At 42.8% G+C, this 288,358-nt stretch overlaps 1 protein-coding gene across 1 annotated transcript; it reads left to right on the forward strand.

Annotated features, from left to right (window-relative positions):
- The first annotated feature begins 12,674 nt into the window (after positions 1 to 12,674).
- Positions 12,675 to 222,257, forward strand: LOC126252524 (octopamine receptor Oamb-like). The gene is made up of 3 exons (XM_049953420.1): positions 12,675 to 12,753; positions 220,578 to 222,123; positions 222,240 to 222,257. Exons 2-3 carry the CDS (start codon positions 221,833 to 221,835, stop codon positions 222,255 to 222,257), a joined length of 309 nt encoding a protein of 102 aa, XP_049809377.1. The 5' UTR covers positions 12,675 to 12,753; positions 220,578 to 221,832.
- Positions 222,258 to 288,358: the final 66,101 nt, after the last annotated feature.

Genomic DNA, 288,358 nt, shown 5'->3' on the forward strand with positions numbered 1-288,358 from the left:
TGCGGAGTATGATGTACATGTAGATTAAATAAAACGTGAAATCTGTTCATACTGGCTATGTATCAATGGCAAAGAAATTTCTGTTAATACACGGTAAATAGTGAAGATGGCCTGCTGAGTAAAAGGATCCTTTTGCGCTCTGTTTAACGGTGGATTTTGATTTCGTGCTTCATATTACCACTTTCAAACGAAAGATTTCTTTATAATAGGCCAAATTTATATATCATTAATTGAATACAAATGACTTATTGAACTACAGGACTGATAAACCAGAACAAACCAACCAACCAACCAAACTACACATATGATCTATAGTTACATAGGGAAAGGAGTAAGTGAAATGATCCGGCACTCATTCTCTATGTAAGTATAGGTAGTACGATGCTCTGACATCTTTCCATAATTAAAATACGTAAAACATTGAAGAATTCAATAACTAAGCTATATAGAGACATGTGACTTTCAGTCGTGGTAGCTAGTGGCCTCACATATTATTCAACTCCGAGATCATAAATATTGAATGATGAGTTCAGGGGGACTTAATTTGTCGGTATTTGTATAATATTAAATGTCTACAGGGGATTGAAGTTCCAACACACGAACTTCAGTGCTGTGATCACGCTGCTGTGCTTGGACCTGTGATACGATGTATCTGTGAATTACTATATAAGAGGAGCGCTCAGTAAGTAATGCAGCACATGTTTTTCTCGGCCTGTTTTGGGTGAAACAATTCGATACGCGGCCCTATGCGTACCTTTGAAAATGCCGTGTGCAACGGAGGTGTGTTTCATGCAGAGAACTGTCATTGAGTTTCTTTTGGCGGAAAACCATAGCGATTTAGATATCACAGGCGCTAGCAGGATGTGTACCGAGGCCTGACAGAGTCGTTGGACGAGGCGTCTGTCATGAGCCAAGGTCGCGCAAACCTGTCCGATATTTCGAGTGCCGGCTGACTGCACACAGCTGTGATTCCTGCGGTGCTGGAACGTAGGGACACTTTCATTCGAGGTGACCATGGCGAAGGTCTTCTGGGACAATGAAGCGGATTTCTGTTTGACGTCCTTCTCATGTGGCAACGATCAATTCTGAAGCGTATTGAGCTATCCTCAGGAGATTGAAGAAACTTCTCGAAAGTGTTCATCGCCATAAAAATACAAACGAAGGCCTCACACCACTCTTCGCACCCAAGAGGAGCTCACACAACATCACTGCACGCCTCTCTCTCATCCGACCTACAACCCGAATTTCTTACCTTGCGACATCCATTTGTTTGGTACAACGAAGAATCCACTCGAGGGAAATCACTCTATCGGCACGACTAAGAAATGTTCATAGATGCTTTAAATTAGACAAGGTGCATGGCGCTGACTGAGTGTTAACGCATACACTGTCGGGCCGTTAGCGGGGCAGGGGCAGCGGACGCTCGTCTGGGCTACCTTAGCCTGAATTACTATCAAAGCTTTCTTGTTGTTTTCAAATTAAGTATTATAGAATAAAATCGTTATGTGAATCTTTATTTTTGTATAAATGGTGAAAAGAATATTAAGACTTTCATTTCGAGATGTTAATATATCGGATAGCATGAGTCTTACAACAAAAAAGGTGTTTTAGTGGTTTACAAACAAATGCAACCTGTGCAATAGATCAAAAGCACAACATCATAAAAAATTATAGCAAAAACACACAACAGGAAAATTTTTCTACAAAATGTATTATTTTGGTTCTTTCGCACGACGCAAGTTAGGTAAACAACACCTTTCGAATAAAACACACACAACGCTGGTGTAATATTCCATAATATTTTTTATACAAACCGGTTTCCGGTTGTTACGCCATAATCAGGTACAATGTTAAGTATGTGGCCCAGTGAAATGAACTATAGGTAGATTGCAACAATTGTATATAGAAGAAAATAATTGAACAATAAACTTAGGTGACATGTTCCAAATACATTGTTGAACAAAATAATCTTGACTTCCTTCCCAAATTACAAACAGAGAAGATTTAGCACTGATATTAAGCATATGAGTAAAACAGTTGTGACTACATAAAGTATTTCTTTTTGCACAACGAGATAAGTTATGGTAACAGAAATAAAGGAAATGGGGCATGTGAATAAGAGGGATAATTTACAACATAACCTGGATGGGATTATATGTAGTACCTGCAGTTACATGTGGCGAGTAAGGGATTAGAAGCAGCGAGTAAGGGAACCGTGTCTGGTCATTTACAAGCAATCTTATATATTCCACTTTTTTCCAAAGCTGGAGTTCCGTCTTTACTGTTGGCCAAAAAGTGTTCAACAACGTTGTTCACATAAAATCATGGTTTTCCGTTCCTGGATTTAAACTTTCCGGCTACATCCAGTGAAACTTTTCCAGAGTATGGAATTGTGCGCCATTTATTGCGGTCTTGAGTTGGTGGATCAAGGATACGGTAAAGGAAAAAGTACACCTGCCGTTTCTGCTTTCGGCGCATTATGGAGTCAACTAATGCTATTTGTTTGACTGCATTTAATTACATTTGGAAGTTGTCTTCACTTATGGGAATCGATATTAGGCGATGTATCATTGAAAGAAAGACAGCATGTTTATGGATTACTGGTTGTTGAGAACTGGCTGGTATTATCTATGATGGTAGGTATCCTACATATCCTGAAAGTATGAGTACAATCACTGGTGTCTATGGTTAGATCTAAATACTTTATGCGCTTACACCTAAAAACTATTGTAAATTTTACACTGTTATGTTTAGAATTTAGTTGCTTCGGGAGTATTTGTAGTTGTCCAAGAAACACAACAGACTATCAAAATACCTAAACCAGTGTCCAGCTTCGGAAGAGAGTGGATTATTTTTCAAAAACAGTGTTTCAAAATTGTTCAAGAAGATTTCAGAAAATGCTGGACTGAGAGGGGGTCTCATAGCTAGACCATCCCACTGTTTGTATATCCTGCCATAACTCCTGATCTATTTGGTAAGTCTGTGAGAATGTTTAGGCACTCTTGAACAGGTATATTAGAGAATAAGTTACTAACATCATAAGAATCCAGTTTAGCACTAGCCTGATTTGCGTGTCTTTTAACTTGTTCACAAATTCGATTATTTTCATTCGGTTGTTCCCATTACATTGAGGTGACAAATGTCATGGGATAACTTTATACACATATACAGACAACAGAAGTATTGCTCACACAAGGTATGAAAGGACCGTGCATTAAGTGAGCTGTCATTTGTACTCAAGTAATTCAGGTGGAAAGGTTTCCGACATGCTTATGACCGAACGTCAGGAATTAACAGACTCTGGACGCGAAATTGTACCTGGAGCATGACACATGTAAAATTAAATTTCAGAAATCTTGCGGAATTCAATATTCCGACTTCCACAGTATCAGGAGTGTGCCGAGAATACGAAATTTCGGGCATTACCTCTCACCACGGAGAACGCAGTGGCCGACTGCCGTCACTTAACGAGCGAGAGCAGCAGCGTTTGCGTAGAGTAGACATTGCTAACAGACAAGGACCACTGCATGAAATAACCACAGGAGTCAAAGTGTGACGTGTGACAGTACCGCGAAATTTGGCGTTAATGGACTACGGCAACAGACGACTGACGTGAGTTCCTTCTCTAATAGCACGATATCGCCTGCAATGCCTCTCGTAGTCTCGTGACCATAACGATTGGACAGTTTTTTTTTTCTTTTTTATGAGTCATCAGTCTTCTGACTGGTTTGATACGGCCTGCCACAAATTCCTCTCGTGCGTCAACCTCTTCATCTCAGAATAGCACCTGCAACCTACGTCCTTAATTATTTGTAGGATGTATCTCTCCATCTTCCTCTACAGTTTTTACCCTATACAGCTTCCTCGATTACCATTGAAGTCACTCCCTGATGTCTTAACAATTGCTTTGTCATCCTTTCCCTTCTCCTGGCCAGTTTTTTCCACATATTCCTTTCCTCTCCGATTCTCCGTAGAACCTCTTTATTCCTTACCTTATCAGTCGACTCAATTTTCTACATTCGACTGTAGAACCACATCTCAAATGCTTCGATTTTCTTCTGTACCAGTTTTCCTATACTACATGTTCCACTACCATACAGTGCTGTACTCCAAACGTGTATTCTCAGAAATTTCGTTCTCAAATTAAGGTCTATGTTCGATACCAGTAGACTTCTTTTGTGCAAGAATACCCATTTTGCAAGTGCGACTATGCTTTTGATGTCCACCTTGTTTCTTCTGCCATGTGTTATTTTGATGCCTTGACTCCATCTGCTTCGTGACCATCAATCCTGGCGTTAAGTTCCTCGCTGTTTTCATTTCTACTACTTCTCATTACCTTCGTCTTTCTCCGATTTACTCTCAAACCATACTGTGTACTCATTAAACTGTTCATTCCGTTCAGCAGATCATTTAATTCTTCTTCACTTTCACTCAGGATAGCAATGTCATCAGCGAATCGTGTCATTGATATTGCTCTCCTGAACCTTTCTTTTATTTCCATCATTGCTTCCTCGATGTACAGATTTACCAGTAGGGGTGAAAGGTTACATCCTTGTCTTTCACCCTTTTTCATACGAGCACTTCCTTCTTGGTCGTCCATTTTTATTATCCCTGTGGCCTACCCCTACTTTTCTCAGAATTTCGAATGTCTTGCACTATTTTACATTGTCGAACCCTTTTTCCAGGTCGGCATATACTATGAACATGTCTTGATTTCTCTTTAGTCTTGCTTCCATTATCGACTGCAACGTCATATTTGCCTCCCTCGTGCCTTTACATTTCCTAAAACCAAACTGATTGTCATTTAGCGCATCCTCAACTTTCTTTTCCATTCTTCTGTATATTATTCTTGTAAGAAACTTGGCTGCATCAGCTGTTAAGGTGATTGTGCTGTAGTTCTTGCAATTATCAGCTCTTGCCGTCTTCGGAATTGTGTGGATGATGCTTTTCCGAAAGTCAGTTTGTATGTCGCCAGACTGAAACATTCTAAACACCAACGTGAATAGTCGTTTTGTTGCCACTTCCACCCATGATTTTAGAAATTCTGATTGGAATGTTATCTATCCCTTCTGCCTTATTTGATCTTAAGTCCTCTTAAGCTCTTTTAAATTATGATTCTAATACTGGATCCCCTATCTCTTCCAAATTGACTCCCGTTTCGCCTTTTATCACAGCAGACAAATATTCCCCCTCGCATAGGCTATCAATGTATTCTTTCCACCTATCCGCTCAGTCCTCTGCACATAACAGTGAAATTCCGGTTGCACTCTTAATGTTGTCACCCTTGCTTTTGATGTCACCGAAGGCTGTTTTGACTTTCCTGGATGCTGAATCTGTCCTTCCGACAAACATTTCTTTTTCGATTTCTTCACATTTTTCCTGCAGGCATTTCGTCTTAGCTTCCCTGCGCTTTATTTCATTCCTCAGCGATTTGTATTATTATATTCCTGAGTTTCCCAGAACATTTTTGTACTTCCTCCTTTCATCGATAAATTGAAGTATATCTTCTGTTAACCATGGTTTCTTCGCAGTTACGTTCTTTGTACCTATGTTTTCTTCCCAACTTCTGTGATGGCCCTTTTCAGAGCTGTCCATTCCTATTCAACTGCACTGCGTACTGAACTATTCATTATTGCTGTATCTATAGCCTTAGAAAACTTGAACAATCTCTCGTTATTCCGTAGTACTCCCGTATCCCACTTCTTTGCGTATTGATTCTTCCTCACTAATCTCTTGAACATCAGCTTACTCTTCATCACTACTATATTGTGATCTCAGTCTATGTCTGCTCCTGGTTACGTCTTACAATCCAGTATCTGATTTCAGAATCTCCGTCTGACCAAGATGTAATCTAACTGAAATCTTCCCGTATCACGCTGCCTTTTCCAACTTGTGATTCTTGAACAGGTTATACCCTATCATTTGCTGAAGCTTGTCACATAACTCAATCATTCTCCTCTCTCATTTCTTTTCCCAAGGCCATATTCTCCTGTAACCTTTTCTTCTACTTTTTCCCCTACACTTGCATTCCGGTCCTGCATTACTATTAGATTTTCATATCCCTTTACATATTGCATTACCCTTTCAATATCCTCATACACCTTTTCTATCTCTTCATCTTCAGCTTGCGACGTCGGCGTGTATACCTGAACTATCGTTATCGATGTTGGTTTACTGTCGATTCTGATTAGAACAACCCGATCACTAAATTGTTCACAGTAACTCATTCTTTGCCCTACCTTCCTATTCATAACGAATCCTACTCCTGTTATACCATTTTCTGCTGCTCTTGATTTTTTATTTTATTTTATTTTTATCAGTCCACATAATTTTCTACTGCTTTCTATTGCGCCACATTAACTCTTTGAATGGCATCTCTCTTGTTTTTATGTTCTTCTTGCTTCTTTGTCAAATTTTACTTCCAGTGTTGCAGTATTCCTTAACTTCCTCTAACTCATGGTCAGTAATTTGATAATAAGTTGTCGCAAATCTGATTTTTGCTACTCATTAATTTCGTCCTTCTTATGTTCCATCCCTCCTTAATCTGTACTCGATACAGTGTTTATTCCATTCAGTCAGTGGCTCTGAGCACTATGCGACTTAACTCCTGAGGTCATCAGTCGCCTAGAACTTAGAACTACTTACCCCTAACTAACCTAAGGACATCACACACATCCATGCCCGAGGCAGGATTCGAACCTGCGACCGTAATGGTCGCTCGGTTCCGGACTGTAGCGCCTAGAACCGCACGGCCACTCCGGCCGGCTCCATTCAATCGGTCCTGCAATTCCTTCACTGAAGACAAATTTTATTAGCAAATCTCACAGCACAGTAAATCGGCTAGGGCAGAGCACAAGTCTCTGTATCAGATTTTCATAATTATGACGTCGACTTCAGCATTCTATGATTCGGTTGTCAAGGAATCACTACCAATTAGTTCACAGGATGAGGTAATTAGAAGAGACATTTGTTTCTGCTTGTTCAAAAGATGTAATCCGGAGTTTACGGAGATCATTTCGCAAGGGCGTCGCTAAGGTGCAGCTACTATTGAAGCAGCCAGCATGGCTCGAGCGTCTGACAACAAATTCAGTTCATACAATGCCCTCTGCAAGCAAAAAGCATCTCTAGCCCTCCTAAATTTTGTGAGCGCTAGCACAATGGTAACGGCCGTCGTGGTTAAAATAACGAATACGACTGCTGTAGTTTCAGTCTGCCATATCACTCGCACGATAGTCGAAAGATATAAAGTCAAAGTATCAGCTGAAGAAATGGAGTTTCTGCGACTGCACGTCGAAAATTTATTGTCATCGGTAATAAGGAGGCGAAAATTTGAATATCTACATCTACATTTATACTCCGCAAGCCAACCAACGGTGTGTGTGGCGGAGGGCACAGTCATTACGTCCCTTTCCTGTTCCACTCGCGTATGGTTCGCGGGAAGAACGACTGCCGGAAAGCCTCCGTGCGCGCTCGAATCTCTCTAATTTTACATTCGTGATCTCCTCGGGAGGTATAAGTAGGGGAAGCAATAAATTCGATACCTCATCCAGAAGCGCACCATCTCGAAACCTGGACAGCAAGCTACACCGCGATGCAGAGCGCCTCTCTTGAAGAGTCTGCCACTTGAGCTTGCTAAACATCTCCGTAACGCTATCACGCTTACCAAATAACCCTGTGACGAAACGCGCCGCTCTTCTTTGGATCTTCTCTATCTCCTCTGTCAACCTGACCTGGTACGGATCCCATACTGATGAGCAATAAATACTCAAGTATAGGCCGAACGAGTGTTTTGTAAGACACCTCCTTTGTTGATGGACCACATTTTCTAAGGACTCTCCCAATGAATCTCAACCTGGCACACGCCTTACCAACAATTAATTTTATATGATCATTCCACTTCAAATCGTTCCGTACGCATACTCCCAGATATTTTACAAAAGTAACGGCTACCAGTGTTTGTTTCCGCTATCATATAATCATACAATAAAGGAGACTTCTTTCTATGTATTCGCAATATATTACATTTGTCTATGTTAAGGGTCAGTTGCCACTCCCTGAACCAAGTGCCTATCCGCTGCAGATCTTCCTGCATTTCGCTGCAATTTTCTAATGTTGCCACTTCTTTGTATACTACAGCATCATCCGCGAAAAGCCGCATGGAACTTCCGACACTATCTACTAGGTTTTATATATATATATATTGAAAAGCAATGGTCCCGTAACACTCCCCTGTGGCACGCCAGAGGTTACTTTAACGTCTGTAGACGTCTCTCCATTGAGAACAACATGCTGTGTTCTGTTTGCTAAAAACTCTTCAATCCAGCCACACAGCTGGTCTGATATTCCGTAGGTTCTTACTTTGTTTATCAGGCGACAGTGCGGAACTGCATCGATCGCCTTCCGGAAGTCAAGGAAAATGGCATCTACCTGGGAACCCGTATCTATTTTTTTCTGGGTCTCACGAAGAAACAAAGCGAGCTGGGTCTCACACGCTGGACGAGAAACATCACTAACACAAGGCGACACGGTGCACAAAATATGGATGATGGCGACGGCACGTGAACGGTGGTGGCGTGACGGCGAACAACACTACACACAAACGAAGGCACACACACGAAACACTGACGGCGATGATCTCCGCGCGAATGTTCACTGAGGGTGTACGAGTCCGGGGACCTGCCAAGAGAGGAGGAGGAGGAAGGGGAGTGGGAGAGCGAGAGGGGAGAGCAGAGATACCAAGGGCAGGGGAGAGAGGGGTAGGGAGGAAGGGGGAGGGGAAGCCCAGGGAAGAGGGTCGAGGGAGGGGACGGGGGAAAAGGAAAGAGTAGGGGAGGGAAGAGAAGGGAGGGAGGGTGCCTAAAGGAAAGGACACCGGAAGTGGGGGGTGGGGCAGGGTCAAAGTTGATAGAAGGGGTAGATGGAGGGGAGGAGGACATCATCAGGGAGGGGGAGCTGGTGGAAGCCACCTTGGGAGAGGGTAAGGAGGGTGGAGAGATGGAGACCGGGTGGGACGTGGGAATACAGGTGCGGCAACGGGCAGGGGTGGGAGAGGATCGGGGAGACTAGGTGGGGAGGATCGAGTTTACGGGAGGTGTACAGGATCCGCATGGGGGAGGGGAGACGGATGCGATAGGCGAGGCAGAGAGTATGGCGTTCAAGGATTTGGAGGGATTTATAGAAGGTAGGGGAGGCGGAGGTCCAAGCCGGATGGGCATAACAAAGGATAGGGCGGATGGGGGATTTATAGGTGTGGAGGATGGTGGAGGGGTCCAGAACCCACGTACGGCCGGAGAGGAGTTTGAGGAGACTGAGTCGGGAGCGAGCCTTGGCTTGGATTGTCCGGAGGTGGGGAGTCCAAGAGAGGTGACGGTCGAGGGTGACGCCAAGGTACTTAAGGGTGGGAGTGAGGGCGACAGGACGGCCATAGATGGTGAGATAGAAATCAAGGAGGCGGAAGGAAGGGGTGGTTTTGCCTACAATGATCGCCTGGGTTTTGGAGGGATTGACCTTGAGCAACCACTGGTTGCACCAAGTGGTGAACCGGTCAAGATGGAATTGGAGAAGGTGTTGGGAGCGCTGCAGGGTGGGGGCAAGGGCAAGGAAGGCGGTGTCATCGGCAAACTGGAGAAGGTAGACGGGGGCTCACGGCGGTGGCATGTCCGCCGTGTAGAAAAGGTACAGAAGGGGGGAGAGGACGGAGCCTTGGGGCACACCGGCGGAGGGGAAAAAGGTGTAGGAATCTGTGTTATGGATGGTGACATAGGAAGGACGGCGGGAGAGAAAGGAGCCGATCAGATGGACGTAGTTAATGGGAAGGGCGAAGGTTTGGCGCTTGAAGAGGAGACCATACGCGGTCACAAGCACGTTCGGGGCCCAGGGAGAGGAAGATTGCGGAGCGACGGGAATTAAGCTGTTCGGAAAGGAGATGAGTGAGGTGAAGGAGAAGGTCATCGGAAGAGAAGGACGGCCGAAAGCCACACTGGGTAACGGGAAGGAGGCGGTGCTGGTGGAGATGCTGGTGGATGCGTCGGGTGAGGATAGATTCCAGGACCTTGCTGAAGACCGAGGTAAGGCTGATGGGACGGTAGGAGGAGACGGCGGACGGTGGTTTGCCAGGTTTAAGGAACATGAGGATACGGGAGGTTTTCCACAGGTCGGGGTAGTAACCGGCGGAGAGGACTACATTGTAGAGCCTGGCCAGGGTGGAGAGGAAAGAGACAGGAGCTTCACGAAGGTGAAGGTAGGTGACACGATCGTGACCAGGAGCGGTGTTGCGTTTCGTGCGGAGTGTAGCAATGAGATCCTGTGTAGTGATAGGGGCATTGAGTTCCGTGTGTGCAATGTTGTCCAAGTACTGGAAACCAGGAGCGAGGGGAGGGACGGAGGTGTCAGTTCGATCGCGGACATCCGGGAAGAGGGAGTAATCGAACTGGTGATCATTTGGGATGGAAAAGACATTGGAGAGGTAAGAGGCAAAGTCATGGGCCTTACTAAGGGAGTCAGGGAACGGGTGATCATTATGGAGAAGAGGATAATAGGGGGAGGGTTTAGTTCCGGTAAGGCGACGGAAGGCCGACCAGAACTTGGACGAGTTGATTGGTAGGGTAGCATTTAAACGGGTGCATGTCTGTCGCCTCTGTCGTTTACCTAGGTTTCAACGTTATTAATAACGTCTTTTTCAGAACCTGCAAAAAATTAATATTATAATGTGCTAGCATATTATATTAGATATGGTCATCCTACAGGATGCGACGTGTAGTACTTACATAAAATATTATTTAAATGTTTGCTTAGAACAAGCCATGTCCTAAGTCGACTTTATTAAACTTGATGCATAACCATAAGGTTTTGTCACTTCTATCAAAGCAGCTGTAGCAAATTCACTTTAAGCCCGTTGTATGGGCCTCGTCGTTTGACTAGAGACCGCGGACCGCGAGGTTTTCGCGGTCTACCTCACAGAGGGCGGTGCGCATGCGCGAGACGTATAGAATCAAACTCTCATTACGCACGCGTCACATAACATTTTTGCTATGAATTAATTTTATACTTTACTATTGTAAGTTAATTACAGTATCCAGCATGACTACGTTTCACATTCTACTACAGAGCCTTATAAAACGACCAACAAGTCTCGTATGAACATCTGTAGGAAAGGTTCTATTATTACAGAAAGTGTAATGGTCACATGCATTATGAATTATTGTAAACCTAATACAAGCTGGAAGCCTTCGAAGTATGCCCTATTTTTAAGATACAGTTGATCGTTCAGTTAATTGCCTCTATCTGTAATTAGTTGTGCATAAATTTATAGTTCCTCAAGCATGTCGAGTCTATAGCCCTTAACTTCATGATGTAGTTACTCTACGTCACGTAAAGGTTTAGGTGTATGAGACATTTGCACCAGATGTTCCGCAAAGGCTGACCCCCGTGTTCCTACGCCCTTTACTGGAATATGTTCTTTAAACCTTACTGCTATAGCTCTACCTGTTTGACCTATGTAATAACATGGGCAATCATCACACAATCTTATATACGCCTGATTTCGCTGACTTATCACAGTCTTTCTCAAGGGTACGAACAAAATTTCGATTTAAACTATTACTCGTCGAGAAGGAAATTTTAAAACCTGAATTTTTCAACAGGCGCCCCATCTGGTAGCAGACATTACCTATATAAGGAATCGACAACCATTTCTTGGTCTGATATTGGGTTTGAGTATTTGTATTTACTAAAGTCGTTGTCCTTTTTCGTGTTTTCTTATGATATAATTGCCTCACTATCTTTGGATGATAGCCATTATTCTGTGCAATACTCTCGAGAATCGGTCCGCAGTCTCTAGTCACACGACGAGGCCCATACAACGGGCTTAAAGTCAATTTGCTAAAGCTTGTTTCATAGAAGTGACAAAACCTTATGGTTATGCACCAAGTTTCATAAAGTTGACTTAGGACATGGCTTGCATTAAGCAAACATTTAAATAATTTTTTTATGTAAGTACTACACGTTGCATCCTGTAGGATGACCATATCTAATATAATTTACTAGCACATTATAATATTAACTTTTTGCAGGTTCTGAAAAAGACGTTATTAATAACGTTGAAACCTAGGTAAAAGATAAAGTTTACCTGCAACTGTAGGCTGTATATTCTTATATAAACAATATCAGTTGCTGTCGCTGCATAAAAATGTTAAAAATTATGTTCTAAAATTCTACAACAGATCGATGCCAGAGATATAGGCCTACAGTTTTGCGCATCTGCTCGACGACCCTTCTTGAAAACTGGGGCTACCTATAGTCTTTGCCAATCATTTGGAACCTTCCGTTCCTGTAGAGACTTGCGGTACACGGCTGTTAGAAGGGATCGAGTGTACGACCTTCGTGGGCCTTGTTCACATTTCACGGCCAGACTGTTGCCGAACAGTTCGGTGTGCTTGCAGACATACGTAGCCAGGATTAATTCTTTGAGGTGGCTGGGCTGGCGCCCATTGAGAACTGTTGTCGAGGTCAAGAGCAGAGGCAGAACGGAGGAGCGCCGAGACGCCACCGCCGCCGCCGCGTCTGTGCGCAGCGCTCCGGTCGGCGGTCCGGCCCGCGCAGGCGCCCTCCGCCCCCGCCACCACCGGCGCCGCCGGCTGAGCCTCCACACGGCGACGCTCGCCAGTTGCCGCCCCGACCCGACGCCGGACGCCGGTCGCCGGCCGGGCATGCGCCGCTGCCGCCGCAACCCCGCAGCGTCGCGCCGCCCGACAGGTAACGGGACGCGCGATCGCGCTGTGCCCATCAGCTGTCCGCGCCACTTGCTAGCAGCCACAACAAACCAACGGCGGGAAACGTGGCGTTTGCGGAACAAGTTTTCCGTACAGCATACGAAAAGAGTCAGAATACAGCAAGCATCGTCGTTACTCATTACCAAGAAATTAGCGACATCGTTCGATCATGAAAAAACTTTTTTCACAAATTCCCGAGTGATCTCCGTAATTCAACTCAAGGGTGCAGTAATAACGTCAGTGACATTGTTGCAATTTCTATATTTTTCGCTTTGGTAGCCGTCAAGAAAACATTATCCATACGTTACACTCTTAATATTACAATTAGAACAGACCTCCGATCATTGTCAACGTCACGCTTCCATCTCTTAACGATAAGGAAAGCAGGCATGATTCTCGGAATGTTAGTTGTTACGTTTCATTTTGTATGGTTTATGGACCGAAGACGTTTTATGAAAAATGTTCTTAAATAATCCCGAGATCTCCCTGAATCAATCATTTGCTATGGACATAGAAGTTAGACCTCAGTACTAATAATGTTACTACCACAGCCACACTTTTATTTTTTATTTTTCTTGCAAAATTGCGTTCTGTAACATTAATTTATCCATTAGTTTTTGAGACTAGACTGCAAATGTCTGTATAGGCTCTTAGGTCAGTGTATTTGGCGTTAACGACATATGTTCTGGAGACATACTTTATATGAAGATATTTTGGCACTCCGAAGATAACAACAATAACTTGGTACAGTTCTCTAATAATGTTCCCCACTTTAATACAAGGAATTCGTACAAGAGCAAACTGGAGCGTTGAACATAGGACACAGCCTAGAACTCTCTCTAATAGCTATGCAGATAGTACGTCTTATTACAGCCCACACAATGATTCCTTCCGTTCCTTTCACGGAAGGAGCGTGACTAGAAACATTACTTTTACACTCGTATTCGAGCTATTATTACCTTCATAGTTGGAGACGCCGTCCTGAAATGGAGCACACAGATTTATCTCAATTTACATTTAGTGTCCATCGGTTCAGGTATTGCTGCATTTGTGTTACAGCCTAACGGCTTGAGGTATACTACAGAATAAATTATGCGTTTTGGAGCAAAAGTATGATGTCCTGACATCTTCCGGGAACGCAGCTGGCTAAGCTGTTTGGTAACTGACGATATTTTGACAGGTGTAGACCCCGTCATTTACGACACAAATGAAGACTGTGCACCTGTCGAAATATCGGCGATTGTCGAATACATCACTTGGCTACACGGGGACAAACTGAACTTTCAAACCGTATGCTGTTTAACATATTTGGAGGTTAATTTCCACATTGTCACAGTATAACAGTAACAGGTAGTGGTTCAGTGTTTGCGAATAAAAACACACTACAACTGCGGAGTTAAAATATTACTGTGAAGAGGCCAACTTGACGAGTTATTGTGCGTACGTCGTTCATGTGCTATTAATATACGGCTCTTAATCGCAACAGGTGACTGCACTTACTTACAACTTAGTAAGAGTTATTAAGATTGCGTTGCAATACATAAGGCCTTTCACCTGTCGCTGAATATCAACTGTTAAGTATCTGCTACATTTTAGAAGAAATTACTATTTGGATGACTTCCTTAATATTAAATACCTCTTTATCCGCTACAAATCATTCAGATTAGTATTTAAATCAACATCACAAGGCACAACCTCTGGTACACGTCGTTCTCTATTTAAATCTATTTCTTATATTTTATGCTACTGTACTGATATATTTGCACTATTCTTTTGTAAACAATAAATGACTCAATACGTTGTGTGCTTATTCATATACAGAACGAAGCTGAATTTCAGAAAGTTATTTAGCAAGCTAAGCGTTAAGATTAACTTTTCGTAGGGAATTGTTTCTCTCCATCACGGCTTAATGTAACCAGGTTAGCTCTTTCAGTCTGAACTCTACCTATTATGTTTCTATATATATTCAAATAACGTTTGTGAGTGACGCTTGATCAAATAAATAAATACATAAGAAAAATACCGTGCACGTGAAAAGATCGCGAGAGCTAAACAGGAAAAAATAAAGTTTTCGGTAACCTACAGGCTTCTTAAATCATTTTGATGAAAATCACTTCGTAACTTTTACTGTAAATCTGTCAGCCTTTTCTCATGTAATTTTTTTTAAAATGTACTACAATACACTTTACCAAGGTGCATAATTTCATACACTCGTGTTTGTGGTTCAACTGTTAATAGAGCGCGTAATTAAAAAGTAAGTGTCGTGTTCCCCTTTATCCTCAGTACAGTAATCTCACATTGTGTGTCCGCGTGTTGATAAATAATCCCTTTATTTTTTGATCCAAATTGAATGAAACAAGATTTGATGCTGTTGTTATCAATGGTGTTCTTTTCGTTAGTTATTTCTTACTTACCATCAAATATTCTAGGCATTAAGACATATAAATTTCTCTCAGAAATATCAAATTCTGTAGTCGTGTAAGTATTTTGAACTAAGTAAAATAAGAGTGTTGAGATAAAATTCTTTCTTCATTTCCAGTACTTTATATGCAAGAATCTGCTTCTTAAACGGTGGTACGGTACGGTAGTGTGATATCTATATGGAGTTAAATTTCTCTATGTGTGTGAAAGTCTCGTGGAACACAACAGGAAGCAACGTTTCGACTACTGCGTTCATTAGGAAGCAACTTGTGATCCACCTCATTTGACATTCACTGCTGTGAAGACGCATCCCATAAACTCTTCTATGGTGTACGAATTTCAGGTACATGTTACCCATGTCACTCCTGCATGTCATCTAACGTTATCTACCCACCTTTCTCTAGGCCCTCTCAGCCTTTTCTTATCTCTTAGAATCCGCAATGACAACCTATTAATTCCTTCTACCATCTATTTGTGCAGCTATATGTGCCTCGAACACAACTACTCTATTTCCTTTACAATTATAATTACATAGTCCACTTGATCCATTAGTCTGCCATTCCTATCAGTACATATAATTCTCAATATGAATATCTTCGTTGCTCGCTAAGTAGTGTCCAGTTTTTTTTAAATAACAATGTGTCAACGCTACGAGTAAAAAGATATAAAACATCCACTGGAAACGTTCCGCTTAGTATACGTTAGAGACCTGGATATGTGAATTCTACTAACGCTACCTAATGCACTCAAACATCTTCTTATAATGCAGTTTATTTCTTGCCGTCTTTAAGCGTCATAAATTAAAATAGAAACATAATAGCTTGTTCTGTGATTTGGTTGTCACTTTGTACTATTTTCTCCTCGATATGCTGACTTACAATATTTTACTTTTCACGTTTACTTTCTAATTTTCTTTATTAATGTCGATAAAACGGCATCTTTCTTATTTTTCATTCTTTTGAAATAATATTTTACTAGTTAGTTTCAAAATTTTCTCATTGTCAGAATTGAATGTAAGTCCAAATATAAAAGATTCTGCAACAGCATTGAATGCAGCATTTTCTGAAAAGCATTGTGATTAACTTAGACGCGGATACATGTTCCTCGTAAGTTGTAAAAAATATGCTAGGAACAGGTCATGCATAGTGTGGTCGTCAGTGTACACTACCCGGGATATATTGTGCTCGAACCGTGCCCCACCATTTTAGTTATTGTTAGAATAGAGCTACGAAAAATTCTGTGTGTAAACTGCAAGACATATTGGTGTTGGAGGATTGGAAACGTATGTGTTTCGTTTTTATTTGCTAGGATATCAATAGAAAATTAGGGAGGAATTGCTACAGTTACGGTACAATGCTTAGGCACTTTCTGGTCGTTTCCAGCATACATAAGTACTTATCTTGACGATATGCTTATAACGTTTCTGAGAGGCAATCAAGCAAGCACTCCCGGCCCGCTGCCCGCCAATCACTAGCAAGTAGGACAGCGACCGTGCTTGCTGCCACTCTATCGGTTGGCAGTTATCAGACAGTATTGTGACCTGTAAAGGGTCGCCAGCATCTTTCTATTGGTGACTGGAAGGCCAACAAGCAGGTGGCGTTTTCTGACGGTTACAGTCCACCCCCACTAATCTTAGACATCCACCCCCGTACTTGTTTTATTGTGACCCATATGGAACGCCAGTGCTGTAACAGGTGTGTGTAAATAAGTCATTCGAATTCGTCGCTCCACTCAGATCTGCGTTCGGAAGCAAGCTCAAATTTGTAGTGTGCAAATTTATCGATTACTTTTCGAGTGCGGCCAGCTTAGAACACACATCTTTGGAAATCCGTATCTGAGGTAAGCAGGCAGTTTGCAATTCTTTTTTTTTTTTTTTTACTTTTTCTTCCCTGTTACCGAAATTCTACAAAGTCCAAATAGCTTTCACATTTGGTCTGCGTATCCTATAGGTGGTACCTGCAGTACGCACTTCATCTCCGGAGCTGTAGACGTTTCTGTACTGACACAGATTCGAGTGCGGTGTAGCATGATTCCAATACATTCTGTCGGGCGATGCAGAACATCATACCGCAATAAAAGAGCCGAAACAGTGTTCTTACGGTCACGAAGACAGAAGAATTTGTATCGATCTAGTTGTGAAAGAACGCTCTATTATAGGACACCGCTACTGTTTAATCATTCTATCGCTGTTTCCCTTTCAGTGATTGCATATAAAAACGTACCTCATTTCTGATGACTGTTCTCAGTGCCAATGTTAATGGCAACGAAATATTGCAGTGAAACTGCAGTAAAGACTAACGTTACATCTAGGGGACTAAGGAAGAATAAACTATTCGCTGTATTTTCATCGTTATTGAAGTTTACAGGGGTTTAGTTCTTTTTTACTATACTCTAAAATTTCTTTGTCTTTCTCGTAGTAAATTTAGATATGCTGTGAGGACTATCATGGTTTATAGTATGGCAGACACCTTGTCAGGATTCGTGCGAAGCTGCAGTTTCGTTAAGTTATTGACTACTACGGCAATAAACCTCAATAGGGGGACCAATAGCTTGCTTTCTGAATTCTTCCCTTTTACAACCGACTTTTATTGACAATAACGAGGATCTATTTCCAGCAGCTATCAAAGAGAAGAAGGAGAGTAATATTTTTGCTCTACTCCACTAAATATGTAATGAACTTCTTAAAACACTTAATTTTGCAACAACCAGAATGTTTCATCAGATCACTTTGTTTTTGTATAGTACTTTTGTGATTCTAAGTTTCCCAGACAATAATAAACGGTGCATTGTGGGTCTCAGGGACATAAGCTATATTTTTTATGCACTTGTCGTTTCACTGTAAATATGTATAGCAATAATTTAAAAATTCCATTTGGTTTTAAGTATTTGCGAAATGGCGTTTTAGAACGGCAGTGATTATTTATGAAGGAGAATTACTCCTTACATAATCTTGCAATTACTTTGTACGCACATTAAAATGTATTTTAATTCGATATCTATTCTAGTATTCAGACTAAATCTCTACTTTGACCTTTTCGGATAAATGAGATGGGCTGTATTGAGCAACCTGATCCTCCTAAAGAATCACATTCTTAAAATTTGTAAATCATTCGACACAGTGAAACTAAGTTTGCTTCAACCGGTAGTACATAAAAAGCATATCTTTCAACGGAAGCTTAGCACTACTCGTAGTTACGTCTTTATCGACTGTTGCAGTAAAACAATTTCGTTTTTTGGAAACAGAATTAAGTGGTTGGTAACGGAGATATATTATTTAAAATTAATCGAGTGTGTTAACATAAATGTTATCAATATTCGCAGTTAAGCAGTTCGGAAAAAAACAACAATAAATGTGGCAAATATGAGTTAAGCACGTGGCACACATGAGCATTTCATCTCCAACGTTGAGCAGACATTGTCTAACGAGATCTGCACACACTGTCGAGCTGTTATTGTGATGTGTAAAAATTGCAAACACTGATAGCTGGCACAGTAATAGACAGCTGTTTCTGTGGGTGATGGAATGACATAATAAGCACACAATTCTATTTAAAACCTACCTCACTTTCTCCAATATTGCAATAGATTAAAAATTAGGAATATTAACAGTGAGCGATAGTGTCGCTCATGAACATAACAGCCCTTTCCGAGTATCTTGTTTCGATGAATCGAACTCTTTACGCAAATACAGGTGCGTCAACGATACTTCAGTCAGAGAGTTTGTCACTGCTTACTACGTACTTCTCATCATACGTGACCTATTGTAGGTTTGTTCTCACGAGTACGACGAATATACGGCCCAGAATGTGGGACATCGGCTCCATTTGTTAAAAACATAGGTAAGTATTCTGAAAGCTGTAGAGTTGATTTGTTGTTGGTACACTTAAACTCGGTCACCTCATATAGTACCTTACGCAATTTGATATGTGAAATTTCAGATTAGGTCATTATAATCTAGACGAGCAGGTAGACTAGGTCCAACGACGCGTACAAGAAAAACCTTTGAGACCGTTAGGGACGACGTATTATCTATAACTGGGGAAAATAGTCTTATTTAAGGGATCATCCCGGCATTTGCTATCACTGATTTAGCAAGCCGCGGAACGAAGATTGGAGAGGGATTAGCACTTGGACCACGGATCCCGCTTCGCTTGGTAATCGCGCGTGAATCCTGATTCGTGACCAACAGGGTTACCTATAACAGTCTTCTTCAATAAAATTCTTCAGGGTATCAGACCGCATCGTCATAATTTAAAATGCGCCAACGTTTCGGCCAGCGTTGCAGCTAGCCTTCATCAGGGCCTTATGTTAACTGCTAAATGAACACACTTGGTTCCTTAAATAGCTGCACGAGAAAACCGTGTCGTTACTTGATTGGCTGTAAGAGGAGGAGGAGGAGGGGTGAAAGGTATGCTTTATTGGTGTTTCCTTTATTATCTGTCATTGGCTGAAATAGCTGTTTTCTATTGGTCTTTATATTAATCCACCCCATTGGAGGAGACGGACGAATAGCGAACAGGTGATGGCTGTGACGTCACACTGTTTCCATGCTGTCCAGAAGCCGGCTGCGGCGTGCCATTGCTTTGTGTGCTCGCGACCACTACTGCGGCTCTCCGCGTGTCTCCATGGGCCGCCACGGCTCTGCCGCCGCTCCGTAGCCCTGCTATTGCAGGCAGCCAAGACCTCGGAAGCTTGTACCCGTCCTCTCTATTCATGTTGGTGGGTCTTTTGGCTATTTCTATCGCCTCTCTTTCTTTTGAAAGTGAGAGGCTGTTTCGCCAGGACGCGGGCTTCTTGAAAAAATATTGGTTTCCCGCACTCGTCTCGGTGTTCCGCCACTGCTGACTTAGTGTGTTGTTTCAGGCGGATATATCTTTCATGTTCCGAGAGCCTTGTGCTAATCGGACGTCCCGTCTCACCTATGTAGACTAATCCACACGCACAACCAATTTCATACACGCCAGCTGTGTGTAGTTTGTCAACTGCATCCTTGGTAGAACCGAGCATGTCTGATATTTTGTTTCTGCTTCGGAAGATTGGTTTGATGTCGGCTTTTCGTAGAATTTTGCCAATACGTTCGGTGATCCCTTGTACATATGGTAACACAGCAATGCTCTGTGCCTCCTTCTCCTCTTCCCTATTAGTCTTCTCCCTTGTCGACATGGTGCTGTCTATCATCTGCTTCCCATAGCCATGTAAACACGCGGAGAGCCGCAGTAGTGGTCGCGAGCACACAAAGCAATGGCACGCCGCAGCCGGCTTCTGGACAGCATGGAAACAGTGTGACGTCACAGCCATCACCTGTTCGCTATTCGTCCGTCTCCTCCAATGGGGTGGGTTAATATAAAGACCAATAGAAAACAGCTATTTCAGCCAATGACAGATAATAAAGGAAACACCAATAAAGCATACCTTTCACCCCTCCTCCTCCTCCTCTTACAGCCAATCAAGTAACGACACGGTTTTCTCGTGCAGCTATTTAAGGAACCAAGTGTGTTCATTTAGCAGTTAACGTAAGGCCCTGATGAAGGCTAGCTGCAACGCTGGCCGAAACGTTGGCGCATTTTAAATTATGACGATGCGGTCTGATACCCTGAAGAATTTTATTGAAGAAGACAACGGCCGCGGAAGCCTACGCTTACATATAACAGTCTTCTTTTTCGAATGAAATTTCAGCGAACAAGGACATTTCAAAGGTAAATTGTTGAGAAGCACTCGATAACGAAAACACAAACAAATTTTCCTTACAAAACTCAGTGTTGGTAGATATACTTGTGGTAAACCACACTGCTCGCAAATTAACCAGTAGTTCAGAACAGTGTTTATAGTTTGTCTCTTCATTCCTTTTTCAATTAAGTTTCTCGCAGACGCTTTAAATTACGTACAGGAAAGTATATTATCCTGTGTCCAACGTGAGCTGCATTGTTACGTAGTATATGTGAAGAAGAAACATCGGTCACACATTTGCGGCTGTTCAGCTGCAAGAACAATTCCATTCATCAGCAATGTGGGAAAAGTGAACGGTCATCAGCTCACTGTCATTCACCTCCAGTGAGACACACTTGAATCACTTGAATCGCTTCGTTTATAAATTACACATCTTTTCTTGATGCAAAATCACCATTTAATTTGCCATATGCGTTTCGCGTTTTATACGAAAAGCATTTTCAGTGAATTTTTTGTTTATGTTTGCCTAACCAGATAATTTCCGCCTTTCCTGTGTTGATGTCATCGGTTAAAAGAAGAATTTCTACCCTCGAAAATTTCATTGGTATCCGACACTGAGGACAAAAGGCACTACGTAAATAAACACGAGAATGTTATCAAAGCCCTCTTGGTAGCATCTTAAGTAAATTCCAGATCATCAGTGAATGTTTGAGATGATATAGTACACGCAGTACAAGGCCTAGAGAAACTATAGAACTGAAAATAAGGTCGCGAATGTGTGTCGCAGTTTCTTTAGTGAAGTGAAAGTTTGTCTTTAACGTAATATTAGAAGAGGGGAAACTTGGAAAATGAAAAAAAAAACAAGACAAAATTAGCTAAAAATACATTTAAAATGCATTTCATATAAAACATCAGACGACTCTGGAAAATTAATTGGAAATATTTTCAGCAAAAAATTCAGCTGATTTAGAATTGGGTATTTATGTAATTAAATTCTTTTAATTTTTTTTTTCAAACATACAAATGTTTTCAGAATGAGATAGGAGACGAGGCACTGGCAGAAGTAAAGCTGTGAGGACGGGGCGTGAGTCGTGCTTGGGTAGATCAGTTGGTAGAGCACTTGCCCGCGAAAGGCAAAGGTCCCGAGTTCGAGTCTCGGCCCGGCACACAGTTTTAATCTGCCAGGAAGTTTCATACAAATGTTTCGTTATGAATGAAAACACACACGACTGTGGTGTAATATTCTACACTATTTATTACCTATTTCACAAAGTGGTTTAAACACATTTCTACGATATGACTGCTGGAAGTGAATGCTACAGTTAATTACGTAACAGTTTAGGTCTACGCCTAGCTTATTTGCATCACTGATTGGAAAACGGTTTACTAGTTTTCACTTTGAGCAGGCTTCCTCTTACAGATTTACATATATACATATTGCTAAATTAGTCTGTCGCCGTGTCATTCTGTCTGTCTGTGAAAACTGATCTCAGGATCTGCTGTAACGATTTTGATATGGCCTTCACTATTGTATAGATAATTTATTATGTCTACGCAAGACAAGTAGTCGTGCCGTAATTACTTAATACTTAGTGCCTTGCGAAGCCGGGGCAGGTTGTTAGTCAGTACAACGTGTAGATGTGAAGTTGTAAGAGACAGTCCCCTCAAAGAAAAAAGTACAAGAACATTTTTTAACTAGTGGTGAAGATAAATTAGAAGTGCAATAGAAACTGGATGATGTTGTGCGTGTGCAGAAGCGGGCCGCGACTTGCAATGATAGCTTGTAGTTGAAAGTCTATGCAAACCAGTCACAATGGAATCACTTTTAAATCAAGATGTTATCAGACAAATACTGTATGGCAGGAAACTCCAAAGGGAAAAGCAGAAAGGAGGACGAAACAGTATGCTTAGTGTGTGTAATTTTTTTGTTTTAGATTGTTGCGGGAAACGCCCACATCAACATGCTTGTTAAATCAGAAGATTAGACGCATTTTCAGCGAGGAAAGATCTTGTTAACGTTCATTCTCTTGTCACGATGTCACGAGAAAGGCTCGACTTACGACTGCCGTGTGACTGTTGCCGCAGAAGGCTTCACTGAGCCTCTAGTCCAATGGTTCCGAACGTGAGAGTAATACTCCCTGAGGGGTAAAATAAAATTTTCTGAGTGGTAAAAACAGTAGGGTTCAGCTACGATTGAGTGGCGGAACTAAACTTTTTTTTAAAAAAGATTTTTGCTATTATCATTATATCTTAATACTGTAATACTGCTTACATAAGTTCAGAATAATTACATTATTTTCGAAGTTAACACGTGACACAACGTAGTGGCGGCGACAGCTAGTGAATTAAATGTTTGAACACCATCCGCCCCACACATTGCAACCACTTCTCATATACTTTGTACTTTGTACCATGCATCTGTGGCAGTAAAACTGCTTAAATATCTGAGTTAACGCTAGTTCCCGCAATGGAGTAAAACTTGCTTCCTTATTCACTTCTATAAATTAACTAACTGACAGCGCAAAATATCAGTAAATATGTAATGACCACCACGCTACTGTAGAGCCTACGCAGTATTGTTATTATTATTGTTAGTAGTAGTAGCAGTATTAGTAGTGACAGTGGTTAGACACAGAGCATTAGCAGCCTCAAGTCTTCCAATAGCAGCCAGTTCAGTAGTAAGGAGTCCAGTAAAAAGATACGATACAAATTTAAATTTCAGTGATTTTAAGTGGGGAGTGCAGGGTGTGGGTGAAGAAAGAGTCGCTACAACGAGGAGAGGTGAGGACGTATCATGTTCTGTCACACGTGTAGCCGGCCGCTGTGGCCGAGTGGTTCTAGGCGCTTCATTCCAGAAACGCGCTGCTGCTACGGTCACAGGCTTCCATCCCGCCTCGGGCATGGATGTGTGTGATGGCCTAAGGTTAGTTACGTTTAAGTAGTTCTAATTCTAGGGGACTGATGACCTCAGATGTTAAGTCCCATAGTACTTAGAGCCATTTGAACCATTTGTGACACGTGTCTGCTCTCAGTGTAGAGTGTTGCCATGCACTAAGATTTGCTTCCAGTTCAATAAAAAAGTGTTGTTAGAAGTAAGCAGCACCAATCATATCATTATTAGGTTATGGTTCAATAAAATAGGTACAAAAGTTAAATATCATCTACCTTTCGACATTTTAGAAGTAAGTGTGTACGAAAGAAATTTCTTTCCATCTAAAGGGATGTTGGGGCTAATGATGATCGTGGGGGAACGGCGTGCGGGGTGGAAGGGTGAGGGGGTGGCACCAGCTAATACCGGATTGCACTCAGAGGCAGTGGTTTCAGAAAGGTTGGGAACAACTGCTCTAGTCTGTCAGTAGGTAATGTCCGTAGAGGAGGTCGTCGCATACGTAATGAATGACAGGTTCGACTGCTCACGGCGAACTGGCGGGCGCTCGCGCTCGGCCAATTTCTGACAATCAGTGAGGTCAGGAGAGCAAGAGGGCGCTGATCTCAGCCGCTGCGCAACTCCCGCTGAGGTGGCCGCCTAGTCAGCAGACACCCCCCCCCCACCCCCCACCGCCACTACCACCGTAACACCTGACGTGCTAGGAAACCCAGCGAGCAGCGGAGAGTCCTGTTCCGCTGTCGCGCCGTCCGCTCGCTTCAACCTTCCGCAAATGGCTGGACAAAGAGAGACGTCGGCAGAACGCGACCACGTGGTGGACGTTCTGGATGTAGTTCCAGTTTTTCTAGGCGGAAAAAGAGAAGGTTTGTGCTGCAATTTAAAGGTGAAATAAGCACATCCGACCCAATAAAAGTCATCCAAGTACACATCGCCCTAATACCGTGAACTCCTCTAGCTTTGATAATGGCCTCAACTAGGTGCGGAATAGAGTCCATAAGCTTCTTCGCGTATTCCGTATCCACTAGAAGCCACTGGTTGACTACTAGACAGCGGGGATTTAGCTACCAAATTGCGGGCATGTTGATTGCTACGATTAATGTTATGTTCTAACTACTCACAGACGCTTCTGTGGGATAAACCGTCGGAGTATAGTGGTTTCTGGCTGTTACAAGACAGACGTCTAGTAGTTCACTGAGAAACTTCTTCGAACGTTGCGCGTTACAGCAGTCAGTAACACCGTTCAGACCAACAGCCAGCACAGAGGGTGTGCCACGTGATTGTAAAATGTTGTGAAGGTTGTTTCTTAAATTTTCTTCTAATGTGGAAATCACTGACAGAAAAAGTAAGTACATCTAAAGTTTTTGAGTTTGTATTACTGCTTTTTCTTTTTTTTTAGGCTCAAATAGTGCCTGAGTGTTTAGATCAGGAACATATGTGAACCCGGTGAACACAGCTGGTGTCATTTGCAAGACGAGAGTTGGGGTTGGGTTGATTTGGGGGGAAGAGACCAAATTGAGAATTTATCGGTCTTATCAGATTACGGAAGGATGGGGAAGGAAGTCGGCCGTGCCCTTTCAAGGGAACCATCCCAGCATTTGCCTGAAGCGATCTGGGTAAAACACAGAAAACCTAAATCAGGATGGCCGGACGCAGGACTGAACCGTCGTCCTTCCGAATGCGAGTCCAGTGTGCTAACCACTGCGCCACCTCGCTCGGCGTTTAAAGTGTTTTAAGGTCACTCATCATGACGATGTCGATGAAGGGCAGCTCAAAGTCTATGACAACCCTAAAATAAACATCCTGGTTATTTAGTATGACCGTTTTCCGTCTATGGTACCACGTCATATCGTACATAAGTGTCACTGAAGCAACCCACGTTTCGGCCACTGTTACACAGGCTTTCTTCTGGGTCAAAAGCAACTGGTATTTTGAAATCTGAAACAGCGTCAGGTGTAAGCTACAGCCGGATATTAGACTTTAATATGTAATATGAGTTAACAGAGAGAAAAGTAAAACTATTACGAGCCACATTAGTACAAGTCTTAGCGTCAACAGTGACCATTATAGATACACACATCGTCATACACGACAACAATGTTACTGTAAGATAAAAATATGTAAATTTGTAGAGAAATCAAATAATACAAGATGTGTTCATAACTGACATACTTGACAGTACAGCTAACACTATAGAACGTTCCACGACAGTGTTATACAGAGTGAGTCACGTAAGTCATAACACCTCATTTCGTGAAAGATTCCAGGTATCAAAGTGTCTTAACTCCAGTATCTACTGATTTATTGAAGCACCTACAGTTTTTTAAATACAGCGATGTACATTTCTTTTAACGACATCCGGAAATGCTTTAGAAGACGAGTACAATGATACAATGCTTATTAAAGCTGAAGTCGAAACTCTTCACAAAAGTATTCTTGAAATGCACTAAAATTTGAAAGCGGTGTAAACACAGCCAAGCGACGTTCTCATGAGAGGCGTTATATGCAGTGAGACAAGCCTACGCCGCTAAAATAAAACCTTACCTTCTATGCAACGGGTCAGCTACGATTTCTGTAAATAAAACTACGTTATTTCCTAGCTTCCGGCACGTGAGACAGGGCTTAGAAGCATTATATCAGACGATTATATGTTTCCACGTTTTTATGGAAGCAGCTATAGTTTCGTCAGGCAGTTTTTAATTTAAGCGCTTCCCGTTGCTTACTTGTCAAAGCCTAAACAGAAACGTCGGTCATTCATACTTTATAATGATACACAACAGTATTGAAAGTAAACGGAAGCTACTGTTTTAACGTTTTTAGATTTGAAGAAAAATACTAATACTTGACTTGACCAGCCTTTGCCGGGAGACGCCTGAATGCTCCTAAAGTAAATCACCTGCTGTCAGACAAATGTCCCTATAAATACAACTCGATATTGTAATTGGACGCAATATATCTTCCTTAAATTCAACAGTTTACACAGAATGACTGATGACATGTCACACGCAAAACAAATACTTTTCTTAGCGAAATGATATACACTTTACTTGAGTATGTACTCAAATCGTTTATCATCGACTGTAAGACACATTTGCAGTCGGGGTTCGAGAGATAAATGAACAGATGAAAGTAAATTTGATGTTATGCTGTTGCATGCTGTGGCGATTCGACGGCGCATATCGTCTGGCGTAGTTGCGGCTTCATGATAGAGTGCGGCTTCGTGACAGACTACATCTTCCAGTGCTCACCATCAAGAGAAATCAACAGGAGTCAAATCAAGAGATCTGGCCAACCATCGTACAGCAGCACTCCGTCCTATCCAACGATCAGGAAACTTTTCATTTAGTATTGGCGTTGCAACACGGGAAGAGTGATCTGTCGTATTGGAACCACGTGTACTGTGACTTACGCATTGCTACGTCTTTCAGAAGAACAGATGCAATATTCGGAAAAAAGTGTGCATACGTGCGAGTATTTCTGTTTAACATCCCTGGGATGAAGTAAGCTCCCAAAACGGAATTTCCTGTGATGCCGCAGCATAGGTTTGCGCTTCACTGTCGTTGTTGTTGTACCTGACTAAGCCAACCTGTATTTTCAGCTGCCCAGTAGTGTACTACGTAACCGTGTTTCATTAACGTCGCGTCGTCAGTAAAGAGTATATGTTGGGAAAACGTAGTGTGGTCTCTCAAGCGATGCAGAGCAAACCAACAAAATTTATAGAGCCTAATGTAATCACAGGTGAAACTTACGTCGATGCAGGACGCGAATGACACACTTCTGCAGCCAGAGGAATGTCATTCGTGTCTTCTATATACGTAAGTTATTTGGCAATGCGTCTCGTGCAACTATTCGCCTAACTTCTGCTCATTGGTGTACATGCCAGCATGCAAGGAATGTTGAAGGAGAAAATGCCTGCCCTACCTATACCCGACACAGTTCCTGTTACCTCTGAAGTGCAGAGGAGTGAGCAGTGGAACGTCTTCATACAACGACGTAGCCTGGCATGACCGTTTTTCAACATAACGGACGAATAAGGACGGTTTGCCTTTCGTTTTAAGAATATTTCTCGGATTCTTTTAGAAAAAGTTTGAACCACACCATTAACAAGCATAATACCATTTTATTCATCTTTTCAAGCACTTTCGGATGTCGTTAAAGAAGTACATCATGCTATTTAAAAGAAGCATACGCTTCAATATCTCAATCGAGACAGGAGGAAATTAAAAAATTTCATCAAATAGCGAAATATATATCCCTTAGCATACGCTCATTTGTCGAAAACCTCGTTTGGGTATCTGGAATCGTTTATGAAATGAAAGGGATGCTGCATTTACGTGAAATACCCTGTACAGTATTACCTTTCCTGTGAGATAGGTCTGTTATGCTCTTAACACTTAAATCTGTATTCCTAGTGAACAAATTCTTTTTCAGAAACGTTTTTGGTATTGATGGTCTACATTTTATATCCTCTCTGTTTTGACCATCATCAGTTATCTTTCTCCCCAAATAGCCAAACTGATCTACTAGTTTTAGTGCCCCGTTTCCTTATATAATTCCCTAGGGATCATTTCATTTAATTCTACTACATACTATTAACCACGTTTTATTTTCGTTAATGTTCGTCTTACATCCTCCTATCAATATTTGGTCCATTCCGTTCAACTGCTCTCCTAAGTCCTTTACTTACGATGTCATCAGAAAACATCAAAATTTTTATGTCTTCTCCCTCAACTTTAATTCCTACTCCAAATTTTTCCAAATTTGGTTCATGATTATGAACAGACAGTCTGGATTCTGAGCGGTTCACAGAACAAATCTAACATCTCTTTCCCTACTTTGGTACATTAATACTGAGACTGGCTCCATTCTTTACAATTTAGTCAAAAAGCGGAAACACCCGACGGTTGGCATTACAAGGTGTAATATTTTTCTCTTACAAGGACCAATTTATATCGGTGAGCAGTATTTGCAAATCTTTAGTTTATTGCCACAACTTGTTTCTATTGAACAGGACTGCAGTACGAGCTGCTCTAAGCAGATCTCTGCACCGTACCGAACATCCTGCCACGAAACGTCTCTTACTTCCCGAACTGTCGTCGTAACTTGTTTCATGGCCATAGCTAACTGCGTTGATCTGGTAGACTGTTTACGGTTACAACACAAGCACGGGCGAAAATAAGGCTGAGCGAATGTGTAGCTGAAAGAGATAGAGAGAGAGAGAGAGAGAGAGAGAGAGAGAGAGAGAATTATACTAATGCAATTGCAGCCACTTCTAAATTATTTTCGCGTTCGAAATACTAATTATTGTAGGGTTGCCAATAAGATAAAGTTCGAGGGTTCTTACGTCGAAATTTCTTTCTTACACTCTCAAATATTCCGATGGCACTAGTGCTATGGAAGACTAGCAATGGTCCACAAATACTGAGCAATTAATTTTAAAAAAATCAACTTCTTCGGCTTTCTTCCATCGGCTCGCCTTAGTTTCGCTGCCACGGGACGTTGTGCGTTTCAGTCTCATCAAAGATAAGCATATGGAGTTTACATGTGTCGTTTCTTATAAGAATGATTTCTAATTGTGACAGTTGAACTATGAGTGATAAGTGTAAACGTAATCTCGTGGAAATAAAATGTTCTATTAAAGAATGAAGTGCGAAAACGACTGAAGCAGAATTATTAGATGGCCGTAGGGTAGAGTTCCTGAATTACTTACAAATATCGTTTCTGTGTACGGAGCACGGGTGGTGAATTGTAGTGCTCTTCTGTCTTACTGTGTTTCCTACTGTGATACAAATAAATTATAGTTAATTGATCGAATCCTTTATAGGAAAACTGTAGAGGCTATTTTATAATATTGTTTCGATTTCTCCTCGAGGAATATTTCGTACAGAACTTCTAACTGCGCCCTTAGTAATGGATTAATGCATGCTAGCAATTCGAATAGATCATGAACTAGAGACGTGACTATTATATAGACAAACAAATATAGTGCATATGACATGCAGTGGTGCTTTTTGTTTGACGTGAAACATTCCTATGCAAAATATCGGATTCTCATTTGTTTTTCACCTGAAGTTTTTGTCTGTTGAGCACGGGCACACACTCAAACACACACCTGTTGGATATTTCATTAGGTCTAATTTTATTTCGTCTTCATTCTTATACTTTTTTATACGAGCATTTCACGGACGGCGTGACAATCATGGCTACATCTATACGTACTTTCGGCGTTGTTTGTCTAATTTTATATATTAGTTTATCTGCTCATGGTTTCTTTGAAAGAATGCCTGCTCTTCTCCTGTCTCCTTTCCTTGTGATATGTTCTGTAACGACCGCTCGACAGTTAAGAAATGAAGGAAGGTTGGAATATGTTCCACTGTCGTCAGTGCCGTTAGAAAAGTATAATCTGGGTTACGATAAGGCAAGAAGAAATAAATAATGTCCTTTTCAAAGGAAACATCCAAGCATTTGCTCTATTTTACGAAGGAGAACGGGAGAGCACAGTCATCTAGCGACTCTGCTACATCACTCCGTCCTCCCTTCACCCGTCCCCAAACAAAAAGTTCACCTTTGCGTTCAGGATTCGGCATTCATTTTCTTCATGTCTGGTAGCCATATTTCAGGGGCCAACGGCATTGTGGTAAAGATTACGTTAGCAATTCCTTTCTGTTTTTGTTATTGAGAGTTATGCATACGTCTTCTTTGATGTAATTTGAGATTTGTGCTTTACTGGATATACAACGTTTGATTCTCTTAAGATATAGCAACTTTTGGGAGAACTATACGGATTAGAAGGATAAATGTGACAGTGATGAAGGTTATATCAAAAATAAGGTATGCGATAAGGCAAAAATTATCAAATTTACTTAAATGCAAATGATTTCTTAATTTTCTAAATTCAGTATGTTGTGAAACCCATATGTACTTGAATCACAGGGTTCTGAAAATCAGTGCTTTCTGACTGAAATTACCGTTTCATTGTTTTTTCTAAGTCTCAGAGCCTTTAGCATTAAACCACCTGGCCGACCGGAGTGGCAGAGCGGTTCTAGGCGCTACCATCTGGAGCTGCGCGACCGCTACGGTCGCAGGTTCGAATCCTGCCTCGGGCATGGATGTGTGTGATGTCCTTAGGTTAGTTAGGTTTAAGTAGTTCTAAGTTCTACGGGACTGATGACCACAGCAGTTAAGTCCCATAGTGCTCAGAGCCATTTGAACCAGTAAACCACCAATGCTGTTGCAGGAGAGAGATATCTATTGGTTCGCTGAGGTATTTTTACGAATTTAGTGCGTTGTAGCAGTCACAGTATTCAAAGGAAGTGTCGGCGCGGATTGTAGGAGATTTTGGAATCGCTTTTTTATAGTGGCCATATTGAGAAGATACTTGACAGTTACAGTGGTGTACCTAAAGTTAATATAACTTAAATTTAAGTTTTGTATTACTGCTGTTATGAGAAGTTTAAAATGAAACTACTGATGCAGATGTAGTTTTGATATAAAATTTATTAAATTTTAGACCCATTTTTGCTTATTATTTAGAACTGTAATTTGTTGTAGGTATTATGAGTCCGTGATAGTGTTCAGGTGTGCGACTGAGTAAAAAAAGGTGAATTAGCTTTCACATATGGGTAGCTGAAAACAGTGTGTCCATGTGATTCCAAAGTGAAACCACCTACTTAAAACAATTTGTCTTTACTTTTTGAAACTTCCATCTTTTATTCGTTGCTGACTATGATAATAAAGGTTAATTTTTTGAAAAAATTAGAAATTATGCTTTTTTCGTTTTCTTATGCATAAAGATTTAGATTATTCAGTGAGGAATGAAAGAGGGGCCTGATTATGTAGAGTAACACTCTCTTGAACGCTAGTACACAAAGCATGAATATTGGTGGCCGAAGAACCATAAGAACAATTTGCAAAACAGCTATTCCCTAAAATAGTTCGCGGGCGACTTGTTGAACGAACCTGCAGGCCAGGAAACCAGTGATACTAGCCGTTTTTTTCGAAGAAAGTTTCAGCAATCCTAGCCTTATGTGGCAGAGAAAACGTATCATTAAACGTAAGACCACGCCCCACATTTTATAAAAACATCACAAAATTCCACAATCGACAGTCAAATATTGTGCAGAAAGTCTCCCATAAGATATTTCATAAAGATTACAATATAGATCTTAGAACTGTCTGTGGATGTGCTACACCATAGAGTAGCTTAGGTACAAATACACGAGGGAAAAATTGTGATATAGCCGAGGTAAATATTAATCTTTACGATTCAACGTGAATCTTTTGTGGAAAATATTCTAATTACTGTAACAGTCGGCTGCACTCAGTATAGCGTTGATATTTAATATGTCTTAAATATACAGGCAGCCTGCGAAGTAGGCAGCCAGATGCAAGTTTATTGGTTTCTCCATAAAACGGGTTGCAGTCGAACTCTCCCTCACAATAGAAAAGTGCGCTCTCCCTCTCTCTCTCTCTCTCTCTCTCTCTCTCTCTCACACACACACACACACACACACACACACACACACACACAGACACAGATATTTATAATCTTTCGGTTTTCAATTTTGCATTTGAAATATCTGCATGTCATCTTCCCGCACGCATTCAGCTGTTTTGTTCCAGGGTGTCAGCTTCAGTGACGTACATGGGACCCCTGTTGGTGCCACTTTGCCCTCATCTACATCTACAGCTACGTATTACTCTGCTATTCACAATAAATGGCTTAGCATAGGGTTCAGTGAACCACTTTCAAGGTATCCCTCTACCGTTCCACTCTCGAACGGCGCACGGGAAAAAGGAGCAGTTAAATTTTTCTGTGTGGGCCCGGATTTCTCTTATTCTATCGTGACGATAATTTCTCCCTATGTAGGTGGGTGGCAACATAATATTTTCGCAGTAGGAGCAGAAAACTGGTGAGTAAAATTTCATGAGAAGATCCCGTCGCAACGAAAAACGACTTTGTTTTAATGATTGCCACTCCCGTATTTCGCGCTAGTACAAAACGAGCCGCCCTTCTTTGTACTTTTTCGATGTCATCCGTCAGTCCCACCTGACGTGGATTCCACACCGCACAGCAATACTCGAGAATAGCGCATACAAGCCTGGTGTAAGCAGTCTCTTTAGTGGACCTGTTGCACCTTCTGAGTTTTCTGCCGATGAATCGCAGTCTTTGGTTTTCTCTACCCACAATATTATCTATGTGATCGTTCCAGGATAGATTAAAATTATTAACAGCCGACCAGTTGCAATGGATAAAGAATGTTTTACCTAGGTTTCAACAAATTTAAATTTGTCTTCTTCAGAAGGTGACAATTTTACATTAGTATGGACTGATGTATCATCGCCGTTTTTACAAATATCGGCATAAATCCATTTGTCAAAATTTAAATATAGCCCTAGAAATAGGGTTTGTCACGTAAATATAAGTTAGTACATCCAACTACTACTGCTGAGCCCGTTGTGCCGTACAGTGCCGTGCGCATTTTCCCGCGCTCGCCTGCCATCCACCTTTTACCGCTCCCTTACAGACAGGGTATTCACCCGAGGTTTTGCATTCTACATATCCTAACACATTGCCTACGTATGGACCAGACGCACAGTTACAATTTTAAACATCTTACAACAGTCTCAACATTTGTTACATTTCAATTCTATTACAATATTGTTTGACATTTGACATAAACATTAATATTCACATTGTAACTTGTTTACAGTTTTCTTAACACAATGGCATGAAACAAAAAAGAAATCAAAGCAGAACGTTAATTACACAAGTTTATCGAAAAATCAGAAGAAAAAAATATTATATGTACAATAGGACAGAGTCGTTGTTACAATATTTATGTGCTCAACCAAATACAATGAAACGCTTGTTTCTCGCAAGCGTTTATACGAGGGTTGTCCAAAAAGTAAGTTCCGATCGGACGCTAAATGGAAACCACAGTGAAAAATCAGAAACATTTTATTTGCAAAAGTTAGCTACACTTTCCAGATACTTCTCTACATAGTCGCCGCACCGACTTGAACAGTTGTCAGGGCGTTATACCAAATTTCGAACACCATCGTCACATAAGGCAACCGCCTGTGGTTTCCGATAATTCTCTACGCTGGTCTATACCACGTAGCCTCCGCCCAAGTGTTGTCTCCGTATCTAGCGTTTCATGTGAACAGAGATGATAGGACAAACCAATTAGGACTATGTTGCGGGTGACCGAACCCTTCCTATCGAAAAGGCTGCAGGAGCGTGTTCACTGCCCCTGCAGAATGCGGCTGAAAATTGCCATGAAGAAGGAAGTGCGTGCCAGTTGTGTTAGGTGGGCTGCATTCATGAAGGCGAAGCCTCCCAGCGCGCCCTCCTAATTTGCGGGAGACATCGTTGTTCTAGGCACCTTTACTCGCTCACAGTGCGCTCACAACTGAAAAGAGCGTCTTGATGTGATCGGCGGTCGTACTAGAGACACTGCCGAACACATCTGTTCAAAGCTTCATCGGGTTTTCACTGTGGTGTCCATTTCGCGACCGATTGGAACTTAATTTCTGGACAACCGTCGTATTTCAGGTTAAGTTTTCAGCTTTCGCGTATGCTATGTTTACTTTCAGGTAATCAGCATACGTCTCTTTCATAGACATACAGTCAATAATCTATGCCATTCTTTGAACAACAAAAATATTGTTCAGTAAGGGAACCTCAAATAAGTGTACGAAAACTAAAGATATCATCCACACTTTTAGCATTTCACACAATTTAATTTTTTTTAATATACGTAACCAGTTGTTTCAAAAATCCCACGGTAGGTTAAAATTAGAAACACGTTTTAGTAGACAACAGGTAGTATGCATAATTCAATGCGTGATAGCTATTTCTACAAACACACGGAGTTTAATTAGATGTATACAGTGGTGTGCCACTTAACAGAAGCCTCTTAACTCATTTCTTAAAAATATAGCTTGATTCTAGCCTGGCCAAGAAGACACTGATTTAAATTTTAAACACATTAGTTGTGTCATAGTTGTAAAGGCACATGTTCTAGCAGCACAGGTAGAGTATCCCGTATGAAATCATGGCGGTGAATCGAGGAAGTACAGTACATACTGACGAAACTAAAATGAGCTCTAACATGGAAATTAAGAGTTTCCGGACACATGTCCACATAATATTTTTTCTTTATTAGTGTGTGAGGAATGTTTCGTGAAAGTTTGGCCGTACCTTTTGTAACACCCTGTATATATACACAGGAAAATGCATATGCAGTTCAACTTTGCAAAGCAAGCAAGTTCTGCATTATGTTTCATACGCAGTGATAGGCAATAGTACTCCTTATATCGAATGTTTGTCACATACTCAAGTTATTCGTGCAGTACGACTATCTCAAAGATTAAGAACCTTCCCGTGTAGAAGATTCACAACAGGAAACTCAAGGTCTTATGGGACCAAACTACTGTGGTCATCGGTCCCTATGCGTACACACTATTTAATCTAACTTAAACTAACTCACGCTAAGAACGACACACACACACCCATGCCCGAGGGAGGACTCGAAGCTACGACGGGGGAGCGAGAAAGAAAGACTAAAACTTTTAATTCTGTAAAGTATGTTCAACACATTCTCTAAAACGGGTTAGTTATCGTGTTTTTTTTATTGATTATTCATTTTTCCGGCATTTTCTGCCTAGCTCTTAGTTCGATTTGTGAAGAAATCTTTCACTGACCCTGTCGAAAGTGAATTCAGTACATTACACCATTTCACCGATTAACCTGTAACCTCATTGCATCCACCATTTTAGTTTGTGTAATTTTCTTCCACCTATGGGTTATTGACGGTGTATTTGGTGCATACGCTGCAAACTATTATTCCGTCATCTTGGGAAATGTAGTTACCTAAAAACTCAGTTTCATTTCTTTCAGCAATTGTCGCATGATTATTTCCAGCGTTTCGACTGTAAACAACTAACATTCGTGATTTTTTAACATATAATGTGACACATAATCAATTAAGGAGTTCCCTAACAGTTCCTTCCGACATAATAGAATCCTCAGTATTCTGGTCGATAAGATCTCTGGTTAGTAATCGCAGCCAGTTTTCTTTCATACAGATAGCGGAGCACTTTGCAGAGCATGCAGTGCTGTCCATGGTCGTTTGCAATGTGCAGCATGCCATCACGAACCGCGGTGACTTCAGGATAATTATTCTCTTTGAATAAAATCGTCATCTCTGTTGGTCTCATACGTTTTTCCTTCAGTTAATGTCTGTGCTATAGTCTAGCAGTTCTTTCTATGTATGATCCAAGCCTGTCACTTGGTAGTCACGCACCATGCGGAAGTTGGCACCGTCCTTAGGTTTTGCGCATCAGGTATTATACGCCATGTACGCAGACGATGATCCATCATAGCTATTCGTGGCCGATTTGACAGAGTTCAATTTCTGGGTCATAGCTGACGAAGAATATACGGTTTCTTAAAAATTGTTGTTAGTCTTGATCACAATAACAAATAAAATTATTATATGTAGATTATCAGTTCCGATCTATTAACAAGCATCTTCAGATTATGGGTGGTAAGCAATTAGTCTCTATGTACGATGTTGGTCACAGCACCATCTTTACTATGTGTAACTCAGAATCATGCTTACTAAATGCTTACTACAATGTCGGAAACATCATGATTTTGATTTACACGTAGTACTGATGCCGTTACTGTCAACTGTGTACTTTGAAACTAGTTCTTCAGTAAACATCATCGGAGTTACACATAGTAACTACGGTGTTGTTACCAGCATTGCACAAAGATAATGATTCTTTAGTAAGCATAATCTGAAGACCCTTGTCAGCCAATCGTATCCTGGTAATCAGCAAAGTAATTTAATTTTTATCGCGATCAAGAAACATTTTCAACAAGCGTTACTGTACTCCTTCACCCAATGATATCAGGTCACACAAACGGAGCAAAAATTATCGACGACAAGCTAATTTTGTCGATAATACCTCCTTAGTGTTCTTAGTAGCAGCGGGAAAAGCAAATATCGTATTTTTACGCAATTTGGCACTATACTGAGTGATCATTATCTCGCTTGATGATCAACAGCGTTGCAGTAACATCTCTCTCTATTTAAAGGACGTAAGAATGACAGTATCGCCATTCTTGGCCTGAACGACAGTTTAACTCACCGGATAGTACCTGATTTCTGTTACCTGTCACTCTGAAACATGCATACAGAGCCGGATCTTGCAACCTGAGAGGTTTCCTCTGAAACGGGACAAGCGACTGCATCTGACTGAGGGACGGTGTCGGCCACAGACAGCACCTGCAACTTGATTGTCCGATTAACCAGGCAGGCCTTACGTGCTGGCCCCTGGAAAGCCTTACGCCGCCTGCCCATGCCGAGGCGATCTCCCATTAGACCACGTGTGAGGGGTCAACCTCAGTGGGAACCGTGACTGGGCTCGTCACCGGTAGGTACCGGCCGCCTGACTCCGATGTGCTGGACTTCCGCTGGACCCCAGGGCAGGCCCACAACAGCTATGGCCTTCCACTGCAGTTTCAAGCCGTGTAACCGAAGCCTAGAGCTGAGAGCAAAGTGTCATCAACTCGGATCGCATCGACACACAGCAATTAAAATCCCTGTCCATTCTAAATACAGTGGAAATCTACACTACTCAGCCAAACAAAAAACAATAGACACGCACTACGGAATTCTACTGTAGACAAGGAGGAAAACTCAAGAACTGTCTAATAAATTAGGTTAATACGCAGAGATTCAAAAACTGAACTACCGAAGCATTCAGCTGAGACTAAACAATTCGCTCCTAATCAGCAACTTGTAGTAAGTCACAAAACCGGTTTACTTTCAGATACAAACGAAAACTCGAGAACTACGAATATTATATATTAATTAACACGCAGAAATTCAAGAAACTCAATTATCAAAACACACAGATGAAACGATACAATTCGCTCCTGGTTTGGAACTTCTAAAACGTCACAAAATCGGTTACTTCCCTGTCACTAGTTGTGTCTCGACCGGCTCAACGAACTAAATATTGCAGGAGCATATTATCTATGTGATGAGTCTGTAGCTGGATAAGTAGAGGAGGTAGGGAGACCAGTTAACACACGAGTAGCAGAACACGAACGGTATTTGCGATTAGCACACCATAGTAAATCTGCGATAGTAGATAACCACTATGACAGTGGACAGCCTCTTTTGCTAGAGGAAGCCGATGTGCTGGTGAAAGAGTCGTGGACGCTTCATCGAAAACTTCGAGATTTGATTGAAATTATTCAGCAGCCAAAGAACATTTTAGATAGAACGGCCACAAACTTTCGATGTTCCTGTTGGCAGCTGCCTCAGCCCAACGGGCCGCGAGCGGCCGGGCACGAATGCAAGAGTCTAAACATACAGATAAAGGGAAACTGTCACTGCATTTCCGTGCACTCCAAGAGAAAAAAAGGGCCCACCAGAAGCCAAGCGCTGATCTGCAGACTGTTCCCAATTACTGTTAAGTCGGTTAGCCAACCAATACCGTCCTCCTTACCACCCCACCTTCCGTCATGACTACGTTATAGGGCCAATAAAGTTTCAAAAACATGACGTATTTTCACCATCCTTATGCTATAAATACAGTCGCTTCTCCTGCACCAAAATCAGTCTTTTCCTGAGGAAAGCCGTTTCTATACACTACTGGCCATTAAAATTGCTACACCACGAAGATGACGTGCTACAGACGTGAAATTTAACCGACAGGAAGAAGACGCTGTGATATGCAAATGATTAGCTTTTCAGAGCATTCACACAAAGTTGGCGCCGGTGGCGACACCTGCAACGTGCTAACATGAGTAAAGTTTCCAACCGATTTCTCATACACAAACACCAGTTGACCGGCGTTGCCTGATGAAACGTTGATGTGATGCCTCTTGTAAAGAGGAGAAATGCGTACCATCACGTTTCCGACTTTGATAAAGGTCGGATTTTAGCCTACCGCGATTGCGGTTTATCGTATCGCGACATTGCTGCTCGCATTAGTCGAGATGCAATGACTGTTAGAAGAATATGGAATCGGTGGGTACAGAAGGGCAATACGGAACGCCATGCTGGATCCCAACGGCCTCGTATCTCTAGCAGTCGAGATCATAGGCATCTTATCCGTGTGGCTGTAACGGATCGTGCAGCCACGTCTCGATCGCTGAGTCAACCGATGGGGACGTTTGCAAGACAATAACCATCTGCACGAACAGTTCGACGACGTTTGCAGCAGCATGGACTATCAACTCGGAGACCATGTCTGCGGTTACCCTTGACGCTGCATCACAGATAGGAGCGCCTGCGATGGTGTACTCAACGACGAACCTGGGTGCACGGATGAATCCAGGTTCTCTTTATAGCATCATGACGGTCGCATCCGTGTTTGGCGACATCGCGGTGAACGCACATTGGAAGCGCGTATTCGTCATCGCCATACTGGCGTAATACCCGGCGTGATGGTATGGGGTGCCATTGGTTACACGTCTCGGTCACCTCTTGTTCGCATTGACGGCACTTTGAACAGTGGGGGTTACATTTCAGATGTGTTACGACCCGTGGCTCTACCCTTCATTCGATCCCTGCGAAACCCTACATTTCAGCAGGATAATGCACGGCAGCATGTTGCAGGTCCTGTACGGGCCTTTCTGGATAAAGAAAATGTTCGACTGCTGACCTGGTCAGATCTGTCACTAATTGAAAACATCTGGTCAATGGTGGCCGAGGAACTGGCTCGTCACAATACGCCAGTCACTACTCTTGGTGAACTGTGGTATCGTGTTGAAGCTGCATGGGTAGCTGTACCTGTACACGTCATCCAAGCTCTGTTTGACTCAAGGCTCAGGTGTATCAAGGCCGCTATTGCGGTCAGAGGTGGTTTTTCTGGGTACTGATTTCTCAGGATCTATGCGCCCCAATTGCGTGAAAATGTAGTCACATGTCAGTTCTAGTATAATATAGTTGTCCAATGAATAGCCGTTTATCTTCTGCATTTCTTCTTGGTGTAGCAATTTTAATGGCCAGTAGTGCAGCTTTAACGTTGGCTTAAAGTGTATAACCCAAGTATTATACACAATGACGTAGTACAACACCCAGATCAATGACACCGCCTGCGGAAGCCCACTAAGTTCAGCCGTACTCACCTCTACATGAATCATTACTATTTGCACTGAATTACTCTTTTGTAGACATTGGGGAGTGATGAAATTACCTGTATTGCTACAGCTTTCTTCTTACCGTCACTATAGCAGTTTCTTTTATTAACTAGGGCTACTTCAACTAGCTGTCATCCATGGCCAGAGCGTCGGAGGCGCGACAGTTGCCAGCACGCTGATGCACGGGAGGAGATTAATTGCCTGCCTAGTCATCCAGATTCAGTTTCTTCCTAACTCGATCTTCAGTCGAGAAAGGAGCAAGTGGGCGCTGTGGTAAAACATTCGACTAGCGTTCTGGAGGATATCTCTTCAAATTCCTGTTATTTAACTTGTTAAACATAAACACCATCCACGTATTAAGTCAGAGGCCTCTTTCAACTTCTAAAGGCAGTACGAGCGGCGATCTATGACTGTGGGACATGTGATCGGCATGTTGGCAATCCCTCCAGCCGTTATTGACAGTGCATAAATCGTGATGGTGCCGCTGTTGCTTCTTTATTCAAGCTGTTACTCATTTGGCCTTACGATGCTGAACGGATCCTGTTTCTGAAATTTTCGTCTCTGGAGGTCGAAACCGGATTTTCTCGCACCTCAGGCAGCAACGCTAACCATTCGGCTATGGAGGTCTCGTGAGGTTTACCACGATTTCTCTAAATTACTTGAATTACTTACTGGGATGGTTACCATTGAAGAAGCACAGTCGATGTCCATCCCATCATTGTCTAATCCGGACTTCAACTCCATATCTAACGTACTCGCCTTCGGCGGGATGTTAATGCTTGTCCTCCCGTCTTTGAAAATCCTTTCCTCCTTCTGCACTACATGTATTTTAGCTGTGTATCCAATGATCTCATTGTCCTTGGTACAGTGTACCTGTTGTGGTGTTCAGTCCTGGTCTGATGAAGTCTCCAAGCTTGTCTATCCTGTGGAGGCCTATTTGTGTAACTGCTGGAACATACCTCCATTTAAACTTCCTTACTGTAATCATGCCTTGGTCTATCTGCAGTTATCCTCTCCCCTCGTATTCCGTCCATTACCAATCTGACGACTCTTCTGAACCTCCCTTCTCTTAATCAAGTTAAACCACAAACATTTTTTCTCCCAAGTTAAAAAAAAAATGTTCAAATGTCTGTGAAAACTTATGGGACTTAACTGCTAAGGTCATCAGTCCCTAATCTTACACACTACTTAACCTAAATTATCCTAAGGACAAACACACACATCCATACTCGAGGGAGGACCTCCGCCGGGACCAGCCGCTCCCCAGTTCGATCCAGTACCTCCTCATTAGATATTGCACCTACCTACCATAGCTCCTGCATTCTTCTGTAACGCCATATTTCAAACGCTTCTATTCTCACCTTGTCTCGGCTATTTACTGTCCACGTTTCACTCCCATAACAGACTACCTAATTTTAGACCTCATTCTGTAGCACCACATCTGAAACGCTTCGATTATCATCTTCTTCCATTTGCCCCAGTTCACAGTTTGCTTCCTTTCAATGCTGTACTCCAGACGTACATCCTCAGAAATTTCATCCCGAAATCAAGGCCAATGTTTAATATAATCAGATTTCTGTTGGTCAGCAGTACCTTCTTGGCTGCACTAGCCTACTCTTTATGTCGTAATTGCTTCGTCCGTGTTGTGTTATTTTTCTTCCCTCAGTTCGTTATCCCCAATTGTGGTCGAATGTTTCCCTCTAATCTAATTTCTGCTACAACTTGCTACCTTCATCTTCCTCTAGTTTTGCTCTGTCCAAATGCTGTGTTCAGCAGACTGTTGATTCCATTAAGCTATGTTCGGTAATTTTTCCTAGTTTTCTTTTGGGACAGGAAAATTATCAGCGAATCTTATCATCGAAATCCTTACACCATGAATTTTTATCACCATACCCTCATTAATTCTTCAATGAAGAGAGTTCACATACAAAAGCAGTCTCTGTTGCAGCTATTTATTTTAAAGTTCATGCATTTCACGCTAGTGGCACGTTTTCAGAATTTGTGAAATTAAAGATAACGTACGTATTATTATAAATTTGTGACGATGAGTTTATACAAAACCTGTAAAGTGACTGTTGCCTTATGTAACCAAAGAACAGGCGTCATTAAGCGAAAAGTGCACTTATCAAAAGTCAAACACTGAATGGAGCATAACCACTGACTTAAAACATAGAACTGGAAACCTGGAAAAGTAAATAAATTTCTATGAAAACTTCTTCTAGAGAAGATAATTACCTAGAACGGAATTCCCGACTCTATGGGCACGAAGACCTTAACTGGGAGCTATAAGACGGTCACACTCACGACATCATGAAAAAGCCCAGTGTGTGGACTCTCCTGCGGTGAACAAACATGTCACACAATGAAGAGTAACTGCGATATGAAACTTTTGGCTGTGGCAGTGAGCCGCGAACAGATCTGATGTGAATGAACGGCTGATTTCAAGCGCCAAACGATGGGTTTGTATTGTATTGTACTGTATGGAACTAGGGACCTAGAAACGATGTAGAGGCTTCGTCCCCGCCGTAGCCCGAAATGTTACACAACCCTAAAACAGGCTGCAGCAGTCTACTCACCCCACCGCCGCCCCACACCGAGCCCTGTTTTTATGTGCGGTTCGGCCCCCAGTGGACGCCCCCGGGAACGTCTCACAACAGACGAGTGTAACCCTAAATGTTTGCGTGGTTGAGTAATTATGGTGCACGCGTACGGAGACAGTGTTTGCGCAGCAATCGCCAACATAGCGCGTTGGGTTTAGTTGCGCCCAGTATGTGGCCATCGCTAAGACATTGAAAGATAATTAAAACAGTGGTACAAGATTCTGCCGGAAGTACAGATTTCATATAAATTAATAGTTATTAAGTAATGCCACAAAAGTAGTTAGAACAACCATGCAGTTGACTTTTTTCGCCTGTATCATGTGTTGCATATTTATATTCTCCGCATTTGTCAGTTAAATTTAGTATCTCTTGTGTTATCGAATGATTTCCTGTAGGCTTTGCCTTTTTAACTATTTGATCCTCTTGAGCCTTCACTTTTTCACAAATCAAAGCTGACCATTCGTCTTCTATTGTACGTGTTTCCTCTATTTGTCAATCACTGACTAATGCTCCCTCTGAAACTCTCAACATCGCGTGTCTCATTCATTTGAAGTAGGTCCCTTCACATTAGTTTCCTAATTTTTCGTAATTTCTTCAGTTTTGATCTGCAGTTCATAGACAATAAATTATCGTCAGAGTCCGCATACACCGCTAGAAAAATCTTATACTTCAAAACATGATTTCGAAATATCTCTATTCCCATAGACAATGCATTTGAAATCATCCTGTGTCTCCAGTCTCTTCCACATACGTAGCCTTCTTACATGACTGTTAAACAAAGTTTTATCGGTGATGACATTACGCTCTGTGGAAAATTCTACCATGCAGCCACACCTAGCATTCTTTTCCCCCCAGTCCATATTATCCTACTAATTTATTCTGGTCTTTCTTTCTCTACGTCGATAACAAGTCATCAGTCACAGTTATATTTTCGTCTCCGTTAACGATCTGAATAATTTATTTTGTCACATTCTTCAGTCTCGTCGTAATTTGCGGAGCTACTTGGCACATGTCCTGTGGTGGTGGGTGCTTGCCTCGAGACTGTCCTGGCTACATTAATGGGTTCACTATTCTGTTCATGGTAGTTTATCCTAGTGTCTAGAGCAGTCTTCTCCACTGCCCCTATAACCTTGTACTCACCTAACCAGAAGTCCAGCTCCTTCTATCACCGCACTTCACAATTCCCACTATATATAACGTCAACCTATCCACTTCCCTTTGTAGATTTTCTAACCTGCCTGCCGGTTTAAGGGATCCAAGACTCTGTGCTCCGATCCGTAGAATATCAGTTTAGTTTAACCTCCAGAATATTTTACTCAGGTGGATTCCATCTTCAAGTAAAAGTACACTAGAGCTGCATGCCTCCAGGAAAAAAAATGGTTCAAATGGTTCTGAGCACTATGGGACTTAACATCTGTGGTCATCAGTCCCCTAGAACTTAGAACTACTTAAACCTAACTAACCTAAGGACATCACACACATCCATGCCCGAGGCAGGATTCGAACCTGCGACCGTAGCAGTCGCGCGGTTCCGGACTGCCAGGAAAAAAAGGCTGTAATTTCCCCTTGTTTTCAGTTTTTCGCAGGACCAATGGAGTATGTTCGCTAATTTTACAAGACCAGGTCAGTGAATTATCCAGACTGTTGGCCCTTTAGGTGCTGCAAAGACTGCTGCCTCTCTTCAGGAATCACAAGTTAGTGTAACTTCTTCACAGATATCCCTCCGATTGTGATTTCTGTTTCAGTAGTGCTGTTTGTATCGCTGAGGCACGAAAGGTAGCCCACTTCGTCGAAGTCCATGACTGCTGGGGACCTCGGAAAGCAGCATAAAAAATTCTGCCTTCTGTTCCCACAATTAACTACGACTCTCGTTAACGCAGCGCTGCAATGAGTTTCACTGCTCTTTGTCACTACTGTCAGTGTGTCAAACATTTCTGCTATATGTGGCAATAAGAACAGATTTTCGCATTCTTGATTCAGCGTAGGCTAACAGTCTCCCCTCTGGTCCACAGGCTCACTCTGCCAGTTCCCTGGGCACTGAGAAGGGCATTTTAGTACAATCTACCACTGCTGTGCACCGTTGTTGCCGGCAAGAGCACGGTCCACGCACACACTTGTCACGCCAGTCCTTAGGTTTCCTTTGGTGGCGAAAGACGAGACTTACGGGCTCGCTTCCGCTCAGACGGTGGAGTCCTCTGCGCCTCACATGCGCTGTCAGGTGCTCGTCTGCTCCTCAACTTAACGGTTTTCGCTACGTCGCATCTCAGCCTTCGGTCGGATGCTGTCGTGGTTTCCTCGGAATGCTGGCATGATACCCGAGTCCTTTTGTGGAATGCCTTAGTGCTGTTATCCTGATTGTGTCACATTGTCTACCACGGAATCTCTTTAGCATCCGAAATTTTCTGATATTCCCCACTGCCGACACGTGCTGAAGTTTATCCTCTCCTAACTTGATGAAAGGAGGAGTTTGGCCCACCAAAGCTTGCGTTTGTGTTCTTCTTGGTGAGTCTGAATATAAGATTTCCAGCTTCATTTTATGTGAGTAAAGAATGTACAGTTCTCACTTTCTCGATCTTTCAGCTACAAGAGGATGATCTAAACATGAACCTCACATTTATTTGTTTTATCCGCAGACTTATCTTCTGGGATTACTGGCATCATCTTCTCCTTCACCCGATATATCACACCTTCCTTTCGTATATGTATATTCATTCCAAGTTTTATCAGAAACTCCACAATCGATATAATATCAAAATCTCTGTCAACCAAAGAAGTTTTCAGACTTTTTTTAGCTTTCAATTTTGGTTTTATTAATCGGAGTCTTTGCGCCCAAGTACTTACATTACACCCCATAACCTCAGTTAAGGTAGAGTCATAATGTTAGCGTGTTGTTTGCAGAAGTACCTTGTAATCACAATAGCACAAACTAATAAGGTCTCTAGTCCAGCCAAACTGATAGGTATCTGTTGACTAACTTTCATTGTATGGACCTGTAGCTTAGATTCATAATCAGATCACTTCACAGACAACGGGTTGTTATTGTGATCTTCAGTCCTAAGACCGGTTTGAGGCATCTCTCGACGCTAGTCTGTCATCAGTGACCTCGTCGTCTACGTAACTACTACAACCCACATCCATTTGAAACTAATTACTGTACTCGAACCTTGTAGGTTTCGTTCACAATTTTTACTCCGACGTTTTCCTTCATTACCAAATGGACGAAGCCTTCATGCCTCACGATGTGTCCTATCAACCAAATTCTACTATTAATCAAGTTTTGTCATACATTTCCCCATTTAAATTCAGTATCCTCTCATTAATTACGCTATCTGCCCATCTAATCTTCAGCATTCTTTAGTAGCACACATTTGAAAAGCTTCAATTTTCTTCGTCACTGAACTGCTTTTATGTTCCACGTTTCAGTTCCGTACAGAGCTGCTCTAAAGCCAAATACCTTCCAGATATTAACCTTTTCCTTTATCAGAAATTTTTTCTTGGTTCTGCTTTTAATATGCTCATTACTTAAGCCATCATCAATTTGCTAGTATCTCATCCGTAATGTAAAGCATGAGGATGATTTTTTCGGGTGCAAAGGACTATTTAACTCATTAATGCTACTGATTTATGAAGCGTTGTTATGAAGCCTTCTTACAGATTAGTTCTGCAATTAAATTTCACACGAATGTATGCTACTAATCCAACCACCGTTTCATTGTCCTATAGTTTTTCTGAGACTGTGTCGAGCACCAGATCTCAGAATATTGGACGCTATCTTATGGGCAGTAAATTTTTTTTCCGCAAGCCTTGCATGTTCACCAACCACAAGTTTCTAAGACTCTCTATAAACATTTAGTTATTCGAAGGTAATATATAAGAACGTCTGTCTAGCATGCATTGTCGTTATTTAAGTTGCCGGAGAGTTCAGAAACTATTCTGCAGATACATTCACGCTATAGAACTCCGCACAGACCCACTGGTAACGACTCTCAGCGCAGCTATTCTAGGAGTACTAGCACAAAGTCTGGACTCACTGGTCTCCAGGATTTCATCAGCAGCGTCTGCGTCACACACGGTTGACTGGAGCTCACAGTCGGTTTGCCGGCGACCGCGAGACGTGTTGACGAACAGGAGCGTGGTGGGGACAGGCCGGTGACAAACGCAGTCGGTGATATACTGCGACGGCTCTCTCGCCCAGTCGTGGCACAGCCCCAACACGTACACAATGTCGGCGTCGGCTGGCTTGTCAAGCTGCGAACACCGTGCCACTCGAGGAACATGTAGCAGCGCGCAAAGCCAGTCTGATCCAGTATACGAGCACTGCGCGAGGCGAGAATTTGTGTTCCGCTGACCAGCGATAGTGCTATATACACTGAGGAGACTAAAGTCATCGGATAACGATACACAAATATACAGACTATGGTAGTATCGCGTACACAAGGTGTAAAAGAGCAATACATCGACAGAGCTGTCATCTGCACTCTGGTGATCCCTGTGGAAAGGTTTCCCACGTTATTATGGTTGCAAGAATGGAATTAACAGACTCTGAACGTAGAATGGTGTTTCGAGCTAGACACATGGGAAATCAAATTTTTGAAATCATTACGGAATTGAATATTCCGAGATACATTGTGTCAAGCGTGTGCCGAGAGTACCAAATTTCAGGCATTACTTCTAAGCACGGACAACACAGCCGCTTAATGACCAAGAGCAGCAGCGGTTTCGTAGAGTCGTCAGTGGTAACAGACAAGCAACACTACGTGAAATACCGCAGTAATCAGTGTGGGATGTACGGAGAAGGCATCAGTTAGGACATTGCGGCGAAATCTGACGTTATTGGTCTGTGACAGCAGACGGTCGACGCGACTGACTTTGCTGACAGCATGACATCGCCGGCAGCGCCTCTCCTGGGATCGAGACCTTGTGCGTTGGAAAGCCGTGGCCTGGTCAAACGAGTCTCGATTTCAGTTGGTAACAGCTGATGGTAGGATTCGAGTGTGGCGCAGGCCCCACGAAACCATTAACCCAACTTGTCAACAAAGTTTGTGGTGGCTCGATAGTACTGTGCGCAACTGAACCGATCACTTACTGGAAATGGGTATGTTCGACTCCTTTGGCACCATCTGCAGTCATTCACAGACCTCATGTTTCCAAACAATGATGGAATTCTTATGGATAACAATGAACACTGACACTGGGCCACAACTGTTCGTGAATGGTTTGAAGAGGTCCGACACGATTTTATGAGGTATTCCGTGACTCGGGCACCTCAGTGTGTATAAAAATATTTATTCGCCAACAATTCACAAAATTCAAAATTATCCCACTGTATGATTGGTTGCAGCTAGTGTGTAACCAGCGAGAGGCAGGGGAGGATCCCTGCCCCCTCCCACTCAGCCCAGAGAAGAATTTCCGTAAACCGAACTCTAATTTTATTTCGCTAAAGAGACATAGTTACCAACTGAAAGTAAGTTGGAAGTTAATCAGAACATGAAATGGATACATACTAGTAACGATTATACCGAGAACTAATTCTGAACTTTCGAAATAATTTCCTCATTCATTGCTGAACAACAATGAAGCGCCAAAGAAACTGGTATAGCAAGCGTTTTCAAATACAGAGATATGTAAACAGGTAGATTACGGCGTTGCCATCGGCAACGCCTATAAAGACAACAAGTATCTGGCGAAGATAGATATTACAATAGCAGGTTATCAAGATTTAAGTGAGTTTAAACGTGGTGTTATAATCGGCGCAATAGCGATGGACACAGCATCTCCGAGGTAGCGATGAAGTGGGGATTTTCCCGTACGACCATTTCAAGAATGTACCGTGAATATTAGGCAACTGGTAAAACTTCAAATCTCCGACATGGCTGCGACCGCAGAAAGATCTTGCAAGAACGGGACCAACGATGACCGAAGAGAATCGTTTAGCGTGACGTAAGTGCAACCCTTCCGCAAATTGCTGAGAATTTCAGTGCTGGGCTGTCAGCAAGTGTCAGCATGCGAACCATTCAACGTAACGTCTTCTATATCGGCTTTCAGAGCCGAAGGCCCACTCATGTACCCTTGATGACGAGCCGGCCGGTGTGGCCGTGCGGTCTAGGCGCTTCAGTCTGGAACCGCGTGACCGCTCCGGTCGCAGGTTCGAATCCTGCCTCGGGCATGGATGTGTGTGATGTCCTTAGGTTAGTTAGGTTTAAGTAGTTCTAAGTTCTAGGGGACTAATGACCACAGATGTTAAGTCCCATAGTGCTCAGAGCCAGCCCTTGATGACGGCACGACACAAAAACACCTCGCCTGGGCCCGTCAACACCAACAATGGGCTGTTGATGACTGGAACCATATTGCCTGGTCGGACGAGTCTCGAATTGTATCGAGCGGATGGACGAGTCCATGTATGGAGACAACCCCATCAATTCATCGGCCCTGCATGTCAGCAGGGGACTTTTCAAGCTGGTGAAAGCTCTGTAATGTTGTGGGGCGTGTCAATTTGGAGTGATATGGGACCTCTGATACGTCTAGATATGCCGCGACACGTACTTAAGCATCCTGTCTGATCACCTGCATCCATTTATGTCACCTATACATTCCGACGAACTTGGGCAATTCCAGCAGGACAATGTGACATCCCATACGTCCAGAATGACTGCTACTGAGTGGCTCCAGGAACACTCTTCTGAGTTTAAACACTACCGCTGTTCACCAAACTTCCCAGACATGAACATTATTGAGCATATATGGGATGTCTTGCAACCTGCTGTTCAGATCTCCACACTCTCGTACTCTTGCGGATTTATGGATAGCCCTGCAGAATTCATGGTGTCGGTTCCCTCCAACACTACTTCAAACGTTAGTCGAATCCATGCAACGTCGTGGTGCGGCACTTATGCTTGCTCGCTGGGGCCCTACAGCCAGGTGTTTCAGTTTCTTCAGGTCTTCAGTGTGAAATTAAGTACCCCACACTAGCTCACATTCTGGATAACTTTTTGGTTCGGATATGACGAGCAACGGTTTTGAGATCTGCGAAGAGAAAATTTAAAATTGGGCTACAATATTCGCTTGTAGGTATTTCATTAAAGCTATATAGATATGGCTGGTTTCCAAGAAATATCTGATGGTGGAAAGGATATTCCGTAGTAATCCATAATGTACGTTCTATGAAAAATCAACGTTAACAATGTCCTGAGTGATGAATTCTGTCACTGCGTGACAAAATAATTGGGCGCTGTGCCTCGGAGATGCCTTCACCAACAACGATTAATAGATTAAAATTATAGGCACGATGGTCTAATATTAAAATATTTTCTAAATTAATTAATTTTCACTTGGCAACAAAGTGTACGCTGCTTTCCAACTTTCTTGAAGATTAAAACTGTGTAATGGTCTGGACTCGAACTTGGCACATCTGCCTTTTGCGGCAATTGCTCTAGCGACTGAGCATCCAAGCGCGATTCACGACCCGTCCTCAGTGCATTACTTATACCAGTACCTCATATCTCTCCTAAATTTCACACGAGTTCTCCTGCATACCTTGCGGGACTAGCACTGTTCCAAAAAAGCTGTAAAGTTACGTGGTCAGATCGTGAGTTGTGCTTGCATAGCTCAGTGTGTAGGGCCTTGTCTGTGAAAGCCAAAAGTCCTAAGTTTAATTTCCGCTCCGGCACACAGTTTCAATTCGCCAGGAAGTTTTTTTATAAACGTATATGTGACAAGTGTATCTGGTTCAGTTTTGACGTGGCACGTCCTTCGACTTGGAATAATTTCTTGGTCTATTATCAACGTTGAATGGTATTCAGTACGATTTTTAACACTCAATTTTACCGAGTTTCAGCATAATACATTTGGAATAAACACGACAATATGTATCTGATCATTCTCTCGATATCTTTGGAATTTAGAGTTGTTTAATCCCAAGTATCATACACGTATGTAAGACATTTAATGTCCAAATGTATTTTTTTTATTCAAGGTTATTTGTTCATTTGACGCGTTTTATCTGTGGCACAGCAGGTGACGAGGAAAGAAAGGAAGTCGGGCATAGCTGCACAAGAGTGGACAGCTGTACGTAAAGTTATGTGAGAGCAATCGAAGAGTAAAAGAGCACAACGAATTGTACGATAGTAGACTTCTCTTCCGGTTGATCGGATGTTCCCGTTAGATGAAAGCATACGCCTTTGTGAATGTATGACCAATCACTCATCGTTCAACGCCACATTTCGGTAATGTGTACTGTTTTATTCGTGCTACACACAGAGCTTTCACTTTCCTTTTTGTTCTGCTGCCAATCACACTAGAACTTGTTGTGTGACATATCGCAGAAAGCAGCAACGTAACAATGAACTTCCGACAAGCGACCCACAGTACATAACAGGACGCTCATTCTCGTATTCATAGCGTCCACGGAGGTTAAAGTTATTAAACTGCTAGTGACCATGAATATTTCAGTAACGGTATGCCTCCTTTTCCATTTAAGTGATTACTGAATTACAAACTACAGAATAAGTTGTTCCTCAGTTTGTTGCATGATCTGTAACTATTCCCAAGACGTACTGTAACCATGTGGAACAGGTCTGTGTACAGGCTGTTTATCACAACTCCTTTTATACGCGTCCCGTAGGAGAAATGGTCGGTATTTCGGGGTATGATAGGAATGATCGCTGGAAACAAAAAGTCTGATACACATGGGCTCTAAAATGATTACCTTAAGATCTATGATCACTTGTTCGTCTTTTCTGAAGCAGGAACTTTGCTTTCCACATTTAGGGGTGGGGGGGGGACATAGTATGGACCAAAACAAGAAAAAAAAGTGTCTAGCAGTTACTTCATGAGCCCATGCGAATAGTCAACGGTTGTGAAAACACACATGACCTCTTAGCAACAAATAATCCTGTGTTAATAACGAGCATCAAAACCGATAGAGGGATTAGTAAACACAGGATCGTCGTAGCGAGGGTGAGTATTGTAATCCCCAAATCCTTGAAAAATAAGCGAAAAATATACCTATTCAGAAAAGCAAATAAAAAATCACTTGACGCCTTCCTAAGAGACAATCTCCACTCATTCCAAATTAATAATATAAGTGTAGACCAGATGTGGGTTAAATTCAAAGAAATAGTATTGGCAGCAATCGAGAGATTTATACCAAACAAATCAACGAACGGCGGAGTTGATCCTCCTTGGTGCACAAAAAGGGTTAGAACACTTTTGAGAAACAACGAAATAAATATGCCAAAATTGAACAGACGCAAAATCCCCAAGATTGGCAATCCTTTACAGAAGCTCGAAATTTGACGCGGACGTCAATGCGAGATGCTTATAACAGTTTGCACAACGAAACTTTGCCTCGAAACTTGGCAGAAAATTCAAAGAGATTCTGGTCGTATGTGAAGTATGTTAGCGGCAAGAAACAATCAATGCCTTCTCTGCGCGATAACAATGGAGATACAATCGAAGACAGTGCTGCCAAAGCAGAGTTACTAACCATAGCCTTCCAAAAAGCCTTAACAAAAGAAGACGAAGTAAATATTTCAGAATTCGAATCGAGAACAGCTGCCAACATGAGTAACGTAGAAATAAATATCCTCGGAGTAGTGAAGCAACTCAAATCACTTAATAAAAGCAAGTCTTCTGGTCCAGACTGTATACAATTTAGGTTCCTTTCCGAGTATGCTGATGCATTTGTTCCATACTTAACAATCATATACAACCCTTCGCTCGATGAAAGATCCGTACCCAAAGACTGGAAAGTGGCACAGGTCACACCAATATTCAAGAAAGGCAGTGGGAGTAATCCACTAGGCCCGCATCTCGTGGTCGTGCGGTAGCGTTCTCGCTTCCCACGCCCGGGTTTCCGGGTTCGATTCCCGGCGGGGTCAGGGATTTTCTCTGCCTCGTGATGGCTGGGTGTTGTTTGCTGTCCTTAGGTTAGTTAGGTTTAAGTAGTTCTAAGTTCTAGGGGACTGATGACCATAGATGTTAAGTCCCATAGTGCTCAGAGCCATTTGAACCAAGTAATTCACTAAATTTCAGGCCCATATCGGTAACGTCGATATGGAGCAGGAGTTTAGAAGATATATTATGTTCGAACATTATGAATTACATCTAGAAAAACGGTCTATTGACACACAGTCAACATGGGTTTAGAAAACATCGTTCCTGTGAAACACAACTAGCTCTTTCTTCACATGAAGTGCTGAGTGCTATTGACAAGGGATTTCAGGTCGATTCCGTATTCCTGGATTTCCGGAAGGCTTTTGACACTGTACAACATAAGCGGCTCGTAGTGAAATTGCGTGCTTATGGAATATCGTCTCAGTTATGTGACTGGATTTGTGATTTCCTATCAGAGAGGTCACAGTTCGTAGTAATTGACGGAAAGTCATCGAGTAAAACAGAAGTGATTTCAGGCGTTCCCCAAGGTAGTGGTATAGGCCCTTTGCTGTTCCTTATCTATATAAACGATTTGGGAGACAATATGAGCAGCCGTCTTCGGTTGGTTGCACATGACGCTGTCGTTTATCGACTAATAAAGTCATCAGACGATCAAAACTAACTGCAAAACGATTTAGAAAAAATATCTGAATGGTGCGAAGAGTGGCAATTGACCCTAAATAACGAAAAGTGTGAGGTCATCCACATGAGAGCTAAAATGAACTCGTTCAACTTCGGTTACACGATAAATCAGTCTAATCCAAAAGCCGTAAATTCAACTAAATACCTAGGTATTACAATTACGAACAGCTTAAATTGGAAAGAACACATAGAAAATGTTGTCGGGAAGGCTAACCAAAGGCTGCGTTTTATTTGCAGGACCCTTGAAAATGTAACAGATCCACTATGGAGACAGCCTACACTACGCTTGTCCGTCCTCTTTTAGAATACTGCTACGTGGTGTGGGATCCTTACCAGATAGGACTGGCGGAGTACATGGTAAAAGTTCAAAGAAGGGCAGCACATTTTGTTTTTTTGCGAAATATGGGAGAGTGTGTCACAGCAATGATACAGGGTTTGGGTTGGACAACATTAAGAGAAAGACGTTTTTCGTTGCAACGGAATCTTCTCACGAAATTCCAATCACCAACTTTCTACTCCGAATGCGAAAATATTTTCTTCGCTGAACATATTCCTATCCTCGGAGTAGTGAAGCAACTCAAATCACTTAATAAAAGCAAGTCTTCTGGTCCAGACTGTATACAATTTAGGTTCCTTTCCTTCTGCTCTTTACGGATCCTCTTGCTTGTTTGCAGTCTTGTCCTTGTCATACACTCCTGGAAATGGAAAAAAGAACACATTGACACCGGTGTGTCAGACCCACCATACTTGCTCCGGACACTGCGAGAGGGCTGTACAAGCAATGATCACACGCACGGCACAGCGGACACACCAGGAACCGCGGTGTTGGCCGTCGAATGGCGCTAGCTGCGCAGCATTTGTGCACCGCCGCCGTCAGTGTCAGCCAGTTTGCCGTGGCATACGGAGCTCCATCGCAGTCTTTAACACTGGTAGCATGCCGCGACAGCGTGGACGTGAACCGTATGTGCAGTTGACGGACTTTGAGCGAGGGCGTATAGTGGGCATGCGGGAGGCCGGGTGGACGTATCGCCGAATTGCTCAACACATGGGGCGTGAGGTCTCCACAGTACATCGATGTCGTCGCCAGTGGTCGGCGGAAGGTGCACGTGCCCGTCGACCTGGGACCGGACCGCAGCGACGCACGGATGCACGCCAAGACCGTAGGATCCTACGCAGTGCCGTAGGGGACCGCACCGCCACCTCCCAGCAAATTAGGGACACTGTTGCTCCTGGGGTATCGGCGAGGACCATTCGCAACCGTCTCCATGAAGCTGGGCTACGGTCCCGCACACCGTTAGGCCGTCTTCCGCTCACGCCCCAACATCGTGCAGCCCGCCTCCAGTGGTGTCGCGACAGGCGTGAATGGAGGGACGAATGGAGACGTGTCGTCTTCAGCGATGAGAGTCTCTTCTGCCTTGGTGCCAATGATGGTCGTATGCGTGTTTGGCGCCGTGCAGGTGAGCGCCACAATCAGGACTGCATACGACCGAGGCACACAGGGCCAACACCCGGCATCATGGTGTGGGGAGCGACTCCTACACTGGCTGTACACCACTGGTGATCGTCGAGGGGACACTGAATAGTGCACGGTACATCCAAACCGTCATCGAACCCATCGTTCTACCATTCCTAGACCGGCAAGGGAACTTGCTGTTCCAACAGGACAATGCACGTCCGCATGTATCCCGTGCCACCCAACGTGCTCTAGAAGGTGTAAGTCAACTACCCTGGCCAGCAAGATCTCCGGATCTGTCCCCCATTGAGCATGTTTGGGACTGGATGAAGCGTCGTCTCACGCGGTCTGCACGTCCAGCACGAACGCTGGTCCAACTGAGGCGGCAGGTGGAAATGGCATGGCAAGCCGTTCCACAGGACTACATCCAGCATCTCTACGATCGTCTCCATGGGAGAATAGCAGCCTGCATTGCTGCGAAAGGTGGATATACACTGTACTAGTGCCGACATTGTGCATGCTCTGTTGCCTGTGTCTATGTGCCTGTGGTTCTGTCAGTGTGATCATGTGATGTATCTGACCCCAGGAATGTGTCAATAAAGTTTCCCCTTCCTGGGACAATGAATTCACGGTGTTCTTATTTCAATTTCCAGGAGTGTATTTAAAGCAGTTTTTTTGGCCAGCAACTTCTATTAGACTGAAACCTCCAGTACAACAGTTTACTAACAATTATTGTAATACAGGTGACAAGTTAAACACAGAGTAATTTTTTCTCGGAAAGTATCCTCTGGAGAAAAGGCGACCATACGAGCGCCCGGTGCACAAATGTTCCATAAAACTAAATTGTATTCGTACTGTTGAATGTTATGGGCCTGCCTAAGGAAATGTGTACCGGAACAACAGCATTTCCTAACGTGAATGTGACACGACGGTGTTCATAAAATCATTTGCCGCATCGAGCGAAATCTGTGCCCTTGTATCCAGCTGTAAGTAGGCTGTTTAAGGTTCTTATATTGGTAACGCCACGTAGCGCTTTGTATGAAAATCACTGGCTGTGCTGTGTGCAGTCTGTGGCTAGTTTGCATTGTTGTCTGCCATTGTAGTGTTGGGCAGCTGGATGTTAACAGCGCGTAGCGTTGCGCAGTTGGAGGTGAGCCGCCAGCAGTGGTGGATGTGGGGAGAGAGATGGCGGAGTTTTGAAATTTGTAAGACTGGATGTCATGAACTGCTATATATATTATGACTTTTGAACACTATTAAGGTAAATACATTGTTTGTTCTCTATCAAAATCTTTCATTTGCTAACTATGCCTATCAGTAGTTAGTGCCTTCAGTAGTTAGAATATTTTATTTAGCTGGCAGTAGTGGCGCTCTCTGTATTGCAGTAGTTCGTGTAACGAAGATTTTTGTGAGGTAAGTGATTCATGAAAGGTATAGGTTAATGTTAGTTAGGGCCATTTTTTTGTAGGGATTTTTGAAAGTCAGATTGCGTTGAGCTAAAAATATTGCGTGTCAGTTTAAGCACAGTCATATGGCGACCCTTAATCGAGGATACCTCACTGGAATCTTCTGATTTTTTCTTGTAGTTTGTGCAATTAGTGCAGCCTTTGTTTATTGCTAGCGCGTAATTGTAGAGAGAATTTCCTTTGTAGTTGTAGTTTTTCATTCTTGTACTGTAAAACAGTTGTGGCATGAATGTCGATTTGCACCAAGTATTTCGCAGCTGCACTTGCAATTAACGAGATACTATTTTCAATGTTATGTTAATGTGTTTTCTTATTTTGCTCTTCAAATTGTGTTTTTCTGTGTTGCCGTGTGAAATATTGTGACAATAATGGCGTGTGAAAAACGTAATACTAAGCTCCAAAGTAAACTGAGAAATGACAGTGAAGACGAAAGCAGTGTCTTAGCGCCACCATGTAATGAATTGACTAATGTTCAAAGTAGTGATTTGGTCCAGAATGAGATTTTCACTCTGCAGCGGAGTGTGCGCTGATATGAAACTTCCCGACAGATTAAAACTGTGTGCCCGACCGAGACTCGAACTCGGGACCTTTGCCTTTCGCAGGAAAGTGCTCTATCATCTGAGCTACTGAAGCACGACTCACGCCCGGTCCCCACAGCTTTACTTCTGCCAGTATCTCGTCTCCTACCTTCCAAAATTTACAGAAGCTCTCCTGCGAACCTTCGTTCGGTAGCTCAGATGGTAGAGCACGTGCCCGCGAAAGGCGAAGGTCCCGAGTTCGAGTCTCGGTCGGGCACACAGTTTTAATCTGCCAGTTAGTAATTTGGTAATTGTGCATAGGGAAATGGAGCGGGCTGCAAATAATGGTGTAGGCAGTGAAACAATTAGTGAACAGGGAAGCATTATCGATCGATCGGTCGGCAACAGCTCACATCAGGAATCCGAAATGACAGGACACAATCTTGCAAATACTGTAGATTCAGGTTTTGCGTCCTCGCCGTTTTCTCAAATAAATGAAGACACATTTTCTGCTTTTCAAAATGCGAATATTGCCGGTTCAAATGCACTGCCGAATAGCACTGAGGAACATGTTTCAGATACCAGTGCACTGTTATTACAGTTAATACAACAAATGGGACAAAGACTACAAAAGTTAGACACAACGCTTGAACAAAATCAGAAACAAATGGGACAAAATCTTCAAAAGTTAGACACAATGGAACAACAGCAGAGACAAACACAGCAACAGTTAGACACAATGGAACAAAGTCAGAGACAAACACAGCAAAAGCTTCATAAGTTAGACACAATGGAACAAAATCTTCCGAAGTTAGACACCACACTTGAACAAACACGTGAAGATTTAGCTACTGAGTTACATAACATTTAATCGAAATGTCAAAAAGTCTGTAATGGCGTAAAAACACAAATTTGTGAGCATTTCCAACCTATTTTTTCGCGTCATGAAAATGCATTACAGAATCACGAAGCAGCCATAAAAGAACTGCAAATTATTGTTCATGAAAATCACGACATCTTGCAAGCTAAAATGGACTCAGTTGCATCTACCGATTCGGTTACGCAACTTGCAAAAGCTCAGGAAAACTTAAAGGACACAGTAGATACGATTTCGACACAAATGGACACTCTGAAACTTGGTTCAGAAAAACACACAGAGGAAATAATTTCACTATCGGATAAAGTAGCCGAATTTTCAGATTAGATCACTAACTTATCTACAAAGGTAGATGATGATCTGAATGACACAAGACCTGTAGCCTTCACGGACACTGAAGAGTTTGAACAAATTAGAAAATTCAAACAAAATCAAAATCAAATCAATACACAGTACAAAAGAGAAATCCGGGAAATACAAGATCAGTTGGCACAAGTAATACAAGAATTACATATTTCAGCGGACACTCACGCTCCAGTACGGGAAGAGGGACATAAAAATACGGAACAACCACAAAATAATAACACAGTACACTTCGGAAATTATGAAATAAATTGGCAAGGCGCATTGGATTTTGAGATGGAACCACCGAAACGAAGTAACAATAACCAATATGCGACTCGCCGACACGATGATTTTGACTATAAGCTGTTCATTACTACACGTAAATTCGAAACATTTAAGAATTCTGGCAACGACATTCATCCACAAGCATGGCTCCATCAATTCTCTCATTGTGTTCCTCTCAACTGGTCATTAGAGCACAGGTTAGAATTTATGTGTGGCTACTTGGAGAATGAACCAGCTGTAAGAATGCGATCGGTCATTCACGATTGTCACAGTGAAGGAGAATTTTATCATGCCTTCCTCTCAGCGTATTGGTCTCAAGCTTCACAAGACAGAGTAAAACATAGCATCATAATGATGAAGCGTTTCGAACAATCTGAATTTTCCAGTCTTATGAAATATTTTGAAGACATGTTGCATAAGAATCAGTATCTTTCAAACCCATACAGCCCCTCAGAACTCATCCGCATTTGCTTAATCAAATTACCTGAACATTTAAGACATATTATTTTAGCAGGACGTTGCAAAGACGACATTGAAGCTTTTCAGGGACTGTTACAAGAACTGGAAATTGACACTGACAATCGCGGAACGCGAAAATAGGAACACAACAATTACAGGTCACATCCGTCGCAATTCCGCGATGAAAGAACTAATAACTGGACACGACAAGGCTATTCTCACAACGCAAATCGTGACCAAAACAGCCACCACCCGTATGACAACCTTTGGCAGAATAGTAATAATTACAGAGAATGATCGCATTTCCGTAGTAATGAATATAACAGACACAATCATAGAAACAGACAATATGGCAACCAGAACTATTATTATCACGGGAGACAGAATAACTTCAGACGCAACGGTCCACCGTGCAGTGATAATGCAGGGAGGAATTCTCCACCACTTAACTGACAAGAAAGAAACTACAGGAACTACCGACATGACGACAGACGATATAATCGTAACGAAAGACTTGAATTGCATCAGAACTGGCGAGATTCAAACAGAGCAGGGCACTCAAGACAAGGTGAATTTGTAGAAGTTAGGTCTCCTAATCCCAATAACGACGCGCGCCAACAAAGAGACAGACAATGACTCGCACCGAAGGGAGCCACGTGCGCCGGCTGGCTCAGCGAAAAATAACATAGACGCTAACCTCGAGAAAAATTTTAGCATTCCTTACCGACGTATACTACATGATTGCGTTGAAGATGAAACTCTGCGTACTAGAAGGAGTAAAGGGTTACACCACATTTCACATGTAAAACCGTTTATTGAAAGATAATCTGCTTTTTAACTTTGTCTTTGCCATATAACTTTTCACTTTACATTACTAGTATGCTTTGTCAGACTTAGAATCTGTTAACATGCAACAATGTTTGAAGTTAAATATCCAGTCAAGAACCAAGATAACTTATTTAAACAGAAATTACGAATGCATTGTTATTGTAAACAGATGACACAGTGTTATTGTGTGAGTACATTCTTGCTTGTTAGTTGCACTATTACGTAATGACTATAAGGCTCACATACTTAGAACATTTACCAGTACTGCTAATGAGATTTTAATGCAACACTTTGGTTTACTTGAAAATACATTCTGGATTTGAAGTACATTCTGTGAGGTTAAAGATGACTTAGCATTTGGTTTCTTTGACAGCTACACGATTATATCACGACGCTACTAATATGTGACACAATTTACAATATTGCTTTTGCGCTGTATCTGTTTTATATCTGCACAGTTTTTCTGAATTCTTCTGGAAAGGAAAACATGTTTTAGTAGTAACTTTTGTGGTATAGCTACAAGGAGACAGCCTTTTCCGTAGCACAAAAATACGTTACAGCACAGTACTTTCTTCATCACAATAATAAGCGTAATAACTAAGATATGTATACGCAAAGCATTTCACTTTTGTTTATCATGAGGTAAGTACATTGACTTCTGCAGAACTTAGCTTTCGGAGGACGATAACTACGACACTTCCACAGAGATTATCTTACAACAAGACGCACAGTTTAGCGCTACAGTACACGTATTTGAGTGATTAATTTTGTACTTAAAACATTTATTTTTAAAGATATTTGAAATACAATCATACAAAGTTTTTCCGTGATACATTTCATTCCATTGTAATAATCTGTAACATCTGAGGGTATAATTACATTAATCCTCAGGGGGTACACGCTTACTTTATGTACCATGTGTCTGGCAAACACAAGGAGCCCTAGCTAATATGGTATTTGCTTATACAACTTTACTCATCGGTACCATATTTCTCTAACACATAAATTACACAGCTATCTGATCATTTGAGAGAGACAAACATTATTTTTTTACTACATCAGTGACAAATGTTTACGCAGTTACACAGTTGGGTAACTTCACACTTATGAAACTGTATTTTTGAAGTACGTTTGAGGTAGATGGCACTATTGAAATGAGCAGAGAATTTTCTTTAGGGTTTGAAATTATTGCAGAAAGCTACGACGTTTTTGAGATTTGGCTGAGTTTTTATATTATTATGATGACAATGTGTATTATGCTGCTGAGGTATGTTTATGATCAATAAGCTGATGCTATATGAGGAATTTGATTATGCTATGTATTTGTTATGATGAAATATTGAAGAAGTGTCGACGAAAATGTATATGTGTAGTGAGGTAAGGAATAATGAGTAGTGGTTAGGGACTCTGGTTTGTGAAAAAGGTTGTTGGAAACCAAGAATCATACTTTAAGAGTTATGAAATGTATGTAAATGTGTGAATGTATTACAATGCCAACGAAAATTTTTTGGACACTGTTATATTAATAGGATTTTGTTTCTACACATCTGTAACGCAAATTCTTGACCTGTGAAACTTTTTATATGAGACTATCACCGTAGTGCAAACTGGTTTCATAAATATTTCGGTAAGAATGTTAAGTGCCCACCTTCACGTAATGCGTCGTGGGCACCCAGCTGTGCGACAGTCGCCTGGAAAAAAGCCATTAGTGTGTGCCTTTCAGAGGCACAGGTGGAGAAAAAAAAGAGGGGGCCATTATCCTCGCTATTGACATTCTTTTGTAGAAAGCATCGCAAATACGACACGCTCAAACTTGAAAACATATGATTATACTGTGGAGATCTTAATTTATGATATTTACTAAAATGCCTAATGAAATGATGAGAAACGTTTTACAACTATTGTCTTTCTAGTTGAGAGAATTTTTTTGCCTTTGGAGACGCCATTTGCCTTGTGAATGACGTTTCATATGTTGCTTTATATATATATATTTTGTTTAATATCAAGTTTCTAGCTGCAGCAGCATTGGTTAAAATAAAACTTAATAGATGTACTAATATCACTATTTTCTGTCTACAGACCCAGTAAAGAATAATTTTATGATGTATTTTCGTAGAAAAGAGACACAAATAGACATTTCCCTTCACATGAATTGCAAAAATAATTTTTTAACAGTAAGTCAAGGTGATGCATCGCTCTAGTGTTAAGATGTGACATAGGTATTAGACATGGCCATCTTTACTGTAATATTTTTTTTATGCTTGAACTTTGTCAGAATTAGATATAAGTTATTGCATTTGCTGCTGCTGCTTGCTTTGCCAATTTCCATTTTTTTTGTCATTGCTGTTTGTGTTAATTGTTTTGTGCTGCTGCATTGCCTCGTTCCTTAGTTTAGCATCTGAGCTCAGTAGATTTAAGTTAGCTTAAGAGGGGGTAGACTATATAAGAGAATGAGTTGCGATGAATTGGAAGAAATGCATTGAGAAGTTATACGAAAAAAGTACAGAAAGCAGGTATAGATAGGACTTTTTGGGAATAATGATGAACGAAGGGAGATCTCCAAGAAACAAAAAGGTTTTGTTTGCAAAATACTGCAGTACCAAATGTTACACTGAAAACAAACCCTGTCCTTTCCCCCTGTGTTATTCTGCTATGTGTTTGTGTACTCTTGTATATTTGTGTTTTTCCTGTCTTTAAGTGTTTAGCTAATAAGATTTATGTTGTAGAATTTTTCAAATACTATGTTATTTTCTTCATAATGATGTTTAGACATTATTTATTCTGTTTTGTTTTAATGCTCATGTGTGAAGTTGATGTTTCAAAAGTTATTCTGATCTTTTATGTATTTACTTATGTCATAATTCCTGTAACACTGATGTATATGTTATTTCGATTCTTCTGTAAAGCCTGCATTACCACAAATGTTATCTGTATTGTTATGTTCTTTAATTATGTATTTGGTACCTTTGTTATTGTATTCTTATGTTATAAAATTGTAATTGACACCAGTTCATCAAATTAAGTAACTTGTAAGTTACATTTTGCTGCACACGTTTCTGTTGGTCATAGTATATGGACAATATGTGAGAAGTAGGGACTGTTAGTGTTCACGCATGTGTTAATAATTCAGCAAGGGACTGGATAACAGCACTGCTGGTTCTAAGGACAATTCCAAAAACTTTGTGAGTGCACAAGTGGTGGTTTATGGACTTCCTATATTGTCCGCAAGACTCTTCGATGGTGATTGTGCAACTGCACAGTTCCAACAGATGGCTTCTGGCCGTCTCTACAAGGACTACAATGGGTCTGCATCTTTGATGGCCTACCAATACCATTATCTCTACAAGGACTATACTGGGTGTGCATCTTTGATGGCCCACCAATACCGTAATCTCTACCAGGACTACAGTGGGTCTACTCTGTGATGACCTACCTACCAATATTCTTCAAACCTTCGACTGACTCTGCGGTGGGTTTGCTCTGTTGTGGCCCATTACCTGTCTGCATGTCAAGAGTCAGCACTGTCTTTCCGTTGGAAGGACAACACTACTTCTTCAAGACTGCATGGAAATGCACTACTTCCGTGTGCATTTTCTTTTACTACTCATGCATTGAGAAAAACCCTGCTATTTTACTGTGATGAACGATCAGGACTGTCTTTATTGACTGTGAGAAAATTTTAGCTTTTGACCAACATTGTATCAATAAGTGTGTGCATTTGATATCTTTGTTATTGTAATTATGAAAAAATTTTTGAAATCAGTATTGGCCACTGCCCAAAACAATTTGTAAAATTTTTTGTGGGGAACATGGGGGTTATGTAGGTAGGCTGTTTAGGTTCTTATATTGGTAACGCCACGTAGCGCTTTGTATGAAAATCACTGGCTGTGCTGTGTGCAGTCTGTGGCTAGGCCGGCCGCGGTAGTCTCGCGGTTCTAGGCGCGCAGTCCGGAACCGTGTGACTGCTACGGTCGCAGGTTCGAATCCTGCCTCGGGCATGGATGTGTGTGATGTCCTTAGGTTAGTTAGGTTTAAGTAGTTCTAAGTTCTAGGGGACTGATGACCACAGCAGTTGAGTCCCATAGTGCTCAGAGCCATTTTTTCTGTGGCTAGTTTGCATTGTTGTCTGCCATTGTAGTGTTGGGCAGCTGGATGTTAACAGCGCGTAGCGTTGCGCAGTTGGAGGTGAGCCGCCAGCAGTGGTGGATGTGGGGAGAGAGATGGCGGAGTTTTGAAATGAACTGCTATATATATTATGACTTTTGAACACTATTAAGGTAAATACATTGTTTGTTCTCTATCAAAACCTTTCATTTGCTAACTATGCCTATCAGTAGTTAGTGCCTTCAGTAGTTAGAATATTTTATTTAGCTGGCAGTAGTGGCGCTCTCTGTATTGCAGTAGTTCGTGTAACGAAGATTTTTGTGAGGTAAGTGATTCATTGAAAGGTATAGGTTAATGTTAGTCAGTGCCATTCTTTTCTAGGGATTTTTGAAAGTCAGATTGCGTTGCGCTAAAAACATTGTGTGTCAGTGTAGTGTTGATCAGAGTAGGTAAAGAGCGAAATGTCTGAGTACGTTCAGTTTTGCTCAGCTGTTTCAAAATCAAATAATGTAAGAGATTTATCAGCACAGTAATTCAATAATTTTTCTAAGGGGACGTTTCACAGCTTACAATGACCACCGTGAGATGTGGGCGGCAGCTGAGCGGTCTTGGACAAGGATGGTTTGAGAAGGAATGAAACAATAGAATCGGGGAGGAAACCAGTCTGCGGAAAACACTAACTGGTAACTGTTAAATACGTCAGACTAAGTTCTGTGGTACCAGAAGGCGACAGAGAGCAAAACGGGTAAGGTAAGGCAGAGATAGGAATATGTTCATCAAATAATTAAGGAAGAGTGGTGTAAGTGCTCCTGAAAGATGAACAGATTAGCACACATGAGTGTAGGGGACATAAGTATGTCAGAGGAAGAAAAGCAATCCCCAGCGCTTCTGGTGTTTCGTAGAGTCAGTGCTGCTACGCATCGCTGGCATCATCTGATCGAAAAGCTGTATTACAAAAGTATATAAAAGAACGTGCATCTACTGCAAATTTCCATTGCGAGTATTTCCATGGCGTTAAATTGAAAGACGGATTTCATGCATTCTGGAGGTAAAAAAGTAGTATCCACGAATACTATGTTACGTGTTAACTGTTTCTCGATAGCCTCTTACAAATCCCTTCAAATTGTCTAAAAACTGAGACACAAATAAATACACACTGGAAAAAAAGTGAAGCATCAAGAAGGAGAGGAAGCGAAAAACGCCGGCCGATGTGGCCGAGTGGTTCTAGGAGCTTCAGTCTGGAACCGCGCGTCCGCTACGGTCGCAGGTTCGAATCCTGTTTCGGGCATGGATGTGTGTGATGTCCTTAGGTTAGTTAGGGTGAAGTAGTTCTAAGTTCTAGGGGACTGATGACCTCAGATGTTAAGTCCCATAGTGCTCAGAGCCATTTGAACCATTTTTATATAGGAAGAAAAAAACCGATCTTCATGGATTGGTAGGGTGTGGGATGTTATTTTAATTATTACAGTCGCGGTAAATTTACTAACAATTAGCCAATACATGCTCACGTATCAGAATGACATCAGCCTCCCCTGATGCAAGCTGTGCGACAATTATTGTAACTGGTCTTTGATATCCGAGATTCTGGCAAAGAGACGGACTTGGCATTCGATGTGGTCCCACAAATATTCTATTGTGGACAGATCGACGAATTTCACTGTGCCCCAAAATCGCAAGGGTAGTTGACAGAGATACGTGCCATCGGCGGTCGGCGGAGTTTTTTCTATGAAGGGGAGGGGGGGGGTGATTTGAATAATCGGTAAAAAGTAAAGATCAGAACTAAAGTAATATATTCACAAACATTATAATGACTTTAACAGATAAACACTGCAATATTGAACTTACAGAAGAAGGTGGTGGGGCTTCTTAGAGATTTCATCCAGCACTTCATCAGTTTTATTGCTATATTTTTGTAAAAATACATCAAGACCTGTCCATTTAATCTGTCTGCTCCCATTGTGCTACTAAAGTAAGTCCTCAAGTACTCCAACGTTGAGAACGAACATTCTGGTGTAATAGTTACCGACAATGTGCAAAGAAATTTCAACGTCTTATGAGTGAAAGGGAAAATGATCTCACCACGCACATTTCAGGATGTCATAAACGTCAGTTGATAATAAGTGAAGATCTTTCTGGTTAATGGCATTTCTTCCCCACATCTTTAGTTCACTGAACAAAGCCTCCAGAGATTCATCAATATTATCACATCACTGATTTGCTGTGGCATCAACAGTAGTTTGTACGTTTCCTTCTGAAGCTCACAATCTGTTTTTCGATAGCAAAGTTTGTACTTTTCTCGGATCCTCTTACGAATTAGATCCTCTCTTCGAGCTGGCTAATGAAATAATCTATGAAAGGAAGAAAAATTGAAAGCCTACACTTCAGTACGCTCTGTTTCCAAATCTGGGCGCTGAGTTTGTCTCTCCGTGCTTATTGGATCTTACAGCTTAACTCCAGTAAGTTCAGCCACACATTCTGCCTCTTTGTACATTGGATAGAAATGTGATCAGGAAACTTTAATTCCTCTTTCTGGATTCTCACTCACATCAACAAATACATTAATGTCCATCTATTTTGATTGCAGTGAACTGGCTAATCCGTGTGACAGGCTAAAAACCTGAGAAGCTGCAACCATTGAAACCCAGAATTTGGGTTTCTGTATTGCTGCCAAAAATGAAAATCCTTCGCTTGAAGTTTCTGTGTATGGTAATTCCTGTATTTCGGATAGTACTTCTCCTTGCTTTGGCATTTTCTTTCCATCTTAGGTGAGTTCTGAAGAATGCGATGATATTTTTATGCTGCCTGAGGAGTCCTTGACTGCAAGAACAGTACGTTCTAAATTTAGTGAATGATTACCGAAGTGAACGTAATTGCCTTGGAGTTTTGCAGCAGATCCACTGAACACACCACTCTACTTACTGCCCCATAAAGCCAATCCACGAACACAGTTCAGATTTAATCTCACATGATGAATGTTTTCTTTTAAAACGTCAGCCTAGGCTAATCCAAGAAGATAATAAACAGAAAAAAAATATGAGCAAATTTTCACGATATGTGAAAACGTTCTGTCTTACTCAACATGCCGAGCACAAAGCGCAAACAGTACTGTCCAACAAATATCATAAGTTTCATGTATCAGCACACTGAAATACTTGGATTTGTTAATTTTCTCAATCAGTTGTTAGCACGTAAACCACCGGCGATGTCAATAATATAATACTGAGTGACATTGCTCTGATACGTAACATTAACACCTCCGCTATCTATATTTCTTAGAATCACATTTCGCGCCTCAAGTATGAAACTTAATACTGGCCTAAATTTATTATCATTTACACTTTCAACTTCATCTACTGACAGATGTTCATAAACCCTTTGTCCTATCACTGCTAATTGCTATTTTGCGTAAAACAAAACAGTGTTAATAACAGGGAAAAGCTTTGGTCTACTTTCACTTATTTTTTTCAAATGTGTGTTGAGTTGAATGCTAACATTATCTGTCTTCTTTTCAAAAAAATGGTTCAAAGGGCTCTGAGCACTATGGGACTCAACTGCTGTGGTCATAAGTCCCCTAGAACTTAGAACTACTTAAACCTAACTAACCTAAGGACAGCACACAACACCCAGCCATCACGAGGCAGAGAAAATCCCTGACCCCGCCGGCAATCGAACCCGGGAACCCGGGCGTGGGAAGGGAGAACGCTACCGCACGACCACGAGATGCGGGCTGTCTTCTTTTCAAACAGTAATATAAAATTCTGAGATAAATGCAGGCTGCCGCGTGATACCCTCGTACCCTCTCTATTCATTATCTCTGAAACGAGCTCAACTGAACTCAGCGTGTGCATCTTTCCCCGACTGAATTCAGCTGCAAATACACCGCAAAACTAGCAGAAGTTTCCCTCATTTCTTCTGAATAAGCTAAACATTGAAATTATGAGAACCGTTGATGTGGAAATTTCAAATTTCTTTTGTCCCTAGAAAATTAGTGATTTATAGGCGAACCGCAAGTTTTGTGCACTACAGTTATGTTTCCTGACTGCAGCGTCGGTAGTTCTATGAAGGAAAGGTGGCTGTATCGTATTGGCGGCAGTTTTGTCTAGGGTTTGGATAAGTTGTTGGAATATAGATGCCGTTCAGTAAGTTCTAAAAGCCGGCTTCCAGCTAGTGCTGTTGTTTCTGTATACTGTGGGCTGTCTCCGTCGAGTTGATAAGTGATGTTGCATCTGTAACATATGTTGGATTTAAACGCTTTCTCTCTTTATTAACAGACGAAAAAAATAGAAAACGAACAAAGTTGCTCGTCTTCTCTTCCCCATTACTAAATAAGTATGCCGGCCGGTGTGGCCGAGCGGTTCTAGGCGCTTCAGTCTGGAACCGCGTGACCGCTACGGTCGCAGGTTCGAATCCTGCCTCGGGTATGGATGTGTGTGATGTCTTTAGGTTAGTTAGGTTTAAGTAGTTCTAAGTTCTAGGGGACTGATGTCCTCAGATGTTAAGTCCCATAGTGCTCAGAGCCATTTGAACCATTTTTGAAATAAGTATGAACGTAGTTGTACTAAACACAATATACTAATCAACTTCACAACACAACCGTCTTTGACTCAGTGAGAAGGGCCACGCCGGTACCACGGCTGCTAATGAGTACCAACACAGAAGAACCTACGGAACAAGTGAAGTTAGCATATTCCAGCTATTCTGCTAATACATAACGAGAATGTTGACTCACGCAGTGTCGATTATCCTGCTCATTGTTACCAAGAAGTATCAGGTAGTAACTAAACACCTGTAACACGAAAAATACATGTTGAACACTGTAATACATAGATCGCTTTGGTGTCAGGAGTCAAGACATCAAGGTTCAAATGGCTCTGAGTGCTATGGGACTTAACATCTGAGGTCATCAGTCCCCTAGAACGTAGAACTACTTAAACCTGACTAACCTAAGGACATGATACACATCGATGCCCGAGGCAGGATTCGAACCTGCGACCGTAGCGGCCCCGCGGTTCCGGACTGAAGCGCACGGAAACGCTCGGTCACAACGGCCGGCCGATATCAAGGGTGCTGAATTCACGTTTCTGAGCAGATTTTTTGCTTCACGGAAGTGGTGATTAGATACGAAATCCAGAGCTTGCTTCGTAAGACCGCCGTCAGTAAAAGTGAGTTCAAGAGCATACGAGTAATAGTTGAAAGTTTGACCGAGGGCGCATTCAATGCGTTTTGGAATTATGTTCCTTAGTAACGGGAACTCAGATTATCCTTTAACTAAAAATATTTCCTAAAGGTGGGGGAATTATATGTTTTATCAGTTTGTACCGTCCGAGCACAAAACAACTAGCTAGTCATTGATTTTATACACGGTCCAGTCACATTAATGACACCAACACTTTTGTTAGACGTCAACGCACAATGTCGGCTCACGAAGGGCAGGTAACAACCCCAGCAGTGGAAGGCATATAAAGCGGGTCAGGGGGCAGGCGGAAGACAGTGCAGTCATTCTCGTAATGCGGAAATGGAGCTATTTAGCTGACATCCGAAAGCCCACAGTTATTGGATTTCGGGACAAGAGTGGCAGTACATCCCAAACGGACAGGTATGTAAACTGTTCGCACGCCACCGTGGCTATAGTATACATGCGTGGCAAAACGGATCTATCCATACCGGCCCCGAGTCAACTGCCGTGCACCAGGGACTATAGATGACAGGACGAACAACGACAGTGAAGATGGGTACGGGCGAATATAAGTGTAACTGGAGTAAGCAGACATGCAACTGGAGCAACTGACCGCTGAGATGAACCAAGGGGCTACTAACAGTGTCTTCTCAACGACAATTCATAGAACATTGCTTTGTATAGGTCTCCGCAGCAGGCGCCTGTTTCCAGCACCCATGGCGACTGGTGCCATCGGCGACGAAGGCTGTAATTTGCACGTCAGAATGATAGCTGGGATTTTCGGTCCTGCATTCTAGCCCACCTACAGCTCCAATTTCGAATGAAAATCTCAACAACGGTGACAGACGTTCAGTAAAAGAAGTCACTCTCATTCAGCCAGCGACCATGTCAAAGAGGACGAAAGAGCGGACAGAGGTACTCTGTTGCCTTGGTGTGGGAAATTACCCCTGAAGACGGATGAATCAGAAATGATCAACGCCTTGAGGAAGCACAAGGCAATGGAAACCACTGCATTAAGGAAATACAATGTGGCCTGTAATTGAAAAAGTGTCACGATGATGTCTCTATTCGAAAAAAATTCTGGGCTAGTCCCCCATTCGTATGCAAGGGAGGGGATTGCTAAGGGGCAGGTGACCATGAGAAAAAGACTGAATAACCAGAGGAAGGATAACGTTGTACGAATCGGGGCATGGAATGTTATAAGTTTTAACGCGATAGGGAAGCTATAAAACCTGAAAAGGGAAATGCTAAGGCTCGATCTACTTACAGCTGAGGTCAGCTAAGTGAAATGCAAAAAAAGAAGGCAGGGATTTCTGGTCAGATGAATATAGGGTAATAGCGATAGCAGCAGAAAACAGAATAATGGGAGTAGGATTCGTTAAGAATAGGAAGGCAGGGCAGAGAGTGAGCTACTGTGAACAGTTCCGTGAAATCTTTGTTGATTCATTATGACTGTGGGACAACGGGTGGCAACTATTTCTTGATACAGTAGTTTACCAACAGCCGTATGTATTGTAAAAATTTATTTTATGAACTTCTTATGTGCTACCAGTTTCGGCATTACATTGATGCCATCTTCAGACCCCACACGTCATAGTCGTAAAATCGCTATACACGGAAGGAGCCATATAACTGGATCCGTGAATCAAATCGCTATGCAACAGCTATTGGTGGCCAGGCGACACACACTGTGTGGGTTTGCGAATCCCAAAAGACAGTCGTCATAACCTTTCCGGCGAAGGACTGGTTTTCGCCTTTTTTGGTGCAGATTCACCCTTGGTAACCGATTGTTTAGATTGTTGTTTGGTCTTAGGAGTATAGTAATGTATCCATGTTTCATTCAAAGTGACGAAACGACGCTTAAAGACCCACGGATTCTTCCTGAACAGCTGCAAACCGTCCTTGCAAAACTTCAGACGATTCCGTTTTTGGTCAAGCGTGAGCAATCGTGGAATGCATCTTGCGGATAGCTTTCTCATGTCCAAATGTTTATGCAAAATATTATGTACTCGTTCATTCCAGATGCCCACAGCACTAGAAATCTCACGCACCTTAATTCTTCTGTCATCCATCACCATAGCATGGATTTTATCAATTATTTCTAGAGTCGTAACCTCCACTGGGCGTCCAGAACGTTCAGCAACACTTGTGTTCATATGGCCACTCCGAAAATTTTGAATCCACTTATTAACTGTTCTAATCGAAGGTGCAGAGCCACCGTAATGTTCGTCAAGCTTCTCTTTAGTCTCCTGAGGCGTTTTGCCTCTCATGAAGTAATGTTTAATCACCACACGAAATTCTTCTTCGACCATTTTGTGGCAATCACTCGACTTCCTTGATTCATACGAATGCCAAACACAAAGAATTAGACCAATGCGACTGAAACTTCGTGTCCGTTCTTTCCAAAGATACTACTAACTAAACATGACCTCGATATGCGCCGGTAGTGCCATATCTCGGACTTTGGACGGAATTTACAAACGCCTTTGGATGGAGTCGAGCTCTTTTCTCAGGAAAACGTCAAGCGAATGTCTATCCCCTTTGTTTAAAAGATATATTTTTCGCTTTACTTTTGGAGGAAAATGGTTCAAATGGCTCTGAGCACTATGGAACTTAACATCTTATGTCATCAGTCCCCTAGAACTCAGAACTACTTGAACCTAACTAACCTAAGAACATCACACACATCCATGCCCGAGGCCGGATTCGAACCTGTGACCGTAGGGGTCGCGCTGTTCCAGACTCAAGCGCCTAGAACCAGTCGGGCACTTCGCCCGGCACTTTTAGAGGATTTGGGAGTTACGGTATTCAGTCTTGCTACGTCAACGCTCACTAATCCCTGCAACTGCTTTTAGCTCAATGTTAGCTCAGGATTATTTGTTGCCAAGAGGTCAAATGTGGTTCCACAACCGTTTACTATTCACCTGGGATCATGAAGTAACTTCTGGAAATAATTTTCAGAGAATGCGTTTAGCACAATCTCGGTAGATGTTTTACGCATGCCTCCGGAATTCAACATGTATTTTCGCCAACATATCGAGTGTAAATTCCAGTCAGCACAACTATAATAGACACAAGTTTTCTTTGAAGTTTTCAGCAACTGTATCCTCTGAGATGCGAGATCTGTAAAGAGATTCAATTATAATTTTTTCCGGTTGTCAAGAATGACCTCTACACATACTAACTCACATGAACTATCTATTTCAATTTCGCCACTATATAAACTACTTCTAACAGCAAAAAAACACGCCGCAGCAAACTGTATTTAGCCTATGCTTTCTGAACACCTTTAGGTTCTTCGCAAAAATTTCGGCTAAGCTAATCAACGGCTCTGGGCAGCCTTCGCTGCCTATAACGATTTGAGCATCATTAGCTTCCGAACAAAGCTACAAATATTTACAACTGCTATACTGAAAGTTCCTAGATCTGCGTTCCTCCTGGCTTCGCCCTGCACCCTTTGAGACCGAAGCCCTTTCTATGTTTCCCCGAAACCTTCTAACATAAAAAAACCTCCCCCCGCTACCAATTTAGCCACCTCCTGTGTATAATGGACTACTGATCTGTTTAGGAGTACCCGAAACCCCACCGTATTATGACATAAGTCGACGAACCGGTAGCTTACCCGGTCGCAGGACCATCTGAGCCCCTGATTCAGACCGACCACTCGGCTCTGTAACAGACGTCCACAATCGGTTGCCTCGACTAGGCTGCAACTGGTGAGCTCTCCTTCCATCTCTCCAGAAATACTGGCAGTCTTTACCTCTTCTGTTAACTGCTCGAATCCAGAGAGAATCTCTTCCCAATCCGAGTGACACACTTCATTGGTACCGACCTTAGCCACCATTTGCAGTTGGTTGCAACCAGTTCTCTTCATGGCATTCGGAAGGACCTGTTCCGCGTCTGGAATGACTCCAACACGGAGTGCACACTGGCTTTCCTTCTCTCCTTAACAGTCATGTCCTTAAGATACACCATAACGCGACTAACATTAGAGCTCCCAACTACAAATAATCTCACCCACTGTGACTGCTCGGATCTTGAGAGCTGAGAGGTCCTCTGAAACAGGACGCACGACTGCATCTGGCTGATGAACAGTGTTAGCCACAAACAGCACCTGCAACCACTTTGTCAGACTAACCAGAGAGGCCTCACGTTCGGCCCACTTGGAATTCTTCAGCAGCCTGCCACGCCGCAAGGCGACCTCCCACTCGACCATAGGTGAGGCGTCAACTTCAATGCGAGCAGTATCTGGGCTGGCTACTGGCGCAGTCAGGTTGGCGGACTCGTGGTCGTGCTGGACGGCCGCTGGATCTCCACAGGCGCTCCACAACAGTGATGTCCATCCACTGCAGCCTCAAGCTGTGTCACCGAAGACAACACAGCATAGAACGAAGAGCGAAGTGTCATCATCTCGGTTCCCATCCACACACAGCAGTCACAGTTCCTATCCATACTAAAGACCGTGGGAAACTGCAATACATGGACAAAAAGTACTATCGACAGACGCTGTGGAACTGAACTATAGGCACTGACGAAAACGCAAGAAGTGTCTCTAATAAATTAGATTTACATGCAGAGACGGAAAACCAAAACTACCATTGCACACAGATGAGATTAAATAATTCTCTCCTCATTAGGAACTTGTAATATGTCACGGAATCAGTTTAATTTCCGATACAAACCAAATTCGAGAACTGTGTCTATTAAATATTAAGTTAACAAGCAGAAATTCAGAAACTAAGCAATCAAAGCACACATATGAAACTACAAGTCGCTCCTGGTGTGGAACTCATAAAATATTACAAAATCGGTTACTTCACTGTTGCTGCTGTATATCGGCGGATGGTTGGTGCCTGAAATCGATGTAGTCTTTCGCCCCTATTGGTCAATCTGTACATCGAAGAAGTAATGACGGAAATAAAGGAAGATTCAAGAGTTCAACAAAATTCATGGTGAAAGGATATCAATGATAAGATCCGCTGAAGACATTGCTAACGTCAGTTAAGGTTAAGAATAATTACATGATGTGTTGAAAGGAATGAACAGTCTAAAGAGTACAGAAAATGTATTGAGGTTAAACCAAAGACAAACGAAAGTAACGAGGAGCAGCAGAAATGAGAACAGCAGGGGACTTAATATCAGGGTTGGTAATCAGGAAGTACCAAGAGTTTGAAAATATCGCTTCAGTTGTAAATTTCTTTTATTATTACACGACCCGTTTCGGACTTTCATAATCCCATTCTCAGGTGTCGCAAGTGTGCTGTGGCCGCCGAGCCCCGCGGTGGACGTGTACTAGGCTCAGTGTAGAGGATTGTTTGATCACGAAGTAGATGATGATGTGCCGTTCTGCTATCTAGGCAGTAAAATAACCCATGATGAATGGAGCAAGGAGGACATAAAAAGCAGACTGGCTCTGGATAAAAGGTAATTCCTGACCAAGAGTAGTCTTCTAGCATCAATCATAGGCCTTGATTTGAGGAAGAAATTTCTGAGAATGTACGCTTTGTAAATAATTAAATAAAAAATATGTATATATGTATGTAAATATGATTATTTATATTATTATAATTTTTGTTCAACGGAATTGAGATGGATGGAAATATTTAAAAAATCAGTGAATATATTTACTATCATGATAAGGTGGCATCGGACATATACTTTCAGAATTTCGTCACCGTAAGAAGGATGTTCGTGGGCCACGTTATTTCTGAGCTAAAATGAGATAAATACTGAAAATACAGTTTACATATAATATTGAAATTTTAGGATCATGGATTAAACAAATAATGAAATTTAATAACAAATAGCGTTAATCATAACCATTACTACTGAAGTGCACTATGCTACTTACAGGGTGTTTCAAAAATGACCGGTATATTTGAAAGGGCAATAAAAACTAAACGAGCAGCGATAGAAATACACCGTTTGTTGCAATATGCTTGGGACAACAGTACATTTTCAGGCAGACAAACTTTCGAAATTACAGTAGTTACAATTTTCAACAACGGATGGCGCTGCGGTCTGGGAAACTCTATAGTACGATATTTTCCACATATCCACCATGCGTAGCAATAATATGGCGTAGTCTCTGAATGAAATTACTCGAAACCTTTGACAACGTGTCTGGCGGAATGGCTTCACATGCAGATGAGATGTACTGCTTCAGCTGTTCAATTGTTTCTGGATTCTGGCGTACACCTGGTCTTTCAAGTGTCCCCACAGAAAGAAGTCACAGGGGTTCATGTCTGGCGAATAGGGAGGCCAATCCACGCCGCCTCCTCTATGTTTCGTATAGTCCAAAGCAATCCCACGATCATCGAAATATTCATTCAGGAAGTTAAAGACGTCGGCCGTGCGATGTGGCCGGGCACCATCTTGCATAAACCACGAGGTGTTCGCAGTGTCGTCTAAGGCAGTTTGTACCGCCACAAATTCACGAAGAATGTCCAGATAGCGTGATGCAGTAATCGTTTCGGATCTGAAAAATGGGCCAATGATTCCTTTGGAAGAAATGGCGGCCCAGACCAGTACTTTTTGAGGATGCAGGGACGATGGGACTGCAACATGGGGCTTTTCGGTTCCCCATATGCGCCAGTTCTGTTTATTGACGAAGCCGTCCAGGTAAAAATAAGCTTCGTCAGTAAACCAAATGCTGCCCACATGCATATCGCCGTCATCAATCCTGTGCATTATATCGTTAGCGAATGTCTCTCGTGCAGCAATGGTAGCGGCGCTGAGGGGTTGCCGCGTTTGAATTTTGTATAGATAGAGGTGTAAACTCTGGCGCATGAGACGATACGTGGACGTTGGCGTCATTTGGACCGCAGCTGCAACACGGCGAACGGAAACCCGAGGCCGCTGTTGGATCACCTGCTTCACTAGCTGCGCGTTGCCCTCTGTGGTTGCCGTACGCGGTCGCCCTACCTTTCCAGCACGTTCATCCGTCACGTTCCCAGTCCGTTGAAATTTTTCAAACAGATCCTTTATTGTATCGCTTTTCGGTCCTTTGGTTTCATTAAACCTCCGTTGAAATCTTCGTCTTGTTGCAACAACACTGTGTTCTAGGCGGTGGAATTCCAACACCCGAAAAATCCTCTGTTCTAAGGAATAAACCATGTTGTCTACAGCACACTTGCACGTTGTGAACAGCACACGCTTACAGCAGAAAGACGACGTACAGAATGGCGCACCCACAGACTGCATTGTCTTCTATATCTTTCACATCACTTGCAGCGCCATCTGTTGTTGAAAATTGTAACTACTGTAATTTCGAAAGTTTGTCCGCCTGAAAATGTACTGCTGTCCCAAGCATATTGCAACAAACGGTGTATTTCTATCGCTGCTCGTTTAGTTTTTATTGCCGTTTCAAATATACCGGTCATTTTTGAAACACCCTGTACATTGGGAAAACAATATTAATCACTAGTGATATGTTGATTATCCGCACGTCGGTATCACGTCCGTGCGCGTGGATGTTTCCTTATACAGGGTGTTACAAAAAGGTACGGCCAAACTTTCAGGAAACATTCCTCACACACAAAGAAAGAAAATACGTTATGTGGACATGTGTCCGGAAACGCTTACTTTCCATGTTAGAGCTCATTTTATTACTTCTCTTCAAATCACATTAATCATGGAATGGAACACACAGCAATAGAATGTATCAGCGTGACTTCAAACACTTTGTTACAGGAAATGTTCAAAATGTCCTCCGTTAGCGAGGATACATGCATCCACCGTCGCATGGAATCCCTGATGCGCTGTTACAGCCCTGGAGAGTCTCTACATTTGGTACCGGGGTTGCGTAGACAAGAGCTTTCAAATGCCCCAATAAATGAAAGTCAAGAGGGTTGAGGTCAGGAGAGCGTGGAGGCCATGGAATTGATCCGCCTCTACCAATCCATCGGTCACAGAATCTGTTGTTGAGAAGCGTACGAACACTTCGTCTGAAATGTGCAGGAGCTCCATCGTGCATGAACCACATGTGTCGTACTTATGAAGGGACATGTTCTAGCAGCACAGGTAGAGTATCCCGTATGAAATCATGATAATGTGCTCTATTGAGCGTAGGTGGAAGAACATGGGGCCCAATCAAGACATCACCAACAATGCCTGCCCAAACGGTTCATTTTGAAAATTTACAATTTGATCACGTTGGAATGAAGCCTCATCCGTAAAGAGAACATTTGCACTGAAATGATGATTGACACATTGTTGGATGAATCATTCGCAAAAGTGTACCCGTGAAGGCCAATCAGCTGCTGATACTGCCTGCACACGCTGTACATGGTACGGAAACAACTGGTTCTCCCGTAGCACTCTCCATACAGTGACGTGGTCAACGTTACCTTGTACAGCAGCAACTTCTCTGACGCTGACATTAGGGTTATCGTCAACTGCATGAAGAATTGCCTCGTCCATTGCAGGTGTCCTCGTCGTTCTAGGTCTTCCCCAGTCGCGAGTCATAGGTTGGAATGTTCCGTGCTCCCTAAGACGCCAATCAATTGCTTCGAACGTCTTCCTGTCGGGACACCTTCGTTCCGGAAATCTGTCTCGATAAAAACTTACCGCGCCACGGCTATTGCCCCGTTATAATCCATACATCAAATGGGCATATGGCAACTCCACATTTGCAAACATTGCACTGACTGCAAAACCACGTGCGTGATGAATAATAACCTGTTGTTACAACGTACTGATGTGCTTGATGCTAGTACTGTAGAGCAATGAGTCGCATGTCAACACAAGCACCGAATTCAAAATTTACTTCCTTCAATTAGGCCAACTGGCGGTGAATCGAGGAAGTACAGTACATACTGACAAAACTAAAATGAGCTCTAACATGGAAATTAAGCGTTTCCGGATACATGTCCACATAACATCTTTTCTTTCTTTGTTTGTGAGGAATGTTTCCTCAAAGTTTGTCCGTACCTTTTTGTAACACCCTCTATAATTACTAGTATGTGCGAGTATGTACCCTGCAGTCGGCAGTGACTTTTTATAAAATTAAAAAGTTTAAATTAGAGCGTCCAGTCTAATGTGCGAGGCTCTCCCTCGACTCCATTCCAGAACAGGTCACAGACGAAGTAATTAACAAAAGACTAGACATCCTTTCTGTGTCTCACCAGCGATCACATGAGACCGCGCACAAGATAACTTGCATTGTCTTTCATGCTTTATTAAACAGGGTTCTCTGATTTAAAAAAAATAGATTTACATGCTATGGCTAAAAATGTACCTTTGAAGTTTGGAGCCACAACATTGTATGGCAGTGAAACGTGGACTGTGCGTAAACAGGTTAAGAAGAGAATCGAAGCATTTGAGATGTGGTGCTACATAAGGATGTTGTAAAGCTCGTGGATTGATAAAGAATGTGGAGATACTCCGGAGTATCGGCGAGGAAATGAGTATGTGGATAAACTGACAAGAAAAAGTGACAGGATGATAGAAAATCTGTTAGGACATCAGAGAGTAACTTTCACGGTACCAAGGAGAGTGAGACACGCGCACCTCCCTCCAATAAGTCAACAAAGGCTTAATCAGTCTTATACAAAACAATTAAATATAATATGCGGAGATAGGAAATCACGCGAACAAATGAAATAACGCATCACTAAAGCACACTAGTTTCTCGCTCAATTAACGTTTCCAAAACAATCAAAACTAGCGGGATTCCCTTACACGGCAGACGTGCTAAAACCTCTGCTCATAGCCCAGAATCAACTAGCGCAACATAAATCATCGACACACTTCAGATAACATTTTAAAACAACATACGTAAATACCTTTGTTTACGACAAGCCGTAATTAGTTAACAGATTAGGCTCTGTTACTGATGCCACGCAAATGAGGTTGCAAGTTAAAGGTCTACGAATCTACTTTGCCATTTAACACTCGTTTTGACGAGGAAAGAAAGAATCCAGCTAAGTAATTGAAAGTCACTACTAGGATACAGTATTTGAAGATGCGCTCAAAATCAACAGACAAAGGTGAGAGTCAAGTTTACACTCCCAAACAGCACACGCAGAACACGAGTATAAGGTGAACATTAAATAAACTGCTCCTTGTTGAATCATTTACACACCGACGAAACAAATAATCTTCACCGGATTACTGCAGACTCCGGAATCCCCAGTTGCTTGCAAATGACGCAAATAATGGTCAAAACGTCTTTCTTTAAGTCCGATGACTCCGTAGAATAGGAGTTTCCATGGACAACCAGGCCTCACCCTCTTGGATCCACCTGCGACCAAGACAGTAACACTGGCTGCTATCACGGCTTTGACGATGCATCACACCTGACACGAGTCACGCCAAGCCATCAACAAAACGGCGTGGCCTCCTGTACGCTCCCTGACGTCCGCAATCAGAGACCCTCCTCCAGAACGACGCTCTCCCGCAAACACGGCAGGCAGGCCGGCCTAAGTGGCCGTGCGGTTAAAGGCGCTGCAGTCTGGAACCGCAAGACCGCTACGGTCGCAGGTTCGAATCCTGCCTCGGGCATGGATGTTTGTGATGTCCTTAGGTTAGTTAGGTTTAACTAGTTCTAAGTTCTAGGGGACTAATGACCTCAGCAGTTGAGTCCCATAGTGCTCAGAGCCATTTGAACCATTTGAACGGCAGGCAGCCGGCCGCAGCAACGCCACAGCGCCCTCTGGCTAGGGAAAGAAAACAGCAGAGCGCGAAGCAGGAATTTCAAAAGGAATGCGCTACAGACAAGGAGGAAACGCAGAGAACCAACCGTGACATTTCGTCACGGTTCAGAGAGCAAAAACTGTAGAGGAAGACAGAGACTGGAATACATGTATCAAATAATTAAGGGCATAGCTTCCAAGTGCTGCTCTGAAATGAAGAGGTTGGCACAGGCGAGGAATTTGTAGTAGACCGCATCAAACCATTGCCGGCATGAGTGGCCGAGCGGTTCTAAGCGCTACAGTCTGGAACCGCGCGACCTCTACGGTCGCCGGTTCGAATCCTGCCTCGGGTATGGTTGTGTGTGATGTCCTTAGGTTAGTTAGGTTTAAGTAGTTCTAAGTTCTAGGGGACTGATGACCTCAGAAGTTAAGTCCCATAGTGCTCAGAGCCATTTGAACCATTTGAACCATCAAACCATTCGAAAGACTGATGAATGAAAAAAGAAGAAAAAAATAGCCACTGAACGTCTACCTTTTCAGATGAATAATCGTTTTATGCTTCAAAGGTCAGATGGCCGTTGGCGTGTAGGGTATGAAAGGTCTGAGAAGAAACACCCTGCCACAGTCGTCGGAAGGGTCCGGGCCGGAAGGTATTCCCAGAGTGATGTCATTCTGGGAGGCACAGTGGATCAAAACACAAGTATCCATCCATCCTTGAGGACCATGTCCATCACTTAACGCACCTAGTTTTTCCCCGGAACGATGGCATCTGCCAGCAGTACAATCTAGCATGTCACAAACCTCGCAGTATACTCTAGGTGTGTGGTTCGAAGAGCATCAGTATGACTTTACCGTACTCCCCTAGTCACCTAGCTCGCCGGATTTAAACTTAATCGAGAATATGTCAGAGCAGCTCGATCAGGGTCTTCTCCCCACGGATCCCCAACAGAGAAACTTAACGCAGTTGGTCACGGGACTGAAGTCAGCATGGCTCCACCCACGTAACTTTCGGTGCTTCCTGGAACGCCATTGACTCTCTTTCAGGAAGTCTTGCATCTGTATGGGCTGCAAAACGTGGTTATTAAGGCTTTTGACAGGTGGTCACATTAATGTGACGGAGAGGTGTAAATGAGATGTAAACAACGGAATAGGTTGTTCTTAAATAACTGTGTTAAATGGTTGTGCTTGCTGCTGTTCCGAATTTCTTTCAGTTTGGTCTTTTAGGAACAGCAGCTTTTTAATAATTTGTAAGAATTTTCATTTCTTATTGTACTACGCTTCCGTACATTCAAAACTGTTTGCGTCCATCACTGTGTGTGGAGGAACGTTGTCCTGTTGAAAACTAGTTTCAGTATACTGCCGAATGAAAGGTAACATTTGAGGACACGTAACATCCGTGATGTACCTTTTTGGCCTCAGAGTTCCTTCAATAGATACCAACCGTGTCCTGAAGTCATACCTGATGAGGTACAACATGTTATCGCCAGAGGTAGCACCGCTGTGCCTCTCCGAAACACTGGAAGCAGGGGTCTGTCCCCAAGTGATAATCATACTCTTCGACGAAGGTCATCCAGGGTAGTGCAGAATGGAGATTCATTGATGAACACAATGGGATGCCATTCATCAGTAGTTCGTGCTTCCTGGTCTCGTCACCGCTCCAAACGGAGACGTTTGTGTCACGGTGTTAACGTCATCATCCGCATGGGACTGTAATTTCCTAGCCTGGCTACTGCTAATCACCTACAAATGGTGCGAGATGACACAGAATGTTCCAGGGAGTCCACTGCTTGTTCTCTGATGTCAGGCGCAGACGTGACGGATTTACAATGTGGTTAATGCACAACACAGACATTCTCCCTTGTGGCAGTCAGATATTCTCGACCGGCACCTTAACAACGATTACACATGCCCTCATACATGCAGTTCTGAAGACTGCAAGGGCTGACAAGTGCGAGAATCATCGCACAATCAGCTTAACAGCTCATGCTTCCAAATTGCTGACAGGAATAATACACAGAATAATCGAAAATAAAGAGGCAATTCTGACGTTGCGGTTGATAATGTAAGCAAGACTAAAACAGCCCGCCCGGTTAGCCATGCGGTCTAACACACGGCTTTCCGGACTGGGACGGAGCGCCTGGTCCACGGCACTAATCCGGCCGGCGGATTTGTGTCGAGGTCCGGTGAGCTGGCCAGTCTGTGGATGGTTTTCAGGCGGTTTTCCATCTGCCTCGGCGAAAGTTGGCTGTTTCCCGTAATTACGCCTCAGCTACACTATGTCGGCGATAGCTGCGCAAACAAGTTCTCCACGTACGCGTACACCACCAGTACTCTACCATGCACACATAGGGGCTACACTCGTCTGGTGTGAGACGATCCCTGGGGGAGCGGTGGGGGGGGGGGGGGGTCGTCCAGTGTCCACCGGGGCCCGAACCGCACAATAACCCTGAAAGAGTGGTTCGGTGTGGGGCGGCGGAGGGGTGAAGTGGACTGCGGTAGTCGTCGTGGGGTTGTGGATCACTGCGGCTGCGGCGGGGACGGAGCCTCTCCGTCGCTTATGGGCCCCTGGTTAACATACAATACAATACAAGTCTGAAACAAATCAATATACTTTAATGGGATATGCTGACCTGGAAAAAGGGATGTAGTCTTTCTCCCCTACCGTTCAACCTGGACATCGAAGAAGCAATAACGGAAATAAAAGAAATGTTCAGGAATGAAATTAAAATTCAAGGTGAAAGAATATCAATGATACAATTCGCTGATGACATTGCTATCATGAGTGAAAATGAAGAATTACATGATCTGCGGAATGCAATGAAGAGTCTACAGAGTACGGAATATGGATTGAGAGGAAATTGGAGAAAGACGAAAGTAACGAGAAGTAGTAGAAATGATAACTACGAAAATCTTAACATGACGACTGGTGGTCACGAAGTAGATGAAGCTAAGCAATTCTACTTCCAAGGCAGCAAAATAACCAATGCCGGAAGGAGGAAGGAGGACATCAACTGCAGACTAGCACCGGGAAAACGGCATTTCTGGCCCAGAGAATTCTACTAGTATATTCCTTAATTTGAGGAAAAAATTTCTGAGAATTTAATTTTGGCGCACAGCATTGTACGGTAGTGAAACATGGACTGACGGGAAACGGGAGCAGAAGAGAATCGAAGCATTTGAGATGTGGTGCTACCGACGAATGTTAATAATCAGTTCGACTGATAAGGTAAATAACGAGGTGGTTCTGAGCAGAATCTGAGAGGAAATGAATATGTGGAAAACATTGACAATTAGAAGGGATAGGATGATACGACACCTGTTAAGACATCAGCTAATGACCTCCATGGTGTTAGAGCTAGCTGTACAGGGCAAAAAGTGTAAAGGAAGACATAGATTGGAAGAAATCACGCAAATAATTGAGGACGTAGGTTGCAAGTGTTACGCTGAGGGGAAGAGGTTTGCAGAGAAGAGGAACTCGTGGCGGGCAGCATCAGAGCAGTGAGAAGACTGAAAACTCAAAAGAAAAAAAAAGCATGCCCTTGCGTTCCTATGCAGTCGATCATCCTATGCATCGACATCCGAATTCCCCATAAATGTAGGCATTGAACTATTCGCCAGCCGGGTAAATACGCTGACGTGGAATAAGGTATGGTACACCTCGGAGTATTGTGGCGGAACTCCCTTCGTCGGACATAGAGTAGGAACCCGACGAGGCATGGACAAAACAAGTTGTTGGAACTATCTTCCAGTCATAATGTGCCTTGCTGCTTCTAAAGCCGTCCGTAACGGAGAAAGTATTTCTTGGTGCAGGATTTTGTGCATGACCTGACCTCTCGATTATGATCCATAAATGTTCAATAGGATTCATGTGAAGGAAACAAAATAAAAATTCGGAGTAGGTATTAAAATCCACGGAGAAGAAATAAAAACTTTGAGGTTCGCCGATGACATTGTATTTCTGTCAGAGACAGCAAAGGACTTGGAAGAGCATTTGAATGGAATGGATAGTGTCTTGCAACAAAAGCAAACCGAAGATAATGGAATATAGTCGAATTAAGTCGGTTGATGCTGAGGGAATTAGATTATGAAATGAGACACTTTAAGTAGTAAAAGAGTATTGCTATTTGGGGAGCAAAATAACTGATGATGGTCGAAGTAGGGAGGATATAAAATGTAGACTGGCAATGGCAAGGAAAGTGTTTCTGAAGAAGAAAAATTTGTTAACATCGAGTATAGATTTAAATGTCAGGAAGTCGTTTCTGAAAGTATTTGTATGGAGTGTAGCCATGTATGGAAGTGAAACATGGACGATGACTAGTTTGGACAAGAAGAGAATAGAAGCTTTCGAAATGTGGTGCTACAGAAGAATGCTGAAGATTAGATGGGTAGTTCATATAACTAATGAGGAGGTATTGAATAGGATTGGGGAGAAGAGAAGTTTGTGGCACATCTTGACTAGAAGAAGGGATCGGTTGGTAGGACATGTTCTGAGGCATCAAGGGATCACCAATTTGGTATTGGAGGGCAGCATGGATGGTAAAAATCGTAGAGGGAGACCAAGAGATGAATACATTAAGCAGATTCAGAAGGATGTAGGCTGCAGTAGGTACTGGGACATGAAGGGGCTTGCACAGGATAGAGTAGCATGGTGAGCTGCATCAAACGAGTATCAGCACTGAATACCACAACAACAACAGGATTCATGTCGGGCGATCTGGGTGCAGCATTATTCGCTCGAACTGTTAAGAATATTCAAACCAATTCCGAACAGTTGCGGTCTGTGATGTGGAGCATTGTCATCCATAAAAATTCCATCATTGTTTGGGAACATGACATCCACGAATGGCGGCAAACATCAAGATGAACCAGTCCATTCCATGTAAACACACTTAAAATGGCTCAAATGGCTCTGAGCACTATGGGACTCAACTTCTGAGGTCATCAGTCCCCTAGAACGTAGAACTACTTAAACGTAACTAACCTAAGGACATCACACACATCCATGCCCGAGGCAGGATTCCAACCTGCGACCGTAGCGGTCGCGCGGTTCCAGACTGTACCGCCTAGAACCGCTCGACCACTCCGGCCGTAAACACACTCCACACCTTAATGAAGCTACCACCAGCTTGCACAAAACCTTGTTGACAACTTGGGTCCATGGCTTCGTCGGGTCTGCGCCACACTCGGACCCTACCATCATCTCTTACCAACTTAATTGTGGACTCCTCTGATCAGACCACTTTTTCCAGTCATCTACGGTCGAACAGACATGGTCGCGATCCCAGGAGAGGCACTGTTCGCAAAGGCACTCGCGTTGCTCATCTGCTGCCATAGTCTGAAACGTCCCCTTTGTGAAATTTATGAATGACTGTGCTGATAAACCTCTACGACGTTATTTGATTTTCAAACAGCCGAGCAAAACTGAACGTACTCAGACATTTCTCTTTTTACTTATTCTGATCAACACTAAACTGACACACAATATTTTTAGCGAAACGCAATCTGACTTTCAATAATCCCTACAAAAGAATGGCCCTGACTAACAATAACCTATTTCTTTCATGAATCACTTACCTCACAAAAATCTTCGTTACTCGAACTACTACAATACAACGAGCGCCAATACTGCCAGCTAAATAAAGATTCTAACTACGGAAGGCATTAACTACTGAAAGGCATAGTTAGCTAATGAAAGATTTTGATGGCGAACAAACAATGTATTTACCTTAATAGTGTTCAAAAGTCATAATATATATCAATTCATGACATCCAGTCTTACAAATTTCTTTTTTCTGGAGGACACACGTCCAGAACGTCCGCTTTCAAAATTCTGCCATCTCTCCCCCCACATCCACCACTGCTGGCAACTCACCTACAACCGCGCAACGCTACGCGCTGTTCACATCAAAAATGGTTCAAATGGCTCTGAGCACTATGGGACTCAACTGCTGAGGTCATTAGTCCCCTAGAACTTAGAACTAGTTAAACCTAACTAACCTAAGGACATCACACACATCCATGCCCGAGGCAGGATTCGAACCTGCGACCGTAGCGGTCTCGCGGCTCCAGACTGCAGCGCCAGAACCGCGCGGCCACTTCGGCCGGCTGCTGTTCACATCCAACTGCCCAACACTACAATAGCAAATATTCCAACAATGCAATTCAGCCACAGACTGCATGCAGCACAGTCAGTGATTTTCATACAGAGCGCTACGTGGCGTTACCAACATAAAAACCTAAACAGCCTACTTACAAGCCCATTAACGCCAGATTTCGCCGCACTGCATTGTCGTAACGGATATGTTCCCGAACTTCCCACATCGATTTCTGCGGTTATTTCACGCAGAGCTGTTTGTCTGTTAACACAGACAACTACACAAACGCTGCCGCTCCCGGTCGTTAAGTGTAGGCCCTTGGGCACTGTATTGTCCACGGTGAGAGGTAATACCAGGATTTTCGTATTCCCATCACACTCTTGGCACTATGGATGTTGCAGTATTGAATTCGCTAACGATTTACGAAACGAAATGTTCCATACGTGTAGCGCCAACAGATATTCCACGTGCAGAGTGTGTTAATCCCTGTGGAGCGGCCATAATTACGTTCGAAATCTTTTCACGTGAATCGTCTGAGTACAAACGACAGATCCGCCAAAGCACTGCCCTGTTATACCTTGAGTACGCGATACTATCACCATATGTACATGTGCATATCTTTATCCCTTGACTTTTGTCACATCAGTGTAGAAATCCACAGTGAGGTTCATTCTGAATCCTTGTTGGAAGCCAAAAAGCAATTTCGTCGCGGCTTCCGCCAAGGACAGTACACCTAGCGGGAATGTCTCAGACTCTTGTCCTTCTTATCTGTTATGAGCGCATTCGACCAGCAACTTCAGCAGAATGGGGAGATTACAGCATTCTGCGGGGCTTTGGCTTGCATTCATATGATTGGAAATCGCGATAATGTTGAAATCCGGCAACATCGTGTCCTCTCCGCGTTGCATTTCACATGCTGAAATTGGCGCGGATAATTTTTTATCTTGGGTAAGTGATATTAACACTATCTGTATTTGTGAATATCACTATCCCATGACTTTTGTCATCTGAGCGTGTGTGGTTTAGATTGAAAGAAAGAGCATCAATGGCTGTTGAGACATACATACCAGATAAATTAATAACAGCTGGTACGGATCCACCATGGGACACAAAACAGGTAAAAACACTGTTGTAGAAGCATCGAAAAAAACTTGCCCAGTTTAAAAGAACGCAATACCTCCAAGACTGGTGAAGTTTTACGGAAGCTCGAAACTTAACGCGTCCTTAATTGTGCGATGCTTTTAATAGTTTCCACAACGAAACTCTGTCTCTTAATATGGCGTGAAATCCGACGAAATTATGGGCATAAAGTACACCAGCGGTAAATTAAAAATCAATACTTTTACTACACGATAACACGAACACGTATTATGTTCGAGTATAATGACTTTTCTGGAGACTAGAAATCTACTCTGTAGAAATCAGCATCGGTTTCGAAAAAGACGGTCGTGTGAGACCCAGCTCGCGCTATTCGTCCACGAGACTCAGAGGGCCATAGACACGGGTTCACAGGTAGATGCCGTGTTTCTTGACTTCCGCAAGGCGTTCGAGACAGTTCCCCACAGTCGTTTAATGAACAAAGTAAGAGCATATGGACTATCAGACCAATTGTGTGATTGGATTGAAGAGTTCCTAGATAACAGAACGCAGCATGTCATTCTCAATGGAGAGAAGTCTTCCGAAGTAAGAGTGATTTCAGGTGTGCCGCAGGGGAGTGTCGTAGGACCATTGCTATTCACAATGTACATAAATGACCATGTGGATGACATTGGAAGTTCACTGAGGCTTTTTGCGGATGATGTTGTGGTATATCGAGAGGTTGTAACAATGGAAAATTGTACTGAAATGCAGGAGGATCTGCAGCGAATTGACGCATGGTGCAGGGGATGGCAATTGAATCTCAATGTAGACAAGTGTAATGTGCTGCGAATACATAGAAAGAAAGATCCCTTATCATTTAGCTACAATACAGCAGGTCAGCAACTGGAAGCAGTTAATTCCATAAATTATCTGGGAGTAGGCATTTGGAGTGATTTAAAATGGAATGATCATATAAAGTTGATCGTCGGTAAAGCAGATGCCAGACTGACATTCATTGGAAGAATCCTAAGGAAATGCAATCCGAAAACAAAGGAAGTAGGTTACAGTGCGCTTGTTCGCCCGCTGCTTGAATACTGTTCAGCAGTGTGGAGTCCGTACCAGATAGGGTTGATAGAAGAGATAGAGAAGATCCAACGGAGAGCAGCGCGCTTCGTTACAGGATCATTTAGTAACCGCGAAAGCGTTACGGAATTGATAGATAAACTCCAGTAGATAAACTCCAGAGGAAGACTCTGGCAGGAGAGACGCTCAGTTGCTCGGTATACGGGCTTTTGTTGAAGTTTCGAGAACATACCTTCACCGAAGATTCAAGCAGTATATTGCTCCCTCCTACGTATATCTCGCGAAGAGACCATGAGGATAAAATCAGAGAGATTAGAGCCCACACAGAGGCACCTTTCCACGAACAATACGAGACTGGAATAGAAGGGAGAACCGATAGAGGTACTCAAGGTACCCTCCGCCACACACCGTCAGGTGGCTTGCGGAGTATGGATGTGGATGTAGATGTAGATGTAGATGTGGTGTTACTGCTGACATTGCCATTAAAGCAGGGTTGCTAATCACAATTTTCCGAAATTTCCTCACCGATGAAGACGAAATAAATACTCCAGAATTCGAACCAAAACCAACTGCCAACACAAGCGACATATAAATAGATATTCTCGGTGTAGCGGAACAGCTTAAATCACTTAATAAAGGTAATATAAAGTAGTTCATAGTGTAACTTCTGCTATTTTCTTTAATCAAACTAATTAATTTTGATTAAAGGACAGTTTAGATGTAAAAACATAAAAACTGACCAAAGCTGCTAGGGTAACTACCGTAGTCTACCCTTGCTTGTGATAGTCTGCTGTAACAGAAGGTAGTTTTACAACCCTACACCAATCTAAAAACTGTAAATTGAACTAAATACGTAAGGATTACATTCGAACGATCACACAGATAATATTGTGAGGAAAGCAAACCAAAGACTGCGATTTATTAGCGGAACATTAGAAAATGTAAAAGTACCTGTAAGCCATCTTCTGGAATATTGCTATTTAGGGTGGGATCCGCCTAAAATAGGACTGATGGAGGACATTGAAAAAGTTCAGAAATGGGCAGCTAATTTTGTATTACTGTGAAACAGGGAAGAGAGTACCACGGATATTACACGCGAGTTGGAGTGGCAGTCATTAAAACGAATGTGATTTTCGTTGAAGCAGGGTCTTCTCCTGAAACATCAATCACTAACTTTCTCTGAAGATTGTGAAACTATTTTATTTGCGCACATCTGCATAGGTAGAAATGGTCGTCTTACTAATGTAAGGGAAAACCGAGCTCGCACGGAAAGATATAACTGATAATTTTTCCCGCGCACTGTTCGAGAGCTGAACGCCAGAGAAATAGCGTGAAGATTGTTCGATGAGCTTTCTGCTAGGCACTACAGAATAAGTATGTAGGTGTAGATGTAGGTGTTTGAAGTAAATTTTTATTGAGTTAATTTGATTTGACTAAGTAAGTTTTCAGCGCATTTCAATTTGTTTCACGGATGATGTGTAGTACTTTTTCAAATATCAAGTCATGTATTTGCATTCAACACTTGTCTCGAAAGTATGTACCCGTATTTCTGCTAAGAAACCCACACAGGCACTGTTTCGCCATATGTTAAGTGAAATTACTTCCCTTCTTTCGGTCTGGCAGGGTAAAATAGCACAATACAACTAACTGACGTAATCCGTGTGACATGAATGTTATGTTGTACCACAAATTCTTTAGTGCAGCAGCACGATCCGGAGATAATTTTGAAAAACTAAATCCCGCTATAACGTTGTTTTGGCGTGCTATAAATGTTTAACTGAAATAACTTAAGAAAACCGCATATATGAGAATTTACGATCTTTGCAATGGGATCTGAAATACGCCCACTCCGAATGAGAAGTATTACCTACTACTGCATATTTCACCGTCGTTAATATGCGAACTGTATGCCAGATCAAAGTAGGACAAACATTAATTAAAGTTTATATCTCTCTGTATCACAGTCACTAATTTGTCTGCGCATAGCTTTATGCATATTCACCGTGACCTAGTTCGTCGCGTAACGGCAATTCTGAACATCAAGATGTACGGCCGCAGAAGCTCCGGGCCACGCTGAAAACAGTTAGCGCCAGTGCTAGTCGCTGATACATGGTCATAAAGGATCGTTAAGAAGAAGAATAGAACGTCGTCCAACATAGTAGAGCCGTCGCCAGTCACAGAGAAAATAACACACATTAGCAATAACACATGTGCCGAAGTGTAGACTTAAGTAGCAGAGTACTTATCGTTGCGAGACTTGCAACCAGGACCACACATAACGTCAACGGTGGATGTTGCCCTGAGATAGCTAGGTTAAGAGCGCGTTAGCACTGTAAGTGTTCTCAAATAGCGCACTCATAAATTCTACAGCAAAGTAGATTATAGTATTCAGAACATGGGATGACTGTGGAAAAAATTATTTCACTGGTCTTAAAAATTTGAAGCTCTCAGTTTAGCTACGTTTGTCATGAAAGTTGGGTACGACAATGTTTCACTGCCGGTGTGTTTTTGGTACACATTCGACAAATTGTGAGAGAGAGTCAACGGAACTTCAGTGACGGAACTTCAGTGACGTCATGAGAAGTCGCACTTGCGTTCATGGCCACAATGTACCGATGTTTTGCTCCGCAGAATTAATCGGAAATGTTCACTGATTAGCCCGACTTAATCTTCTGCACTGATATACCACCAAACCAGCGTAATGAAGGGCCGCCTTGCGTGCATTGTCCCATGAGACAAGTCAAAACCTGTCACGGCTGCTACACCACGAATTAATATCGTGTGGCTGTTCCCCCTACTCTTTAAAAGGCTCCCAGATCACACCAACAGACTGGAAAACGTACACCACGAAAAGTCACCAGTGCGATTCCACCTGGTTTCCATCAACTGCTGTAGGAAATCTCAGTGAGCAAAACAGGCAAGGAGGGTAAAGGACACTCCGTAACCCTACACGAATCTCCACGGGAATCAATCTAAATTATAGTAAAATTAGAAAGAAACAGTTTCGATAGCACAGTGGCTGTTGTTTACTAATTGTACTTAACTGTCAGGTGGCTGCTTTCCATTAATGTTTGTGATTTATTGTTTAAGTTACATCTTGGTAAGTCCGTCACTTCTATTACACACCATCTCCAGGTGGCCAATGGCTCAACGTTCGCATATGAAACTTATGTATCGCTAGTGAGTGTTTGCTCACTGACTAAATCACAACGCTCGACGAGCTTGCAGTTAAATGAGTAGACCAAATTCCACACCCGTTCACGTAAATGTACTTGTAAATTCCCTTTGGCCCAGTTCACAATAATGTAGCAGCCGTGTACATGGCATCAGCTCCCCACGGTATGCCGTGGCGGTGCTTTCGCACTTATCCCGTTGTTGTTGGGCAAGGTAGCTCCTTTCTTTTTTTTCCTTGCCAGGCACATTCCCAGATAAGTGGCAAGCGAACAAACGCTAGAATGGGTATCATTTTATCGTCATTTAAACAGAAAAACAAAAATATTGTGGACTCATGCAAATAATTTTAATTAGCGATCCTGACAGTTTCTGCCATTACGTTCGAATGATTATATCAACATTCGACGAACTACATGAGAAGCTGAAAGATTCGTTACCAGCGCTAGGTTCAAAATTGTTCAAATGGCTCTAAGCACTATGGGACTTAACATCTGAGGTCATCAGTCCACTAGTTTTAGAACTACTTAAACCTAACTAATCTAAGGATATCACACACATCTATGCCCGAGGCAGGATTCGAATCTGCGACCGTAGCAGCCGCGTGGTTCCGGACTGAACCGCCCAGGCCGGCTTGATTGGCCGAGCGGCTCTAGGCGCTTCAGTCGGGAACCGCGCGACCGCTACTGTCGCAGGTTCGAATCCTGCCTCGGGCATGGATGTGTGTGATGTCCTTAGGTTAGTTAGGTTTAAGTAGTTCTAAGTTCTAGGGGGCTGATGGCCTCAGAAGTTAAGTCCCATAGTGCTCAGAGCCATTTGAACCATTTTTTGAAGCGCCTAGAACCGGCCGGCCACAGCCAGCGCTACAGCTTGTATAATGTTGGCTGTCGACATCAGGTAAATGAAATAACTTTAGAATTTCGTAAGGTCTTAATAATTTTCACTCGACACTTTATAATTAATCGGGTTGGTTAACTACTGCAAAAACAGCGGAAGAAATGTATTTATTTATATTTAATATTCGGCAACAAAAGAAGAATTCTTCAATCAAATTTGGTTCTTGAAATTGTGCAAAATACTCACCTGAAGATGAATGAATGATTATCAGTCGAAATATCGTGGCAAGAGGCCGTCGCAATCGGGCTGCAATCCCGAAACTTCATGATCTCTGAACTTGGACAATGATTTTTCTTAAGACATTGTCAAGGCCTGTGTCATTGAGCGCAGCTTTGTGCGTAACAGAAGCGGCTTTGTAACGGGCAATACATGGACTTCAATGAGTGCAGGCAGCTACACAGATTTTTGATGCAAATTCAGCAAATAATGTGTCAAACATAAACATGGATTCCTTTTGACTTCAATTGGTTCTGTAAACTGGCAGTTTTCTGAAGTATAATTGTTGAAACGATTATTATTACTCAATTAAATGTAAGACACTCATTAGGAAATGGTACAATAAAACTCCTTTAAATGAGCGAACAGCTTATTACCGTTTTTTTTTCCTTCTCGTTCATGTTTTTAAATGATCCATTCAGTTCCTTGAATGCACAGATCCGCACATTTTCGTATGAATCCTACAGTAATTTTCCAGAGTTTTGACCCACAAAATCGTGCATTGTTTGCGAGAAGGTACAAATACAAAAAGAAACGCAAACGACCTTAGAACGAATTAATTGACGTACACGATGCTGTTGTCTTTATGACTACCGTGCCGTGCCGCGTCTGAAAGATGTGAAGTCGCCATTAAGTGCGTACTAGCCCACTCGTCACCGTGCTATATTATGAGGGCAGGGCAGCCGTCCACTGCAGTAGGACTGCCATGCAGCTCCACGGCCGCCGTGCGACTATATGGACTGTAACGGCACGTTCCGCGTAGATTTCAAAGCGGCTGTATTGCTCGCCATAGCACGGCCGTGTACAGGATGACATATAGACGATTGCTGGACGGGTATGAAATGGGCCTCAGGTTTCCAGTCACCACAATAACTTGCTCGGATACGAAGGATCGACCACGCTTGACATAATAAACGCATTGTTTGAAATATCATCGACACGCCGCAGAAAACACGACTGTCTTCCTACATCCGGAAGTTTGTCAACTCTACATTTCACGAGCTCCGAACTGTTCAACTAAAACTGTTCTACGAAACTTTATCTCGAAATCTGACAAAAAAATCAAATGAGATTCTGGTCGAATAAGTACAGCAGCGATAAGACGCAATCAAAAACCTTCACTGCGCGAAAGCGATGATAATGTACCAATTACAATGCCACTAAAGCGGAATTACTAAATACGGTTTTCTGCACTTTCTTCACCAGAAAAGACGAAGTAAATATTACAGAATTCGAAACATGTACCGCCGCCAACATGAGTAACTTTGAACTAGATATCCTCTACGTAGCAAAGCAGCTTAAATAAAAAAAGGCGAGGCCTTCGGCCCAGACTGTATAACAGTTAGATACCTTTCAGAATATGCTGATCTAATAGCTCCGTACTTAACAATCATATACGCACTACGAAAGGACCAGCAACATTCAAGAAAGGAAATAGGAGAAATCAACTGCATTTCACACCGATATTACACAAGTCGATGTCCAGCAGGATTTTGGAACAAACTGTTTTCGCAAATTATACATTACCTCGAGAAAAATGAAGTGTTGACACAGTGCGGATCAAGAACATATTGTTCTTGTCGAAGACTACTAGCCCGTTATTTTCAAGAAGTAATGGGCGCAATCGAAAGGGGATACCAAATTAATTCCACATCTTTAGATTTCCAAAAGTCTCTTGATACCGTTCCTCGTGCCGGCCGGTGTGACCGAGCGGTTCTAAGCGTTTCAGTCTGGAACCGCCGCCCGCTACGGTCGCAGGTTCGAATCCTGCCTCGGGCATGGATGTGTGTGATGTCCTTAGCTTAGTTTGGTTTAAGTAGTTCTAAGTTCTACGGGACTGATGACCTCCGAATTGATGTCCCATAGTGCTCAGAGCCATTTGAACCATACCGTTCCTCGCAAGCGTCTTCAAATCAGGTTGCTTGACTATGGAGTATAGTTTCAATTCGGTGACCGAATTCATGATTTTCTATCGGAAACGACACAGTTGGTAGTAACTGACAGAAAATCCTCAAGTGAAAAATGAGTGATAACTGGGGTTATAGTGCCTCGGCTACTCCACATCTACAAATACGAGTTGGGAGACGATCTGACCAACCCACTTAGATCATTTGCAAATTATGCTATCATTTACCGCGTAGTAAAGTTACCATAAGCCCATAAACAACTATAAAATGATTTAGACAAGATATCTATATCTTGCGAAAAGAGGAAGTTGATCCTAAGTAATGAAAAGTGTGAAGTCATCCATATGTGCCAAAAGAAATCCCTTAAAGTTCGCTCACACAATAAATCATACAAATCTAAAAGCTGTCAATCAAATACCTAGGAATTACAGTTACGAACAACTTACACTGGAACGACCACATAGATAATATTGTGGGGAAAGCAATCCGGAAACTACGCTTTATTGGCAGAAAGAAGACGCAATTGGTCTGCTAAGGGGACTGACTACACTAATGTTGACGGTACTCTGCTAGAGTGTTGCTGTCCAATATGGCACCCTTACCAGATAGGACTGATGGAGGACACGGAAAAAGTTCAAACAAGTGTATTTCCTTTTGTACCATCGTGAAATAGGTGAGAGGCTGTCACGGTTTTGATACGCGAGTTGGGGTGGCACTCAAAGGCGATGTTCGTTGCTTCGAGATGTTTTCCCGAAATTTCGATCTATAACGTTCTCCTCTGAAAATATTTTATCGACATTAACCTATACAGAGACCACTGATCATTGAAATACAATTAGAGGAATCAGAGCTCACACGCAATGATTTAAGTGTTAGTTTAATCTAGGTGCTGTTCGTGAGTTTAACCGTAGATAAATAGTCTAAAGGTGGTTCATTGAACTTTCTGCCAAGAGCGTAATCGTTTATATAGTGTCCGTTCCTACAGACGTGAATACATGTTTGAAAGACATTGTAATGCGAAGATTCGGACACTGTACAAACACAGAAATTATAATCATCATCGATGTATCCATGCCTGAAGAACTGAAATAACTTCTCGCTTCCCACGCTCGGGTTCCCGGGTTCGATTCCCGGCGGGGTCAGGGATTTTCTCTGCCTCGTGATGGCCGGGTGTTGTGTGATGTCCTTAGGTTAGTTAGGTTTAAGTAGTTCTAAGTTCTAGGGGACTGATGACCATAGATGTTTAGTCCCATAGTGCTCAGAGCCATTTGAACCATTTTTTGAACTGAAATAACCAAAAAATCTTTGTCTTTGCCTGCGCTGAAATCACGTAATTACGATATTTGCAAGCGTTAAGGCTGTGGACTCTGTGACACGTGGAATTTGGTGTCGCTCCTGGAGGCGTGCCCGGACAGCACAAGTATTTAAGACGATCAGTCGCGATAAGCAGCAGATCCGCGTTCGGGTCGCGGTCCTGGATATCTACAGCTCTATTTCGCGTATCCTATCCGTGGCACTCTCTCCTTATTTCGCTATAATACAAAACGAGCTGCCCTTCTTTACCGTTTTCCAGTGTCATCCGTCAGTCCTATCTGATGCGTTCCCCACACAGCACTGCAACACTCTAGAAAAGGATGCACAAGAGTAGTGTAAACAGCCTCTTAGGTAGAAGTGTTACATTTTCTAAGTGTTCTGTCAGTATTTGGTTTGCTGTCCCCAAAACATTAACTATGTATTCGTTCCAATCCAAGTTATTCGTTATGTTATTCCTTAAGTATTTAGTTGAATTTACAGCAGTCTTTAGATTTGTGTGTTTTAGCTTGTAGCCGAAATTCTTTTTAGTACTCATGTGGATAGCTTCTCACTTTACATTATTTAGAGTCAATTTCCACTTTTCGCACCACACATACCTCGTTTAAATCGTTTTGCAATTTTTTAATCATCTGATGAGTTTATAAGCCGGTACACGCGAACATCATCTGCAAAACATCTAAGAAGGCAGTTCAGATTGTCTCTTAAATCGTTTATGTAGATCAGGAAGCGCAGAGAGCCTATAACACTTCCTTGGGGAACGCCATGTATTACTTCTATTTCACGCGACGACTTCCCATCAATTACTACGAGCTGTGGATCCTTCTGACAGGGAATCATGAATCCAGTCGAATGGAGATAGGCAGGCAATTTGAAGTCGCTTGTGAGGAACGGCGTGAAAAGCCTTCTTTCTTTCATTCTTTTGCTACCGCATTTATCCCGCATTGTGCGCAGGGTCGGCCGGGTTAAGTACGGATTTGGAATGGTCAATTGTAATGGTGGCCGGATGCCCTTCCTGCCGCCATCCCATACCCCACAGGACGGAATTAGTGTACCTCAGCTGTCTACATCAAGTGCAAATTCTGAAATAGTGTAAATGTACTTCAAATGTCTGCCAGTCGTGTAACTGAGGCGGGACGTGGGGACCAGCCCGGTATTCACCTAGTAGGATGTGGAAAACCACCTAAAAACCACATCCACACTGACCGGCACACCGGCCGTTGTCGTTAATCCGCCGGGCGGATTCGATCGGTGGCCGGCGCGCCTACCCGAGTCCAGGAAGCAGCGTGTTAGCGCTCTCGGCTATCCTGGCGGGTAGTGAAAAGCCTTCTGTAAATCTAAAAATGTGGAATCAATTTCACATGTCCTGTCGGTAGCAATCCTCAGAAGAAAGAGCTGGTTTAGGTTCGTAATAACGGTATTTTATGAATCCATGTTGGCTGTTTGTCAGTAAATCGTTCTCTTCTAGTAACCCATAATGTTAGAACACAATATAGGTTTCAAAATCCTATTAAGAATAGACGTTAGCGGTGTGGGTCTGTAATTGAGCGGATTACTCCTACATTCTTTCTTTGGTATTCGTAAGACTTGTGGAACTTAGCAGTCTTTAGGGAGGCTACGGTTCTTTCGACGAGCGTGCGTTTGTATACGCGGTTTTCGGAAATTCCTGTTAAAAACATCTAGGAATTATAGAGGGGAATGAATGCATAATATTTGGAATAGGAGACCATGTCCGGAAGCGTAGCTAAAATGCCTCTGAGCACTATGGGACTTAACTGCTGAGGTCATCAGTCCCCTAGAACTTAGAACTACTTAAACCTAACTAACCCAAGGACATCACACACATCCATGCCTCAGGCAGGATTCGAACCTGTGACCGTAGCTGTCGCGCGGTTCCAGACTGTAGCGCCTAGAACCGCTCGGCCACCCAGGCCGGTGGAAGTGTATCGCTTCTGTTCTACGATGGTTTGAAATAAGATGTTTAACTCATTCACTTCTGCCTGAGGAACTAAATTAGGTATGACGAAATAGAATTATTAGACAACAATTCGAAAGAAAACATAGCGAAACAGCTTTTTATCATTTACGCACATTTGTTTGTATTAACACTTAAACATTACGTTCTATACGCACAGAATGCTGCGGTATTTTTTTTATTTTTTATTTTTTTAATAATGTTAACACCTAATGTACTTTATATACGACCAGAATCTCGATGGATTTTCTGCCAGATTTCAAGGCAGAGTTCCGTTGTGGAAACAATTAAAGGCATCTTCCATTCAATTTGGCGCTGTATTTCATTTCTCGCAAATACCTGATGTCAATCCGGATTGACAAAATTCGAATCCATTTCGTAATCAATGAAGTCACTGATAGCAACTACCGAGGGAGACGTGGAGACGTGACAGCAGCCTGTTTTGTAAATGTGTTTATTGAGTGCCCTACCTGCGCAAAGTAATTCGACGCGACAACATGGAGTGGATGGTACTCGTATAACTGTGTGTTCTGACAGCCCTGCTCCCTTGTACAACTACGTTATAGCGCGTATTACGAATCGAAGCTTGAAGAGATGCTCTGTCCACTGTATGTCTTGTAGCTTTGCGCAGTCATTGTCTGATACACCTTCAGCAATTATGAATAACGGTGTACTGTGTTTCCATGATGATAACACAAACTTACATGAATGTCGGAGAATGGAAAATGTATCAGTCTTTAGGGAGGCTACGGTTCTTTCGACGAGCGTGCGTTTGTATACGCGGTTTTCGGAAATTCCTGTAATGTTTAAGTGTTAATACAAACAAATGTGCGTAAATGATAAATAGCTGTTTCGCTATGTTTTCTTTCGAATTTTTGTCTAATAATTCTATTTCGTCATACCTATTTCAGTTCCTCAGTCGTGTAACTGAGGCGGGACGTGGGGACCAGCCCGGTATTCACCTAGTAGGATGTGGAAAACCACCTAAAAACCACATCCACACTGATACTGATACTGAGCACTATGGGACTTAACTGCTGAGGTCAGCAGTCCCCTAGAACTTAGAACTACTTAAACCTAACTAACCTAAGGACATCACACACATCCATGCCTCAGGCAGGATTCGAACCTGTGACCGTAGCGGTCGCGCGGTTCCAGACTGTAGCGCCTAGAACCGCACAGTGATACTGGGTTAAGTAGGTAAATAGACAATTGTATGAGGAAGTTTCAAACTTTCAATTGAGCTTCTAACAGTGAGAAAAATATAGATACTCGTTATTTCAGTAAACATTTTGAATAGAACGTCCCCTAGCTTCTCCGTAGGCACGGCATTGTTGTACTTTTCAAATAACGCTCATATTGCGCATCTGACAAAGGCCGCAACAATTTTGTACAAAATCTTCTTCAGTCTCTACAAGATTCTTGGACAGAAGCCTTTTCACATGACTGAACAAGGAAAAAATCAGTTAACCTGTAGTATAGACTTTCTCTAGGAATATCTACAAAGTAATTTGGAGCCCATAAAGCTGCAAACACATACGAGCTCTAAGATCAAATCAAACACCTTTCAAGTTTCAAGAACGTGGAAAGTGTCATATCTTCCATAGATGATAGATGGAGGTGACCAGTGTACATTTCAGTTTGTAAACACAGCAACGTTTTAGCTACTACGTACTTGAAATATCACATCGTACAAACAACGATTTGAAATATTTTGTATTTTACTGGCAGAACTATCCTACAACAGTTATGCTTCGTAATTTTTTACACAGGAATTTTTGATCCAAGGTTACTTACCTCAATATATCACATTTGACATTCTCATTCCTGTATGCCTGTATTAGCACCATGGAAACACTATGTTTGGAATCCATTGTACTGGCGGTCAACTCTACACTAAAACCACTAAAACAAATAGTAAAAGGAGCTGTTCCCTTGGCAGAGTAGATAAATAGTGAATAGCATCTCAAACACTAGGGCGAGGGGATTTCCAAATACAGTGTTTGGAAAGTAAGTTAATTCGAGTTCTCACAAGGGCACAGGAAACATATGAGGGCAACATAAACGTAAAAGAAGAAGGACTTGGCTAGTGTAAAACAGTGGAAGCAATGGCTACTCATCCATCGAGAGAACGACAGAGTTGATCCCAGCTCAGTGATGTTCAGTAACATTCCAGTGATGATAAGAAAGTACGACAGGACACGAAGAAACAGTTCTGCTGCTTACTCTTCATCTTCTGGCTAAACACTGAATGTATTCACATTCGGAAGCAGCGAGCATGGAAAAACGTTACAACCTGTCTCCGTAGGATCTAACGTTAGCTCCTCCCACACGAGACGAAACGTTTGGCGGAAGGCCGTGTTTTCAGTCACGGACCAAATCTCAAATATCAAATTCCATCAAGCGTAAAGTATCAGCTCCAATACGTAGACGGTTGTGTTCATCACCTGGAATAAATCCGGACGGTCTCTGCTGCGGCCCGGGAGACCAGCTGTATGCAGTGCAAGTACAATCGCCCAGCTCCTGTGTAGCATAGGCGACTACGCACAACGTCGATACACGCGGATATGGGTTGTGTTTGATGTAAGGCTCTCTCTGTGGGACCGCCTCTGTGTTCCGCATTTGGGCATCCGTTTGTGTTCGAACGCGTTCCAATGGCACGTACATGCAAGGAACTGAGCAGTTTCGGAATTGCGCAAATGCTGCCTGAAAAGCACTGCGTTTCGGCGCTTTGCGAAGCGGAAATCGTCACTGATGTCCGACAACGGCGCCTGCAGCATTGTCATTGCGTGCGCAGACACTGCTGCTGGGGAAGAATACTGTATATGACTGTGGAAGCGCGGCGCGCCTTTGGCAAATGTGTGCTTCTGAGAGCGATATGAGTTGAAAGCTTCCTCAAGAGTGGGATAAATTCCTACGGGATAACGGAAAATTACGTTAAATTATAAGACTGTCAGCTAGAGTAGATATTTCGAGGGGTATATTTTAAATTTCACACATGAATAACGTTTGTTTTATTTCTTCTAGCTTTCAAATGTTTATCAGTGTCAGACGACCAGACTCCGTAACACTGCGCTAAATACGTGTCTTTAAGCGCTCCCCTGCACTTAGAGGTAGTCGTTTGATATTCTGGTGGCATAAGAAATTTTCATCGTCCGTAATCGGCCGCAAACAGAATGACAGAAGTGTTCCGGAACACAAGGCTTTATACCAATGTACTGGATTGAATTCTAAGCCTGTTCTCAGTGCCTTTTTCAGTGAAGGCAAATGCACTGTTCATTGTAGACCGTTAAATGGGACGTTAAGTTCAAGTCCCATTTGAAATTGATCTAAACGAGCAAGGCGCAGACATCTCGGGAGTCTCCCAACGTGGAATGCGTAATGGCTTTACCTAAGTGTTATAGAACCAGTAGATGTGGATGAACTCTGTATTATCTGAAGTGAATTGCGGCACAAACAGAAAAAGAGCTGACGAAACCTTATCGTAGCTCAAAATCTTGTGTAGTAATGGATACGTTTATTTCGGTAAGGTTGTATGAACACTCCAGACATGACAAATTCTCGATATCCACCTGAGATTTACCGGAATAATGAGTCGGTATAATTAGTAGTGTCGTCGTGGCAGAACGCGGCACTCCACACACCCGGAAGTAAGTTTTAATGTCGAAGTTTCCCACTGTACGCTGTAAATGTCTTTTTCTGTATGTTTCATTAACGAATATGGATCGTTAAGTCAACGGTAAATGTAGCATTGAATATAGTATTAATGCATTATGTGCAATAATTGCTGCAGTGGCAAAATTACGGATGGCTCTTTTAACTAACAGAAATTCGCGCCTTCTGTTTCAAGAATACCTGTCTCAGACTCCACAACACTATCCATCACGTGAGATTTGCCAAATAGATCATGTAATTCCACGTTATATTAATGTAAAGGTCAGAAACAAATTGTTTTGCAGCACAAAGAACGAAACCTTCTGCAGAAAATATTTGACTAAAAAACGAAATCAGATTGCTTTATACCAAGAAATTCATTGTTAATAGAACGTTATATGATGTGCAGCTCAAGTGCATTTAAAACAACCCAACGGTGCAATCTGCTTAATATGTGAGACTAACACATCACAGCATGAACACAGTAATGTATACAGAACAAAAACGAACGAAAAATCAGGTCACTGACTAACAAAAATAACCAGAAATATAAACACAACAAAGTACATCACACCAACCACCACAAACTCCACCAAAAACTCATAATCTCACAGGTACGAAATTAACAGATAAAACTCGCAGCTATTAGATAAAGGGGCTCAAAGACGAGGTGTAAAAATAGATAACGATGACATAGAAATTCTGAGTGTACAAACAGAAAGCATCCTGATAGAGGAAGATAAAAAAGAAAATAGCATTGTAAATAATGGGATAGTATGAGAACAAGTTATGAAATAAATAAAAACATTGCCACCATATCAAAGAAAACACAAAACAGGAAACGTCAAACAGAAAATAACACCATTAAGAAATTATAAGAGAAACTACACTCTATTAACATCATAGTCGTAAGGGCTGACAAAAGGAACAGTGCAGTACTTATCAAAAACATATAATTTTTAGAAAAAAACCGATTTCATCTCCTCTAAAAATATCACAAAACTGGAATCTGGTCCAATGGCATGCATCCAGACACACGTGAAAGAACAACCTCTAAGACATCGAATATATACTCACAGGCAAACAAAACAACACATCTCACAGAAGAAGGCCAAGGCACCAACATTCAGAACCAACCTAAAGTTCACAAACGCCTTATTCCACTAAGGCCAGTTCTTAATTTCGTGAATGCACCATCATACATTGTGGCAAAATATCTTAGTGCAATACTGTGAAATTGAAAACTATAGAAAAGTGAAAAACAAAAACTCATAACACAATTAATAGACTTTCATATTTCAAAACCAGATCACTCTTCGTCTTTCGGCATAGAGAACGTGTACATCTCGATACCGACTGCAGACAGTATACAACTAACTGAAGGAAATCTACTTACACACAACAAACTACCTGGAGATAATACACACATCAAAAAAGTTTTCCATCAACCAGGTTCTCAGAACTCCTGAAGATAGACGTTGACTGTGTGTATGGTAACACAGACCCAGTCCCTTTGACTGTTCAGATATGTCACTAAATCCGCCCAAAGATGTAAACAACCATGCATGAGCAGCGCCTATTAGACTGAGGGGTCCGACAGCTTATCAGTTCGAATCGTTAGACAAGGTACACGGCTCGTGTTGTCTGTAGTTCAACCATGCGCAGACGGTCAATACTGCGGTTAGATCGCGCCCACATTGATACTTTGTGCCAGGAAGGCCTCTCAACAAGGGAAGTACCCAGGCGTCTCGGAGTGAACCAAGGCACTGTTGTTCGGAAATGGAGGAGATGCAAAGAGACGGGAACTGTCGATGACATGCCTCTCTCAGGCCTCCCAAGGGCTACTACTACAGTGGATGACCGCTAGCTACGCATTACGGCTCGGAGGAACTCTGACAGCAACGCCACAATGTTGCATCAGGCTTTTCGTGTAGCCACAGGACGTCGCGTTACGCCTCAGACTGTGCTCAATAGGGTGCATGATGCTCAACTTCACTCCTGAAGTCATTGGCTAGGACCATCTTTGCAAACCACTACACCATGCAGCGCGGTACAGATGGACCCAACATCATGCCGAATGGACCGCTCAGAATTGGCGTCACGTTCTCTTCACCGATGAGTGTCGCATATGTCTTCAACCAGACAATCGTCACAGACGTGTTTGAAGGAGACCCTGTCAGGCTGAACGCCTTAGGCACACCGTCCAGCTAGTGCAGCAAGGTGGAGGTTCCCTGCTGTTTTGGGGCGGCACTATGTGGGGTCGACGTACGCCGCTGGTGGTCACGCAAGTCGCCGTAACGGCTGTACGATACGTGAATGCTATCCTCCGACCGATAGTGCAACCATATCGGCAGCATGTTGGTGAGTCATTCGTCTTCATGGACGAGAATTCGCGCCCCCATCGTGCACATGTTGTGAATTACTTCCTTCAGGATAACGTCATCGCTCGACTAGAGTAGCCAGCATGTTATCCAGACATGAACCCTATCGGACAAGCCTCGGATGGATTGAAAAAGACTGTTAAACGACGACGTGATCCAGCAACCGCTCAGAGGGATCTACGCCGAATCACCGTTGAGGAGTGCGACAATCTGGACTAACAGTGCCTTGATGAACTTGTGGATAGCATGCCATGACGAATACAGGCGTGCATCAATGTAACAGGTCGGGCTACTGGGTATTAGAGGTACCGGTGTGTTCAGCAGTCTGGACCACCACCTCTGAAGGTCTCGGTGTATGGTGGTACAACATGAAATGTGTGGTTTTCATGAGCAGTAAAGAGGGCGGAACTGATTATGTTGATCTCTATTCCAATATTTTGTACACCTTCCGGAACTCTCGGAAACGAGGTGATGCAAAACTTTTCTTGATGTGTGTATTAAGAGAAATAACCAAAACCCTTAGGCCAGTCACATCCCAAAATTACCTCCAATTTGGGAAGGTATTTCACCTCTAAAATGATGGCCTTCCAGTGGGACCTCTAATAACAGGACCACTGGAAAACATATTCATCAACCACAAAGAAAATACAATCTTTGATACAGTCATCAGAATATGAGGATGATATAATCTGTATAGTAGGTGAACCAAAAAAGAAAATAAATAAACTACTTACAGACATAAAAATGTATGTATAAAAATATCCAATTAACCAAGGAAAAAGAATCATAAATGCAAATACATTTCTTGGATATAACAATAAAATAGACAGCAGTAAGCACACATTCTACATCTTCAAAAAGCCATCAGCCACGGAAACAATTATGCATGCGACATTTAACGACCCAAAAAATAAAATAATTGTTGTCCTACGACATATGTTACGCAGACTAAATAACATCCCCATCAGCAAAGAAAGCTATGCAAAAGAATTACAACTCACAGCCGCAAACAATGATTATAAAACCCTTATAGTATAAAAACTCAACCACAAATCATAACACAACTAAATAAAGATGAAAACAAGCAGAGAACACAAACACCACAGAACCCAAAATCGAAACAGACACGACAGTACACAGAGAAACACAAACAGTAGCACTTATGACATGGCTAACCGAAAGAAATTGTACAATTTGCCATACAAACACAAATCAACCAACAAAATAGCAAATATACTAAAGAAATGAGGATGACACATTGCTTATAGAAAAAGGGACACACACCAATCACATTTGTGAACAATAATAGACAAACTAGATAAATATCAAGAAGCAGATGATAGATACCAGGTACAATATCAAGAAAGTGAATCAGTATATTGGGGCTGATTTGCAGGAATTTAGGTATAAAGATCTTATGAGGCTGTAAGTATGAAAATAGCAATTCTACCTTTTCTGAATACCTGATATAGCGTGGATGATGACCATCAATATGCAACAGGACATGAAAATTATTAGAGTGAACAATTGCGACAAAATTCTCCTGACATTAACAGGATAACTTTCATATACAAAGAGCCCTTGCAACGGAAAAGAAAGTAATTAATGACCAGATCAATATAAGCAATAACTCATTGAGCATGTTAGCTACTAAAACACTAACAAACAAAAATACGGAACATAATCAGAATAAGTAATTAATGAATTCTCCTCTATCCCCCTTCCCTCTTCTCTCTGTCTTTCTCAGTCTCTCGCTCTCTTTCTCTATTTCTCGCCCTCTCTGTTTCTTACACACACACACACACACACACACACAAAATGATAGTATCCATCCAACATATTTACACAGTTTTAAAAATTTTGTGGCTGTGAGCTGAGTAACCGTGTATGCAGTTATACAAAATGCAATGGTCAGCCAACCAGTTGTATACGATTTAAAAAAAAATCACATTAACCTTGTTTCAATAGTCCTAAGCCTATCTTCATCAGAACGACTCTGATGTTTATAGTATCAGAACTACCGAAATATGGTTAATGTATTTTTTTAAATAAATGTGTGCAACTAATTGGCTGACTATTACATTTTATATCTTCCCATAAACCCCCCCCCCCCCAAAAAAAAAAATTCCACTCTAACAAATAATAACACATCCACACATAATAAAACAGACACACACGCACACCTACACAAAACAAGTGAACAAACCTCAAACCACACATACGATACAAACGAAAGATGAAAGATAAACATACAGCGGCAGCTGGCAACACAACACAATGTAAACACATACACGTTGAGCACACGATGAAAAGTGTAAATAAAGTGTTGTGATAAATATTGGTGAAAAAACGCCGGAATCGGTGTATATGGAGTATAAGGCCGAGTAAACGCATCTCCAGGACCACACACATGAAACAGCAATAATGGAAATCGTTAGTAACACCAAACGATAATTGAACTTCACGAAACTTCTGCTGCAAAAGTTGTTTCCAACCTGAGAAATAAGAGATAAACATAAAAAACGTAAAACACTTATTATTACGCAATGCATTTATTATACATATAAAAAAACGTATTAAAGGCCGCAGAAGATGCTTCACAATTAAAAGAAGCAAAATGGGTATGGCAAAACACAAACGGAACACATCTCCATGAATTTTGAAGGAAGTAAGGAACGACGAAAAACTGAGAAAATGATGATAAAACAACTTAGTTCCGCCACATTTGCGTTTAGAATCATTGGTGGTCTTAGAGACAGTGAGAGGTCTTAGGGAGAGGGAGAGAGAGAGAGAGAGAGAGAGAGAGACAAATGAGTGAACTGACATATTTGCATATTTTCGTTCTTTAGTGTCATGTGGGATAACATCGTGAAGCAACTCATCTTTAAGACAGAAAGTCTTCATTGATCAAAATATACTATAAGAATATTATGTTGTGCTCAACCATCACCTTGTGTAAGGAGTTGCGCATGTTAACTACTGCTTTACGGTATATTTATTCCCTCATGATGCTTGTTGGAATAATCCGCTACAGTTCCAAGGGAAAAATTACAATGCCAGAAGGAAAATGACAGATTAACGTTGAATTTAGCACAAAAAGGAGTGCACAAAGCAACAACTTAAATTTTTGATCACTTACACGGTGATATTAAGTGGGATACAATGAAAAAAGTAAAATTTGGAACCAAACTGTAAAAGTCTCTCCTTGACAACTCTTTCTATTCCATAGAGGAATTTTTATTGTTGTAATGCGTAAGAGGTTGAGATTAGGAATTAATAACTCAGATCTGTATATTAAGAAACACTTACAATTTTTCAGCATGTACTCATATTTACCAATTAATTAGTGATGGGAATGTAAAACGACTCGTTCCACGTCATTACGATCTGTTGCGCAATGATCCATGTTATATTGGCCTAAGTACCGTCAAGTGGAATAAATGTGAACGACCCACGTTGTGTTCCGGGAGCCGAGCTGCACGCACAGCATTTGCCCGACTTCTGTGACTCGCTGATACACGCGGAAGTGCGCCAAGCCTTTGATGCGAGCCTCCGTGTGTTGTCGGCCCAGCGCTCTGCATTTGGCCGGCTGCCCGCGCTGCAGGGGCGCGTCCCCGCGAGGAATCGCGTTATTTCCGCGGTGAGTCAAGGCCGCCTGGTTAGAGCACTGCGTTTCGGAGAGCTTTGTGCTGCGGCAGTCCTCACTGGTACCCTGCCCCTCGCCAGTTACTTGCCGTTAAAGCAGAAGTGCGAGTGGTTCTATGTCGCGCCCGTTGCAGGCTTCTGCATATATGACAGACCTACGACCAAAGGAAACAAAAGAAAACTTCGGAGTAGGTATTAAAATCCATGGCGAAGAAATAAAAACTTTGAGGTTCGCCGATGACATTGTAATTCTGTCAGAGACAGCATTGGACTTGGAAGAGCAGTTGAACGGAATGGACAGTGTCTTGAAAGGAGGGTATAAGATGAACATCAACAAAATCAAAACGAGGATAATGGAATGTAGTCGAATTACGTTGGGTGATGCTGAGGGAATTAGATCAGGAAATGAGACTCTTAAAGTAGTAAAGGAGTTTTGCTATTTGGGAAGCAAAATAACTGATGATGGTCGAAGAAGAGAGGATATAAAATGTAGACTGGCAATGGAAAGGAAAGCGTTTTTGAAGAAGAAAAATTTGTTAACATCGAGTATAGATTTAAATGTCAGTAAGTCGTTTCTGAAAGTATTTGTATGGCGTGTAGCCATGTATTGAAGTGAAACGTGGACGATAAATAGTTTAGACAAGAAGAGAATGGAAGCTTTCGAAATGTGGTGCTACAGAAGAATGCTGAAGATTAGATGGGTAGATCACATAACTAATGAGGAGGTATTGAATAGAATTGGGGAGAAGAGGAGCTTGTGGCACAACTTGACTACAAGAAGGGATCGGTTGGTAGGGCATGTTGTGAGACATCGAGGGACCACCAATTTAGTAATGGAGGGCAGCGTGGAGGGTAAAAATCGTAGACGGGGACTAAGAGATGAATATACTAAGCAGATTCAGAAGGATGTACGCTGAAGTACGTACTGGGAGATGAAGAAGCTTGCACAGGATAGAGTAGCATGGAGAGCTGCATCAAACAAGTCTCAGGACTGAAGACCACAACAACAACAACGACCAAAAGTGTCATCTCTATGATCAGTATTGGTCACCAATGATTTCGTATTCCGAACTTTCAAATAATAAATTGAAACAATGAGGTGTGATGGCCCTCAACTATGCACCCTCAATCTCAGCGTTGCAATATTAAAAGTTTTGGCTGGTTTAGTTGTCTACGGGCTGGGATACGTAGTTGCCGCATTCCAGGCCAAATACTACTGAGTCTGCAGTATACAATATGAATATACACATGAATCGAATGGTGGAAGTTCCTATCACTCGGCCATTGCGAAGTTTGAACGTAACACAGACGTTTACAAATGAAAGATTGCAGTTAAATAAAATATGCGGGTACTAATTTAACGACTTCAAATGATGAGTACGATAGCAGAATTACTTTTGAGAATGTGGCATATTTCGGCAAAACACCTATTGGTCTCGATGGTCCAGCAATTACATAAAATTTAAACTGAATAACAGGGAAACGATAGATTGCTACTGCACGTAATTAGTTATGAACAACAGCATAGCTCTCGAGATATTCACTTCTAAACGCACATACGTCTTCACTGTAAAAGACTCAGAAATCTCATAAGTTCACAAGTCCGCACTCGGCAGTATTTCTATCTGTCGCGACCACGTGCAAACCGCTCCACACTCCAAGTCTCTCTCGCTACTGTGCGTCCCTCGCGCCGTAGCGTCCCGGCACTTCCCGTGTCCTGTGCCGTACTCCCCAGAACTCTTCACCCGCAGTCGCTTCCATCCAGTCTCCCCATTCACGAGCGCTGTGATTGGCTAGAGCGCTCGCGCCATGTCTTCCTGCCAACGCACCCACACAAACATAATGAAACACATTCAAAGTACTGGATTTACATTTAAATAACTTGAAATTATCTAAATATTCCTACGGCTGGACCATAAACACGCTCTAACACACATTATTAGATACGTAAACAATTAAATAAACATATATCAAAGGAACAGAACAAAAGGTAGGCCAGTAGCTTAATGTCTCCGTGCTTTCTATAACACAGTAAATGTTGAACCAATTTCTACATGAATAGTATATAACGGATAAACAAAGATGTAGATGAATAAATATACTTATAAGTATGCTGCTACCGTTTTTTCGTGTAACTGTGGAGTACTTACTGCCTGACGCCATCGATAGTAATCGGCCACTTTGACCTCCAATAACTCATGTACTATTCAAGTTACATGCCTGTAATTTATACCAATTTAGGTTTAGACTAATAGCTTTCTAAAGACACGTAGATCGACAAAATCGGATGAACGGTTCAGATTTTGGAAATTCATTGCTGTGCGTTACTTGTATAATTTATCGTCAGATACTAAACTTTAAACTAATAAATATATTGAAAATCTGATTACACCATCAGAATCGTCGTGCAAATAACGGTAGTGTATATGTTTCTTTTTGAGGTATCATGATTCATCTGGCACTATTTATTTCTATACGAACTGTGAAATGTCTGCCATTAAGGTTTCACAATGTCCGCCATCTTCATAGATACAGCGTCACCATGGAATTCCCAGCCACGCGGCTGGACCGGCCGTTGTGCGGCATCACGCGCTTTCTAAACTAACATTCAGCACCACGTGGTCGCTGCCGGGCGGCGGCTTTGACGAGCGTCCTGTGCGGCCGCCCCAACTCCGAACATATAGTATTTCCAGGGCGCCACAACTCGCCCGTTACCTCACAGTATCTACTAATAATATGACCAGGGCTATCTCGTGGTTTCCACACTGAGGAAGGTTGCGAATCTGTAAACAGTGTGGGCAGATTCTCGAATGAGGGAGAGTTCTACCGATTTTTTTTTGTCTTCTTGAACTATGTCTCAAAACAGGCGTTTTTTGGAGTTCTCTCTAATGCACACTACGGAAAAACAGTAAAATGCTCCCCAAGTAGCGGGAGTAAAAGCTGTCTCACATAACAGAACTTCTAAAGCAAGGAACCCGTTAGCAAATGAAATAACCAGAAATGTTTCGCGCTCTTATTCCCTCTGGACCTTGTAAAATCTAAACTACTCATCGGCGCTTTAGACTCATTATGTCTTGAATATTCGGCTCTAATCCACTATGGTGGCAAGAGTCAGTTAATCTGAAGTGGACTGTGGCTTGTAAGGACGCAGATCGAACGTTGTATGTTTATTGTGCGTGCATACAGTATTTCTTAGTACCAACTGTTCTGTACAGTGGACGTCAGGAACAATGAAGAAAACTTGCGCATCGTTTAATTGCACGAATAAATTCGGAAATTAATCAATATTACCTTTCACAGGTATGTGGATAGCCTCCGTATGTCCTTTATACAGATGGTTGCGGGATGTAGGCTGGCCAGTACAGAATGTCGAATAAAAACACCTTTCAGCAGTCTAAATACTTATTTTATTGAGAAACCAGTTTCAGCGATATATTACGCCATCTTCACACCACCTCACTGACGTATAGGAAGATTCCCACCTTTGGTCCAGACAAAATATGGGCGAGCATTCAGTGATTCGTACCTCAGACTTTTGACACAGCGATCCCTTCGATCAGCACTTGTCAGCAAGTGATAATCGTCGCTGTGTCAAAACTCTACGGACATGTTATTGATTGCTGGCTCCTGTTTTGCCTGAACCAGAGGTGGAAATCTTCCTACATGTCAGATGTCGCCGAAACAGGTTGTTCCATAGTGTAACAATTTTAAATTTAGACGCGTGAAAGGGGTTTCGATAGCATGAAAAGGAAATAATGTAATATACCAAATACTGGAAAAACCAAGTGATTAGAAATAAATTTCAGTTCTAAAATTGGGAACACTAAACAACGAAATGCTAAAATTGGTGTTCATCCTAACATAATAGGCTGCATTTAGCTGTGAACAAACAGTTGCTGCCAGTTTCTTGGAATACGTAAAAAAATCGGTTAACAGTGACTGGCTGCCGTTTGTTCATAAATGAAATTCCTATCTGGTAGTTAAATACTTCATTGAGAAATGACGCTTGTGACCCAACTCAGTGGAGACGTGTTACAACTAAAGACGCTTTAGTTTACCAGCACAATGGCTGTCGAGGCGTCTTTCAAATTGTCCGCTGATCGCACCAGACCGCTTATGTTTTATACGTCAATTTAGGTGACTCCGTCTCAGAGCCTTTAACTACCAGCTAGACCTCATACATGTCGTGAAGTATCTTTTTCCTCTCTTTTTTTTATCGGTAGTCGGTTATGTGACTTGCCATACATCATCTGGACAGCAATCGAATAAACCGATGTTGCTTGAGCCTCTTACTTTTCATTTTTATTTTCCAAAGGCACCATCACCGTAGGGAGTTACTCAGCTACTTCATATACATCACTGCTAACTGTTTTCCGCTGTTTTTGCCAAAACTTTTAATTTTTGATTACGAGGATTGTTTAGTGCGTATGAACATTAGTCGCTGTCGGTGTAAGTGGTCCATCTTAATATCGTTAACAGTTTCCTCTTAAGAATGAGGTCAGGGCACCCTCTAAAGGAGGATGAAACAGCGCATCGTAGTCCACTGCGTAGAACTGAGGCCACGAGAAACCGCTCCATTAAGGATCTCAAAAGCCATCCGAAGTAGTACGCAACCATTGAAGTAGTTGCTAATGAAGACCATTAATCTTGGAACCCAAGATATGGCAGGAGAGGTAACAATCACTCCTGTCTCTATACCTCTTTAATATACTCATTGAAGAAGCTACTCAGTTCATGAATATGAAGATAAAGGGAATAAAAGCTAATGGTGAAAGGATACAATGTAATAGATTTACTCATATCATCGTCATAGTTACAGATTCCTCAAAAGAAATAAACTGAATGCTTCAAGTCCTATCACACAATCTTAAAGAAAACGAAGGTAACCTTACGATGGAGACACAAACCCATGCAAAATCTCATGACGCCAGTATCAGGGGCAACAGTTTTATCTTCTCGGTAGCATAATAGCATAACCATGCTTTATGGAAGTGAAGAGAAAGATGCATTGGCAAAAGAGGCATCTATGACTAAGGAAACACTTCGGCGAGCGAATATACCAATAGAGACGTCAGAAAATTCCTCCCAAATTCATTTACTTAGACTACATTGCACAATGGAAGTGAAAGTTGAACTCTGGGTAAAATAGAAAGGAGTCGACTTGAAGCTTCTGAAAAGTGCATACAGCGGAAAATGAACAGAAAGAGTCGCATGGAAAGGAAAACAAACCTTGAAGTCTTAAAGAAGTAAACGAATAGGGAAGTTTATTAAAGGAAATGGTAAGGAGAAAAATAAAATTTATTGGACATGTCATCAGACACAACTTAATCATTAGTATTTTTGAAGGGAAAAGTGCTCGGAAAGGTACGAAGAGTACAGCGTAGTATTAACTATTTAGATGACATCGAGAAGAGGATAGGATGCGATAACTACATGTAACTGAAACAAACAGCCTATGGCAAAACAGACAGGTGACATCGACAAGGCATTTAGAAGGCGTTTACAATGTGTATGTATGAACAGAGGTTTTCATAGTCGGAATCTGAGTGAACAAAATTATTTTGGTAGTGTGATCAAGCGACAATGCAAATAAATGCGACCAACGTGGTCGCTACAGTCATGATTTTCCTTCATCACGATGACCTTAATGGGGTGTTCCAACAGCTGTGTATGTACTGCATTTTCTGGTCCACTCCCACCACACATATAAGAGGACATTTTAGTATTCAACATATTGACTCGGTAATACAATCGGAAGAAAGTGAGACTACTGATGGATGAAATGATTTCTGATGCTATAATGTATTTCCATGTGGCTCCGGGAAACCATCAGTATTTTCCTTTGTAAATGGGCTCGCGGTTCATGTCGGCATGTTGTTTAGTAAAATAAACGGTCTCTTGGCCGTAACTGCAACTAGACTGCAGACTTATGTGAACTGCATGGATCTCGTGCACTTCCCCTGTTGTTCTGCTGTCACTTGTGTCCTGATAAGTTGATGTCCACAAGCTGTCTTTATCAGAGGCAATCTCATAATCCGTTGACGTGCGGAAAAGAATAGATACTTTATTTCTGTTGCAATACAGTAGCTAATTTTCCATTGGAGGGAAATCTTTTTCTCCATTCTGTCCTGACGCCTCGCTCCATTCAGTGTAAACACGAACATTCGCAAACGTGTTGCCTCTCGGGCATTGTTATTCTCACCCGTTAATGCCATCTGACTGTGGAACTCTTTAAAAACGCCAAAGTAGACTGAAACTTCCTGGCATTTTAAAACTGTGTGCCGGACCGAGACTCGAACTCGGGACCTTTGCCTTTCGCGGGCAAGTGCTCTACCATCTGAGCTACCCAAGCACGACTCACGCCCCACCCTCTCGCGGGAGAGCTTCTGTGAAGTTTGAAAGGTAGGAGACGAGGTACTGGCAGAAGCAAAGGTGTGAGGGCGGGGCATCAGTCGTGGTTGGGTAGCTCTGATGGTAGAGCACTTACCCGCGAAAGGTAAAGTTCCCGAGTTCGAGTCTCGGTCGGGCACAGAGTTTTAATCTGCCAGGAAATTTCATATGAGCGCACACTCCGCTGCAGAGTGAAAATCTCATTCTGTCAAAGTTGACTGTTTATCTGTAGTTTAACAATGAGGCCGTGGTGCTTTCCCGAAATATATCGAATGAGAGGGATAGAAGCTGAAAGCTGTTGGTACCTAATATTTACTGTTCCATCATCTAGCTCTGAAGTCAATGACAGCGTGCCCTTTGATGGCAAACGTTAACAAGGGATTTGTTTTATAATCCGAAGGAAGCTAGTCGCTGCAGCTGTGATGCTGGTAAAAAATAATTGAATTTTTAGTTTACTGAATTATTCATGAACATAGCAAGAAATAAATTAATATTTGCAATATTTACAAAGTATAGGTTCCACTGCACCGAAACGATTCCCACAATATCGCTACCGGTAGAATCATCGTTAAAGTGTCCGACAACCCAAGATTGCGCAGATTGGACTTTCATTCGGCTAGAAGATGGTTCAGATCTTCTCTTCGTCGTCCACATTTAGGTTTGCCATGCTTTCTCTGGATCGCCTATGGCCAATACCACGATCGTTCCTTTGAAAGGACAGTCGACTGTCTTCCCTAGTCAGAGCTATGATACATCTATAACGACCTCGTCGTTGGCGGAACGTTGAACCTTATTGACGACGTTACGTTGTACGCATGGTGTAGGGGTGCGTCTTTGAGTGTTAATGAAAGCGTCCTCGGTCCCGGATCCAAAGTCACCGACCACTTAAATTTTGATTTTAATCGGCATTGGCCGCCGAAGACTTCCAGTACAAGAAGACACCGTAATTCTGAAAAACGGACTTGTCTAAGAGGGCGGAGCATCGGACAGAGGTTCACGGCACTCTGTTGCCCTTGGTGTGGGAAACTGCTCATAAACGAAGAAGAATCAGCATTGATCAACGGCATGAGGATGCAGAGGGTAATGGAACCACTGTTTTAAAGACACATAACGTGTATCCACAGGACATGTGGCTGCAATTGAGAAAGAGTCATGATGATCTCTCTATTGGCAAAACATTCCAGAACATTCGGACCTGCGAGAGGGGACTAAAAATGGTTCAAATGGCTCTGAGCACTATGGGACTCAACTGCTGAGGTCATTAGTCCCCTAGAACTTAGAACTAGTTAAACCTAACTAACCTAAGGACATCACAAACAACCATGCCCGAGGCAGGATTCGAACCTGCGACCGTAGCGGCCTTGCGGTTCCAGACTGCAGCGCCTTTAACCGCACGGCCACTTCGGCCGGCTACGGGAGGGGACTGCCAAGGGGGAGATGACCATGAGAAAAAGATTGAATATTTAACGAAAGGGTAACATTCTATGAGTCCGGGCGTGAAATGTCAGAAGCTTGAATGTTGTGGGGAAGCTACAAAATCTGGAAAGGGAAATGTAAAGGCTCAATCTGGATATAGTAGGGGTCAGTGAAGTGAAATGGAAAGAAAGCAATGATTTCTGGTCAGATGAGTATAGGGTAATATCAACAGCAGCAGAATATGGTATAACGGGAGTAGGATTTGTTATGAATAGAAAGGTAGGGCAAAAAGTGTGCTACACTGAACAATTCAGTGATAGGCTGTTCTTGTCAGAATCAACAGCAAACCAACACCGACAACGATAGGTCAGATATACACGTCAACGTCGCTAACTGAGGATGAAGAGATAGAGAAGCTATATGAGGATACGGAATGCGTAATACGGTACATAAGGTATATGAAAATCTAATAGTCAAGGGTGGCTGGAATGCAGTTGTAGGAGAAGGAGTAGAAGAAAAGGTTACAGGAGAATATGGGCTTGCGGCAAGGAGTGACAAAGGAAGAAAAGGCCGGGTGGTACGGGAAGATTTCAGCTAAATTACATCAAGGTCAGACAGAGATTTCGAAATCAGATACTGGATTGTAAGACACAGACAGGAGAAGACATAGAGTCAAATCACAATGTAGTAGGCTGAAGTTTAAGAGATCAGTCAGGAAAAATCAATATGCAAAGAAGTTGGATACAGAAGTGCTAAGAAATAACGAGATACGCTTGAAGCTCTCTAAGGCTAGAGATACAGCAATAAGGAGTAGCTCAGTAGGCAGTATAGTTAAAGAGGAATGGACGTCTCTAAAGAGGGCAGTCACGAAAGCTAGGCAGAGAAACACAGATACTAAAAAAGTAACTGCTTAGAAACTATGGATATCAGAAGAAAGAATTCAGTTGATCAATGAAAGAAGGAAGTACAAAATGTTCTATAAAATTCTGGAAACAGAAATACAAGTACTTGATAAATGACATAAATAGTAAATGCAGGGAAGCTAAGACGAAATGGCTGCATAAAAATGTCAAGAAATCGAAAGAGAAATTATTGTCGGAAGGCCTGAATCAGCATCCAGGAAAGTCAAAACAAACTTCGGTGAAATTAAAAGGGAGGGTGGTAACATTAAGTGTGCAACGGGAATTCCACAGTTAAACGCAGAGGAGAGAGCGGATAGGTGGAAAGAGTTCACTGAAGGTCTCTATGAAGGTAAAGATTTATTTGATGTTACAGAAGAAGAAACAGGAGTCGATTTAGAAGAGATAGGGGATCCAGTATTAGAAGATTTCAAAGAGCTTTGGAGGACTTAAGATCAAATAAGACACAAGGGACGGATAACACTCCACCTGAATTTCTAAAATTATTGGGGAAGTGGCAACAAAACGACTATTCACGTTGGTGTGTAGAATGTATGAGTCTGGTGACATACCAACTAACTTCCAGAAAAGGATCGTCACACAATTTCGAAGACGACAACAGCAGACAAATGCGAGAATTATCGCACAACCAGCTTAACAGCTCATACATTCATGTTGCTGACAAGAATAATGGCAGGCCGCGGTGGCCGAGCGGTTCTAGGCGCTTCAGTCCTGAACCACGCGACTGCTACAGTAGCAGGTTCGAATCCTGCCTTGGTCATGGATGTGTGTGATGCCCTTAGGTTAGTTAGGTTTAAGTAGTTCTAAGTTCTAGGGGACTGATGACCTCAGATGTTAAGTCCCGTAGAGCTCAGAGCCATTTGAAGCACAAGAACAATATATAGAAGAGTGGAAAATTGAGGATATACTAGATGACGGTCAGTTTGCCTTTAGGAAAGGTGAAGGTACCAGAGAGGCAAATCTGAAGGATAGAACTTGCACTCGAATACCACAACTGGACGTCCAAAGAGTGATGAAAGGAGGCCTTTTGAAATGACTCACGTTATGCTGCACCGACGTAAAGCACCTGAGAGCAAATACCCTACAATAATCTTCTCAAGAGTCCATGCCGGAAGACGGAGCCTTAATGGCTCTGAGCACTATGTGACTTAACATCTATGGTCATCAGTCCCCTAGAACTTAGAACTAGTTAAACCTAACTAACCTATGGACATCACACAACACCCAGTCATCACGAGGCAGAGAAAATCCCTGACCCCGCCGGGAATCGAACCCGGAAACCCGGGCGCGGGAAGCGAGAACGCTACCCCACGACCACGAGCTGCGGACTGACGGAGCCTTACAGTCTGGGAATGTTCTCATGGCATTTCCTAGGTGCTCTCGTCATTCTGGAAGGCAGAATGGATCAACCAAAATGTGCATCTTTCCTTCGGGACAATTTCTACCTCTACATGTGGTTTGTTTGCCCTAGGCCCAATGGCGTCTACCAGCAGCACAAGCAACGTATCACACAGCTCGCAGTGTAAGTGCGTGGTTCGAAGAGCACCACAATGAGTTTACCATTACTACACTCCTGGAAATTGAAGTAAGAACACCGAGAATTCATTGTCCCAGGAAGGGGAAATTTTATTGACACATTCCTGGGGTCAGATACATCACATGATCACACTGACAGAACCACAGGCACATAGACACAGGCAACAGAGCATGCACAATGTCGGCACTAGTACAGTGTATATCCACCTTTCGCAGCAATGTAGGCTGCTATTCTCCCATGGAGACGATCGTAGAGATGCTGGATGTAGTCCTGTGGAACGGCTTGCCATGCCATTTCCACCTGGCGCCTCAGTTGGACCAGCGTTCGTGCTGGACGTGCAGACCGCGTGAGACGACGCTTCATCCAGTCCCAAACATGCTCAATGGGGGACAGATCCGGAGATCTTGCTGGCCAGGGTAGTTGACTTACACCTTCTAGGGCACGTTGGGTGGCACGGGATACATGCGGACGTGCATTGTCCTGTTGGAACAGCAAGTTCCCTTGCCGGTCTAGGAATGGTAGAACGATGGGTTCGATGACGGTTTGGATGTACCGTGCACTATTCAGTGTCCGCTCGACGATCACCAGTGGTGTACGGCCAGTGTAGGAGATCGCTCCCCACACCATGATGCCGGGTGTTGGCCCTGTGTGCCTCGGTCGTATGCAGTCCTGATTGTGGCGCTCACCTGCACGGCGCCAAACACGCATACGACCATCATTGGCACCAAGGCAGAAGCGACTCTCATCGCTGAAGACGACACGTCTCCATTCGTCCCTCCATTCACGCCTGTCGCGACACCACTGGAGGCGGGCTGCACGATGTTGGGGCGTGAGCGGAAGACGGCCTAACGGTTTGCGGGACCGTAGCCCAGCTTCATGGAGACGGTTGCGAATGGTCCTCGCCGATACCCCAGGAGCAACAGTGTTCCTAATTTGCTGGGAAGTGGCGGTGCGGTCCCCTACGGCACTGCGTAGGATCCTACGGTCTTGGCGTGCATCCGTGCGTCGCTGCGGTCCGGTCCCAGGTCGACGGGCACGTGCACCTTCCGCCGACCACTGGCGACAACATCGATGTACTGTGGAGACCTCACGCCCCACGTGTTGAGCAATTCGGCGGTACGTCCACCCGGCCTCCCGCATGCCCACTATACGCCCTCGCTCAAAGTCCGTCAACTGCACATACGGTTCACGTCCACACTGTCGCGGCATGCTACCAGTGTTAAAGACTGCGATGGAGCTCCGTATGCCACGGCAAACTGGCTGACACTGACGGCGGCGGTACACAAATGCTGCGCAGCTACCGCCATTCGACGGCCAACACCGCGGTTCCTGGTGTGTCCGCTGTGCCGTGCGTGTGATCATTGCTTGTACAGCCCTCTCGCAGTGTCCGGAGCAAGTATGGTGGGTCTGACACACCGGTGTCAATGTGTTCTTTTTTCCATTTCCAGGAGTGTATATATGTCAGCTGGAAATGAATTTTCACACATTAAAAATGCTGTACACTATAATAGATAAATATTAGTACTGTTGGAGACAGGTGTGTAGAATATCGTCGTCACACAAAGCTACACGGACCGGAGAAATTCACGGGGGAGGAACGTTGCTTAGCCGAGGAACAATCAGTTGAATATAATGACACACAGCTCCCACATCACGTTGCTGTGACTGTCTACCACAAGAATCCTTTGGAATCAGTCTGGTTGAGAATCTTATTAACAGGGACAAGGGCTATCCTCTGAGCAAGTCTTGCAACCATATGCTGACCTCCATTAAATAACGACGTTGTGTATCGGTAAAAGATACAGCCTCGACATTGCGTTTTCTTTTTTTTTGTTTTTTTTTTTTTTTTTGTTTTATTTTTCCAGAGTATGGTACGTTCGATAAGTCGCAACAACAACAGACAATGTATTACAGTCCGTCTGCCCCGACACTACGTCATAAGGTCCAACAGGAGTACTGTCTGATAACCGAGTATCAGTATGGGAAGTTATTTAATAGTTATTGGGGAATAACGGTGATGAAAGAGGCGCAGTGTCCTTATAAATGCATCTAGTTTGCACCATGCGTAATGAGTTATTGTCTATCACGAAACAGCTCGACCATGCGAGTAGTCAGTTGGAACCCTGGTGCTAAATAATGATTTTACTGGGCATATTTGGCGGGTGAAGAGAGAAGTGTGGTTGTAGAGCACAGATCCAGGTCGTTCGATCGTTCCAAACCCCTCCACTATGCTTTACAGGGTGAGGATAAAGGATATTTTCGTGACGATCCGTATGTGCAACACTTTGATATCTTGGGGAAACCGGTGTTTCAAATTTGAATTCCTTTAGTATTTTAGTATACGTTCTGATTCAGGAAAGTTATGAGCGTTAGGCATTGTATTACTGATAGATGATAAGCTCTTAACTTCCTTTCTCTGTTGCTCTTTGCTATTCTTACTTTAACCGTTTTATTTTCCACATGTTCTCATCCATTTCGTTTCGTAATGCCACTTGTATCGTCTTATAGAATGTTTATTTATTCTTCCGCTGCTCTTCCATAGAACCGCTATATATCCGAAATGAAATAAACGAACTGAAGATGTCCTACACTATTAATTTATTTAGTTAAGTGCTTGACGATAGTCACACAGAGTCTACAAAATTGTTAAGGCTTTCGTGGCCACTTGTTGACAAACTGCCAATTGGCTTCTGTCTCGGGTTCTTCGGCCGACGTTCATCTAATGATTTTTCTGACGTTTCGCCAGCACGAGTGGCTGGCATTGTCAAAGCTTCACCCTCCATTGCCGGTGGTGAACTGCCGGCAATGGAGGGTGAAGCTTTGACAATGCCAGCCACTTGTGCTGGCGAAACGTCAGAAAAATCATTAGATGAACGTCGGCCGAAGAACCCGAGACAGAAGCCAATTGGCAGTTTGTCACACAGAGTCTGACCAACAAACGCACAATTCCGTAAAGATCGAACTCTTATATGAAACAGCTTCGGGCTTCAGATTACTTTACAAATGAGTTAATGTGTTAAGTGTTTAACGTCCAGCTCGTAAGTGAGAAAACGTTTTGAATAGATTTGTAATCACGTGCAAAGTTCGTTGCAGGTTTCTTCTAAGTTCTCTCATTCTCAAATACTGCATGAATATAATATTTGCTCGTCGTCGGTTCCTTTGCTTCAAGCCATACACGCAGTTTATAACTGCCTTGTCTTACTACCTTAAATCTTTAACATAAAATTGTAACTGTTAATTAGTGAATTAAACAGAGTTTCAAATTTTCAGTTTCTCACGATAAGTACTGGTATATGAAATACTGACAACGGAATGTCTCTTGCCCCTGGAAGGCGGTAGATAGGCATCCTTAATTTTGTTCTGGGAGATCGTACACCTAGCTAGCCGTTTAGTGATACAGGTGATGGCCTTGTAAGCCCAAAACCCTTACGTAAATAAAAACACTGAAAACATCGCCAGTTTCTGCTCCTCATTACAAATATCATCTCAGTATTTATGATCATGCAGGCCAAGTGCTTTATAGCAGTTCAACACTACAGCGTGGAAGAACACGGAACCAACGCAGATCATCGGTCCTGTACGAATCCATTACAGAAAGGTCGTAGATAATGCAAAGGAGAACAACTGTGCTGTTCTACTTTATTTCCACCTTTAGCGGCGTGTTTATAATCATCACTGTGGAATTGTCTGAAGCTTTTACAGACGAACTGCGGTTCCCGAGGCCCTGATTAATCTATATTTCAGGATAATGAAACGCTTTTACAGTTATCTAGACCGTGTAGTACACTGATTTATTGTATTTTCTATTATTTTATTATATAATTTTAGACTATTATTTGATTATTTAATTTTACACCGGAAGAGTCAGAGGATGTAAGGTTAAATATGCGAATTATATACTACTTCATACTTAGTCTTCATAGGTGCAAATCTCAGTGTTACTAAGATACGTTCTATTGTGCTATAATATCATGTTCCATAGGAAATTAAGAGCGTTTTTGGTGTAATACATTTATATATTGTAAAATAAAACTAGAAGGTAACTTAATGAGTTCAACAATAACCAGGCGTTTAATTTCTCTTATAAGCAGACAGTAACTGTCAATATCCCCCTGCCTAAGTAACCTAAGTCACTACCCTACGCCATTACCATGCTAAGTAACCTAAGTCACTACCCTACGCCATGGTGCTCGATCCAGACATAGCAGTTCCATTTCTCGTGGTGCAACAAAATTTCATCAGCGGATATGGCTGTCTAGGGAAGGCTCCTGATCTATTAAGTCAGGCCCTGCGGTTTGGAACACGGTAGCGGAGGTCATGAAATACGCAGTCGAGATTTCCACAGGTCTGAGCCTCTGAATTAGATCTTCCACTCGGTTCCAAACGAAATGATCGCGATAGAATCTGAATACGGTGGAGCAAAAAGTGAATCCTGCTTGTATTCCGCGTGAGATGGTAGCACCCTTTACCAACCTAGCCAGCTGCCTAAAGGAGCCGTGGTTGACTTTGATCTACATACGCTATGTGTTCAAAATATCCGGACACCCCCAAAAATATACGTTTTTCATATTAAGTGCTTTGTGCTGGCACCTACTGCCAGTTACCTCAGTAGTCATTAGACATCGTAAGAGAGCAGATAGGGGCTCGCCGCGCAACTCACGTATTTCGATCGTGGTCAGGCGATTGGGTGTCACTTGTGTCTCATGTCTGTAAGCGAGATTACAACACTCCCTAGGTCCACTGTTTACGATGTGATAGTGAAATGGAAACGTGAAGGGACGCGTACAGCACAGAAGCGTACAGGCCGACCTCGTCTGTTGACTGACAGAGACCGCCGACACTTGAAGAGGGTCGTAATGTGTAATAGGCAGACCTATCCAGACCATCACACAGGAATTCCAAACTGCCTCAGGATCCACTGCAACTACTATGACAGTTAAGCAGGAGGTAAGAAAACGGATTTCATGGTCGAGCGGCCGCTCATAAGACACACATCATGCCAGTAAATGCCAAACGATGCCTCGCTTGGTGTAAGGAGGGTAAAAAATGGACGATTGAACAGTGGGAATTTGTGTTAAGGTCTTATTTAACCTGTTGAGGTCATCCGTCCCTAAAATTACGCACTAATTAATCTAACTTCAACTTACGCAAAGGACAACACACACACCCATACCCGACGGAGGAGTCGAACTTCCGAGGGGGAGCCACGCGGACAGTGACAAGACGCCTCAGACCGCGCGGGATTGAACAGTGGAAAAACGTTGTGTGGAGTGACGAATCACAGTACACAAAGTGGCGGTACGACGGCAGGGTGTGGGTATGGCGAATGCACGGTGAACGTCATCTGCTTGCGTGTGTAGTGCTAACAATAAAATTCGGAAGGGGTGGTTCTATGGTGGGGTTGTGTTATTCCTGGAGGCTCTCGTACCTCTTGTTGTCTTGCGTGGCAGTATCACAGCATTGGCCTAAATTGATGTTTTAATTACTTTCTTGTTTCCCACGGTTGAAAATCAATTCGGGGATGCCGATTCATCTTTCAACAAGATCAAGCACCTGTTCGTAATTCGCGGCCTGTGGCGGAGTGATAACACGACAATAACATCCCTGTAATAGACTGGCCTGCACAGAGTCCTCACCTGAATCCTATAGAACACCTTTGGAATGATTTGTAACGCCGATTTCGTGGCAGGCCTCCCCGATCGACATCGATACCTCTTCTCAGTGCAGAACTCAATGAAGAATGGGCTGCCATCCCCCAAGAAACCTTCCAGCACCTGATTGAACGTATGCCTGCGAGAGTGGAAGCTGTCATCAAGGCTAAGGGTGGGGCAACACCATATTGAATTCCAGAATGACCTATGGAAGGCGCCACGAACTTGTAAGTTATTTTCAGCCAGGTGTCTGGATACTTTTGATCACATAGTGTTGGTTCATAGCTGCTGAGTATTTTTTGAGGGAAGTCATCTTCCTGCATTGCCAGCTTTTTCTTTTCTTGACACAAAAACCTTATTTCGTGCTTTGGTGCTACCTGATTTCGACCACTTTGGCATTTTCAGGCTACCTATTTGAAAAACTGTAATCACATAAAACTTATCCACCATACATTTGTGCGTAGAAATCCCAATCTAACAATGTTCTTAATGGAGGTATCTTATGAACATGGTGATCACAGCCACAACTCTCATAGGAGTGAATTTTGTAGGCAAAATGAGGAAAATGAACATTAGCGTTTATGTCAACGGAAAACTACATTACAAAGGTAATTAATTCACTCTACATTAATAATAAACAATACCCAAACTCTCACAACGAAATAAGTACCACTGTCATAAAGATGTAAACTGTCAGTCTTCACTTCCACCCAGAAACACATGAGAATATTGCTAAACTAAAACACTTACACAGAGCGTTAGCTGCGCCTACTGAGCTCGTTCCTGCTCTACGACTGGAGCTCTGCTGTTGATAGACTACGGAAAATGCTTACATTTGAGATTAAGGACGAGTATAGACCATTAGAGCAACCCATTCTTGAGTACAGCTCGAGTGTTTGGGATACCCACCAGGTAGGATTAAAGGAAGCCCTCGAAACAATGCAGAAGCGTGCTGCAAGATGTATTCTGATAGGCTCGATCACCATGCAAGCAATACGGAAATGCTTCGTGAACTCCGATGGGAATCCCTGAAAAGAAGACGACGCTGTCTTCGAGAGGCACTAACGCGAAAATACGGAGATTCTATCCCGCCAACGTAAGCTTAGTATATGATTAGGGAAATTAGGGCTCGTACTGAGGCTTACAGATAGCCGTTTTTCCTTGGTCTATTTGCGAGTGGAACAGAAATGGCACGTGGTACCCTCCGCCATGAACCGTATGGTGGCTTACGAAGTATGTGTAGATGTAGATGTAGATGCATGGACATGAGAAATTTTTATTTATATGAAGCGATCCCGTCAGGTTGTCGTGTGTTTAGATTTGCCTCTCTTGCATTTATATTTTCTATATCCGCCACTGATAAGCACGCCTAGCGCAGTTGCCTTGGGTTGATGATACAACTGTCAGTATCACGTAGAGGTCCATTAGATTATGGAAGTGATTCATGTCTGGACGTAATTCATTTTTTTTTTAAATTCTCAGTCTCTTCTTTCTGTTCCATGCATTTCTGTGTAATTTCGGAATGTTATTTCGTGCCTTTACCATAGGTACAAGTTTGGGACTGGTAGATTTTATCCATGAATGAAAGCTGTCATTGATAATAATAACTTCTCTGATTGTACAGATTTTGGTGGAAATATCATCATGAAACGTTACCGGCAATAGAAATTGTTCTCTGTCTTGTTACGACAAAGCCAGTTAACGTGCCAGTAAGTTACCAATGAAGTAGCTAGAAACGTCAGCTAAGTAACTAATATCATCAGTCGGAATTGACCGTGTTAGTGATGTAAAAACTACGTACGATATATATATATATATATATATATATATATATATATATATATATATATATATATATATATATATATATGTGTGTGTGTGTGTGTGTGTGTGTGCGGGTGTGTGTGTGTGCGGGTGTGGGAGACAGAGAGAGAGAGAGTCCATTGTTGTCTTTGCACTCGGCACTTTTTTCAGAGTAAAGTGCACTTCGGACAGTTATCACTTATTTCTGCACTACAAATATATATATGAATTATTCTATAGACAACAGAATTAGACGAAAAATGTGTTTGTGAAAACCGTCTTAATTCTTATTTCAATTGCAGATAACCAGTTGGCGTCATTTCTGTCCCTATGATGTTCGTCACTTCTATATTTAGTGTCATTTGCACGTCGGTACGATTAGATAAAAACGGATATACGGCAGATGTTTCAGTAATGTCCCATACCTCTGTACAGGGCCTTACGCAGTGGCAGCTTGACACCCCGTAACCCATACCAGTAGGATAAAATGTTAAAGACAGTACACTGGCCGGCCTTTGTGGCCGAGAGGTTCTAGGCGCTTCAGTCTGGAACCGCGCAACCGCTACGGACGCAGGTTCGAATCCTGCCTCAAGCATGGATGTGTGTGATGTCCTTAGGTTAGTTAGGTTTAAGTAGTTCTAAGTTCTAGGGGACTGATGACCTCAGTGGTTAAGTCCCATAGTGCTCAGAGTTATTTGAAGCAATCAGTACACTGGAGTATAGAAATCGTGAGATGTGCGCTATTACCGGGCTACAGTTTCATGCTCTAATTTCTTAAACTGTCATCAGAAACGCGAACACAACCTTATTTTACCATTTGTTGGCATTACAAGCATACTCAGTAAAAAGTTACATTTAACAGATCAAACATACTGAGCTACGGATGGTAGCATTAAGTATTAAGAATCAAATACTTTCAAATTAAAGCAATCTATGACATCCTAAAGACTACGATACAGTATCCTTCAGTTTAAAAATCTTGTAGATAGTGTGAAACATTATTTGCTATGCTAAGATATTGTAGCGATTGTGATATGTCAGTACGTGCAATAGCTGCACCTCCAGTAGGCAAAGAAGCTACAATCGTGGACCTTGGCTCTATTTTCCGACAGGATAAGACTCAACACTTCTTGGACGGAAAACGCTATCTTTACATCTAAAAGACTGCTCTGTAATTCACAATCAAAGGCCCGGCAAAGAGTTCATCGAACCACTTTCAAGCTATTTCTTTACTGTGCCACTATCGAACAGCATGCGGGCATGACGAACACTTCAGTCTTTCCGTGCAATACCTCATATTTTCTATTTTATAACAATGATAATTTCTTTCTATGCAGGCGTTGTCAACAAAATATTTTCGCACTCACGAGAGAGCGTTGTAGATTGAAATTTCCTCTGTGTTAATGACTGCCACCCCAACTCGCGTATCATATACGTGACACTCACTGCTGTATTTCGCGACAAAACAAAACGAGTTAACCTTTTCTGAACTTTTCCGATATTCTCCGGCAATGCCTTCAGATGCTGATCCGACATAGCACAGCAATACTCCAGCAGAGGGCGGACAAGCGTAGTGTAAGTAGCCTGTTTAGTAGAGCTATTACATTTTCTAAGTGTTCTACCAACAAATTGCTGCCTTTCAGTTGCTTTCTCCACAACATTATCTATGTGATCGTTCCAATTTAAGTTATTCGTAACTGCGAATCCTACGTATTTAGTTGAGTTTACATACTTTAGATTTGTGTGATTCATCGTGTAATCGAAATTTAGTGTATTTCTTTTAATACTCATATGGATTACCTCACATTTTTCATAAATTAGGGTCAACTGTCACTTGTTACATCATACACATATCGTTCCTAAATCATTTTGCAAGTGGTTTTTATATTACGATGACTTTACTAGACGGTAAATGACAGCTTCATCTGCAAAGAATGTAATAGGGCTGCTGAGATTGTTTCCCAAATAGTTTATGCAGATGAGGGACAACCGAGGGAAAGGCAGATATTACTTCTGCTTCATTCGGAGACTTCCGTCAGTTACTACGAATTGTGCTGACAGAAAATCCTGCATCCAATTCCACAACTGAGACTATATTCCATATGCACACAATTTGATTAGAAGTCGCTTGTGAGGAATGGTATCGTAAGCCTTTGGTAAGCTAGAAATACAGATTCCATTTCAGATCCCCAGTATAGCTCTCATTACTTTGTGAGAATAGGGAGGTGCTTCTGTTTCACTGAATCCATGATGTTTTATACAAATCGTTTTCCTCGTGGAAATAATGTTCCAAGACAGTAAATTTTCCAAAATCCTAACGGGAAATGAACGTCAGTGATATGAGTCTGTAGTTCAAAGGATTACTCCTACTTTCTTTCTTGAGTACTAATGTGAAATACGGAGATATTAGGTCAACATAATCTGAATTGGGGAACAATCTGGGCTGGAGAACGTGCCTTTATTGAGTGATTTAAGATCTTTTGCTACATCAAGTTATAAGTTACTCATATTGGTATCTGTTCCTGATTTAAATACTGGAATGTTTACTTGGTATTCTTTGGAGAAAGAATTTCAGAAAAGAACGTTTTGTAACTCCACTTCAGTGGCACTGTCATCGTAACATTACCATAGGTATCGCGCGGTTAGGATATTGACTGTGTCTTGCCGCTGGTGTTCCTTCACATATGACCAGAATCTCTTTGGATTTTCTGCCAGATTTAGAGACGGAGTGTCGCTGTAGAAAGTATTGAAAGCAACTGGCATTGAAGTTCAAGATAAATTTCGAGCTTCTGCGAGCATTAGTTGCGGTCTAGCTTTGCTCCCTATTCGCTGTGTATCTGCGCTCTTGACTGTATGGAGACGTAGTCAACCAAACTTCGCTCGGTACTAACAGCTAAGAACCAAATCTGGCAAACCGAGCAAGGTGGTGAGCCCACTGGACTCACATTCCACGATTGCCCTAAATCGCACAAAGCAAATTCCCAGATGGTTCCTTTAAAACGCGGGCTTTTGCTCCGTCTGTTATGACCTCTATTCTGACACGGCGTTAAACCCTCATGTTTCTTCCTTTCTTCGTTTCTAACAACATTGGTAGAGAAATCGTAGTGTACAGTGTACTGCCAAAAGGACTTTAATAGTGAACGATGATGCGGGGAATTATCTTAGTGTAACTCAGTGACCTCACAGAATATGTATTTTATTCCAGTATCATAACGTTACTGGTACCCACGGCAATACAGCATTGGACTAACCGTAAGCTCTGTGTAATTTGAGAACCCGTTGATTTGCGACACTGGCCGAAAATGTTTTTTAGTGGTTTCCACACTCACAAACAGAAGGAAAACGTGTCAGACTCGGTGTTGTGTTACCCAGTTCTTTTTTTCTTCTAGGCTTATCCCGGAATGTTATTTACTGACTTCTGCAATGTTAGTTGTACAGGGTGGCTGGATGCCCTTTATACCGCCACCCCTTGGGAGTACCACAACATCAAGCACACAATTCAAAGAGACATAAGCCAAGCATGGACGGGTATTGTCCTGCTGAAAAAGGCACCACGATTCAGTCGTCCAAGACGTAACACCTGAAGATATAGGACGTCCGTGACGTACTCTCGTTCTGAAAGGGCGTTCTCACCTTTACTACCAGTCGTGGACTAAGTTACACTCCAGGGCTACCCACGCTATGACGCCAGGAGTAAGATCGGTGTGGATGGGGAAGGACGGGACCTCTCCCAGGTCGTCGCCACAGTCGTCGATCACCACCTTTGTCTCTTCGACTACGATCATCTGGGTTGTACAAAAAAATGGTTCAAATGGCTCTGAGCACTATGGGACTCAACTGCTGTGGTCATAAGTCCCCTAGAACTTAGAACTACTTAAACCTAACTAACCTAAGGACATCACACACATCCATTACCGAGGCAGGATTCGAACCTGCGACCGTAGCGGTCGTGCGGTTCCAGACTGTAGCGCCTTTAACCGCTCGGCCACTCCGGCCGGCCTGGGTTGTACAGAACTACGATTCTTCACTGAGAAATATGCGACATAAACTGTCAGCAGTCCATGCCTCTTGCTCACGCCACCACTCCACGCTCAGCCATTTATTTTTCGGTGTCAATGGAATCCTACGCAAGGGTCGGTAATACCTCGATCCAGCTGCAACTACTGAACGACAACTGTGCGGAATTCCACAGAATGTTGCAAAGATTTCAGTACACGTAGGGGTTACGTTGTGTTTGGTTCATAATACGGCCATCATCCATACTGATGGTCATGTTTAGACAACCGGAAAGCCACTAGTTTGCCAGCCCTCACGTTCCCATGCAGTCCAGCACGTCATTTCCGAAAGCCTCCAAATCTGGGTATTGCACGATTAGACCGTTCGGCCATAACGAGACCCACCATTAGGCCTCTTTCAAAACCTGTCAGCTGCTGATAACTCTGCCTCACTCGGGTATGTGGCATCTGCGTGTCCTTCACAGCGATCACTCAACATGTAGCGCTGTTCATTGCCTTTATATATAATATAAGACTAAATAACAACACTAAACCCGAACAACACTAATACACTGCGAGTGCCGTCTATTCCAACAAAAAGTATCAATAAAGTCCGACAATTTCCTTTGGGTTCATTTCTTTTTTAAGGCCATCTATCTATGTAAACAGTAAAACGGTACGAGCGGATGCGTATTACAGTGCTTCTTATTGCATAAGCTAAGGTTAATCACTTAGATAACGAATAAATCACCGCTGCTGAAAGAAACGTTTAGTACTTACCGAGTAATTAAATTCTTATGTACATCTCTCTCTAACTACTGAAGTGAATTTTGTATTCTCTCTCTCTGTCTCTCTCTCTCTCTCTCTGTCCCTGACACACACACACACACACACACACACACACACACATACAACAGAGTTTCTTGACTTAAACGGTAGTAGGCGTGAATCTATGCCTGAAGCCTACTCAAATTTCGCGCCAGTCGGTTAGGAATGGCGCTAGTAACGCAACTTTGAGGATAAATATCTTGTTTGCTTTTAAGTACAAGTTGTTACGATAGAAAGCGTTAGCAATTTTGAGACTGGTCGTGGTGACCTATGTAAGACAAGGCTCCCTTTAAGGCGACAAAGCGCCATTACCAACTCCTCATTGAATTTAAACGGAATTGTCTAATAGGGCTACGAGAAGCTGGATGCCCTTTCTACGACATCGCAGAAATACTTAGCAGGAATGTAGTCAATGAATACTGGTAGCGGTGGTCACGAAAATGTACGGTCGCAAGACGATCGAGCTCTGGAAGGCCATGTGACACGATCGAGACGGATGACCATCGAGTTCAACGTATGGCTCTGGCGCGTCCCACTGCATCTGCCGGAGCAATTCTGGCACCAGTTGGCATCAAAATCACACAAAGATCTGGTAAAAAGCGGTTACTTTAAGGGCAGCTCCGAGACAGATTGCCTGTAGCGAGCATTCTACTGCCACCAAGCCTGCCGATGTGGCCGAGTGGTTCTAGGCGCTTCAGTCTGGAACCGCGCGACCGCTACGGTCGGAGGTTCGAATCCTGCCTCGGTAATGGATGTGTGCGATGTCCTTAGGTTAGTTAGGTTTAAGTAGTTCTAAGTTCTAGGGGACTGATGACCTCAGATGTTAAGTCCCATAGTGCTCAGAGCCATTTGAACCATTTTGTACTGCCACCAAACAAACGCCATGTGCGACATCACTGATGTCAAGTGAAAGCTCGTTGGAGGGCAGGTGGTTCAAATAGCTCGAAGCACTGTGGTACTCAACATCCGAGGTCATCAGTCTCCTAGACTTAGGACTACTTAAACCTAACTAACCTAAGGACATCATACACATCCATGCCCGAGGCAGGATTCGAACCTGTGACCGTAGCAGCAGCGCGGTTCCGGACGGAAGCACCTAGAACCGGTCAGCCACGATGGCCGGCGGAGGGCAGGGTGGAGACCAATTGTGTTTTCTGATGAAAGCTGGTTCTGCCTCGCTGACAGTGATGGCCGTGTGTTGTTTGGAAGGAGGCCATTTGAGGGCGTCCAGCCAACCTGTCTGCCAGCTAGACACACGGGTCCTACACTTGGAGTTACCGTCTGGGGTGCGATTCCGTATGACAGCAGGAACACTTCCGTGGTTATCCCACGCACGCTGCCTGCAAATTTGTACGTCAGTATGGCGATTCGACATATTGTGCTGCCATTCATGAACAGCATTCCACGGGCTGTTTTCCAAAAGAATAAGCTCGCCCTCGTAACGCTGTAGTAACCCAATACGTTCTACAGAGAGGTCGACATGGTGCCTAGGCCTGCTCGATCATCAGATCTGTCTCCGATCGAGCACATATGGGACGTCATCGGGCGAGAACTCTAGCGTCATCCACAAACAGCATTAACAATCCCTGTATTGACCGGCTTAGTGCAACAGTAAAGGAACTTCATACCACAAATTAACGTCCGGTACCTGTACAACACATTGCATGCAAATTTGCATGCTTGCATTCTTCATTCTAGGTGTTACACCGGTTATTAAAATACCAACATTTCACATTTTCAATGGCATATATCGCCCTCACATTAATTTGTGATCTCGCAATGTTAATCACTTAAATACGTTACCTAGACAAATGTATTCCCGAAATTTCATAACTATACAACAATTATTTTTTTCATGTTGCGATTGTTTTTCAGTCTGGGTACTGAAATTGAGTGTGTAGGGATCGTTATTATATTGACTTATCGATGTCTATTTCAATATTGTCACAACGAATATACGAGTATCCTTCCTGACCTGTGCGGCGTAACGCACGGCTTTCCGGATTGGAAAGGAGCGCCTGGTTCCCAGCACGAATCCGCCAGGGGGACTTGTGTCAAGGTCCGGTGAGCCGGCAAGTCTGTGGATAGTTTTTAGGCGGTTTTCCATCTGCCTCGGCGATTTCGGGCTGGTTCCCCTTATTTCGCCTCAACTACACTATCTCGGAGATTGCTGTGCAAAGAAGTTCTCCACGTACGCGTACACCACCATTACTCTATCACGCAAACATAGGGGTTACACTCGTCCGATTTGAGACGTTCCCTTGGGGGGGGGGGGGGGAGGGGGGGGGGGGAAATCCACGGGGGACCGAACCGCACAATAAGCCTGAAAGAGCGGTTCGGTGTGGGGCGGTGGAGGGGTGAAGTGGAATGCGGTAGTCGTCGTGGGGTTGTGGACCACTGTGGCTGCGGCGGGGACGGAGCCTCTCCGTCGCTTCTAGGCCAGCAGTTGACATACAGTGGAATACAATACAACCCTTTCTGACCAGTTGTTTCACTGCATACTTCTTTTTTTTTAAATATAAATTTTACACAGTCTTAACCCCTTTACTACCTTCATATGTTCAAGACATTAATGCATCGTTATTGTAACTAATGTCTTATTAAGGAATTACAACATGAGTTGTGGCACGGGGGGGGGGGGGGGCGGGGGGGGGGGGGCTCAAGGATTTACTGCATAATTCGTAAGTACTTCCAAGGCTTCAGAAGTCGACTGCGCAAAATCTATAATATATACTGAAAACAGACCCATATCAATGAACAGAGCTTCTCCCCAAGTTCGTAACTCATATTACTGGTGCTTAAGACGGACCTCGTTTGTGATGTGGCAAGCGTCACTTTGGGGGTGCAGGGCGTCTCCGTAAAGGCTCGAAGGCAGTCCCCTCTGAGAATCTGGTAACTGAGCTGCGTACCTGCAGGTGTGAACCAATTCGATGTGGCAACCGAAGACGAGAGTTAACGATGAAACTTGAGGACAGCACAACCTATAGGTACAATCTGTGTATATAAGTATTCCGTTAACCATTAGTAGGCTTCCTTTTAAAAGTGGGACACTGATACATAGGAATAACATAAAGCGAATTCCCTGATAACCTGTCTTGGGACTCATACGTCCCGGTGATAAGGAAACAAAAAAAAAAAAATGGTTCAACTGGCTCTGATCACTATGGGACTCAACATCTTAGGTCATAAGTCCCCTAGAACTTAGAACTACTTAAACCTAACTAACCTAAGGACATCACACACACCCATGCCCGAGGTAGGATTCGAACCTGCGACCGTAGCAGTCCCGCGGTTCCGGACTGCAGCGCCAGAACCGCTAGACCACCGCGGCCGGCTAATAAGGAAACACTCTGTGTAAATGTCTGAATTATGTACCACCGGAAATACAGAGAGCAGGTAGTTTTCTCAAATCTCTACAAACTGAAATACCTATCATTGGCTCTGCAATTTACGTGGACAAAAAATACGAAAGTCTTGCTGTTTCTCTATGAAGCGAAATGCTGAAAAGCACTTATCCAGAATAGCTTTTGACATGATTATGTTACATATTGTTCATTCGACTGTTTCTACGAAGACGTAATATTCAGTGACCGATAGCTGTAATGATGAGGATAAAATTAAATACTTTAATAGTTTGCGAAGGCTGACTTGTGCCTTTCACTCAGTACCCGGTCGTAATAAAAAAACTGCAACAATAGAACGCGTTGAAATCCGACAGTGATATTTTCACATTCTAAGATGACTGCGGCAACCGTATTCACTATGATCTTCATCTATGAGATTACTTTGTCGTCCGCCAGAGGTTATTTACTTAATATTATCAGCATATTTTTCGTTCAGCGTAACTGATATTCTGAAATTCTGAAGCTCGTTAACAGACTGGACTATGTAGGTCCGTAATACTAACCCAGCAGGCTATGGAGAATAGCATCTACGATGCTCGTCCTAAAGTAGAGAAGAAGTAGTGCGTTATATATTCGAGCATGATGGTAGGTTATGTCTGAGTCACTGGATAAGTTTGCCTTCCCGAATTAATTCTCTGCATTCGATGCCGGTCCAACATACAATTTTAATCTTTCAGGAAGTTTCGTAAATGCGCGCACTCCGCTGCTAACCGTAAGACACGTTCCGCGTTATGTAATCCTCGTTCGCTGAAGTGCTGAAAGCTATTTTCGAAAGTAAGTGATGGATATGAACGTCCTGGAGTAACATAAAGACCGAAATGATGGAAAAGTAATCTCACGGCGGACACATTCTGATGAGAGTGGAGGACTGAACTATGAATTTTCTGTAGTCGTAGTTTTGTTTGCTTATGATTACGCTCGTGATCCTCGGTTGCCCTCATATTCTTATTAAAGATCGCTGTGTGGGACACTGGCCATAGTTTCCACATTCCAAAGTTGTAAACGGCGCTAGTTTTTTACGAGTTGAATTGTATTAACTCTTCCATAACGTGAAAGCGTTTTACGACTCCACACTGGAGTTTTTTATGACTGCCGCAGCTGATGCAAGGGCTTTAAATAATGACGGCACTCTATTTTAGTTCCGACAGTATCGCTGAATTGTTATGAGTCTGATGTAGCGGAGTTTTTACTCTATATTGGAAATGCCACTAATTGTCGCCCACTCCATCCAAGCGATATTTATCGTTCTGCATTTGGTTTTTGTGGTAAAGAGTACTGTATATCAATTCGGAAATAGTTCTGGTAGTAATAACTTACTACAATTTCACGAAATATCAACAACCCATTACGAAGCGAAAAACAAACTGCAGGTTTTACGACCAGTTATGGTTACGGCTTAATTTCTTCTTCGTTATAACGCTATTCACCAGACCAGCTGCCCAAATACACTTTTAGCGTAGTGGTCTCGTCAACTACTAATGTACATTTTCAATTGTGGTACGTGAGGCCCTATACGTGCCTGCAGAGCGTAGCTACTACGTTTTTTCAAAATGAATCGGCCTTCGGGTAATGAAGTGTATGATGTCTTGAACCATGCCTGTACATTGAAGTTTGTAACTTTTCTATCAATAATTTTAAATTTTGTGATATGAGCCTCGAGTAAACTGAGCTGCTGTTCTCATTCGTATATGTTGGTGTAGTGATACTGAACAAGACAACTGGTGTAATTATGGAAACGCTATACGATAACTTAGTCGATGAAATAGAAACTGTATAATTGTGGTTCTGAATTAACTTTGCCAAAGTAATTGGAAAACCAAAACTGTAAACTAAATAAGCTATCGCGCGAAACTACATATTGTGCAGAAGTGAACGGTGCTACAATGTGCGACGTCACGATACGTGACTTGCCGTTCCAACAGACAAGGCTAAGACAGTAAAAAATTCTCTGTGAAACTACTAATCAAATTTTGAAATAATGAATCACCAAAAAGTTTCTATAAATTCACTGTAAATTAGCGTACTTGAAACTGCTAACTGGTTTATAACACTGAGAAACACACACACACACACACACACCCATACGCACACACACACACTCACACACACACACACACACACACACACACACACACACACAAAATGTAACACTGCACTGTGTGAATAACGGCCTGATAATAAATGCAATCCTAACTAAATTTTACCTATATTGAAACTGACAATAATTTTGAAAATCAACACCTAACTATTAGTGATTTGGTTGTGTCTTTGCTGTACTCTAACTGACCCTAACAAATTTTTGTATGGCTTACCGTGGCAACGGAAATTTAGTATTGCTTGAAGTGATGAAAATAAAATATGGAGCGCAACAGCAAGCATGCTAAGTAGGAAACCAAAACGCTTTGTGCAGAGCAATCGAAGGGCGTGTTGCTGTACTAAGCATATCATGCTCACTTTTTAAGAAACTGTGTTCTGCTATGTGCAATGCGACGTCACACATAACCAGAAAATGTGACAATTCTTTCGTGGGAGGTCGGTGACGGAATCTGAAGTCGCAAAGTAAGTGGAGACAAACCTTTGACAAAACTGCAATGCACAACCTGAAACTCGTTTTCTAATTACTACATTCTTCTACACAAATAATGTCTTTTACAAGAAATTCTAGTCTGCCAAGTGATTAATTACTGTAATGCTGAAGGATTGGTAGATCTATAACCTCTGACCGCAAGACTTGTGAACAGAAAACTTTACTTACTATCTTCTGAAGAATTTACATTTGCATCTACATGACAACCCTGTAATTCACAATCAAGTGTCTGGCGGAGGATTCATTGAATCACCTTTAATACGCTGGGAGACCCTGCCCCGCCAGAAGTGGTAGCAATGGAGGAACGGCAGGTGGCCGATGCCACGCCTAGCGCATTCTGACCATCGGCATCGTCTAGTCTGCAGTACGTGTGGGTCGAATTTGAATCAATCCTTGGCCGGGCACCCTGCACAGAACACCGGTTGCGACTTAGCTGTTGGTTTCTCTTTCTACCATTCTGTGGTGAAACTGGTACAGGTAAATGCATTTATTCTCAATTTATCCTTCTTTGTCTATGAAATAATTACTTTCAGCGTAGTTACGCACAAAATTTACCTTCAACAGGAAATAATTTCCTCTTACATCAACGCCTGTTTTGAGATACTTCGCTAAAAATAAAGAAAAAAGTCCACTGAAACTTTCCGTTTTTCAAAAACATGACAATTGAGCGCCAGCAAGCAATGCAGCGACACTATACTTTGTCCATTTAATCTTTACAAAATCATATTTCACTCTTCATCGTTATCTGTAATTTACTCTATTTACCTTACAGGCTATTACAAAACCACTAGGGAGTGTAGCCTTATCCCCAACTCTTTCACTAACTTCTCTTAGAGTGTTTATTGCAACAGCAATACCACCAGTATCGTACTTCGAAATTCTATGGCGTAATTGGAAATTTGTGGTAAGTTCCCATGGGACTGAATTGCTGAGATCATCGATCTCTAGGCTTACGCACTACTGAATCTAACTTTAACTTACGCTAAGGACAACACACACACCCATGACCGAGGGAGGGCTGGAACCTCCGACGGGGGGATCTGCCCGAACCGTGGCAGGCAGCCCAAGACCAAGCGGTTACACCGCACAGCTGTGCTGTAATATACCGACTATCGTAAACCTGGGTTTGAAAAATGTTTAGCGTACGAATATGAAGTATGAGATATCCGATGAAAATATAGGGTTCTCTCATAAGCTTCTCTCATGATTTGTGACACCCATACAAATGAGTCGACGCCTTCCAGTATTTCAGTGGGTATCGTCGAGCACAGAAACTGACGCAGCACAAAACGAAAAGACTGATAAAATACAAATGTAGAGTTAAGAAAATGATATACTTGTAAAATTATTTTTCTCCTTTTTTGAAAAAGTAATTATTTTATCATATATGTAAAGCCCATAATGCGATACAGACCTTAAAATATTATGTAAAGGAAATTAATTACTATAAGTAGATAATCTCAAAAATCCCTGTAAAGTAAAGTTAGTTTCTTATACAAAAAAGATTTTGGTTAATCATAGGTTGACAGAGGATAGAATATACACTCCTGGAAATGGAAAAAAGAACACATTGACACCGGTGTGTCAGACCCACCATACTTGCTCCGGACACTGCGAGAGGGCTGTACAAGCAATTATCACACGCACGGCACAGCGGACACACCAGGAATCGCGGTGTTGGCCGTCGAATGGCGCTAGCTGCGCAGCATTTGTGCACCGCCGCCGTCAGTGTCAGCCAGTTTGCCGTGGCATACGGAGCTCCATCGCAGTCTTTAACACTGGTAGCATGCCGCGACAGCGTGGACGTGAACCGTATGTGCAGTTGACGGACTTTGAGCGAGGGCGTATAGTGGGCATGCGGGAGGCCGGGTGGACGTACCGCCGAATTGCCCAACACGTGGGGCGTGAGGTCTCCACAGTACATCGATGTTGTCGCCAGTGGTCGGCGGAAGGTGCACGTGCCCGTCGACCTGGGACCGGACCGCAGCGACGCACGGATGCACGCCAAGACCGTAGGATCCTACGCAGTGCCGTAGGGGACCGCACCGCCACTTCCCAGCAAATTAGGGACACTGTTGCTCCTGGGGTATCGGCGAGGACCATTCGCAACCGTCTCCATGAAGCTGGGCTACGGTCCCGCACACCGTTAGGCCGTCTTCCGCTCACGCCCCAAAATCGTGCAGCCCGCCTCCAGTGGTGTCGCGACAGGCGTGAATGGAGGGACGAATGGAGACGTGTCGTCTTCAGCGATGAGAGTCGCTTCTGCCTTGGTGCCAATGATGGTCGTATGCGTGTTTGGCGCCGTGCAGGTGAGCGCCACAATCAGGACTGCATACGACCGAGGCACACAGGGCCAACACCCGGCATCATGGTGTGGGGAGCGATCTCCTACACTGGCCGTACACCACTGGTGATCGTCGAGGGGACACTGAATAGTGCACGGTACATCCAAACCGTCATCGAACCCATCGTTCTACCATTCCTAGACCGGCAAGGGAACTTGCTGTTCCAACAGGACAATGCACGTCCGCATGTATCCCGTGCCACCCAACGTGCTCTAGAAGGTGTAAGTCAACTACCCTGGCCAGCAAGATCTCCGGATCTGTCCCCCATTGAGCATGTTTGGGACTGGATGAAGCGTCGTCTCACGCGGTCTGGACGTCCAGCACGAACGCTGGTCCAAATGAGGCGCCAGGTGGAAATGGCATGGCAAGCCGTTCCACAGGACTACATCCAGCATCTCTACGATCGTCTCCATGGGAGAATAGCAGCCTGCATTGCTGCGAAAGGTGGATATACACTGTACTAGTGCCGACATTGCGCATGCTCTGTTGCCTGTGTCTATGTGCCTGTGATTCTGTCAGTGTGATCATGTGATGTATCTGACCCCAGGAATGTGTCAATAAAGTTTCCCCTTCCTGGGACAATGAATTCACGGTGTTCTTATTTCAATTTCCAGGAGTGTAGAAAAAAACACTCCTTCACTCTTAAAACAGTGACAAAAAAATAATGCCTAAATAAATAAAACAAAATCACACAACAGAGCTTTTGCGGACATTCACGTGAAGCTTAACTAAAGAAAAGATATAACCACACTAAAACATGACACACTGCACACTAACGAGTTTAGAAAAATTAATATTGTAAAAACAATTTTTGGAAATGAAGAAGCAAAACAGAGACATGTACTGGCAACGACAAAGAATAACAACGTTTGTAAAGTCTATATTTGCCTAACAACAAAACATTAACTGGACAATTAAAAAAATAGAAACAATAGCTACAAAGAAATCATTAGAAAAAAATTCTTAAGAATGGCTGAGAAATGTTTATTGGAAAATCTAAAAGAACAATTTTTGCCTGACATTGTCAATGTCTTCCCCCCATGAACCATGGACCTTGCTGTTCGTGGGGAGGCTTGCGTGCCTCAGCGATACAGATGGCCGTACCGTAGGTGCAACCAGAACGGAGGGGTATCTGTTGAGAGACCAGACAAACATGTGGTTCCTGAAGAGGGGCAGCAGCCTTTTCAGCAGTTGCAGGGGAAACAGTCTGGATGACTAACTGATCTGGCCTTGTAACATTAACGAAAACGGCCTTGATGTGCTGGTACTGCGAACGGCTGAAAGCAAGGGGAAACTACAGCCGTAATTTTTCCCGAGTACATGCAGCTTTACTGTATGATTAAATGATGATGGCGTCCTCTTGGGTAAAATATTCCGGAGGTAAAATAGTCCCCCATTCGGATCTCTGGGCGGGGACTACTCAAGAGGATGTCGTTATCAGGAGAAAGAAAACTGGCGTTCTACGGATCGGAGCGTGGAATGTCAGATCCCTTAATCGGGCAGGTAGGTTAGAAAATTTAAAAAGGGAAATGGATAGGTTAAAGTTAGATATAGTGGGAATTAGTGAAGTCCGGTGGCAGGAGGAACAAGACTTTTGGTCAGATGATTACAGGGTTACAAATACAAAAACAAATAGGGGTAATGCAGGAGTAGGTTTAATAATGAATAAAAAAATAGGAGTGCGGGTTAGATACTACAAACAGCATAGTGAACGCATTATTGTGGCCAAGATAGACACAAAGCCCATGCCTACTACAGTAGTACAAGTTTATATGCCAACTAGCTCTGCAGATGATGAAGAGATTGATGAAATGTATGACGAGATAAAAGAAATTATTCAGGTAGTGAAGCGAGACGAAAATTTAATAGTCATGGGCGACTGGAATTCGTCAGTAGGAAAATGGAGAGAAGGAAACGTAGTAGGTGAATATGGATTGGGGGGAAGAAATGAAAGAGGAAGCCGCCTTGTAGAATTTTGCACACAGCATAACTTAATCATAGCTAACACTTGGTTCAAGAATCATAAAAGAAGGTTGTATACCTGGAAGAATCCTGGAGATACTAAAAGGTATCAGATAGATTATATAATGGTAAGACAGAGATTTAGGAACCAGGTTTTAAATTGTAAGACATTTCCAGGGGCAGATGTGGATTCTGACCACAATCTATTGGTTATGACCTGCAGATTGAAACTGAAGAAACTGCAAAAAGGTGGGAATTTAAGGAGATGGGACCTGGATAAACTGAAAGAACCAGAGGTTGTACAGAGATTCAGTTAGAGCATAAGGGGACAATTGACAGGAATGGGGGAAAGAAATACAGTAGAAGAAGAATGGGTAGCTCTGAGGGATGAAGTAGTGAAGGCAGCAGACGATCAAGTAGGTAAAAAGACGAGGGCTAATAGAAATCCTTGGGTAACAGAAGAAATATTGAATTTAATTGATGAAAGAAGAAAATATAAAAATGCAGTAAATGAAGCAGGCAAAAAGGAATACAAATGTCTCAAAAATGAGATCGACAGGAAGTGCAAAATGGCTAAGCAGGGATGGCTAGAGGACAAATGTAAGGATGTAGAGGCTTGTCTCACTAGGGGTAAGATAGATACTGCCTACAGGAAAATTAAAGAGACCTTTGGAGAGAAGAGAACCACTTGCATGAATATCAAGAGCTCAGATGGCAACCCAGTTCTAAGCAAAGAAGGGAAGGCAGAAAGGTGGAAGGAGTATATAGAGGGTTTATACAAGGGCGATGTACTTGAGGACTATATTATGGAAATGGAAGAGGATGTAGATGAAGATGAAATGGGAGATAAGATACTGCGTGAAGAGTTTGACAGAGCACTGAAAGACCTGAGTCGAAACAAGGCCCCGGGAGCAGACAACATTCCATTAGAACTACTGATGGCCTTGGGAGAGCCAGTCATGACAAAACTCTACCATCTGGTGAGCAAGATGTATGAGACAGGCGAAATACCCACAGACTTCAAGAAGAATATAATAATTCCAATCCCAAAGAAAGCAGGTGTTGACAGATGTGAAAATTACCGAACTATCAGTTTAATAAGTCACAGCTGCAAAATACTAACGCGAATTCTTTACAGAAGAATGGAAAAACTGGTAGAAGCGGACCTCGGGGAAGATCAGTTTGGATTCCGTAGAAATATTGGAACACGTGAGGCAATACTAACCTTACGACTTATCATAGAAGAAAGATTAAGGAAAGGCAAACCTACGTTTCTAGCATTTGTAGACTTAGAGAAAGCTTTTGACAACGTTAGCTGGAGTACTCTCTTTCAAATTCTGAAGGTGGCAGGGGTAAAATACAGGGAGCGAAAGGCTATTTACAATTTGTACAGAAACCAGATGTCAATTATAAGAGTCAAGGGGCATGAAAGGAAAGCAGTGGTTGCGAAAGGAGTGAGACAGGGTTGTAGCCTCTCCCCGATGTTATTCAATCTGTATATTGAGCAAGCAGTAAAGGAAACAAAAGAAAAATTCGGAGTAGGTATTAAAATTCTTGGAGAAGAAGTAAAAACTTTGAGGTTCGCCGATGACATTGTAATTCTGTCAGAGACAGCAAAGGACTTGGAAGAGCAGTTGAACGGAATGGACAGTGTCTTGAAAGGAGGATATAAGATGAACATCAACAAAAGCAAAACGAGGATAATGGAATGTAGTCTAATTAAATCGGGTGATGCTGAGGGGATTAGATTAGGAAATGAGACACTTAAAGTAGTAAAGGAGTTTTGCTATTTAGGGATTAAAATAACTGATGATGGTCGAAGTAGAGAGGATATAAAATGTAGACTGGCAATGGCAAGGAAATCGTTTCTGAAGAAAAGAAATTTGATAACATCGAGTATAGATTTAAGTGTCAGGAAGTCGTTTCTGAAAGTATTTGTATGGAGTGTAGCCATGTATGGAAGTGAAACATGGACGATAACCTGTTTGGACAAGAAGAGAATAGAAGCTTTCGAAATGTGGTGCTACAGAAGAATGCTGAAGATAAGATGGGTAGATCATGTAACTAATGAGGAAGTATTGAATAGGATTGGGGAGAAGAGAAGTTTGTGGCACAACTTGACTAGAAGAAGGGATCGGTTGGTAGGACATGTTTTGAGGCATCAAGGGATCACAAATTTAGCATTGGAGGGCAGCGTGGAGGGTAAAAATCGTAGAGGGAGACCAAGAGATGAATACACTAAGCAGATTCAGAAGGATGTAGGTTACAGTAGGTACTGGGAGATGAAGAAGCTTGCACAGGATAGAGTAGCATGGAGAGCTGCATCAAACCAGTGTCAGGACTGAAGACCACGGCAACAATTGTCAATGTTTTCCTTGGCGTTGACAAACCCCAGACAAAAATTTTGTCAGAAGGAGGAAGGTATGTAAGACGTCGTGGTCTCCTGAACTTCACTGCTTACATATTCCGCCCACTCAATCATATTCCGCATATCAAGACGCTTCATTCGAACCCAAACTCGATAAGATAAAGTCAATGTTGAATTAATTCATGTAAACAATACGCAAATAACTAGTAAATCGCAAGTGCGCACCGAGATTGAAATACTCGAGGCTGGTGTATACACAAACATTCCAGACACGACGGTCACAGGAGATTTTAGTTTGGGAGAGGCAAACCGCATGCCGGGAGGCCGGTCCCTTCAGAGGACAAGTCAGCCTATCTACGTCGTCCGGCGACCGCCTGTAGAGCAGACAGCGTTTGCCCGAGTGAAAGGAAGAATGACCCCATGTTCAGCTTAAAAGCCTACGCATTCTTTACAAACATAGCACACAGTTTCAGAGGTTTTCACAGGGAGACAGCAAACGCCAAATGCCAATGCTACAGATTTCCGGGTTGGTCGCCTTAAACGAAAGGTCATTCTCCCATTTTAGAAGAGCAATACTGATTGGCAAACGATAATCCTGACGCCTTGAGCCTCAGAAGTAATGGAAGAGAGCAAAAGATATCCCCCTTTTCGTCTGGCGTGGAGAGGGGCGGTTCCGTCGTCGCTCTTTGAGCGAGAACACGTAAAGTGAGCGTGTTTGCTCATACGTGTACTCAAAGAGCGAGGAACAAGTCTCTCCTCAGTACTTCACTGGGAGAGCACCTCTGTCAAGAGTGAATCAGAGTGCGACAATACTGAGTCCTTGCGATTAAGCGTTGTTCACTATGTTGGCCGCCACACTTATTGTGCGGTGTGAACAGACAGAGTTATAGTTAAAGGACTTTGAGCGAATTTTTTAGTGGCATCATGGTGGACTGGTTATCTGACCGGTGTACCACACCAACAGTTAGACTAGGGGCGAATAGGAGTCCTTGACTTCATCAATGCATAGGGAGAGTTTGATTGGCGAAGGTCAATCCAGATAGAACGAGAGTTATCTTATTTGTCAGCAGCGAGCGGCGCAGACAGCAGTCATTGCAGCTTAAGGGATTGTGCGCTACAGCTCTTGCAAGCCCCATATTTCCTCCACGACAATACACTTCACTGCATTTCACACGCGACAGCCTCGACCATACCTAGCAACATTCTAATGAATAATTATTCAAGCTGAGTAGGCGCGGCTCTCAGGCATTCTACCAAGTCAATAACATAAACTTCTTATAGAAGTTTCATTAGCGAATCTCATCCTTAAGAGGTAACTTCACATTCCGAAAAGAACCCAGAAATAACCTGTTCAGGTCACAACCAGTAGTGCCATTGTGATTTCTCAGAATTTTTGGAAAATAAATAATAGTTTTCGTTAGTTTCATGTTTTTCTTACACTAACTAGCACTACTCCAGTACGCAAGTATCCCACTAATAGTTACATAAGAAATTTTGTGAATTTTTGTGTCATTTCCTAACAGCGGACAACTCCAGAAGATATTTATTGCTGAAAGTTTTTCAGGCATTTCTCTTTAGAACGTTAGGAGCGTCTGTCTGCCTTCTGTAGTAGTGTCGGGGTGGAAACTGCATATTGCAGGAGCCACAGGGTAAAGGGTACATCTCAGATTAATCCGTTGCGCAGAATGACAGAACAGCACCCACAAGCTCACAATATTTATTTCTCAATTTAGTCACCCTGGCGAGGAACGCAGTTATCCCAACGAGACACCAGTTTGTTGAGTGTTTGAGTTGGTTAATGAAGCCATAGTCTCATCTCTAGCTTGCACTACTTCGTCACTGACAAAGTCAACCTAACGACAGTGTTGTTATTTTTGTGTTTTGGAAGCAATTGGCAGTGAGGTGGGGCCAAGTCGGCACTGTAGGGAGGATGATCGATGGCAGGGAAATTAACGCGTAGGATTGTGGCAGCGCTCGTCCGTAGTCGGGCACAGTCATGCTGAAGGAGAGGATACTCCGTGTGTGCAAAAATCTGTCGAAATCGAGACTCGGTTACAGCACGCTATTTCTCACGCGTCGACATTGACGTATTTACGTTACAGTCTGCCATATTACACTCGACACTTCGGAGCCCTCTAGTGGCAGAGGTCTGTAAATATGTAGACATGAATAATAAAGGTGTAAAACATTAGTAACGTTTGGTTTATTTAAAAAGCTTTTCGAGTATTCCCATAAAAATTCATAGCCGTTACTTTTCAGGCTTTTCATTGCCATCACTTTCATAACAGTCTGGGACAAATGAGCAATCAGCAAGACACACGAGTGTGCTGCAAACTACTTCTTTGGGCTCCAAGAAATACGCAACCAGAGTGCAATGTGTTCTTGGCATTCCGCATTACATTATTCAAGTTGACATTGCATCAAATATCCCTCCACATGTTCAGTTCCACTGTTTTGAACAAACTCACTAACTTCTGTGTGGCTCTACTCTGAGATAGCCCAGAGAATTTTCGTCTGCTTGTGTGTATTGCATTGTTATAGCGAATCTTTGACACCTGTGGCTGCAGATAATCAACAGATTTTACAGCTGCATCTATAAGGGAGAATCTCATAACAGAATGTAAGTCTGCAAAAATCCTTCATAAGCTTTCAAGAGTAATTGCTTTTTTATAGGTGAAACGATGTAAAACTGAAACTTCATGTGGTGAGTGACACACTGAACGTTTTCAGGTAGAAATGAAAGTGTCAGAGGGCATCTGTTGACGTTCGTCTCACAATTAGAAACTAGATTCTCTTTCGTTAGTAAATCACTGCAGAGGAATGATTTCATTATGTTTTTAGTCGTTTGAAGCATGCTAGTGACGTATTTCATTGTCTCCGGATGCTCCTAATGTGGCAGAGTGGGTGGACGCTGTAACACTTGCGCTCTATCACAGGGGTCAGAGTAGCCGTACAGTTGATATTATCTTTTGGTTATTTCACTTGAATGCACCGGCGGCTCTGCCTCACCTACTTTAATAACTCGTGATGTCGCTACGTTGCAGAAGTACCAATACAAACGCTGCTGTTGATCTCTGATAACGGCAAGAAATATTCTTCACGAAAATATCCTATACTTCCCTATGATGTGGTCAGAAAACAAAGTTTCCTACTTGCTAATGACATGCGGAAAGTGTGGCTCAGAATCAGAGGAGAAGTCAGAATCTTGAAGTTACCTACTCGTAAGGAGTCAAAGAAGAAGTTCTGTACTATTCTACGAAAATTTATATTGCACCTCACTATCAGGGCTCTGTTGCAGTTTCCTCGTTAAAGTCCGATAGATACCTCCTACCATAATGTCACCGCCCAGTTGGTGCATCAGCCACACAATTGTCGACTATCATTATTTTAAAGGATTGTGCGGACATTTAGAAAATAACGTGAGACAATAGCGCACTGTACTTGCATACAGAAGATGAAGTCGTGCACTCCTCTACTTTGAACTAAAACCCTGATTTTATTTCCTTCTAGCAGGATTCGGAATGCTTGACTGTTAACCGCAACATTCCTTGCCTCAGAAAATTTAGTGACCTATTGTGGACACATCTTCTAGGCTTTCCGAATATGACATGCGCATTCTCCTTGTACAGTTCTTCAGCCGAGCTCGTTCCACTTGATTGCAGCACCCCGCTCAAACGAAAAGTTTCTCGAACTTTATCACCCATTCCACCCCGGCGTCGAAAGTACAAAGCACCCTCTTTTTTTCTGCAATCCTGGATGCGGACCGTGCCTCAATAAAGCCCTGACAGCTTTGCCAGAATGCCGATGCAGAGCAACACAGTTTCCCGGCGGGCACGCTGGCTATACCTGCCACACAGTTTCTGAGCCCCACCCCTGCTTTCCTTATTTCGCGCTGACGCCGTAGCCACAGGACTCTCCCGCGGGTATAATTAGAGGCAGTTCTAATTAACTGCCGACACATTGCTCGATACTTTCTGCCACCCACGGAGCTGCACAACCAACTTTGCCACGGTTCTCTCCTGCGCGGAGCTAATTGGCCTCTATACTTTTATGGATTCTCCGTAACATCTGCCCATAATGTTAAGCGCACAAGCGACTGTTTTGTGTTCTGCAGAAAACATACCGTTGAAATTATTCCATTATTCACAGCTCGTCCATTCCACTCCATGTATGAACGATCTCGGGGACATATACTGTACCTAGCGAAAATTATGCTCCGAGAATCTTGTATGAAGTCACATTTTTAGAATGCAATACATTGTTCGTTACTGTCAAGGTAAATTTTAAGTAAAAATTAGGTACATTCATATTTTTACTCAGCATCAACAGTTTTATAACTTTTGCTCAAAAAAGATATCATTAAATAATTTAAGATTTGCTAAATTTCAGTTAAAATCAATAACATTCTCGATAATTAAACATCTAAACATTATATATTTTTCTACTTTCGGTCGTTAGTAGCGCAATGTGTTTTCTTGGCATAATAACTTTCAGTTTCACACTTATTCGCATTCTATTGGTACCTAATTCTTCGGATTACACGGCTTTACTGAAAGTTAGGTTACACGTGTCGTATAATTACCGAAGAGAGTTCACATGTTACAATGTGAACGCATTATATTGCCTTGTGTACTGCGTTCAGAGACGACGAGAGACTGTATCAGAATGACCATGTACCCTGTCGTAAAGCAAAGTCGGTGTGGCCATGGTCTGTGGACAACAACATTACAGAAATGGACTAGTCTGTCCAGGGTCTCCACCTGAACCTTATGCAACAACTTTCGGGTGACTCATAACGTCGAGTTCGCTCCAGACCTCTGCGTTCAACGTCACAACCATCTGTTGTTGGGGCTCCTAAGGAAACATTCATTGTAAGTTCCCCCAACAGAGATCAGGTTGTCAGAAAGGCAAGAGTCGGCAGACCCCGTAATAAGATTTACTAGATAGCGTATTCCATGGCCCCACCGGGATTCGACCCCGCGTTCTTTCGGTGTTCAGGCAGCCGCTTTACCAGGTACAGAATTCGTACTCCAAAGTACGACTTCTCACCTGTGCTACGCACACCTCAGATGGCACGGGCGAAGGTACTGTACTCACAAACTACATCGCTATGCATATTTTGCTGTAATTTGGGACATATGAAAAATGACGGCAATGTTATTATCTCAATATACAATAAATACTGAAACTACTCGCTTTTTTGCATTTCAATATTCACCTACGATTCGTTTTCAAGTTTTATCCTCAGGTGAATAGCGCGTTTCTTTCACATTCTATACGTGCGCGCGAACGTGTTTGTGTGTGTGTGTGTGTGTGTGTGTGTGTGTGTGTGTGTGGACGCCTAGAATCACCTAAAATGCCTAAGGATACTTATGTCTGTCTTTGGTTAACTGGATAACTTTAGTACACATATAGCGGTTGTGTGACTATAGGCTGTAGCAGAACTACGTTTCACTTATTTCTCATGATACGTGAAGAAACCGAACATTTTCATTGTCATTATTGTCCATTTTTATTGAAAACATAGTGTTTATAACTTTTTTTCTTGTTCTCTTACGATGGTGATATTCTCTATGTTTCCTGTGGGTGCACTTAATTGTATATGAGCACGATCTTTTCCAAATAAATTATTACGCAACTTAATTTTCGTTGTACCGCATAAGGTTACGAGCATCTTCGTGTTTATTAAATGTCTTTAGGAGGCAGTAATTCGCCCCAAAGAAACACAGTCACAGACTGGGGGGATCTACGTTGAAATTATTCTACTTAATCTGTAGTTCTCTAGACATGAAACGTTTACTTACACATTAGTCTGAAAAGCTTGTAAGCCACACCATTCTTGTTAAAGTAAATAGTCATTCAGTGAACAACAGTAAAATATATACTATCCACAACCTGATATTCACACAATACCACTGACTGTCATTCTGTCGCCGGATCGAATTCACAGCACCACGTCCCATCTCCTGAAATGCTGAAATCATGCGGATATCCAAAAACGCGTGACCACGTGCCTCGAGCGATTCCACATGAAGCGTTTTATGACACCTTCCGGTAGCTGTACAAGCGAGATCAGAAATGTGTTTTAGCTAAAGGTGATTACTTTAAAGGCCAGTGGAGGTATCACATTTTTTATTCTTGTTTCCTTTATTTTCAGAGTCCATTCACCGAACAATTCATACACACCTTTTATACCCAGTGGGAATCCTATGGAAGGGTTTGGATTTGGCAAATGACCGCAGGACGTTATCTCCAAACATGTGCAGTGTCATCATTGGGGTCTCTTATTGCGGTTAAGAAAACGCTAAATGCGGAAGGATATTACAACAATGCAACAATGCAACAATGTACTTCACAGTTTTCACGTTTTGTCTGTTGATAATTTTGACAGTAATTTCTGATTATAGATTAACGCACTTCGTCATTTTGTATTCAGTACTAATTATTTGAAATACGGTACCGTAAATTTATTGCAAAACATTTAAAAATAATGTTGTACTAAAAGTTGTAGATACGTAGGCAAAATCAGTGATTTTGCTGTGTATAACAACAATCTCTAACCAAAGATGATGCGGGCATAATACTAACATCGTTGGTACGCTAGCGCTCTCACACAAAGTTGCAAGGCGATAGTCGGAGAGACAGGAAGACAGCAAATGCGAAAGTGTTCGTAAAACTTAGTGTGTGAACTTCGTGGTGATAAACTTGTGGACAATGCTTTGTGAAGATAACGAGCAAGAGTGTGAGCCACAGTAAAATAATTATTTTGGAACAATTTCAAAAGTAATAATGGAAGAAGAGGATTGTGTGGCCAGATGTATGCAATTCATCTCGCAAATGGTGTTGCCTAATAATTCTCGTCATCAAATCATCACGCCACGCCTACAGCGACTTCACTTCAAAGTAAGACTGCCATTTTAGAACTTTAGAATTAGCATCCGAACACCATACATATTCACTTAACTTCAGATTTAGTCAAAGTCAATAATTGTCCCAAATAATCATTACCAACAGCAATATCATTTCCTATCATTAAATTAATACAGTGTCACAAAAATGAAAAGACATGCGATTTAGATTTACGAGAAAAGATAACACCACACCTCAGCTTTTGTGACTCATTCGGTGAAAAGTGAAACTCCACAGTTTAACGTCGGTGTCGATTAACGTTTTGAGAAAAAGGCTTGATAATCATTTAAATCATTTTTTTTTCTGGCTAGAATATAACACACAATTAAATTCAATAGTGGTATGTTGCTTCATGTATTTATCTGTATGTTGTGGGAATCTTGGCTTAAAAGTACTTTCAGCGTTGCCGGTTTCCATTGCTGCTGATTGTCAAGTATTCAGTGTTCATTTATTGGGATTTTTATGAGTTGGGTTTACTGAAAAGAAATTATTAGTGACACTTGCGAACCAAGAGTACCGTTTCTCGTTCATTATCGCGTTACGTGTCACCATTAGTTAATGACTTTTCGTTTCAAATTATTACAAAGTGATCAGTGTAATGTTGCATTTCCATCCGACCTCTCACGCGTGCATTGTTCGTTACTGTCTAAGTAATTTTCAGTAAATGTTAAGTAAATTCATATTTTTACCCAGCATCAACAGTTTTATAACTTCTGCTCAAACACGATATCATCAAATAATTTCAGTTTTGCTAAATTGCAGTTAAAATCAATAACATTTTCGATAATTACACTACTGAACATGTGTTAATACAATTATACATTTTTCTACTTTCGGTCGTTAGTAGCGCAGTGTGTTTTCTTGGCATAATAACTTTCAGTTACACACTTATTCGCATTCTGTTGGTACCTAATTCTTCGGATTACATGGCTTTCCTGAAAATTAAGTAACATTAGGTTACACATGTCGTATAATTACCGAATCGTGTTCACATATTAGCATGTGAACCCATGTTATTGCCTTGTGTACTGCGTACAGCAGGAAAACATTTCAGAGACGACGACTGACTGTATCAGAATGACCTTGTACCTTTTCGTGAAGCAGCGTCGATGTGGCCATGGTCTGTGGACAACAACATTACTTAAATGGATTAGTCTGCCCAGAGTCCCCACCTGAACCTTATGGAACAACTTTGGGACGCCTTATAACGTCAAGTTCGCTCCAGATCTCTGCGTTCAAAGTTAAAACCGTCTCTTGTTTCGGCTCCTGAGGAAACACTCATTGAAACTTACCCCAGCAGAGCTCAGGCCATCAGAAAGGCAAAAGTCGGCTGACCCCGTAATAAGATTTGCTAATAGGGGGCAGGATACTTTTGATGAGATAGTGTATCCATGGTCCCACAGGGATTCGACCCCGAATCCTTTCGGTGTTCAGGCACCCGCTTTAACAGGCCCAGAATTAGTACTCTCAAGTACGACTTCTCACCTGTGTTACGAACACCTCAGATGGCACGGGCGAAGAAATTTTACTCACAAAGTACATGACTAACCATATTTTGCTGTAATTTGAGACATATGAAAAATGATGGCAATATTATCTCAATAAACAATAAATACTGCAACTACTCACTTTTTTGCATTTCATTATTCGCCTACGATTCGTTTTGAAGTTTTATCCTCAGGTGAATAGCGCGTTTCTTTCACATTCTGTATTTGCGCGCGTACGTGTGTGTGTGTGTGTGTGTGTGTGTGTATGTGTCTGTGTGTGTGTGTGTGTGTGTGTGTCTAGAATCACCTAAAATGCCTAAGGATGCTTATGTTTGTCTTTGTTTAACTGGATAACTCTACTACATATATAGCGTTTATGTGTCTATAGGCTGTAGCAGAACTACGTTTCACTTATTTCTCATGATACATGAATAATCCGAACATTTTCACTGTCGTTATCGTCCCTTTTTATTGAAAACATAGTGTTTATAACTGTTTTTCTTATTCTCTTACGATGGTGTTATTCTCTACGTTTCCTGTGGGTACACTTAATTGTATATGATCATGATCTTTTCCAAATAATTCATTACGCAACTTAATTTTCGTTGTACAGTGTAAGTCGGGTATAGTTCCTCGAATCTTACACATCATTGGATTTCTACTCTTTGCAGCAGTCGTTTTATTTTACTGATCCATGAACAACTGAATGATATTTGAGTTACAGACGTGTTGCTTAGCATGGCATTTTGTTTGCTTCTCACAATCACTGTCCACTCAGTGAGTTCAGAGGGTTTTCCTTTCATATTTATGAACAACCGTATAAATCTGAATAGGAAAGAAATGCAAAATACCATGCTATGCATTGTATCGATTTCTTTTTACTCTGAGTCGGTATTTTCGTAACTTTATACGCTTCTTAAGCCACGGGTCATACTGTCGAGATTTTCACATTGAGAAAGTGACATATGAATGATAGGGACAAGCTTCCTAAGACCACTCTTTTTCTGCCTACTCACTCGATTATCCAACGCACGTCCAAAGAGAATCGTATTTATGTAGTCAAGGAAAGAGATTAGTGATATAGTTTTAGAAACATTTCAAGATTAAGAGTCACATCAAAAAGAACAAAATAAATGTTTAATTATCTGATTGGAGAACAGAATTGTCCACTTAATCCCAGTAATATCCGTTCATGCGAAATATAATGACTGACGCTAGCAGCCTTAATTATAGAGAGGGAATTAAAACGGGCGAATAAACTCGGCATGGTTCATGAATATTAGTAGATCTCATTATCACGTACAAGACCGTATCTTCCGCCCTTGAAGAAAGCGTCCTTACAAAGCCAATAATAAAAGAAAATCGCCGACAGGTTTAATTCATACTGAAACGAGAAATTTAAATAATTTCATTAAATTATCTCGGCTCCTGTAATTACTTTGTCGATGAACATATTTTGTCAAATAAATTTTATAGATTTTAGTGGAAAGCTGCAATTCACCTTCGTTGCTACTCTCATTTTGTTCGTTCCATTCCGAGAAAACGCCCAATACCTTAAAAAAACGGGATTCCATGTATAAAAGAGCTGGTCTTCTGATCTTCAGATGTTAAATATTTGACGTTAAGCATGTAAGCGACGAAAAATTAAGAAAAGGTTTGAAAGTATGTTTAAAGTTTGATGAAAGTCGCTAAGTGCGCTGGAAGGATGAATATAGTCTGTGTAATTTGCACTCTGTGCGTTTCGCTGCCTGTAGGCATATGCACTATTTGTAACTGTAATACCTGTTACTGTGTCAAACCTTTAACTTAAGAGTACACCTTTAATGAGAAAACTATCACAACATTTTAATTTTCATATTTGGTCAATAATTATATGAAATATTATATGAACCATGGTCCTTGCCGTTGGTGGGGAGGCTTGCGTGCCTCAGCGATACAGATAGCCGTACCGTAGGTGCAACCACAACGGAGGGGTATCTGTTGAGAGGCCAGACAAACGTGTGGTTCCTGAATAAGGGCAGCAGCCTTTTCAGTAGTTGCAAGGGCAACAGTCTGGATGATTGACTGATGTGGCCTTGTAACAATAACCAAAACGGCCTTGCTGTACTGGTACTGCGAACGGCTGAAAGCAAGGGGAAACTACAGCCGTAATTTTCCCCGAGGGCATGCAGCTTTACTGTATGATTAAATGATGATGGCGTCCTCTTGGGTAAAATATTCCGGAGGTAAAATAGTCCCACATTCGGAGCTCCGGGTGGGGACTACTCAAGAGGATGTCGTTATCAGGAGAAAGAAAACTGGCGTTCTACGGATCGGAGCGTGGAATGTCAGATCCCTTAATCGGGCAGGTAGGTTAGAAAATTTAAAAAGGGAAATGGATAGGTTGAAGTTAGATATAGTGGGAATTAGTGAAGTTCGGTGGCAGGAGGAACAAGACTTCTGGTCAGGTGACTACAGGATTATAAACACAAAATCAAATAGGGGTAATGCAGGAGTAGGTTAAATAATGAATAGGAAAATAAGAATGCGGGTAAGCTACTACAAACAGCATAGTGAACGCATTATTGTGGCCAAGAATGATACGAAGCCCACACCTACTACAGTATTACAAATTTATATGCCAACTAGCTCTGCAGATGACGAAGAAATTGAAGAAATGTATCATGAAATAAAAGAAATTATTCAGATTGTGAAGGGAGACGAAAATTTAATAGTCATGGGTGACTGGAATTCGAGTGCAGGAAAAGGTAGAGAAGGAAACATAGTAGGTGAATATGGATTGGGGCTAAGAAATGAAAGAGGAAGCCGCCTGGTAGAATTTTGCACAGAGCACAACATAATCATAGCTAACACTTGGTTTAAGAATCATGAAAGAAGGTTGTATACATGGAAGAACCCTGGAGATACTAAAAGGTATCAGATAGATTATATAATGGTAAGACAGAGATTTAGGAACCAGGTTTTAAATTGTAAGACATTTCCAGGGGCAGATGTGGACTCTGACCACAATCTATCGGTTATGACCTGTAGATTAAAACTGAAGAAACTGCAAAAGGTGGGAATTTAAGGAGATGGGACCTGGATAAACTGAAAGAACCAGAGGTTGTACAGAGTTTCAGGGAGAGCATAAGGGAACAATTGACAGGAATGGAGGAAAGAACTACAGTAGAAGAAGAATGGGTAGCTTTGAGGGATGAAGTAGCGAAGGCAGCAGAGGATCAAGTAGGTAAAAAGACGAGGGCTAGTCGAAATCCTTGGGTAACAGAAGAAATATTGAATTTAATTGAAGAAGGGAGAAAATATAAAAATGCAGTAAATGAAGCAGGCAAAAAGGAATACAAACGTCTCAAAAATGAGATCGACAGGAAGTGCAAAATGGCTAAGCAGGGATGGCTAGAGGACAAATGTAAGGATGTAGAGGCCTACCTCACTAGGGGTAAGATAGATACTGCCTACAGGAAAATTAAAGAGACCTTTGGAGATAAGAGAACGACTTGTATGAATATCAAGAGCGCAGATGGAAACCCAGTTCTAAGCAAAGAAGGGAAAGCAGAAAGGTGGAAGGAGTATATAGAGGGTCTATACAAGGGCGATGTACTTGAGGACAATTTTATGGAAATGGAAGAGGATGTAGATGAAGATGAAATGGGAGATATGATACTGCGTGAAGAGTTTGACAGAGCACTGAAAGACCTGAGTCGAAACAAGGCCCCCGGAGTAGACAACATTCCATTGGAACTACTGACGGCCTTGGGAGAGCCAGTCCTGACAAAACTCTACCATCTGGTGAGCAAGATGTATGAAACAGGCGAAATACCCTTAGACTTCAAGAATAATATAATAATTCCAATCCCAAAGAAAGCAGGTGTTGACAGATGTGAAAATTACCGAACTATCAGTTTAATAAGTCACAGCTGCAAAATACTAACACGAATTCTTTACAGACGAATGGAAAAACTAGTAGAAGCCAACCTCGGGGAAGATCAGTTTGGATTCCGTAGAAACACTGGAACACGTGAGGCAATACTAACCTTACGACTTATCTTAGAAGAAAGATTAAGGAAAGGCAAACCTACGTTTCTAGCATTTGTAGACTTAGAGAAAGCTTTTGACAATGTTGACTGGAATACTCCCTTTCAAATTCTAAAGGTGGCAGGGGTAAAATACAGGGAGCGAAAGGCTATTTAGAATTTTTAGAGAAACCAGATGGCAGTTATAAGAGTCGAGGGACGAGAAAGGGAAGCAGTGGTTGGGAAGGGAGTAAGACAGGGTTGTAGCCTCTCCCCGATGTTGTTCAATCTGTATATTGAGCAAGCAGTAAAGGAAACAAAAGAAAAATTCGGAGTAGGTATTAAAATTCATGGAGAAGAAATAAAAACTTTGAGGTTCGCCGATGACATTGTAATTCTGTCAGAGACAGCAAACTACTTGGAAGAGCTGTTGAATGGAATGGACAGTGTCTTGAAAGGAGGATATAAGATGAACATCAACAAAAGCAAAACAAGGATAATGGAATGTAGTCTAATTAAGTCGGGTGATGCTGAGGGAATTAGATTAGGAAATGAGACACTTAAAGTAGTAAAGGGGTTTTGCTATTTGGGGAGCGAAATAACTGATGATGGTCGAAGTAGAGAGGATATAAAATGTAGACTGGCAATGGCAAGGAAAGCGTTTCTGAAGAAGAGAAATATGTTAACATCGAGTATAGATTTAAGTGTCAGGAAGTCATTTATGAAAGTATTTGTATGGAGTGTAGCCATGTATGGAAGTGAAAGATGGACGATAAATAGTTTGGACAAGAAGAGAATAGAAGCTTTCGAAATGTGGTGCTACAGAAGAATGCTGAAGATTAGATGGGTAGGTCACATAACTAATGAGGAAGTATTGAATAGGATTGGGGAGAAGAGAAGTTTGTGGTACAACTTGACTAGAAGAAGGGATCGGTTGGTAGGACATGTTCTGAGGCATCAAGGGATCACCAATTTAGTATTGGAGGGCAGCGTGGAGGGTAAAAATCGTAGAGGGAGACCAAGAGATGAATACACTAAGCAGATTCAGAAGGATGTAGGTTGCAGTAGGTACTGGGAGATGAAAAAGCTTGCACAGGATAGAGTAGCATGGAGAGCTGCATCAAACCAGTCTCAGGACTGAAGACCACAACAACAACAACATGGCAAAACCTCTTGGTGTATCGATGTGATTTCGTACACGAATCATGGAACTGCTCACACTCCTTCACACAGCCCTTAAGACTCCATGTTAAATTTTAATCGCCCACTAGAATCGCTACCTTAGAAATCTAACAAGGAATTATAAGGTGGGGAATTACTATAAATTCTACTGAATGACTATTTTTATACAACCGACAAATAATAATAATAATAATAATAATAGTAATAATAATGAACTGAAAGAAACTACAAGTTACTTCCAATTATTGTGAATACAAAGGGAGGTAAATTGACGCTTCACTAAATTAAAAAGATTGACATATCGTAAGACTCGGTGAAATGACTATTAGGAAAAATGATTGCAATAAAGTATGCAGTAGTTGCGGGGAGAACTACCGTATCCTAGCTGCACATTCAGTCACTAATACGAACGTAACCCACCAAATGTTTTAAATACTCCGGTGGTTAATGGAATAATAAATGAAAACGATATTATAATTGAACCGAGACTAAAGCCGTCGGCACACAGTCCGTGCTGTTGAACGTTAACGTTGAGCGTGCTAAGTTCAACGTGCTGCTGAACGGTGAAGAACGATGCGACTTGTGCATACGGTATGTGGACCCCAAACTTGGTATACGCGATCGCAACGCACTCCAGCGGCAGCTGAGGGATGTTTCTAGTTCGTAAATCACACTGTTTACCAAACGGGCGAGCGTAAAATTCCCACGTTAGCTCTATTAAAACGCACTTTTCCTCCATCGTCCACGAAAAGGAAAATACCGCGTCCAATCAATAAGGACACAGGATTATAAAAGTTCCATTACAAACAGTGCGGTACAAATTTGGAATACTTCTCCGCATAAGATAAACATTATTTCATCATTCCCACATTTTAGTAAAACCCCAAGGTTAGTCTTACTTGATCACTGTTCCTATCCAGTAGCAGAATCTTTGCAACATGTGAATTACGAAGGGTAAAAGAAAAAGGAGCAAAATTTCTTTATACAAGTAGCGCAAGCTGTCCTGTAGATTAAGCCAATCGAACAAAGTCACCCCTCAAAAAAAGATGGACTTATATTTACATAACATCAAATATTATAGTATATACTTATATTAAACCAATAATAAAGTATCAGAACCTAATAAAAACGCGAATGTTAGGAAAAAAAAGTTAGATGTGTCTAGACGCGAACCACCGCCCCATGTAACAGATCGCTTGTTGAAGTGACGCAACTTTTTTTTTTAATCTCATTTTTTGTTCGCTTTTGTTCGTTGCATCTGCTCGAGGCGGACGTCGTAAGACAGCCGTAAAGGTTTGTTGTTGATCGATTAACTCAGTTTTTTTTATTACAGAGAGCTGCTAACCCTCTGACCGAACACGCTGAGCTACCGTGCCGGCAAAAAAAAAAAAAAAAAATTTTTACGTACTGCTACTCATTACGCTAAACCAACTATAAACCTATATCGATTGATCATGTTCTCTTATCGTTTGCTGAATACCTTAATCGTAGATATGTTACAAATTGAAATTTATTTATATCAAATTGTACCAAGAACAATGCGTTTGGGTGTGTCTTCAGTGTGTCGCTGCCTTCAAATAGCCTACTCTTATAATACGCAAGTTACAATAATTCTTTTGCCACGAATATGATGTTTCTTATTATTTTATTGGAACTAATCCCACTGTTAACAACAGGTTTTCCAGTGATTCTCAATTTTCTGGTGCTCAGAAATGGCATATATAAATAAAGGCGTGAAATGAATGCCAATATGGCGTCTCACAACTCTGTACTGAAGGGTGACGGCGTGCATGTGACGTAAGTGGTGTTGTGCCATCTCATTGGTCAATGCTCAGACGCACGCTCAGAATATCTAACACGCCAGATATTGCTCTGCACGTTCGGAAAGACTCCCGAACGTGCTATTCCGCGCTATGGCGTCAGAAACTCGGCACGCTCAACGCTCAACGTTCGGATGCACGGTCCGTGTGCCTACGGCTTAAGGTTACTGTGGCAAAGCTACGACCCTTTTGCAAACATCATCTCCCACCCTTCGCCGGAGCTGATGCATGTTCTCACCCATCAGCTGTGGCGGTAAGTCGGCCGTGCGTGGTTGCATGTGAAGAACCTCGCTCCTCAGGACCCCGGCACCGTGGAATCCGATCCACCGTCTAAAGTTAGTCCTAAAACCAGAGACCTTTCATCTTCCAGATCCAAACCAAGAGTGTCCATTTTCACGGGTCCCTGCTCCCGATTCTTCTGTTTGCTCCGTTCCGGAGGCAACCGCCAATCAGGAAAAATGTTACTGTTTCCGCCAATATCGTGAAAAGTTACCACGTTTGATAAATTCCCGCCACAGAATGTCTCCACACACGGGCGAATCCGAGCACATCTTCCACGACAGTTTGATCTAGAAATTCCCGTCTGACGTCAGTTGTTTGTACACTTCAGAATTTGTACAAGTCTGACAAACTGTGCGAGGCTTCTCCTGCCACCGCACAGGCGCAGACATTCCAAGACTTGTGATTTATCACCATAATTATTACCTCGCAGTCATCACTTGAATCTACGCCCGACAGCCTTCTGCAAAACCAAACCGTACCGAATACCGCGAACCTCGTCTTAGCTTCATTGAGTGTAGTTCGGCGAACCCTCTAAGGTAGCTCCCTGAAGCCGGAACAAAGCCTCTGAATGCTGTATGGTATCCCATGTCGTTTTCAGAGTCCTCTACTAACTGAGCGGTACTCGCGCTTTCTTAGAATGGAATTACAAGCCTAGATCTGCAATCAATACAGTTTAATAAAATGCATTCCATAGCGTTAATAACATCAGAGTCTTTTAGCATGGTGAAACTAAAGTGTGCTGCCAATCACCAGTCGTAAGGGGCAGATGAAATTCGCATATAAATGGAAGGAGGCAAGTCAGACAGCTTGTAAACTTTCAGTGTTGAAATCAAATTTTTGTCGCCCCTGGAAGCCGTTAGGAAGGCAAGCTGCAACGGAGACCGTGTACCATGCACCGCCAACAATAAACAGGGTCAGTCGTTACTTCATATACGAAATTTATACCTGCATGGGGGATTCTGGTCAGGGTACTGCAAAGTAGCGTGCGACATGTCACCGAAGTGATGCAATCGCACGACTGTGTGTCAGAGATTTAGTTATGTTTAAACAAAGACAGGCAGTTTATTAAGTAAATTACGTTATCGGGAGCAGGTATGTGGAAGATGAAAGGTCGGTGGTTTTAGACGTCGAGACGCTGGATGAGATTTCACGGTGTCCGAGTACTGACGAGCGAGATTCCAGTTCTTCACATGCAACCACACACGGCCGACTTGCCACCACAGAAGACGTGTGATAATATGCATCAGCAACGGCGAAAGGTGGGAGTAGATCAAACTTCCTGGCAGATTAAAACTCTGTGACGGACCGAAACTCGAACGCGGGACCTTTTCCTTTCGCGGGGAAGTGCTCTACCATCTGAGGTACCCAAGCACGACTCACGCCCCGTCCTCACAGCTTCACGTCCGCCAGTACCTCGTCTCCTACTTTCCAAACTTTACAGAAGCTCTCCTGCGAACCTTGCAGAACTAGCACTCTTAGAAGAAAGGATATTGCGGGGACATGGCGTAGCCACAGCCTGGGGGATGTTTCCAAAATGAGATTTTCACTCCGCTGCAGAGTGAAAATCTCATTCTGCTGGGAGTTGATGTTTGCAAAAGGGACGTAGCTTTGCCAGGCCAAGAGGCAAAATGGAAATGTATCAACATCTTCAACTTTTGTAGTCCTGTCTTCCTCAGTTGCGTGTAATATTATGGTATATTGATAATTTTTCGTTATGGACCGTCTGACAACAACTGAATAAAACACAATTTTAGTGCCATACGCGTTTCGCCTTTACTTTCTGCAAGGCATCATCAGTGGCAGGTTGCGTGGACAATTTCTTACATATTACGCTCCTGTTGCATTTTTGGTGTTCTTCTTCTTTGCGTTTTTTTTCCACATTCCACAGCACTATGAACTGAGCGCTTGTTTCAATGCTATCAAATGAGAACGTCAGCCTCTGAGGAAAAATTCATAGTAGGTTTCCCGGTAAGAAGGTAGCAATGCGAATGGATAGGCAACACGCCAGCACTGTGTTTGCTACAACATTCACAAAGGAACGTGGCCATGTGACTAAACAGTTCGTTCTCCGTGACAGAAAAGTTACACTGTTGCTAGATCAGGCACATTTTTCCGCTTTTAACTACCAAATATCCAGCCGCCGATTCAGCAGATCTTACTTACTTTTGTTATACCTCACTTTAAACGGAACAGATTTTGAAGCACAGAAAGTTCTGCAGTAGTAATCGCGTCATTCGCAGAAATGCTACCAAAAGGGCTGTACAAACTGTAGTAGAACTTCCCCAACTAGCAATGCACCGTTAAACAAAATTAGTTTTGATTAGTAGTTCCAAGCGACATTACAAGATTTAACATAAGGGTAGATTAACATCAGACCGGGACTAGCCTTTCGCGGAGGATGCTCTTACCACTAGATTTTTTCTTTCTTTTTGCAGCAGTTAATATAGAATATGTATTTTCCTAAATAAGAATTTTACCTAATTGAGAATTTTGCAAGAATGTCAACATGCAATATTTATGTCAATGATGCGAATGATTTCTTCGATTTCTTATGAACTAACCTTTCTCCACAAATTTAGATATGAAATAGAACACAAATGAGGTTCAATATATCACTAAACAATACTTCTGTCTGCATCGAATTGTCAGGTGTAGTATCAAAATAGTCGGAATTCTGAGTCTATTTCAACATGTTTTTACTATGCCGTTTTCTTGTCTGTGTGTTCGGTACAGCTTTTACGATATATTTGAAACTAACTTCTTGATGAGCTGAGGACTTCATTCTTTCAACATAGCTGAGAACTGGATAAAAATTTAATATTAACTTGCTTTCTTGTGTAACTTTGCGATTTCACCTTTCTCCTGTTCCTGTCGCGATTGTTTCGTGGCACGACTGCTGGTAAGCCTCCGTGTTACCTCTAATCTCCCTAATCTTTACCTTCGCGTTCTCATCGCGATATACCGGGTGATCAAAAAGTCAACCGAGCGAGGTGGCGCAGTGGTTAGACACTGGACTCGCATTCGGGAGGACGACGGTTCAATCCCGCGTCCGGCCATCCTGATTTAGGTTTTCCGTGATTTCCCTAAATCAGTCCAGGCAAATGCCGGGATGGTTCCTCTGAAAGGGCACGGCCGACTTCCTTCCCCATCCTTCCCTAATCCGATGAGACCGATGACCACGCAGTCTGGTCTCCTTCCCCAAACCAACCAACCAACCAACCAAAAAGTCAGCATAAATTTGAAAACTTAATAAACCACGGAATAATGTAGAAAGAGAGGTAAAAATTGACACGCATGCTTGGAATGACATGGGGTTTTATTACAACCAAAAAAACACCCCAAATTGCTAGACGCGTGAAAGATCTCTTGCGCGCGTCGTTTGGTGATGATCGTGTGCTCAGCCGCCACTTTCGTCATGCTTGGCCTCCCAGGTCCCCAGACATCAGTCCGTGCGATTATTGGCTTTGGGGTTACTTGAAGTCGCAAGTGTATCGTGATCGACCGACATCTCTAGGGATGCTGGAAGACAACATCCGACGCCAATGTCTCACCATAACTCCGGACATATTTTACAGTGCTGTTCACAACATTATTCCTCGACTACAGCTATTGTTGAGGAATGATGGTGGACATATTGAGAATTTCCTTTAAAGAACATCATCTTTGCTTTGTCTTACTTTGTTATGCTAATTATTACTATTCTGATCAGATGAAGCGCCATCTGTCGGCCATTTTTTGAACTTTTGTCTTATTTTGGTTCTGATAAAACCCCATGTCATTCCAAGCATGTGTGTCAATTAGTACCTCTATATCTACATTATATTGTGATTTATTCAGTTTTCAAATTTATAATGACTTTTTGATCACCCGGTATAAGTTGGAGGAAGTAATATATTGTCAGCATAGGTCGATAGAGATACGTATTTATGCAGTCACCTTTGAAATCTTCAGTGAGTGTCCCCAATTTTTACTCAGAAATCGTATTATCCGTAAAAGATAAACTGCGTTTGTATGGAATAGTTTTACTCATGCGTGAGGTATGACAGTGTAATCGACACAAATTCAAATGGGTTAAGAACTGTTGAAAAGTGATAGGGAAATGTTCGATACGTTAATCATAGTCTGCCACACATTTTGTGCCATTCAAGTAACAGTATGATGTACGGACGGCGAACATGCGTGGCAACCCGTGAGCAGACTCTCGCTGTACGCCTAACACCTGTAGGTGCAATGATGTAGTTCCACCGCGTCGAGCGCGACTGATGCCGTATCGCGAACGACGAACAAGGAAACGGTGGCGCGAAGCGGTCGCGGTTCACTTGACTGCAAGCATTCAAACCGAAAACATCTCATCCATCGTGTGCAATGATGACGACGACTGCATAGAGGGTAGATACTGCTTCGTACTTTGCATCAAATAGGCGTGTAGGAGAAGCTCGTCGACGACATGCGAACGTGTTCCCTGAGACTAAAGTTCCTTCAACAACGACCCTTTGCACTATTATCCAACTGCTTACTGCAGCTGGAAGTATTCAACCCACACGAGGAATCCGACCACGGCCTGCGATGAACGAAAATGCCGCTATGGATGTTTTAGCTGTAACTGCTGCATATCCTCACATTGGTTCGCGGCAAATCTTATGAGGTGCAGAAATTTCGCTAGGACGTTTGCTGCGCATAATGGTTCAAATGGCTCAGAGCACTATGGGACTTAACATCTGAGGTCATCAGTCCCCTAGAACTTAGAACTACTTAAACCTAACTGACCTAAGGACATCACACACATTCATGCCCGAGGCAGGATTCGAACCTGCGAGCGTAGCGGTCGCGCGGTGCCAGACTGAGGCGCCTACAACCGCTCGGCCACAGCGGCCGGCTGCGCATAATGCCTGAAGCAAAATATCATCTACACCACTTGTCGGTGCATCAAGCCCTACGTGAGGGCGACTTTCAAAGCCGCCTGCACTTTTGCAATTCGATACAGCAACAACTAGCATCCAATCATGATTTTCATTCATGGGGCCCGCATCTCGTGGTCGTGCGGTAGCGTTCTCGCTTCCCACGCCCGGGTTCCCGGGTTCGATTCCCGGCGGGGTCAGGGATTTTCTCTGCCTCGTGATGGCTGGGTGTTGTGTGATGTCCTTAGGCTAGTTAGGTTTAAGTAGTTCTAAGTTCTAGGGGACTGATGACCATAGATGTTAAGTCCCATAGTGCTCAGAGCCATTTGAACCATTTTTTTTCATTCATGGGTACTTGTCTTTGGGGAAGCAACGTTTACGAATCACTGTCACGTGAATCGACATGATATGCATTAATGGGCAATGAAGAACGTTCACTGATTAAGGTAAATCGAGCTTCAACGCCCCTCGCGTCTCAGTGTTAGGTGCAGTGTGGTAGGTACCCGGATAACTGAACCATATTTCATAGACGATAAAATGAATGCTCAAATGTGTGGCGACTTTTTAGATTATATTTTGCCAACGCTACAGGAAGATGTTCCAACAGGAATGGATATGTTTTTCCAACACGATGGCTGTCCAGTGAATTATTCATTGGATATGTCGAGAACTTAATCGACACTATCCTAGCCGATGGCTTGGACGAGGCGGTCCTCATGACAGGCCTGCGCGTTCACCCGATTTGGTGCCTCTAGATTATTTCCTGTGGGTAACACTAAAAGGAAAATTCAATCCCAGCAAAAATGGGGCAATGGATTATCACTGAGGGTGCAAACATTAGCGCACAGACACTTAGAGACGTAGAGACGTCTTTCAGAAATAGGATTGCATGTTTACTGTAGGAAACGCACACCGTTTCGAACATTTGTTTCAGTAAAACAAGAAGATTCGTGAGCGGCAAGAACACACACCCAAGACAAGCACGCCGATGGTGAGAGACAAGGGAACTCACCTAAAACAAGCACTCCGCCATTAAGAAAGCATGCCAGAGGGAACAAAACACTACTCTGCCACCGTCGTTGTCCCTGGGTATCGCTAGATGTAGTTGTTACCGGTACTGCACTGATAAACAAAAACCAACTACCTGTTCCAACCGCTTTCCATTCAGGCGAAATCTGTGAAGTTAATCACACCAATAATCTGGACACGGTAACGTGTTGTGTTATGGTTTGGTTATTGGTTTGCTATAAGACGTCGGTGTCGCGTTATAAAATGTAAGAATACCGCTCTTCTGTCCCACTGGCATCCTAATCCGTTCGGTAATTTCCTGAGATATAATCAAGTTTCAAGAGATTGTAATCCATTTTGATTTGTGTCGATTAAAGCGCCATCTATCCAGCAACGATAAAATTGTTCCATACAAAAGTTACGTGTCCAAAGTACAATGTATGTATGTATGAATTATTCGCAGGCAACTATAAATCTGCACTGTAGTCGAAATAGGCGTTTCGCAAACCAGTAAAGCACTAAATACTTAAAACATAGCAGCTACCAGGATTTCTCCACTTTTAATGTCTCTGCAAGAGATATATCGCGAAGCGGGCCTTCAAGAATACAAAAATTTTATGATGATACGCTCTCTCTGCATTGCACTTTAAAGCAACAATATTAATTCAAAACCAAAATATAACTATCAGATATATGATTAGATGTTTCTAATGACGAAATTACTCTTGTATCAGACAGCAACTGAAACACGCAGCGTTGCCTTACTCAGTAGCTGGCCCAGGGTACGGCGTGTTTTGACTGTGGCGCTGAGGTAGCGCGGAATGCATCTCAGCCACCTGGCGCGGACTCGGGTAAAGCCGCGGCAGCTCTTCCGGAAGAGGTCACGTGGCGCGTTGCTGATGAGGGAACACCTCCTCCCCTCCCCCCCCCCCCCCACCACCACCACCACCGCCACCACCGAGTAACCACTCTGCGCATTCCTCACGCAACGCTTCTTTAATTACGCGACATACAGCGGCTGTAGCAGCACTCTGTGGCTCTGGCTGCAGTTCAGATCTGCACGACAGTCTGCGAACCACCTGACCTCCTGACATATCCCTCATTCAGCGACACAGTACAATGAATGTATTTTCGTCTGTCTCGTCCTGATAGAAAAGTGAAGGTGTAATGATGTTACTCGTACAGAAAAGAATTCTGATTTGTTACATCAGGTCGTTTTCCCAAACGTTATCTTAAACAATTAAAATAAAACACCTCCAGGCTGTGAAGGGTAACTGCATTCCAAAGGATACAATCGTAGATCTGTTCATTTTCATGTAGCTGATTAACTGCTCATCACACTTCGACCATTACCTTGGAAGTGTTGCTGCATAGTCTTGGTTCAAATGGCTCTGAGCACTATGGAACTTAACTGCTGAGGTCAACAGTCCCCTAGAACTTAGAACTACTTAAACCTAAGTAACCTAAAGACATCACACACATCCATTCCCGAGGCAAGATTCGAAACTGCGACCGTAGCAGTCACGCGGCTCCGGAATGAAGTGCCTAGAACCGCTAGGCCACCGCAGCCGGCTACAAATCGAAGAGTTGAATCAGAAAGATAATTAGTAAATACTAAAAACAATAAAATTCTGGAGTTAATGCCAATAGTGGGGCATAAAGCCATTAGAGACGTGGAGAGAGAAAACGTGCCTGCACATAGTTGCGTTTCATTACAAGTGTTTAAAGATTCGGGAAAATTTGTAAGAAAGGAACTTGCAAAGCCATTTATAGAAGTTCGTGGAGGAAGAATTATTCCTAAAGCTATCACGAAGCTGCAAGGAAATAAAACAGTTGACATAGCATTCTATATATCTGTCACCATCTTTTCCTTAATGTGTAACATATCCACTGTAATTATCACCAGCCACATAAAAAGAAAGGCAAAGAAACAAGCTAAGTCTGAAGTACTTATTAAAGGCCACTTGCAAGTTGAGAAAGAAATTATGCGATGATCATAAAAGTACTAACTACTAACTTCCCTTGATTTATTTTTATTTTTTATTATTATTTATTTTAGCAAGGGCGTCACAGAGTTAAAGAAATGTTTATACTAACAGCCGTGAGAAAAGTCATTCAATTAACCAATTAAGATGTACTGAAGAAACAGATTTCGCTTAGTGAAACAGATTTCGCTTGACCCGTCAGGTTAGCCGAGAGCGCTAATGCTCTGATTCCTGGACTCGGGTAGTCGTGCCGGCCTCGGATTGAATCCGCCCGGCAGATTAACGACGATGGCCGGTGTGCCAGCCAGCCTGGCAGTGGTTTTTAGGCGGTTGTCCACATCCCAGTAGGTGTGGAATACCGTGCTGGTCCCCAAGTCCCGCCTCAGTTACACGACTCGCAGACATTTGAAAACGTTCGCACTGTTTCATGGCTTACACTAGACGCAGACACTACTTCCGTTCCAGAGGGTACGGGATGGCGACAGGAAGGGCTTCCGGCCACCCTCTGACACGTACATTGCCAAATCCGTAGTAACAGAGTCGACCCCACATTTCAGTGCGACAAAGTCCTCAGAAAATGATGTTGATGAAACAGATTTCGCTTGAGGGGTCAGTAACAATCAGCTGTTTTAGAAGGAGCCTTCAGATCTCAAAACCAGGAAAAGGATGGATTACAACAGTATTAGTCATTTCTTCTGATGATATTGCACTGTTCACTCAAAATGTAACTACGGATTGATAAACTAAATGTAGCTAAATTGCTATCATATCAGGAGTAAAATGACGTGCCTCGGAGTAGAATAGCAAGGAAACAGACGAGGTGCAACAGCTTGAATTACTGTTGGTAAACTAAATGGAAGGTTCTAAACCACAGTCATAGTGTTTCTAAAGCGCAAATCTGCACTCAGGGTGTACAACAAGTTTTGAATTCTGGCAGTGAGACGTTTAGTTTTGACGCTAAAACCATTCCACAACTAAGCGACCAATGAAGATATGTACGCTATAAAGACCTAGGACAGATAGAAAAACAGGCTAAGGGATGAATGAAGTCGAGGTGGATAAGACACGTAAACAGGTAAGCGTACTGTGAGTGGATACATGAGATTTTGTTATGTTTTGCGCGACATATTAAGACAGGGAAGACAACGTTAAAGGAATGGCCCTACTTCACTCACACTACGTCGCGTAATTTCACTTACACATGCATTGTTCCTCTCGGCCAAGAGGGCTTTAAAATGTTTCTAGATGCCCGACTGTCTGAATTAAAACAGAGATGGAGCAGCAGATATTTCCATTGTATAAAACACATAGTTAAACACATCACGCTTATTCGCGAACAAAGTGTCAGCAATTGTCAGAGTGAGTAATTTATGCTATAGATATATAGTCAAAGCTGTGGCGTACAATCTAAAGAACATTTTTAAGGATGAGTATGGTTGAAGACAGCAAGAATCGATATATATATATATATATATATATATATATATATATATATATATATATATATATATATGATAATAATAATGGTGACTACGATAATGATGAATGACGAGTATTACTTCAAAATGGTTCAAATGGCTCTGAGCACTATGGGACTTAACATCTGAGGTCATCAGTCCCCTAGAACTTATAACGACTTAAACCTAACTAACCTAAGGACATCGCACACATCCATGCCCGAGGCAGGATTCGAACCTGCGACCGTAGCGGTCGCGCGGTGCCAGACTGAAGCGCCTAGAACCGGACGAGTATTACTGTCATACAGTTAGACAAAATAAGGAAGAGACAGAACAGCAGATTGGACGTCTCTAGTTGTAATCGATCGTTATTCCTCGTATGTGTTTCCCCTGTATTTCAAGAGGGCAATGCTATTTCACATTATTATCAAAAGAGTTTAAAAAGTCGTCATTACAGTTTGTAGATCAATCGGGAAAATTATAAAAAATAAAAGGTACTACATTTGTGAGGCCACACAGAGAAGAGAAAAAACTGTATGTAGGCCGCGTAAATTTAGTTTTGTCCGTGAAGGAATTTTGTTTTTTCATTGGAAAAGTAGCCCAGTAACATGACTCAATTTGGATATGTGAGTTTCTTCAATTATGTTATGGAGAAACCATTATGAGCACTCTATAACACGGAAATTCAGCAATACAGTAGCAGCAAGAGATACAGCCATAAGCAATACCACTTAAATCAAGATTTGTCCTGTAAGGGACTGAGATACGAGTCCAAAAAACTGTACGATGAGCTGCTACTCCTGCAAATCCTGTATGTCTCTGACGTTCTTAAATACAGTTGCAGCAGGAAAAAAATCTATTACTTTGGTGTATCAAATCAATGCCATTCTGGAATTAAATACGTCGCTTTAAAACTTTGTGATGAGCAATTGAAGCAAATGAAATATGTAGCAGACTGCCAAACCAAGATGACAAACGGATTAAAATTGTTTCCTGTTTTGTATTGCATATGAAAATGATGAGTCTAAAGGACGAATCAGAACGTGGGCTACAGAGACATGACACTGCTAATACACAGGGCTTTGTCTTGCATGAAGAGTATCGACCAGATATCAGCCCGTGCGCTTTCATCCTGATCATTTCAATTCACGATGACGACTATGGACCAACGATTGTCTACATACTCCTGACGGATTAGACTGTGTGACGCTACGAGAGTCGAATTTTGACCTTTGTGTTTTGCAGGGAATGACCTTAAAAGTTCAGCCAGGCAGGTATAGCTCGTCTCCAAAGTTTGTTCTGTTATTATGCGTCTCTCGAGCACTCCAAAGCCACCAAGGTGATGACAATGGTATAACTCCCAGTAACTTCTAGACGCAGGAACGGCATCTATCGACCGTAGGGATAATAATACAACTTTTATGATGTTTTTAAACAAATCTGGTAACTGAATACAAATAACTGCGATTCATGGTTCTTTCCATCCAAACTTTTACTGATGGCACATTTAGGAACGTAGTTTTACTCCGTCACAAAATTTCAGTTGAGTTCACACTTAAATATAGATGAAAGATTGTGTCTGACAATGATTATTTTTCCGATAAGAGGAAAAAAAGAAAGATAGGAACATAAGTCATTCGCAAACCTGACACTTACTGTACTGCATAATATTCAAGAGATAATAGATTTAGACAGTTGTATAAGTACCTTAATGGACAAAATTACTGATCAGTTACTGAGTTACCCTAATTACTCCGCAAAGTACTAGTAGTTCTATTTGTGTTACCTATATTTGCTGTATGTCTGACTGTACAGGACTTCATGACTTTTTACAGGGAGGCGATAAATGTCATGGTTCAAGAATGGTTGATATGGTTCTGAGCACTATGGGACTTAACATCTGAGGTCATCTGTCCCATTGAACGTAGAACTACTTAAACCTAACTACATCTACATCTACATTTATACTCCGCAAGCCACCCAACGGCGTGTGGCGGAGGGCACTTAACGTGCCACTGTCATCACCTCCCTTTCCTGTTCCAGTTGCGTATGGTTCGCGGGAAGAACGACTGCCTGAAAGCCTCCGTGCGCGCTCGAATCTCTCTAATTTTACATTCGTGATCTCCTCGGGAGGTATAAGTAGGGGGAAACAATGTATTCGATACCTCATCCAGAAATGCTCCCTCTCAAAACCTGTACGGCAAGCTACACCGCGATGCTGAGCGCCTCACGTGAAGTGTGTGCCACTTGAGTTTGCTAAACATCTCCGTAACGCTATCACGTTACCAAATAACCCTGTGACGAAACGCGCCGCTCTTCTTTGGATCTTATCTCCTCTGTCAACCCTACCTGGTACGGTTCCCACACTGATGAGCAATACTCAAGTATAGGTCGAATGAGTGTTCGCCTCCTTTGTTGATGGACTACATTTTCTAAGGACTCTCCCAATACATATCAACCTGTCATTCACCTTACCAACAATTAATTTTATATGATCATTCCACTTCAAATCTTTCCGTACGCATACTCCCAAATATTTTACAACAGTAACTGCTACCAGTGTTTGTTCCGCTATCATAGAATCATACAATAAACGATCCTTCTTTCTATGTATTGGCAATACATTAAATTTGTCTCTGTTAAGGGTCAGTTGCCACTCCCTGCACCAAGGGCCTATCCGCTGCAGATCTTCCTGCATTTCAAAATGGTTCAAATGGTTCTGAGCACTATGGGACTTAACATCTGTGGTCATCAGTCCCCTAGAACTTAGAACTACTTAAACCTAACCAACCTAAGGACATCACACACATCCATGCCCGAGGCAGGATTCGAACCTACGACCGTAGCAGTGCCGCGGTTCCGGACTGCGCGCCTAGAACCGCTAGACCACCGCGGCCGCCTCCTGCATTTCGCTGCAATTTTCTAATGCTGCAACTTCTCTGTATACTACAGCATGAACCACGAAAAGCCATATGGAACTTCCGACACTATCTACTAGGTCATTTATATATATTGTGATCAACAATGATCCTATAACACTCCCCTGTGGCACGCCAGAGGCTACTTTAACGTTTCTAGGCGTCTGTGCATTGAGAACAACATGCTGTGTTCTGTTTGCTAAAAACTCTTCAAGCCAGCCACACAGGTGGTCTGATATTCCGTAGGCTCTTACTTTGTTTATCAGGCGACAGTGCGGAATTGTATCGAACGCCTTCCGGAAGTCAAGGAAACCTAAGGACGTCACACACATCCATGCGCGAGGCAGGATTCGAACCTGCGACCGTAGCGGACGCGCGGTTCCAGACTGAAGCGCGTAGGAACGCTCGGCCACACCGGCTGAAATTTCATGGGATAGCGATATGCACACATACTCATTTCGGTAGTGTCGTGTACATAACGTATAAAAGGGCAATCCATTGACGGAACTGTCGTTTGTACTCAGGTGATTCATGCGGAAAGGTTTCCGAAGTGATTATGGCCGCTACACCGGAATTAACAGAGTCTGAACGCAGAATGGTAACTCGAGCTAGACGCAAGAGACATTTCATTTCGGAAATCGTTAGGGAATCCAATAGTCCGAGAACCGCAGTGTTAAGAGTGTGCCGAGAATACCACATTTTAAGTATTGTCTCTCACCACGTATAGCGCAATAGCCGGTGACCTTTACCTAATGACGAAGAGAAACGGCATTTGCGTAGAGTTGTCAGTGCTAACAGACGAACAACACTGCTTGAAATAACCTCAAAAATCAATGTGGGACGTACGAAGGACGTATCTCTCAGGGCTGTGTGGCGAAATCTGGCGTTAACGGACAATGGCAGCAGACGACCGACGCGAGTGCCTTTGCTAACAGCTCGACATCGTCTGCAGTGCCTTTCCTGGACCCGTGACCATGTCGATTGGACCCTAGAGGAGTAGAAAATTGTGGCCTTGTCAGATGTGCCCCGACTTCAGTTAGTAAGAGCTGATGGTGGGGCCCGAATCTGGCACAGGCGCCAAGGAGCCATGCACCCAAGTTGTAGATAGGCTACTGTGCAAGCTGGAGGTGACTCCATAATGAATACTTGCAAGCGATTGGGTCCTCTAGGCCAACTGAACCGATCAATAACTGGAAACGGTTATGTTCGGCTAACTGGAGACCATTTGCTGTCATTCGTGTTCCTAATGTTCCCAAACAACAACGGAAATTTTATCGATGACAATGCACCATGTCACAGGGCCACAGTTGTTCGCGATTGATTTGGAGAACGCTTTGGCAGCTCGAGCGAATGATTTAGCATGACAGATCGCCCGACATGTATCTCATCGAACATGTGTGGGACATAACTGAGAGCTCAGTTTGTGCACAAAATCCTGAACCGCCAACACATCCGCAATTTTGGACGGCTATAGGGATAGCATGTCTCAACATTTCTACAGCGGACTTCCAACGACATGTTGAGTCCAAGCACTACGCCGCGCAAAAGGAGGTATTAGGTGGTATCCCGTGTCTTCTGTCACCTCAGCGCAGTGACGGCCAGGGAAAGAAGTCCAGTGAAGATAAATAGCAATATTTTGCTCTTGAGGAAGGTACAAGTGCACTTGAGAATGGTACGAGCTATTACACAAACACTGTCAACAGTGCTTTCTACAAGAACCATGTAAAAATGATCGCTCGCTCTGTTTGAAGACGTACTTGCGACTTTAATTATAGTTCAAACACAGACAGTCATCATTTTTCCAAAGAATTATGGTCGAAAAAGTTAAATCAAGTGGTTGGTAAATCATTTAAACTAATTGAAACACGAATGAAATCCTCGTCAATCTACACACATTATAAAAACAGATGTATGTATGAGCGTGTTTAGTATGTTCCACATCTCCTAAACAACAGGACCGATTTCAACAAAGTTGGTACCGAAATACCTTACTATCAGGCAACTATTACTGTGCGGGTAAGACCCACATACCTACCATAGTTCATGAGAAAGGCGTCATGAGGACTTCGATGCGTGAAAAATGCTGCATCGTGCAAGATGTCTAAATTTATTACCTTTTTTGCGACCAAGTTTATTCTCAACATATTTCGCAGACATTATCCGCGTATGTCGCTGAATGTACCTTCAGAAATATATCACTGTACAGCACATACACTATGTGATGAAAAGTATCCGGACACATCCAAAAACATAACTTTTTCATATTAGGTGCATTGTGCTGCCACCTACTGCCAGGTACTCCGTAACAGCGACCTCAGTAGCCATTAGACATCGTGGTGGAGCAGAATGGGCGCTCCGCGGAACTCACGCACTTCTAACGTTGTCAGGTGATCGGGTGTCACTGTTTCCGATGTGATAGTGAAGTGGAAACGTGAAGGGACAAGTACAAAACAAAAGCCTACAGGCCGACCTCGTGTGTTGACTGACAGAGACCGCCGACAGTTGAAGAGGGTCGTAATGGGTAATAGGCAGACATCTGTCCAGACCTTCACAGAGGAATTCCAAACTGCATCGGGATCTACTGAAAGTACTAAGAAAGTTAGGCGGAATGTGAGAAAACTTGGACTTCATGGTCGAGCGGCTGCTGAAAAGCCACACACGTTGCCGGTAAATGCTAAACGACGCCTCGCTTGGTGTAAGGAGCGTAAACACTGGACAATTGAACAGTGTAAAAACGTTGCGTGGAATGACGAATCACGGTACACAATCTGGCGATCTGACGGCATTGTGTGGGTACGGCGACTACCAGGTGAACGTCATCTGCCAGCGTTTGTAGTTCCAACAGTAAAATTCGGAGGCGGTGGTGGTGTGATGTGGCCGTGTTTTTTGTGGAGTGGGTTTGCACCCCTTGTTGTTTTGTGTGGCACTATCACAGCACAGGCCTACATTGATGTTTTAAGCACCTTCTTGCTCTCCAGTGTCGAAGAGCAATTCCGGGATGGCGTCTGCATCTTTCGACACGAACGAGCGCCTGTTCTTAATGCACGGCCTATGGCGGAGTGGTTACACGACAATAACATCCCTGTAATGGACTGGCCTGAACAGAGTCCTCACCTCAATCCTATAGAACACCTTTGGGATGTTTTGGAAATCCGACTTCGTGCCAGGCCTCACCGACCGACATCGATACCTCTCCTCAGTGAAGCACTCCTTGAAGAACGGTCTGCCATTCCCCTAGAAACCTTCCAGCACCTGTCTGAACGAATTCCTGCGACAATGGAAGCTGTCATCAAGGCTAAGGGTGGGCTAACACCATATTGAATTCCAGCATTATCTATGGAGGGCGCCACGAACTTGTAAGTCACTTTCAGCCAGGTGTCCGGATACTTTTCATCACATAGTGTAGTTCATGAAATACGTTACAAACACTGAGACGCTTGCAAAAATGCTGCAGCACGCATGGAGTTTTAATACATTTTTTCTTTCGCAATAGGATAACTCTACAGTTGAGTCAACTTCAGGAAATCCTTGACGCCTGGCAGTGCTCGCGACAGCTTTCTACTCCCAACCGCAAACTGCTAGGGTAAAACAGTGCTTTAATGAAGCGTTCCCCTAAGGGCGTTACCCTAAACAAACAGATACGCCCAGGATAGAGAAACTGTCTTGGATCATGTCACACAGAGTCTACTGCATGATTTGAAAAGCGCTCTAGGAATACATGGCAACGAAAGTTTTTCAGTATCATACTACAAGCAGAGTTGGTTCTTTTATTTCTGTTTGTAACACAAAATTAGCAAAATATTCACCCGGGAATGACAGATTTGTTCAAATGGTTCAAATTGCTCTAAGCACTATGGGACTTAACATCTGAGGTCATCAGTCCCCTAGACTTAGAAACTACTTAACCCTAACTAACCTAAGGACATCACATACATCCATGCCCGAGGCAGGATTCGAACCTGCGACCGTAGCAGCAGCGCGGTTCCGGACTGAAGCGCCTGGAACCGCTCGGCCACAGCGGCCGGCCCTGATTTGTCATCAAGTAATTATTATAAAGTGAAATTAACAAGTCACAGGTAATATCCTCTAAGGTATTCTATCGAAAATTTATATGCTGAGTCCTGGCTGAGTCAAATACAGATTAGTTTTTTAAATAGCGTAAAACAGTAGTCACCGTAAAAACTTTCGCGTTATGTAAGAATTGAGGTACATTTTCAAACAGGCACAGATTCACCACGCCAATATTCGACAAATTACAACCAGAGAGGTCTTTTAGGGAATGACAAATGACATAAGCTCATTTATCATTTATGAAAGATCAAAAAACCACATCTTTCCAGATAACAGAGGCGTACTTTTCTCTCGATTAAAATTACAAATGACAGTAGTCAATAAGTAACTGCAAAACCAACACAGGACTACTCGTGCAAAGCTGAGATTTACTCTGGGGCGTTACCAGTGAGTGCATCACAGCTGTGATGTAGTTCAGTGGTGCACTTTGTGAAACTTAGTCCCTGCGTAAGCCCTAGCAAAGTACGATAACGTGCAGTTGTCGGAGGTGAGGCCCTGCTTATGAGTCAATGGTCCCATTGAGGGACCACCTGACTTTGGTTGCGGACGGTTGACGCTGATGTGCGCTGTGGGTTAGCATTAATGTTTGGTCTCTGGGTGCGAATTTTATGTATATTCAGATGGAGGACTTACAGTTTATGAAGTAAATTTTGTATGAAATTTTCTGTTTTGTTAACCTTGTTATCGTTATGAATGTACTTTGTTCCTTGTTTTCTACAAAAATTATTTCCTGGGTTACGTTCCACACGACTGGCTCTTCAGATTTTGCATTTGTTTCTTGTGAAGTGTCACAGACTTACTGTCTTAAAAAAAATGGGCAGCAAGACGAATACTTTTTACCCTCACTGTAAGAACTTCTAAAGTGCTGAATAGGCTAACACTTAATGAATTTATTGATTTGCTTCCAACTAGAGTACTCGATACTAGTTAGAGTAGCGTAATCACACTGGCACACACCTTGTACTTCTTTACCGATATATATATATATATATATATATATATATATATATATATATATATATATATATATATATATATTATTTAAACTTTAATTCTACTTCATATTGATGTTATTCTCAAAAAGTTATACTACTGCTGTTAGAATCAATGCATTTAATAAAAGTATGCATTATCGTCATATCTATGGCAATGCCACTGAGACTTAATGTTTTTTCCGCGCCAAAGAACATCTATACAGATAATCACGATTTATACAAAGATACGCAATTTATTTTATGAAAAAATACACGTTACAACTGTAAAGTAATTTACGTAAAAATCAAATATATTGGTATCGACAGTATTTCAGTGTAGTGTCATACGAAACTTTTAATACGGTATGTTATATTATTACTGATTATAACACTTTACAAATTACAGCACGTTATGTCATGAATATTTTCCACAAGCCTTTCATTTTTTCATCGTAACTTTATAAAAATTTTATTTATAATAACGTAAATCTATTTTTTAATTATTGGAGTTGTGTATAAGATGATGTGGCAGTAAACATGTATCATTTGTTGAGTAGTTTTTGTAAGAGGGAGTCCTGGGTCAAACTTTGTAAGGCAGCGTCTGTTCCACTTTGTTCGAAAATCATTCCGTTTTCTGAACTTACTGAGAAATTATAAACAGAAACTCTGTCGACTCCAATATGTAATAGTCAGAGTGCTAAATTTGTCCAGCATGAGAAAAATGACTTCATGCAGAAATAGTAACAGAAAATTTTACCTGCAGTAAAACAGAGTTTACACCCACTGACGAGAAACCATTATGAAAGTTATGTAAACTGCTGGATAGTTTAAAAACTGACAGGTCTTCGCGGTTACAAGAAAGTTAGCATCTCAGAGTCTCTAGCGGATCGCATGTTCGGTTGGAGTTGCGCGATGACGACGGTTTTTAGCGATGGATTCTGCCAATCTGCACCCTGCGCAACGCAGGCTAGTTTGCGCCGCAAAGTCACCTCTCGTGCACGACGTAACGCGCATAACGAGAACAATCTTGTTAACATGCGCTGCGTCAGTGATGGGGCGAACACACTCAGCAAAACAAAATATATAATCAGAAAATGGCCTCAAAATAATCGTGCACGTTTAACACGCCAACAACGCACACGTATTAGATTTTTCGTCGTATCTCCCACTTTCTGGGGCTATGTACGCCGCAATAGGCTACGTCCTGGCAGGTTAGCAGCTTTTAAGCGAGAAGTCTGACCGAAATGTGATTGTTGTTGTTGTTGTTGTGGTCTTCAGTCCTGAGACTGGTTTGATGCAGCTCTCCATGCTACTCTATCCTGTGCAAGTTTCTTCATCTCCCAGTACCTACTGCAACCTACATCCTTCTGAATCTGCTTAGTGTATTCATCTCTTGGTCTCCCTCTACGATTTTTACCCTCCACACTGCCCTCCAATGCTAAATTTGTGATCCCTTGATGCCTCAAAACATGTCCTACCAACCGATCCCTTCTTCTAGTCAAGTTGTGCCACAAACTTCTCTTCTCCCCAATCCTATTCAATACCTCCTCATTAGTTACGTGATCTACCCACCTTATCTTCAGCATTCTTCTGTAGCACCACATTTCGAAAGCTTCTATTCTCTTCTTGTCCAAACTGGTTATCGTCCATGTTTCACATCCATACATGGCTACACTCCATACAAATACTTTCAGAAACGACTTCCTGACTCTTAAATCTATACTCGATGTTAACAAATTTCTCTTCTTCAGAAACGATTTCCTTGCCATTGCCAGTCTACATTTTATATCCTCTCCACTTCGACCATCATCAGTTATTTTACTCCCTAAATAGCAAAACTCCTTTACTACTTTAAGTGTCTCATTTCCTAATCTAATCCCCTCAGTATCACCCGATTTAATTTGACTACATTCCATTATCCTCGTTTTGCTTTTGTTGATGTTCATCTTATATCCTCCTTTCAAGACACTGTCCATTCCGTTCAATTGCTCTTCCAAGTCCTTTGCTGTCTCTGACAGAATTACAATGTCATCGGCGAACCTCAAAGTTTTTACTTCTTCTCCATGAATTTTAATACCTACTCCGAATTTTTCTTTTGTTTCCTTTACTGCTTGCTCAATATACAGATTGAATAACATCGGGGAGAGGCTACAACCCTGTCTCACTCCTTTCCCAACCACTGCTTCCCTTTCATGCCCCTCGACTCTTATAACTGCCATCTGGTTTCTGTACAAATTGTAAATAGCCTTTCGCTCCCTGTATTTTACCCCTGCCACCTTCAGAATTTGAAAGAGAGTATTCCAGTTAACGTTGTCAAAAGCTTTCTCTAAGTCTACAAATGCTAGAAACGTAGGTTTGCCTTTTCTTAATTTTTCTTCTAAGATAAGTCGTAAGGTTAGTATTGCCTCACGTGTTCCAACATTTCTACGGAATCCAAACTGATCTTCCCCGAGGTCGGCTTCTACTAGTTTTTCCATTCGTCTGTAAAGAATTCGCGTTAGTATTTTGCAGCCATGACTTATTAAACTGATAGTTCAGTAATTTTCACACCTGTCAACACCTGCTTTCTTTGGGCCTGTCTCATACATCTTGCTCACCAGATGGTAGAGTTTTGTCATGACTGGCTCTCCTAAGGCCATGAGTAGTTCTAATGGAATGTTGTCTACTCCCGGGGCCTTGTTTCGACTCAGGTCTTTCAGTGCTCTGTCAAACTCTTCACGCAGTATCTTATCTCCCATTTCATCTTCATCTACATCCTCTTCCATTTCCATAATATTGTCCTCAAGTACATCGCCCTGGTATAAACCCTTTATATACTCATTCCACCTTTCTGCCTTCCCTTCTTTGCTTAGAACTGGGTTGCCATCTGAGCTCTTGATATTCATACAAGTGGTTCTCTTCTCTCTAAAGGTCTCTTTAATTTTCCTGTAGGCAGTATCTATCTTACCCCTAATGAGGTAGGCCTCTACATCCTTACATTTGTCCTCTAGCCATCCCTGCTTAGCCATTTTGCACTTCCTGTCGATCTCATTTTTGAGACGTTTGTATTCCTTTTTGCCTGCTTCATTTACTGCATTTTTATATTTTCTCCTTTCATCAATTAAATTCAATATTTCTTCTGTTACCCAAGGATTTCTATTAGCCCTCGTCTTTTTACCTACTTTATCCTCTGCTGCCTTCACTACTGCATCCCTCAGAGCTACCCATTCTTCTTCTACTGTAGTTCTTTCCCCCGTTCCTGTCAATTGTTCCCTTATGCTCTCCCTGAAACTCTCTACAACCTCTGGTTCTTTCAGTTTATCCAGGTCCCATCTCCTTAAATTCACACCTTTTTGCAGTTTCTTCAGTTTCAATCTGCAGCTCATAACTAATAGATTGTGGTCAGAATCCACATCTGCCCCTGGAAATGTCTTACAATTTAAAACCTGGTTCCTAAATCTCTGTCTTACCATTATATAATCTATCTGATACCTTTTAGTATCTCCAGGATTCTTCCAGGTATACAACCTTCTTTTATGATTCTTGAACCAAGTGTTAGCTATGATTAAGTTATGCTCTGTGCAAAATTCTACAAGGCGGCTTCCTCTTTCATTTCTTCCCCCCAATCCATATTCACCTACTATGTTTCCTTCTCTCCCTTTTCCTACTGACGAATTCCAGTCACCCATGATTATTAAATTTTCGTCTCCATTCACTACCTGAGTAATTTCTGTTATCTCGTCATACATTTCATCAATCTCTTCATCATCTGCAGAGCTAGTTGGCATATAAACTTGTACTACTGTAGTAGGCATGGGCTTTGTGTCTATCTTGGCCACAATAATGCGTTCACTATGCTGTTTGTAGTAGCTAACCCGCACTCCTATTTTTTTATTCATTATTAAACCTACTCCTGCATTACTCCTATTTGATTTTGTATTTATAACCCTGTAATCACCTGACCAAAAGTCTTGTTCCTCCTGCCACCGAACTTCACTAATTCCCACTATATCTAACTTTAACCTACCCATTTCTCTTTTTAAATTTTCTAACCTACCTGCCCGATTAAGGGATCTGACATTCCACGCTCCGATCCGTAGAATGCCAGTTTTCTTTCTCCTGATAACGACGTCCTCTTGATGTTCTCTTATTTCAGTTTAAAAAGGCGTCGCATATCTCTCACCGCTAGATTTAAAACCAGACTGCGAAGTGTGAGTGCAGGCGCAGTCATTGCTGAGTCAGACATATTGCAAGGAGGATCTGTCGAGCCGCCATTTTCGTGCAATGATATGTTACACTACAAAAAGAAGTTAAATGCTTAAGAATTCCACTCTCCTCTGTTATGCAGTTCTAATGAGTCCCCTTCGGGGGCAACCGTTGGAAATTGGTTTCGTGAACTTTCAAGTGAGTCAGGAATCTCTTTAAGATGAGTCACGTCCCAGCCGCTCACGTCTCAGCATCGGCAGTAACCAAAGAACACGTTGACGATGTGAGAAAATGATCTAAAACTGTCCTCATTTCAAATTTTGAGAGATTGCCCTTAAACAATGGATCGGCTACGGCACAGACCTTTGGTCACTATCATTTACGCAGAACAAACAGATGTACCAATCGGGAGCCACCCACATCCCCTGATAGAAACCCAAAACACACAAGGAAAAAAACATAGGAATAGACTGGTGTCGTTTCCTGCGGTACGAAGAGACAGTACCAATATAGGCCACGAAACACGGATCTACCAATATGACCCCGAAACGAAGTCCTTTTCAGGTGAGGAACCATCCACGAAATTTCGAAGTAGAAGCTGTGGAAAGAAGACGGTTGTCACCTTCTTCAACGAGATGGCCCATTTCTTCTTACACACAGGACGCAGTCAGTGCTGTGGGGTATGTGACTGAATGTCTGCCAAAAGTCGTCACCACGTGGGTCACAGCATCCGAAATCGAATAGAGGCAACCGTCATCTGCATCATGACAATAGCTCGGCACATACGACTGGTAGAACGGTGAATTTATAGCAAAAGGAAAAAGTGTGTGTATTACGGCACCCACCATAATCACGTGACCGAGCCGCGTGTGACTTCTTCCTGTTCCTAATATCGTGTGGAGCATTTTTTATCGCATGAAGTCTATCGCAGCATACAACGGTGATCTAAATGATTATCCCCAAGAATCTCATACTGAGACATTTTCGAAGTGGTTGCAAAGGATGGATAAAACAGTAAGTGGTCACGGACACATTTTTTAAAAGTTGTATTATATATATTGTAAAGAAAAAGGTTTTTTTTATTTCTGTTAGAAACTTTTCGCATAACCTGCTGATTAGTACTGGGCTTGTCTTCTCTGCTACCTTCCGCGGTCGTCATCACTCTTCCCTTGGACTTTTTCATGCAACGTTCCCTTCAGAACGGAGGCGGCAATTTCGTATCAGGGCACATTCCTTTCACCGAGCGGCGTAACGTCTTTACAAAGTTTAAAGGTCACGAACTTTTATATCTTGTTCGACGGCTACCTGCTTCGTTTTCGTAGCAAAGGAGATATCTTCGGGCGCAGGAAACGAAGGCTTATAAAAATAACACGTGCTGTTCATTTTGTAGCCTTTGTCTTCTCACTCAGCGCAGCGCTTGCGGGGCAGGATTTGCAGTCTATTTGCAGCGCTGTTTGTGTAAAACTAAATCTTCTGCTGTCCTACAGAATTTACTTTTAAAATCTGCTACAGGGATATTCGGAATTGCTCGATGGCGTTTTCTTCACTGTTTGTTCACAAATGGTTGTGACAAGAACCACTTGCATTCCACTCTTCAAGGACCACGAATAATCTCTTCTTTGCGAATTACGTTAACATTTTGTCTAAGATACATCAGCTCACTCCGAATTCCAGAATGAGATTTTCACTCTGCAGCGGAGTGTGCGCTGATATGAAACTTCCTGGCAGATTAAAACTGTGTGCCCGACCGAGACTCGAACTCGGGACCTTTGCCTTTCGCGAAAGGCAAAGGTCCCGAGTTCGAGTCTCGGTCGGGCACACAGTTTTAATCTGCCAGGAAGTTTCACTCCGAATTCCTCATCGGAGGCGAAATCTTGAAATTCGGCGAGTATTTTTTAGAGGTAGTCCAAGAACATTTTAGTATGACTGCCAGTCCGGAGTTTCTTTCACGCCTTATCGAATGACGACATACTTGTGCCTGTAACTGATGAATATATTTGTGTATAGCCATTACGTGGTTTATATCTAAAATCATATGTGCCCTATATTCATATATACCAGGTCATTATTGTACTTTTTCTATTTTGTGGTGACGAGACTTTCAAATTAAATCCTTAAGACAAAATAACCAGTATTTGAAAACTTTCAGTCTAAGTAGCTTTGAATTTTACGTATAGGTTATTGCATGTTGTTATTGTCGCATTCAGTCCAAAGGCTGGTTTCATGCAGCTTTCCATGCTACTCTATCCTGTGAAAGACTCATCATCTCCGATTAACTACAGAAATTTACATCCTTCTGAATCAACTTAGTGTATTTATCTCTTGGTCTCCCTCTACGATCTTTACCCCTCATTGCCACCACTACTAAAGTGGTGATTCCTTGATTTCTCAGAATGTGTCCTTGACTGTCAGGTTGTGCCACAAATTTCTTTTCTCACCAGTTCTGTTCATTACCGCTCCCTTAGTTACGTGATCTACCCACCTAACCTTCAGCAAAGTTCTGTAGCAGCCCATTTCAAATGCTTCTGTTCTCTTCTTGTCTAAATCTTTTATCGTACATGTTTCACTTCGATACATGACTAAACTCCACACAAACACTTTGCAAAAAGACGTGGTAACACTTAAATCTATATTCGATGTTAACAAATTTCCCTTCTTCAGAAATGCTCTTCTTACCGTTGTTAGTCTAGATTTTATGTCCTTTCTACTTCTGCCATCATCAGTTACTTTACTGTCCAAATCGCCAAACTCATCTCGTAATGCAGTTCCCTGAGCGTCACCTGATTTAATTCGATTAAATTCCATTACCCTTGGTTTTCTTCTTGAAATCCCTGGGATAGAAGGACAGAGCGCATGTGGTTAAATCTGTGGAACGGGGTCAAAATACGTTACTGTCAGTTTCACTCAACATATAAAGTTTATTTCTTAAAACACACAATCACACAAGCAAGAATCAAAACTGTCAAGGTTTTAATGAAAGACCTCCTTTGATTTAATTTAGATCGACTGTAGGCCACATCGAAAATCCAAAGCACAAGGCCTAAGCAGGGAATTGAGGTTCCGGAGTTCTTCTGGAGGTTTCACTTCTTTAGAATTTTTATTTATTTTCGATATAAGTAGGTTGAAAGTCTTACATTTTTCTCAAAGAACTCGGCTGAAGGCCTCACATTAATCAAGAACAGTGTTACGGCTTAAGGCTGAGACAAAGATTTTCAAAGTTTAATCTAAATAGGCTGAAAACTCGGCTGAAGGCCGCATATCAACAAAACAATTTAATGGCTTAAGGCCTAGGAAGAAGAGCTTTCAATCTGAAAAGGCTGCAGGCCTTATCTTAGAATATTTCGTGTAAAACTCGGCTGAAGGCCTCATACTAAAGAATAACAATCTTATGTCTTAAGGCAAGACAAGTATTTTGAATTTTTATTTTAAGAGGTATTAAAACTCATCCGAAGGCCACCTATGAAACACCATCAATCTCACGGCTTAAAGCCCAGACAAAGAAATATCCGGTTTTTATTTAAGTTGGAAAACTCGACTGAAGGCCACATGCCAACTTGAAACCAATTTACGGCTTAAGGCCTAAGGCTGCAGTTTTAATAAGCGAAAACTTGGCTAAAGGCCACACAAAGTACTGAAGAGTAAAAGGAAATCACTATGTAAAACACAAGGAGCGGCGCTCAGAAGGTTTCAAGGATAGCCCTGGGGAGATAACTCTAACCACAGTTCAGGTGAGACTGACAGCCAAGCGTAACAATAGACAATCGCGTTGCAGGATGACCTACGGAAGGCTGACGAACCAACCAACCAGCTAATCAATTCCGTTCCACCCGACCAGCAGCACGACAACCAAAGTACCAGTGAAGACGAAGATCACAGCAGGATTATGTCTTAATAATTGGCGTACGAAACAGCCAAGGCACAATAAACACTAAGGAGAAAAGGAGAACAACAAAGGTTCACTGATTTCTCAACTCCAGTATGCAGGTGCGGTGGGCGACGAACTTAGCATTTCTTGCAGCTAGTGCCGCACAACTCCGACCTCGGCTCCGGCCTCATTACACGCCGCAGAGACCTACACCCGGAAACGGCCAAAAGATCAAATACACGTCAGCCGATGAGACGACCGACCGACCGAACGACCAAACGGTAGTTCCCGCTCCAGTCTCCTTCCGCCGGACAGTGCATGCGTCGCCAGTGGTCGGCAAGTACTGGCTGTCCGCACCTCACCGGCGCTGCGTCTCCGACGCTCCTTCGTCCCCGTCTGCTGCTCCGTGCCCGACTGCACTGCTGGTCCGTCTCTAGTTGACTCCATTTCTGGTCCGTCCGCCACTCACTTCCCGACACCCGACGACGAGGAAGCACAATCGGTCGCTCCAGATATGGTACGACAGTGTACTATCGATACGCGCTGCTGCTGCCACTCACGGGCAAGTAAAGCAGGAAGTTAGTGACGCCAGTAAATGGAATAAGAGAATGAGGCGGCAGTACCGTATTCGAAGATGACAAACAATAAATGGCATGAATGCGAGCCGTGCACGTTTCACTTCTATTGATGTTCATCTTACATCCTCCTTTCAAGACGCTGCCTATTCCGTTTAAATGCTTTTCCATGTATTTTACTGTCACTGACAGAATTACAATGTCATCGGCAAACCTCAAAGTTTTTAATTCTTCTGTCTGAAATTTAATTCCTACTCCTAATTTTTCTTTGGTTCCCTTCACTGCTTCCTCAATGTGCAGATTGCATAACATCGGGGACGGTGTACAACCCTATCTCACTCCCTTCTCAATCACTGCTTCCTTTTCATTCCTCTAGACTCTAACTGCCGTCTGGTCTGTTTATAAGTTGTTCAAAATGGTTCAAATGGCTCTGAGCACTATGGGACGCAACTGCTGCGGTCATAAGTCTCCTAGAACTTAGAACTACTTAAACCTAACTAACCTAAGGACAGCACACAACACCCAGCCATCACGAGGCAGAGAAAATCCCTGACCCCGCCGGGAATCGAACCCGGGAACCCGGGCGTGGGAAGCGAGAACGCTACCATAAGTTGTAAATAGCCTCCTGCATCCTATATTTTACCGCTGCTATCTTCAGAATTTCTAAGAGAGCAGTCCAGTCAACATTGTCAAAAACTTTTTCTAGAAACTTTCTAGCAAATTAAAATTTTAAGCTGCCAGGAAGTTTCCGTACACTCCACTGCAGAGTGAAAATGTCATTCTCAAACTTTTTCTAGGTCTACAAATGCTAGAAACGTAGCTTTTCTTCTCCTTAACCTGTCTTCTAAGATACGTCGTAGGGTCTCTATTGCCTCGCGTGCTCATACATTTCTCCGAAATTGAAACTTATCTTTCCCCGAGGTCGCATTCTACCGTTTTCTCGCATTCTTCTGTAAGAAATTCGTGCCAGTATTTTGCAGCCATGACTTATTAAACTGATAGTTCGATAATATTCATACCTGTCAGTACTTGTTTCCTTTTTAATTGGAATTACTACATTTTTCTTAGAGTCTGAGAGTATTTCGCCTGTCTTATATATCCTCCACACCGAGATGAAAGATCTTTCTCATGGCTGGGTCTCCGAAGGCCATCAGGAGGTTTTAACAACCCTACCACAACAAAGGTCAAAATTTTAATAACGATTGTGGTGTTGCTCACGCTGCTAAATACTGCATTATCGGGCAACAACAGTCATTATGTGGCAGGTGTCATTAGAGCACTGTTAATAGTCATTTTATGTAATAATGAAAAAAATTAGGCACTCATCTTTTTGTGTTTCCCACGCAAGTCTCGTCGTAAAATCATGGCTCAATCGTTGAAAATCTAGGTGGTTATGATTCCAAGCTCGGATGCAAAGAGGCCTAGGTTTTATCCTGCTATATTCAAAAGTTTTGTAGATGCGCTTCACAAACCATTCTTGAAGATTACACTTTTGCTGGACAATGGTGAAGTAAAAAAATAACCAGCACTCCGAAATTAAGTTACACTTCCTTTTAATTACATTTATTGCAATATCACGTAACACACAAAACATCACTTCACAATACAAAACATACTTGAAAACATCTTCCTCACATTTTATAAGCCAACTACAGTATGCATCTTTCCAACATGACGTCCAAGACTTGACTTTCTCAATGTCCGACTCTCCAACAAGGTAACAACTAACTAATTAATAATCGCTTACGCGCCCAAACATCAGAGTTACAAGTACGTCAAAGATCATAGAAAGAATACACATAAGAATAATATCATTGCAATATAAAGATATCGATGTATCACAAATGAAATCAAATCTGAATGTTGTCTCAGAAATATGTCAACTACTTTGCAGAAACACAGTAGAATATTACTGGTATCGAGAGGTTCGGGTGAGCTGCCGTAATGGTTACGTAATTCAAGTACCATTACAAGGTCTGACGGAATATCATGCCGGCCGCGGTGGTCTAGCGGTTCTAGGCGCTCAGTCCGGAACCGCGTGACTGCTACGGTCGCAGGTTAGAATCCTGCCTCGGGCATGGATGTGTGTGATGTCCTCAGGTTAGTTAGGTTTAAGTAGTTCAAAGTTCTAGGGGACTGATGACCACAGATGTTAAGTCCCATAGTGCTCAGAGCCATTTGAACCATTTTTGAACGGAATATCGTCTACTTCGAAATGTCGTCTACTCCTTTTATCAATTAAATTCGGTATCTCCTGTGTTTTCCAAGGATTTCTATCAGGCCTGTCTTTTTACGTGTATGATACTCAGCTGGCTTCACTATTTCATCTCCGAAAACTAACCATTCGTCTTCATCTGTAATACCTGTTCTAGCCAATCGTTGCCCCATGTTCCCTATGAAACTCGCAACAACCTCGGGTTCTTTCAACGTATCATGTTCCACCTCCTTAGTTTCTTATCTTTTGGCAGTTTCTCAATTTACACTTCATAACCAATAAATTTTGGTCAGAGTTCACATCTGCCCCTGGAAATCGCTTACAATTTAAAATCTGGTTCCGAAATCTCTGCGTTACCATTATATAATTAATCTGAAACTTTCCAGTGTCTCCAGGTCACTTCCACATATGCAACATTCGTTAATGGTTAGAGACGATTAAATTATGTTCTGTAGAAAATTCTACCAGTCGGATTCCTCTCATTCATTTCTCCCCTGTCCATATTTATCTACAATGTTTGTTCTCTCCCTTTTCCTACTACCGAAATCCAGTTCCCTATCACAATTAAATTTTCGTCTCCCCTAACTAAATTCTTTTATCTCAAACTTTTCATCATCTGCAGGCTAGTTGTAATACAAACTTACACTGCTGCAGCGGGTGTGGGTATCGTGTTTGTTGTTGAATATAAGGTGTTTTTCTCTACAAGTTATATATATTAAGTGAAAACAATATGTATTTACATAGGTAAACGTAAGAAACGGTCCTCTAACGGAGCTGTGCGCTTCGACATGTTGAAACCCGTCCTGAAATTTAGCATACAGGAAGAATTTATCGGAAGGAACACCATGCCTAAATTTTAGCTGCTAAGATGCGCTACAAGTATTTAAAAATGTTAAAATTTGCCAAATTTGTAGCTCACCAGGCAGCTGAAAGAATGTATGCTCCTGCTTTAGCCGTAGCAGACAGCGCGTCCGTAACACGGTGGGCATATGTCCTTGGTCCACGGCACATCGGTTAACAGACGACACAGAACAACACAATTGTAATTTTTAAATTAAACTTCAGCTTCCGTTCATAGATTCTCTGACACAGTAACTCAGTTACTATTCCCTGAAATTTCCAACTCTCTAAGTACTCATAATAATGAGCTTTTGCTTTTACGGTGTCGCTAATTGTTAACAACGGAGACAAAAATGAATAATCTTTGTGATTTCTTCGTAAATGATTGCTAACAGAAACTGCTTTCGTGCAGCTTCACAGTAATGTGGAATTCAATCAATGTTTTAAACTTGCGAAGATGAAATACGAATAACGTGGTATGTCATCGAAATCATCCACATCTCCTGTAGACCTACGTATGAGTTACTTACTACTTCATTTCTTGGACATTAATTCCATCGATGTCGAAATTTCATTAGAAATTATGGAAAATTAGGAGAAAGAGGAAATAACTCAGACGATTTAGTGAATTATCATTCGAACGCTGATTGTGGTGCTAACTAAAATCCATAACAATAAAGCTTTCCAAGGTGTAACATGTACAGTAATAGTGCGCAGTGAGAAAGAGAAGGCTGCAAATTTTTTAATAAACAAAGGAGGGAGAAAACGCTTTAACCTAAGCAGTGTGCGAAGCCTGTTTGGTTTCGAAAAAACGTAACATGAATTGTACAAATGGAAGGAAAGTTTACACGAAATACGACAGATGCGCCGAATTAAACACACGAAAGTGCGAAGCAAAAACTATTCGCAGGATTTAGAACCACTCATGACAGTCAGTGAAGCGTTATCGAGAGAGATCTACGAAATGGGGTGTTTCGATTTGCAAGGGAGTTGAGTATTACTGATTTCCAGGCTTCTGCGACCTGGTTAAACAGATTTAGAAAATTATACGAAAAAAGAAGTCGTAAAGTTACGAAGTTTACCTCTGTTAAACGTATAGAGGAGATGTCATTCCTAGGTAATAGTATAGAGAAATTCGTAGCTGACATGAAGAAGCAGCTTCTTGTTCTCCCACGGTGGCTGCCCCAAAAGAGAGGTCAACAAACAGGCTAACCCCTTCAGAGTCCAGATGATCGCATCATAAAAAAAATGACTTTAGCTACTGAGGGTACAGATCTGAATTTATCCTTCGGAGAAAAGGTGGTGTGGTGCTACTTCATGGATTGCCGTTTTGTTTCCGGTTCCAAGTAATGAACCGGTGTTTCATCCCCTGTGGCGTTGTTCGATGGAAATTTTTATGCTCAGCCTTGTAGCGCGCAGTTAATTCCGTACAAATGATCTTTCTTTGCTGTTTATGGTCTTCTGTTAGGCGGCGACGATATCGGTGGGTACACACCTGTGAGTACCCCGACTGGTGGCCGAATGTGTCAGCACTACTACCAACAAAGACGTCCAGTTGAGCCATGGGGTGTTAATCATCCATCGATCACCTCGAATGAGACTGTCTGCACGTTCCAACCGTACGGAAGTCACAGCGGTGTGCGACAGGCCTGCGCGCGGGAGATCGGAGAGGTTCATGAGACCTTGCTGCGACGATGACAGACGTCTTGAACAACGGCTCACCGTACTTTCGTTCACTGCCTGAAGTTCGTAGACATCCTGCAAGAACCTATGAATATCTGCGATCTAGTTTTTTACTAAAAGAAACCCAATAACAAGTCTTCACTTGAAACGCACCTCCGATACGGGTTCCACGTTGGAGGTGGCGTGTGGTGACACCAACAATAGGAAATTGATGAAACTATAAAACTATATGGCGTGAAGCGGGAATATTTCAAGACGCATTTTTTAAGGAAATTGACCTAGAAAGACGCCCCTTATACAGCAGTTTTGCTGTCGATATGAACTGAAAGTCATTCAAAAAATTAATGATTTCAGGTATTTCTGGTACGAGTTTCAGAAGTTACGATATGATCGCGGATTAAGGCAGTGATCCAAAAAGTATAGAATGAAGTTATATTTTCCCCAATGATCGCAAGCTTTTTGCCCTTAGATTACCGGTTTCGGTCAGCAATTACCATCTTCAGATCTCGTTTATAACATCTCCTAAGGTAGTAAAGCCACGGTAGCATAGTCACAAAATACAAAATCAGCATAGTATCGTCGCACATATTTCTGTCTCTATCGCTACTGGTGATAACAAACTCAAAAAGATGCTGTGCTCATTTTGGGTGTATGTTGTGACGATGCCACTGTGGCTTTATTACTTTAGGACATTTTACAAAACAGAGCTGAAGATGGTCATTGATGACCGAAACCGGTAGTCTAAGGACCGAAAGTTTTGTGATCATTAGCGGAAATAAAAGAAATTCATTTCTCGTACGGTTTAACTGATTAACTTTCACGTCTGTGCACTTCGGATTTCGTGCTACGCGGCGCTACGTGTCTTGTCGCGACTGCGTCTGCAAATTCGGCGATTCGTGCACTGGGGCTGTAAAAACGGCTTCTATAAGCGGTTCTCCGTGCGGCAAAAACGAGTAACTTCCACTTTTTTGAAAAAGCACTTGGAGTGCGCCTTGGCACCAAAAATTTTAACAGTGGATTGCTTTCGGTGTATTCCTCCTGCGTGAAAAATTTCTGGATAGATTTAGACTTGTCGGATTGGGTAATTCCCTTGTAAGTTTAGTTATTTTCGAGAGTTCCGGTAAAGAGTTATTTTTTTAACATTTTTTTTCGCTCATGTCGCTGATTTATTGAATACAATTAATTACAAATCAGTTTAAATCAGACGTTCAAGACCTTAGGGGAGGATGAAACATCCTGTACACAAACTTGCCGGTGTCAAGGAGCGAATCTTTTCCTCGATGTGCACATAGTTTATTTATTTGCGGTGAGTTGCAGCAACATTACCTCTACAGTCATAACTCCCCAGAAGGTGCACCTCTTCTTACATTTACCTACCTAAATAAATTTTCAAGCTACAGTGGCCAACACCTTGACACTTTCTGGCAGATAGAAACAGTGTACAGAGCAAAGACTCTGAATTAGAACCCTTGTCTTTCACGGACAAGTGCTCTACCAGCTTCTTTTTTAGACTTCCACTTTTTATTTCATTTCTTTTTTGGTGCGTTAGCCAATTTTGTTTTCGTTACTGAATACGGAAGGTACAAGAAGTACAAACAACGCTTCTAGAACTCTCCAAATGCGGCGTCGATACTCTACGAGGCCACAGTTTAACAAGTCCTTTTTTTCTAATTGAGAAGCACAGTCAGCGGCAGGATAGAGGAGAAAAGGCGGCAAGTTCGAATTCCGAGACCTGGCCATGATATCTCACCCCTCCCACAAACGAAGTGCACCTTCACAATTTTTGAAGCAACACATGCAAGGGAGCCATACGCCAGAAATTATAACGATCATATGAACGAGAAAGAGCCCTATTGCCCTCTGGGATCACAACAGTAAGAGGCTGTCGTCGTTCAACAGACATCACCATCTTTCAACTCTTGGAGTGTCTGGAGCTGCTGCACACAGTCAGAGACTGTTCTGTTACTGTACGGGGTTCGTGCAAACATCACGTCTCCAATTCAGCTTCTTCTCACACCCGGCACACCCCTACTGGGCGGTGGATCCATGAACGACGACCCAAAATTGCTAACAAAACGGTTCCGATATTGCGTTCTTTTCGTTAAGACCATGAACTCGTCCATCACGTACTACCACAAACTGAGGACTTCCTTTTCACCGTCGCGGTACATGTAATGTACCGCCATTCCTTTTACCCAGATGACAGCATTCATCCGGGTCGTCGGGAAATAGAGGGCGTCGGGATGAAAAATCTCGTGCGGGGCCACAGTTCAGTTTGTGTTCATCCATATCTACCATCGCGCGACACGGGCACATGGGATAGTTAGTTAGATCAATGGCATGTACCCTTCGTCAAAAAATGGTTCAAATGGCTCTCAGCACTATGGGACTTAATATCTGATATCTGAGGTCATCAGTCCCCTAGAACTTAGAACTACTTAAACCTAACTAACCTAAGGACATCACATACATCCATGCCCGAGGCAGGATTCGAACCTGCGACCGTAGTGGTCGCGCGGTTCCAGACTGAAGCGCCTAGAACCGCTCGGCCACACTGGCCGGCGTACCCTTCGTCGGGACGGAAATTTATCGTTAGTAACCACGTACCACGTCGACTGCACTAAAGTGGACAGGAAGAGTGCGTGGATGGCTAGGCAAACACACATCCTGTCGACCGTGGGGTGTCGTCGTATAATGTCGCTAGCCTGATTCCAGCGTTGGAGAACACTATAATAAATCTTTGCTTTCGGATTCCGTGTCTCGGTTATAACTCCCAAAATACAGCTGTATTTTACGAAAAACGTCCTAATATGAGATAACGATGGCGATAAATGTCCAACCAATACCGGTGTGGACAGTGTGTGTAGGTCCACCTTTCCTATCAGGATGCCAGGAAGATTGTCTGTTGGTGATAGCCAGAACGGCCGCATGGACCGAAGGTACAGCATCAGTGCTCTGTTCTTGACGTAAGTCCAACATCTCCATCATGGAAGGGTAAAGTAAGAGTAACAAAACGGATCTTCGTATCTGCACCAGCATTCACCACATGCCTGAACACTATCTGTATTCTGAAAGCCCTCGAATCTGTTTCGGCAGTACGTATGCGTAATGGTTAAGATGAGACGCATTGTAGATATTGACGTTCTGAGCTCGCTGCAGAATGTCCAACGATCAAAATTTGTTGAGTCGATCCTTTGTGCGGAGTCGTTGTAAGAGCTTACGATACATAAAGGCCGTTGTACGTTGTATTTGTCGATGGAAGGATATCGAAAAGCATTTTAACATCGGGACCCTTGACAGGGGTACATCCAGTTCTGCAAGCATGCCTCGTCCCACCTCCCTGTAGCGTGATTTCTGAAAGTTGATCTCACTCCCTGCCACAGTCCCATACTGTTGTAGTCAGGAAAGCGCCGTACGTATATCGTCACCAGTTCGTGCTAAGAAAATCACATCATCAGAGTACGCGCATCATCGAAAGGTCACGGAACAGAGGCTAAGACCTTCCAAGCGTCGCCGCAGTCCGTGAAGAGAGAGTTCGAGGGCAATGGCGAATAATATGGCAGAAAGAGGACAGCCCTGCCTGACGGACTTGTTGACAAGGACAGGGGCGGACTGATAGCCGTTTACCATAATTCTAGTGATCGCCCCATGGATCAAACGAAGCACAACAGACATTGTCACGCGCAGGATACCGATATGTTACAAAGCTCTACGCAGGAAACCACGTTTGACGCGATCGAAACCACAGGCAAAATCCAGCGCAAGAAGAGCGCCGTGGAGACGGCATGTCGGTGTTTAGCATAGTCACTGGGCGAAAATTAAGCGGGCAACAGCATCCGCCTGGTTCGGGCACAGGAATCAAAGGGCCCTCAGTGAAATAAGATGGTACTTGGAAATCGCGGTTCAGGAGTTCTCTTTACATCCTGACCCACGTTGGGCCCATAATATCAATAGTTCAAGAGGGATTCCGTCAGGGCTTGTCATTTTGTTGTGGGTGCCGCGCAAGATAGCCTCTCGTAGTTCTTCCAAAGTCACCTGCAACAAAAGCGTAGCGTCATCTTATGGGTTCCAATAGCCGGGTAGGTCGGACAGGACTTCCCTGACTCCTATGTCCATGTTATACTCTCACTCATAGAGAAGTGTATAAGACTGTGTGCACGCTCGGGCGATATTCATTTGTTTTCCGGCTCGTCGTCCATCCCCCATCTCGAGTTCTGTAATGAGCTGTCTCTAGCGCCTTCTCATGTCTTGAATGACTATCAGTTGCCCTCGTCCGTACCCGCACACTCGAGAGAAATGTTGTGCTCGTATGTAGTAATTGTGACGTGATATTCTGCTGATTGTCGTTCTGCCGACAGCGGTTGCGCAGCCAGTCCGCGGAGTGCAGTTTAGTAGAAATGTTCGGCATAAGGTGGGTTTGACACATCGTAACCACGACTGAAGTGTGGAACCCTAAACGGGTAATCACCGTTGGCATCTGCTCCATGTGGACTCAACTTAGTGTCTGTTGTTTACCTCACTAACAAGGGCCACATTGAGGGGCCACGAACCCATATTTCGTCGGACGCGTTGAGGGTGAGAGTGCACACGAGTGCTAAGTGGTCCGTGAACGCTGCCGGCCACATCTCAGCGTCAACAACTGTCGATGGCAGATCGCGTGTGACGTCAACTCGATCAAAACTGCTCCTGCAATGGCTAGAATTGTAGGTATATGCTTGTAAATCGCCGTGTTGTATGACCCATGTCTCCAAATCAAGTCCTATACGAGTTCCTGAAGTGCCGAGCTGGTGGTATGAACGTATAGTGCGCATCTAGTCGGATGGTCTGAGCACAGAATCGAAATCTCTGCCTACTGCCAAGTGGTCGGCATTGCCCTGGAAGAGCAGTGCTCTGTCTTTGGCATAAAAGGCGTGTTATTCTCTCCTTCCGTCGAATCTGCAAGGAGCGTACAGGTTCACCAGACGAGCAGTGCCAACCGCGAGTTCGACCCCACCGGCTGACGGTAAACAGAATGCATCAGTTGCCATAATCCATTCCCTGAGCAAAATAGCCGTACCTCCTCCACCCATATCTGAAGGCGTGGCGTAAGAGTCATATCTGTAGGTATCGAGGCAGAGTCCTGGTTGGACCTCTTGAAGGAAAAAAAAAACATCCAGATCCGCAGCTCATAATGTATTTCGCAGCATACGGATGTTGAGGACAGAAGTAATGCTATTGACATTGATTGTGGTGAGGTGCTATGCCTGTTCTATAGAGTCGTGGGGGTTTTCCTTGGTATTACAGTTGGGCAGTAGTCGCAGTGTGAAGCGTCTTCAGGGCGGAGAGATAGGAAGTGGCGGGGGTAGGCCGTGACGACCGAAGCATCTGTCGCCTTTAACGTTGACGCAGCCAACGGCATCGGTGTATCGTCAGGGACCTGAAACACATCCTGCATCTCCATCCCCTCCACTCAGTCCCCTAGAACGGTCGATGGCGCTGGATCTCGAGAGGCGGGCGTAGCCGCGGGTGCATCCCTGCGGGGAGGGGCGATGAGCGGGGGCGGGCGGGGCCTTGGTGACCTCTTGGAAGCACACACTGCGCGGTCCCGCCAGCAACGAGGGAACGCATCGAACCATGTGGTACGTCAGGGTCTGCCGTGTCCTATCGGCGTATCAGCTGACGCACCTCATCATCCATCGTTGCTTCCTTGGGCCATTCTAATGCCTTGGTCGTTCTGCAACGTTTCTTATGTTTGTTGCACCAAGCGAGGTGGCGCAGTGGTTAGCACACTGGACTCGCATTCGGGAGGACGACGGTTCAATCCCGTCTCCGGCCATCCTGATTTAGGTTTTCCGTGATTTCCCTAAATCGCTTCAGGCAAATGCCGGGATGGTTCCTTTGAAAGGGCACGGCCGATTTCCTTCCCCATCCTTCCATCACCCGAGCTTGCCCTCCGTCTCTAATGACCTCACTGTCGACGGGACGTTAAACACTAATCACCTCCTCCATCTCCTCTTATGTTTGTTTCTTATTTCTGTTTACGCTGTCTCGCCTCTGTGTCCGGTGCAGGGCAACGGGTGGATGCGTCCTGTTCTACAACTTCCATCGCAACATCGTCTTGTCTTTGCAATGATACATGCGTTCCGCTTGGGCTCCACGAGAGGGTAATAGATCCATAGGCGCTATAAGAGACTGGGGGCTCTCAGTTACAGGGGCCTCCGAGGCTTGTATCAACATAGAAGAGTCATCATAGGCAGCTGGCGTCACCCGTCTCGCCATCGCTACAAATTTAAGTGGCACAGGCGTCACTATCGACGGTCGAATCTGATCGTCAGAGGGCGTCTGCACGGCACAGTGTTGCAGGTATTCTGTACGTACATTGCCTGCCTGTCCACATCTTGGCCGGCCGGTAGCCGAGCGGTTCTAGGCGCTTCAGTCTGGAACCGCGCGACCGCTACGGTCGCAGGTTCGAATCCTGCCTCGGGCATGGATGTGTGTGATGTCCTTAGGTTGGTTAGGTTTAAGTAGTTCTAAGTTCTAGGTGACTGATGACCTCAGAAGTTAAGTCCCATAGTGCTCAGAGCCATTTCTTTTGTCCACATCTTGAGCAGGTCCTCGATTGACGTAAATAATTATCGCCTAGCAAAAAGTGATCGTGAGATTCGAAAGTATATGGTGGTGTGGTTCAATACGGACCAGTTTCACGCCGTCAAGGACATGATAAGTTTCGGAGGCCCTCGAATTTCCTGCCGTGTAGACGAGGACTGTGCAATAGGGTCGAAGAGCAATGGTGACTAAATCCACTGGAACAACAAATGGCAGCTCAAACACGTCCACATTTTGTATTCCCAGTCCAGTACGTTCAGGTGTTCCCTCATCCACTTTTCCATCGAAGTGGCAGAATCTGTATTCTTCCGTCGAACGTTTGAGAAATTTGGCACAGTCCTCATCGTAAGTAAACTTAAGGTCTACAAAGCTGCAGACGATGGACAAGTAGATATCCAGCACTTTTTCTCGGTCAACATCTATCACGCCCTGTAAAAATCTCTGTACTACGTGGACCTTGTGTCTAGAGTACGTTGTGTCGAACTGCAGTTTGATCGTTGCTTTCCGACATGAAAGAGCCATCGGATGTCAAGAACGTAACGATGACACTCAACACTAGCACGGTGGCACGATAAACAATAACAGACCAGGAAACGCGACACAGAGTGGTTGGGACTTACCACACTGCCCCACAGTGTCTTACTGAGCTACCCGACAGCGACTCACGAGCCGTCCTCACAGCTCTACTTCCGCCAGTACTCCATCTCCTACTTTGCTAACTTCATAGGCGTTCTCCTGCAAAACTCCACTGCAGAGCCTCCTCGCATCTCTGCAGTATCGTTTCTCCCAGGAGTGCTAGTCCTGCATGTTTGTCTGGAGAACTTCTGTGAAGTTTTAAGTAGAAAATGAGGTACTAGCGCAAGTAAATCTTTCTGGGCAGATTGTGAGTCGTGCTTGGTTAGTTCAACCGACGAAGGGCAAATGTATCATAGTCCGGCATGCAGGTTTCATCTGCCAGTAAGTTTCATATCAGCGCAAACTCCGCTACAGAGCAGAAAATTCATTCGGCAAATAAACCACCGGGATGTGGCCAAACAACGTCACCGCAATACCCTTTCTTCCGGTAGTGCTACCCCCTTACGTTCCACAAGACAAATTCTGTGAATTTTGGGGAGTATGGGACGAGATACTACCTAAAGTTGTGAGGGTGGTTTGCGGGTAATGGATCATGCACAAGTAGATCAGTTGGTAGAGCACTTGTCCGTTACAGACAAAAGTCCCATGTTCGAGTTGCGGTCTGGCACACAGTTTTAATCTTCCAGGAAGTTTCATCTTAGTGGATACTCCATTGCAAACTGAAAATTCATTTTGGGAAACTGTCTGCAACATGCTGTATAAAGAGGGAGCATCATTTAGCGGGACGACAGGGCGTCAATCTTATAAAGGCTAGAGCCAACCAATAGGCTTTTGTACCATGGGTAGATGTATCCACACTGACGGACCACATGCATAGCTTTTCACAGGGAGCCTAACAGAGCTCAGAATGTCGGGTAACATTCTAAACATAGACTTTTGTCGAAGGGGAGGCCAAGAGACAGGCACCAAACACAGTAACTCGGGCGTTCTTCGTCGGCATTTGGCGACTATTTTAGATATCTATATCTACAGTTACACTCTGCATCCCACTTAAGGTATATGGCACAGGAAACATTCGATACCACTATATGTGTCCCCCTTCCTTGTTTCACTCAGGAATGAAGAATGGGAAGATTGTCGGACTGTCGGCAAAGGTGAGTGTTAGCACTAATATATCTGATTTTGTAGTCATGTTCGTTTCGCCAGGCTGATGTGGGAGGGTGTAACATGTTGTCCAAGTCTTCCTGGAACGCACTCTCTCAGAATTTCAAAAGTACACCTCTCTATGGGTGTCCATCCGCGATTTGTTCCTTAAAACAGTGTCTATAATGAATTTGTTTTTATTACAATAACACGCTGAAGTCCTACAGCACGTTTGTAAACACACGAATGTTTGTGAAAATTGCAGTCCTAGAAAAATCATTCCAAATGAATTCAGAACTTTAAGGGTTCTATCATCATGCGCCAGCTATAACTGACTGCAGCTATCAGATCCAGCACTGCTCTCTCTTACGTCTTCCTAAACGTCAGTGTCCCCTGCCTCCCGCCACACCAAGTCTGGAAGTGAAGAGTCATCAAGCAAGTCAAAACCTAAAAGTATGTTCCTACAGGGCTTGTCGATGCGAAGGGACAAAACGATAGGTACCATCACTTTGTAAAACCCGAGCTTCCACCAAGGAAGTTAATGTGTTAGTCGTCCTCTACATATTCACCTTTGAGTTCATTTTCCCAAAGATAGAAGCAGCCTGTGTCTGTCCTGTAGAAAATGAGGTAAACCAAAAATAACCCCTTGGACAAGCTGTCAAACCACAGCAACCTCTTGTAGCCTTGTCAGGAGATTTTGGTAGTATGCTCCTATGACCGATTGGAGCTTATGGACATAATCTGTTAGCACCTCGCCATGGCAGTCCCAAAAAAAAAAAAAAAAAAACGCTGCATCATGTGGAGCTATGATGGCTACGTCCCGACGTTTTCAGTGGTGGTGAATTTGTATTCTTTTACTGCTTGTGCTATTTGACTATTTTTCCTAAAATGCCTTCTAGCTAATATAAAATCTGAATATAAACAGATCTAAACAATTAATCAATACTGATAAATGAAAGCATATATTACTAGCGATTGTTAGTTGTTAATTAACGTAATTTACATTTTTTATTCAGACCTGCATGTTTTCTGTATGTATAAGGGCTCTTCGGAACCCCATTAGAATGAGCTGAAAGCGTTCAGGTGAGTAGCAAGCTCACGTAGCCATACAGGGGACCACCCATAGTGCAATTCTCAGAAAAATGCGCAGGTCAGTGCCAGACGGCTGACCAGATTTTCCTTTCAGGTCTCGCAGTTGGACATCAGGTGCCCTATAGGCAAAATAGACACGATTTCCTGTGATGCGATACCTGTAGCAGTGACTGCTTTTGTCACTGGAGGATGGAAAGAGGAGATATCCTTTTTTGGGTCTGGGAAGGCACTACTGTGAACAAAACATAGAAAACTGTGTTTCTTTGCAACATAACAGATGCCATAGGTAACATCTAGAACAGGAATAAGAGCCCACTGCTTAGGACATCTTTGCAAGAGTGGGACACGCTTAACGTTGGGACCCCACAAATTAAATGTTCATGCAATACAAGAACTGTCAGGATTGGCTAATGTTAATATCTTGGAAGGCAGAAACTCAATGTTGTTGATAAGACCCCACATCATTGGCATAGACAGAAAGAGAGCGAGATACTCTTTTCCAGCGCAAATGCTACGAAGTGAATTACTGGCTAACTGGCTGAAGCAAAACTCAGGGAAGAGGACCAGCATCTATTAAGGAATTTTTTCACTGCTCAGCACTCAGACTACCTGAAGCCCGGCCAATCCTAACAAAATAAATAACGGAAAATGCAGAAATGAGTTTTCCTCTTAGTAATCGTTGGTTCAAATTCATTTCACCTCTAGGAGTATTCACCATAGGGAGCCTTCACTATTCTCCTCTGCCGGTCTTCATACACGCCAGGTCAATCTCTGGACATAGAAAGATTTCGGCCTGTCTTCAACTTACTCGCCGGTGCCATTGGCTCTCTGCCAATGACTGATTCTGCAGGCGCTTCAGCTTCCACATACAGAGCTGGAACTGCGACATGAGTTGATCGTTAGGGATAGTAAGGTCATTTTTATAGAATTTCAATACATTCAATCATCGATCTGAAGACTTTCTTTCAGATTCGTATGACCGTTACGCTGTCAGCTCCAGACACAGATATAACGCATTGCTGTCTCTAGCACTGTGTCCCTTGTACACTAGTGTAACGACAATTTCGGTAAAACTTCGCGGATTTTACTCTCATTTCTGATGTGCGATCATTACAATCTTGAACCAGACTCTTAAACAAGATGTGCCAAAGTTTTAATTGAGAACATACTTCTTGTCTGACGATTTATGTGTTACTTTAATGTAATAAACTGAATTAACGGTGATCCTTGTTTCATTTAGTTGTCATTGAATTCCTAATCTATGATTTTTGGAAAGTGACTGATTAATTTATTCCATATAACAGGACCAACTATCTTATACGAGTATTTAAACGACGAAACCCCTGTCGATATACACTTCGTTTGCACCTCAGTCTCGACCATCGTTATAAGACTGCTGAAGAAGACCTTAGGCTTGGCATGACACAGTTTCTGAATGCGATTGAACAGTCACGATTGAACAGTCACATTGGGCGTCGGCCTCTGTCACGTTCAGAATTCGTACAAATAGGAAACTGATCCATGACTGATTTTAGCTTTAGCCACTATCGCCTCGATTGTTGTATGCCGGCCTCCTCTTGTGATTTCCTGTTCTGCATCATTCACGCTTATTTCTTACGACGTTAAGTCACAGTTACACAATACTTTTTGAAAAAGTAAACCGCTGTTTGACTGTATTATTACATTTATCTTCCGCCCTATCAGGATTTCGGGTTTTATGCCAGTATCAAACACAATGCTGAAAGTTGTTAGACCATTATTATGTCATGTCTGTTAAGGCAGTCGAAATTAGGTGAACAGGGCTAACACACGGGTTGTTTCTTTGACTGGACTGGATACGTCTGCACCACCGAATCATTGTCATGTGATCGTTGGCGTACGCTTCCGCTCCTCCGCCATCGCGGTGAGGACAGTTGTCACGTTGTTATCCTTCAAATGCAGAAAAGAAAGTACTGCACGAAACTCCACATTCTGATCCCGGCGAAGGTTCGAGTCCTCCCTCGGGCATGGGTGTGTGTCTCTGTCCTTAGGATAATTTAGGTTAAGTAGTGTGTAAGCTTAGGGACTGATGGCCCATAAGATTTCACACAAATTTTTGAAACTCCACATTGTCAAAGGACCGCATCATCTCGCTGTAGCTCCTCGAGCGGGGATTTCACTGTATACGAAGGCAGCAGACCTGTTGCTGCAAGTGAAAAATAAATAAATTTCGAAACTTTTTTCTAGATGATGATTAAAACTCTGTGGATGTTCGTGGTGTAAATAAGTTTATGAGTTGGAAACATAGTAGTATCATCGGTCCCCGGGGAATAGGTCATATGCTGCCACTCCTGCTTATAAGGGATATGATATTATGACAAAGAAGTTTGAATGCAACCATTGATATAACATATTGGTATACAGTGACTAGAAGCTCATTGACCACGTAATGTCGAAAAAGCAAGGGATGACTATCAAATTACGCGCCTAGCCCTACGGACTATATAAATTCTTCCACAGCGTAGGATCGTCACTTCGGTGCCGCAACGGATGTGGACGAGTTGCAAGGTGGACAGATGGCATCCTATGGTGTCAGACATCATTCTCCACAAAACGCGAACCCCTGACTTAGTGATATGCACCGTGAACGCCTTCGCTGACGTGGTGAGGGGCAAATTATAGTGTCTCAGACAGTTCCCATTCGAAAGAATTATGACAACCTATGACTTAAACACTACTGTGGTGTCTGCCAGCACTGTATAGGATCTTAGTCGACAGTGCCAAGCATTGGTGGTTTTACAAGTCCGTAGGCACAATATGTCATCTCGGCTCCTAAGTACTGACGAAAAAGCTAAACACCATCAAGGGGGTTTCGATCTCTGGAGACTGGTCCTGTCTCAATCTCCAAAACTCATATACCAGGAGGAGCATGGCTGTCTGAATGTAGTCTACTTTTACGTTTAATCTAGTGCGCCATTTTCCACTTGCATGTTTCTGCACCAAACAGAAACGTTGCTAAAGTAATTTTTGAGCAATTAATTTCTGGAACTCCTCGTTCCTAGGAAGGAGTACCACCTATAATTTGCATTACCTGTCTTGTCATTAATTTAAGGTATCAACATCACGCACGCCTAGAGTGTCTGTTGAAATATTCCTGTCCTAGTTAACACGCCGATCTTTTATTTTCAGTACGGGCCCAGTCCTCTAACAAATAGACTCAGGTTTTTGACGCTACAATATTTCGTTTAGTGAGGGGCTTTGTGTTACTGTAGTGAAAGGCATAGGGAGATGCAGAGGATAAAATTGGTACTCTCTGTTCGTGGTTTGTACTACATCACAAAGTATGACAAGTACACCCTTTGATCGTTGTTTTAGAATCTGTTGTTAGTAAATAGAAGCAGTCTTTCAAGCGGTTTCATTAATTAATTGAACAAGTACTGTCACTTAAAAATAAAGAAATACAGTCGATGTACATATAATGCAGCCATAGGTACGATCTATTAGAGTAATCATTATTCCCATAATACATTTATAGTATGCAATACTATGTCAATGTTTCCTTCTGTAAAAAGTGTCTCTTACGGGTAAATTCGTTGTGCTAGTGAGACACGCAATTCGCCACACAGTTTACTGTTGATAGACTGGGAATGCTGGGTACCGTTTTTTATCGTACCGGTGGACGACGTTTCAGCGGAAAATTTATTGGTCCTGGTTACCTAATGGATCGCCAATCCGATAATGGTGCTATTCATAATTGATTTTATCTCTCATTACGTATTCAGTGGGACCTGAAATTACACCCGGTCTCTCAGACCTTGGTAACTTGAGGAAGACGGTGTTAATCCTAGATTCGTTACTATACTGAATACATTTCACTCTTACACAGTTGCTTGATGTCGACGTCGCAATATTCACACCTTCAGTTTTCTAATAAATTGGTACCCGGCTTCTCTTCGGAAAAGAAAAGGTAATTACATGTGTGAATTGAAATAAAAATGCAGTTTTAAGATCATACACATACGTTTGCATTCAATACAAGAATGAAAACTACATAGCCTGGATTCTTGTGTTGTTCACGTATAAGATAATCTGTGCCATAAGAAGAGAAAGTGAAGATAGGGACACCTCTATATAGCAAAAAGTTAATACACATTTGAAAATATGTAGCCTCTTACCTTCTTTCTAAAAAAAAGAAAGCATTAAATAACTACCCCAATCCTCTACTTATAAATATCATTCTTTTTTACGTTAGCTCCACCGGTTATATCAACGCTTTTCGTATTTTTGGGTTTCGTCGTTCATCACTCTTTTGGATTTTAAATATCCGATGTTGTAAAACTGGAATAATAGTTGAGTTACTTTTGTTCTACTTTCTTTTCACGTGGACCGTAAGATTTATTTTGCGCATTGTGTCTGAGATGTTTGGAAGTTTTCTTCACGACTCATTTCTTCGCGTGTCTTCGGTCAAAGACTCTCTTAAGCGTATTGTACGTTCTTCTGAATAGAATTTTTTTTCATTTATTTTAGATATTGCTACGACAGTTTCAGTTTTGTTGGTCCAGAAGGTAATCCATTAATTTGAACAGTTTCACCGTAATGGAGTTGTTGATACGGATTGTACTTTTCAACTTAGTGTGTTCTTCGAACGGGATAAATGTCATAACGCGTATGGAGATCAGTTTAGAACGGAACAATTCCACGGTCCCGTTGTGGCTGGTGTTCGGTTTTCATTTGGTTGCCCCTTATACGTGAAGCTAGAAATACAAATTCCAGGCTACGGCTCCAGTGTTGAGAGTCCCTACGAAATTGACACGACAACAGACAACGACAAGGTTCAGGGACGCTTTGCTAGGATCGTAACTGGATGGTAGGGCCTACTGTCGCATGTGCACTGCTTCCACCGCAATCGCCTAGGGACCACAGGAATAATATAAGAGTATAGTCTGCGTGGAATATTTCCCTCAGTCGTTACGAGAGTGGTGTGGAACAGACAGTTGTTCATAATGCAAAGTGTTCCTTCGGTCACGCACTTCTCTGCGATTTGAGGAGTATTTGTGTAGATGTAGAATTAATACATACAAGTGTGTCAGTAACCAATTTATAAAATTTGTTATTAAGGCTTGGCTGCTGGTAGGAATGAACTCCTAGATATATCGAATACCATTTTTGTTTGTTACATTTACTGAGTTTACTACGCACATTCATAATAGCAGCAGCCAACCTTGAAATAACCCACACTAATCCATATTAATATTATAAATGCAAAAGACACTTTGTTATGCTTTGACAACTAAACTGTTGAACACATTTTGATAAAATTAGGTATGGAGTTAACTTGACCTCTCAGGAAGAACATAGGCTGCTTAAGAAAGTGTGTATATAACATATTTATTGATTTGAAGAATATGACGCGAACTATGGAACAATAATAATTCTTCCAAAAAAGTTATTTGTTCTTCGACTTTTGAACTGTACCATATTAAATGTGAAAATGCTTTTATTGGTTGATATGTTCTACATAACCCGATTCAACGTAATGAGTATGACACTTGTACAATCCTCTATATGCTTAGTCCATACTTCCTCACTATATCGGTCAGAAGCCTACTACATTCTAGCCGCTGAGCGTCTAGCGCCTCTGTCGTAGTCATTTGGTTAGCGTAGCTGTTCCTCGCTGGTGGGTTGCTGGGTTTGATTCACATACGCGTCGGTTTTCTTTTCTGCTCCGGTCTGGATACATGTGCCGTCCTCATCATCATTTCATCGTCATCGATGTGCAAGTCATAGAAGCGGCGTCAAATAAAAAGGCTGCCACCAAGCTCCCAAACATCCCGACGGGAGTCTCTCGGCCAGTAAAGCCATACGCACATATCAGTTCATTTTACTGATATGCGGGCGCAGCCGTGCGTAACAGCTACAATACAATTATTATACAATCTGCAACGTGTTTCATCCATGCCAGTACATACTTTCATACTAATATTATAAATTCGAAGGTAACTCTTGTCTGTTAGGTTTTCACGACGAAACGGCTGAAACCATCTCCATGAAATTTGGGGTGAGATAGCTTGAATCCCAAGGAAGAAGGCAGGCTACTTTCCAAAATGTGCAGTACAAGATATTTGTTGATTTGAAGACTCTTTTACTCTTTGAAAAAGCTATTTACTCTTTTATTTTTGAACTTCATCATATTTGTGAAAATGCTTTTGGTGGTTGACATTTCTTCATGATTCAATGCAATCAGCACAGGGCTTATTCAATGTTCAACATGTTTAATCTATGATTCCGTACTAATACCGGTATTATTGCGAAAATAAATCTGTCTATTACGTTTCGGGTTAAATTTGGTATAGAGATAGCTTGAACCCTGAGAAAGAGCGCAGGCTACTTTAGAAGGTTGCATAGTTTTGGGTATTATTAACATTTTCAAATGTGATATACGTGTTTTTAAATATTATATATGTGAGTGGGATGTAGGCGACCCTGACGTGCTGGTCGGCGACTCATAGTGTTTATACTCTTAGATTACTCAGCGACCGTGGAAATGCAATGTTACTGTCAGCCTGGTTTATGACACTGATTTGTTACTCCATCTGGCAAGGCTGGAGAATTTTGGTGAATATATAACAATAAAATCGGACGGTGAGTCGAGAATCATATTTAAAACTATTGTAATAAGCCTCGCAAACGTAATTCTGATTTAGCGCATAGTTCTAAGAGAGCTCAACGTGCTAAAGTTACTCTAACCCAGCATACCCCTCAGAGCAATCTCATGTCTGCTGGAACTTTAATGCATAGCGTTGGGCGGCGTTAAGAGCTGCGAACACACTAGAACAGACACAGGCCCTTAGCATTTTAGACGCTGAGCGTCATGCGTCTCTTATAGCTTCCAAGATGCTTGAAGACCCACAACGACGGCATCATTTAAGGGCTGTACTACAAACAGAGTCGTACCTCTACATACGGAAAGTGGGAGACATTGGTGACGCTGCATTTGATTGATCTATCTACTGACTTACATTGGTCACAATATGCGGATGGAAAAAAAAAATTATAAGCACTGTAATGAATTAAAATAGAAGGAAGAAACGGGTGGTACATGTTGTTCTGGTGGCAAACATCACATCCGGTATTATGTGAGCCAGAGTAACTTCTAAACTTCTGCTTCTGCACGAATTTTGTGAATCGAGGCGTTTTTAAAATATAATTAGAAAATATAATGCATGCTTTCAGGAACATCGTACAGCGAAATAATAGCAGATTCATCATGTACCTTCACACCGGCACCACATATATTTTTTATATACATGAATGTACATCACCATATACACAGATATCTCATAAATTACTTGCATACTTACTCACCATCATCAATTGTAACAATACAACTGATATGCGAGCGTAGCAGATGGTAACAGTTAGTGCTATATATTCTTACCTACAGTTTAAACAAATGTGACGTTGTGGGTATGAAGGTGGATTGTGAATTCTATCCGATTGTGGTATTCGAAAAGACACGACTTAGTGATACCAAAGTAAAATCAGCTCTGCGTGAGTGGTTTCGTCCATGTCGATATTCATTGCGGACTGTTGCTTTGTTCCACATATGCGTGCACTCGCCCTCAGGGGCACTAGACGGACATACCATCAAAGCAGGAGAGGAAGCACCAAAATCACGCACCTAACTGAATAAAATCGTTTTTCCTAGTAAAAATTGTAAATTAAATATATCGAAAGAAGCAAAGCAATGCCGTTACGTTTTTAATACGCAAAGCGAAATCAGTAATTCTATATATCCTAGACAACTAAATTTAGTTTGTATTCACAAGAATGAGATTCCGCTGCTTAATTCTGTCATTGACATAAACTTCCGAAAATACAAATCAATCTCGAACTTCTTGCCACGTCAATTCAAGGTGAAACCTCGAGCTTTCAACAATTTCCAAAGTCGTCACCATCAGGAGTAATTGACTGTCAAACCTGCTGCTATGGTGGCCTTATATAGTCCAAATACGGCTTCCGATTGGTAGGTAGTTACGTAATGCTCTCGCAGATGGTGTCAACGTATGCCCTGGTGGCGCCAACACACGTGAATCACAATCTACACCTAGCATTCCCCAGAAGATGGATGAACATAAATGGTCATGTTTCTTGGCCACGAATCTCCTGCCTGGTTGAATGGTGAAGTTTGCAAAGAATAAACACAAGAGAGGAATTAATGGCATTGTGAATAGCAATGCATTCACAGGAGAAATCCAAAACGAACCCAGAAGAGCTATACTTAGTATTCTCAAGAGATTTCGACAGTACACTGAACTCGAAGGTAGAATTTATGAAACTAAACTTTGAGCTTATTCATCTGACTTTGCCTAATACTTTCTGTAAGTATTTGTGTGGGTTACACTGTAAGAGCTGCCCTCTGTAAGTAATAAAAACTGGGCACATGGCACATGAAATGTATTGCTCCAATTAGTATAAACTATGACCTCCTAAAATATTTCTTATTTCCTCTTAAATATCTGATTCAGTGTATGCTAGAGCGTTGATACGAAAAAGTGTAGAGACGGGTGTTACGATTAATCAAGGAAAACCCCAAGTTGGGAAACGGGGCAAAATTAGGTGGTTACTGTCGAGTTGCAATTCACAATTTCTTTATTGATTACTTCTACCATTAAGTCATTTCTTTACCACTTGACCCGGAACAGATCCAAAAAACGCTAGTAGGCATGAGTGCCTTTTCAAAACAATTTACTTTACAGTTAACGGCCAAGCCATTTTACTTAAAAGCGACTTTGATAAAACATTTGATAACAAATGAAAATTTTTCTAGTAATGAAATTAAAAACTTTATTTTACCGTTAATAGCCAAGCCATTTTACTTAAAACAGACTTTGATAAAGCATTTAATAACAAAATTAAAACTTTCCAAGCAATGAAACCAAAAAAAACCAATTTGCCTACAATTTCGCTACCGAACATGCAGGGAGCCAACTTCTTTTAAACTTTGGCACAACAAGATATTAAATTACAAGGGCTCGCAAACAGGGAGGCAGAACTAGCATTTTCAAAGGATGCCAAGTAGATTAAAACAATGTAAAGATACAGTCATTCACCTTTTACAATAACTAACAATTTTAAAGCCACGTAATTTTTAAAATAAAATAAAAGGCAAACTTAACCTTTTTAAACAGTGGCCAAAAACAGAGTAAAATACAACCATTTAACATTTTACAATAACTAACAACTTTAATACCATGCCCTGCCACCAAAATGTCCTGGGATAGAAATAATTAACCGACCGGGTGTAAGGGCTGCCACAATTGTCTCCCGAAGGATGCTCAGGCTAGAAGCGGACTAACAGACCCACAACGCCTCACACTCAGCAATCACATCGACCTCACGCGAGGCCAGGGGAGGAGGAGGAATCAAATCAGGAACCACAATCCCTACCCAAAAATACACCTCCTCCCATGCAGTACTAATAAGAAGCCAAATGATCACGGTCTACACTCCTGGAAATGGAAAAAAGAACACATTGACACCGGTGTGTCAGACCCACCATACTTGCTCCGGACACTGCGAGAGGGCTGTACAAGCAATGATCACACGCACGGCACAGCGGACACACCAGGAACCGCGGTGTTGGCCGTCGAATGGCGCTAGCTGCGCAGCATTTGTGCACCGCCGCCGTCAGTGTCAGCCAGTTTGCCGTGGCATACGGAGCTCCATCGCAGTCTTTAACACTGGTAGCATGCCGCGACAGCGTGGACGTGAACCGTATGTGCAGTTGACGGACTTTGAGCGAGGGCAAATAGTGGGCATGCGGGAGGCCGGGTGGACGTACCGCCGAATTGCTCAACACGTGGGGCGTGAGGTCTCCACAGTACATCGATGTTGTCGACAGTGGTCGGCGGAAGGTGCACGTGCCCGTCGACCTGGGACCGGACCGCAGCGACGCACGGATGCACGCCAAGACCGTAGGATCCTACGCAGTGCCGTAGGGGACCGCACCGCCACTTCCCAGCAAATTAGGGACACTGTTGCTCCTGGGGTATCGGCGAGGACCATTCGCAACCGTCTCCATGAAGCTGGGCTACGGTCCCGCACACCGTTATGCCGTCTTCCGCTCACGCCCCAACATCGTACAGCCCGCCTCCAGTGGTGTCGCGACAGGCGTGAATGGAGGGACGAATGGAGACGTGTCGTCTTCAGCGATGAGAGTCGCTTCTGCCTTGGTGCCAATGATGGTCGTATGCGTGTTTGGCGCCGTGCAGGTGAGCGCCACAATCAGGACTGCATACGACTGAGGCACACAGGGCCAACACCCGGCATCATGGTGTGGGGAGCGATCTCCTACACTGGCCGTACACCACTGGTGATCGTCGAGGGGACACTGAATAGTGCACGGTATATCCAAACCGTCATCGAACCCATCGTTCTACCATTCCTAGACCGGCAAGGGAACTTGCTGTTCCAACAGGACAATGCACGTCCGCATGTATCCCGTGCCACCCAACGTGCTCTAGAAGGTGTAAGTCAACTACCCTGGCCAGCAAGATCTCCGGATCTGTCCCCCATTGAGCATGTTTGGGACTGGATGAAGCGTCGTCTCACGCGGTCTGCACGTCCGGCACGAACGCTGGTCCAACTGAGACGCCAGGTGGAAATGGCATGGCAAGTCGTTCCACAGGACTACATCCAGCATCTCTACGATCGTCTCCATGGGAGAATAGCAGCCTGCATTGCTGCGAAAGGTGGATATACACTGTACTAGTGCCGACATTGTGCATGCTCTGTTGCCTGTATCTATGTGCCTGTGGTTCTGTCAGTGTGATCATGTGATGTATCTGACCCCAGGAATGTGTCAATAAAGTTTCCCCTTCCTGGGACAATGAATTCACGGTGTTCTTATTTCAATTTCCAGGAGTGTATAATTACACCGGTGACATGGACAGGAAATCCGAACGCAGGAGGCCACAAGGCAGAAAAGGCGATGGTTGCACAAACCAAAATTCTTCAATTAACTTCTAAACCTTTAACCATCTTAACTTGCAGTTTATCAGAGAAACAGCAGGTGAACTCCGATGCAAAGCTTCCTCACACCCGACCGTGTACACGTCGCCAGCGTACCCAACTGGGCACAGTCACGCAGCCACGCGCTCTGACACCGGAGCCCTCGTCTTCTCTGCACCCACGGCGGCGAAATACCACTCCTCAGGTTAGGCGACTTACTAGTCCCTCATTCCCGCCTCCAGACGGAAAATTTAAAGACATCCGTTGCCGCTCCCACCAAGTAGTGACGCGGAACCACAGCCGTGGCCCCCGGGTGCTCACAGCAAGAGCTTACAGCCTTGTGCCGTCAACTCGTCCCACACGTCTCGCAACGCCTGGATAGACCACGTGGCTTCCCGGAACAACAGCCAACTCTCCACCGCCACGCCACGCCACGGTATCATCGTACGACATTCTCTAACTCCCGATTTTAAAACCGACCGACCTACTCGTCACCGCTTGGAAACCAACCGGCCATCGCCCAAAAGATCTTATTCCCTTCCACAAGGCCAACAGGAAGCAACGACTCGAGGATCGATAAGACCAGACACACCGCCCGAGGAGAATCTCAACAGAATCGTACGCAGCATAACGATAAATATGAAAGAATCAATTAACGATGGAATGGCAGGACTCAGAACAATCTTTACAGCGCGATATATGTTGAGAGCACACGACTCAGTGTAGAGAATTTTTTGTTTGTTCCGTTCACTTAGTTAGCGACCACTATCCGCACGCTTCCATCTTCTTTCTAATCCCTCTGATCTTACTGTCACGAAACCCCAGTCAAATTATCGTGTGCTATTTCTCGGATCCAAGATCTCTAAAAATACCCAAAACTGTTTCGCAAGGAAGTATCCTCGCTTTTCTGCCAAGATTCCTATTCAGGTTTCCTGGCTTCTATGATTACTTTCGTGTCTATTACGCTGCGCCATCGCAGCTCCACATGAGAATTCATTTACTGGATGTTTTCCTCCACCGTGTTTTAACTCAAGCGATTGATCGATGGGAGGATACGGAACAGAAAACGTCCACTGAATTTATGTTTGGAAATGCGTGGTTTCCATGCTAGACTTCATTTGTTCAATAGTTCATTGTTGCATAAACTGTGGTCTAATACGCACTGTGCCATGAAGCCACAGTTACAGTATGTGCTGAAAATGGTTTCCATGCGCCTCAACCCCTTCGCGTACGCACCATAGCATGTTCTGCCTCAGACGTTCACGTGGGCCAGGCTGCATCCGAACAGTGTCAAAGGCAGCTTGAATAAGCTGATCCAGTGTCTTCACATCTGGAACGGGACCTGCGTACACGATCCTTCTGAGTTGGCCCCACAACCAGAAATCGCACGGGTTGAGACCTTGTGAAAGAGCAGGCCATGTAACTGGACCAGGGAAGAACAACTGACAACAGATGGGTCTGGACGTTAACGGCAAAGTGGGCTCCAGCACCATCATACAGCAGCCGCATAACTCTTCGAACCATCAATGGCACTACTTCCAGCAGGGGAGGCAAAGTCACTCGCAAGAAACGCCGAGAGTTCCAGCCTGTTGGCTGACCTGGAAGGAAGACTGGTCCCAGAATACGGTCGTCAATTATCCCGGTCCACACTTTCCGGTTGCACCGATGCTGATGATTCGCTGTCCCCATACCATGGTGGTTCTGCATATTATCCGAAAGATGACATCTATGAAAGCTGAAGATACCACCGAGTGTAAAGGTGGCCTTATCTGTGAATAGGATAGATGACACAAGTTTCTGAATCGTGACTGCCTGATGAAGTAACCAGTGACAAAACTGCTCCCAATGTTGAAAGTCTGTCGCTAGTAAACCCGGGAGAGGCTGTAAGTGATGGTAGTAACAGTTGTCATGTAGAATCTTCCACACGGTCGTCTGTCTTATCCCGTACTGGCGAGCCAACTGCCTAGTACTGACACGGCTGTCGTCTTCTATAGTGTTAATCACATTTTCTTACAAGCATGGAGTCCGAACATTTCGGGTAACTATTTCAAGATTTCCTGCTTTCTGAAACGAACCTGTCTCATACAAACGGGGGAACACTGTTGCAAACATTGAATTCTGTGGTTGTTGTCGGTGGGGATAGGTCTGAAACAGCCTTGCTGATCTCCACCCGTTGCAGATTGCCTTTCCGTAAGCCGCGCGTGTACCCGTGTGGTCTCAGGCGCCTTGCCACGGTTCGCGTGGCTGCCCCCGTCGGATGTTCGAGTCTCCCTTGGTGTGTGTGTGTGTGTGTGTGTGTGTGTGTGTGTGTTGTCCTTAGCGTAAGTTAGTTTAAGTTAGATTAAGTAGTGTGTAAGCCTAGGGACCGATGACCTCAGCAGTTTTGTCCCATAGAACTTACCACAAATTTCCAAATTTTTCCTTTCCATAGGCAGACAACATGTCGGCAAGCTCTCCATTCGAATACGGAACCATTGTTTACAACGCTGTAGCTCATCCACCACAAGGTGAGTGAGCAAGAGAAGTGAATTACCATGGCAGGAGTGGGCGCTAAAGCTTGACGTACCACCCTCTAGGAGAAAGCCACGCGTAGTGTTATCGTGACTGCATGGTGCAGCGCGCATTAGACAGCAGTCTCTGTAATAGAGTGTGATTGAATAAATGGTCGCCACGCGGGGTAGATGTGCGGTTAGAGGCACCATGTCACAGATTGAGCGGCCGCTCCCGTCGGAGGTTCGAGTCCTCCCTCGGGCATGGATGTGTGTGTTGTTCTTAGCGTAAGTTAGTTTATGTAGTGTGCAAATCTAGGGCCAATGACCTCAGCAGTTTGGTCCCTTAAGAATTCATATACATCTGAACATTTGAATAAATGGTCTCTAGCATGGAAACCATGCATTTCCGGACGTAAGTGCAACAGACACTTTTTTGGTCCGTATCCTCTCATCGATCAGTCCCTAGAGTGGAAAAAATCACCCTTTGGATCTCTGCGTCCACCAGAGGTCAGTAAACGAACCGCACAGGATTGCTCTTTCTGATTGCACTCTATCCTCGGGTGGTCGACTGACAATAGCGGACTCCGCTTTCTTACAAAGTTAAAACAAGCGGCTCTAACTTTTGAAGATAAACTGGGACTTACCCGTGGCGAAAATGATCTTTTATTAATGTGTTCATGATGGCATTTTACTACAAATATTTCTCCTGTAACTAGCAGTCAGTTGTATTCATGGGATTGATTGCTGGGCTAGCTTATCACACACGGAGCATAGTAATGAGTGGTGTAGCCTTTCCGATGACTGCAGAAGTGGCAGTTCTGTCTTCAGACGGAGATGGACGGTGTGGGAGGAAGGAAAGGAAAGGAAAGGGAAGGAACAACCCATATCAGGTGCATCGGGACTTCGTGCGGAATCACCGGTGAGGAGCGAATATGTGTGCCAGACCCGGACTCGAACTCAGTATCTCCAGCTTACTAGAAGTTGCTATAACCAATCGGCCACCCGGGTATGGTGTTAATGGAAAATGCTTAGACTATCTCTGCACTTTCCCAGCCACCTTGTGCCAACTATTCGTAATCCCAGTCCATCTCATTCATGCACGCTAATATTAGATTCCCATAGAAGGTCGAAAGTAAATGTGCATCCGCCCTGAAGATTATGTATTCATTGCCCATTCAAGTGAATCAGTTATATGAATGCGCAGTGACTGTTCTTTCGAACATGTTCTAAAGCGTCCAGTAAAGATGATAGAAGCGAAACGCAGTGACGATGATTTGCTTGGGACAATTTTGTGCAGATTTACTATGCTTACAGTATAGTTCGTTCAGGGCGACCTGACAGAGTTTTCACGATGTGTGGGGATTGGAACAAGCAAGTTTCGTCTGCCGAAGCCCAACACAGTGAGAGCTGGAGGCAGATTGGGGGTGCAGGTGGAACAATCTGCGCTTTCCTCACCCATTTCGGGCGCTACACGTTTGCTTAATGGATTGGTAAAGTACGGAACTACGATTGTAGTTACGGTTCTGTATTGTTATATTGCCAATGTTGGCAGCGGCTGGATACAAAACACACGTGGTCGCGCGGAGTGGCCGTACGGTTAGAGGCGCCATGTCACTAACCATGCGGCCTCTCCCGCAGGTGGTTCGAGTCCGCCCTCGGGCATGGGTGTGAGTGTTGCCCTTAGACTTAAGTTACTTTAACTAGTGCGTAAGTCTAGGGACCGATGACCTCAGCAGTTTGGTCCCTTAGAAATTCACACACATTTCAACATTTTGAACAAAACGCACGTGATAGAAGTCGACCGACTGCTACTGGCTTCTGTGGAATCAGAACTATGGAGCACTCGTTCAGTACGTTTTGCACAAACTATACATTAATTTCTCGTACAGACTGCTCTGTTTTTTCTAGTTGCTTCGTGCGCTTGTGAGTTTTCTTAAAAACTGCGCACCAGAATGTTCTGTCATTTCAATATTTTTTGCGGTATCTGGTGTGTGTTAATAAAATCTAATTTTCTCATTTTTCATGATAGAGCACTTTAAATAGAATTACCTTACTCCCTAACTTTTAGAGGAATGTGATTTCCACTAACAGCAGAGCACGTGGCCCTGTGTGTTTTAAACGAAACTTTGCACCAAACTTGATTTTTTTTTTCATGTAAATCCATTGCGTTTCACTGTAGAATCTTAATTTAGCTGAAAATTCATCGCATAGTGTAGAATCAGCAACTATAACTATTACCAAAAATGGAAATTACGGACATTTGATGACTCCTCGCACACGCTCCACTGGTCTGCTTTTTCTGAAGATTGCAAAACCTGCTACCCAAGAACACGGACATGACGAAACCTTCGCCTTCCATTTCCGACGTCATCACGGAATGAAAGATCTCGCAATAAAAACTTTTCTCGTTCTCGGGGCTTTTAGGAGGATGCCTCTTAAAACTTTGCCACTTTAACACGGAAAGGAAATCGCGTGCACTTTATCTTTCTTTTTCGTCAGGATGATGAGAGACAAGAAGCAGTTATGTGATTCCATAAGGGCTCTTCTCTTTCAATATTATCTTACCTTCTTCGTACATTCACTGTCTGGCTTTGTAACAACTTATCAACAGGATACATCTGCATTTGACTCGTGCTGATGGATCACAAAACTAGTCATTTACTGAACACTAGACATTCCACTCCTCACCGTAGGAAACCGTGTTATTCTTTTAGCTTTTGTCTTGCCGGTACCGTAGCTTTTCTTTGCATGCTAGGACTGGATATTTGCACTAAAAATAGATATCATTCAAGTAAATCTTAATAAGAACTATTATTACCTACATAAAATTGAAAATTTCAATACAAAGGAACAACATAATTTTTTCTTGTTAATATCAAAGCTCGAGATTTACTCGTAAAGCCTTAGCGCAGCGAATATATTTTGAAAGTTTCCCATAAAAGCAGATTATGAGATCATGTGAGTACATTTTCACGAGGCCTCTTTTCTGGAGCGGTCGCCACTTCTGATGTTTCAACCTTCGTGGAGAATTTATCTATGTTTAGCCAACGACTAACTTCTTAAAGTATTGTGTACTCAAACTTGCGAATTCCAAGTGATTTGTTTCCAGACACTCAGGCAATTCTGTGTGGGTGAACTATGTCTTTGGTTTCAAAAAAGTAGTTTCCAAAGAGCCCAGCAATAAATCCAGAAATTATATATTGATGTCTCAATTTAGGTAACCTACATTTCATATGCCGAAGATATTTTGCTCCCTCATGTACATATGACATGACTGGTCCCAATTACAGTAGACAATTCAGTGATGGTCTCACCTACATGTTTTTTGTTGTAACCTCACTGTTACCACAGAAACAAGAAAACCTCGGAATTAAAATCCTTGTGGGGCCATCTAGATTTTGGATCTTAGTGGCTACGCAAATCACTTTCGGTGAACGTCGGGGCGATTGGTTGAAAATAGCAAGACCAATCATGTGTCCTATCCTTGTCAAACCCGAGCTTGTACAACGCCTCAAATGATGTCCCTGTCATCGGTATGCTTAGCCCTGATCTTCCTTCCTTTCTTTAACAAAAAGTGCAAGTCGTTTCAAAATTCCGAGGTCCCATTGAATAATGTAGTAGCTTAAAGGTAGACCACTTAAGGATGACCTAGTGGTTTATATCCTCGGGAAAAGTCCTGCAAGGTTACGGTGTGGAGAGGAAACGCTTTTCCAAGCAGCAGACGGAGAACATTTGCCGGAATTTAGCGAAGTCCATTCGTCAAGCCTCCTGAGATCTGCAGAGGCAAAGAGAAACGCCTCGCAACGTTTTTCAAAAGCAACTTCATCTTTATGTTTACAATATGCGGAGTGTTCAGGAATAACAACTATGAAACAATACCCGCCGTGAGACAATTCCTCGTCTGACACAGCACGAAATCGTGCAGGCAAAACTTTCCTGCTACAGCGCATTTTCCGATGTAGACTTCTTTCTGATATCCGTATTCAGTTCGTCCTGACATCACTCGCGACTGTTCAAAATGGCTCGAAACACTATGGGACTTAACATCTGCGGTCATCAGTCCCCTAGACTTAGAACTACTTAAACCTAACTAACCTAAGGACATCACACACATCCATGCCCGAGGCAGCATTCGAACCTGCGACCGTAGCAGCAGCGCGGTTCCGGACTGAAGCGCCTAGAACTGCTCGGCCACAGCGTCCAGCTAACTGTTTAAGAATCCTTCTTGCAATTGCCACTACTCGTAACAATGACTCAGTCTTAGAGCAGTTTCAGATGACTAACTTTTAGTAAGTATTGCAGTGTGCTATAGTCGTTAGGTTTGCTTGTTATACATGTATTTCACAGACCATAAATTCCTAAAGCTGATTGCTTCACTGTCGAAAAGTGCTCTGCTAGCAGGAAATAAAAGCGTTCCCACTGTTTTAACAAATTACTTGAAGAGAGTAAGGTGTTCAGAGACGGAAGTATAAATGGAACATATATACACTGTGACGAGAAAATGTCGGAGTTAGCGTGCATCGCACAATAATTTTCGTGTGCACCAACTCAAGCGTCATCGAGGCTGGCGCTTTGTTACTGTTCATGTTGATTCGCTTAGCGACTGTGTGCTAGCTACTGAGTTGATTTTCTCATAAAATAAACTACAGACTCTAAATGTGAAATGGATGATATTACATTTATACATAAGTTCCTTAAAAGCTGCTATGTTTTTCGCTCCGAAGAATGTTGCAGATCTCCATGGTACTCTATTCTGTACAAGCCTCTCCATCTCCGAATAACTACTGCAACCTAAAACCACTTGAACCGGCTTACCGTATTCATCTCTTGGTCTCCCTCTACAATCTTACCCCCACGCTTCTCTCAAATACTAAACTGATGATTCCTTGGTGTCCTAGGATGTGTCCTATCAATCGATCCCTTCTTTTAGTCAAGCAACGTCAAAAGTTCCCCTTTTTTCAATTCTGTTCAGTACCACTTCATTAGTTACATGATCTAACCATGTAATCATTCTTCTGTAGCACCAGATTCCAAAATCTTCTTTTCTCTTCTTGTCTCATCTGTTCATTGCCCACGTTTAATTTCCATACAAGACTACACACCAGACAAATATCTTCAGGAAAGACTTCCTAACACTTAAATCTACAGTCGGTGTTGACACATGACTCCTTTGAAAACACTTTCCTTGTCATCGACATTCTATAGTTTATATCCACTCTACTTCCGCCATCATCAGTTACTTTACTTTATAAACAACAAAAGCGCTCTGGTAGTTTTAATTTTTCATTTCCTAATCTAACTCCCTCAGCATCGCCTGACTTAATTCAACTACATCCCATTACCATAATTCTTTTTGCTTCTATTAGTGTTCATCTTCAAGACTGAGTCCATTTCAATCTGCTGCTCTTCAAACTTGTTTGGTATCTCCAACAGAATTACTATCTTGTCGGCAAACCTCAGTTTTTATTACTTCTCCCTGAAATTTAATTTCGTTTTCGTTACCTACTTACTGAAAAATGTCAGCTTCGATAATTTTTCTGTAACACCCGGTGCCATTTCGCAAGATTAAACACAAACATATTTTACGAGGTAAAATGAAATTTTCGTCAGCTGGAGAAAATTACACTGACTTCGAACAGCGTGTGCAAATAACGAAACTTTTGGACCTTGCGAAAAGACTACGTCCACGAGGGTATACGTCTTTCAACGTACCACTGCCTCCAGTATACCACTGAACAGACTTCGCTCAAATGTAAGCAGAGGGCGAGGGACGAAAGCAAAATATTTACGATACCATAAACGAAGAGACTTGTGACCGAGGCTGTCACACGTCGAAGAACTGGAAGAATATCGTGAACCATGTGTGGAACGAAATCTTAAGATCGAATGAGAAACAAGCCGTAATAGCAGAAACAATTTCAAATGTATTAATTTCCTAGTCGATGAAGATAGGAGCAGTGGGGACAGCAGTTGGACATCATATGAATCATATTACGATTCTGTTGTTTCCTTTCTCTCCCAAATTCATTAAAGGTACAGTTGTAATTATCTTACACGCAATATTTGTGCAAATCTCGGATGCTTGTAATGTTGGAAAATTGTAATTCTGTGCAAAGTCTGATTGGTGTGAATGTTCTATAGCTGTAGTGCAGTTTATAGCAACTTGGCACAGTTTTCAGATTTGAGCAACTGTGTACTATCATTAAATAACTGAGACAGCACAGAGGCTCCATTAATGGTGCCTTTTACGCAACACCGTCACAGAGCTAATCTGATCACAGAAATAATTGTTCGACAGGCTGGTTTCCATTGGAACCGTTACACACGGCTATTGTGAGGTGAAGTGAAAACTTTTGTTTCATTTTCAGCCGTCAGTCGCGTTTCAATCTGTAATTTATTGCAGATCTACATTTCATCCACCGCATAGCCATCATCATTGCTACAAATATAAGAAATAGAGAGGAATCAATCGCTGTATACATAAAACGGTATCTGTATGGCAATTATACAGTACTGAAGCCACCATAGAACGTAACATGCTGTAAGAAGTGACTCATGTAGACACCATAGCCACGTAAATGCAAATGTTATTTCATGTCCTTAACACGCACACAGAGGATGCTGTTTACAGACCTTTACAACCAGCCACAATATGCGCCGTAGTGGACGAAATAACGCCCTATATACCAATAACAACTGTCTAACTAAAACTTGAAACAAATTTTGTATTAAAATAGAAGTAGACAAAGTATCAACAGTAATGAAATCCAGTTTTGCATTAAACAGTTGCAAAGATAAGGAGGACCAATATAATGACTTACTGAAACATGCCAGTCATTTTGATGTGAAACATGACTTAACATTCATGTTAAAACATTTTTTAAACCACATAACCATAATTAAACACTTGGTGTAAGTAAACCACAATTATTAGTTTATATTTTTAATTTAATTTTAAAATGTCTTGTATGAAACATCAAAAGTACTTACTAAAACACTATGTGATACACTCATATGAACTACAGTATCATGGCCGTTGACAGAGAGTAACATACAATAAAACTCCATGTGCAGTTTTATTGAAAGTTCAGTTAATTATACACTGTAGCGCGAAATAAACTTGTACAGGCATGCGTGTACAAATGCAGAGATATGTAAACAGACAGAATACGTTGCTGCAGTCGGCAACGCCTATGTAAGACAAGTGTCTGGCGCAGTTGTTACATCGGTTACTGCCGCTACAATGGCAGGTTATCAAGTTTTAAGTGAGTTGGAACGTGGTGTTATAGTAGGGCACGAGCGATGGGACACAGCATCTCCGAGGCAGCGATGAAGTGGGTACTTCGCCGAACAACCATTTCACGAGCATGCCGTTCATATCAGGAATCTGTTAAAACATCAAATCTCTGACATAGCTGTGGCCGGAAAAAGATCCTGCAAGAACGGAACCAACAACGACTGATGAGAATCGTTCAATGTGACAGAAATTCAACCCTTCCGCAAAGTGCTGCATATTTCAACGCTGAGCCTCAACAAGTGTCTGCGAGTGAACCATTCAACGAAACATCATCGATATGGTCCATCGGAGCTGAAGGCCTACTCGTGTACCCTTGATGACTGCATGACACAAACCTTTACGCCTCACCTGGACTCGTCAAAATTGTTCTGTTGATGACTGGAAACATGTTACCTGGTCGGACTAGTCTCGCTTCAAATTGTATCGAGCAGATGGACATGTACGGGTATGGAGACAACCTCATGAATCCATAGACCCTGCATGTGAGCAGGAGACCATTGAAGCTGGTGAAGACTCTGTAAAGGTGTGCGGCGTTTGCAATTGGAGTGTTATGGGACCCCTGTTACATCTAGGTATGACTCTGATAGGTGACACATACGTAAGCGTCCTGTCTGATCACCTGCATCGATTAACATTCATTGTGCATTCCGACGGACTTGGGCAATTCCAGCAGGACAATGCGACAGCCCAGGCGTTCAGAATTGCTTCAGAGGGGCTTCAGGATTACTCTTCAGAGTTGAAACACCTCCGCTGGCCGCCAAACTCCCCAGACATTAACGTTATTGAGCGTATTTGGGGTGCCTTACAACTTGCCGTTCAGAAGAGATCTCCACCGCTTCGTACTCTTACGGAGTTATGGACAGCCCTGCAGGATTCATAGTGTAAATTCCCTCCAGCACTACTGCAGATATTAGTCGAGTCCATGCCACGCCGTGTTGCGGCACTTTTGAGTGGTTGCAGGGGCCCTACACGATATCAGGAAGATGTACCAGTTTCTTTGGTTCTTCAGTGTGTAATGGACTGACTTGACGTTTATGACATTATTGTCGAAGGAAATGACTATACTTACAGGCAAATAACGTCATTTTCAAGCAGTAAATTTTGTTCTCATTTAATAAGCTACCAAGCTTCATTACATAGAGAAGAACTTGGTGGGCAACATACATTAACGGCTAATGATTACTTCCCGCCGGCCTCTGTGGCCGAGTGGTTTTAGGCGCTTCAGTCCGGAACCGCGCTGCTGCTACAGTCGCAAATTCGAATCCTCCTCAGGCAGGGATGTGTGTGATGTCCACAGGTTAGTTAAGTTTAAGTAGTTCTACGTCTAGGGGACTGATGGCCTCAGATGTTAAGTCCCATAGTGCTGAGAGCCGTTTGAGCCATTTTTGACTACTTCCGCTGTCAGAAAGGCGTTTTCCAAAAATGAGTGCTTCTCAGTGTTCTGTTGAGTCTTCTTCCAAGGAAGTGGCACTGAGAAGCACCCGTGTTTAGCAACTTAGACAGCTCAGAAGGAGACCTAGCCTACCATCCAGAGGCTTTTTATGATACATGCAAGGCTTGACCTGAAATGAGTGACAGAAATGGAGGGCCCAGATGGCCAAGCGTTTAGAACAATTGGCACTTTTGGAGCGAGCGGGCGAGACATGAACCAGTTTTAACGTAGATTCCAGATAGCGGATAGCAAAAAGGAAACATTGCAGAACGGTACTGTGAGTATCCTGGTATCGAGACCCTAAGTCAAACCTTTTGCTTTACTTTGAATTTTTATGTTACTGAAAGTGCAAATAAATGTAGACAATACTCAATACACTTTGTTTGAAGCGATAAAACGTTTTGTATGCAGAAAAATTTGTACAATTAGTTGACGCATAAGGAGGACATACTAATCAAGAGTTATACGAAGAGATTTTTCAGGATTAACAATTGTCACCGTGTAGTATTCACCTTACACTTCAAACGTTTTACATGTAATAAGTCCTGGAGGTTGTTTTTTCAGTTCTTCAGGTATTTTCTTGAGCCAGTGGTGTTTATCTTTTAATTCTTGAAAGTTTAACATATTTTTCTTATGGAAGTACTATAACTCATCCTTCAGCTGCGCTCATTATTTCATTTTTAAACTTTTATATGTGTCTATATACCTGTGTATATATATTAGACTGATATCTGTGGTACCTTGTTCCAGGTACCGCAGCGGCCGGGGCAGCTTGGTAATGTGACATCCAGACGACCACGCGCAGACAATCATCGGGCCAAGAGCGGCCATTCTACACTGATCCACCGGTCCATCGTAGGAAGTAGTCTGACAACCATCCAGTGAGATTTCTACGCCGTAACAAGTGTCACACTGCTACGAACGTTCGAATTCTGGTTTTAACCGTTTACTTCTGTTTTCCAAACAGCAGCATCTGCGAGCTATTTATTTTTGGTGCATCAGAAGTTACGGTAAATATAGATTTCCCATCGTTGGGTCAGAAGCTCAGCCACGGAAGAAACATGACGATCGGCTGAGTCGATGAATGAAAAAACTTGCTGAGGCTATCGTGTGCTGCTCTATTACACTGGACGACTCGCCTAACCTGTAACTTTCTCGCAAACACTTTCATCGTCTGTTAATTTCAGATTTATCAGTGATGAGCGTTCCTGCTTCTGACAGCAACTAGATGATACTCCAAAATGGAATCTTCCCTTCAGTCTGGAGTTCAAACGGAAACGGTACTTCTGTGTCTGATGCTTGTTCTTTGCATTGATGGATCGACTCGAATATGTAGCACCAACGTGAATGTGTTGTGGTACAGTTGGTTTACCAGAACGTTGCGATCAAGTAAAGTAGGAGTACTTTCAGGAAGCAAATGTCATGGTATTCAACTATCACCGTACATATCTCATAGTTACTTCACCGTACACTGACAAGGTTTGCAGTTTTCGTTTAGCTAGATTGTAGGTGTTTTCTTATTACCTCGTTTTGTTTCTCCTCTTGTGATGGATGCGTTTCAGCAGTTGAACCTTTGTAGTTACTTAATTATGTGTACTAAATAAAGGCCAAAGAAGATTATAACATGTCTGAGAAACATAGCCTGCTCTGATTACTTATCATAGGTCACTTGGACAGAATCCAAAACTATTTCTACACTCAAGTAATATTTTCGCTGAAAATGTTACGTGTATAGTTGCTACATGATAGCTAGGTAACCTGCTGGGTGTTCATTCAGGAGTAGGTGAGGTGTAACTGTTGAGTGATTACAGAAGCCGACATAGGATTAGAACAAAAGCACCTGTGGTACAAAACAAGACATTTCTGACGACCTATTGGCCACGAAGAGATTCCCAAAGTGATCAAGAGTCGTTGCCGTGTGGAATTCGACAGATCCTTTCGGTCCAGCGCGCCAGAACATCGCTTCCGACTTGAGGAACTGTAGCAGAGGAGGGCCACATCTGCGATGGACTCTGTCAGCGGTGCCGCCGAGTCCGGCAACGGCTCACTGGAGACCCAGTGGTGTCCAGAGGAGCCCGAGATCGCGTGGACCGAGGGCCGCAATGTGGCTACGCTGGGCGTGCTCGCCATCATCGACGTCATGGTGGTGGCGGGAAACTGCCTGGTGGTGGCCGCCGTATTCCTGTCGCACAAGCTGCGTTCCGTCACCAACCTCTTCATCGTCTCTCTCGCCGTCGCTGACCTACTGGTCGGAGTCGCCGTGCTGCCTTTCAGCGCCGCCTGGGAAGTATTCAAGGTACGCGCTACCGTCTGTTTCTTACTCTTTCGGAATTCAGTCTCTTGTTCGTCTCTTCTCGAGTATGTCGTTAATCTATTTACCGATCTGGGCACGCTTTCCTGTTCACTATTTAGTTGTTAAATACACAGTAAGAAAAAGAAGAACGCACCACGAAGGAATTATTAGAGCACTCCGTCTTCAGGCCACAAGCCACCCACCTGGACCATCCGACGGCCGTGTCATCCTCAGTTGAGGATGGGGATAGGAGGGGCGTGTGGTCAGCACACCGGTCTCCCGGTCGTTATGATGGTTTTCTTTGACCGGAGCCGCTACTATTCGGTCGAGTAGCTCCTCAATTGGCATCACGAGACTGAGTGCACCCCGAAAAATGGCAACAGCTCGTGTCGGACCGGATGGTCACCCAACCAAGTGCCGGCCACGCCCGACAGTGCTTAACTTCGGTGATCTGACGGGAACCGATGTATCCACTGCGACAAGGCCGTTGCCTGCAAGGAATTATCATAATGGGCAGGAAATTGATAGACATGATGTACATGTTCATTCAAAGAATGATTACAGTTTCAGAAAAAAAATTAACAGATTATTCAAGAGAAAAGCTTCACAATCTGAGATAGTCAACAGCGCGTCGGTCCATCTCGGACGCTTTGAAAGCAGTTCGTCGGCTTGGCATTGATTGATAGAATCGTTGGTTACCCTCCTAAGGGTTTTCGTGCCAAATTCTATCCAATTAGCGTGTTAGATCGTTATTATCCAGAGCCTGTTGGGAGGCTCTGCCCACAATGCTCCAAATGTTCTCAACTGGAGATAAATCCGGTGACCTTGCTGGCCAGGGTGATGTTTGACAAGCAGTAGAAACGCTCCCCACGTGCGGGTGGGCATTTTATTGCTGAAATGTTAGCCCAGGATGGCTTATCTTGAAGGGCTGCAAAACAGAGCGTAGAATGTCGCCGTCGTACCGCTATGCTCTTAGGTTGCCACGAATGACAACCAAAGGGGTCTTCCCTGCCCACTGGGGCTCAGTTTGAAGCGGGACTCACTACTGAAGACAATTATACTCCAGTTAGTGACGTTCCTGACTGATGTGACCAACGAATAAGGGTCTCGCGACGCCCGTAACAGTGGTGGAACATCAATATGACTGTCCTCAGTCATACAGCCCGACAGCCAAGCCTCATAATCTGGGGCGCCATTTCATTTCGTAGCAGTACTGCGTTGGTTGTTATCCGCGGCGCCCTCACAGCACAGATGTATGTCGACGATATTCTGTACCCCGTTTAGTTGCTCCTCAGGTCAAACAATCCTGAGCTTACATTTCAGCAAGATAATGCCCGTCACATGCAGTGAGGCTTTCTACTGCTTGTCTTCGAGCTTGTCAAACCCCACCGTGGCCATCAGGTTCAACAAATCTATTCCCAGTTAAGAACATTTGAGGATTATGGGCAGGGCCCTTCATCCAACTCGAGCGTTTGGCGGTCTAACGCACCAACTGGACAGAATTTGGCACGATACCCTGTTAGGAGGACATCCAACAACTTGGTCAATCAATGCCCAGCCGAATAACTGCTTGCATAAGGGCCAGAGGCGGACCAACGTTTATTGACGAGCTCAATTTGTGAAGCTATGTCTCTTGAATAAATCATTCATTTTTTTCCCAAACTGTAATGATAAGTTTGTGCATTATAATTATCCGTCCGGGCTGTTATGCCGTGGTCGGTTGATGAGTTCTATGTCAATTGTTGGGAATTGACATACAACTCATCAACCGACCACGGCATAACAGCTCGGATAATTATAATGGACATAACATTTCCGGCCGTGAAAGTCTACATTTTAGTATAATGATTGGTTTGTCTGTACATGCATTGTAATCATTTGTTTGTCTCAGCATGTGCGTCACATCTAGCGAGTACCATCCATTTCGTGTAATTCCTGTCACTTCCGTGTAATTCCTTCGTGAAGCGTCGTAATTTTTAACTGATTTGTTAATCATTTTCTCTTAGAACGTATTTACAAAATACTGTTGCGTTTGAACGTAATCCATAATGCAATATTGTTAATATTGTATTGCACGAAATGACTTCAAGAAGTAAGCTACACACGTTATGCCACACTAAGTCCATTACGGAACAAGAGTGGTGTATTGTCAGTTCGCGCACAGGTTCCGGGTTTCCTGCGGATTCAGTTCTGCTGTGGTACGTGTAACAGATCCGTCACAGTGTCGGAGAGAAACAGGCCGGCAACTGGAAACGTAGCCCAAATCCGCGCACGGTACAGTGCAATGTTTGTGGAATAAATGTCTAAATTTCACACGTATTTACGTAAATTATGCTAGGATATGGACCAAATGCAATGCCGCGTCGAGCTGTAGTAAACTAGTGACCTTGATTTGACGTAAGACGCTCAGATGTTAGTAATGCTGATCGTGAGGGGAGACCACCGTCATCTGTCACAGACTTCAATGAGCAGGAAACTACTGAACTGTTTCGCAGCAGTCACAGGACTTCTGACGATGAGGATGCTCACAGAGCGGCTCTGAAATGGCTCCGTGACCAAGGAGTGGATTTCTATCCTCGAGGAACTGAACGATAGATAGAACGTTCAGATGGTTGTTTACAAAGACTATGTTGAAAAAAGTACACTAGTGGCCATTAAAATTGCTACACCAAGAAGAAATGCAGATGATAAACGGGTATTCATTGGACAAATATATTATACTAGAACTGATATGTGATTATATTTTCACGCAATTTGGGTGCATAGATCCTGAGAAATCAATACCCAGAACAACCAACCACCTCTGGCTGCAAAAACGGCCTTGATACACCTGAGCATTGAGTCAAACAGAGCTTGGATGGCGTGTACAGGTACAGCTGCCCATGCAGTTTCAACACGATACCACAGTTGATCAAGAGTTGCGACTGGCGTTTAGTGACGGGTCAGTTGGTCAGCCACCATTGACCAGACGTTTTCGATTGGTGAGAGATCTGGATAATGTGCTGGCCAGGGCAGCAGTCCAACATTTTCTGTATCCAGAAAGGCCCTGCAACATGCGGTCGTGCATTATCCTGCTGAAATGTAGGGTTTTTCAGGGATCGAATGAAGGGAAGAGCCACGGGTCGTAACACATCTGAAATGTAACGTCCACTGTTCAAAGTGCCGTCAATGCGAACAAGAGGTGACAGACACGTGTAAACAGTGGCACCACATACCATCACGCAGGCTGATACGCCAGTATGGCGATGAAGAATACACGCTTCCAATGTGCGTTCACCGCGATGTCGCCAAACACGGATGCGACCATCATGATGCTGTAAAAAGTACCTGGATTCATCCGAAGAAATGACGTTTTGCCATTCGTGCACCCAGTTTCGTCGTTGAGTACACCATCGCAGGCACTCCTGTCTGTGATGCAGCGTCAAGGGTAACCGCAGCCTTGGCGTCCGAGCTGTTAGTCCATGCTGCAGCAAACGTCGTCGAACTGTTCGTGCAGATGGTTGTTGTCTTGCAAACGTCCCCATCTGTTGACTCAGGGGTCGTTACGTGGCTGCACGATCCGTTACAGCCATGCGGGTAAGATGCCTGTCATCTCGACTGCTAATGATACGAGGCCGTTGGGATGCAGCACGGCGTTCCGTATTACCCCCCTGAACTCACCGATTCGATATTCTGCTAACCGTCATTGTATCTCGACCAACGCGAGCATCAATGTCGCGATACAATAAACCGTAATCGCGATAGGCTGCAATCCGATATTTATCAAAGTCGGAAACGTGATGGTACGCATTTCTCCTCCTTACACGAGGCATGACAACACGGTTTAACCAAGTAACGCCGGTCAACTGCTGTTTCTGTATGAGAAATCTGTTATAAACTTTCATCATATTAGCACGTTATAGGTGTCGCCACCGGCGCCAATCTTGTGTGAATGCTGTGAAAAGCTAATCATTTGCATATCACAGCATCTTCTTCCCTTCGGTTAAACTTCGTGGTTTAGTAATTTTAATGGCCAGTAGTGTGTAGTGTATCTGCGTCGCTTTGATGTGTGGTGCATCATTCCATAACAGTTATCTGGGAAGCCAAAATAATGTTTAACTTACTTTCTGAATCTTTCTTATCGAAAAAGTCAGATGATGAGAGTTGACCTGATAGCATTCACTGAGAGCTGCGAAGCAATATTTCACACTGGAAGTGTGGCAAATGTTGTTTTCTGAAAAAGCGGTGAATGTCTTGTAGCTTTTATCCATACTCAGATGCGCCTTACAATGAGGAAGGTTCTAAGGCAAACATTAACGCTCTTCGGTGATGCAATGACGTCGTATGATGGCACTAGTATCACAATCAACATCAGTATGATAATTTATCACCGCTCTGATACTACATCTGACAAGCAGCCAGTCCATGATTTAACACGGTATTTTTCAAAAATCTTCATCTGATTTCATAAAATTGTATCACCTACTTTAACGAAATTATGAAGTTGTGCGTATTTCAGCTTAGGCATCGAAACTAAAAGTTAATGTTGTAAGGTTCCCCTGTCTTCGTACATTGTGATTGCATAGAACATTGTCTACAGAAGAGTGCCCTATTTGAAATACACTCTTATCACATGATAGTTATTGACCCACGAAATTTTAATTAAATGCTGTCTGAATGTATTTGAAGAGGATGTTCATAGAGAAGCCTTACTTAGGGCAGTGTTTTGATCAGTCCAGACTGGTGTTTTATCATTTTCCCACACAAATCTTGTATTTAAATGTAGTACAATATTAACACAATTATTGGAGCCTGAGATATCGTCGATTACTACGAAGATGAGGATCCCGCAGAGAAGTTTCTTGCAGATAAGCTGGAAGTAGTTTTGTTGCTGAACGAAATAATGCTGACTGTGAAAGCGTTTCATAGGAATACACAAGTTTAATTGAACGCAGATTATCGAAGAACACTCTCTACTTCAGCTTAACTGCAAGGTACACAATTGCATGACATGTTACGTAGAATTGTTACGTTTCAACAACGAATTTAAAAGTGGCAAAGAAAGCTAAATAAGTGCGGAGAGATTGTATTAAGGATTATTTCAACTACGGACACAACTCGTAGTACAGGTTGGTCCAAATAAAAGTATCCCGGACTAGTGAATACGCTCAGACGTGAACGTATGCCTATAATCATACCCCGTGACACGCACACCGCGTGAAAGCCCGTCACGTGATCCACACCCGTTCAGAACATAGTACGGGATGTGTCAGTGTGAGTGGAGAAGTTCAAAGGGAAGGGTGGTACTCATGTTGGAGCAGTGGGTGATCGTTGTCGGAAGTTCCGTGACAACAAAGTCGTAGAAACGGTGTACTCAAATGTTTGCTGAAAAGTTACAGAAAAGAGTGCCATGCAACGCTTAGTCCTAAAATGGCTCAGACAGGATCTTTTGAACAAGTCAAGAAACAAACCGAATCGTACCAGCACAACAGAAAATGTGGCTGCAGTTCACCAGAAAATGCTTCAGTCCTACCAAATCAACATGATTCCTGTCGCAAGAGACCGGAATATCACATCGACCATGAGGACAGATACTTCACCTCGAGCTGAGCATGCATCCCTTCTGAGTGTATGTTTTTCATGCACTACAACCAGCAGATGCTCCTCAGTCAAACCAGTGTTCTGAAAAGGCTGTTCACTCAGATAGCAGTGAATGGATTGGATTGGACGTAGATCTATTCTTTATGTCCGATGAAGCCTTGTTTGACATGAGTGGTTCGTCAACTCACAGAATCACTGATTCTGGGCAGTGAAGAATCCGCAAAACTTCTTCTAAACACCAGTGCATGATCAGAAGATTGGAGTTTGGTGTGCAGTGTAAGCACGCCGCATTATTGGTCCAATCTGCTTTCATCAGACACTGTTTTCGGCACGTTATATTGCCAACATTTTGAAACCATTTGTGGCAGCTTTAACGGAGGAGAAAAAGAGCTACAGCTACTTCCAACATTATGGAGTAACTGCCCATAGAGATAGCCGAACCTTGAAGCATATTTACACAATTTTCATGCATCGCGGAGTTGTTATCAGCGGTTATTCAGGTTGCGGTCATAGCTGGCCAAGTAGGTCACCTGATCTGTCAGTCGGCGATTACTTTGTGTATCAAAACAACCGTAATAGTCTTGAAGAACTGCAGCAGAACGTTCCAGTACTCAAGATTAGATTCGCCTCCAGCAGCTTGCTGACCAGGACCCAAAAGTGTGCCAAGAGATGAGAATGGTGGTCACCTTCAACATCTGCTACAGTCAGGTTCGTACTGTATTTCCTTTCCTCTGCTGTGTTGCTTTATACCCTGTAACTCTGTTCTCCGGGCCCCTTTTTTTGCCCATCCTGTACAAGGAAGAATACATTAACTTGTACATGAACCACGTGGCATTCTAAGCCAACACATAATACAGAATTTACCCATAAATTGTTGAAGAATCCTTCGAAATTATCAAACATATTTGAATCAATAAGAATGTGATTTATCCATTTTGCCTACGATTCGAAGGTGTTAGTAAGAAACACATTTATGGCCAACGTGAATGGAGACTGAATATGTCACAGTACAAAGCATGTTGAATCCCACTATATGTTACACTGATTTCAAACGCTAAGCTGCGCAGCGTCGGGCTTTACCTCTCCGTAACTGGTATCACGCAACTAGAGTAGCTTACAGTAATCTCATGCCAAGTTTCCACGTTAATCTTCACGATGAACATGTCACCACAGAGCTGCACACACAGAGCCATGAATCCAGAGCTGAACAGGAACCACCAGAAAGTCTATAGCGCTCTCCCCCCCCCCCCCCTCTCTCTCTCTTTCTTCTCCTGTTTCTCTGTAGCCGACCTGTGTCCTGTCTGAAAGCTGTCCATACATTACTGCCTCAAGCCTGTGCTGTCCTGACCGAAACTCTCCTCGCCAAATAACGTGCTCCAGACTGTCCTTCACGACTGGCCAAAGTCTGTCCTCATTTCAGACGTCGATTACTGGGCACAAAATATGTTAATAAAAAGCTCGTGAGTTAGAAAGTGCGGAAAACAGTAAACACTGGAGTTTGTCTTTTCTGATCAAGAATTGTCAAACTTGGTGCCTGTTGGAAGTTATGAATTCATGTGATTTTTGGCAGGTTCTATCTAGAGCAGACAGGTCCGCCGCTCGCACGTTTACTGTCCACGTGGCTCGAGTTTCACCTTCTCCGTTTCATTAGGGGCAACTTAGTTACCAGGGTTCGGCGTGATTTACGTTGAGGACACAGCCACAGGACCTCCTCCAGCCATTCGGACCCGCACTGCTCCAGTCGTCTCCAAGGTCGCCTGATTTCGCGGTACGTCATTTCTTTCTTGTGAAGATTTGTGAAAGACTCTGCCCGTGTGCCTCCATTTACAACAACTTTGGATGAACTGCGCCGCTGCGTAGAAAACAAGATGAAGTAGCTCCAGAAACACAAGCAGAAGTGTAGGAGGAATTTGAACGTCGTCTAGATAAGGCGTGAGAAACCTTTCCTGGCCCGTGGATCTGTTCCGCATACTTAAGTTGACGGGTTGCATATACACCTCTTTGGTTAATAATGCAGTGAAAAACTGTAAACTGGCTCTTCGATTTTTATTTCATTAGATTTTTCATGTAGTACGCCAATAAAATCTTTTCGTCAACCGACCATCGTAAGTGTTCCCTCAGAACTAATTCCAACTCCCTTCACCAGTAGTGTTTCCTTTTAACTGCCATAATGCTAGTAATTCTTCTGTTGTATCTGCTGTATTCACACCACGAACAAAAATTATTAATTTTGCTGTGTCTGGCAAATCAGTGCTCTCATTCAAGGCGATCGCAAATGCTTCGAATATGGATGCACGATCACACAACTTTTTGCAATGTATAAAATGCATATTTGAACCATCAGCTGCTTGTTTTTAAACCCAAATATTAACCGGTTTCAGTCTTGGACCATCTTCACGGATAAGGGTTAAAATGGTTTAAGCCTCCACATTAAATAAGTCATTACTTAAATAATGTGTAGTGCATGCCACGAATGCCGGCCGGGGTGGCCGAGCGGTTGTAGGCGCTACAGTCTGGAACCGCGCGACCGCTACGGTCGCAGGTTCGAATCGTGCCTCGGGCATGGATGTGTGTGATGTCCTTAGGTTAGTTAGGTTTAAGTAGTTCTAAGATGTAGGGGACTGATGACCTCAGAAGTTGAGTCCCATAGTGCTCAGAGCCAGCCTTACCACGAATATCAATTTACGGCCCTTGACTTTTAGAAGCAAACATACGAATACAAAATATACACATAGCATTATTGAAGAGAATATTTGTTAATTTCGTCAACCATCATACAAATTCGCCTAACAACTGTTCTTCCCGATAAACTTCTTTGCTCGGACTCTTTTTCTCTATCGGCACGTAGTACTTCTGCAGTGTCCAAGAACCATTCATTTACGAACTCACCTCCAGCAATTTGGCCTTATTTCTATTAATTATAAATCTAGCTTCAACCGAATTGTGTCCTCGCTTTGGCAAACGTTTTCTGTTACGCTTTCTCTCCCACGAAATTTATCCTCGCGTCGGATTGAAATCAGTCGCGGACAGGATCCAGCCCGCGAGCAGCCGGTTGCTTACCAGTGGTCTGCATGATTGTAATGCATCGTGTTGAGGAAACACTGAACGTTTGTGAACGGTAAATGAAAACTTTGATCTTAGACGTAACTATAAGAAGTAGCTCGAGGTTGTATATACATGCATGTAAAAGATGTATCCTTCTAAAATTGCTTGGTTCTTTTGAAAATACAAACTTTGTTTTCCTACGCGAAAGTTAAAATTCATTCCAAGTTTATATTTCCGTTTATGTAAGAGAAATAGTCTCGTGATGTATGAATAAATCTTTTGAATGTTTTTGAAAGACTGTCTGTGTACTACACTCACGTATTTAATGTATTTAGGAACTAGTTCCCACAGACCACGGGAAGTGCTTCCACAGGATCTTGTTGCTTTCTGCGCAGTTTAATGGGAACTTACAAAAAATAAATAACTGTTCAGAATAGAATGAATCAGTGCTTAAACAAAAGAAGACCGACTACTGAAGTATATTCACTGAAATGTAGATGTCTTTCGGCATTACCTGTGTTTCAAAGATAACTTTTACAGTAGTAAATGCAGTGAAGTAGCTACGCTGTAGAAACATTGTCAGAATCAGCGCGCTGAATACTGCCAGAACTACACCTCTCCTTTTACGTTCTACGAATGTTAATGCTAACGTGGAAAACATCTAAGCAGTTTGTCTAACGTACTCGAAAGTACACCCCAAATGTAGCAGTACGATTTGGTTGTGTAGTTGTGTGAATAGCGTCTATGTAAAATGTAATACGTTTGAAGTCAGTTACAGGAAATCCAGAATCCAATGTCATCAGAAATGGAGCCACGGAGAATAGGGTTACAGGTGCGGAATACAGACAGGACGCGCAACAACGCCCTGCTGTAGCGGAATAGCTATTTTCGTCGTGACCTCATACGGGAGCGACATTCACACCTGCTGCACGATGCTCTGCATGAAGTTCCTCGCGCCACAAAGATGAGTACGCTACAGGAATAAAAATTAGTACAAAGAGGAAAAGAAAGAGCACAGACTGGTCGAATTATAATCCGACGACATTTTGCAAGTGAAAATTGAAAACTGAAGGCAAAGAAAAATGCAGTAAACGACTGTCGGCAGACTTTCTCTCGGTCAAGAATTCTATAACTTAATGGGGACTGAGACAAATAGTGTTGATGTTAAGAAGAATTCCGCTAACAGTTGGTGAAATTGTTGTCTATTAAAAGACAACCGTCTCGCTGCCTAAAGCCGCATCATCAGGTGCAGCCTACATGGTAAAAAGCAAAGTACAGTGTCACCACATTTTGTGGGTGTTAAATTTTATGATGGAATATCTATACTCCCAGCGTAAAAAGTTCGTCATACCCATAGCTCCTAGTGAAAATGTACTACTCAGTATTGACAATGTTCACAGAGTTCTAAATTTTAGCTAGGAGCTATGGGTAAATTTGTGAGTGTATTTTACACATTCCTTTATCAATTTTAGCGTCCACAAAATGTGGTGAGACTGTATTTTGCCTTCTATCGCGTAGGCTGAATCTGATGATGCGGTTTTAGACCACGAAACCGGTTGTGTTTTAATAAAAAACAATTTTTCCAGCTGTTAGCAGAATTCTTCTTAAAATCATGCCTTTCAACAGCTGCAGATGACCAGAATATAAGATAGTTTGTGAAATAGCGTTGATGATGAATGCTGAGGTAGCTTGGGATAGTGGGATACAAATGCAGCTGTGTTTCGTAAAAATGTTTTACGTGACTATACATTATCAGTACGAAATAGACAGTAGTTACATCTATTATGGACTGTATTTTGAGAACTGTGGCGCTTAAGTAGAATGAAAAATTATGATTAAAGTTATTTAATCATCAATGCGTTTCGATGGTTATCCATTATGATCAGGAGGGAGGCATCTTTTACACAGCTATTGTTAGTGGCAACCGTTGGCGATTTCTTCAGGTAGCATGTGAGGTGGCCAGTAGTTGAGGTGGCGACATGCTCTGATAATAATTAAATGAATTAGCAAAAAGACATTATGGATGTGACGTCATAGTTTAAACATACAAAACGTAGATACACAGCAAGAATGCAGAATGGTTGAAATGGCTCTGAGCACTATGGGACTCAACTGCTGAGGTTATTAGTCCCCTAGAACTTAGAACTAGTTAAACCTAACTAACATAAGGACATCACAAACATCCATGCCCGAGGCAGGATTCGAACCTGCGACCGTAGCGGTCTTGCGGTTCCAGACTGCAGCGCCTTTAACCGCACGGCCACTTCGGCCGGCTAAGAATGCAGAATTCTGACACTGGAAGTGACATATCCCTCTCACTTTGCACCAGTCACACGTTGAGAAGGATGTACAATTTTCAGCGTCAGAATGGCGTTCTTCTTGTTTTGTAAGTTCCCGCTACATCGTGCATCAAAAAAGTATTAAACTACCAAAAAGTCGTAAACTGACATCCTCTAGAAAATTAACAAGTGTCTCCTCTTTGATGCCGCCCAGAAGGAAAACAGCTCTGCAACCAGAGACACCAGACACAAACATGGGGCACTATCGAGCCAGCCACGCCTCGCAGCTATCTGAACGTGACAGCTCCACCAGCAGACCCGCCGCCGCGAGGTGCTGCTAGCAGCTCTTCACGCCTGGCAGCGATGGCAGTGGAATGCATGGCGGCTTAGGCTACGGCCCCACGTGCGTTTTTTCCATCGGGATTTGGGCTGGAGAAAACGTGGTAGGAATTCCAGCAAATGTGGCGACTGCAGAGCAGAAAAAACTGCCGAGTAGTGGCAGTCAACTGGCCAAGTACACGTGCAGGAGAAGCAATGCCGCGAGAACTATAATGGACAGTGTTTCACTGGATAACAATTCTGTTGTCGCACATCGTCGAAGGCTTCGGCGGCGGCGGCGGCGTCGAATTGAAAGTCAGCAGAGGAAAAGGTTGGATCCACTCTGCACTAAGTGACATGTCAACAAAGGGAAAGTTCGTTCCCGTACATTAGGAATTACAGGAATATCCAGATGAGTTTTTAGAGTGTAATCGAATGCCAGTTAATCGGTTCTAGAAACTCTGTCATGGAAGGTGGCATTTCTAAATAAGAAACTGTCTTGGAATATTGTGCTGGCGGATGTATTGTCCTTTCTGAATAAGACGGCACTAATTGTAAAAAATTCACTTGAAAATAAAGTTTGTCTGCTTGTATTTCTTGGCCTTTGGAATCTCGGACGGTAAAAACATTTCATCAGGATCTGCATTCTGGGGGGGTCGTCCTAAATTACACTGACGGAAGAAAAGACTGAAAAACCAAGAAGGAGCTGGGCAACATAAACGAAAGATGTCTATTCAAGTTTGGCGCCAGTAGCTCGGGAGTTGTGCTAGTAGAACCACTATAAGGATGCAACTCAGGTTTGCTTTAAATACTCACTGTAACGCTCGTAAGTGTAAGTTACCTTAGAGACTGATGAGTTGATGTTAATCAAGAATGTTTTAAGACGACGAAGAAGCCATTATCAACACCTCACTGTGTTTGAAATAGGTCCTGTAATACAGGTACGAGAAGTTGGATGTTCCTTCTGCTATACTGCAGAAACACTTGCCAGGAATGGAGCCACTGCACATGTTTACTGGCAGCGGTTGTCACGAGAATGTACGGTAGAAAGGAGACCAGGCTCCGGACGACCGTGTAACACTACTTAGCCGGCCGGAGGGGCCGAGCGGTTCTAGGCGCTACAGGCTCGAACCGCGCGACCGCTGCGGTCGCAGGTTCGAATCCTGCCTTGGACATGGATGTGTGTGATGACCTTAGGTTAGTTAGGTTTAAGTAGTTCTAAGATCTAGGCGACCGATGACTACAGAAGTCCCATGGTGCTCAGCCATTTGAGCCAACACTACTGAGAGGGAAGACCATCGTGTTCAGCGTATCGCCCTGACACATCGTACTGCATCTGCAGTAGCAATTTGAGGCAGTTGGCACCACAGTGACACAACGAACTATCGCGAATCGCTTACCTCAAGGACAGCTCTGATCCAGACCCCTTGTACCGTCCGTTCCATTGGCCCCAAACCACCGCCATTTATGACTTCAGTGGTGTCAAGCGAGAGCTCATTGGACGACAGGGTGGGTGTCTGTTGTGTTTTCTGATGAAAGCTGATTCTACATCGGTGCCAATGATGGCCGTGTGTTGGTTGGAAGGAGGCCAGTTGATGGCGTGGAACCAACCTGTCTGCGTGCTAGACACACTGACCTACAGGTGGAGTTAGGGTCTGGAGGGCGAATTCGTATGACAGCAGGAGCTGCCTGCAAATATATACGTCTATCTGGTGGTTCGACCTGTTGTGATGCCATTCATGAACAGCAACCCAGGGGTGTTTTCCAACAGGATAACGGTGCTCCACAGACAGCTGTTGTGATCCTACGTGCTCTAACATGTGTCGACATGTTGCCTTTGCCTTCTCGATCACCACATATGTCTCCAGTAGAGCACATTGGACGAAACAGCGTTAACCGCCCTTGCATCGAGCGACCAAGTGCAACAGTATGGAACTCTATTCCACAAACTGACATCTGGCGCCTATACAATGCACACACGTTTGCATGCTTGCATTCAACATTCTGGCGATTCCACCGGTACCAGCATTTCACATTTTTTGTGGCTTATCTTGCACGTACATTAACCTGTGATCTTGCAATGTTAATCATTTCAATATGTTACCTAGACAAATGTATTCCCGAAATTTTATTTTGTTATTACCTTTGGTATTGCGTTTTTTTACGTCCGTGTATTTTTAATTGTACTGAGAATATGCTGTTCTGATGAGTGTGGAGCGTATTTCCTTTTTCTTGTCTGAGACCTTGAAACAGGCGCTGCCAATAGTGCAGCTGCTTCCTGTTGTCATGCTGTATTCTTTTCTGTACTGCGATAATTGATAGAGGCAAAGGTGAAAAAATCGGCCCCTGCTGGTATTATGGGCCCCCTACATATTTGGAACTACAGGCCATGAATTCTAGCGGAGAGCACATGAACTACTAGAACTAGTTGCCAATCTTCACTATAGAGTGTGCAGACGTAGTAGCTGTCATGGTTTGTGAGTAGTTGTGCTGCAAATTTTTTCGCTGTCATCAAAAGTTTGAAAAGTTAGTGTTTATTTGAATAAAACTCAAATTTCTAACATTTTATTAGTAAAACTAAGGTAAGGTACGTATCTGGCTTGTTGTTGGGATGCCGTTTTACATTAATTAACGTCGGTTGCGAACCAAACTAACCGTAGGCAAAATCGTTTTTCCCAAGATGCAACATGGACGGTAAATAGTTTGGACAAGAAGAGAATAGAAGCTTTCGAAATGTGGTGCTACAGAAGAATGCTGAAGATTAGATGGGTAGATCACATAACTAATGAGGAAGTATTGAATAGGATTGGGGAGAAGAGAAGTTTGTGGCACAACTTGACCAGAAGAAGGGATCGGTTGGTAGGACATGTTCTGAGGCATCAAGGGATCACCAATTTAGTATTGGAGGGCATCGTGGAGGGTAAAAATCGTAGGGGGAGACCAAGAGATGAATACACTAAGCAGATTCAGAAGGATGTAGGTTGCAGTAGGTACTGGGAGATGAAGAAGCTTGCACAGGATAGAGTAGCATGGAGAGCTGCATCAAACCAGTCTCAGGACTGAAGACCACAACGACAACAACAACAAGATGTCGAGGGTGGATATATGGGCCCCTTTTGCTGCTGGTATTATGGGCCCCGTAAAATCAATCAGATTTTATGGGACCATTTACAAATATTGCTACTCTTTATGTTTCAGATACCTCGAAGACATCTTGTACCACCACAAAAATCGAAAGGGCAATCGTGGGACAAAGCAAATATGTCAAATGCTATTGTAGCTATTAAAGAGAAAAAAAATGGGGAAAAAAAGCGGTTAAAATGTACTCTGTCCCTCGTTCTACACTCCAAAGGCTTTCACGAATCGATAAACCGGTCGAAGAAATAGTTAATATTAAACTGGTCCGTCTACCGGTTTTACCACAGGGACTTGAGGACGAACTGCTTAAATATCTTCTCATTATGGAATCCAAATTCTACAGCCTTACCAGAAATAACGTCAGGCGCATGGCCTAACAGCTTTGCACAAGAAATCCATTTGTAAAGGGCGAAGTTTCTGGTCGAACTTGGTTTGACCATTTTATGTCACGGCACAGAAATATTCTGTCTATTTTGAAGCCATCCGCAACTTTGATTTCACGTGCTAATGAGTTTAATAAACAAGCTGTCGACAATTTCTTCAGTTTACTTGAAGCTGCGTTCAGTAACTACAAATATCCTGCAGCAGAGTTTTTAATGTAGACGGAAAAATTTCTCGTGTCATCGGTCTGAGGGGAAAAAGGCAAGTTGGTGCATTGTCTGCAGCTGAAAGAGGATCACTTGTAACGTGTAAAAAGATGCTTATGTGTGTGACTATTGTGAATAGACTAGGCATAGGCTGTGAAAATCATTCCACCAGTAGACTAATTAACAATGTTCAGAGTGAATCTTTCTTTCATTATACACAAAAATTAAATAAAATTATTTTTTCAAATTTTTGTTTCTTTTTATTTCAAACTACCTTGGGGCCCATATTACCAGCACAAATTCTTGACGCAACAAAATGCAGACCATCAGGAAAAATAAAATTTTGTTTTAACTATTAAAAAGTTGAACCAAAACATGTCGTAACTATTTGCAGGACATACTAGAGAAATGCTTTATGTTAATTTCAGGTGATTATACTAAAAATAAAAGGTGTTATATGAAAAAAACATAGTGGGGGCCCATTTATCCACCTTTACCTCTACTAATGGAACAGTCAATATAAAACTTTAATATGTCTCAGTAACTCTCTCTTTTAACTGGAAAGAAGGCCGCAGGAAGGACGTTACTTTCATATACAGGTAACGCTTCTTATTCTTCGCTGCATCTCTACTTCTGCCTTCCTGCAGTTTCAACGTTCTCAGATAACTATCCTTCACGATTTTCGAACTTCCCTGTATTTCCTTACATAAAATAAAATTTATGAACATTATAATCTCCCGACCATAATTTTGAAATAATTTCCAGGTATCTAGGATAAGGAAACTCATTCTGTTGACTTAAGAGTTTCTATCTGGTTCTTCTTCGAGTGCACGAACTATTTGTGATACTTGCGTGGCTACATGGGTTACGCTCAGCAAAGATGTCATGAAACAACGAACAACTGAACACTGAATGGAAATCAGTCTGAAGGTCTAGTCGGCAGCGGGGGCCACTGCGTAAAAACTACTGGAGTGGCCACTCAGGTGGCTTAAATTCCAGGAGAGAAAGAAGACGAACGGCGGTGCATTTTCCTCCGTGCGACCTTGGAAACGCTCCGCGCCTGCGCATCGGCCGCGTGGATTCCAGCGCTGTGTAGCCACCCTTACTTAGATTATGCATTTCCCTTTCTGCCCCTTTTTTCCAGCTCAGATGCCGCTGGAGAAAGCGCACGAGTGGCCGTAGTGTTATGGCTGCTCCCGCACCAGCAAGCCACCGACCTGAAAAGCACTATCTGCTGCTCACTCACATGTAGTTTTGTTCGCCAAAGTGCTCTGGATGCTATGACACGGACTTTTTTATCTGTGAGGTTGAAGTGAGATCAGAAATTTTGAACTCTCCACCTTAGGAATATTCAAACTGTGAACTGAAGAAAAGCGTGATCTAAATCATGAGCATCACAATTGAAGCCCAGAACAAAGAACGAACCCTATCAAGCTACAATCACCATTCAAATTGGTTATAATAACGCAGTTTCCGGACACAGGCCGGCTGGATAACGTAGAAATAATTGATCCTCAATTTTCTTACAGCCTGTGAATGATGCTACATTCCGATCACAAGAACTTTATACCACAGATAAAGCAAGCTTTCCTCAAAACCTTGATCAAGGACACCCTATAAGGGGGCGATCAAAAAGTTTCCGTTTCTAGGCAACATGCTATAACGTACATACTTCAATCATCGACGGATGTCTGCAGGTGCTTTTCCTTCGACAGCCAAGAAACGATTAACAGCAAATTGGTTCATTTTGTCGCATTTAGTAATAACGTCACCCATTTCACGTTTCCACATTTACCGCACGCACTTCTGAAAGACACGAATGCCACATGACACACGCCTACATGTCGGTGCTTATATATATCTATCGGAGTCGCACTTCCTTGCTTACACGCTAAGCAACGTTCTCGATTGGAAGCTTTTTGATCTCTCATTGTAGCGCAGCTGCACCTCATGCTGCAGGAAGTCATAATAATGGGTTCGATACATCAGATGTGGCACAATAATTTCAAGAAACAAATGATGCAGGTTACCTAGTTTTTGCCTAAAATATTTGTAAATTGAATTTAATTTACAATAACGTACTTTTCGAACGAAAACTTAAAGATCACTTCTATGTATACTTTCTTATTACAGTTACAATTGAAACTGTAAATACGATTGTGGGTATCAAATAACTGACTGATCATGAGACAGATTACAAAAATCTTTTCTTGTGACGAGATTAATTTCCTTAAAATACTATCCATTTTCTTAATTTCATCTTAGGAGATCCTGACTATTTCCTCAAATGAACTTTTTGGCTTCATCACAAAACTGAAAATTTAATATTGTAATTCGTTATATCACTCTAGAGTGTATGAAATAACCCCTTTATGCCACTATCAGTATTCCATTTTTTTATTCCGAAGTACCATTTGCAGCGACTAGTTCTTCTCCTGAGCACAGAAGGCTGAAGGAATTCCTCCGGCGTCTCTGCTGGCGTCTTGCACTACAAGACGCGAGTGATTTGTCAGCGGCACTGTCAGCAGAGGGGCTGTGACGCCCCAGTGCGATACGGCCCTTACATGGCACCGCTCCTTAACACTTCAGGGCCACGGCTCCTGAACGGCCTAAAGTAGTCCAAAGCATCCAAAAACTGAATTTATTCAGCTACAGTGCTCACTCACATATTTAAATGTACGTCATTCAGCACCCTTTACCATCGTGCTTTGATCTTATTTACCGAACTAATACACGATTAATGATTGAACTGCACTTTGTGATCTACGCAAACACAAACACAATTTCCTAATTCGAACTGAAATTCTATGCCCAAACCAATTAATTCATCCTGTATGTCACTACAGCACACTGTTCTGGGCCGCTAGATGACAACTCTAGGGCCTTAGAAGCATATTTCGCTAGGGGAAGATAGATACTGCCTTCAGGAAAATTGAAGATGCCTTTGGGGGAAAGAGATGCGGCTGTATGAATATCAAGAGCTCAAATCAAAAACCAGCAGTAAGAAAATAAGGGAAAGTTGAAAGATCAAAGGAGTATATGGAGGGTTCATCCATAGGAGGTAAACTTGAAGTATGTATTATAGAAAGGGATGTGGACGTAGATGAGATGTGAGATATGATACTGTGACAACAATTTGACAGAGATCTGAATGGTTTAAGTCAAAACAAGGCCCCGTAAGTAGAAGATATTTCGTCAGAGCTACCGATAGCCTAGGGAGAGCCAGCCAAGACAAAACTCTTCCATCTGGTGGGCGTGATGTATGAGACAGGCGAAATACTCTGCCTGCAAGAAGAATGTCATAATTCCAATTCCAAAGAAAGTGGTTGTTGACAGGTGTGAAAGTTACCAAACTATCCATTTGATAAGTCGCGGTTGCAAAATAACATGAATTCCTTACAGAAGAATGGAAAAGCTGGTAGAAGCCGACGTCGGGGAAAATCGGTTTGAATTCCGAAGAAATGTAGGAACACGCGAGGCAATAGTGACGCTACGACTTATCTTCGAAAATTGGTTAAGAAAAGGCAAACATAAGTTTATAGCATCTGTAGACTGAGAAAGCTTTTTTCAAATGTTGACTGGAATACTCTCTTCGAAATTCTGAAGGTATCAGGAGTAAAATAAAGCGAGCGAAAGTTTATTTACACCTTGTACAGAAACCAGAAGGCAGCTGTAAGAGTCGAGGGGCATAAAAGGATACTAGTGGTTGAGAAGGGAGTGAGACAAGGTTGTAGCCCGTTCCCGACGTTGTTCAGTCTGTACGCTAAACAAGCAGTAAAAGAAAGCAAAGGAAATCTGGAGCAGGAATTAAAGTTCAGGGAAAATAAATAAAAACTCTGATACCGCAGTTCTGTCAGAGACAGCAAAGAGCTCGGAAGAGCAGTTGAACGGAATGAACATTGTCTGGAAAGGAGGTTAAAAGATGAACACCATCAAAAGCATAACCACGGTACTGGAATGTGGTCGAATTATATCAGTTGATGTCAAGGGAGTTAGGTTGGGAAATGAGACGTCAAGTAGTAGACGAGTTTTACTATTTGGGCAGCAAAGAAAGTGATGACGGCCGGAGTAGGGAGGATATAAAATGTGGACTAACAATGGCAAGAAAAGAATTTTTGAAAAAAAGGAATTTAACATCAAATACACAATTGAGTGCTAGGAAGTCTTTTTTGAAAGTATTTGTCTGGAGTGCAGCCATGTACGTACCTGAAACATGGACGATAAATAGTGAATACAAAAGAGAATAGAAGCTTTCGAAATGTGGCACTACAGAAAAATGTTGAAGATTAGATGGATAGATCACGTAACCATGGAACAGGATTGAGGAGACAAGAAATTCGTGACACAATCTGACCAAAAGAAGGGATCGGTTGATAGGACACATTCTGAGATATCAAGGGATCACCAATTTAGTATTGGAGGGAAGTGTCGAGGGTAAAAAAGTCGTAGAGGGAGACCGAGGGGTGAGTACAATAAGCAGATTCAGAAGGATGTAAGTTACAGTAGTTATTCGATTAAGGAAGGGGTCGCACAGGGTAGAGTAGCATGAAGAGCTGGTCAAAGTAGTCTCTGGACTGAAGACCTCATCAACATATCATATACTGAGTGAAGATCATTTACTGGTAATTCCGGCGCTAAATTCTCTATTCTGTGGTGAATCTGAGATCTTATATGAGACTGTTGGCTGTTTGTGTATCTTTCATGAATATTCATCTACGTGTCAGTATCCTTGACAACTCAGCCGAGTGGAAGGGCACTGTCGAAGTCAGGTATGAATCCCTGTGACTTCCTGTCGGATCCGCACATCTTCGGTTAGCCGTGTTTTGTTTACTTATTTAGAATCTTTGACAGCTGCTGCCTGTCACCGATACCTATGGGAACGGGGAGGTGAAGCACCCAGTACACAGCGGTACCCTGAACTCCACCGACAAAATTTCGGAGCTTCATCAGAGATTTTATGTGAGAATTTAGGAATCAGATAAACGTGGTCTCCAACGCCTCGTTACAGAGTAGTAAAGTATATTAGGATTTATCCTATTTGTTGCCGCAATTACCATTGTTCCCGCGATGTTGTCTTAGCAATATTGGAAAAGCTTTTAGTACGTCGTCACAAAGACGTGCTACACAGATCATATCTACACCTACAGCCATGCTCTGCAAAGTGTGCTGATGTACATGGCAGAGCCTACTTTGTGTTATTACTATGCCTTTTTCCCATTCAATTCCCGTATGGACCGCGGGGAGAATGACTGTTTAAACGGCCCAGAGCGCGCTGTAGTTTTTCTAAGTCCGTCCTCGCGATCCCAAAGAGACTGATACGCAGGGGTTTATAGTTATTTTCCCAGATTCATTATCTGGGCCTGGTTCCTGAAACTCGGTAAATAGACTTTCTCGGAATGATATGTGTCTATCTTAGAGTGTCTACCAGTTCAGTTTCTTCTGCCTCCCTGTCACACTCTCCCACGGACCAGACAAACGTGTTCCATTCCTGCTACAGTTTCCTGTATACGTTCAAGGTCGTCTGTTAATACTATTCGATATGGCACCAAACACTTCAGCATTATTCCAGGATGGGCCACATGAGTGATTTGCAAGCTATCCCCTATATAGACTGATTCCATATTATAACAAGCTGCCAATAAACCATACTCTGTCACCTGCTCTACCGTCGTCTGAGTCTATGAGACCCATTTCCTATCGCTCCATGTACATTCCAAATACAGTTCTGAAGAACGTTGTTTCCACCCTTAGCACTACTTCGAAATCTTATCAAGATTCGACAGAATATTTGTGCAGCTTTTGTCAGGCGGTACTTTATTACAGGGGCTTTACAAAAAAAAAAAAAAAAAAGAAAAAAAGAATAAATAGAAAAAATGGAATTGTGGCGATAAATGCGTGCTTGAACAGAAGTGCAGATCCTAGGCAAGTCTGCAGTTTGTGCTGCTGTATTGCACCACGAACATAACAGTGTTCCGTGTTGCCATGAGTGCATTATGTCGGAGATGAGTGACTTCGAACGTTGGCAAAAAATTGGTGTTAATGTGATGGGTTCTTCCGTAATCAGGACAGCTGGGAGAGCTTCCCATGGAGACTGGGAAGAGAATCAGTGGAAGATGACACCAGTCGTACTGTTTGTGACTTCCCCAACGTAATTACTGCGCAATGGTTCATGGGCATTGCATCTGATAGTGTCGTGAAAACTGCACTGTGTTTCAGCGAGACAGTTGCTCGCCCTCCTCAGTTGCTTGCTGGCGTATTGTTACTGTGGCTGGCCAATATGTGCGCTGACTCGCTTGAAAACCGCAGGCGCCAAGGAGTGGGGCTAAGCGTCGTCAAAGACTAGAGCCTGCCACGGCGTACCAGACTCCGCGCGTGCAGCGTGTGCGGACTCATTGCGGGCCGAGGCCCGACGTGTCACTCGGCTTTGCTCGTTCCTTCTCGAAAGTGCCGGAATCAGCGCGACATTTCATTTAACATTGCGGCGCGGAATTGTTCGGTCGTCACAACTCTCTGCGTTCGGTAGAATCGTGCTGACAACGCTGCGCTATTTCTTCGTGGTACGAAGGACATTCATAGGTCCATTGGCTGTTCGCACAAAAAGAAACAGTCGCAGTCCTTTAAAATGAATGGGAATGATTCAAGAGAGGGATGAGAATTCTCAGTTCGGATAAGCGACAGGTACTGCATATTTACTATGGAATGACAATACAGTATCATGCAGAAAGAATTTAAAGATTTTGTTGGCAATGAAAGAACAGAATATTAGAACGATCGACAGACGGGATTCGCTGTGCAGCCGTGGAGCGCATGAAGAAATTAGTGGTACAAATAGTAAAATATCTGGAGTCACACACATTACCGGTATTCCATTTTAAGCTGCAACCGCTTTGGCTTGGCTCTGAGCACTATGGGACTTAACTTCTGAGGTCATTAGTCCCCTAGAACTTAGAACTACTTAAACCTAACTAACCTAAGGACATCACACACATCCATGCCCGAGGCAGGATTCGAACCTGCGACCGTAGCGGTCGCGTGGTTCCAGGCTGTAGCGCCTAGAACCGGTCGGCCAATACGGCCGGCTGCAACCGCTTTCACTGGATCTCAATGAAGAGTATTAAGACTTTATATACCACTACGAAGTATGTTGGGTAAATGAAGCAGCATGCCTGGAACGATTTTTCGACTTGAAACTCGCTATTGTCGAATTTATGAAGAAAAAAGGAGTGCAGGAACGAAAATTAGAACATCCAGAATGCATTGCAGTCTTTGAATTTTAAGTGTAATTGGTTGCACACTGCCCACAGTAAGACATTACACGGTAGATTCTTCCTGATGTGTGGACGATGAATTTGGAAAGAAAATCGCGTTGTTGAAGGGACGCATTCTGATAGACAATCCAGTTCCCTATGCTCACTGGTTAACGAAAACGCCAGGTCTGAAGAATTCATTGTGACCTTGAAAAAATTCAAGGACAGTTTTAGGGCACTGTTTCCGAGGTGTTTTCGAGACCCTTGGCAGTTTCACCTGAAATCGCTCCTTTCCCCTGAGCATGTGCAGATGTAACTGAGTAACCTGCATGGTAATTGCAGTTTTTACATTAAAACTGCCTAGGATGTCTGCAATGCTTACCTCAGGTAGATTTTCCAAGTGTCCATAATGAGGTAACGTAAGTGCTACAATATTTCGATTGATATATTCGTGTGAAAGACCTTTTCCGATTATGCGACTGGATAAGGCACGATTACGTGGCAACTTAAGTGCGAAACTCTGAAATTATCTGCGTCTGTCTGTATGCCAACAGTATGTACCAGATAAAAATTATATTTCGTCTGCATTGAGCCAAAAATAATTAAATAATATTGAAAATTAGTTTTGTTTATGCCTTAAGTTGTTGTTAAATTTGAGATATATAATCAAATAGTTTGCAGTGCGACTACACTGCTATTTAAATGCGACGCGTTCGCAGTTTTCACATTCTTCCTCCGGCTCGAGCTCAGACAGTATGGCGTGGTTGTGGCTGAGCGCTTTGACACTCGTGGCCGGGCGTGACCCGTGAGCTGAAATCTTAGTCGCCCCTGTCGCAGACGAATTATAGAGGACGTCGACTTCCAGACAAACAGGCCACGGTCTTCGCACGTGCGTCGCGGGAATAGCTAGATCGCAAGTCGCGAACCCAGCGTGCATGCGGGAAGTGTGTTGGATCCCAGCTTAAGTGTCTTGACTTACGTAGCCTCTCTGTCTTGACTCACTGGGTTGGTTGGTCTATGGCCGACGACGCCTTAGTATCATCAATGCTGATTGCTTTCTTTACCCCAAACTGAAATCTCGTTTATCTTTTAATCAGATCATACATTATACTATTTCGGCTGCCTCTTTAGTGATGGAGTTCCAGACAGATGCACTGTTAAAGATAGATATGATAGCCGGCCAGTGTGGCCGTGCGGTTCTAGGCGCTTCAGTCTGGAACCGCGTGACCACTACGGTCGCAGGTTCGAATCCTACCTCGGGCATGGATATGTGTGATGTCCTTAGGTTAGTTAGGTTTAAGTAGTTCTAATTTCTGGGGGACTGATGACCACAGATGTTAAGTCCCATAGTGCTCAGAGCCATTTGAACCATAGATATGATAAACATAAACATCATAACACGTCAGGTCAGCTAGAAAAATCTGCTATTGCTGAACACCGCCTTGACATGGTACAGAGAGACAAACAACTTGCCCTCCATCTCCATATAGCGCAACTCCATCATCAAAGAATCAGTCGAATTACGTGTAACTAAGTACCTGTTGAACAGAGCTGTGATGTTTCGACTTAGCAAAGAATAAGAACCAGCACTGGCGATGCTAAGGCATCGTCTGCCAAAGACGCAGGAACCCAACGAAACAGCATAGAGGGGGAATCGAAGTAGACCTCACTCAAACCCCCAGCGTCCAACGTTACTGCCACCTCTGGTATCTGCTCTTGAGGAATATTACGCTGCCATTCTTCCACAGACCTGACGGCACATCACTGAAAGTGTCCCCAGTAAAGTTAGAGTGGACAAACCCTATATTAATGTCCGTTAATAGGTGTGCAGACACTTTTCATCAGATAGTGTATTTCTATTGATACAACGGTTTGCTGTACTTAAAGCAAAGGTACATTTGAGAACAGAGAGCAAGAAAAGTTGAGAGAGAGAGAGAGAGAGAGAGAGAGAGAGAGAGAGAGAGAGAGAGAGAGAAGAAGAAGAAGAAGAAGTCATTTTTCGCTACACAGTGTATTATATGTCATCATACTGATTTACATTTTGCACTACATACCGTGTGTTCACTATGAGATTTAAGCACTGAATCCAATGAATGAATGCTTATGTTCTCCTTCTTGTAAAACTGCACTTATTTCTAAGTGCCTTCGCTTCGTCACTTCTAACCTGTTTCTTACAACTGTGTATTACACGTCGTGGATTACGAATAGCACCAAACTGACTTGAGTTGTCTCAGCTGAAACATGTTGAGGTACGTTGCGTATAAGCCGTGCTGCATTGTGTTGTGAAATTATAATGTCACTTGTGTTTCATTCTTTTTGTAAGGCTGTGAATAATCTCTCTTGTTAATTTAAGGTTCTTCACCACCTTTCTTTCCTTGACACTTAAAAGCCACTGATGATCTCTCCAACAAAATGCCATGTACAATACTGCCAACAAAATATTTGGTCAGTTACACAGTGATATTCATGAGAGAAAAGTTAAATTTACAAAACGAACTGAACGATTTACTCCTTGAGAACTCCATCTGTTCCATAGAATATTTTCTATTTATGTAAAATGTAAATGGTAAGGTAAGAATTCCCAATTCACACCATCATATTAAAAAGAACTTGTAAATTTTCAGTTTGTGAACTGTATTCACTTATGAATGTGTAATGCCCCTCCCGCCGGATGTTCGAGTCCTCCCTTGGACATGGGCGTGCGTGTTGTTCTTAGCATAAGTTAGTTCAAGCAGTGTGTAAGTCTAGGCGCCGATGGCCTAAGCAGTTTGGTCCCTTAGGAATTCACACACATTTGAACATTTGAATGTGTAATAATAAAATGTTTGGCTCCACAACATAACGATCAATTGTACAAATGACCCACTGAATATAAAAGTAACAAACATATTCAAGAGTCTTCCAGTTCTTCCGACATTCATTGCCAATACAACTTCTCAACTCCAAATTGTTTCTTATTCTGCTTCCTGTTATCTCTTCTGCTTCAGCCACGTTTCATTTACGTCTTATTTTCAGATCTACAGCCATGCGGATAAGATGCCTGTCATCTCGACTGCTAATGATACGAGGCCTTTGGTATCCAGCACGGCGTTCCGTGTTACCCTCCTGAACCCACCGATTCCATATTCTGCTAACAGTCATCGGATCACGACCAACGCGAGCAACAATGTCGCTATACGATAAACCGCAATCGCGTTAGGCTGCAATCCCACCTTTATCAAAGTCGGAAACGTGATTGTACGCATTTCTCCTCCTTACACGAAGCATCACAACAACGTTTCACCAGGCAACGCCGGTCAACTGCTATTTGGTATCAGAAATCGGTTGGAAACTTTCCTCATGTCAGCACGTTGTAGGTGTCGCACCCGGCGCCTACCTTGTGTGAATGCTCTGAAAAGCTAATCATTTGCATATCACAGCATCTTCTTCCTGTCGGTTAAATTTCGCGTCTGTAGCACGTCATCTTCGTGGTGTAGCAATTTTAATGGCCAGTAGTGTAGTTCTTCACAACTAAGGCTGAATTTTGCACTGGAAAAACTAAGACAGGTGCAAACAGGGATGTGTGTGGATGTGGGAGATAACAATAATTGAAATAAATGTCAACACCTCAAAACTACGTGATCTCAATTTTTCCCATCGGAATAACACTTTGCTGCTGTGTAGTGGGGCAATTGTCCTCTTTCCCCACACTGCCCCCGCCCCCCCCCCCCCCGACCGCCCCCCACCTACTCAACGCCACTACAAGCCTTCATAGTTTTACTGCAGCTACCGTTAAACCTGGTACAGCTGTCCTCCTACGTGCAAAGTATTTCATGGTCAGTAACTCCTCATAAACAACGAGACGAGGGGCTCTTCTCTCTCTTCTAATATACCGAGAGTGGGGGGGCTGTGGCCGAGATAGCGGACCTGCTGCTGGTATGGCCTGGTAACGGTCCTCATCTGAAGATCCCCCAGTTACACTACCTGATGAAAAGTATCAGCACACCTACTTCAGGACATTAATACGGGGTCCGTCCGCCCTTCGCCTCTATGCCAGCTGGAACTCTGTTGCGGACACTTTCAGTGACGTATCTGAATGTCTGGAGAAATTTCAGTTCATTCTTCCTCAAGAACCTAGTGACGTTGGACACTGGAGTCTGGAGCAAAGTCAACGTTCTAACGCATCTCAAAGTTGTTGCATTACGTTCAGGTTGGAACTCTGCGTAGCAAAGCCCATTTCAGCGATGTTATTGTCCACAAACCATAGACTCTTTGATATTGTTTTAAGAGAAGACGCTATCATACTAGTACAAATAATCTTCGGATCGAAACTGTTCCTCTACCGAACGCTGCCTTTAGTACAATGTTTCCAACTTTTAAACCAAAAACAACAAATTTATTACTTCCTTTCTTACACAGTCGTGGTATAGCATCGTGAGCAACTCGGTTATTTCACTCTCACGTAAACCTACAGCCTTTTTCTAGTGATTTCCCTACAAAATGGTAAAACATAAACAACTTCTACTCGAACGCGTCACTATAATCTACTACACAAACAAAATCTCTGCTTCTTTGGGCTCTATATTTCTATTCCAGTTTCATACCAGTACAGAACTACATGTGGTAATCAGCTCAGAAGCTATTCGGGATATACAGAGCGTTGTGTTTCTAAAATACGTTACCACTAACTGTATACGACTCTTGAGGGCTGCACGTCTTATACGGATGCGAGACTGTAGACCAAGACCACAGACATAGCCCAACTCTCACGTACACAATGACAGATATTGTAGGAGTAGTGGTCAATATCCAGGGGTAAGGTAGGAACAATCATTTCGAGGAATGAAGTCTAGTAAGTAAGAGTTCCAAAATGCGTATCTTAAGAGCTTTGAACACTTGTTTCCCTTCGATACTGTAAAACACACCTACTGCATGCTCTTCGCTTTCCATATTATGGCAAGTGATAGCACGGATCAAAAAAAGGAAGAAAAGACCAGTAAACGAGATCTCTAAAATGCATACCTTAACGAAATGAGAAAATATTTAGTAGAAAAGATGTGTTTCACAGTAGCGAAGAAGAACAAATATTCGTAGCTCTTAATATATGCATTTCAGAGCAATTATGTACTAAATTCTTTCTCTTCGAATGATAGCTGCTGCCATTTGCCTGAATATTGACCGTACCTCCTCCTGTACCTCAAAATCAACTACGCTTCAAAATGGTTCAAATGGCTCTGAGCACTATGGGACTCAACTGCTTTGGTCATCAGTCCCCTAGAACTTAGAACTACTTAAACCTAACTAACCTAAGGACATCACACACATCCATGCCCGAGGCAGGATTCGAACCTGCGACCGTAGCAGTCGCACGGTTCCGGACTGCGCGCCTAGAACCGCGAGACCACCGCGGCAACTACGCTTCGGCCTCCTTACAATAATGTACTTCATAATAACATAGTTTAATTCACTGCAACTTGTGGCTTGTTACAACTTAATTTATGTGTAGAATTCTGGTCCAATTGCGATTCTCTTAGGCGTGGCGTCCACAAATTTTCATACTGACCACGAGACACCGCCGCTTCTGCCGCCAGTTTAGCTATATTGTAAGGTGCTTAAAAATGTTATCAGGAAGGCAAAAAGTATGTGGTATGCAGATAGAATAGCTAAGTCTCAGGATAAAATTAAAACAATATGGTCAGTCGTAAAGGAAGTGGCTGGTCTGCAGAGACAGGTCGAGGACATAGAATCAGTGCGTAGTGGGAATGTCCGTGTTACTGATAAGTTGCATATATGTACACTATTTAATAATCACTTTCTGAATATAGCAGGTGAACTAAACAGAAATCTAGTCTCAACAGGGAATCACATAGCACTCTTAGAAAAAAGTGTTCCGTGACTGTTACCTGAAATGCTCCTCCATGATACTGACAACAGGGAGATTGAGTTAATAATTAAATCACTAAAGACCAAGAACTATCATGGATATGACGGGGTATCTAACAGAATACTGAAGTATTGTTCTATGTATGTTAGCCCAGTACTTAGCCATATCTGTAACTTTTCCTTTAGGAGTGGTCGGTTTCCTGACCGATTAAAGTACTCGATAGTGAAGCCACTTTATAAAAAGGGAGACATTGATAATGTTGACAATTTTAGACCTATTTCTATGCCATCGGTGTTTGCTAAAGTTATCGAGAGGGTTGTATATACAAGGTTACTGGAGCATTTAAATTCACATAATTTGCTGTCAAATGTTCAGTTTGGTTTTAGAAATGGTTTAACAACTGAAAATGCTATATTCTCCCTTCTCTGTGAGGTTTTGGACGGATTAAATAAAAGGTTGCTAACGCTGGGTGTTTTCTTTGATTTAACGAAGGCTTTTGACTGTGTTGACCACAAAATATTACTGCAGAAGTTGGACCATTATGGAGTAAGGGGAGTATCTTACAATTGGTTCACCTCTTACTTTAATAACAGAAAGCAGAAGGTAATTCTCCGCAATATTGAGAGTGGTAGTGATGTTCAGTCCCAATGGGACACTGTTGAGTGGGGCGCTCCCCAAGGGTCGGTGCTGGGGCCACTGCTGTTTCTTATTTATGTAAATGATATGCCTTCTAGTATTACAGGTGATTCAAAAATATTTCTGTTTGCTGATGACACCAGCTTGATAGTGAAGGATCTTGTGTGTAATATTGAAACATTAACAAATAATGTAGTTCATGAAATAAGTTCGTCGCTTGTGGGAAATAATTTGATGCTAAATCACAGTAAGACTCAGTTTTTACAGTTTCTAACTCACAATTCAACAAGAACCGATATTTTGATCAGATAGAATGGGCATATTATAAGCGAGACAGAACAGTTCAAGTTCCTAGGCGTTCGGATATATAGTAAGCTGTTGTGGAAAGCCCATGTCCAGGATCTTCCTCAGAAACTAAATGCTGCTTTATTTACCATGAGAACAGTATCTGAAATAAGTGACACTTCAACACGAAAAGTAGTCTACTTAGCATATTTTCATACGCTTATGTCGTATGGTATTATTTTTTGGGGTAATTCTTCTGATTCAAAGAGGGTATTTTTGGCTCAAAAACGGGCTGTTCGAGCTATATATGGTGTAACTTGGAGAACCTCTTGTCGACCCCTATTCAATAGTCTCGGAATTCTTACATTGCCCTCACAGTATATATTTCCTTTAGTGTCGTTTGTTGTTAGCAATATTAGCCTATTCCCAAGACTTAGCAGCTTTCACTCAGTTAATACTAGGCAGAAATCAAATCTGCATGTAGAATGCACTTCCTTGGCTCTTGTGCAGAAAGGAGTGCAGTATTCTGCTGCATCCATTTTCAATAAGCTACCACAAGAACTCAAAAATCTTAGCAGTAGCCCAAACTCTTTTAAGTCTAAACTGAAGAGTTTCCTCATGGCTCACTCCTTCTATTCTGTCGAGGAGCTCCTGGAAGAGCTAAAAAATTAAGCAAATTCCAGTGCTACATTGTTGATTTTCTTTATTTCAACTTACGACTTGTCACCTGAATATGTTTTTTTTATATTTCATTTTATCTGTTTCTAATATCGTGTTATAATTTCATGTATTGACTCGTTCCATGATCATGGAGACTTCTCCTTAATTTGGCCCTGCGGAACAATAAATAAATAAATAAATAAATAAATAAATTCTCGTAACTGCCACTGTATCTCTCCCAGCAGCAGTTCAACATATTGCAACATATACGCTCATTTACAGCTCATGCATCTCAATAACAATACTCACTCTTCTCTCACGTCTTACTATATGTATACAACGCATGGCGTGAACACCTTCGAGTATGGGGTACTGTCTTTCGATTAACGCTCTCCTAAACCGGTTGGGCTTGCAGTGTCAGCATCAGCCGTTCAACAAGGCCGCTACCAAATTGCTCCCTCGTTCATGTCCATCGCTAACTAGGGCCCCTTCTAATGACCTACGTGTCAGGACATTCCTTCTCTATTTCCTCATGTCCATTGTTCAAACGTAAATTATCTTAAATTAAGTTTTATGTTATGTTGGCATCGTTCCTTTTGCTTTGCATAGTTTTAAATTACCAAATGTATTGGTCAACTTTCTGAGATAGAGAATATTCCCCGAATTATGCAAGCCCGTGTAATTTAAAATAAAACAGTTGTCACACGAGCAAACAGCTTCAGGAATAGCATAGCGAGAGAACCCATTTAATTGTAGACGTTAAATGATTTCATCGAGAAAGGTGACGTGATTAACTTCTTACAATGTGGCGCACTCAGAGCCCATCAATGACGTAATAATTATCATCGAATGAAAACTAGTGTCTTAACAGTCAACAGAGACAGATGCTGCAGCCGAAAATACTTCTTAGGTCAAAAGTTAGAATTTTATCGTTCGATTTTAAGCAACTGATGCAAACTCATCTTATTAAGAATGTTCCACCTGAAACATTAGAAGAGTACACTAGGCTATATTTGTCTATATAAACAGGATACAATTTCGGTGGCAACAGCAGAGCGCGAAGAAAAGCCATAGTGCGAAATAGATTGGTAAACACTCATGTCCGTGCATCCTGAAAAATCCTTAACTGAAAGATGCACATTACTGAATCTCTTAAAAGATCAAAGTTCTAGGCTTTGCTCTACATACGTTCTTCTGTCTTTGTGAATATCGGGAGGTAATTTCATATGCGTGCTTCTCTTCTGTTGCCAATTGAAATTATATTCTGTTTCAGTTCCACATTTAGAAACGAAGTTTTATTTTCACAAATATTTGTAATTCGGATTTTGTGTAGTTTAAAGTCAGGTAATCTCCTTTAGACAATTGTTTAAGCAACTAGACCTATTTAAGAGTCTCATAATATATTTATTGTCTACTGAAGTACATTGTTAAAAATTTATCACACTATAAAATTATCACAGTCTTTGTAAAAGCAAGAGTTGTATTGAAAGCGATCTCCACCACTAACGAAGTGACGAATTATAGACACATTATATATGTATTCACATACGAGCTAATTATGGGATATTGTCGGTATTTATTATATTATTTAGCGTATGGCTAGCATCACATTACACAAGAAAACTTTTCTCCTTAACAAGAAATATACACGATTTCAACACATAGAAAAAAAATCATAAACTTAATTTAATTTACTGTATTTACAAAGCACAGTTGGTCAAAGACGTATATACAACTACCAAACATCACAACTGATGTATTTCTTGCCAACTTGATCACTACATGGCCAGGAAAGGATAGTTTTGATCGCGTAAGTGTGATGCGATCAGTCGCTTGTCGTTCTGCGTTTCACAGCTGAGCGATGTTGTTAATATCCGTTTGTACCTTGAGTCAGCATAACTTCATTATTTGACCCTATTGTGTGCAGTGCCGATTAGATATTGGAATCCCGAACGAAATGTTCACTCTGCAGCAAAGTGTGCGCTGATATGAAACTGTGTTCAGGACCGAGACTCGAGCTCGGGACCTTTGCCTTCCGCGGGTAAGCGCTCTACCAACTGAGCTATCCCAGCACGACGAACGGCCCATTCTCCAGCTTTCATTCCGATAGGGAAAGGCGCCGAGTTCGAGTCTGGGGCCAGCACACAGTTTTAAGCTGCCAGGAAGTTTGATATCAGCGCACTCTTCGCTGCAGAGTGAAAATTTCATTCTTGAAACATTCGCCAGACGGTGTCCAAACCATGTCTCCGTAATATCGTTTCTTCCAGTAGTGCTAGTCTTCCAAGTTTCGCAAGAGAGCTTCTGTGAAGTTGGGAAGGTAGGAGACGAAGTACTGTTGGAAGTAAAGCTTTGAGAACGGGTCATGATTCGTGGCTTGGGTAGCTACGTCGGTATAACACTTGTCGAGAGAGACAAAGGTACCGATATCGAGTCTTGGTCCAGCACACAGTGTTAATTTGATAGAAAGTTTAAGATCTTGCGATGCTCTTCACAACCTGGTGGCTTGGTCTAAACGCACATTTTCCGTCGTTCTGGGACAGCGATGTTCTGCAGTCTTTCTGTCCATGGGTCTGTCGTTGTTGTCCCGTTGTCCTCCAAACATTTGCACTTTCAGAGGTTGATGACGGGAGCGAAGTCTGCTTTATTGAGTGCAGGAATGTTCTCATGTACAGGGAGGTGACTATCCCCAGATAATTTTGTAAATTTAGCTCGAGGCCGGCCCGTGTGACCGAGTGGTTCTAGGCGCTTCAGTCTGGAACCGCGCGACCACTACGGTCGCAGGTTCGAATCCTGCCTCGGGCGTGCATGTGTGTGATGTCCTTAGGTTAGTTATGTTTAAGATGTTCTAAGTTCTAGGGAACTGATGACCTCAGATGTTAAGTCTCCTAGTACTCAGGGCCATTTGAACAATCTCCCTCGAGAACAGATTCTAGCCGCAAAAGTTGGGGAGCTATACGGCTGACAACAGGTAAACAGAAATAATCTGCTTTAAAAGACATGAACTAAAATCATGGTGCATTACGGAGAAATTCTTGACTCGGTAACGTCCGTGTATGCTACAGTTAATCGTTTTGATATAAGTGAACAAAATATGTGTGTAAAATTACTACGTAAATAGTCACCGTCTATTCACTGACAAGTTGTAGTGAATCAGTTGACTTGTTTCATATTGTGAGGATTTGTTTTATACATAGACCTCGGGACGTGAAAATTGCTGGTCTACTGACCTGCCTCGCAGTGAAGCAGAGAAACAGGCAGTGACGGCAAGTGAAGAACAATGCACTGTGAGTCGCACGCTGAGAGAAGGGCAAATCGTTGGGATACCAATTATTTTAGAAGTCATAAGTTTTGGAACTGCACTGGTATGGGCAAGTGAATGAATGCACAACAAATATAAGAAAGGTGCGAAACGAAGACGTAGTTCTAACCGAGGGAGGGGAAAAAGAGAGGAGGAGGGGGAGAGAAGGAGAGAGGAAGGGAGAGAGATAGTTATAGAGCGAGAGAGAGAGAGAGAGAGAGAGAGAGAGAGAGAGAGTGTGAGAGAGAGTTTTAGAGCGAGAGAGAGAGATAGAGAAAGGGTGTGGTGGATTGAAGGGTTGGAGAAAGGTGGTGGGGGAAGGAGAGGGAAGAAGAGCAGCAGAAAGGCGCGGCACAGGTCTGAGGTTGCAAGCTGCAGGTAAATTAGAATTCCGATCGGCCGAGTCCGCGTAGCGGCAGCCTCCCGAAAATTAAATTAGCGAAATAAATTAGGCATGGAACCCGTCACGGACTTTGGTAACTCAGTCTCTGCGGCCAGGCGTGCCAACTTCGTGAAGCACGTTCTGCAAATTTAAAAGCCACTGTCACCGCTGTCGTCAGTTTGTAAGAAATGGAAAAATAATTGCGTTGTTAAAAGTTGGTATTATTGAATGCCAACTTATTCCCTGAATGTGACGGAAGCTATATTTTTCTTTCCTTGCTAAAATGTGGGATAGCAGGAATATTTTAGAAAGGGCTCTACGTTCGTCTTTGACGGCATCTGGTTACTATGTTGGTGGAGGCTTTCTTTAAGCAAATAGCCACTAATAGTGGAAACAGTAGTAGGTTGGTCGTACATATGCTCACCTATTACCCACTTACATCACTGTCCTTTTGTGTTAAGACACTATGTACACAAAAAAGTACACACGGTTTTAGACTAAGAGCTTCAAACAACGAGATTTTCGTTGAGTAATAAAATAAAGACAGGCCTGGTACTACATACAGAAATTAGTAAACGTAAAGAAGGCCTCCCCTAGTACTTTACCTTATGTGAAGTGTGAATTACTTCACCCAACTAATGAAAGTATAGACGGATTGGTACTTAACATGTGCTCAAAATTTTTAGTTTCAAACTTTCTGTGAATTTTTCCATATAAAAATATCCTGGAATACTGCTCAAATGGATAGCTAAAATTCGAATAACATGACGTTCTCGCTATACTTAAAACATATAAGCAGCACCAGAAACAGACAGGGGTCAATTACGTTTATTTCAACATTAGCACCGTCTCCCGCTGGAGTTGACTTAGCATTTGCGTGAAGCTTTCTCGCTTGCTAAACCAATTGTAACGAAATGTGCTGCTCTCCTTGGGATCATCTCTGTACTCTCTATCAATCCCATTTGGTACTGATCCCAGGCTGACTAACAATACTCAAGTATAGGTCGAACAAGGGTTTTGTATGCTACGTTCTTTGTCGGTGAACTACTGTTTCTGAGGAGAACCATCCAATTAATCTCATTTAGTGACTAGTTATATGTGGTCATTCCACTTTAATTCGCTCCCAACGCATTCTCCTAGATATTTCATATATGTCAATGTATTGTTCTGAGTGTAATCATATAATAATGGAGGTTTCTGCCTTTTGATGCTGTGTTACATTTGTTTATGCGTAAGTTGAACTATCCTCAAGGACGAAGACATGAGGTGTTCACATCAAAAATTCCAGTGATGATGCGTGTAAATTGCATGTCATTACAAACTAAAATCCAGAAATTAATATTGACGGAAAATAAATATTGTCGGTGTTCTGTTCTCTTTCCATTTGCGCACGTATAACGTCACGTTTCACGAAAGCGTTATGAGAAGAAGCTAATATCGTTAGGTCCAGTTGAGCCCAATGTTGTCCCAGTTGTGCACAGTGGGATTGAACTCTGGTGCCTTTGGGACCCGCAATCAGTGTGTCGATTAGACAGTCTTTCAAAAGTGGCGAAAATCTATCACATTTACCTGAGTGCACTCTACACAAGATTTTACGAGAAATGAACGTGAACTATACAATCAGTGTTTTTTTATTCGGTTAAATTGTAAATTAGATCACAATAAACTTAGAAGTACCGCTTGTAAACCGACAGTGTGTTGCAAAAATTAGAGTCGAGCCGTTCTTGTCAACACTGGAGCTAGCACTGGTTGCTATCTTCGTCTCTCTCATTTATTCGGGCATTAACACGATGGAACTGGCAGTCTTCCTAGTCTTCAGTTTCTCTTGTTGTCGAGCGCTTTCTTTTTTGATCCGCTATGAACAGGGGACGCATCCGTCTTGCACAGACCTTCTTCACGCAAAATTCGGCCCAAGTGTTCTTTTGAAATCACTAAAACCTGGCAACTTCATGTACCTTCCTACTCCAATCTCTCAAGACAATAGCGTGAAGATTTGTTTGGCTGTTTCTGATGTAGTGGCTCTCTCTTGCATCATCTTGATCCCTTGCACTGCCTTGTTAAAGTATGGCGACGAATATTCTCGTGGTGGAACGTGAAAGAGAAGAGTCACCATGCACATTCATGGAGTTAGAAAAAATTTCGGTACCCGTCAAATACTCTTTTCCAAAAACATCTTTATTCTTGAATTTTGAGTAAAATACGGTGGGCGCCAATTGTTCGTTTACAAAATAAACTTACACAGTGCTCGATACACGATTTTTTTTCTGTTTTTGAGAATTCACGCACCACACCTTGTTCAGATAACTGCCTATAACCAATTACTGGGGGTGGGAGGGGGGGGGGATGAACCGATATTTCAGAAGGAGCTTGTTAAAAGCTGTATCAACCTTAAAAAAAATAACGAACTAGTGAATTGACGTATAGACATGGCCAATTACCTCTCAAACCATCACCATACTCCTAAAAAGAACACTGAGTACATAAACACTGGTCATGTTTTAACTGCTTAAATATATTGTACGCGGTGTTCCAAAAAGAGGTTTACAACTTTAAAAATTGATATAAATTTATTGAAATAAGACATAGAGCTGGGTTGAGTGTTATTTCGTAGGGAAACAGATCAAGTGTTTTTTTTTTGTTTTTACCTTACACTAAAGATGTTGTGTGTGGCTTCCGTTGGTTAACCTACACACATTCCATCAGAAGTCAATTTCTTCCCAAACTCGCTGTGCAGGTGAACTCGCTGTGCAGGTGAACTTGCTCAGTGGCGGCGTAAATTATTGCTCTGAGTTAAGGTAGAGAAACCGGCACAGGAGGTGCGCACACCACATCCTTTACGAATCCCCATAAAAAAATCGAGTCGTGTCACGTGTCAGGTCTGGGGAACGGGGTGCCATGCATTTGGCGTATCATGGCCAATCCACTGACCTGCAAAGCGGTCACAGAGAAAATCCCGGACGTCAGCCTGGTAGTGGGGTGGTGCACCATCTTGCACGAAGTAAATATTTCGTTCTTGCTCATCTTCATCCACTTGTGGTATAAAAAATTTTTGTAACTTGTCTAGGTACACTACCCTGTTGATGGTTTCCTCACGGAAAAAATGGGCTGTACACTTTGTTCTTGCTCAATGCACAAAAGACGTTAATTTTTGGACTATCACGAACATGTTTCAATGTTTGATTTGGATTCTCACTGACCCAAATCCTACAGTTATGTGTGTTAACCTTGCGACTTAAGTCAAAAGTCGGCATAAAGATGATTGTGTCCAAGAAATGTTCATCCCCATGTAATCGACTTAACGTATCCGCACAGAAGTTGTTGTGGACAATTTTATTAGTGTCTTTTATTGCTTGTAGATCGTCAATCTGTACGGATTCAAATGCAAACGATTTCTCAAAACACTCCAAACAGTCGTATGTGGGATTTGCAGTTCGCGAGATGCACGGTGGGTCGATTTCGTAGGGCTGTTGACAAAACATTGTCTCACTCGCTCAACGATATCCTATGTCTTACCGAGCACCCTGTTTCTACAAAACGTTTATGCCACACACAAACTATAGGCTTACTACGAGGATCTTTAACTTACTTGGTACGGAAATTACACTGTTGTCGTCGACTTCGATTCTTCAAACGAAACACACAGCTAGCACGCCCGGGTCCAGTGAAAGAAGCCATCTTTAACGCAACTTCCGCTAGCACTCCTTACGGTCTGATTCGGCACTAGCGAACTACGCGAGACAAAACGTGATGTATTTCTCTACAAATTGGCACTACAGTCACTTTTGTAGGTACTGTGAATTAATTTATATTAATTTTTAAATTTGTAAAGTCCTTTTGGAAACACCCTGCATAAAAAGTAATAAAAATGGCATTCTCGTTTGTCGCCTGAGTTGCATCATACACGAATTAGAAAAGTCATAGATAAATTTATATGTTCCGGAGAAGAAAAATCTTCAAATTTACAAATACTCAGAAACGTATATCTGTCAAGATTGTCAGCGATACGATTCCAGCAAAGATATAGAGCTTAAAATGCAAAAAAGGATAAATGATCATTTACAAATTGTCAATGTTTCTTTTATCAGTTACAGATAGCCGTAAAGCACTACAGACGAATAAATTATTATCAGTGATTGATAATCCGATTAATGTGAATCGTAGAGAAAAAAATGAGGAACTGTATTTTTGATATGAAATATTTAACAAGTAAACTAACTCTTATAATTATTAGTACCTCACAACGCCATTTGATATTTAACTTTTATAAAGACAAATAGTTGCCTCCAGCAGTTGTCGTTAGTGTAACCATTTAAGAAAAGTCCGCAGCTCGTGGTCGTGCGGTAGCGTTCTCGCTTCCCGCGCCCGGGTTCCCGGGTTCGATTTCCGGCGGGGTCAGGGATTTTCTCTGCCTCGTGATGACTGGGTGTTGTGTGATGTCCTTAGGTTAGTTAGGTTTAAGTAGTTCTAAGTTCTAGGGGACTGATGACCATAGATGTTAAGTCCCATAGTGCTCAGAGCCATTTGACCCATTTGAATTTAAGAAAAATTCACAACCTACAGAACTAACCACTTCAGTTTTTTTAACTCAGAATAAAGGAGAATATTGAGTTTAACTGGATACTGCTGTAAATGGAATACTTCAAGCAGATGATTTCCATTGGAAGGAAAAAACTTTACATATCAAGAACATCGCTGCACATACTGAAATGAGCCCGTTCGATGGAGTAACGAATTAGTCTAGCGCGAGGTTTTATTCATCGAGGTGTAATAACACTGATATTAAAACAGGAAAGATAATCAGTACTCTAGAAGCGATTGAGCAGTGATGCTGCGTGGCGGTAGCAGTCGGCGCGGTCCAGGGTGCTGGTCAGTCGCTGCTGCAGTACTGGTTACTCTTCATGTTTCACTGTCCTGTTAATACACGTTGCTAAAATTAATATTGCACGTAACCAGTAAGCAAACGCTCCATCGAATGGGCACGTGAAATTTCACTTAAAGTGATTCTATTCGTAAAGGGGGAGAAAACGACGCCTTCTGTCGACACGGGTAGTGGCATGAGACTTTATGAACAGTATTTGTCTGGGGTCACTCCAGCTACAAATAGGAAAAAGGAAAAGTAAAATATGTATCGTAACATCAGAGAAAATACCCCAATGAATCTTAGGAGGGACACCCGGTATTTCCATTAAAAATACAATAGCCGGCCGCTGTGGCCGAGCGGTTCTATGCACTTCAGTCTGGAACCGCGCGATCCTCTCTCGGGCATGGATGTGTGTGATGTCCTTAGGTTAGTTAGATTTAAGTAGTTCTAAGTTCTACGGGGCCGATGACCTCAGATGGTGAGTCCATGGTGCTCAGAGCCATTTGAACCATTTTTGAAAAATGCAGTACCATAACACGAGGGAAACAGCGTGTTACAAGCATGAAATTGTTATGACGTGTATTGCACGCTGTTCGGATATGCAAATGATTAGCATTACAGCAGAAACGCATTAAATAGATAAGAGTAATGCCTTCTACATTCGGTGTTGGCAAATTACACTATTGGTTTTTCATTAAGATATTGCATTTGAATTTTTTTCGTTTCTGAGTAGATCGCCATATGCACTATGTGATCAAAAGTATCAGGACACGTGGCTGAAAATGACTTACAAGTTCGTGGTGCCCTCCATCGGTAATGTTGGCATTCAATATGATGCTGACCCATCCTTAGCCTTGATGACAGTTTACACTCTCGCAGGCATCTGTTCAATCAACTGCTGCAAGGTTTCATGGGGAATGGCAGCCCATTCTTCACGGGGTGCTGCACTGAGGAGAGGTATCTATGTCTGTCGGTGAGGCCTGGGGCGAAATCGGCGTTCTATAACATCCCAAAAGTGTTCTATAGGATTTAGGTCAGGACTTCGTGTAGGTCAGTGCATTACAAGGATGTTATTGTCTTGTAATCACTCTGCCATATGCCATGCGTTATTACGAGGTGCTCGATCGTGTTGAAAGATGCAGTTGCCATCCCCGAAATGCTCTTCAACAGTGGGAAGCGAAAAGGTGCTTAAAACTGGAATGTAGGCCTGTGCTTTGATAGTGCCACGCAAAACAACAAGGAGTGCAAGCCCCCTCTATAAAAAACCCGACCATACCATAACACCACCTCCTCCGAATTTTACTGTTGGCTCTACACACGGTGGCAGATGACGTTCACCGGACATTTGCCGTACCCGACCCAGCCATCGAATGGCCGCCTTGTGTCACTTCACACAACGTTTTTTCCACTGTTCAATCGTGCAATGTTTACGCTCCTTACACCAAGCGAGGCGTCGCATAACATTTACCGGCGTGATGTGTGGCTTATGAGCAGCCGCTCGACCATGATATCCCAGATTTCTCACCTCCCGCCAAGAAGTGTCATAATACTTGCAGTGGATCCTGGTGCAGTTTGGAATTTCCGTGTGTTAGTTTGGATAGGTGTCTGTCTGTTACACATGACGTCCATCTTCAAGTGTCGGCGGTCTCTGTCAGTCAACAGACGACGTCGGCCTGTACGCTTTAGTGCTGTACGTGTCCCTTCACGTTTCCACTTCACTAACACATCGGAAACACTGGACCTAGGGATATTTAGGGGTGTGGAAATCACGCGTACAGATGTATGTCACAAGTGACCACACAATAACCCTGTGTTCGGTGTGGGGCGGCGGTGGGGTGGGTGGACTGCTGTGGCCTGTTGTGGGGTTGTGAACCACTGAGCGCTACGGCGGGGAAGAAGCCTCTCCGTCGTTTCTAGGTCCCCGGATCAATACACACTGTCATTCAAGTTTCTATTCTACAGATCCAGCAGCTGGAGACGAGTCTCTTATACCGCGTATACCAATGAGCCCGACCGATTTACCCATTCATTTTATGCGACTTTAGTTCGCAATCAAGCTTTCGTTTGCACTGACAACAAATATGTTTCAAGATCAGAGAGAGATGTAAGAGGTCAAAGGCTAGGGGAGGAAATGGACAAAGAGAGGGGAGGAGGAGATGGAGACAGAGGGGACAGAGGTGATGCACAGAGGTTGAAGGGGGAGGAGATTGAGATAGACATAGGGGAGGGACAGACAGACAGAGAGAAGGGGGACAGGGGTTTAGGATTTATATCCAGTTCCCATACATAATCAACAATTGTGAAGCATTCCAAATTCTCTAGTATAAATATGAATCACTGAAAAATTTCCACAGATATTGCGGAAATGGAAAGTGCTACTGATGTGGGGTTTCACTGAATGGACTGGAAATCACGGTCTTGTATTTTTAGTGAATCAACAGATTGTAATAATACTTAAAAAGTATATTTTTTGTGCACACATACCCTTTTAAATGGAACAATGCCTACTGACATTAGCAAACTAAAAGTATTGTAAATTACATTGTCGGTGGTGTTTGTCGCGGGATCTAGTGCAAGTAGTTTACGAGGTATTGTACGAGGGCTATCCACAAAGTACATTACGTTTTCGTTTGTGTCCGTTAGGGGCGGGGCTAGCGCGGCCATTTCGGTGTCATGGCATTCTGCCGCTCGATCAGCATCCTGCCGTGATAGGTGCTGTACTCCGTTGAGTTACTGTGACAGTTTGAAATGTCGGCGTTAATTGAAAATGCCGCGAAGTGTGAAGTGCTTGCTGTGATAAGGTTTCTGACTGCGAAAAACTGTACACCGATAGATATCTATCGGCAGCTTTGTGAAGTGTATGGGGACAACATAATCACTGAAGGTGGAGTGCGTCAAAGGATCATAAAATTTAAAAATGGCCGAACTAACGTTCACGACGAAGAGCGAAGTGGAAGACCCAGAATAGTGACTGCCGAACTTGTCGAAAAAGTCGATGCCGCGGTCCGTGAAAACCGTAATTTCACAATAACGGAACTCTCTATGAGTTTCGCACAAATTTCACGAAGTTTGTTGCACTAAATCATTACCGAAAAGCTTGGTTACCACAAGTTTTGTGCAAGATGGATACCAAAAATCTTGAAAGAGATTCACAAAAATCAGCGAATGGCTGCAGCGTTAACGTTTTTGGACGCTTACGAGAAAGATGGCGACTCATTACTCGATCGCAACGTTAGTGGTGACGGAACATGGTTTAAGCATGTGAACTGCGAGACAAAATTGCAGTCAATGCAGTGGGGGCACACAAATTCCCCCGAAAAACCCAAGAAATCCATGCCGACAATGTCGGCAAGGAAGGTGATGGCTACTGTCTTTTGGGGCAAAAAAGGTGTGATTTTTGTGGATTTCCTGGAAAGAGGCACTAAAATAAACTCTCAAAGGTATTGTCAAACTCTGCACAACGTCAGGAGAACAATACAAAACAAGCGCAGGGGAAAGTTCGGCTCAAAGATCTTCCTGATTCACGACAACGTCCGGGCCCACGCGGCAAATGCCACTCGTGAAGTTCTCGAATCTTTTAAGTGGGAGTTGTTTCCTCATCCGCCGTACATTCCCGACCTGGCACCGAGCGACTTCCACTTATTCCCAGCAATGAAGAAGTGGTTGGCTATGCAGCTTCAAGAAGAGGTAACCACGTGGTTGAAGGCTCAGGCGGCCGAATTTTACGACGAAGGAATTTCCAAGCTCGTCCATCGTTACGATAAGTGCCTTAATTTAAATGGCAACTATGTAGAAAAGTAGTATTTAAGTGTGGCTTTCATCTGTATATAATTAAAAAAAATTCCAATACTTTATTTATTTTTAATTCCAAAACGTAGTCTACTTTGTGGATAGCCCTCGTATTTTGGAAAGTTCCCACGCTGACACTCGTACGATACACGTGGAAGCACCCACTAAAGGAACATAAGTACACACAATAACGAGACAACTGACCCTCACAGGTTACGTTTAAAATTACCACTAGCGGCGGCAGCACACGCTTCCATTCTGGTATCGAACCCTGTTGCACACGTGCTAGCACTGCATCGGAGATGCCAGAACAGGCTGCAGTAATACGTCGATGCATATCATCGAGTGCACTTGGTATTTTCTCTAGACAGCCTCTTTCAGCTTGCCCCACAGTCTACAGTCGTCGAATCCGGGAATGGGCTGGTCAAGAACATGTCCTCTGCGTCCAGTCCAATGATTTGGAAACAATTCGTGAAGAAATACTGTAGTACTTTGTGCGCTGTGTACTAGACAGCCATCATGTTGGTACCACAGGTTTCTCCTAGTCTACACACGAGCGTCTTGTGGCATCCGTGGAAGATAGTGTGTCAGGATGTTGCGATACTTGTGTACGTTCAGTCTTCCGTCTATGAAACACTGCTGTATGAGCTTGTGGATCACTGTCCCACGCCACACATTTACACTCCATGGACACCGACGTTGTACCTTACGAAGCCAACGGAGATCGTCAACAGACCAATAGTGCATGTTTCCACGATTTACCCGGCCATGGTTGCTAAATGTGGCTTCATCACTATACAAGATGTACGGTACATCCGGGGTATAATGTCTTGATGACCTTGTGCAGAAGGTAACACGATTCTCATAATCGTTTCCATGCAGCTCTTGAATGCAATAGATGTGGCAGGGGTGGAACCTATGTCTATGTGTCATGCGTAGAACACTTGCCTGACTCAAGCCACTTCCTTGTTCGACTGCGAGGGAGCTAACGTGCGGATCAACTGCAACAGCTGCAAGAACATTAATTTCTCCCTCTTCTGTCGTCATTTGTTACCTTCTGTTACGTTGTGTATGTGCGGCACTACCTCTTTCACGTAACTGGTTTAGGAGGTTGATAAATAATTACTGAAATGGTTGACGTCTATTGGGATATCTCGCAGCAGACACCGTACAAGAACGAACTGCAGTCTTCCTACAATCTCCATACACCACGAGCATGTCGATGACTTCTGTATTGGCAATCCCATCGTCCACTCGCGACCTGCTGCTGTGACAATCACATACTAACTGACTAGCAAGTCGCAATGCGCTCAAGGGACGCACATGCACACTGTAAGAAAACATAACAACATGTACCGAGCAACTATGCAGGCTGAATGGTACAAACAAGGTCCGTGTGCAAACTTTTCAAAATACGATATCTCGTGAACTACTCGCACTAGAATTCTGCAACAAACACCACTGGAATTCTAATTTAACTTACTTTTAATCTGTTAGTGTCAATAGGCATTATTGCATTTAAAAAAGGTATTTTTGCACGAAGCGAATACTACGAGTACTACTCGATCTGTTTATTAGCTAACAGAACGTGCCCCTGACTATCGATTCATTCTGTGAGAACAGCACGTCAACAGTATTTTTATTTCAGAAATATTTGCGATGCAAGGTTTACGTGATTCAGCCCGTATAATTATATTTATGAATGTATACGTGTACTTCCCACAACTGCTGAACCACTGTACCGCTATCAACCAAACTTGGAACACACATCACTTACTGCCCACAAAGAAGTACTGTGGGAGGAAGAACCACGTACCTTCCGAAGGAATGGGGGATGGAGAGGAGGAATTTATTCTTTAAAGGCATGCATGCCTGCACTGTGTTTTCCTACACGTTGGCTGTGATTGGCGGATTGCGTCACAACCCGTGCAGATGGAATGTGCGTATATTACCTGCTGCAGAAAGTGTCTGTGACGACACTTTCAGTTTATCGAATACGTGATTTTTATGGTCTCTAGGCTCACTGGTGACAATCCTGATCACGTCTCACTACTAGGAGTAGGAGAGGGGTCAGAGAAGGCAAACAAAGTGACATATAAGCTTATCTGTGTAAGGCGTGAAGCGATTTCCAACAAACCTGTGACACTTACCTCTTGCTGCCTGGAAAAAATTACTGCGAGAGTGGAGGTGGAAAACACTGACATAAAACATAAATCAGAAACATTGGATGCAATTTCAACCGTATAAAAAATACCTCATACTTGACCTAGATGCTTGAGGATGGGGATAAGAAGGGGCGACATCATAAAATTTACAGAAACGACCTGTTGATATTTTTCCTGTACTTACTTGACTTGGAATACTTTAACAGTATGAAGAGCAAACTGTCGCTTAATCATGTTGATTATTACATGAAACAGGTAGTGAGAAGCCCGCATCTCGTGGTCGTGCGGTAGCGTTCTCGCTTCCCATGCCCGGGTTCCCGGGTTCGATTCCCGGCGGGGTCAGGGATTTTCTCTGCCTCGTGATGGCTGGGTGTTGTGTGCTGTCCTTAGGTTAGTTAGGTTTAAGTAGTTCTAAGTTCTAGGGGACTTATGACCACAGCAGTTGAGTCCCATAGTGCTCAGAGCCATTTGAGCCAGCCAGGTAGTGAGAAAGTGAAATGCACCAAGCCAAATGAGCTAGTGTATATACGGGATATCTGGTCTAAGAGCTATCAGGCGCAATTTCCGTGGTGTTTAGAAAGATATTTGCAATTTTGTTTTTGGAACATATAGCTGGAGTCAGCCCAGTGTCGACGGAATGCGTCGGTTTTGTATCTCATTTCAAACAAAATTATTTTTAAGGCAGCATTATGCGTGCCTATTCGATAGAGCTCTAACGGATTAGTATAGTACCATATTCGATTTACCGATATGTGTTAAAAGGAACAGAGAGACACGAAGAATAACCAGCACTTCAGCAGTGGCAGCACCGCCCCGGCCTGCGCTGACTGTTACCGCCATGCAGAAGCGCTGCTCCTTCTCTGATGGAGCACTGATTATTCTTCGTGTTTCACCGTTCCTGTTAACACATATCGATAAAATGAATACTGCGCTAGACTATTCTCGTAGCGCTCTATCGAATAAGCACGTAAAACTCCGATTTAAAAGTGGTGTTGTGTACATAGTTCCGCGTAGTCAACGCGTACACAACTTTCCCTTAGAGCGCGCCCCGCTAAGCACAACAGCGCAGACGTAGCGTTCGTCCGTCTCCGCACTACGAGATGGCGCTGTCTTAGAGACGGACCAAATTCTGCTCCCGCCGATCCGCGTATTAATATCTAACGCAGCCAATGAGATTGCTGCTAACGTAGAACCTTTTCTCCTCGCTGATCACACTCGCGCAGTGATACCTGAACGCGCGAGGTACAGACCTCCGATCAATCAGTCTGCATTTACTGTACGAGTCTGCATTAGTCTGTAGTCAAGTTGCAGTCTGCGGCTAATAAGATTATCATATTCCTGTACATAGCCATGAAGACAAATGTATAGACACTTTGTCAAGTATCAGAGATATGTGAGAATAAGATTAACGTACCAAGACCAAAGGAACTTCAGATTGTCAATTGTAAATAGCATCCAGAACCAAGTTAAGTTATTTTTATGCTTGTTATTATTTTAATAAATGTGTGTGAAAATTAATCAAGTTCTGTTTAAAGTTGGTCCCCGTCAATCTGCTACTCTAAGCGTGCAAGTGGCATTTCTATCGTGTGACCTAACGGCAGAAGATAAACACGCCACGATAAGACCACGAGACATATTGCTGACACTCACCTACTTCGTTAGAGCGACAAGTCAAATAATCTGATGGTGTGTGTACTGAAGGTCTTACAGCACGCACACCACAAGTGGTTTTGTTTGAAACGGGAAACAAACCGACGCGTTCAGTCGACGCTGGGTGTCGCGTGAAATATGTGATGAGCAGTATTTATTTGTGCTGACACATTGCAAAACCAAAATAGCAAATATATGCCGAAACACGAGAGAAAATGGGCCCGACGACTGTCGGTGTAACTCAGTGTACACGGTGATTCTGTGGCGATGTTTCAAACTTTCTGGGATAATGGAGAAGGATAAAAGTACTAACCTGAGATAAAGGACGCTAATCGGGAAACGACCGAGTGGAGATATGTAAGAGAAAACCTAGTAAAGTTCCGCCGTAGTCTTAAGCAGCGCTGAAAGTAAGGGCCCCAACTTCCGGCCACTGATCATGACGCACAGAATTTACGCTGTATATTCCCCAACACAATCAGATAACTCGCTCTGGTGGTGGATTAGCAACGGCACAAGCAACATAGTATCGTAGTGACCTAATGTCCATAGTCTATGGGAAAGTAATAATGAATTCCATTTACGTGCACTAATTTCACAAGCTGCTACAAATCGTTTGAACAGCACTGCAGGCAGACAGAATTCTTGCCCGGAGATCCTCGTCAGACTCGACACGCAACTCGGTCAGAGGACTTTTCACATGGCCCCACATGAAGAAATCGAGTGGGCTGAGATCACGTGTACATGTTGGCCACAAAACACGACCTCCTCTGCCTATCCACGTTTCAAGGAACGTCTGTCCAAAGCGAGGTGCGGCTCCATCTCTTTGGAACTACATCCGTTGAAGAATTATTAATGAGGTTTGTTCCAGGAACCTAGGTAGTATGTAATCCACTGTCTGAGGTGTCAAAAGGATTCTCGCCTATAACCTTCGACACGGTCGTTTTCCGACCAATCTCCCTTACCTCAGATTATTACATTTGAAACCATTCCATGATGGATGAAACTCATTAGGTTAAAGTTGTTATCTAAAAAACTTGTGATTTAAACTATGTGAATGTCGCCCATATATTGTGATCTAGAGTAGCCTTTCCTACTCTACTCTTACTACGTAAATTACTTCCGATGGCCGTGATGCCAATTATTCCAAATTTAATCTGACTATCTGTAAATGAAATTGAATACAAATACTGGCTATAAACATTGTACAGAATAGCTTCTTCATCAGAGAATTACAACCCACTGCCTAATTGTCAAGCCCTGAAAACTGTGACGTGTTAGGGAAATGCACGTGCTGAGCTATATGGAAATTTGAAAATGAATATCGTTTCTCATTCCATCTCAGAAGTTTATTTTAGGCTCTACAGTTGTCTCTTACCTGCAGCAAATAACTCAGCTCTCCTCTGTTTTGTTCAGTTGTAAAAATATGATGTGCTGCACTGCATGATCCTGACATAAATGACTGCTGGGATATTTACCTTGTCATTTACTTTAAGCTGCTTCGCCAAATGAGAATTTTGTTATCTTTACACGCAACAGTTCAAGGTGTGACCGTGTAATAATGTTAAGATTTGGGATCACACTGTGAGGATAAACTTCAGCGAAATGCTTGCAAATGAATGAAAAAGATTAGACAAAAAGTGTGTTAATATCCTATTACCACAGAAGTGATTTGTACTAATATAAAACTGTGATCTTCACTTGTATTGCCCCCGCCCCCGCCCCAGCACCCCCCTCCCCCCCCCCCCCCTCCCACACACAGAGAGAGAGAGAGTCAAAACTCTTACAAGGAAAACAGTATTTAAGTTGCAATTTTACCCTTCACTGGTCTTACAAAATACTTTTAACTAAAAGCAGAGGGTAAAAGATTTTGAACTCATGGCAAATGATTCGCCACGAATACCAAACCGTAGGTATTGTAGAACAAAATGTAATCCTGACACTATAATTACTCGTCGTTAGAACATGCTGAAAACAAGAACTATATTCGCCTGACCTTTCCACATGTGCCGTGTCGCAATAAAATCATTTCAAAATCATTCTCTACGCTCAGTGACATCAAGAAGCATCTCAAATAAAACTGATTCTCGATTCAGCACGTCCGCCATCAAAGCTCCACATTCACCAACGACTCAACACACTCTCGCGGCGGACGACTCATTCTACGAGTCATCTTCTATTAGTACTACAATCTCTGGTAGCGAAAGAGTAACATATCATTCATGTGTACAGGCATCCAAACACACTCAAAATACCGAGGCTTTCAGACATCTATCAAATATATAAACCTTTCACATTTGCTCTTCTCCCTTATCCCTGAAAGTCTGGAACCGCACGACCGCTACAGTCGCAGATTCAAATCCTGCCTCGGGCATGGATGTGTGTGATGTCCTTAGGTTAGTTAGTTTTAAGTAGTTCTAAGTTCTAGGGGACTGACGACCTCATATGTTAAGTCACATAGTCCTCAGAGCCATTTGAACTATTTTTCGTTCCTTTAAAAGGGGATGTCAGACGACGTTAAACATTAATCTCCTCCTCCTCCTGAATGAATAGTGTCTTGAGAAAAGGTTAAAGGATGAAAAACGCAAGTAAAACAAGGCTAACGGAATGATGTCGAAATGAATCATTTGTTGCTGGCAGACATAGCACATACCATAGCCATCCCCACGGTTGTGCAGAAGCACTACAGATATAAAGATAAACAGAATTAAGAGATCAGATGAAATGAACACACATCAAAAAAAGTTTTGCATCACCTTGGTTCCGAGAGTTCCGGAACCCGTACAGAAAATTGGAAGAGAGATCAACATAAACAACATTTCGAACTTTTTATTGCTCATAAAAACTACACATTGCATGTTGTGTCACCATACAGCGAGACCCTCAGAGGTGGTGGTTCAGATTTGCTGTACACACCGGTACCTCTAATACCCAGTAGAACGTCCTCTTGCATTGATGCATGCCTGTATTCATCTTGGCATAAGATACACAGGTTCATCAGGCCACAGTTGTTCCAGATTGTCACACACCTCAATGGCGAATCGGCGTGGATCCCTCAGAGTGGTTGGTGGGTCATGTCGTCCATAAACAGCCATTTCAGTCAATCTCAGGCATGTTCGATAGGATTCATGTCTGGAGAACATGCTGGCCACTCTAGTTGTGCGATGTCGTTATTCTGAAGGAAGTCATTCACAAGATATGCATGATGGGGGCGCGAATTGTCGTCCATGAAGACGAATGTCTCGCCAACATGCTGCCGATATGGTTGCACTAGCGCTCGGAGGATGGCATTCACGTATCGTACAGCCGTTACGACGCCTTCCATCACCACCAGCGTCGTACGTCGGCCCCACATAATGCCACCCCAAAATATCAGGGAACCTCTACCTAGCTGCACTCACTGGACAGTGTGCCTCATGCGTTCAGCCTGACCAGGTTGCCTCCGAACACGTTTCCGACGATTGTCTGGCTGAAGGCATATGTGACACTCATCGGTGAAGAGAGTATGATGGCAATCCTGAGAGGTCCTTTTGGCATGTTTTCGGGCCCATCTGTACCGCACTGCATGGTATCATGGTTGCAAAAATGGACATCACCATGGACGTCGGGAGTGAAGTGGCGCATCATGCACCCTATTGGGCACAGTTTGAGTCGTAACACGACGTACTGTAGCTGCACGAAAAGCATTATTCAACATAGTGGCGTTGCTGTCAGGGTTCCTCCTAACCGTAATCCGTAGGTAGCGGTCACCCACTCGCACAGACGGAGCTCCGAAGTTACTGTTCTCGCTTCCGCTGCTATGAATCCACATGTGAGCAAACGACAGCTTGAACAAGAGATTGGTATTCCTACAACCAGTGTACATCGTATTCTTACATGTCACCAGTTCCATCCTTGCCATGTACACCTACATAAAAAATTGCATGGGAATGGCTTTCAGAATCGTGTACTGTTCTGTCAGCTGGCACAGCAGCAAATCCTCGCCAACCTGACGTTCTTGTCCAATGTTCTATTTACCGATGAATGTTCCTTCTCAAACAAAGTACAGGTAAATACAAGGAACATGCATTATTAGTCCAGCGACAACCCACGATGGCGTAGACTGGTGGAACATCAGCGTCAATGGAGAGTTAAAGTCTGGTGTGAGATGCTTGGTACTACAAATATTCGCCCTTATTTCATCAATGGTAGTCTAAACGACACAGGATATGCTATCTTCCTCAGACGATTTCTTCCTCCTCTTCGGGATGGACTGCTGCTAAGAACCAGAATGCTTATGTGGTATGAACACGATGGATGTCCACCACATAATGCCTTGCGTGCACGTCGTATTCTGAACCGAAGGTATCCTGCCAGGTGGAGTGGTCGAGGAGGAACATATACTTGGCCTGCTAGACCCATTTTTTTCATTGGGGATGCATTAAAGACGTTGTCTAATGCTATATTCCAACAACTCCAGAGGAACGTATCCTGCTTGCTTGTAATTCTCTTCAGCAGGCAACACTGGAAGAAGTAAATAATTCTTTCATTCAACGAGTGCAACTGTGTGTCGGTGTCCAGGGTCATCACTTTGAGCATCTGTGAATGTTCTACTTCTGGGCAATGGTACAGCAGAGTAAAAGTCAATTTCCTGTTATGTGTTTACCTGGTTTTCATTTGTTTTCTGACAACTCCAGCAAGTGGACGAGTTTGTCAACCCGGGTCAAAGTCAGTGTTATGTTATGTAGTTAATAGCGTTGTGTTTCAGTGAATGGTACACTGTGATACATTTTTGAATAGGTCTAAAGGCTATAAATTACCGAATAAAAATATAAAGGGTGGCATTTAAAAAATCCATACCGCTGTTCATATCATTGTAAAGAACAAAGCTACAACGAAGGCAATCATGTTGATTGATGTCCCCCTGACGGCTAAAGAACATTTGCTTGAAACATTTTTGCAATTTGCGTCTGGTCAAACAGTTATTTAGGGTGGTCAAGATAAATGGGACACCCTGTATATAGGATGTATCAAAAAGGATTTCGCAAACTTACGTTGCTGAGAGTATACGATAACAGAACCACAAATATCAAGTAAACATGGGCTCTAAAACGCGTACATCAAAAGCTATGTGACATTCTTGATTTTCAATATTGTGAAACAAATCTCTTCTACTGCAAGCTGTTTGCTCTCCATATTTTGGGATGTATGGACCCAAATGAGAAAAAAGTCATGTAAACATGTGCTCTAAAATGCATACCTTAGAATTTATGAGCACATGTTCATTAGAAGAGCTGTGTTCCAACGTACAGAAGATGAACAGGTGCTCATAGCTCTTAAGGCATGCGTTTTAGAGCCCACGTTTACTTCACATCGTGCCCTCATCCGCTTACGCTTCAGTCCCTGAGATGAGTGGCAGTGGCAACCAGCCGGCAGACTGAGTAGCCCACCGCCCTGCAAGGGTGCCGGAATCGGCGAGGGCCTCGCTCGGCAGATAATCCCGTGGCCACGAGCCGCGGATCGGGTCGGGCCGTTAATCAGCGCTTTGTGCTCCTCGGCTGGGCTGCCGCCGTGTCGGCTCTGAGGGCCGCTACTCGGCAGCTAAGCGACGGCGTCGTCCCAGCCCTGTTGCGCTCCAATAATGGGCTCACTATCTACACCTCGCATACGCCATCATATCCTAATGTGTCTGGAATAAGCAAAGGATTATGAGCACGCGCTGCATGCAGTTCGTACTACCTATTCCACTGATTCAGATAATAATGTACTCCATCAGTAACGTTTCAAGTGTGGCACAACGTCTTTCATGAATATACCCCCAATGTAAACAACTTCTGTCTTTATAGCGTTTCTGCTTGCTATTAGTGCATATAGAACACATGATTTTGATTTAAAATCATTTTATCCGATGTGTAAGAGGAAATGACGTGTAAGAGGAGTAGCCCCGAGCATTTGTGACTCAGAGTAAAGAAACAGTTCAAACTAACATTTGACACTGAAGTGAGAACACACATGGAATTGCGATACGCACATATACAGATCGCGGTAGTATCGCATACACGAGGTATCAGTTGTAGAATTTTGGAACAATTATTATGTTCGAGTATAATGACTTTTCTGGAGACTAGAAATTTACTCTGTAGGAATCAGCATGTGTTTCGAAAAAGACGATCGTGTGAAACCCAGCTCGCGCTATTCGTCCACGAGACGCAGAGGGGTTCCCAGGTAGATGCCGTGTTTCTTGACTTCCGCAAGGCGTTCGATACAGTTCCCCGCAGTCGTTTAATGAACAAAGTAAGAGTATATGGACTATCAGACCAATTGTGTGATTGGATTGAAGAGTTCCTAGATAACAGAACGCAGCATGTCATTCTCAATGGAGAGAAGTCTTCCGAAGTAAGAGTGATTTCAGGTGTGCCGCAGGGGAGTGTCGTAGGACCGTTGCTATTCACAATATATATAAACAACCTTGTGGATAACATCGGTAGCTCACTGAGGGTTTTTTCGGTTGATGCTGTAGTATATCGAGAGATTGTAACACTGGGAAATTGTACTGAAATGCAGGAGGATCTGCAGCGAGTTGACGCATGGTGCAGGGAGTGGCAATTGAATCTCAATGTAGACACGTGAGTGTGCTTCGAATACATAGAAAGAAAGATCCATTATCATTTAGCTATAATATAGCAGGTCAGTAACTGGAAGCAGTTAATTCCATAAATTATCTGGGAGTAGTCGTTAGGAGTGATTTAAAATGAAATGACCATATAAAATTAATCGTCGGTAAAGCATATGCCAGACTGAGATTCATTGGAAGAATCCTGAGGAAATGCAGTCCAAAAACAAAGGAAGTAGGTTACAGTACACTTGTTCGCCCGCTGTTGAATACTAGTCTGGGACCCGTTCAGATGGGGTTCATAGAAGAGACAGAGAAGATCCAACGGAGAGCAGCGCGCTTCCTTACAGGATCATTTAGTAATCGCGAAAGCGTTACGGAGATGATAGATAAACTCCAGTGGAAGACTCTGCAGGAAAGACGCTCAGTAGCTCGGTACGGACTTTTGTTGAAGTTTCGAGAACATACCTTCACCGAGGAGTCAAGCAGTATATTGCTACCTCCTACGTATATCTCCCGAAGAGACCATGAGGATAAAATCAGAGAGATTAGAGCCCACACAGAGGCATACCGGCAATTCTTCTTTCCACGAACAATACGAGACTTTAATAGAAGGGAGAACCGATAGAGGTACTCAAGGTACCCTCGGCCACACACCGTCAGGTGGCTTGCGGAATATGGATGTAGATGTAGATGTAGATGTGGTGTTACTGCTGACATTGCCATTAAAGCAGAGTTGCTAATCACAATTTTCCGAAATTTCCTCACCGATGAAGACGAAATAAATACTCCAGAATTCGAACCAAAACAACTGCCAACACAAGCGACATAGAAATAGATATTCTCGGTGTAGCGGAACAGCTTAAATCACTTAATAAAGGTAAAAGATGTAGATAATGGCAGTGCTTGACCGAGCAGTCATTTATGCTGTGGTAGTGTAGATGAGAAGTTTTCCGATGTTATTTTGGCGGCACTACGGGAATTAAGCCTTTGGCAACGGAATGGTTGTTGCTGTTAGGCGCATGGGACATTTCATTTCGGAAATCGTTAAGGAATTCAATATTCCGAGGTCCACAGTGTCAACAGTATGCCGAGAATACCAAATTTCAAGCATTATGTCTCACCACGGACAGCGCTGTGGCCGATGGCCTTCACTTAACGACCGAGAGCAGCGTCATTTGCATAGAGTCGTCAGTGCCAGCCGGCCGGGGTGGCCGAGCTGTTCTAGGTGCTACAGTCTGGAACCGCGCGACCGCTACGGTCGCAGGTTCGAATCCTGCCTCTGGCTTGGATGTGTGTGATGTCCTTAGGTTAGTTAGGTTTAAGTAGTTCTAAGTTCTAGGCGACTGATGACCAGAGATGTTAAGTCCCATAGTGCTCAAAGCCATTTTTATTAGCTCAGAAGTTAACAGGAGTGGCTCTAATAGAGATAAGCTGATGGCTACGCGATGAAGCCCGATTGTGGGCTCCCGTATTTGTTTTTTATATCATCTCATTTACATTTGAACTATTTCCGAGTAACTACAGCAGGTCAACTTTTCACAACTTAAAACTGAGCATGTGTTAAAAGGTAAGTAATTACATCAACACAGTTTGAGCTTTATGTACTTGAGAACTTACAACTAATTACGAAATGGTAACGCTTAAAATTAGTGAATTGTGTATTTAGACGACAGAATGAGAAGAAAGAGTTTAGATTTGTAGACTGCCACCACTGACACTGTATAGGAGTATTTCAGAAAGACAGTGAGCCTCTACTATTGGTCGCCTTTGGAGGGGGTGAACCTGGTAGCACTTTGAGCCTCTCGCCCTCAGATAGCGTGGTCCTACGTGTAGGTTACGCTCTGTTTTTTCCTTCCACTCTATAGTACAGCATGTGCTGTCTTTTATTTCTACATTCATCTAATACTGCCGTTTGGGATACTGATCCTCCGACGACAGTCACCAGTCACGTTTAATTACAAATCTTTTTATCATATTATTCTACATTCAGATTTCTACCATTTATGGATGTATTTGCGTGATACGTCCGGTATAATGTTGTAGTCAGTAAGGATTCACTTTAGTTAGTGATTGTGGCGTATCACCAAACATATGTCAGTACTTTTAATGTGGTCCTTAATCTACGTTATTTAGTCGTCACCTGTGTCACTGTCGTGTGAATTGCTGGGAATACTACTGTTGCCTCTGTATTATCGTCAGGCAAGATATTCAGTCTGCATTGTCGTTAAGTTAGGTACTTAAGTCGACAACTGCTACGTCGTCTTATAAGTGTGCTACTCGTTTCATCTGCGACTAACGGTCTGGCGTCATTATTGCTCCAAAGGCTAAATCAGGCACTTGACCGAGCTTTACAGCAGTAAACGCATGGAATATAGCCCCTGTCCGGTCAAGAAATGAATAGTGCCGAAGCTGGGCTGGACAAGTTTCATCATCAACCGTTCCCTGGTGTTGGGGAAGAATGCACAGACTAAACGTTATTTTATCAGATCTCCCACTCTTTTTTGAGATGAATTCACTCTCCAGCTCTCTCAAGGTGTGTATTTCGTCCATTAACAATGGGACCATCAAATCTGATAATCACTGATTTTGAGCCTAAGGTATGATGTAGAGCTACCTGTCAGGAGTATCTGGCGAACGGCTTTTCTTGCGATGGCCCCCACTTTTCGAGAAAAGCGATGTTGAAGTATTATGCTTACCCCTACACCTGTTACTTTAGTCGTAATTTGATCTAGGAAGCGCAGCGAAGCAGCTAAGGTTCACGGTTACCATGCTGGCGGTATGGTTTCTAATCCTGCCCATGTGCTTTCTTTCATATTCAATTTTGTCGACAGGATGTTATCAAGTAGCAAATTTCAAGCAACATTATTAAAAACAGATATTTTAGCCGTATTAATTTCATTAATAAGTCAATCATTACAGCAAATTTTCTTGATATGCGTATTCAGTTTGTTACAGAATAGATTACAGAATCGTCTTAGTCGCTATTATTTCCATCGTTTGGTGTGCTAGAATTCTGGATGGTATTTGTAGTAGAAGCAACCGAAACACAAATTGACAAGTTGATACAGCAACACTCACACTTAATGAAAGCTAGTGCTTTGCAGGGATACGGACTTTTAAGAAGCGATGCCGGAAACACAGTGCGTAAAAAAAAGAAGAAAAAGAAAAGAAAAAAGTAAATTGATCTTTCTTCGTTCAACTTCGAAGAGAACCACGCGTATTTGATCATTGCTGCACTAAACTGATCCAGAGTTAGATAACGTATTTTTATGGAATCTTCTCTCGAAGCGATTTCTCTACTAGTCTTTATGAAGACGGAAACATTTTGAAACTTTCTGGTCAAAAATAATTATCGCAGGACTGGAGAAGTGGAATGCAAATTGGTGGGATAATTTTTTAATAATTTTAAATGCCATATACTGTTTAGGAAACATTTTGAAACTTTCTCGTCAAAAATAAATATCGCAGGATTGGAAAAGTGGAATTTATTTTGGTGGGATGATTTTTCAATAATGTTAAATGCCATACACTATTTCTTGTTACTCTGTACGATGGAACCAAAAAAAGTACAAGGGCAGCATTTGAAACTGTACCGCCAGTGTGGTAGCCCTGATGCGTAGTCACTGCGCTACACTCACTTAGTAGAAAACACTAACGGGAAAAAGTCCTAACACCAAGAAGGAGTTGTGAAGCGTAAACGAAAGTTTTCAGGCGTGTTTCTACGTCTTAAAGATGAGGATGAAAATCAGCTTTGCTTAAAATACACGCTGTAATGGTAGTGAGTGTCAGTTACCTTTGAGACTGGACGTGGTGAGATGATGTCAGACAAGAATGCCTTTAAGGCAACAACGATGCCATTACCAAGTCACTGAGTTTTAACGAGGTCGTGTAATTCAGCTAGAGAAGCTGTATGTTCCTTCTGGCATATTGCAGGAATGTAGCCAGTGTAAAGGACTGCTGGTAACGGTGGTCACGATAATGTACGGTCACAAGAAGATCGGGGTTCGGATAGCCACGTGGTACTACCCAGAGTGACAGCTAATGTGTCCTGTGTGTCTCTCTGGCTCATAGTAGTGCATCTGCAGTAGCAATCTGAGCAACATATGCTACCACACTGACACAGCAAACTATAACAAATCGTTTTTTAAAGGACAACTTCGACCCGACGGTCTGTAGCGTGCAGTCCTCTGACTGCAAACCACTATCAACTGCCATGTCAGTGGTGTCAAACGAGATCCCATTTGAGGGTAGGGTGAAGGTGTGTTGTGTTTTCTGGTTAAACCTGGTTCTGCCTCGGTACCAATGATGGCCGTGACTTGGCTAGAAAGATGCCAGTTTGATATCTGCAGCCAACGAGTCTGTCTGCTTGGGACTCTGGAGCTAAACCTAGAGTTCTGGTCTGAGGTGCAATTTCACATTCTCGTGGTTATCGTACTCACAATGACTGAAAAATTGTATGTCAGTCTCGTGACTCGGTGTGTTTTGCTGTCATTCATGAACAGCATTCGAGGGGGTGAATTCTAACAGTATAATGATCACCCACATGCCGCTGTTGTAACTAGACAAGCTCTACAGAATGTCAAGATGTTGCCCTGGCCAGCTCGAACACCACATCTGAACAACAACTCCAGTGTCATCCAGAAGCTTTATTAACCGTCCCTATGGTGGCCGACCACGTCCAACAGGCATGGTACTTCATCGCACAAACTGACATCCGGGGCCTGTACAGCACAATGAATGCACGTTTGCATACTTACATTCAACATTCTGGCGGCTACACCATTTATTAATGTACCAATATTTCACATTTGCAATGGCACATCTCGCGCTTACATTAATGTGTGATCTTGCAAAGTTAATCACTTAAATATGTTACCTAGACATATCTATTCCAGAAATTTCATTATTCCACATTAATTATTTCTTGATGTTGCAACGTTTTCAATTGGTTTATGATGAAATTAAGGTGTACAGGAGGCGTGCACAAAACTTCAACACCAGTTTTCTCAGAAATCAGGGGTTGTCGCATGTAATGCCGCTAACCATGTACTCAGGACAAGAACCGTACAACACATCTAATAAACAACAAATTCAGTGAGTAACACGTCTGATAGCGCTTGTGAGATATCTCGGACTGTCAGGTCCTCCAATCTCAGCCAACATGAAGCAGCTTGATACTTGATAGTTGTGTTTCTTTCCCAAGCGCCATGCACAGTGCCTCCACTAATATGGTGCCGAAAGGTAAGTGTCTCCACTAATGCGAAGCCGTGAAACACCCACAGCGGCAAGACTGGAGTCCTCCGTCCGCACCTTACCACGATGGCGCTACCTGGTACCTACACCCTGACAGAAAAATACCGGGTGATCAAACAGTCAGTATAAATCTGAAAACTTAATAAACCACTGAATAATGTAGAGAGAGGGGTAAAAATTGACACACATGCTTGGAATGACATGGGGTTGTATTAGAACACAAAAAAAACAAAGTTCACAAAATCTCCGACAGATGGCGCTGGACAGCAAAACTGCTACCGTGACGGGTGAGAGGTACGCCGATATGTTACAGAATCGCATCATCCCCAGCCTGGCTGATAAACACCTTCTGGAACGTACGATGTTTATGCAGGAGGGCACTCCACACCATATTGCTAGACGCGTGAAAGATCTCTTGCGCGCGTCGTTTGGTGGTGATCGTGTGTTCAGCCGCCACTTTCGTCATGCTTGGCCTCCCAGGTCCCCAGACCTCAGTCCGTGCGATTATTGGCTTTGGGGTTACCTGAAGTCGCAAGTGTATCGTGATCGACCGACATCTCTACAGATGCTGAAAGACAGCATCCGACGCCAATGCCTCACCATAACTGCGGACATGCTTTACAGTGCTGTTCACAACATTATTCCCCGACTACAGCTATTGCTGAGGAATGATGGTGGACATATTGAGCATTTCGTGTAAAGAACATCATCTTAGCATAACAAAGTAAGACAAAGCAAATTATTGCTATTCTGATCAGATGAAGCGCCATCTGTCGGACATTTTTTGAACTTTTGTACTTTTTTTGGTTCTAATAAATCCCCATGTCATTCCAAGCATGTGTGTCAATTTGTACGTCTATATCTACATTTTCCGTGATTTATTCAGTTTTCAAATGTATACTGACTTTTTGATCACCCGGTATATCGTCGAGCCTGAGGGGGCATAGGTAACCTGTAGTTAATTGTGTTCACCTGACTGCTAGCTCTTTCTGTAGCTCTATGTTGCGCCGCCCGTAGTACTCCGCTGTACTTGACTTCCAACTATTGAGGTTGCCGCAAAAGGGAGGTGCAGAAGCGACGGGAAAGAGGCGAGGCACGCAGCGCTGTGGGATGAAACGTACATCAGCGGGGCTGGATCCGGCGGAGGCCACGTCGGCTTGGAGCAGGCAGTGGCACAGCCGCGCACCAAACGACGGCGCTTCCTGCCGCGGCAGATACAAATAGCCTCCGGCATAGCGCTGAAGCTAGCTCTCTCTCTCTCTCTCTCTCTCTCTCTCTCGCTCGCTCGCGCGCGCGCGCGCGCGCGCGCGCGCGCACGCGCGCGCGCGCACACACACACACAAGCACGCGTACATTTTCTCGCACAAGTTACGACCACTGATGGAACCTGGTCTGTTCTTGACGTTCGTTGGTGATCTTACGAGCTTTGAAATTTCAGACTTTTGTACATGGTGACCATCATCTTTTAATGTATTCTTCCCAACATCTTTTTTTAAATTACCGGCTTTAGGGTTTCAGGTGTCTAACCCATTACCTTTACGCATCTGTGGTTTATCCAAGGTGACAGGTGGCGTGTGGATGCACTGTCGGCTAGAGAGTGGTGTGGCCTCATGAAGTCTGCAGGAGAAGGCGTGGAGGAAGCCCTTCTAAGGGGTCGGCGTGCGATACAACATTTAATTTATCAGCGAATTAAGCGTTAAATTAAAATAGTGTGCCCTACCTTCAGAATTTCTGTCGATCCCCGAGACGAGAGTGGGCCGGAAATTAGTGAACATTATTCACTCCTTACAGGAGTAGCTTTGCGCCAGACTATTATTACGGCAAAACCTTTCTAACTGGAATTATTGGCCGTCATTGCAACGCTATAAATTGAAACATACTCGACAAGAAGAGAACAATAAATTTAGTGATATGACGCAAGTTTATAGGTGGTGCATCCAAACCATCTCTCGTCCGTTTGTTGAGATTTTTTTCTAACCAGTGGTCGTAGTTGGAAAATAGTAACCTTGGTGATGCCTGGTCACGTAATTACTACTGTTAATGCAAAAATTCAGCTTTGCATGAAAATAGGAGCGGTAATGTGACTTAGTTAAAAGACATACAGTGCAAGCTCGAATGACGAACGTAGTAATTTGAATTCGATGGCGTGCTAATGGAGCACCATCGTTACGTCGGCAAACCGTCCACGTACACATTCTTGAAAAGAAGTTAAAATGAGTGCCAAAAATGATGAAATCTCGAAAGACTGCAAATTCAGCAGGATTTTTCTAACAAAATTTTCACTCGTTTAGGATGCAAGTCATAAGCTGGCTATCTTCGATGAATTACGATCCAGAAACAATGTAACGCAAATCATTCTGTGTTAGCTTTATATTATGCGTACGTATTTGTTGTTTATGTGTGTTAAAGTATATAAATGTATAGAAGCATATGCACTACTGGCCATTAAAATTGCTACACGTAGAAGAAATGCAGATTGATAAACGGATATTCATTGGACAAATATATTATACTAGAACTGACATGTGATTACATTTTCACGCAATTTGGGTGCATAGATCCTGAGAAGTCAGTACCCAGAACAACCACCACTGGCCGTAATAACGGCCTTGATACGCCTGGACATTGAGTCAAACAGAGCTTGTATGGCGTGTATAGGTACAGATGACCATGCAGCATCAACACGATACCACAGTTCATCAAGAGTAGTGACTGGCGTATTGTGACGAGCCAGTTGCTCGGCCACCATTGACCAGACGTTTTGAATTGCTGAGAGATCTGGAGAATGCGCTGGCCAGGGCAGCAATCGAACTTTTTCTGTATCCAGAAATGCCCGTACAGGACCTGCAACATGCGGTCGTGCATTATGTTGCTGAAATATAGGGTTTCACATGAATCGAATGAAGGGTAGAGCCACGGGTCGTAACACATCTGAAATGTAACGTCCAGTGTTCAAAGTGCGGTCAATGCGAACAAGAGGTGACCGAGGCGTGTAACCAACGTCACTCAATACAATCACGCCGGGTGATACGCCAGTATCGCGATGACGAATATATGCTTCCAATGTGCGTTCACCGCGATGTCGCTAAACACGGATGCGACCATCATGATGCTGTAAACAGAACCTGGATTCATCCGAAAAAATGACGCTTTGCCATTCGTGGAGTACAACATCGCAGGCGCTCCTGTCTGTGATGCAGCGTCAAGGGTAACCGCAGCCTTGGTCTCAGAGCTGACAGTCCATGCTGCTGCAAACGCCGTCGAACTGTTCGTGCATATGATTGTTGTCTTGAAAACGTCCCCATCTGTTGACTCAGGAATCGAAACGTGGCTGCACGATCCGTTACAGCCATGCGGATAAGATGCCTGTCATCTCGACTGCTAGTGATACGAGGTCGTTGGGATCCAGCATGGCGTTCCGTATTACCCTCCTAAACCCACTGATTCGATATTCCTCTAACAGTCATTGGATCTCGACCAACGCGAGCAGCAATGTAGCGATACGATAAACCGCAATCGCGATAGGCTACAATCCGACATTTATCAAAGTCGGAAACGTGATGGTACGCATTTCTCCTCCTTATACGAGGTATCACAACGACGTTTCACCAGGCAGCGCCGGTCAACTGCTGTTAGTGCACGAGAAATTGGTTGGTAAGTTTCCTCATGTCAGCACGTTGCAGGTGTCGCCACCGGCGCCAACCTTGTGTGAATGCTCTGAAAAGCTAATCATTTTAATATCACTGCAGTGCTAACGGACGACTTGAGGAGAAGCCAAGCACAGGAAGGCGCCCGGAAGACAAATCTATACGAGCCAGACGAGCCGACACGGCTTACTAGCTGATGAAAGTTGGTTCTTATGTAACATATCTCACGATTTGTATAAGATTGTCCGTCTCTTTCCAGAGAGATCTTTTATCAGTTTTCTTCGTGTGATTCAAGTTTTAGTTCTTAGACGTCCACTCTTATTATTCCCTCTTGGCTGTTGTAGCTATTGTATATGACCCGTTTCTGCTTATAGTTTACCCTACTTTTCTCAAAATACCACATTTTTACATGCGAACGTATTCCCATTTTCTCGTGCTGAAAGAGGCACAAGAGAAACAGTGACAGTGGAAGAGAGAGGAGACAGTGCTAGTGAGAAAGAAAGAGGGAGGAAGCAATGATGCTAGGAGAGAGAAAGTAGCAGAGAAAGATCATGGAAAGTGGTTGACGACAATAGCTGTGGGAAGCAAGGAGAGAGAAGACAGCGGAAATGAAAATTGCAGATGAATTGAGACCACAGAGTTGGCTTGGGGCGGTCTGGATCCTCCGAGACCGGCAAACCGTTTTGGAACGAAACTTCAAATATGTGGATATAGGGGTAAGAATTACTTGGGCCCTCGCCACAGGTGTTGAGCTGCCGAAGTATGGTGGAGGCAGTCGCAGTGGGGAAGAAGGAAAAAAAGGGGGCAATGGCAGAGAGAGAAAGTTGTAGTGACAGGGGGTTGTCGAGTATTACGACTTAACTAAAAAGAGGGACAGAGTGCACGAATGTGTCCGCAAGTGAACATTTTTGGTGAGGGAGGTGGAATAAGAGTTGAGGCACTGGTTCCTCGCATCTCTGTCAGTCTTTTAAAGAGGAACTTATTCGACTTTGTTGTGCTCCGACACGAGCATTTTTCCACTGGTAAACTCTGTTTTAAGCAGATAATTTTATCGCTGATTTAAGATCACCAAGATGGCGGTGCCCGTTAGACAAATGCTGTATCGGTAGTTGAGGTCTCCAATAAATGCAGTCAGACATCTAAGAAAAGGCAACGCATTAATACGTTTATTTACACTAAGTGAACTTAACGGGGGCTGTGTGGTGGGACTGGGTGGTTTTTATGTTACATGGGGGTGGGAAAATACAAAAAAATTGTATTAAACTCGAAAGGTTGAAGTCAAACACATGACGAGAGTATATGTGGGTACAACTTGTAGTCGTAAACTGTCAAAACTGTGTTGGGAAACAGCCAGAGTTCCAAGCGCTAACTGAAAGTACTGAAGCTCATATCTTTGTAGGTACTGAAAGCTGACTAATGGCGGAGATAAGTTCAGACGAAATTTTTACAAAGGACCTAACGGTGTTCAGAAACGGTAGAGTAAATGCTTATGGTGGTTGAGTGTTGGTAACTGCTATAAGCAGTTTGTCTTGTAGTAAAATAGTTAGTTCCTTTGAGTTGATATGAGTAGTGGTTACGCTGGACAAACAAAATAATTAATAATTAGTTCCTTTTAACAACCCCGACTAAAAGAATACAGTTACTCAAAGATTCAAAGAAAACTTTAGTATCATCTCAAGTGGATACAAGGCACATACACTGTTGTTGGTGGTTGCTTCAGTCTACCATCGGTAAGTTGCTGGAAATGCATGTTTAATGTGGGTGATGGGTATAAAACGTCGTCCTAAATTGTGTTCTGAACAATTACATCGTTTCTGCTCTACACATTTCTAAAAAAAGGTTACAGATGCATCTGCTTGAACAAATACAGATTTACATTCAAAAGCTAAAATTACCTCTAAAAATTAGAAATTTGTGTAGGTAATTAATTACAGGTGTTACGATATTTACAGAAAATAATTTTTTGCCATCTAATGCATATATTGAAATTTATCCTTAACCTCCCTCGGTTTTCTTCAACTTTCAAATTTATGTCCGTCGGATCAGAAGAAATTTTAGTGTAGGCCTATATTTCACCTACCTGTGTTCTTTACGATCTTGTCAAAATATAATTACTTTCCACATTATATCATAGTTACATTTGGTACAGGAATGCTCTTCTGTGAGAAATATGCGTTTTTGATCCAAAAGATGTTACAATTTTTCCTCCAGTTGATGATGGTTGAAGCCGGCCGGGGTGGCCGAGCGGTTCTAGGCGTTACAGTCTGGAACCGCGCGACACTACGGTCGCAGGTTCGAATCCTGCCTCGGGCATGGATGTGTGTGATGTCCTTAGGTTAGTTAGGTTTAAGTAGTTCTAAGTTCTAGAGGACTGATGACCTCAGAAGTTAAGTCCCATAGTGCTCAAAGCCATTTGAACCATTTTTTTGATGATGGTTGAATTAACAGAAACCGGTCAAGGACAAATTGAAATAGATACAGCTGATGGTAGAAATATGCTCTTCTATATACCTTAAAAAATCCTTGACGAACAAAGAGAATCAACACTGAAATTTTTCATCTAGAATGTCTAATTTTTTATATATCGGTTTTCATTCCGTACGTTGAGTGTGCTTGATTTGTGAGGAGAAACACGTCTGGCGTCTGAGCTCTGGCATACGAACTACGTGATCAGTCAACCGAAGCTGATATTTCATTATCGACAGCTTCATGATAGCAGTATTGGTTTCTACATCTATACTCCTCAACCCACATTATGGTGTGCGGCTGAACGTACTTTGTAACACAGTCATTTTTCCCGTTCCTGTTCCAATCACAAACGAACCATGGCAAAAACAATAGTTGATAAGCTTCCATGTGAGCTCGAACCTCCATAATTTTACATTAGCCATGACAAAACTGTTATACCAGATGTGCAAGATATATGATGCAGACAAAATGTCCTCGAATTCAAGCAGAATGATATGATTCCAGTTCTAAAGAAAGAAAGTGCTGACTGGTTTAATAACTTAAGTTTGCAAAATATTAACACGGATTATTTGTGGAAGATCAGTTTGGATTCCGGAGAAATATAGGAGGCAATACGATCTACGGCTTGCCTGAGAAGATAGGTTAAGGAAAAGCAAACCTAAGTTCTTAGCTTTTGAGGAATTTGTAGAGTTGTGGAAAGCCTTGACTATAATACACCGTTTGAAATTCTCAATGTGTCAGGGGTAAAATGCAGGAACTGAAAGGTCATTTTCAGTTTGTACAGAAAGCAGACGGAAGTTATGAGAGTCGAGTGACATGAAAAGGAAGCATTGGTTGAGAAGGAAGTGAGACAGATCTATACCCTATCCGCAATGTTACTAAGTCTGTACTTGCAGCTGTGAAGGAAACCAAGGAGAAATTAGGAGAAGGAATCAAAATTCAAGGTTTGCCTATGGCTTTGAAATTTTGTCGGAGACAGCAAAGGGCCCGTAGACTAGCAATGGCAAGAAATACATTTTTGAAGTCGAGAAATTTAATTAACATAGAATATAGATTTGTGTGTTTGGAAGCCATTTATGAGGGTATTTGTCATGAGTGTAGTCATGTATGGAAGTGAAAAGCGCATTAACAGTTTAGAAAAACAGATGATAAAAACTTCTGTAATTTGGTGTTACAGAAGAATGCTGAAGATCAGGTGGATAGATCACGTAATTAATGAGGAGGTACTGAACAGAATTGGGGAGAAAAGAAATCTGTGGCTCAGTTGATATCAATAGGGGGGTGGCCAAGAGATGAATACAGTGCGCAGATTAGAAAAGATATAGGTTGAAGTAGTTATTCGGCGATAAAGAGGCTTTCGCAAGACAGAGCAGCATGGAGCTGAAGCAAACCACTCTTCGCGTCTTCAGACTGAAGACCACAACAATAAAAGGTTGGAGGAAGCCAATGGCAAACGAGCTCTCTATGACATTTCCCAGGTCGGCAATGAAGAATTAATCACATGCCACAAGGTTCATTTCTTGGGAATGTAACTTTTTGTGTGTGTAGGTGTGGAGGGAAATGTGGAGGGGAGGCGGAAGGGAGAGACGGTTCTTCAGTCTCTTGACTGGTTTGATGGGGCCTTCATTACTTTCACATGCGAACCTTTTCATCTGAGAGTAGCACTTACAATCAACGTTTTGTTTTAGCACAAGAGCCAACACCGTGTTACGAGTGCAGGCCGAAATACGCGTGTTAGCTCACGCAGGCTGGCGTGAAGAGGGAAGAACTATACTGACGTGAGGTCTGGAACATGACAAGAAATGAGAATTCAGAAAGCGGACATAATTACATTAATACTTAACTTTAATCCATTAATGATCAACGTCGCTCATGACGGTACATGATTCACAATATGATCTGTTCAGAACACATTCTTGAAGTAATTATAGTAACTGAATATGGCGCCTTGCTAGGTCGTAGCAAATGACGTAGCTGAAGGCTATACTAAGCTGTCGCCTCTGCTAATGAAAGCGTATGTAAACAGTGAACCATCGCTAGCAAAGTCGGCTGTACAAATGGGCGAGTGCTAGGGAGTCTCTCTAGACTAGACTGGACCTGCCGTGTGGCGGCGCTCGGTCTGCAATCACTGATAGTGGCGAAAAGCGGGTGCGACGTATACTAACGGACCGCGGCCGATTTAATGGCTACCACCTAGCAAGTGTGGTGTCTGGCGGTGACACCACATAACGTCGTCTATTACTTGTCGTATACAGGCCTATCCTACTGTCCCTCTTCTGCTACAGGCTTTGCTGTCTGCGTCTCTCTACAGTATCAAGGAACGTATACCCTAATATCTTAACAAGTGTTCTGTTATCTTACCACTCCTTTTAGTCGATGTTAATCACACATTCCTTTCCTCGCGGATTAACTTCCCAATTTATTATGCTGTTAGTCCACTTAATCGTCACCGTCCTCTGCTAACACCATAATGCAAACGGCTAGATACACCTTT

This window comes from Schistocerca nitens, chromosome 4, assembly GCF_023898315.1.
Source record: "Schistocerca nitens isolate TAMUIC-IGC-003100 chromosome 4, iqSchNite1.1, whole genome shotgun sequence".
In the NCBI taxonomy this organism is placed as follows: domain Eukaryota; kingdom Metazoa; phylum Arthropoda; class Insecta; order Orthoptera; family Acrididae; genus Schistocerca; species Schistocerca nitens.

Bases quoted from the DNA above. Each gene is read 5' to 3' on its own strand.
- LOC126252524 (XM_049953420.1), top strand. From the start codon at position 221,833: ATGGACTCTGTCAGCGGTGCCGCCGAGTCCGGCAACGGCTCACTGGAG.